Here is a 288,358-nt window from a genome sequence, read left to right on the forward strand (position 1 = left end):
CTTTTGTTTACACGGCATCGTGCATTAGACACGTTTTCACCGTCGTTTTTATATTTGTTTTCTGCCTTAGGCTTATTGTCGTAGGAGTGCAGCCACGTGAACTAGTCAAATGTGCCGAAGGACAAAGGGCCGAGAAGTGCCAAGTCAAAGGGGCCGACGGAAAAATTCAAAAGGGCATTATTCCTAATCATAAGGGCGGAACAGAAAAGACAAACGTCTAGAAAGGTTTTGCATTATTTGTTGCCTCATATATCACTGAAGCATAATATCATAACAAAATTAATAAAATGGTAATGTCATGTTAATAGTTCATAATTTACTCACAATTTCTCATGATTAACAAAAATAATAATGGTAATTAAGTTAACTTAAATCATTCCTAATCTACACAAGTTCATTCGTTCATAATTTACACACGTTCATTCGACCATGCTTAACTTGTTTAGGATTTGCACACTAGATCAGGTTTTACACACTGTTCATTCTTATTCGTTTACACAAGTTCATTCAAAAACACTTGAGGCATAAACTCTGGAACACATTGTCTAAAGCGCGGATTGGCTGAGCTGTCTCTCTTTGTACAGTGGCCAAGCAGCAAAGATTTCAGCCTCCTTTAATTGCACAGGATCAACGTCTCTTCGGGTGTACAGTTTCAAAAAGAAATATCTGGACTCATCGTTTATATAGTTATTACTTATGGACCTGCTGAAATCACTTGCTCACACACACGCACAGACATATCCTCCCACGTAGGCCCTCTGTTCTAAGACAGCCCTTTGTTGGTGCGTGTGTTCAGGGTTCATGATTGGTTGCAATCAGATTTGGTTGCGCAATCTGTGACACTTGTTTCATTCGAAAAATCCCGGTAATTTCAGTATGCTTCGAGAAAACTAAAATCCTGCGATGTGCAAACGTTTCTTCTAGACAGAACTCAGTCATGTAATGGCAGATCAATGGCGTCTCCATCGCCTTTGTTGACAACGGAAAAACAAGCTATATTAAATGCCTTGTGTGTCCCATCAACATATGTCATAGGCAGAGGAGGGATATTTGTGGCCCCACTTTATATTACCAGTTCCTGCTACTATCAACTAACACAATGGAATGTTTGAGACTGTCCCCGGGACTATCGACCATGTTCGGCTGTTACAGTGAACGTACAGACACCAACTGTATTAAAGCAACAATCTTATGATAAGTTTGTGAAACATCTTTTTCATTACTTTAGATCAATGCGCAGGAAAACAAATAAGATAGATGAGAAAGGTTTGGGCAAATGTTACTTGTAACTCCTTGTTATTAGCCATTCACCCAGGCGATATTGGAGCACAGGCAAACTGCTGAGCAAATGGGGTTGCGCAGCATAGAGAATATGACAAGTCTGCTTATAGCACTAATGGGATAATACCCTCCTGTTCCTTCACTCCGTTGAACCGGAAGCTGGAAGGGGGAATGGAGCCGAAGAAGGTTTGATATACCACGACTAGCGCTTCAAATGTTGAATAAAAAATATTTCACGTGAGTAATTGTTCAACATGGTGATGGAGATGTGAGAGCACAACCCAGTGAAGATATGGGTGTATACCTTTGATTGTGGCTATATGAATTTAGAAAAGCAGCTGAATGACGACTTTTGACTTACCTCTTTTTGTGACAATATACAGTAATCCTTTCTGGTGACAGTATATACTGACTTGCATGCATTTCATTATCAAAATCGAACTGAAGAATGAACCATACATAAGCAACCCGTCTTATTGACGAATTAATGTACTGTCTGAAGGGGCGTAAAATATCCAGTTATGTTCCGTTATAAAACGATTAGAGTGGAGACTGGACTTGTTCACAGTTAAATATCCGACATTTCGCTAACGAAATAATTTCTTGTGTGCAATTAGTCAGAAAAGTAATGAAGATTTCGAACATGTATTTCTTTATGAAACGTGGGGGAATGGCAGCCATACCATAGGCATACAACAAACAAATTCAAGCCTTTGGTAACGTTGATGAAAAATAGTTGTTCCGCCAAAGATAGAATCCAATTTTTTAATTCTAGCCATTTAAAAGTGAAAGCTGAAAAGTAGAGGCCGTCAAGCTGACTCTGTCATGATATTTCCACCACCTGTGGTGACCTTGACATTGATATATCTCCAAATTGAGAGATTTAGTACAATCCGCCAAAAATGAAAGCAAATATCATCTTAAGTTACTGAATAAACAACTAGTGAAATGTTGAATGTAGGACCATTCTTCGTGAAGTAGGCATCCTGGACCCCTAACAAAAGTAGTATAATCTCTACTTTATTGTGAAAGTGTACATATTGTACTCATCAAAGGTTTAGACTCACTTAAAGCATTCACACTGCAAACCTTTTGCAGATAAACTGCACGAGGATCATGCATAAAATTGCTGGAAAACATGTGCAAACATCGTACACGTGAATGGTTGCAGGGTTTTTTGTGTGTAAAGTTGTGTTGAAAATTGGCCAGAGTTTCATCATTTATTGAAGACCCTGACGGTCCGGTGTAGAATAGGTCTTCAGCAACCCATGCTTGCCACAAGAGGCGACACTGCTTGTCGTAAGAGGCGACTAACGGGATCGGGTGGTCAGACTCACTGACTTGAGTAACACATCATCGGTTCCCAACTGTGCAGATCAATGTACATGCTGTTGATCACTGGATTGTCTGGACCAGAGTCGATTATTTAGAGACCGCCGCCATATAGCTGGACTATTATCGACTTCCTCTATCAGAATGAGTCATGTCCGTCTGTTCCAGAAAAAAAAACAGTGGTATATGAAAGTTCATTCGATTCTTATCGCATAAAAATAGGGTTGGCACCAGAATTCAAGGGTAGGCCTCAAGTGTAAACGGTACCTTTAAAAAGTTTGGAATCTAGTTGAAAACAGGAGTAAATGGCTACATTTACACTAGTGACTCTAAACGTTCGATGGGTAGTATCTATACTCCAAATATCATGAGTTACGTTTTACGCTGCCTTTAGCAAGATCCGCGTGAAACCGCGTCTTGTTTCACAATTAGATCTATGCATACACATTCAGTGTAAAAGAAATCCAGAATAACCAGAGTATCCAGACTGAACGGCTATGTAGTTTGAAAGGCCACGAGCCAATTATACAGGTAATGTTTGGTTGCATGAATCCACTGCCTGTATTAAGGGCCCGTGACCTTTTTACTGAATAAAATATCTGTAAACTCTCCACAAGACGGTAGAGTACAAAAAGTGGTAACGTCTTAATTCAATTTCCCATTTAGGTCAAAAAACATTCCAGCACCGTCAGCTTTGGTCCCTGCTGTTTCAAACTTCTGGAGGAATGATGGAACATTCTCATTTTTCGAGGATGTTGAGCGTCATTCGAGTGAGTGAATGAGTCAGTTTAGTTTTACGCCGCACTCAGCAGTATTCCATCTATATGGCGGCGGTCTGTAAATAATCGAGTCTGGACCAGACAATCTAGTGATGAAAAAAATGAGCAACCAAGTCAGCGAGCCTACCACCCGATCCCGTTAATCGCCTCTTACGACAAGCATAGTCGCCTTTTATGGCAAACATGGGTTGCTGAAGGACCGTCACGGGTCGAGCGTCATTCGACTGACGCACTCCCCTATTATGGTTCGCTATAACTATAAGTTCTCGTGTTTGTTAATTGTACGTTTTATAACTACAGTTGACTAGCCGTTGCATGTATTTGTGACCGGTTCCACTCATGATGCAGGAAACCCTCACCATTTCAATAGCGTTAAATACTTTAATACTCGTGACACAGCCATACTCGTACCACCATCGCTAATCTCCAGGATATCACTACATTGTATACCACTATATCAAGGATGCATCTATGGCCATGATGAAATGTTTATTACCTCCCTTTGCTGGCTCCGCATTCTCACAGTAGCCAGCCAGATTAAGCCAACGTTACAACCGAACTTGCCAGTGTCAACAAAGATAGCGGTCATAGCCGCGAGGGTTTGTTCGCAGTGCCGCTCAGATTTGGGGGAAACGATGCAGACACTTGAAATATGCAAGCCTGAAATCCTTCCATCCCTTTCAGAATACCTCTGCAACCATGGTGTTGCCAAATTTAATCGGTTAGATAATTTAAGAAGAGAGGGTGAGTAGTGATTGGTGCGCTCAACCTCCTAGCGTAGACACCTGATTGGATAAAAATCCAACCAAGGGAGGTAATACAAATATCGGACCACAGATGCATCCTGGGTATAGTGGAGTGTTATCAGAACGTATACACTGGATATTGTCGAGGATGTACTCGTGCAATCGTACCTTGTTAGCAGAAATTTCATATTTCTAATGAACTTGGCAAGGCTCTGTCGCTTTTTACTCTGAAGTGTCCAAACGCAATGACAGTGTTCGAGAAAATGCGGGGTTGACCAGCCGTGCTCACTGCTAACAGAACATGTTTTCAGTTACTTTGCGAGTAATCTAGCTTCTTGTGAGAAGGAAGCACAAGTTTATACCACTTACAACACGTTTGTTAAACGTAGGAGCGCGAGCATGCTGCTGCCCAATGACCACACACTGGGCGGTTCTTTGAGGCTAGAAGGACAATCATACATCAGTGGGGGGTCACATGATGCTTGTACTTCTAGCTAGAGGAAATTCTGGGGCATAATATATTCCCATTACGTCAGTCATGAAGATTTTAAGGCGGAGTTGATGATGCGATTCCTTATTACTGACAATTTCTGATCGTAGGCGGAAACTGAAACGATCATTTTAACTACAGTGTTCATTAATATAAATATGTCTATAAATTTCAATGGAACTAGGATAATATCGTGTTCATGGTGATACTTCTGAATGTCACTGACAGCAGCAAGAGATGGCTAAAATGAGTTCCCTTTCATTATTGTCAATCTCAGTTCCTCACATGCCCTTCATCCGAGTAATTTGATTGGTCTGCTATTCCCAGAGCCCCGATTCGATTCATGTTCAAGGCTAGGTGCAAAGAGGCTGTTTCACAGTTCCGTATGCGCGTCGTCATCTTTCGGATTGAGAGACTGGGTCTACTTAGGGAGGAAAACGGTAGAAAAAGAGGTCCCAGGTATTTGTCCCCAAACAATGCAGATATTGTATGCACGTGGCCCTCGTGGGACACCAGAAACGGACTTCACACATTGTGCCTATGGGGAATCGAACCCGGGTCTTAAGCGTGACGAGCGAACGCTTTAACCTATAGGCTATCCCATCGCCTCATAAATGATATTGAATATCACGTTGTGCACACTGTAGACGTGTCAAGATACAGAAATTTCACGAGGCGATTCGAATCACGATATTTGGGAACGATACGATGCTATTCGATCCACATCACGATGCTAATATTTTCTTTAGAAACGTATATTTTGATATCAAGTAACAGTCTAAACATTGACATAACCGTCAATTTCTGGTGACAATTAACAATTTTGAGGTCAACGATACCTATCACGGTACTAAAAAAAGTATCGATATATTTATCGTTCAATAAAGTATCACGATTATCGATACTAGGACATATCGTCACAGCTCTAGTGGACACTGACAACTGACTGCAACACGACACCGCTGTGGGAAAGTGAGTTTCAAATTGAGTTGAAATTCAGTTATGCAACTTCTTTAACCAGTAAAGACTATACTACAGCCGAAGGTAATCACATAAACTATATTCCCATAATTGCGAACGTTCCTTTTGAAACGTTTGAAAATATTTCGGTGGCGTTTGGCAAACATACGTTTAGTTTTGCACCGCTTTCAGCAATATTCCAGCAACCTCATGGCAGGGGACATCAAAAATAGTTTCACACATTGTGCAGGAACATGAATTTCAGAGGACTTCACGCAAAGCAAAGGATAGCCCGTGGCAATGAGTTATTGAAAACATACAGAATGCTGATTAGCGTAAGGCCAAAGACTGATGGAATCTGATCAGATGATCTGCATTCTGGTTACACTATCTTTACTTATTATATATTTGCCCTGTTATGCATCTAAATATATAAACAGACGATATGTGCACGTTCCGGTTGACAACACACGTGATGACTGTCATCCGTGTCCCCCGGAGTATTGTATCTTCATACTGTCACTGATACATAAGAGAATGAAGATACGGCACATCGGAATATCCAGTATCTACAACAGCGGTAGGATTTCCTCTGTACTATCAGATGGAATATTTTATACAAATAGCTGGAATATTGCTGAGTGCGGCGTTCAACAACAAACAAGTGCATGGATTGCTGAGGATTAATTTCACGGATCTTCAGTTCAGTGAAACAACTGTGTACGGTTCTGTCTTAATTAAAACAATACAGGTACAATATTATACATGGCATTTAATTGCATCACTGAATTGTCCTTCAACTTCCTGGTCAAGAACGCTTCGAATCCACACATTATAAAGTATCCCTTCAGTCACGTGACTTGAGATCGTGTGTGATGTGACGTTTCCGACAATGACGGACACTGTCGACTCGGTGTCACTGTTCTGCAGCCATATTTCATACTCCAGTGTTTTATACTCCAAATACATCACATTCCACGAACGTTCCCATGACAACGTAACCCCTTGTCCGTCGGAACTGACGTCACACACCACCTGTCTTACTGGAGAAGGTATGAGTTGGTTCTTTGCTTCGAGTCTCGCTGTACTTACAGAAACAGACTGCTTCAGCATTTCGGTTATTGAAGGAATATTGACTTTAGTATCTTGATAAATGTGAAACAACCAGGATGGATCCTCACAGCAAAGATGTAACGGGACTTCTGATTGGTTAATAATGTCCTCCTGCTCCTCTTTGGGCAGGTCATGAATCCCACCAAGTTCTGTGGGCCAGTCAGGATGCATAATTGTGTCTTCACGGTTCTGATTGGCCCATGCTTTATAAACAAGCTGCATGCCATGTATTTCCGCTAGTGTTTTAAAAGGTGTGTAGTTTTCCGGGTTGATAGCATAGGGAAATAATTCAATTACGAAACTCCCTGGATTCAGAAATGTTGCGAGAATCATTAACGAACCATGCATACCAATAATACCTCGAGAACCATGGACTATTTTCATCATTTCGCTAACAGAGTGGCTTTCGAACCCTATAACCACCACTTTCAACCCAGTTTCTCGAGCAATCCCTATCGTTAAATCTACTTCGTTTAATATCAACCTGTTTAATCGCCTGGACAATAGTACAACGTACTCTCCAGAACCGCAAATTTGGCAAGGTTCTGAAGATTCAGTCAACAGATACTGGACAGCGGCATGGACTTGCTGACTGGGCACGTCCGCGTCTTTTTCCACTGGCCCTTGTGGTCTATCAAAGCCGTACTGGTACCAAGTGGTCCTTTTTGAGATTCCGATGTGACCGTTCCTGAAGCAGACTATTCTTCCGAGAATATTCATTTTGTCTTTTGTTAGAATGTCGTATGGCGTGAAAAGTGAATAAATAGTTTCAAACTCCCCTGTTTCCCACCCGTCAAGAAGCACAAGTTGTACATGGTCGCTGGAACTATTTTTTCCAAGCGACACCAGCTGCAGCGTGTAATGAAGAGGCAGGATGTCGTCATGGATGACGTGCATTATATTGTCCGGTTTAAACCGACTAAACACCAGCGTCTCTTCTTCAACCCAATGAACGCTGGTATCCCTTAAGATCCGAGAAGGGGCATCTACAGCGCTGAACACGTGAGTGGTATGACCTTGAACCGTAGACAGGTCCATCAAACCATGGCGGACACTCGTCATGTCCGCACCTTCAATAAAACTCCCAGGGCCATGCAGGAATACAAAATCCTCCTTCTGGGGATAATAACACAAATTTTCAAATTTACAAATTCTTGACGATTTGTTATGACCTAAACACCAGAGTCTTGTACTGTTGTCATGTATATTTGCCACGGGAGGATGGACAGAGTTGTGTTTCCCTTCCTTACTCAGGTAACCATGGTTGATAGGACCAGGTTCTTCGTCATGGACTTCCATATCGTCGTCATGGTGAGGCTTGCAATATATTTCCAGATCTTCATAAGCAAACTTCACTTGTAGGTACTTTCTTAGCAGTGTGGCAATGACGGCGAGGGTCACTGCGTGCGTTATGTAATGAAGGGATGGCATCTTCAGTTGACCTCATGGCAGAAAATCTGGAAAAAATAAATTCTGTGGGATAAATAATAGCTTTACTCGGGTGCTGTAGCTAGCTCTTCATTCGAAGGACGTGACATCAAGAGCATGAAGCTACGCAAATGGAGTACGGTGACACTCAATTAACTAAACAAACACTCACATTTTTACAGATTGGCGTCCCTGCCCAGAAGCTAAAGCGTTCGCGAGTCACCCTCAGGACACGATTTCAATTCTCCATCTGAAATCCGTTTCTGGTTTACGTCATTATATAACTGGCGTAATACTATAACGCTAAACTCACTCACAACGTCGTATGTTTGTATAATGACCTCTTATGACAAAATACGTTTCGGGGGACCCATTTGTGCCAGCAGTCCCAGAGGTTGATTACTGCGTGTAGAAGGAGAAGATTTTAGCGTCACATTCGGCGTCTTTATTCACGCTGGATCACCGCGACCGATAACTATTCATACCTGTGCTAACACCTGCCATCATGGCCGGCTAACGCATAAACAATCAGGTCACACATACTGCAGAGCACAAGATCCCCATTTAAATCGATCCAATTGTAGACTGGCTAATTATCAACGATCGTTGTCATGGGTGACCAGAAATCGAAGACATTGAACTCAAGGATACGTATATTCCAAAATATTTCCTTCCTGCATTAAAGCGCCCTGGAGACTAACGGTAAGCAATACAGATAATAATCGATATAGTGACGGAGAAAGCGAATCAGAGAAATATTGAGAGAAATATTGAATAAGTAAGACCGCTTTGAACAGTATTACAGATATAGTATGGCGTGTCGTTTGATGTTAGACCGGAGTGAGTGAGTTTAGTTTTACGCCACACTGAGCAACATTCCAGCTATATGGCGGCGGTCCGTAAATAATTGTCGACCAGACAATCCAGTGATCAACAACATAGCATCGATCTGCGCAATTGGAAACTGATGACATGTGTCAGCCAAGTCGGCGAGCCTGACCACCCGATCCCGTTAGTCGCCTCTTACGACAAGCATAGTCACCTTTTATGGCAAGCATGGGTTGCTGAAGGCCTATTCTACCCCGGGACCTTCACGGGTCTGTTAGGCCGGAACCGAGAAGTGATTCATATCTTAAGTTACTTCCAACTTTGTTGAAATCAGTGAGTGAGTGAGTCTGGTTTTACGTCGCCTTTAGTAATATTCCAGCAATAACAAGGCGAAGGACACCAGAAATTAGCTTCACACATTGTACCCTGGGTCTTCAGCGTGACAAGCGGACGCTTTAACCACTAAGCTACCCCATCGCCCTTGACATCTATAAGCAAAGATGTGGTGTTGACAAACCGAGAAACAATCGGAACGATACAGGATTCGTGCATCCAGTCCCACGTGCCACCATACCAAAGGGAGGCAACCCTAGAAGCTAACTGCAGCAACTTAGACGGCTGAATGACAAGACTTTTTCACGGGTTTGGTTTCTGGGGGCCGAAATTAGTAATATCTTTTAGAGATATCTTGATGATATCTTGAAATGATAAAGATGTCTCAAAAGTAGATAATTAGACATATATGCCATAAAATTCATATCACGAAATGAATTAAGGGTAAGATGAAGAACCTAAACGATATCTTAAAAAGAACTGCTGATATCTAAAATTGAATCGGCGGGTTAAGAATAGGATTTAAAGATGTATACATATTCATGTTTGTAATGATATCAGTAGTTCAATCACCGATATGTCCGGTATAACTTGTTTGTAGTTCGTCTTTAAAATAGACGGAAAAGAGTTCAAGGACAAATGTAAAAATTAACACAAAATAAATTATCAATGACATTTTTAATTTAATTTGACCTTAGTCAATGATTTATCTAACCGATGTCTTAAATGTATTAATGATGGCTTTAATATGCTTGTTGATATATGTCTGTAATATTTAGAGTTATTTTGTACTGAATTTACGATTTCATTAAAGATTAATTTCTAACATCATTATGTGCACTATGATTTTATTTGTTTAATGAAATATTAATACATTAATACATTCTTTAATACACATTAATAGATATTCCGAAATATTTTGATATTTCAGAAACATTTTCAGATATTCGTACTTCCACTTTGGATATGAGAAACTAATTACATTGTGTATACCTTTGAAGATATTTTCGATTTTTTTACCGATATCCAAATAACTCCTTGACATTTTAAATGCAGCACAGATATAATATCATATTAATAATTTATTGATAAATGTGACAGTGGCATAGAATATGGATGTGTAACACGTACATTAATCGAAGCCTTTGGGACTGGTTATATTTATGATGGAGTCTGCCATGTATGGTGTCCTCTCATGTGTTCAAGGAATTACTACATGTAATGGGTCAAACAATCAAAAGGAGACCATCCTCGATAATGCCTACATCCACTTGGTATTCATTTGATTTTACATCACATTACCGAAAGCCACCGGTGCCTTTGTGAGGACTCAAAACGTAATGTATACTTCGGCGACCACTCATACAGAGCCTCATACATTTCCGGAGCATCGCATGAAACTACTACAAAATACATCCATATTCCGTTACAGAACAGGAAACACATTACCTGTAACGTGTACTCTACTTCATGAGGTACGATCCTCCACAACGTTGTCTCGATACTTCATAATACACAAAGGAAATTGGTAATCGGTGGGGAAATTTGGCTTGCCTCGACGTATCTAAAGGTGAAGGCCGTTGTTCCCGGAAGTGACCTTTGCTTTTGTGCGCGGCGGGGAATGTTGGAAGTACGAAGGCAAGAATGGGATTTGTGTTCGATCGATATCCTATCGATGTCTCCTATGTCCTGGCATCTGCAGGCTTGGAGGGCAATTTGTTTCCCTGCATTCATCAGCAGTTAGCGGATATGAACGACTGTGACACTGGATATGGATTCGGTGTAATTAGAGATCCAGGGTTCACCATTCTGTCCGAATGGTTCCTGGAAGATCTAACCACAACGCGCAGTCAGTGAAGATGAATTGTACTTCACGTCTGTTTGTTCCTGTTAAATATTGGGTGTGATTTGTTAGTTTTACATGATTTAAACGTTTCGTAACTCTCTGTCGTTTGAATTATATCCAGACTAGTTTTATGACGGTAGGTTGTCTGAATTCATTCCGTTGTTTTTAAAAGCCCAAATCAGTTACATTTATATTTATCATACATGGGACAAATAGGTGCTGTTTTATTGGATTTTCAGTATATATTTATGATGCACAGACATGTATTTTAAATGAGGAATTGTCATTTTGAGGCACCTTCGTATTGATCTGCATTTAATGACCGATGAAATTATCGATAACCCAGTAATAGATCTGAAGAATTCGATCTACAGATGTCATAAACGCATATGTGTGACATCAATCATTACCAGATATTTACAGATGCCTTTTACCCCTAATGTATTTTAAATAGTCACTAACATCGATAAATACAATGTATAAACATCTAATTCCAATTTAAACATCACCCTGGGTTTTTTTTGTGTTTATTTGTTTTCTCCGCAGTTAAAAGCCTTCAATATACATTTAGGCGGCGTGTAATTATTAAGTCTGGGCCAGATAGGATAGGAATATGAGTGAAGTTTTACGCCGCCCTTGGCAATAATCCAGCAATATCACGGCCACATAGGCATATTGTGCCCAAGTGGGGAATCGAACCCTGGCATTCACCGTGAAGAACGAACGCTTTAACCAGTCGGCAACACCACTTTAACAACTCAAGACCCACTGTAGACCCAGACTTTCCTTTCTTGCGAACCTCCTTGCAGACGTAATGAAACGGTCGCTGTATTTCACCATCGTCCCTGTAGAACATTCTCAGCTCAATTTATTGACGAGACCACAACGTCTTGAAGATCCATTATAGAACAATGTGCATTTGACCATATGCAAGAAGAAGAGGTAAAAACAGACACAAGGATATTGCTTAGACCTTCCTTTGATGCTAATTCATTAAATGAAGCATGTCTTGATTTCCTGAGGTTGAGATGAGCCCCAATCTCACTGGGGCGCCTTTTCAACTGAAATGGGTTTATTTGTTACTGTCAGGATTATATATACGCAGAAACTAAGCGACAGTCTAATAAACACGCCCGCGCACACATTTACATGTATGTATGTATGTATGTATGTATGTATGTATGTATGTATGTATGTATGTATGTATGTATGTATGTATGTATGTATGTATGTATGTATACACATTTAAATGAAGGTAGACATACATGTATGATGTAGGTAAGATTCATTTTTTGATCAGTTGCTCATTCAGATTTGCTTTACAGTTTTCCTGTGTGAAGCCCATTTTCTGGTGTCCCTCGCCGTGATGTTGCTGGAATATTGCTGAAAGCGGCGTAAAACTAAACGCACTCACTCACTTTACAGTTTTCCCATGGAGTTGAATCAGACTCTGCTTTCTCGCTGCTGCCTGTCGTTCATCAGACTTGTTTATCCTGCAACAAATGTTAAACCTCTTGCCACTCTTGTCAACCTCAGGAACTGGAAAAGATTATGTATCTCTTACTGCGGGGTGGGGTGGGGTGGTTAAGTTTGACGCATGCATGGATGTATTTGTGTATGTGTCCAAGAATTGACATGTATATGTGCAATATGTATTTTTAGGTATCATAAATGTTCTACTGTGGTCTCGTAGGTCAAATGGCCGGATGCTGTGTAAACGTTCCAATCGTGTCATTATGTACCACTTATTAGCGTGTGACACAATAGTCAAATGTTTTTCTTCTTCTTCTGTTAAAGAACGCGGCATGCACTCATCACTATGCATGTTACGTGACTGCCGTCTGTTAAACTTCCGTCTGATCAAGACAAGCCAGATAATATGTCTTCAGTGCTCGTTAATAGTTCCGCATTATTACGTCGGTTATAGATTATCGAGTCTGGAGCACACAATCCAGAAGCTGAACTCAGATCATCAATTCACATAATTTTGGATCCGATGGCATGTAATCAGCAAGGTACCAAAGCCTCGCCACCTCTGTGATGGGAAAACCCTAAAATATACCAAGTCTAGGCCGTCCTCGCGAGCTCCGATCTCACCATTAACATTGTGTTATTTGTTTCTATTAAGATTACATATTTTCAGAGACTATCAGCTTTAGTCTAAGCCACAATTTACAGTGTAACTTCGATTCACATCTCAGAGGTAGCTAGCATAATAATAATTTTAAAAAGATTCTGGGCTTACCTATGATTTTCTGGCAAGTCACCACTATTACACTTTGCAACCTATAGGGCTTACACGAAAAAAATGGCTTGCTACACTCCTGTATCTATAGTCCCTGAATGGAAATAGTTTACATTACAGTAACTTTAGTTTTACACCGCACCGAGCAATATTCCAGCTATATGGTGATGGTCTAAATAATCAAGTCTGGACCAGACAATCCAGCGATCAACAACATGAGCATCGATCTGCGCAGTTGGGAACCGATGGCATGTGTCAACCAAGTCAGCGAGTCTGACCACCCGATCCCGTTAGTCGCCTCTTACGACAAGCATAGTCGCCTTTTATAGCAAGCATGGGTTGCTGAAGGCCTATTCTATCTACCCCGGGACCATCACGGGTGTTTACATTACAAATACAAGGGAAAAAAACAGTTCTTATGTCAACGTGATGAGTTATAAACGGGATCAAGAGACTTTCTTGGCTTGGTTTTCTGATACTTTCTAAAATTTCATTAATCTAAACTTGCCACACATTCTAGACTTGCATTAGCTCTGTTGGATATACTTGTTTCCGGGTATGCTGGACGGTGTTGGCGAACTCTAATAAGCCCCCAAGCCTCACTGCAGCCGGTCCATTAATTCGCTTCCAACAACTATTGGTAACGATATCCCCAGGGGCAACCAGTAGTAATTAAGGTACTTATCCATGTGTGACGGAAAATATTGTAGGCAGCCACGTAAGTAAGCCTTCGTGTGCACAGGGGATTACCGATTTTACATCGATTTTTATCTGAAGAGAAACCATCAGTTGCAAGAAGTAATTCCAAGGTTCTACGTATTGTCCAATAATAATTTTAAGAAAACAGCTAAAAATACCCCAAACGTTTTGACACGTCAGCTCTAAAGAAATAGCGTTATCTATTTGCAGTTTGTTTTGTATTGTGTTTAACGCAATACTCAGCAGTATTTCAGCTATGTGAAGAGTATCGTGATGTAAAAAATCAACTGACATAAAACTCCACAATAAAACTCTGAGCGAGAATGAGTGAGTGAGTTGAGGTTTACGCAGCACCCTGCTATATTACCGCCATATGGCGGCGGGCCTGATCACCCGATCCCGTTAGTCGCCTCTTACGACAAGAATAGTAGCCTTTCATGGCAAGCACGGGTTGCTGAAGGCCTATTCTACCCCGGACCTTCACGGGTAAAAGCTTCAGAACACATTTTATTTACACATTCAAGATAGGTATTAATATGTTGTTCAACTTACACAAATTAGCACTTAGAATACGCCGTCGAGATGAAGACGAAGACTTGCGCTCAGCATATGACGAACAGATCCGACAAATGCACCCATGCATACATGTGTGCCTTACCGAAACGTTACGATAACACAAAAGAACCCACTTATTGCCTACTTGATTCAGGTTATAATAACTAACCAGGTACCAGTTTGAAATGAAATTATATTTTTATCATCCTACCGATATGTGTGCAGACATCCTGTCTTTCCTTTATGCTCCCTCATCAATTGCGCTTTACTGCACATCGAGCTTGCGTCAAAGTGACCCGACACCGACAGTCTTCTAAACACATTCATAGGCATGTAATAAACACACGACTCGAGTTACGCACTTTAAATAATTTCTTATTATGATGTATAGAAAGATGATTTATTAAATATGGTAGTAATTCTTTAATTGTTTATAAAGCAAAACGAATAAGCCATGTTAACAAAACATTACTTCACTTACGCAAGAGTTAGTCCACATTATGTAAGCCGCGGTGATTTCTTTATTCATATAAATGTATTCATTGTACTTCGGCTTATATAACCACAAGTATTCATGAGCAAAGAATAATCAAGAGGGAATCTAAACGACAAAACAACAACATAAACGCCGTCTTTATTCATGGTGAAGTCTTTTTTCAGCGAAACCCCTTAGGCAAGCATATGCGAATCTATCGAGCAAACTGTCGAGCAAGCCGCGAGTCATGTGATAACTGATTTATTCCCTGTCCTGCTAATATGACCCGACATCCATGTCAATATATTTGTGCCGGTGGAGATCCTTCAGCGCTTTGAGTATATTTGATAAGACGGTGTAACAGCACTGGCATTATTATGAGAACAGTCAAGTTTTAAAACCAATCGATGAAAACTTGCGCTCGCACTCAGTCGCTAACTGCTACCGTCCTCCAAAGACCCACAAACCGTAGCAGACGACAGGCAGAGGGATTCGACGCAACGATCGGTGAGACTTCTTCTTGTCCACCTACAACCTTCCTACGCCAAACACCGTTACCTTGGAAATAAAATCATCATAATTAATACCACAGTGACCTTGCAATACCGCATTCGCAGAGACCGAACGAAACAGGATAGATCGTTTCAGAATGGCGGAGACACAAGCACCAAACGTTGAGCCTGCTGCTGAGGCCAAGCCAGATGGAGACGCTGCTGCCACTCCCGCGAAAGTGATGAAAAGCGTCGTTCTAACGGGATTTGGTGGTCTGAAAATGCTGAAAGTGCAACAAAAACCCGAAGTGACCGCCGCGGATGGAGAACTGCTGATCAGAGTGAGGGCATGGTAAGCATTGCTTTGCATTGATTATCATCCAGATGGGAGAGTTTTGAACATATTGTATCTAATGTTGTTGAAATGCTATACATTTGAGGAGGTTCTTCAAGATAACTTGTTGAAGACATGGGTAATGAATCTGCATGTGCAAAGAATTAATCATGGCAAACTGCCATTTGCCAGAATTACATTGAAACATCCACATAATTTGCTTATTCAGCCTCTTGGATGTCAACAAGTAGCTGGCTGTAGAGGTTCTTTTCACAGCTGTCACTTGAAATCGAGAACAGAATGTATTAAATTTGTGTTCATGTAAGTTAAAACATCTGATACTAATCACACCGAAAATATGTTATAATCTACATGGTGAATGTAGCATATCCATTCACTGTTTCAGAGATTTACAAGTTTTGTCATGAATTTAACTGATACAAAGATATATTGATTGTTTGAAACAGTTGTTTTATAAAGTCAGCTTTCAGATTGACTGCTTTGGTATCAATGAATTGAATACTGACCTTCACCTTAGTGGCTGTGATGCAATATCTGTCATGCACAGAAAATATGATATAAATAATATCTAAAGCACAGAAGTAGAAGGTAGAGCAGAATGTTCACAATAGCTAATTACTAGATTTGAATTGGTCTCTAGCAACCTGTGCTTGTCACAGCAGAGATGCCAACCTCCATGATATATTGTATACACTACACATTTAGCCTAAAACTACACCAGTATGATTGCACTAGAAACTCGACGAAATTGTAAGGAAATTAATTGAAATTGAATATAGACAAAAACGTACATTTTCGTCAAATAAATCCATTTTTGCTGAAAGAAGACAACAAGAAAATATTAAATGCTGATAATCTGGAAATCTGCAGTTAGAGGTATGTGAAAATTGAGGTTCACTCTTGTCATATTATCTTTCTCAGAAACCATAATGATTTTAAATATTTAGTTGGCAACTATTGTTATGGTCAGACTACTAACTTTGATCCTTGAAACTATTTGGCATCACTTTGGGGTTGGCATCTTTGCATGAGACAACTAAATGGATCATACGGTGGACTGTGACTTTGTTCACAGAGGTTGTCATTGTCCCTTGATGGTGTGAATCCTTGCTCACAACATCCAACAAAGGTTTGTCTTTTATCTATAACCTACCAGCCTTTGTGTAGCTGGAATACTGTACAGAGCAATGCTAAACAAAAATGAACAAAACAACAACTAATCAATGAAATGTTGAAAATTTACATTTAAATTTTATAGGGAGAGTTGAGTCAACTTGTTTCCAGTTTGAACATGTAGATGCCTGCTATTGATTCTTTCCTCTGATAATCCAACAGTATGCCTGATCATACTTAATTTGAAATGTGATGATTGATGATTTTATGAAAATTACATCTGAAATTATATATAACTGTTATACATTTGTATCAGAGAATATACAGGTTCTAACATAATGTTTACAACCATAACAGGCATTCAACAGTTAACTGTATAGGGTCAGAAATTGTTTCATCCCAAGTCAGTGCCTGTATCCAAGTGATATTTATGATGTGATTCCTTACACAGGAAATGTTCTAACACACTGCAGTTCAATGTGCAGAGTTGTGTCCCTTGGTCCTGCAAGGATCTGCTGAACCTGGGTTAAAATCCTGGTTTCTCTCCAATGAAGTTTTAGTGTTGTGACAGCACGATACCTGCACTGTTGAAAATGTCTACAACATACATCATGGTGTACTTGATAAAAACCCTTCTTATACTAAAGGCATTTCATTATTTTTTATATCTATGTATACTTATGTGGAGGAAGGTAAACACTAAAATGTACTTCTTGTGTTGGAGATAAATCCTAAGTAATACTTCTTGGGGTGGAGGCAGGATTTTGCAAATGGTGGAATGAATGTAATACTTGTCACAAATGGATCAAGGGTTCAGCATACATGGAAGGTGTCCAGTCAGGACTATGGGTCTCTACACGCACCCACACACCCATACAATATTGTACATAGAGAAAGAGAAAGTGGAGAATTAGCTCAAGGAAATAACAATGCATTTTCACATGGTTGTTCATGTTCTTGATCTGAAATATTTTGTCACTATGAGAGAATGAGAGAGAGAGACTGAAAGATTTCCTTATAAGACGTAGATGATATATGAAAATAACGTTATTTTTGGAATAAGAGAAGGTTCTGTTGACACAGTGTATAGCATTGACAAAGCTGGCCTGTTTGGGTTGAGTAGCTACAGCATACAGAGCTGTCACGAGTGAAAATTGTGAAATTGTTTTTATCCATGAGTCAGATTCCCATGCCTGTCACATGACGATCCTCACAAAATCAGTGAAGCAAGAGCAATTATGGATTCAGCATTAGCTGATCTACTTCCTCACAGGCTGTGCACTGTAGCGTTATCAACAACTTAGCATAGGAATAAACCTTACTTCACATGAAAATATATGAACAAGCAGGTGTTATTTGATTTGCACCTTACTTCACATGAAAATATATGAACAAGCAGGTGTTATTTGATTTGCACCTTACTTCACATGAAAATATATGAACAAGCAGGTGTTATTTGATTTGCACCTTACTTCACATGAAAATATATGAACAAGCAGGTGTTATTTGATTTGCACCTTACTTCACATGAAAATATATGAACAAGCAGGTGTTATTTGATTTGCACCTTACTGTCACAGGAAGTGTCATTGTAAAACATACTAACTTTAGGGTGTTTAATTAATCAATGATCACAAAACCCAGTCCACAAAGTGTTTGTAAAGTTACAATCAGTTATAGCTCAATAATTTACCACACATGTGGTAGTGCTACGAATGTTTTGTGGATCAGGGGCTCTTTTCACAAAGCAACCTTTACTAAGGTTAACCTTAACTCCCATTCTTTAACATTGCACTGAGGTTACCTTTGTGACACATGATCTCATTAGTGCTTCATGAATGAGGACTGTTACCTGGGGATTAGGTTTTCATCAATTGAGTATGTACTCACATTTAACGCAACCATCTGGCAGGTGAATTTGAGAATCTGGCAGTGCCTGTTGAAAATAACCTGTCCTGGGCAGTCAGGCAGGCAGATAGTTCATCCATGGACCCCAAGACCCGTGTTATGGCGAGGGATGACTGTATTTCAAATGCATTTCTATACAGTAATGTTCTCTTTGATGTTGAAACAGCAAAAACAGACTGACATGACTGTATGAAACTATTTTATCTGTCCAAACCTGGTGAAATGGATGCTGCAAATACAAGACCACATGACAGTAATGACATCATTCTGTAAAATATAATGGAAAAGAAGGCAAGAACTTTGATCAGAACTTCTTTATTTCACAATGAGGTTTTCTGTAAAGCCATACATTGTAAATTTTAATATTTTAACCACAAAATTCTAAAAGTCTGTCATAACAGTTTGATGTCAGCATACTTTGGATTGCTTCCTGGATATTTTCTGTAGAACTTGGTTAAAGTAATTGTGGGGAATTGAACCCGGGTCTTCAGCATGACAAGCGAACACTTTACCACTAGGCAACCTCACTGTCCCTCAACAGAAGGTAGTAAAGGCTGAAAAATCTGTGGTCTAAGTAGCACTTATGATCCTTTAGTAGCAGACACAGACACTCAGAGGTGGTTGTGTTTTTCAGTATAAATGCAGGTTCAGTTGCGAGTGATAAGTCACTGATTATGGTGACTTATGATCTCGGGGCAGTGGGGTGAGCAAAGTGGTTAAAGTGTTTGCTCGTGACACAGAAGACCCGGGTTCCATTCCTCACAATGTGTGAAGCCCTTTTCTGGTGTCCTCCAGACAAGATAATGCTGGGTTATTGCTAAAAGCGACAGAAAATTAAACCCGCTCACTGATGATCTCATAATGGTCTTCAAGCACTTTCATCTCATTGAAGTCATATGTCCTGTTGATGATAAACTATGTTATTATGATTCTACACGTGTATTCTTCACAGGTGTGATGACTAATTGATTGTTCTACTTACATACACATGAGAATATTGATCCTCTCTACAACGTTGATTCCTTTACAAACCTAAATTTGAGATTAATGTTTTTCTAGCTTCTTTGATCTTCATAAACTGATTTTCATTTTTAAGTATAGTTCATCTGTGTTCATCTAGAAAACAAATCAGAAGAAGCTGGAACAGTCCTTGATTTCAGATAAGAACAGACGCTATCTAGACTTAAAAAATATTCTAGACTTTAGCAGGACTCATATCTATATTGTTTTCTTGGTAGACAGTAAGTGAAGTTTATCGTCACTTTTAGCAATATTCTAACTATACCCCAGAAATAGGCTTCACACATTGTATCCATGTGGGGAATCAAAACCAGACTTTGGTATGACAAGTGAACGGTTTAACCACTAGACTTCCCCACTGCCCCTGGATGACAGACTATGTTTGTCCTTATAATGGACTTTTCATAAAAGCTACTCATGAATATTCTATGACTCAGACCTATAATATTACAAAGCTCCCAATCAATGCCACTTTAGCAGTTTATGTTAAACTCTTGGTGTTATTAATTCTATGTTATTAACTTTCACCAGATGTGACACGTCAAAACTGTATCCTGATAAAATTCCATTTTCAGAATTTTTAACAGTATCACTGTTACTTTCAATGAAGGATATTACGATTCATATTATGATAACATATTCTCTGTATTTTTCCCTAAGTGGGCATAGACTCAAACTTTCAATTGATAGACTCATAATTGCATGCAATATGTGTGAATAACTGTTACATAATGCATTTATACCACGTGGTATTATTCCTAACTATATGCCTGGGCAGTGTGTGGACAAAAAACTTAAATCAAGTAGTGTTTGGTCATATGTTGATCTAAACTCAGGATCATTTAAACTTGTTTAATGTAGAACTGAGTTTGGTAGCATGTCATTGATCAGGAAACAACTGGCTTCCAAGCATCCAATGTTCAGTAGAATGGCAAATGAAGAGAGGGTCCCTGCTGATGAGTCAAAACATATCAGAAATCTGAAATTCTTCAAAGGCATTTGGAAGTAATGCATTATCTGCTTGAAGGAGGGACAAGGACTAGCCGAGAAACGTGAAAAATACATCCAGAAGTTGTTGTCCATAACATTTGTCTTGTGTCTGTCGGAAAACAAACTCACTTAAAAGAGGAACATGCAAGTTCATACACAACACCATCACCTTGGTTGAGAGAGACACCCTTACCTTGAAATACACCAATTGTCTTATATAGAATAAGTAATTGTTTTGAGCTCATTTCTACACATGAATATAAAGTTTGGTCATTTTTTTCTGAATATCTGTTTCATGTGATGAAACAGGTCAGCATTATTTATTCAGCCCCAGTGAAGCTAAAATTATTAAGTAGCTTGGATACTCATACTTACAATGCATGTTATGAATATTAATGCTAATTGATGAAACATATCTGATATTATTACATCTTAAATCTTTAATGCTTCAATCATTATGAGACATGTATTCCTTGTCTTCTCAAGGCAGGGGTGTTAAATGACTACAGTCTGAATTCCAGTTTCCAATCTTGGCAAACTAGGCTGGAATTGGTTTAGTTATTTTTGTGCTGGACAAGTCTGTATAGTCGAAACTACCTGTTGAAACTGACATCCAGTTTGCAAACTGCCATGCAGATTTTGGTCAGTGGCAGGATTTTCATAGCATGTGTATATCAACAGATATTTTCCAAATCTCTTCATTTTTCTAATCAAGGTGCTAAGGTATCTTGACAGATAAAACCTGTTTTTATTACAATACAGATCTTTTATGTCAGTCAGATCAACTTGACTGGATTGTACCAGTGTTTCTGAAGTAAATCAATGATAGGTGAAACTTGACTGGTCAGTTGTAGGGGCATAGGGGGAGATAACTCAAAATTTTCAACAGTGATGCTAGAATGCAGCCATGAACTTCATGCTTCAGCAAGGTGGAAAGTTGTCTTTCATGGTCACTTCACTCCTTTGCTTCAGGAAGATGTATATTTTCTGAAAGCGTTTGCTTTTTAGGCCTAGCAGATGATATTTTTCAAAACATTTTATCTATTACAAACATTTTACACTTTAACAAAATAGAATTCGCTTATACTGTGGTGACATTGTTATTGAATGGTTTTCTTGTTTTACAGTGGTATGAACTTTCCTGATCTGATGGTGCGGCAAGGTGTTATCGACACTCCCCCAAAGACACCAGTCATCATGGGGTTTGAGTGCTCCGGTATTGTTGAGGCAGTTGGTGAAAACACTACTGGATTCAAGGTGAGAACTAAGTATTATTACTCATCCATGGAAGATACTGCATTGTAATATTTTTGTGTCAGTATTTCACTAGTGTAATACCGCTAGATGTATGATGTCATGATGGTTCACAGTCATGATGTCACAGTGGTGATGCCGCTATTGCAATGGTACCCTCTTGCAAACGACTTTTACAAGACGTCTCCTCATGATGCTCATGAGACGTCATACAATAATACATGGGTTGAGGGTTCCGACTGAGATCAGTATCTGACACCAACACCCTCTCTATGATGACACTTACAGGAAGTCTCCTCCTGGTGCTGATCAGACGTCTGACTCAGAAAACACCAAACTTGAGCATGCTTTATGTAAAACACCTGCCCACTGATCACAGCAATATCTTGTTGGCATGGCCACAGAGGAAACTGAAAAAAAGAATGATTAGTGACCGCCATACTTATTGCTAGTGCAGGATGATGCTTGCGAATGTTTGAATCAATCGGTCTCACTTTTGTCAGCAATTATTAGTGGGCCTCTGAGTCTAATCAATATTCAAAAAAAGTGAAACACCAAATTAAACAATAGAAAGTGTGTTTTTTATTGTTATGTTTGTTATTTCAAGACTCACATCCGTGTGTCAACAGGAAGTATCCTGTAGTATTAATCTGTCTCATAGTGTTTCGTTGCACAATGTTACGATTGTGTTCCATTATTTCCCATGTCAGTTTTGTGTTGGGTTTCATGATTAGCATCGATTATTGATCAGTTGCTGCATTGCGATCATTGATCTACATCTTGTGAGTGATTGCCAACAGTACTAATTGCCTGTAAGTTTAAGAACATTCAGCATGCCATCAAAGTTGAGTCCTATATTGCACTTAAAACGTTTTCGAGAGACATTTTAGAAGTTGTATAGGTGAAGGAAAACCAAGTTCTAAGATAGTGAACTTCTTTATTGCAACGAGTAACATTTCCATGTAGCTACTGACACTCTTATCAAATGATGAATAGTATTGCAAAATGTGGCGTGTCTTATGTTTGTTTATGTAATGTCTCAAACATGATTTCTCAAACCAATTTGTTTCCCTTTGCATGCGTTCAGATATTAATTATGACACATAAAGATATATGCTGCATATACCTTGCTATGTTTTAGTCAAGTATCCCTGCATCATGTTGAGTACTTTCTATGCAGTGAGTGTGGTATTATATGTTTGTGGTCTGTGAGTAATCAAGTCAGGGACAACCTTACTATCCAGTGATTGACATCATGAGCATCAATCTCTGCTACTGGGACACAGTGACATGAATATGCATATGTATAATGTAGTGCTGCACAAGCATTGATAGAGCTTTATTTGCAAATCAGGAACAAAGTTTGAAAATGCAAATTTTACACCTAACATATTTTTTTTATAACTTATTTGCAATCTAACCCTACACAAATGTGAGAGTATATATTTTTATGTACAGACTAGTATTGCTACTTTAAAGTGATGACTAATATATCATGAACATAAACATCCTGGAGTCTCCAAGAAATATTCAGTCTTTACTTTTCAGTAATTGAAGTGAGTTTCTAAGAATTTAGCACGTTTTCAGGCCCTGACAACTTAAGAAAACTGAAGCACTAAAACACTAGTTCCAAAATTATTTGTGTTCTGTTTGAGAAAATGTGATCAACTGCTTGGTCGTTTGGTCACTGCAACCGATCTTCAATTATTTCAGTTAAATAGAAGATCCCTAGAACACAGCATGATGTATAGATATGTCTTTCACTGAGGCTGAAGTAGCTATAGACTTGATGAGTGCTACAAAACATTTTACTGATTACAATCACCTGATTTGCATAGAAAACTGTTGTATTATTTCCTCCAGTTCGTAACCCTTTCCTTCCTGACAAACAGCGTCTGTGTTTGACCTTTCCCTACTTCTTCTGCAGCAGCAGCTGATTATGCCTTAGGTGGACATAAACACTAGGATATGTTATTTCATATCCCAACATAGTCTCAGTATGAGGCTCAGATGCTAGATAAGCCATTAGGGTGGTTTAATGGTCGCTGTTTGTGGTAACTGTGATAAAACTTTCAAAATCAATAATGCTCAGTGCTTTCATCTCCCAATATCCCCATTTAGCACCTATTCTGTATTATACGGCTGTTATCACATCATTGTGTACTGTTAGGCAAGATGTGTATGCAGTGTTTGCCCTTAACCCTGAAAAGCTGCAGGCCATTGTGGGTCCTCATCAGAATGTGTAGACCCTGTATTTTAAAAATAGGAGGAAAACTTGTCAGCAGTAAGGACCTGCAGAAAACAAAAGCTTTGTGGATGTTGTTTTCAGTGGGCATTGGGCCTAAGGACTGCGGTTAATTTCAAATGCTGTATGTTTGGCTTTGGTCAGGCACCATATGGCAATGTCCTTGAAGGTGACAGAGCCAATTATACGAGGATTATCAATGGAGTGATACCACTGTTTCGTTTCTCCTAAGGCATGCATTGTAGGTAGAATTGATCCCATACAGATGTTCTTTCTCATGCTCTTGATAATGCATTAATGCATTAATTTTAACTGGGCTAAAACAAAATGGTTATTGTTGCAAGGATGGAACCTAAAAGGTTGAAGGGTAGTTAGATGGGAAAGGGGCCTAGGAAATCCCTATGGCATACCTGCCATGACATGACTTCTCATTTCTTTATTTCTTTATTCCAGGCACTGATTGTATTAGTAGGGAAGTTGGGATTGTGTTTAGGCCTTGTGATGCATGTCAGTATCCAAGATGCTCACCCAGGACAATTGCCACCCAGTTATTTTTACTCTAATAGTCTGTATGTGCACTTTCTGCACAGTGTGGCCCACAAGTCAAACTCGGCCACGATGATACAGCTTGAGTAAGTGAGTTTAGTTTCAGGTTACTTTTAGCAATACTCCATCAACATCATGGTGAAGGGTAGAAAAAATGAACCTCACGTTTATATTCATGTGGGGAATCAAACTCGAGCGAATGCTTTGGCCACTAGGCTACCCTACCGCCTGCTACAGCTAGAATACAACCCATGTCAAGATATGACTGGAACAGCAACCAAGGGTTATGCACACACCATACACAAACACACTCACACCTTGCTCATTTATCGTTACGTTCCAAGGCCTGTATTTGTAAAACGCCAACCTAACACATGACAGACTGACAGTGACTCACCACCTGCTCCAGACACCTGTGGCGGCCAGGTTGACATAATAGGACTAGATTGTTATATATCTGTTCAACAACTGTTGGATGTGGCTGCCTAACTGTTTGTAGACACAGCATTAATGCGCTGATAATATACCAGGGCTCAATTAGTGCTTTGTTGCTTGAAATGGTGCAGTATTACAAAGTGCAATAAATCTAGTTATTAGTCAAACATGCACCATGTGCAAGTCAAGAATTCAATCAACACTCACAGTACAACTTTATAAGCATATGTATGTGAGTTCATATTTTCTTTTGAACTGTGAATAGCCATGACACTATTCTAAACAGGGATGAGTTCGTCTTTGGGTTGCTATGGTTTCATGGGTACTACATCATGGAAATATGTTTATGTGCACCAAAACCTGTGATGTTTTAACATACTACATTGGAACTGGATTTTTATCTTGTGCAGTTTTGATCTTAGGTTGCACCTGGTGCAAGTAGGCTAACATCTCTTAAATCAAGCCCAGTATTCATACAGACTGGTCAACATTGGGATAGCCTGCTGGTTAAAGCATTCTCTTATCACGCTGAAGACACAGGTTCGATTTCCCACATGGATACTATGTGTGAAGCTCATTTCTGGTGTGCCTGCCGTGATATGGCTGGAATTATGCTAAAAGTAGTGTAAAATTTAACTCACTCACTCACTCTCGTCATTAAATATTTCCACTTTTGCTCCTCAGCTCATAACAAGCCATGCTTGGCATGAAAGGAGATCTTGCATTCACAAAGGGTTCCCTGAAAACTGCTTTTAGTTAGGCAACATACATCGAATGGATGGTCAGACTCAGTGAGTCTTTGTATGTATATTGACATATATTGTTTTGTTCACAGGTTGGGGACCGTGTGATTGGCTTCACCAACTATAATGCATGGGCAGAGCTTGTGAGTGTCAACGCGAACCATGTGTTCAAAATGCCTGATAACATGAGCTTCCAGGATGGTGCAGCGCTTCCAATGAACTATGTGACAGCCTATATCCTTCTGTTTGACATGGCCAACCTGAGGAAGGGCCAGTCTCTGCTGGTGCATTCTGTAGGGGGCGGTGTGGTAAGTTGTGTCAGTGGCTGCTTTGACCCCAATTTTGGCTCTGACTGAAATTCAATTCCGGCCTATTTGGCTCTTCTGACTGAAATTCAAGTCCGCCCTGTTTGGCTCTTCTGACAAAAATTCAAGTCAGGCCTATTTGCTCTTCTGACAAAAATTCAAGTCAGGCCTATTTGGCTCTTCTGACAAAAATCCAAGTCATGCCTATTTGGTTATTCTGACTATAATTCAAGTCAGGCCTCCTTGGCTTGTCTGGCTGAGGCCAAATATAAAACTTTTTTGGGTACGATTACATCTCTTTCACGTTTAGGGTACCGATAGGTAGGATATTTCTTAAACATTTTATTTAGAAGTAAAGTACAAGTTAATAACACATTTATCAATGTGCAGATGTTTATTCATTTTCGCTTTGAGTAACCAAATATATTGTTCCCACCTCTCTCAAACTCAACTGAGTACTTTGCCACTTTCTGTTAATTGTAAAAATGTAATATGAACTGAATAGAAGCTTTCATATTACCTCAGTTATTTGATGTATCTTCAATAACGTCACAGCTAAGATTTGACATTTTTGTGTGTACACATGCCAAATCAAATTTGTTGAGTATTTACAAAGATTCAAGCATACTTGTATGCAACTGACTTAATAGGAATTGAGTTTTTACATAAATATTTGCATAATTTATGCAGATAGGCAGTTTATCTGTCCCATTGTGAGATATTTTCATGTATTTAAAATGCCAACATATATCTTTATTATCTTGTTTTCTACTTTTTTATACATTGACAACTAACCAAGGGATGATTTCTTCAATCTGTATTGAGGGATTGTTATTTAAAGCAGTTGCCTTGCTGTGAATTGAGAATAAATTTACAATCTTAAAAAGTCCAAATTTATGAAAGTGAATCCTGCTTATCCATTGTGGTAGAAGATATCAGAGGAATGAAGTTGCCTTTATGTAACTACTATGTGTGGTATATGTGCAGGGAGTAAAATAAGGCCCTACATACAATCCTATGGTCGAGGTTTTGAACTAGCCAGCCCGGTGGTCTGGTTAAAGATTAGATGTTCCACACATCTGAGTACATTCATCACATCTTGGTGTCTGGTGTGTTTAAATTTATTTGGGACTGGTAACATTTTGAAGTTACAAGCTCTGACATCTGACTGGGTTTGGGGGCTTATTTCATACACTGATATGTTTGTTACAGGGTACTGCAATCACGCAGCTGTGCAAGACTGTGGAGGATGTGACAGTGTTTGGTACAGCGTCCTCCAACAAACATGAAGCTGTCAAAGCTAATGTCTCCCATATCTTTGACCACAATGTTGACTATGCTCAAGAAATTAGAAAGTAAGTCATAAGACTTTTCCAGTGTTATTACAATCTTTACACATTGTACCCGGCTCCTTGGCATGACAAGCAAACGTTTTAACCTCTGGGTCACCCCACAATTTCACAATGGGAGAGGGCTTCTGATGCCCCTACCTTTTCTTGAATGATAAGGTGTTTCAATCAATCAGTCACAATTATATGACCTGTAAGGGTTGTCCTCTGGTCTTTGCTTAGCATTAGTGTGGAGTCTGAGTGTGATCAAACACTGTTTTGTTTGACAATGCATTTTAATACAAGGGACAAGCGACAGATGCTCTGTCCTGCAGCTGGGGCAAGTACAATCAGAATTGGCATTCAGAGCGTTCGCTGCCAATCTTTGCAAACATTATCACAACAAAGTGTCCGTAAAATGACCATGATTTAAATACAGTTATAACATTTAACAGGTTTTGATGAGATTAAGTCCACTTCAAAATTGTTAGTTATCAATGAGGGACAGGTAGACGTTGCTTTAGACAGCTGTAAGTTACATCACAACATGTCTGCTTAATGTGAGAGGAAAACCAAGTCATATGTATAATCCATATGAAACCCATAGGTACCAAAGATTATTAGTGGAGGGAAACTTTCATGCTAACCCATGTTCAGCAGGTCCTGGCATAATGAAAAGACACAACTCTTCCCACTATTTTTTAGCATGTTCTATCATTTGTTATCATGCTAAGACTTAGAGCTTATTGAGTTGGCAACATAAAATTTTGCTTATGGTGTATTCTTTGTTGAATGTTATTGTAATAAAGGTGTACATTGGGTGTGTTTGCTTGCAGGGTGTCTGCCGAGGGGGTTGACATTGTCCTGGACTGTATGTGTGGAGATGACACAAACAAAGGAATCATGCTTCTTAAACCAATGGGAAAGTACCTGTTGTATGGTGAGTTCAATATGTACGATACGTGTATACTGTTCCACAGTGGTGTGATGATGCATCTGTCTATGAGCCGCTGGTACAGTGAATCAATACAAACTTTTACAGTGTCGTATATCCTGGTATGATACTTCAAATGAGCCACAAGACATTGATGTTTAACTTAGCATGTTGCCGAATTGCAATATCTGTCAAGAAAGGCTTCCTTTTTTTGATGACTAAAATTTATCCTTACTTATTTTCCCTTCCTAAGTAAACAGTAAACATTTTCTCAGAAATTCCTGCATCAAGAACTATGTCAAACATAGTGCTTGCATGTTACTAACATTCACAAAGTCTATTATTATCTCATTTCTAAATGAACTTTGAACAATGCTGGTGGAATTTGATGAAATGCTTTAAAATGTGTTTTGTTTTCATCTTATAGCTGGAGTTAGAATAAGATTTTAGTATCATGGTAATATATGAAGTGTATATGGGGCAAACACCAATCTAAAAACCAATTTTTGTAAGATTACATTTTTGGCCAATACAAACACGCACTTTTTATTTTTTTTTTAAAAGGGAAAATTAAATTCATATTTTTCTTATTCTTGAAGAAATGCAACTGGCAGACCCGTAAAACAAGAAATAAAATTGGGTTCCATCTCAAGTTTTCCTCGTGTATAATGTTGCTGTTTATGATCTGAATGTATGAGGTTGCTGTTGTATTTAGTCTAAAATATGTTTTTGTTTTAGGTTCATCTAACATAGTAACTGGTGAAACAAAAAGCTTCTTCAGCTTTGCAAAGTCTGTGAGTAATATTTCTGGCATTTAAATTCAACATATATTATTTGGGGGATTTCACATATTCAGTACTTTTGGAGGTTGAGTCCCAGTTTGGTTCATGATACAATCTTTCTGGTGTGAAAGTTTCTGGGCACCCAGTTAATGTTTGGTATGGGCTTGCTTTTGTATTTCCAAGTGACGCTAACACCATTCTCGATGAGAGCAGAAATGGAAGATAATCATTCAATGTCAGGAATCATGTTTTTTCTTTATGGTGGAAATAAACGATAATCTTTGCTTCAAATGGAAATTGAGGATAATCCTTAATTGGTCAAGAATCATCTAGATTTCATGAAGGTGGAAATATGTTATAGTGCTTTATTGGTCCTTTATTTGGATTAAAGAGGAATTAATGTACATGGGTGAGTAATAGGCCATGTTTTGAATGTTAAGTTTGATGTCATCCATTTTTGGTGTGTCTCAGTGGTGGCAAGTGGACAAAGTGAGCCCCATCAAGCTGTTTGACGAGAACAAGGTGATAGGAGGCTTCCAGTTGAGGCGCCTCCTGTTCAACCAAGGCCAACATGGCTATGTGCGTGGGGTGATGGAGACGCTGTTCAAGATGTACAGTGCTGGCAAGATCAACCCCACCATCGACTCGGTGTGGGCCTTCGAGGATGTGAGTAGGTGGAGATTAGTGAGTGAATGGGAGATGAGACTGTGAGTGTCAGGTTAGGAGGCGGGTGAATTCTCTGGAATTACATCATGGAATGCTTGTAGGTTTTCATGGATGTTTAAGCAGACTGTCTTATCACCTATCTTGAAAGAATCTTCAAAACATTGTGCTTTAGAATATGAGCCAGAGCCTTGGATATGCAACTGTATTTCCTATTTAGTCCGTAGACATTATTATCATTTGTACTCAGTGGTTCATAATGAAAAATGTTTAATAGCAATGAGATGCACATCTTCATGGCCATTTCTATTGATACAAGAGGATAAAGACAAAATATTTGTTTGTTTGGGACTTTCACATTAAACATTTTCTATAATTCAGGGGTATTTTAATGTACTGGTACCCCTCACACAAGTGTGAAACTGATTCAAGAATAAAGCTTTTCTTATTTACTTGTTTTGTTGTCAGTTCACCTCTGTTAAAGCCAAAGCATGTGCTACAGCTGTTATAATATTTTCTCTCTGATTTGGGAATTTTTACAAACAAGTTCTGCAGGAATTGATATTACCCTAACAGGTCTCTACCAAAAGTGGTGTGCTCATTTCATGAACAATGCCTTTATGGAGGTTCATCATTATCTAACATTGATCACGTAAGGAGGTTGCCAAACTGTCCTGAGCATCAGTGTAATAATGCTTGTTATTACCTTTAAGATGTATAATTGTATGTATTGCACTGTGACTGCAGGTGTGCGAAGCCATGCAAAAGATGCAGGACAGGAAGAACGTGGGCAAAGTTCTCCTGGACCCCACAGCAGAGCCAAAACCTAAAGTAAGAATCCTTTTTATGGATAACAGCTTCTGTATGTATTATCCCTAAAACACTTAAATAAAATAGGTTATGAATTTATGTTCAAGGACTTTCAAGAATCTTGGTTGTGTGATAGTGTTACCTCCCTTCATTGTCATCGACGTGTGTGTCAAGTTTGTGTTTTCAAAGTTTTGAGAAGACACATTTATCATTTTCAAGTGATTGTCCTTTCACTGTACTGAAGGGGTAGGTGTGAAGTTGAGAACACTGACCAACCTTGAACTGTCCACTAACTCCAAAGGGATTCGGAATCAGAGTGAGTGAGTGAACTTAGTTTAATGCCACTTTTAGCAATATTCCAGCACTATCACAGCAAGGGACACCAGAAATGGGTTCACACATTGTATTCATGTGGCAAACTTTCATGCCCTGTGATTGGCTGAGTGTGTGTCGCAGTATCCATTGGGATGGCTTGTTGCTTATGGTTTCAGTCACAAGTCTAATTTTTTACTCAAATGATGTGACTGGAATATTGACAACTGGAGCACCAAACAGCATTCACTTTCTCAATGTCTGATCATCAAGAACTGTTTACACATGTTATTATTCTTGACGATGTTGGTGGACCTCTGCCTTGCTAACACTCACCGTGTTTCCGTGTCCAGACTGTAGAAGCTGAGAAACCTGCTGTGTCTGCTGATGCTGAATCTGGAGATAAACAGGAGAAGAAAGAGGAGAAAACAGTTCAAGATGGAAAGTGGTAAGTTGTGTCATTGACATAAGCAATCTGCTGCTATGAAAAATGCTCAATATGCTACGGAGAAGAAAGAGGCGAAACCAGTTCAAGAGCAGGGGCTCCTGTCACGAAGCAGCCTTTACTAAGGTTTACCTTAACTCCCATCCTTTAACACTGCACTAAGTGTACCTTAGTGACTTACAATCACCTTAGTGCTTTGTGAAAGGAGGCCCTGGTCATGTCATTACAAAGAACAGAAACAATTTGTGGATAATATGCTCACAGAAATCCTTAAATACAGCCAGTCTACATTGTGAGAAATTTGGTAATGTAAATTAGAAAGAAAATTTTCAGCTTAACATCATATACTCTAGGTAGTAACCTGTCTCACATAGGTTTGTGGTGAGTTGATAATGATAAGAATTCAACTTGGTAAATGCACCGTACACTGTCCCTGTAGACAGACCTCATATAACAATATTCCAGAAGAATCACACTGAGGAACACCAGAAATATACTTTATACATAGTACCCATGTGGGGAATCGAATGACCATTAATCACTTTAAGCACTAGGCTTACCTCATCCACCCAAGAGACAGACTAAGCCCACCTCAAAATTATTACAACTGTGATACAACTTGTTGCTGTATTTTTGGATCCTCTCGGTATTGTTCTTGACAAAACCAGTCTTGTATTTATGTAAGGTTGACTGATTGCTCTGATTATTTTACAGATCAGTATCCTTCCCCTACGTAGATGTCAGCCACACCACCCAGAGCCTCCCTTGTTCAAGCAGGACGCATTTATAGCTACGTAGGAACGCTGTGTACAGCTAAGCAGCTCCACACTGTCATCAATTCAAACAAGTGTCTGGCATCAAGTTCCTCTCACAGTACAGACAGATGGATTGACTTGTGATATACAATTCAATATTACTACTTTCTGTCTCCTTTGGCGTGACCTTGCAATTATCTTAGAAGAGCATCTTGTTTCATACTGTAAAACATTCAAATAGTGCAAGTTTCAGTTGGATCCTGTTTCATTAAGGATATATAGATTTTATGCTAAAATTTAAAACACTTTCATCTCAAAATTCTAATGAAATAATAAAGTAAATTTTTTGAAAGAATATTGATTTTAAATTTAACTGCCTGGATTTTTAAATAATGCATCGCAGGATAGAAAATAATTCCAGCATGTCGTATTAATTATAACATGCCTGCATTATAAATTAGCTACAGCCTTTGGTATAAATAATTGCTAACTTGCAAGTCAATTTTAATCTTTGAGGAGTGCTATTTAATATCCACAGGCTAATGTTTATCCCTGTATTAAAGTTGCTCAACAGCTGATGGTAAATCACATAGTTTAAATGACTCTGTATTTGCTGATTTCAAATGTTGATGTATTTGAAATCTAGAAATTCTAGACATAACTTGAGGATGTTATATTCATCCTCTGATAGTCTTCTCCCTTTAAATCTTTCTGTTAAACGTATTGTCCGTAGCCACACAGTTAACCATATAATCCGTGAAATTGATAATTTTGAATATAAGTACACGTGTATACTGGTGTGTGCATGTTTCTTTTCACTTTATAGTAACTAACCCATTGATGATTCATAAAACAGATGTTTCTTCTGGCGCTACCTAACATGTTCACAGCACTGTAACTATTATGTTCAAATCTCTATTCTTGAAGCCAACCACCCATCTGGGTCATTTAAAGGATTATGGCTAAGAGATATTTTTAAAGAATCCTATACTGGCTGAGTATTTATTTCAAGAATCAGTGGAAGACCAGTATTACATGTTTTCTGATCAAGATGACCCGTCCTTGGTCCATTTTTAGAATGTACAACATTACTGACCTCACATACAAACCACCTATATTGACCCTGCTTCTAGATACAACATTGCCAACAGGTGCTACTGCTGTGTTTAAAGTCTTGGCCTGTATTCACAGAATAATACATGATTCCATGTTAGACTTATATTGGTAACATTTTATCATGTACAATGGAACTTCAGCGGTTTTGGACGTTTTGTGATTTCTTTGTGATCTGGTTTATGTGGTCACACTTTGAGTAATCTTAGTGTATCAATGTTGTCTTAAAAATTTCAGAAAAATATTTTGGAAGGATAGTTCTTGAATATGAGGACAAAACTGTGATTTATTTGTAAACTGATACCATGGTTACACTTTTGAGGAATATTGAGTTATCAGTGTGTTAAAAATTCCGCAAAGTGTTAAGAGAACCTGAGAACAAAACTATGTACCATTAATGAAAAGCATATGCTCATATTGTTCATTGCTGTTTCATTGCTTTTGTGAATACAGGACCATCACAGTAGACAGACTTCAATATTTCATCTTTCCAAGTTTTTTAATCATGTTGAACTTGTGTGTCAGAGAAGCAATGCTGTTTGTTGAAAGATATCAAGGACTTGCACTAGAGTAGGTTTTCCTTTTTGAAGCGTGAAAAATCTTGTTATGCAATTTGCAGAGTGAGTGCAATTGTATGTGGAGTAATACATTCCTCAATTCTGTCTGCGATGCCAGTATATTTGTGTAAGTGACCCTACATGACCATTGGTCAGTCTATTCTGGATCTATAGACAAGTATAAGTGCTCAGAGGTGTATAACACTGATATTACCTCATGGCCGATTAATGGTGGAATTATTAAGAACATATTTGGTTTGATTCTGACACATGCGTAAAGCTACTGAATAGCATTCATGATTATTGAAAGTATAACAGCAGGAAGAAATTAATCTTTTATTTAGTTTGAAATAATTTGGAATTGTTTGAAAAAAATATTTTATATATTTCCCAGCTTGAGAGGCACTGTGACATCTATAGAACATATGTCAGTATGTGGAAGTACAGCACACTATTGAACCAAGGTATTTATGGTTTTTAGACCCTTAAATATCAGAGATAATGCTCTTTGATATTTGACGAAACCTCAAATATGTTAGCTGTCACACTGTTTTCTGAAAATATTTACCATTCATGAAGAGAAAAAACACACTTTCTACTAACTGAACAATCACAAATTTTTTTCTTAGCTGTCGATGACTAACCATACATGTGAATGCTTTACACTCATCCACAAGCTGTTTTAAATTCAGATTTATATTTTTGTCACATTATGTTATTTTTATGCTGCTGTCCTACAAGCTAATATCAAAAAGATCATTCTTTCTGATTTCTTGATTATACGTCTCGGAGATGTGTCATTATTTATATTATTTCCATGTTTATATTATTTTATATGCTTTATAGCTAACCCAAAGATGAGCTTTGGCTGCTTTTCAACTTCTGTAAATGAGTGTGTTATTGTGATTGTTCTGTGCTATTTATATATATATATATATATATATATCTTGTTCTGTGTATGACAACGGTGTCCTTGTTCCATATCAGTGGGTCATGTGACCATTGTTGAAACATGTTGGTTTGCTCACAAATAGGTTGTGTTTTATGGTAACTAATGAAGTCAAACATTGTCAAAACTTGAACAGGATTTTAGAGGGCATTGCTGTTGAAATCAGAAGCTGTGATCCAAATGTTGCCTATTTTCTGTGTAAAATCACATTGAGGAGATTAGGATCTATGAAGATGTAGCACTTCTGTGTTTGTTGGTAATCAAAATCCCATATTTACAAATGTTAATTTGTTGTGAAATTGTTGTATTTGCAAGTGTTCATAGTTTATGCACTGACAGAAATGGTATGAAGTGTAATACCACATTTGAACCGATAAATAAACAAGGTAATATTTTAAAGTAAAAAAGACGAAATTCCAATACGAATATGTCCATTCTCACATTTTATCCATTTTCAGATATTTCCGACTGTTCGATGTGGCTATGGATGTGTGTACAGTAGAAGTCATATCATATTTGTAATAGGTTGTAAATGGTTGCCAGGTTTAATACATTTATTTAGCAAAACTCAGGTACAGAGCATAATTTTTTCCAAAATTATACTTGTTTCAATGTTCGTTTGGGACCAATGATAATTTATTTTTAGATCAGACAGAAATATTGTGTTCTATTTATTCTGTGAAGGTGCTAAAGATTTAATATATTTCAAATGCACTTGTTTCTATATGTTTACAATGACATAAAATGGCAACTGATGAATGTACTGCCAAAAGATTTGAAAATGTTATGTGATAATAATCGAATGAAGTTCTAGAACATTTATTTTGCTTTAATATTTTTCTATATATTTTTTATCCTTTAATTATCAAACATTCATTGGAAAAGGTGGATTAATTAATCATGTTTAAGTACCCATCTGCAAACGAGCAAATAATTGATATTATGACACGAAATCAAATGATTTGTATGAAAGCATTAGACTATGGATGTACACACGATGTGATAATTGTTTCACTTGAATATGATCTAGAGAGATGTGTATATCATTTTCTCAATAGCTCTGTAGTGCAGATAGAGTATTTTTGTCCACTCGTTGTTGAAATGTGATAAATAACTTTATGTAGGATGTTCACTTGAGTTTGTTGACATGATGACTTGTGTTTTGTGTTTGTGTAAAAAGGGATGGTTCTTTGGTGTTTCTTTGAATACTGACTATTTCTTGTAGTTTGAGATCCCTTCGGGTGTTTGTTCAACCCCTTGTTATGTCTTACAGTTTCTCCTGCATTTCTTATTCTGCATGAATATAGGTTCATATAGGTTTAGGTAGATCTTTCAGTCTTTACAGTTAATATGTGACTAGACTGTATTCAATCTTAACAATAAAACTAGTTTATTCCATGCTATGTCAGAATGTCATTCTGGATTAAAAGAGCCTGAAATTGAGTCGGTATCAGAGTCTGCAGTATGGGTGGAAGCCAATCATAAAACATTGATTTAGAAAATAAAATCATTATTTCTTTTCAATTTTGGTTTTCTTGTTTTAAATTTTTCAACATTGCATTTCAACATGATTAATGTAAATGTAACAGAGTGTAAATGCTGTTAGATTCTCTTTCTTGGTATGGGCGGTGGGGGAGCCTAGTGGTTAAATTGTTCACTCATCACATCGAAGACCCCAGTTCAATTCCCCACGTGGGTGCAATGTGAAGCTCATTTCATGTGTCATGCAGGAATATTGCTAAAAGTGGCATGGTCTTTGATGTCTTATCATGTGATATACATGTCACCTACAAAATCATGTTATACCTGTGAGTCTGCTGTAATATGAATGAGGAATTGTCTAGTCCGGTGTCAGAAGCTGTACGGTGACTATAGCAGACTTACATAACTCCCATACTGCAGATTCTTATTGCATACGAATAATGTAGAGGTTGCTCACTGAACAGATAGAATGTCAAACAGTTTCGTATTAAGATGTAGAAAGCAAAACCCAGATCATGAAGTGACTGAGCTTAGTTTACTTATCGTTGATGAAATATCAGTATTTCATGATGGACTTGAATTGTACACAATCACTTAAGACTTGCTCGCTCATATACTAACTTTCTAAACATGAAGAATACTGGAGAGATTTTTTTAAAGATCATAACCAAGAATATCTTGGGCGCCGATTTGACCTGTTTGTCAAGCTTGAATGAACTAGAGATGTTCTGATGTCCTTTGACACAAACTAACACTGCACTTTCATATTCTAAAGGTTGAGGGTGCTTGATGTTAATGAATTAATTCAGATTTTGATTCAGACAAAATTGTGTAACTGTCTTCTGTGAAGGTGGCATAATAATCCTGTTCAAACAATATCTTTCCTGTCCATGCTTGTAAAGTTTTGGCAGCTATTTGTCTATGCCTCTATTTTGAAGGTTTTTTCCCTGTCTGGAACAGGGAAGACCCTTTAAAGAAATAGTGAATCAATTCTGACAACCCAAGTCTCCCAAGGTGGAAATTAGGGGGAAAACATACTTAGATTGATTATCTATCAAAATAGAATAAATTCTGTAACATCCTTTACAAAGAATTTTCATAAGTAATTTAAAAGAAACAGAATAAAGAGCCAGGATTAGTGATGCTGTATAATTTTGAGATAATATTGATGATGAAGGGTAATGAATTCACACATTCGATGACAGACAATAGTGGTACCAAACTATTGGTACTGAACCCAAATTTGTCGCATAATTGTCAGATTTTAAACATGTTTAGATGTTAATCTGTCTTTCATAATAAATTCAAAATATTTTAGAACATTAAGATTGAGTCAATCAATTTTATCTGACCTGTAAGATTTACATCTTTCTCATGTAACAAACAATAAATCTTTCTTCATATTCTTCCTTTACAGGAGCATGAACATTCCTCTGTGATAGTCATAGAATAAGATATTTTTATGTTCTTTATTGCATAAATTGTGATATATATAGTTAATCTATTGTTTAGTCTGCAATTGAAAATGCCCTCTTACACCTGTTGAATAATGGATATTCCTGTTTAATGTCAAATGGTGCATGTCCCATGTGCAATATTGTTGATGTTAAAAATGCAAAACTGAATATATATTTAGTAGTAGCTATACATTAAAAGGATTTATGCCACATCTGAGTTTGTCTTTTATCACATTTCCCTCATGGATACATCATCATCATCATCATCATCATCATCATGGTAGTGGGATAGCCTTGTGAATAAAGAGTTTGCTTGTCTTGCTGAATACCAGGGTTCGAGTCCCAACATGGGTACAAAGTGTGAAGCCCACATCTGGGGTGCCCATCTGTGATATTGCTGGAGTATTGCTAAATGTGTAAAACAATACTCACCATTTTCTACATCCTTATTATGCTTCAGGACTTGCCAGCATTGTATCCATGTTCAACGATCAAAGTGATGAATGTTCAGGACCTGCTTCTTGTTCAGCTTGCCATCCATACATATATTAAGTTGACAATCCTTGACATTACTTGTATACAGTTATAGTCCATTTGGCTCAAAGGTGGGCCAACTCGAAAAGAAATAAACATAAAATGCTTAGTGAAACATCAAACCAACTGTGATGTTTTTGCAGAATTTGTCCTAAAAATAAAGTTGTTTAACAAACTACCTTTAAAATATTGACCGTTCACTGCTGGTCACAAGAGAGAAGTGCAGAGAAAGGGACAGACAGGTGTTATTGATTCAATAATCTGTGCAGTGCCATCTCCATCCTTTCTCGCACACCTGGCTATATCTTTCTGTGCACTCCTCCCTCGTAACAATTAGTGAACCATGTCAAAGTTGTAATGATAGTATTGTCAGCTTGTTGAATGCATGGTTTTTTGAGTTAAACACCACATTCAGCAATATGGTGACAGTCTGTGAATAATGAAGTGTGGACCAGAAGATCCAGTGATGATCATGAGCATCGATCTATGCAACTGAGGTACGATGACATGTCATGCAAGCCTGATCACCAGGAAAACCAAGCAAAACAGCTGGTGTCTCACTACTGGTACTACCCCAACTCTGCCATGGCTCAGATTACGATATTGTGGTATTAGAGCAGATGGTTGGTGCTTTTTAGAGAACCAAAGATCACTCAGGAATTTTTCTGTCAGTAAATAAGTATACAGTGGAAGCTGTCTAAACCGGCACTCGTCGGGACTGAAGAAATAATCCAGTTTAGACAATGTGCTGGATTGTAGAGCTGATGATAAATGTACGAGCCACAATGGGGACAGACTTTATGCAGGTGTTGACAACTTGCCGGGTTGAACAGATGCCGATTTTGTGTTATGTATATATCTCCTTTAAACCCAACCTGCAAGTAAAGGTTGATTGTACGTATGCTTTTATGGTTATACTGTGGAACATTTTGGCATGAGTGAGTGAGTGAGTGAGTTTAGTTTTACGTCGCACTCAGCAATATTCCAGCTATATGGCGGCGGTCTGTAAATAATCGAGTCTGGACCAGACAATCCAGTGATCAACAACAACATGAGCATCGATCTGCGCAATTGGGAACCGATGACACGCGTCAACCAAGTCAGCGAGTCTGACCACCCGATCCCGTTAGTCGCCTCTTACGACAAGCTGAGCCGCCTTTTATGGCAAGCATGGGTTGCTGAAGGCCTATTCTACCCCGGGACCTTCACGAATGACAAAGTGATGCTATCACTAGGATGTTCGTATTATTGACCTGGACATACATTTTCAAAGCTCTGTTATAAGTTAATGTTAATGCATGGCACTTATGACTGTCTTAGCACTAAGAGAGCTTCGAAAATCTAGGCCTTGGAAGCAGTAAGTTTGGTTGTGGAATGAGAAACTTGCAACTGCTGAAGCGAGAGTTAATATGGTTTTACACCACTTTCGGCAATATTCTGGCCACATCATGGCAGAGTTTATCAGAAATGGGTATCAAATGTACCCAAGTGGAAAACAGAGTACAGATCTTCGACGTGATGAGTGAACGCTTTAACCACTTGGCTACACCACAGTGCCAAAGACAAAAATCAACACCTCCAACATCGTCAGCAACAACCTTTTGGCATGGTCTCCCTGTTCCATCAAGATGTCGCTTATTTCAAAGTTGTTCAGAAAATATATCTTTTCAGACTATGTCCATATTTCCACATGTCTACTTCATTACTGATTTTCGGTTAATTTATGTATTGTTGATTGTTTACTGATTTTTTCGGCTGTGACCGAGTCTGGATAAGGAAATCCAGTGTTTACAAGATCATCAATCTAGACAATACAGATACAATGACAATGATCAACTCAGTCAGCACGCTGGTCAAAATGATCATGTTCACCTCTCATCAGGCACAATCAATATTTTCATGTAAGCCCAATAGGTTGCAAAGCTTTATATTTAGATGGCATGGACAGCTTGCCCAGCCTTTTTAACAGCAATCATAACCAATGAAGGCCTGGGGTATTATTATTATTATTGTTTAACGTCACGCTCTGCAATGGACCCGTGAAGGTCCACCCGGGGTAGAATAGGCCTTCAGCAACCCATGCTTGCCATAAAAGTCGACTATGCCTGTCGTAAGAGGTGATTAACGGCATCGGGTGGTCAGGCTCGCTGACTTGGTTGACACATGGCATCAATTCCCAAAAGAACAGATCGATGCTCATGCTGTTGATCACTGGATTGTCTTGTCCAGACTCAATTATGTAGATTGCTGCAATATACGTATGCAGCCACTAAACTCATTCTTCTTTCACAATACAAACAACAAACTTTTTATTCCACACATCTTAAATACCTGAACTTTATTCTTCGTAATCACATGGCTCGTGTTAAAGTGAATACAGTCTAAATAAAGATACACTGTTTAAAGAAAGGGCAGTAATACAAGTGAAGTACTTGACATGGCAATGAGGTCACAGTGGTTGCATTGCATGGCAGACCCTATAATACCACTCAGCATAGCACACAGATAGGAACAGTACATAATGCCGGCAAGTCACGGCACCTCACGAGAACTAAGTACATCTTGTGACCAACAACGTACACTTGGTTCAGTCTAGTAAAAGTCTGGTGGTCACGCAATTTGGAACTAGATCTGGTTCTTGAATATATGCTTGTCACTGGAAATCTGGTAGTGGAAGTAATCTGGGCACCATCTTGCATATCGCAAGTTGACACACATAAACAGAAACAGCTAAGTACTGAGAGAAGTGCCTCATGAGACTTATATTACAACTCAAACAAATGCAAAAGGCATGGGGGATGAAGTAATTTAATTGATTTCTTACAATAAACAATGAGACTTTTTACGTTTTAAGGATATATAGGAGATAATTTTCAATCATAGGATGAAATTTCAGTTCAGAGAGTCCAGCTTTATTGACATGCTAGAGGAAACCCTGTTATGTAGACAGTTACAATTAAAGTGAAACTATCAAGCATGGGCAAGGTTGCAGTTCACTGAATGGATCACCAATGGAACAAAAATGAGATTCTTAAATTTTTTTTCAATTGATTGAAAGAAATCTATAACTGAAACAAAGGTCAAATTTTCTGAAAACATTTTACTGTTTTTATTTCATACTATGTCAAAGTACATAAAGACTAAACGAACATAAATGTTCTTGAAATGGGGTTTCTGTTGAATTATTACTGATTATAAGACCAGACCAATTTTAATTTTTGTTTTACAGATTTTGTGTCCTAAAGGCAGGCAAGAAAAAATATAAAAATATCGTAAGTCAAAGTAATTCCTTCTAAATTTTAAAAGTATTATACTTTTGGCAATTAATAAAGTGTACAGCCACTCAAAAAAACCAATCAATACCAATCAAATAAACACTTTCTTGTAAGTTTACATTTTTGGCTAATACAAACATTAGGATTTGATTTTTAGAGCAGGGAAAACTTACAACAATTTTCTCTTATTCTTGAAAAATTATGATCGGCGGATATGTAAAACAAGAAATAAAAATTGGTCTGGCCTAACCAACATTCATAAACTAAAACTGCATAAGACCCTTAAATAATTCAACCATATTCAAAACTTCATTCTTCAATGAAATCATAAATGAAACTAATTTGATATTTTATATATGTCAAATGTAATGTCCATGTAACACACAAAATGCTTTTCACAAAGAACATACAGGTACATGTATATCTGAACATGTTTCAACAGTGGAAAGAAGTCACTGTCAACATATGTTCAACCTCAACAAAGTGGTTTTCATAAGTCAGATGTATGGATGTCATGTTAAATCTTCATTATCAAATACAAAAAATGTCTACTTCAGAATGAAAGATTGTAGCATGTGGTTTTTTTCCAAAACATTCAAATTGTGCCAAAAAGGCTAAAGGGTATACAAAGCTGTTAACAAATTGGGTTGGAAAGTGAAATTTGGAAAGTTATTTTCAGCAAAATGACTGAAAAACAAAAGAAACTCGAATGTGGTAGTGCACCACAAAGGCATGCAATAATGCTCTGATGTTACAGTGAATAGGAATTCTATTTCACCATGTCATACCTGGACATAAGGTTTCCATTACTTACCTTGAGTCAAAGCCACCATGAATTTTTATTGCATCTCGACATGCTTGTGTTAAATTTTTGGAGTATGCAATCTATCTGTCCAAATTCTTTTGAGTCAAAAGCAGAATTGCATACTTGCGAACATGATTATATATAACCAACGCGGGAAAATTTGGAAGCCTTAACTTTTGAAAATTATGCCATATGTTACCTGTTCTTGGCATTTATTAAAAACAAGTAAGACTTTCAGATGCAGACACCAACTCCCAAAACAAACAACAATTTAACAATACAAGTTAGGATTCTCGGAGGGAACGGGGTAGTTTTCAATATTGTCTGCCACAGCACCAGTAAGGTGTTCAATAAGTATAGAACACCCCAAGAAGTTGTGTCACCTTCTATATCAACAAGGCTTGCTTTTCAGTAAACCTGCATTAACTGATACACCCATTCCTGTGGTTTTTCCAGTCACCAATTACTCGCCCTTGATTTCCATCAGCAAAACTGGCTAGGGCTTTGATTTCTGAGTACAAGATACCTCCCTTTCCCTTATGTTGACATTTGACTGGTTGGTAATTTGCGATCACAAGAACCACAGGAGTTACTGTAGATTTGGTGTAAATTCTTGCCCTGGTGATATAGAAGATGGATGTTGTGCATATACCACAGATCCAGGCTTCTTTAGTCCTAAATTCTGGGAGCACTCAAGGTTGTGTATCTGCTATTTCTTCGATCTTCTGGAGCCCCACAGCATGGATCACTCCTTTGTGTTGAGTATCTGTCATTTCTGCAGTCTTCTACAGCCCTATGGTGTAGGAGCGCCCCTTGGGATTGTGTATAGAGAGAGCGATTGGTTCCTGAACAGCCCACTCGTACCACACGTTTTTGTCTGTGCACAACCGCCAAATGTCAAGGACAACCTGACTTTCCTTCCTTAGCAGGAGCGGCCGCTGAAGAATATATTGGAGGAGAATAAAAATAATTTCTTTCTTATGTCTTCAAGTAAGGTTTCACAACTCTGATACCAACACTCAAGTAATTTCACAGTGGGCAATAAGTCAAATTACCTCTCATTTAAACCGATTAATTTTTCATGCAGCCTAAGAAATTGATCTTTTTCAGACTAGTTCAGAGGGTCTTTTGGTGGCAGAAAAATCAATTCACTTTTTACACTTTCTCTTAATTTAATTAAGCTCTTGTAACACAACTCAATTCACTGAAGATTGGTTCAGTATTTTGTTACTTCTCAATCAGAATGACCCCAAACTGGATTTTCACTTGTCCTAAGCACAATTTACTACTCTAGACAACGAGCATGACAACAAAGGCTGACATGAACCCTTAATATCCAATAACGCGAATAAGTTCAATCATGATTTCTGAATTCAGGTTAACTTGCTAGCATGTACATAGTGGACATTTGGGAGGAGTCTTACCTTGATGGGGAAGAGTATAGGGAACCAACTGAACATCCCAGGGGAGTGTGTAGCCGGAACTATACCTACAGCACAAGAACACAGGGGAACCACATAACCATCATACACTGGATAGCAATCAGGCAGTCCACTGTTTGATATTGTGAGCAACAAACCGTCAACCAAGTGCCCCAGTCAGACAGCTCTATCAATTAAGTTACACGAAGGTACTGACGCGAATTTGGTTGGTTGGTATGGCACTTTGATTGGCTGGTAATATTACAGCCGAGTCTTGACAGGACAATCCAGTGATCGACAGCTTGAGCATGGATCTACGCAACAAGGATCCAATGACAATGTCAACATGCCTGACCACCTGATCCATTTAGTCACCTCTTACGACAAGCATGGTTTACTGAGGACCAGTTCTATCCCTGATCTTCATGGGACCCACTGAACAGAAAGAAACAGCTGTTCTAGGTTTTATTGGGTCAGTTTGTCCCAATACACCTGTCACTATACAGTATGCACGTTTTGTGAATCTCAGGATTTCCCTGCTCTGTATCTGAAGATCTGTACTGAAGAGGGGAAAAGTCATTCATAGCAAGCTAACTGAACATAATTATACTGACATCTGAGACCCTACCAATGACAAACCATAAATATGTCTACTTACTTAATGTAACATGCCCAAACAGGACACAGTCGAAGTAGCCAGCAAACCCGTGTAGGACACAGTCATTGGCAATAGAGAAGTCTAAACTTTTGTACCTAGAGTTGTCTATTACTTCATCTGAAAGAAATAACTGGCTAGAATTACTATCAAGCATCAATATATGACTGTATCACATTAAGATTTAATCATTATTAAAGAACTAGAATCCACACTTTGATATATATCTGATAGTGTGAGTGTGAAGCTTGTTCCAGTTCCTGACTGCCATGGAAGACGGTCGAGTGTACAGTCAAACCCCGTTTACCCGGATCCCACATATCCGGAAACCCTGCCTTCCGGACAATTTTTATGTGAAAAGTAACTTACGTTCATTAACTGTCCTCGCTTAACCGGACTGTGCGCTCCCGGACCCTGACAGCGAATTTTCAAACCATTCCCACAGATTTCCATTGTAAATTATCTAGTTATCCAAATGGAGAGATCTGTGGAATGTGTATGTGTCACGTCAATACCGTTTGCCGCACGACTATATGATTTCATTCTTAATCTATCGGAAGGCATTTGGTGTGAATTGATCAATTAGCCATCAAAACACTAGTGACACATGTCAATCGGGTTGTTCATTAGGATTTGGCGCGTGTGAGAACATCTGAATAGTTAAAAAAACACGTTAAGTAGGATTAAGGGAAACTACACAGTAATTGTACTGTATATAACACTTATAAATCGACCCCTGCTGTCTGTCACAACGCAAGTTAAAAATAGCCTGCCACATAATCTAAGTCACGTGATCCCGTCCAGAAGTTTACTTTCTGCAGACAGCATAAGTTCGACCCGATGTCGTATGTTTTTAGGGCATTTAACATTTACAAAAGAAAATGCAACTGGCAAAATAAAAACTTTTCGTCAACATTCGTCATATGTTTTTCAAAACTTGCCATCAGAAGATTCACTATTATTACTACTTACTGTTGATTTATTGATATACGTACATGCCTTATTTTTAGCTTTCACTTAATTTTCATGGTTTGGTTGTTTGATCCAGTTAACCGGACGTCTCGCTATCTGGACGATTTTCGAGTGAAACCAGAACGTCCGGATAAACGGGGTTCGACTTTAGTCATTAATGTCATTTTTTTGCATTATGACAATAAACATCATGTTTCTGATGTTGTATTCTTATTTGAAGCCATACTCAGTACATATGCCAGCTACATGGCAGTCTTCTGTAAACAGTCAAGTCCAGACCAGACAATCTTGTGATCAACATCATGAGTATCAATCTACGCAGTTGGGATATGATGTATCAACCAAGTCAACTAACCTGACCACCCAATCCTGTTAGTCACCTCTTACAACAAGCAAGGGTTGCTGGAAAAGAATTCTTATCAGGATCGCTAAGGGGTGAGAAAACAGATTGATCACAGACTAACCATTCCAAAGGGCATTTTGGCACATAAAACACCTACCTTTGTTGGGATGGACAAAAGTGAACACTTTTTGTGGTTCAGCCAGCAGCTGGCAGTTGTGAAGGCGGACAACATACGGCATCTCAAACGGGGCCTGCAAGTGGACATAATACAATGACCATTACACAAACACACTACACTGTACACATTCTGTCATATATCACATCGACTACGATCTACTGAAGCACTATGGTTACTCTTACTTTAGAATAGTAAATATATGACATCAACAGCCATATGTCACTTTCTGATGTAACACCCTGCATACTGTACGTATTCTGTAAAATATATAACATCATAATATTGTTTTATGCCAACAATATTCCTGTGGGTTAGATGGCACAGTCAACCAAGTAACAAAGTACTGTGACTATGTGTCCCAGTCCACCTAGCTATGAATGGGCACCTCGTAAGGATGGGAAAGCCACATTAATTCGGTGTGCCTGGTAAGGCTGCAAGAGTTGTATGATCCCCAGGGAGTTGAGATTGAAAATACGATGTGCCGTTGTTATGGACATCCAATGATCGAGGGGGAAAAAAGCGCCCTTGAGCAGTTGAACTAACTGGATATCGGCGCTATACAAATATCTAGTTGTATTGTAAGTAATTATTCATCTCCAATGACAAACAATACAGTACAAAAGACAATCGTGGAAACAGTTTCCAAATTTTGTTAGCCAGTTGGGCTAGCTATGCATGGAAATTGCAGGCCAACAAAGTAATTCACTAGCCTGAAGTTTGAATGTGTAAACTAAGCAAAAGATTATTAAAATAGATGAGAATAACATATTACCAGCATGGCACAGGTTTCCTCATTAAACTGCTAAAATGATGAACATTTTTATCAGACCATTATCTTTCTTGAGTAAAAAGCGTCTTACAAGTCAGAGAGAGTAATATATTTACAAAATAACCCCTCAAAAATTTACTAGTCAGTCAGGCCACTGACAATGGATATTTTCTAGCTCAACTAGAATTTTAACAGCCATAGACTTAGAGGCCAGTGGTTATTTTGCACACTGCTGGGGAACTATTCTAACCTGGGCCTAGATTTTCGAAGCTCTCTTAGTCCTAAGATAGTCATAAGTGCCATACAGTAACATTAACATTAACATATGACTATCTTAGCGATAAGAGAGCTTCGAAAATCTGGGTCCTCAATCACAAACAGGTGAACAGCATCTCTGAGCTTGATGAATAAATACAGTGATACCGGTTATCTGAATCTGGAACAATGTACAGCCAAACACTGTTGTGTGTCGAACTTGAAGTAAAAATTTAACCCCTGCATATTCAGTCATCACTCTGCGTGTGTGGGAGAGTTGAGGTTTACACCACTTTTACAATATTCCAGTAACATCATGGCAGGGGACACAAGACATGGCCTTCACACTCTGCCAGTGTGCGAAATCGAACCCAGGTATTCAGTATAACAGCAAAAGCTTTAAAGTTAATCACCATGCTAGCCCCCTGTGCCTATGTCAAATGTTATCTAACTCAAACTATTTAGATAGGTCCAATCAAATTCAACAGAGTTTGACTGTATTCCGAAATCATATATGTCCAAGACTGAGTGACAAACCTCTGGCCCCTTGTCCTTTTCCTTACACTGTCGCACCTCGTTGTAGAGTTTAGCCGACTGGATGGGAGCCAGGTAGGAGGTATACTTGCAGGGGATGCTGATCCCATCGTCTGAACAACAATGTAACAATTCAGTATTTTTGCCCATAGACACCATCTGTACAGGACAATATCAACGTAAACCGTAAACCAAGAAGAAAAGACACAATACATCTGGAACATGTCACCTATCCTAAATTGACAAACAGACAATAAAAAAGGAGTGTAATTTTTAAATATTTATTTGAAAAACCTAAGATGACTTGGCATGAAGGCATGGTGTTTTCAGTTTAGAGAGTGAAAAGCATTAACGTTAATTAAACACGACATCATTGTACATATTCAGTTCAGATTGAAAGTAGGTATCATTAGTATTATTCTGCAGCAGGAAGTGACAGATTGATGCTTTGAAAACATTAATGCATGACTGCTTGACACGTATTAGATGACCCTGTGTAGTAAACATGTTTGTGACAAGTAGGTGGGGCAGGGAATGTAGATCAATACACTTGGTTGCCACAGGTACATGAGGTAGATCTGTGATTAAGCATGTGCAATACAAGCTGACCATGTCATGACCTCAAAACCACTTTTATTTAAGACGTGTCCAGTGGTATGATATATCTATCAAAACACAATTCGCACAAGGAAAGTGAACAACTTGTTTTCCTCTCGTCTCAAATGGAATGTTCTGTAGGGTGTTCCCATATATGTAAATTGGGGTCATTTGTCAGGTCGTTGCTCATCAAATACTTGTCAAGCAGTAATGGTATTTAAGTGTATGTGTATCATGAGTAAGTGAGTATGGTCTTAGCAATATATCAGCAATGTCATGATGGGACACAAGGAACAGGCTTCACACATTGTACCCATTTTGGGAATCGCACCCAGTTCTTTGGTATGACGAGACACCACTTTAACCACTTGGCTACCCCACCACCTGTACTTTCATGAGAATATCCAAACCACATATACGACTTGTTCATAACACAAGTGTCTACACTTCACGAAGGGAGTGATGATCTCTGTCTGTGACCGCATCAAGTCACACTCATCAAGTAACATTATAATCAATCCCTATGGCGACCCACCTTTGAGGAATCTCTGTGCCCCATCCAGACATTCTGGGGACAACTCATTATCACCAAAAGACCCTAGGAGTTCACTGACGAGGATGTCGGTCTGCTCTGGGGCCTCCCAGAATCTCATGTCACACGAGATGACATCCACCTGTTCCCCCCACATCTCATCCTTCAGGTTCTCCAATCTAACAAAAAACAACAAATTATTTCCCAAGCAAGACTGGAACTGCAAATCTCGATTTGTAGGCAGACGCTCTACCGCCTGGAAGTAGGGCTGAATTATCTAATTACTGTCATTAAATTGATTTTATGCACGTTTCAGTTATTGTTATGTAGCTTCATTAAATGATCATCTACACTGTAATTACTCATCAAACACTTCTCCAAGGTTTTGGTAGACAATATAAAACCATCATGGTCGGGAAATCCCTCCCCACTTAAATTGTCTACCAAAACCTCGGAGACTTGATCAGAAATTGGTTTCACACATTGTACACACAAATTTGGTTAGGAAACCAGGCACACTAAAACAGTATAAACATTAAAACAGTATAAACAAATTTGGTATATACGAGGGGAAGTCAATAAGTTCATAGAAGTGGGTGCTGATATATCCTTGGTGATGTTGTCATTGGTGTCATTATTGAGTTGATTCATCTGTGACTCTGTATACTGATACCCAACCTTCCTCGAGCATTTACTTGAGAGTTAGAGCCTTTAAAAGACGATTACCCTGCACAAATCATGGAAACCTCCAAAACTGAGTTTCGTGCAGTTATCAAGTTTCTCACTAAAGAAGGTGTGAATGCAACCGAAATCCACAAACGCATGATCAATGTGTATGGCGAGGAAGCCCCTCAATATTCCACTGTGGCAAAATGGTCAGCTGAGTTTAAGCGAGGTCGCAGCTCCTTGGAAGATGACCCACGGTCAGGAAGACCTTCTGAAGCCATTACAGAAGATACAATTGCCTGGATCCAACGCTTAATTATGTCCGATCGGAGAATAAAGGTGGACGAGATAGCTTCAGAGTGTGGCATTTCACATGGAAGTGTTTGCACAGTGATCCATGAACACCTGCACATGTCCAAGGTATCCGCAAGATGGGTCCCTCGTAACCTAAATGCACATGATCGTCACCAGAGAGTTGAATCCAGTCGTGAGCTGTTGGACATCTACAACGCTGATCCTGATAACTTTCATGCTCGTCTGGTTACTGGGGATGAAACCTGGATTCATCACTGGGATCCCGAAACCAAACAAGAATCCATGCAGTGGAAGCACAAGCATTCTCCTGCACCCAAGAAGTTCAAAACACAACCTTCTGCTGGCAAGATCATGGCAACCGTTTTCTGGGATTCAAAGGGTGTGATTCTCATAGACTATAAACCACCTAAAACTACAATCACAGGGGCTTACTATGCTGACTTGTTGAAAAGATTGAGAGCGGCCATCAAAGAGAAGAGGCGTGGGAAGTTGACAGCTGGAGTCATGCTTCTCCACGACAATGCACCAGTCCACAAGAGCCGTGTTGCACAAGCTTCTCTTCAACAATGTGGCTTCGAACAACTAAACCATCCCCCATACAGTCCAGATCTGGCCCCCAGCGACTACTATCTGTTTCGCAATTTGAAATCTCACTTGCGTGGAACAAGATTTGCCAATGATGATGACCTCAAGGCAACAACAGAGGCGTGGCTGAGGGACCAATCTGAAGACTTCTATTTCAAGGGCATAGACAGTCTCAAAGACAAATGGGCAAAATGCATCGAGGTTCAGGGAGACTATATTGAAAAATAAAACCAATATCACAACCATTGTGTTCTGTTTTATATCGAGTTCTATGAACATATTGACTTCCCCTCGTATTTTGTGGTGGTGTGTGGTCCCCTGCACACAGCCTAGGTCACAAATCAGCTGAAGTCATGCAAAGTTGGTCACAAACAGTCCTTGAATGGGTGATCGTATTTGGTAGCTTGATTCAGACAGCTCCAGGGCTGCTGTCCTGTCGCACCACAAGGTAGACATGACCTTAAACGTGATTGAGTTTAGTTTTACACCACACTCAGCAATATTCCAGCTATATGGCAGCAGTCTGTAAATAAGCGACTCTAGATCAGACAATCCAGTGATCAACAGCAAAAGCACTGATCTGCTTGACTGGGATACAATGACCTGTGTCAACTAATTCAGTGAGCATAACCACCCCTAGTCACCCCATCCTGTTAGTCACCAAATCTTAGTGGGTGGAAAGTCAACAAATGCCTACTAACGTAACAACAGCATTGGGATTTTTCTCCACAGCATACAGCTTCTTGATCTTCCTGTCTGCCTGTGATGCTGCTGCAATGGCTGCCCGGACCAGCGGACCTCGTCCTGCACCTACCACCATCACAATCCTGAAACAGCAGCATATTTATAGCCTCTTCTAGTTAATGACATCCTGTGCCTTTCCCAGTGTCCCATATTATCACAGAAATTTTCATGAATCCTAACACTAAGGCAGGTTTTGTGGAACTGAACCATTACATTACAATAACATTCCAGCAATGTGAAATATAATCAAGTCTGACCTTGACAATCCAATGGCTAATATCATGAGCATCAATCTATCTAACTGCATACAATGACATGCATCCAAGACACACATTCTAATCTTTTTTGAGGTGGGTCTTAGGTTTGTCACGATTAAACCTCATTATATGTCACACAGTGACATAAACTCTCTTCAGGATTCATTTTGCTCATTTACACAAAACATTGACTTTATGAAGACTATCATCAGAACATCCTATCACAAACTTTTGGCATTGTAAATATGGGGACCTTGTGGGACTAAAATTTTAGTGTTATGCCGCTTTTAGCAATAGGGAAAGAATATCATGACTAAGGACACCACCAGAAATGGGCCATACACTGTACCCATGTACTGAGCCCGGGACTTCAGTGTGATGAGCGAACACTTTAACCACTAGGCTACCGCCCAATGGTGATCTTAAATGCTTTTTATTCCTTATTACTTCATATCATGAAATGTTGGATACTTACACACTTTTTGTGTCCTTTTCATCAGGTTTAATTTTGTCCAGTAATGCATAATATATTGCCTGAAATGGAAAATGTAATTAGTGTCACATTGTTTACATAAATCATATCAATATCCTACAAGACAAAAACAGGACAATACAGGAATGAGCAAGGAATGCATTCAACCTGATAAGGATCAAGCGTAAATCATATCAATGTGCTACAAGGCAAACACAGGACAATACACGAATGAGCAAGGAATGCATTCAAACTGATAAGGATCAAGCGTAAATCATATCAATATGCTACAAGACAAACACAGGATAATACACGAATGAGCAAGGAATGCATTCTAACTAATAAGGATCAAGTGTAAATCAAGAACATTCTCCCTGTATGTATTGGTGAATTTAGTTCTCAGAAGTCTTATACCACATTCCTCTTCTTCATATTCGTAAAATGAGTCCAGTGCTCCGTTGTGCAAAACAACCTTATCTCTTAAGGTCAACCTTATCTCTAAGATTACAACCTTAGACCTATACTAAGGTTAGCCTCCCGTTGCACGAAACAAACTTAAGGTTAACATTAAGTTAAGGCTGAGAACTAAAGTTGGTCCAACTCAACCTTAGCGTCTCTAGGGTTGAGAAGGGAATATGGCGGCTGCTTTTTTTTATATACAACAAGACTGAGAGAAGTTTGAAGAAGCAGAAGGTGTACAGAGACAGAAAAAGTCAAGTGGACACGCTGAATTCCCGTGGTAACTGGGGATGCCTCCATCACTCCTGTGCTGAAGAGTTCAGTCTTAGTTAAGGTTACGGTTAAGGTTGGAGTCCCAGTTAAGGTTGCCCTAAGGTTGTTTTGTGCAACAGGCGTGTCTTTTCCTTAAGTTAGTTAACTCTAACCTTAGTGCCTAAGGTTGATCTTAGCTAACGTTGTTTTGAACATTGGAACACAGGTCTCCATTTACAAAATCTAGCAGCCAGTATGAGTGGGCAACCATGTTAATGGAGCCTTAATTAATCCCACAGTAAGCCATAAAACCAGCTGAATCATGGTGACAATCGAGTACTGAATACCGCAATGGATAATGTTCAGCTGATAATTGCACACCAGAAATTTTGCACTTATTCACAGAAAATTGACTTACAGAACAAAAGCAGGGGGTGTATAGTAAATGTCTCACCTTTTGATATTGTGAGTATTTTATCGGGTCTTTCTCAAAGATTTCGTATGTTTGAGATTCCAGGTTGTCCATCAGTGGCTGGAAAAAAGTGAAAACATGGGTGAATATATTCCTCACAGAAATCAGTGAATTTCCAGGTATATAAAGTCAGTCTATAGATACAAAACACATCTGGACAAGGAAAACCAATGGCTGACAGCAAGAGCAACTTCTTGAGTCAAGATGACAAACTGCCAGCTAAATGGCACTTTTACATCTTTATCCTCAATAGCGAGCTCTTACGATTCACTTGGGAGTTCTTTAGATTATTTTAACTTACAAATCGCACATTAACACTTCCAATAGACACTGAGAGATACACTATCACAATGAGAACTCTGATATGTCATGGCTTCCTCCAGGGCCCAGACATGGAATACTGGGAGATTTTCAATGCAGGGAGACATATTATTTGTCATTCCATTTTCGTTATCAGAAATAGATGGTTGGTTGGTTTGTTGTTTAACGCAGCACAATATGCCAGCTGTATGATAGTGGTCTGTAAACAATTGAGTCTAGACAAGACAATACAGTGATCAACAGCATGAGCATTCATCTAAGCAACTGGGTCATGATGAAGTGTGTCAACCAAGACAGCAATCCTGACACCCAATCCCATTAGTCGCCTCTTGCTTCAAGCATGGACTACTGAAGATTAATTCTGACCCGGATCTTCAAGGGATTCCAGAAACAGAAGGATAGTTCCTTGTTTAAAGAGCGTTTTTCATCTTCCTACCTACCTGCAGTGGAGACTGGAGATAGTCCTCATATCCCTTGGCAAACTGGCTGATAGCATCTGGAGGAGTCTGGTTCTGAGCACAAAGAAAGGCATCAGGTTCAGTAACAACAGAATCATGCTGATTTTCATTATCATAATAATTTGGGGGTGGGGGAGGAGACTGGAACCACAACATGATCCAGGCTCGACCAGGGACATAAACTTGCACTGCTTCTACTGGGAAAAATTCGAAATGAACTTATAACTCTCTAATCACTATCAAGAACACATATTTTGTAATCCAGTTTAAATTAAACATTTCTTACTAAACAGTGCATCAAACAACAAGGACAGCTGACTTTTAGTACTGAACAACTTCTGTACCAACTTTTTTGTACCATGTTGATGTTTTACAATGTTTTGTACCACACTGAACTACAATGTACCAATGCACCAAAACACCTCACCTTCTAAGCACCTCACAGAGATGACACCTCATCAAGATACAAACAAAAATGGTACAATAGTTCACCATGGGAAAAAACATGGTATCTCAGCTATATGATACAAAACAAGGTACACGTGTCCTGACCTGCCAGAGATGGTCCAGATACTGCTGGTATGCCCGGATGCCCTTGTCTGGGTGTCGGTCCACACCAGTCAGAATCAGCTGTACATCCAACTGCAAACACACAAACCGATTTCATGCACAAACATTCAAACATCTTTCAAACATCCACTAAATTATAATGTCATGGCTTTCATTGTTTACATTTGGAACTGGCTGCCAAACTTACAAGGAACTCAGAGACCTTGAAACAGACTGACTGATAAGCATGTTCCTCTAGGAAAGTCATGATATCTTTACACACATTTATCCAAGTAACATTCTCATTTTAATGTAACCGCATTTCCTATCATTTTTGTAGGCTAACCCATTCACTATTCCTTCTCAAAAATCATACCAACGCACCACCCTGCCTAAGGTCAATCAGCTGGCTACTTAAAAGACATGACTTTTATGGTGTACACCTTTTCACAGTATTCAATAGGTGCACTATTGTATTTGTGTCCAAGATCGGCCAATAAGCAAGGTTCCATCCACAGCAAATGTGAAAACTCCTTTGAATGTGTCAAGAAAAGAGGCTATGGTGTTGTAAAGTTATTTGTGTCATTGTACCTTGAATAGCCTCCTAAGAAAGGACTGGTGAGCCTTTGAAAGAACTGGATAGCCTTTCTTGTTGGTCAGGAAGAGGCTGGTGGATATGCTGACTGTTTTGATGGGTTCGGAGAGCCACCTCTCAAGGACACTCTCACTGGGTAGGTCAGCGGTCATCTCCAGACAAATGCCCAGTCTCTTGTTGGAGTCACACAGGGTACGAAACAGATGCCACCTGTTAAATACAGATGTATACAGCTGATGGATTTATCTCTGATTTCAAAGTCAAAGCCGTCAATAGGCTAACTGGAAGTGAAGTGGGGGTAACAAAGTGTCTTCCAGACTACTCGCAGGCTACAGATTAGTCTTTAAGCCTACTCTATGGTCACAGGGTTAACAAGGTGTCCTTAAGCCTACTTTAAGGTCACAGGGGTAACAAGGTTTCTTTAAGCCTACTCTTTGATCACAGAGGCACCAGGATGTCTGTCAGCCCACACTATGGTCACAGGAGTAACAAGGTTTCTTTGAGCCTACTTTAAGGTCACAGGGGTAACAAGGTTTCTTTAAGCCTACTCTTTGATCACAGAGGCACAAGGATGTCTGTCAGCCCACACTATGATCACAAGGGTTATAGGGTTTCTTTGAGCCTACTTTAAGGTCACAGCAGTAACAAGGTGTCCTTAAGCCTACTGTATGGTCACAGAGGTAAGAAGGTTTCTTTAAGCCTACTTCATGGTCCCAGGAGTAAAAAGGTGTCTTTAAGCCTACTGTATGGTCACAGAGGTAAGAAGGTTTCTTTAAGCCTACTTCACGGTCCCAGGAGTAAAAAGGTGTCTTTAAGCCTACTGTATGGTCACAGAGGTAAGAAGGTTTCTTTAAGCCTACTTCATGGTCCCAGGAGTAAAAAGGTGTCTTTAAGCCTACTGTATGGTCACAGAGGTAAGAAGGTTTCTTTAAGCCTACTTCACGGTCCCAGGAGTAAAAAGGTGTCTTTAAGCCTACTGTATGGTCACAGAGGTAAGAAGGTTTCTTTAAGCCTACTTCATGGTCCCAGGAGTAACAAGGTGTCATACCACTCCCATGTATCTTCAGTAGGGGAATCTCCACCATCTAGTCCTTCAACCACATCATCTCTCTGGTCCCATGGAGCCACTAGGGGTACCTGCATCCAGAACTGCTACAACATGGAAAGAAATGCCATTACAGTACCATGGCAACAACCTGATCAAGTCAATGTAATTCAGAATGATTCATCACAAATTTCTGTAAAACAGATGCTTTAACAAATGCCACAATGATCCTGTTATATCAGACATCCATACAAAACATATAATGGTCTGTCAGCCTTTATTTCATGTCTGCTGCTTAAACAGTATGAAGATGCTGTAAGCTGAAAACTGTTGTGCTAATTCTCTTGAAACTTACATAAGTAACAGGATAAAACCCCATCAGTCATTCACCCCTTCTCTTACCTCTTCTACTCTCACCACTGTTTCTTTTTAAAATAATTCATACAAACCTGTAGAGGTTAGAAAAAAAAATCTTTGAAGAAAGTACTCTTTGGGGTACATATAAGCATCTGTATGTCCATTTTAAATCCTATGACAATTGTAACTATATTTTTCAATAAAATATTTACAAAACAAAAAACCTTTTTTGTCTTGTGACACCACCCCTACCAGACCCCCTACAGCCAAGAGCAGGTACCTCTTGTTGTCAACTGTGCACCTCACTTTTCATTCTGAACATATCAGCAAGAATTGAAGGGAGGCAGGTAGCAATACCCCAAGGAGGACTTTCTTCAAAGAATTCATAACCTCTACAGGTTTGTACAATTCTTTTTCAGAAGAAGTCCTCCTCGGTGTACATATAAGCATAAGACAGACTCCCAAACATTTTTAGCCAGTAGTGGCATTCTGTCTGGCAACAACTAAACCTGTGGTGGAGTGAAATCTTCAACCGATACAGAAATAGAAAATTACTCTTACCTAGTCACTTCAATAAAACCCAGAGAAATTATTAGCATCACTAAAAACTTTCTGAGGAAATTGAGTGAGTATAAACGTCAGTATACGAGTGAAAAGCATAATAAAACAACCCCATCAAACACTCTCGGCACAAGGAGGGTAAGTGTAAACCACCATAAGCTGAAGTGATGATTAATCAAAAAAATATCCAAGTCTCAGGAAGAGGGGAAAAAATCTTCTGAGTGGCAAAAAGTGTAATAGCGAAAAATGTATCGACTGGTCACGTGAAATGTGGCTCCTCCAAGAGGCATTCCGAACAGAGACCCATGTGTGTGTATGTGTGTGTGCATATGTGTGTGTGTGTGTGTGTGCATGTGTGCGTGTGCGTGTGCGTGTGCGTGTGTACTTTGTCTTAAGACCGGTTAATAGTACATAAGTGGGTTTTGTTCAAAATCAACCCCACCCACTCTAGCCATGAAGACAATGTAAGGGACGCAAGTACATTCAAATCCGAACCAAAACAAATGGGTGGAAGGCTTACACAATGCAGTCACATGAACCATATCGACACTGAACACAGAACCAATATCAATGGCCAGTTATTTACTTGGACAGGGTGGCAGCGTTCTGCCGGCTCAAAGAGCAACAAAACTGACCTCATCACTGAGCAGTGCCATTGTGCACTGCCAACAAGGCGGCATCTGACCTACCAAGTCTGCCATCAACCCCTCGTGGGAAGGTGAACCTTAGCACTGAAAGAGAATAATTACAGAAACAAGCCAATGAGATAAAGCAGACTCCCCAGTATTCCCGCCACCTAACAGAACAAACGGGTGCCCGTACAGATTCCTTTCTATCCTTTGATATGGTCACTCCAATAGGTTAGCAATCAAAAGAATCCTAAGTAAGAGATGAAGGTTTGATAGGAGCAATCATGTGGAAACAATGTCGATCTGAGAAGATAGGTATCTCGGAAGCAAACATGAATATGATGAGTATAAACTACTGTCAGTGTTGGGTCAATGCCCAGACCCTTCTACCAGAGCTCACCACCACAAATGAAGCCATCTGCCACAACAACAAGTGAAGTGAGAGAGACGACATGCTTGAAAAGTCAAGACCAGACTGCCAAATAAGAATAATTGGCAATTTCAAGGTACGCTGGATCGCCGCTGAAGCAGTCATGTGTAATGTGGAAATAGTGAACTAAACAATAGGGATACTGAAATCCCTGTATCTGCACACCCATGCGCCCCACCTATCAACATGGTGAACATGAGATGAATCCAGCCTCAAAGCCAGAATTATGTCTGCAGCTGCTAGAGGGATTTCGCGGGTCTACGGGATTGACCTGACAGGAACCAAGCCACCTGGTGAATTTGGGATTCGGGTATGGCACCCCTTCCAGAGTGTGAATGTCTGGCCGAGATGGGATCGAACACCAACCTGACTGCTGTCAAATGTAGCATATTAATGTACAGGTTATGACTTCATTGTCAAGAGATCACGAACATTTCCCTGATCAGGGATGGATGTATCTGGCTGGACTGAAAGCGACAGCGTCTCCAGGGGAAGCCCCTCATGTCTGTCCACCAGTGGTAATGAGGAATCAACCACTTTGGCATCATGAGAAATTTCCCATAGCTCTCTGAGTGGGACCCCAGCTAAAGCTTGCTGTGTGGGTCTCATCCTCAGACTCGCATCACCCAAAGAAGACTTAGGAATTTCCTAAGAAACTTTTCTTGAAATATTACCCCTGAAGCAGATTAGTGAAAAACATAAAATCTGCATGCCTGAAAGAATGTGCAGGAGGCGCAAATAAACAGGTAAAAAACAGAACCTTGGTCACCAACACCAGAGGTACACGTTATGACCTTCCTGTGGCAGTAGAGTGGCACTGCACAACACACACAGCTTAAACTGCAACAAACAGAATCACACCAGTGTTACTACTACTAGCAGGAACTGTGAAGCAGCAACCATATGCAAACAAGTAAATAGCAAGAAATAAAACGCATGGGCGATATTTAAATGCTACAAGCTACAGCCGTTCAAATACTACACATGAAATGCAAAGCAGAAAATAGGTAGCCGCACATGCGTGTACATACCAGTGAGTAAAGCTGAGGGATACAAAATGAACACACTATCAAAATTACTCAACGACTTACCACAAATTCGCTGCAATAAAGAGAAAATTTAGGCAAGTCTACCACTAATAAAGCAAACATAATAGATGAACATCCTACTACAAGCCACCCAGAGCAAACACCACGAGCACATGGTCCGCCATATTGCCTGACACAAGGCTGTAAACAGAGAACCCACGGCAAAGTTACAACAAAAGATGAATCAGAATATAAATATATGACGTCGATCTAACACCCATGCATAAAGAAAGAAACCATACATACAGACTGAGACTCTCATACACTCACTATATCGTCTGTAGGAGAGCAAACTCAAAACAAAAACCACACACGTCTATTCAACAGACATTCTCTTCCCACAGAGGTTACTTGTCATATCTTCCTACGAACCTCTGAACCTAGCGGCAAAAAATGGCAGCAGATTTATCGCCTTTTTTTCTGTCCCATCAGAACATGTGTTACATCGACCTAGATTCAACTTGACAAATGCAAGCAGTGTGGAGAAACAAAAAATGGCATGACTGAGTTCTGTCTAGAAGAAACATTTGAGTATCGCGCTCAGGAAGAGGTTCTAGTTTTCACGATGCATCCGGAAATTACTGAGATCTTTCGAACTATCGCTTTTGAAACAAGGTCCCTGATTGCACAACTAAATCCGATTGCCTCCAATCACGAGTCTTGAACACTCGCACCATGAAAGGGTCATATTAGAACAGAGGTTACGTAGGCAGATGTGACAAGTAACCACTGTGGGAAGAGACTGTTCAACAGAATGACAGCAGGAATAATGAGGTGTGTGGTTGATGGTTAGAGTTACTTGCTCTTGGCTATATGGGACCCAGCGAGGCCCTGTATGGGTGGTCTCACAAGACAAAAACAAGTTTTTTGTTTTCTAAACATTGTATTTAATAATTTAACTGTCGCAGGATTTCAAGTGGACATTTAAATGCTTATATGTACCCCATAGAGGACTTCTTCTCAAAAAGAATTGAACATTTTTTTGATAATTTTTCCTTCATGCATTACAGCTGATAACAATTTTGACAACTCCCAAAACTGTCACCAAAAATTGGTACTTCATTTTTAAAAATTCTGTAAACAAAACTCCATCACAAAAGATCTCATCTTTAATGAAACCCTCTACCAAAGCTGATCATAACTGCAACCCTTAAATCGTCTCTGTGCATTTACCTGACGTTGCATTCTAAGGTCATAACCTACAACTCCTGTGAGTGAGTGCTTGGACTTTACACCTAGGAATATTCCAGCAAAACCACAACAGGGGACACCAGAAATGGGCTTCACACTGTACCTACATGGGGAATTGTACCCGGATCTTCGCAGGGTGAAGATCAAACGCTTCAACCACTAGGCTACCCCACTGCCCCTGCCTATACTAAATTGTTGCGGTACCTGCTGGAAGTAGCTGCCAAGCATGTGTTCGTTGAGGCAGCGCGCCAGGTTGAGAATGTTTCGACTCTTCAGCGGCACCATGATAGCCGGCATCCCGAGATGAGCAGCGTATTTAAGCTCTTGCTTAAGAGCCTGGAAACAGAATGCGTCAGTGAGTTGGGTATAATGATGTTTTCATGGCAGTTCAGTAAAGTCACTGTGTGGCAGCAAAATATGGGACAAAGACATGACGTTATGTTGGCCTTGGTTATCAACCACAGGTGAAACGAACAAGTCATGGCATGGTGTTGAGTATGTGAGTTTAGTTTTACGCTGCTTTTAGCAATATATCGGCAATATCACCAATGGACACCAGAAATGGGCTTCACACATTGTAACCATGGGTGTCATCAGCATGACGAACAAACGATTTAACCAATACAAAGAAACATAAACCCTTAAAACAGTGCAAATGAGGCTTTCATAAATGAAGTTCCTGCCGTGGTCAAGAGATGCAACTATGCACAACAAATTGTGATGGCCAAGACGAATAGTTCACCCTGAAAACAGAAGACAATGAGATTATGACTGTTTACACAGCTTGTCTGCTCTTGCCAAGGATGCACCGAGAGATGACTAGAAAGATTGTTCTGTTAGGGTTTTCATGTTGCACTCAGCACTAATCCAGTTATGTGGTGTCATCTATACAAGTTACAAGCATGGGTTGTATTAAGATCAATTCTCAACTGGATCTGTTCAAAGACCTCACAAGTTTTGAAGTATCAAAATCACCAGAAATATGCCCAGTTTTGGAAAGAACAATCATTTGTCTGTTTTAGACAAATGCTTCATAAATAACTTACTGCATCAGAATTCTTTCTCACGGTATCTATGTTGGAATCATTCTGTAACCATGGCGATACTTTCCCAACGATCAGGCTGCTCCAGTCTGGAAGGAGATAACATTCATCAATACTTCATTCTTGGTACCAACCTCACACAAGATATTAAGAATGAAATACAAATTTACTATTTATATCCTTTCTTTAATATGGTATAACTAAACTTGCTGATCAGTATTCAGAAATCATTTAATAATTTCTTGTTTTTTTAAAGGTTGTTGTTTTAAGTAACTTTTAAAAATATGTAGATCAGAATCTACACATCAAAAACATGCACGCAAAATATCTTTTGCATGTTTTTATTATTTTGGGGCATGAAAAATGCAGGTTTCTGCGTTGACGCAAATACTGGTGGTATTAATACAAAATGAAACTAAGGATATCTTCAAAAAAAACAATTTATACAAAATATCTTAATTATTTAGAGTGAGTTAGTTTAAGGCTGTACTCAGCAATATTCCAGCTATACAGCGTCAGTCTGTAAATAACAGAGTCTAGACCAGACAATCCAGTGATCAACTGCATGAGCATCTATTACTAATAACATGTGTCAACCATGTCAGCAAGCCTGACTACCGTATTTCATTAGCCACCTCCTAAGACAAGGATAGTCACTTTTTTGGTGGCAAGCTGAAGACCTGACCTATTCTACCCTGGATCTTCACGGAATTGTTTAGGGTAAGAGTTCCACCCATACCCCCACCCCAGTCAAAAGCCAAAATTACAAACTGACATGCATACCTGACCCCAAATATACTTTCAATAAACAAGTATAAAAGCAATCGATGAACTTATTTCAGTGTTGGAATATTACACTGGGGAAGGGGGAATTCCAAGTAAAAAGACGTGGGTACGGGTGGAACTCTTTCCATTATTTAGAAAGGAAACAAGATTTAGTGATTACCTATGACAAATAAACTCACTGTTTGAGGGAGTGAGTGAGAGTGTTTTACGTTGCATTGGCATATTTCAGCCATACAGCAACAAGACCAAATTCATACATATATACAGGTCTATCAGTATCATTAACACAAAGTCATATTCTTAAGCATGTTGGAGGATGAGAAGTATGAATATTCCCACTGAAGACTACTCCAAGCTTACAGTAGCTACAAAGGTTATCAGTTTCAGTTGCTAACTCAATGTCACCGACATCTAACCAATTGTCATGTGGTATTGGGCACCTAAAGGGAATGGATCCAGTCTGCATACACACACGAACATGTTAAGCACAAAGCTTAAAGGTCACATGCAACCAAAAAATCAAACATAATTAAAACACATTTATCACTTATTCATGACATATAATATACATTGCTGCTTTTAAAAAAACAAATAAACAAAATTATAAGCGTACAATCGCGGTTCAAAAGTGCAATATTTTGTACTTGGGCTTACTTCTCCCGAAACGAAGCCCTCGGGAGACCGAACCCAGTCATAGCGGGTGGATATGCATTCAAGTGTAACGACGGCTTCCGATTGGCTGGTTCATTTGCTGATATGCTGAGGGTTCATTGTGTGTACAGAAAGATGATCTGTTTGATGGGCATTTTAGAAGTATAGCCAGTCACAAGAATGTAAGATTCTTTATGGATAACAACTTCTTTTTGTGTACTTGATGCGTCGTTTCAGTATGGATTCAAATACTGTTGTGAAACAAAATCATATACACGAAAAGAAGTCGTTATCTATGGAGAATGTATACAGAGATGTTGGGTTTGGAAAATACATGTTCTCTGAATTTGCGCTCGATCCAATTAAAAATCATGTCAGTAGAGATGGTAAACTACTGCGTTGCTGGAATCTGTCATTCGTCCAAGTACAAAGCAGGACTTGAAACTGACAAAGTTTGCACCAGTTTCCGTCAGATCCAGTCATCCGAAAAAAATGAATGTAGTTTGTTTGCAACCCACAGACATAAAAACATGTCATGTGTATCACACGTGCCTAATTACATAATGTGGCCGACCCGGGACCCGGGTGCACGAGTCATAAATCAACTTATTTTCTTTATGTCGTATAGTCTGATAGGTGTTAAGTTTAAATTGCACGTGGTCAATGATTGATCCTGTGTATTGCATGTTGTCTTTAGCAGACAGGCAGACAGACATATAGGTGTGAATAAACCAGACACTGAGCTTTCTCTGTGACAGAGACTGCTTACCACAATCAACAAGTTGTTTTACGTAACGAGTAGATTAATTACTTGTTTGTGTACACTACCAAGATTTGACTACTGCTCACGACCTCAGACGCTGGGCATGCATACTGTGTCATGCTCCGCGAACCTATTCACTGCGCATGCGTTATGGACGCAGCGCAGCACAGCAGCTGAAACCAGTTTTCCCCCCAGCGCTGGGGGGAATTTAGTGAAACGTTTGAACTCAGATTTCGCGGGCTCTTTTTTCATCGCGTTTTTTTTCATTTGTCATTTTTTATGATTTGTTTCGGTAAGTGCATACCGAAAGGTACCAGAATCTGCAAAGTTGTTTTTTACGTTGCATGTGACCTTTAAATGATTTGAGTTTTTGCAGGTATAGTAAAATGTAAGCCCTAGTGATGGCAAATGTTGTAAACGTAGTCCTAACTTGGTCATCTGCTTGCTGTCATGACACAAATGTTACTATAACCTTCACTCACTACATCCGTCAAAAGGATTCTTACCTTGGCTGGAGACGACCATGTCAGATCTGGTAAGGGCTCCAGGTCTATTCTTGGCAGGGCCATTTATAAACTCTCTCCGATACCGGGGATTTACGAGTGGAAGACAAACAAAGTCAAACCTGTGAAAAAATGTACAATTATCGACAAAGTGAAATATTATGATCAGAAAAAAATGAATTCAATTCTAATTAGATACTGCTTTATTTTATATGCTAATTATTTTGACAGAATAAGCTGACTTGACACTGAAGAAATGGTGAATGTATACCTGATCATCATAGAGCGCAATGTACTGACAGAAAGGCGTTAGTACAGTTAACAATTTAACATAAACAACGATTCTTGTATGATATTACTAGCAGCAATTAAATGTCACCGCACTCGCGAAAATAGGTGTCACGAAAGCACAGTTTTCGGCATCTGAAAGGTCTAGCACGAAAATTAGGACTGATCATAATTTTTCTCTATCCACATCTAATTACCCTGATTTGCATGCAGTGTCGAGGGCTGTATTTATGTCTGGAACGCAATGGAAATCTCTACCACACGAAAGACGTGCACACATTTTTGGCATTTTCCTTCCCCCACTCAGCACTATCTTCAGTGCGGAACTAGTAAATAGTTAGCATCAGAATGCGTGGCAATAAAATAAAGCCAATATTCTGTATGAGGTTATTTCTTACTCTAGACCAATTACAGTCGTTATATTAATATGAAATGTGCGATCAAGCTTTCAAGGAATGAAACATTCACTGCTGAATTCAAAAATGTCAGCGCCCACGGAACACATGTTTTGGTGAACAGAGTAACCTAACGCGGGAACGTTTGAAATGATTCAGGGAGGAGCGTAGAGATATTGCGATCATATATGAGTTTTATATTTCAGAGAAATGTCTAAAATTAAAAGTCGGAAAAACATTCCAGTCCTCATTGTTGAGAATCATCATGAGGTTAGTAGTTGTATCTAATTTATTATTTACTATATTCTTATATAGCGTACTTATGAGATACGGGGCGGTGGGGTATCCTAGTGGTTAAAGCGTTTGCTCGTCACGCCGAAGACCCGGGTTCGATTCCCCTCATGGGTACAATGTGTGAGGCCCATTTTCTGGTGTCCCCCGCCGTGACATCACTCACTCACTTATGAGATACAATATAATGTATGTGTTCTAGATGTATGGAGCTTGAAGTAAATTCCGTATAACCCCAATAAAACGGCAGAAATCCAATGCATGGCTGCCTCAGTTATATAATGCCATGTCTTACACCTAGACAAAATTATAATAAAGAAGATATAATAAATGCTTGGCCAGATGCTATGTCTCCTCAATATAGCTGTGAATCTGGTACATTTCTGCCTGTATTTATCGCCTTGTCTTATGGTCTGTGCAAGCTGACTCAGCGTGAAGAAGATGCAATCCTCTGTATGAAATGTGAATCCAAAAAGCTCCAATTCATAACAAATCTTAAGGTGTGCCCAGATATCTGAAATACTGGATGGTAGGGCATGGGTTAGACTGCAGGGCTCCAGTAAAGGCTGGGTCCATCATTTGATAGAATTTGTTATTCAAATCACTATATTACCTCACACCATGTAGTGATTACTCCCTTCACTCTACAATAAGTGTTTCCTTCAAATGTATTTTTTCTTTGATGGTGGAAATGGGAATTAAGTTCAGTAGTGAGTTGCCAATTTGAAATTACTTCATGCATAATATATGAACACCAATGCTGCAGAAAAACTGCCCTTTAAAAATGATTGGATCTTTGTCAACATGTTTTTCAAAATAAATTCTTATACATAAATACATTTATCACCAGCTCTACAATCCGGCACATTGTCTAAACTGGATTGTTTCTTCAGTCGAGATAAGTGCCAGTTTTTAGACAGCTTCCACTGTACTCCATTGTCAGTTTAAAACTTGTGGAAAGGTAACCATCCGTTTCATTTCCAAGGGATTATTTTGTACCATGTATTTCAGGTTGTTCCTCTCATCCATCGAGATATTGGATCGAAACATCTCCCATTCAGCAATCTAACCTTGATCCATTTTGACTCTCATCCTGACATGCTCATCCCTGTGGACATGCAAGCTGACACAGTCTTTGAGAAGGAAGCACTATATGAGTAAGTACCTTGTGTTGCTTACAGTGAAGTTTCCTCTGTTGCTTCACAGGTAGTCCAATCATCTGAGGCAGTGCAATTTGCGATGCCTCAGTAATCACGATCCCGCAACTTTACACAAAACAAGACATTTGTTTTATTATGGATTCATATTTGTAGGACCGCATTGACAACAAGGCCTGCCAACATTTTGTTTTTGCCAAAGATACTAAACTGTACATTCTGCAAATTGCAAGGTAATGTGAATTATTTACTGTTAAGTGGGGACATAACACAGAATCATGACTTCATGATTTGAGTATCAAGATAGTCAGTATTGTATCATGAGGCACCTCTATCATAACATCCCTACTATACACTATAATGCAGACATGCCTGTTGTAGATGTGGCAGATACCCATGTGGGTTTGATTCTTTGATTCTTCTTGTTTCAGCTCCATTTCTTCATTTATTTCTTTTCAATAGTGGTAATATCATAGACCTGTCACTTTCAACTTTCCTCCCACATCAATACATGAAAAGTTGCTTTAAACCAAACTTTCTCTGCTAAGATAAACTATGTAATCAATCTTTGAAATGAATCTTAAATTAAATAATGATGTTGGTTTCAAACTCAAATTACTGTCAGACCTGACAATAGTTACAAAAACTTGGCGTATACTAGAAATTGTCACCTATGATAAAAGGCAAGATCATGGCAATTCATTGAGACATAATGCAGATATTTGTCTGCCATGCTAAGGAAAATTTCATGTTTGTCCCTTCTGAATACGCTCTTTAATGAGATAAAACATGACATCTCCCAAGAACTAATTCTCATTGCAGATATAACAATCCCTTGTACACTTATATTGCATGTATTTAAAATTGTCTGTGAAAGTTGTTTTTACTAATCCCCATGTTAAGTTGTTGATCATGGTTACAGTACTTTGAGCATTGAGAACTGGATCCTTCCACTGGTGCATGCTGGTCACATCAAGGACATCTACTGGTTGAAGCCACCCTGGTGCACTCAGATCAAAGACAAACATATCACATTTTATGTTGGAAAATGCTGTAACACTGGAACCATCAGGTACGTAGCCAGTGAAAAGGAAGTAACAGTGTTCATGGGGTGAAAGGCCCTTTCCAGATGATTGACTAACTGATGTTCATAGCTCTTAAACCCATTTTTAACACATTAGGAACGATCAAAGTTAATTTATAAGCTGTGAACTTTTCGAGAATGAGGGCCCAGATCAGTACAATGAATGTGTCCTCTAGTCATGATTTTCACCCCAGCAGCACAGAGTTATGTCCCTTTGGGATACCAGAATCTGATGATCATCAGTATGCTCTGAGGTTTTGGCACTTTAAAGCTTTCCTCCCACATCAAACATATATGCAAAAAGCTCCAGGTTAGAATTGATCTTCTGCAACCCATTTTTTTTAAAGAGGCAACTAATGGGATTGGGTGGATAGGCTTGTTGACTTTGTTGAAACGTGCTGTTGATCACTGCATTGTATGAGCCAGACTTGATTATTTGCAAATTGACGTCACATAGCTGAAATATTGCTGAGTGTGGCATTAAGCAACAAACAAAAGTTTGTAGTCAAGGTTGTGGGGCAAGATGTCCAGTGTCTTAATCTTGTTCTCATCATTACTCTGAAGACCCAGGTTTGATTCCCCACATGGGTACAATGTGTGAAAAAAATTTCTATTGTCACCAGCCATGATTTTGCCAGGATATTGCTAAAAGGTATAAAACCATGTTTACTCACATGTTCTGAATGTTCCAGAGTTAAATTTGTGTTTAAATTAAGAGTGATATTCTGTCACTTGTCTTGTTGCAGTTAGCTGCAAATTTGCTGATGCAGCATTAAGCAACATTCACTCACTAGCTCTGGCACTGCCAGAGTGTGCAGGATTTAATCGGCTGAATTGGCTTCTACGCCTATTTTATGTTTGCAGGCTGTCTGAAACAGAGTGGTGTTGTAAATTACAATATATTCACACTTTTGAAATTTGGCTCCAATCTTTGAACCAGTGAATTAAAAAAGATCACAAAATTGTGTCACCTTACCATGCTTACCATCTTGCAGAACCACATGCACAGAAAGTTACTTCGTGAGCGAGACTCTATATGTTCCTGAATCAGAACTTGTGGAAAAGAAACTAGTATCATTAACTGTCATCAGTGTTGTGCCAGAAAAGTGGTTCCGTGTTGCCATGGGAACAGAGACTTCTAAAGTTAGCAGTAACAGTGAAATAGAGTCAGGTATCCTGGACAAGAGCCAGTCTGAAGATGTAACGACAGAGACCGAGGATGAATCCACAGATTCACCAACTTCAGCCAAACAGAGGAAGACTGATGAGCCGTTAAATGTTTACACTGACAAAACATTATGCTCAGAACTCAATAAATCTTTATATTCGTGCCTTAAAGAACTCTCAGAAAGTCTAGTCAGTAAGGCATTTATTCTGGATATTGATTTAGATTTCTACTCCACCAAGAATCCCTTTCAGGGAATGTACACAGCTCAACAGATGATGTTGCTGAAGAGGTTATACAAGTATACAGGTCCCGAGGATGAGTCCAGTCAGGTTTGTAGCATCATCAATACATTGTGTGTTTGTGTACACTGGGGCATAGAGGGGCAGTAGGGTAGCGTAGTGGCTAAAGTGTTCGGTCATCATGCAAAAGACCCGGGTTTGATTTGCCACATCGGTACAGTGTGTGAAGCCCATTTCAAGTGTCCGCTGCTATGATATTTCTGGAATATTGCCAAAAATGGCATAAGACTAAACTCACTTACTCTGAGGATTAGAAAATGTATGAAAATATTGCCCTGACCTTGAAAAAAACCCAGTGCCATGTGTTTTGTGTGTTTCCCAGGTGTGATATTGTATACATGCATAAATTGTGAAAGCTGCTGTTTTCAGGTTGAGAAAATACTAGTGGTATGTATAGGCTTTGAGAGTGATGTTCCTTTGTCTATTGATGATTTGTTCCATCTCACACAGTGTAGCATGTGTGATCATGTACTGTTTTGATGTTAAGATATTACTAGTGGTATCTATTCAGAGATACAAGAGTTATGTTCCCTTGTATATAGACAGTTACACATCACACACTGTGGCATGTGTAATAATGTATTTTTAGTAACAGGTATGTCTTGATTGTGAAGTCATGGATAGATGTTGAATGTTGTCATGGTAATACCAGGTGGGATGGTCAGTGCAAGGAGTAAAGATACAGAAACTATGCTTATAAGTGACCATACTTACAACAACCAGATGGATATAATGATCTTTTGCTTTCTTTGTCACTTTCTGTATAGATGTTTGATAGGCATATAGAAATAGTAATACAAGACACTAGAAATGGATGCGCAACTTCTTTTTTATTTACACAAATTTCTGGGGTAATACTTGCCCCTTTATCAGGTGACAGATAACTGGGCAAGTACTAGTCCAGAAATGATGTGTGTATATAATAAAGAAGTTGCACATCCATATCAAGTGTCTTGTACTACTTGCTGTATAGTTGAAAAGAATGCGTGCTACCAACTACAGTTTAATGAACTAAATTCAGTGGTCCTTTGGTGTTTGTTATCACCATAATTTACAGTAGAGTGCTTGGAACCAGCATCATTGTTCTCATTATTGACTGATGACATACCAATGAAGGTCTAGGTTTAAATTGGTTATCCCATGCTTGTCACATGAGGTGATTAACGGAATCGGGTGGTTAGGCTTGCTGACATGGTTGACACATGTCATTGTGTCCCAATTACATTCCTGCTGTTGATCACTGGATTGTCTGGTTCAGACTTGATTGTTTATGGACCACTGCCATAAAGCTGGAATACTAGAATTGCTAATTTCGGCAGTAAACAACCAACAAAGAGACATGGCAACTCTAGCAACACAAAGCACACAAAGTAACATCCTCGATATCTCCAGGGTATACGTTCCGATAAGACTCCACTATACCCTGGACACATCTACAGTTCTGCAGATAAATTTATTACCTCCCTTGACTGTCTTTTCATCCAGTCAGGTGTCTACGCTGGGAAGTTGAGCAAACCAATCACAACTCACTTTCGTTTTTTGAATTATCTAACCGATTATACTTGGCAACAGAAACCATGCAGAGGTTCTCTGGAAGAGGTAGAAGGCATTCTTGCATATGTTGTTTTAAAGTTTCGGACCTGTGAATTTGTTTGTATGATTTCCCTAAAATCTGGGACCCACTGCGAGCAAACCTTTGCAGTTGCGACCGCTACCTTTGTTGACACTGGCAAGCTCGGTTATAACGGCGGCCTAGCTGATTGGCTACTGTGAGAAGGCGGAGCCAGCAAAGGGAGGTAATAAATTTATCTGGCAGAGCCGTAAATGCGTCCAGGGTATAGTGGAGACTTATCGGAGCGTATACCTTGGAGATATCGAGGATGACAAAGTAAAGGTGGTTGTGTTTTTGTTTTCAGGAGTAACTTTTTTATGACTTTGTTGAATAAATATCTATGCTCTGGCTCTGCATATATTATTATGCCCCAGTATCTCTGCTTCATTTTGGTTAGAACAGTTGTACAACATTTTGCAAGGGCCATTTCTTTTTCCAGTCAATACAGAGATGTGTATCTCAGCGACAGAAACAGCTCTCGGAACTTAAATTGGCCATAATGACTCTGTCTAATGATATTACTGCACATGTGGAAATGGAAGGGACAAGGTATGGTGGTTTCTTGCAGTGAAAATGACAGGGACTTCTTTGAGGAGCATTGAAAAGATGAAGGAAAACCAAGTTCTATCAATAGTAATGTGTCCTCTATTCATGTTTTACACCATTGTAGCAAAGAGTTATTTCCCTTTAGAATACCAAAATCTGATGATCATCAGTATTTTGTCACCTCAAGGCTTTGCTCCCATATCAAACTTATATACAAGAAGCTGCAGGTAAGAATTTATCTGCAACAAGCCATGTTTGTCCTAAGAGGCAACTAATAGGATTGGGTGGTCAGGCATGCTGACTTAGTTAAAAAGCGTCATCAAATTTATCATCATATCATTTGACAAATGCTTTTCCGAGTTATCTCCCTTTGATGGTAAAGGGAAATGAGCATCTGTATTACTGGTTTAGCATTATTGTTTTTGTACATTAACAGACTGGAGATGGTGCGAGAGCTAGTGACGAGTTTCCAAAATTGTGAGGCTGACTTTGACATATTACATGATGCTGGGTGTACGATGGACGACACAGAGTTGCCACATCATGTGAGCTCGGAGAGGGAGATATGTGCCCTGGTACAGGAAACTAAACAGATACTGGAGGCTTTGCCAAGACCGACTCTCATCACGGTGTCCAGGTGAGAACTCCCTGCTGCTGGACATTCAAACTGGCATCACTGGAGAGTAGGGAAATGTGCGTTTTTGATGACACAACTAGATTTGACAGTGTATAAAACCAGTAAAGTGTTCTGAATCATCATACACAAGCATAGCATCTAACCTTAAAAGGGACAAAAAGACTGAAATGATGTGATCCAAAGCAGAATCTAGCGGGAGAGTGAAAAGTGTAAACACATTATAATTGCAGATTCCCTTCTCAGAAAAGACACTGAAAATGATGTAGCCTGCGACCTCGTATCACAAAGTGACAAATACGTAATCGAAAATGAAATTCTGAACTTATTAGGCCTACTTTATTGTAGAATCTGATTAACATGAGATTTAATCAACACATCTGTGAAAAACTTATTATTTTAACTTTGATAGTGTTTCAGTGAAGGCCATTAGACGAACAGAGCCGATTAACTTTTACCAAAGGAGAGAACTCCATTGTATGGGTTTAAACTCTAAAATTCATTCCCCAGGAGATAAATGTTAGCATGTCGATTGACATAAATAATTACCTCTAAAATGCACTGGAAATACCGATTTGCCATGATACGAGGTCCAAATATAATCAGACCTATATATGTGGTATTAATTGGTTAAAAGTACATGAACCCAGTTTGGCTTTAGATTTATCAGTTTAGTCATGAGAGCTTGACGTCAGGTCAAAAAGTCTAAAGCCAAATACACAAGAGTTGGCAGGGATGTATGCTTTCTAATAAGGATCTGTTCCATGTTTGCATGGAGGTTCCATGGTAGGTTGAGTTTTCTTTAAAATGAGGTTCTTGTTCCAGACTATATTTTTAGTTCATCACCTGATGAAGGAGTAAGACTATACTCCAAAATGTTTTGTTCCTCATATTACCGTAGTTGACAACCATAAATTTCCCCCTTTTTCTGCATCACTCGTAAATAACAAAGAATTTACCTCATGCTTGTTGTGACAAATACTTATGCAAGTTTTGGCTGATTACCTGCTTTGTGTCCAACATAACAAATGATTTAGTGTAAACTGCTCTAGACTTATAATTGTCTGAACGTTTGTTAATGAACGATTCCCTGTTTGTTGTGTCAGGTCAAGTGATGATGACTACTGCCCACCTGACCAGGTAGACTACATCGAGGAGGCTGTGTCACTAGCTCTGGAGGAGGTGTATGTGTACACTCAGATACACAAACACTACTTGGTCAGTGAGGAGGAACCAGTTGGTGGAACGTCATGTTAACCTCTATAGCAGATGTATATGTCCACAACAGTGAGGTTGATTCAGTTGCAGGAACATTGTGTAAAGCTGTACCGCAGACGTTTATACACATCCACTAACACTAGACAGTGAGGATGATTCAGTTGCAAGAATGTTGTGTTAAGCTGTACAGCAGACGTTTATACACATCCACTAACACTAGACAGTGAGGATGATTCAGTTGCAAGAATGTTGTGTTAAGCTGTACAGCAGACGTTTATACACATCCACTAACACTAGACAGTGAGGATGATTCAGTTGCAAGAATGTTGTGTTAAGCTGTACAGCAGACGTTTATACACATCCACTAACACTAGACAGTGAGGATGATTCAGTTGCAAGAATGTTATGTAAAGATGTACAGCAGACGTATGTACACATCCCCTAACACTAGACAGTGAGGATGATTCAGTTGCAGGAATGCATTTAGCTGTACAGCAGACGTATGAACCAACAGAGGATAAATCAGCTTTAGGTATGTTGTGTTGGCCTCCAGTCCAGACTTGTATACCAGCAGACATCCATAAACACTGTGAGGATGAACCTTGTCATGGATAACCATCACACTATAAAGTCAAGTAGGGGTGCTGGGTTAGCCTACAGATGAAAGCATTCACTCAACAATCCGGGTTCAATTCCCAACTTATAAAATGTGTGAAGTCTGCTTCTGGTGTCCCCAGCTGTCGCTGGGATATTGTTTTAAATACAGCTTAAAACAATTGTCACTCACCAGACAAAACACTGGATTGCTAGGAGTTCACTAATGACATACTTCCTCAGCATGAAACCTGGTAAAATACAGTTTCAAGATGTGATTTTATTGCGACGAGCTGATTTTTCATCCCATATAAGTTGTACTTGTCATTGTATGTTCTGTAAGTTGTAAAAACTCAGGGTACTTGTGGTTGTATGTTCTATACCACAAGCCAGTCACACTTCATCAACAACGTTATCTCACAAACTTGTTCCAATCGTCTGTTGTAAACAATCTAAAACAAACTTAAACTTGATATGCAGCTTGGGTTTGACTTGTTTAAGCAGGGTAACACAGAAAGGTGACGAGTGTCCAGGTTGGGAGTGAACAGGTTGGCCATGTCGGTTAGCGTTACCTGTCTTCACGATAATGCCATGTCAGCATAGAGTGAATTTCAATTTAATGGATGTATGTGATCATATTCCAAGGAAGGATTTGGAGCAGGAACAGTTTAAATTTATACAAAATCTCTAGAGGTTATGAATTCTTTGAAGAATGTCCTCCTTGGGGTACATATATAGCATTAAAATATCCATTCTAAAATGCCTACGACAGTATTGACAATATTGAATAAATATTTTACAAAACAAAAACTCGTTTTTGTCTTGTGAGACCACCCCTACAGGGCCCCTACCTGGGCCCCTACCTGGGCCCCCCAACAGCCAAGAGCAGGTAACTCTCGGCATGTACCTCGTACCTCACTTTTCATGCTGAACTAGTCAGACAGAATGTGGGGAGGTGGGTGGCCGTACCCCAAGGAGGACATTCTTCAAAGAATTCATAACTTCTACAGGTTTGTATAATTCTTTTTCAGAAGAAGTCCTCCTTGGTGTACATACATAGCATAAGACAGACTCCCAACGAATAGAGTCGGGAGCGGCATTCTGTCTGCTAATGTGTACCCTACACACACTCTCATACACTCCCGAAGCTGCGAGAGATAGAGAAATACACTTACCCAATCACCAAACCACTGATGTCAATCAGGCGGGGGCGTGGCAAATTACGGTTGAAGAGCCAATCGACAATCAACTCAACAGTGATGGACATATGGCCACACCTCGATCTCTACACTGACAATATTCCCCAAACCAGCGAAGCAGTGCCGGGAATAACAGTGCAAAATTGAACAATAGCATATGTCGACGCTTAAGTGAAAGAACAGGGTTTTTTTTGTTTTTTTATAGAGGTATTGTACCACCACCAGTGAGTACCCATCACCAATAAGAAATGGTTTCGGGAAACCCACCACCATGAATAAATCATTTTATACAAGGTCGAGATCTCAAAAGCTCATTCAGCTAGGGGAATCACGACCCTGCCCACTGGTGAGAACTGTATGGCCAAACCGAGCACGCTCCCATGAATGTTTGTCCAACTGGTAGTGACGTATGAACGTGCTCATCCGGCTCCAAGTAGCCGCTGAGCAGATCTCCTCAATGGGCAGAGCTGCTGCATAAGTCAGTGACGTAGCCACTGCCCCAACTGAATGAGCCTTGAACCCCTTAGGGATCGTTAATCCTTTATGAGTATAAGCCATACAAATGGCAGAGATAAGCCACCTAGATATGGTTTGCTTGTTCGCCAGCAGACCAGCTCTCCCCCCGCCATAACAGTAAAGCAACTGTTTATCCTTCCGGATATCAGCAGTTCGTTTGATAAAAGCTCTGAGACTCTTACAGACAACTAAAACGTGAGCACGTCGAAGAGAGGTACCGGACGAGGGAGGATGCATGAGTAGCTCAATAGGTGCTTTAACATGAAAAATGCCTGCGATCTTAGGACGGTAAGAATCCGGCAGTCTAATACTGACCATGTCTTTGTGAAAGACGTACAGAGCAGGATCTGCTGATATTGCGTGAATGTCGCTTACCCGCCTGCCAGACGTCACCGCCACAAGAAAGGCAGCCTTAAACGTTTACAGCTAGAGAGAAAGAGACGACAGCTCCTGAAAAAGAGGACCGGACAACCAGTCAAAGATGACTGACAAGTCCCACAGGGAACTAATCCGCCGGACAGTTGGACGGATCCTATCCATGCCTGCTAGAAAGCGCTGCACAAGAGGGTGCTGCCCCAAGAGAGCACCGTCAACAGGAATATGAAACGCTGAAATGGCTGTGGAATAGCCCGGGATAGTGGACTCTAACTGGGACTGCAAAATTTCCAACACTTCAACTAAAGCGTGCATAACAGGCGCATCTATCCTCATATTAAACGTTTGTCGAATCCCTCCGCGAAGCCAGAATTGTGTTTGCAACTGGTGCAGGAATTCCGCTCGTTTGGAGGCGATCCCGGACAGCAGCCAAGCCATCCACAGAATCCTGGGATTCGGGTGCAGCACTCCATTCTGGGATAGTAAGTCCCGTCAAAAGGGTAATAGAACAGGAGGCAGAGCCAGAAACCTTATCATTACCGGAAACCAGCTTTGAGATGACCAAAGTGGTGCAAGGAGCACAAGCAGTCGAGCTGGTTGGGTGGCAAGCTGCGAGAGGACCCTGGGAATCAGCGGTAGAGGCGGGAACGCCCACAGTACCCTGCCCGTCCAATCGAGTTTGAAAGCGTCCTGAGCGATGGCCCTCGGATCCGGTATCTGAGAGCAAAACACCGGAATCTGGTTCGTCCCCCACAAGCCAAACAGATCCACCTGGAACGGCCTGAACAACTGGGAGATAATCCCAAATATCTCCCGATGGAACATCCTCTCTGTACGTCCTGTTTCAGGATATAGGTCATTGCTGTCTGGTTGTCCATTTCCAGACGCACCACACAGCCGCGAACCATCTCCTGAAAATGTTGGAACACTAGCCGGACAGCTCTCAATTCGAGCACGTTTCGTGCTGTAACCATTGACCCGAAACTGACTGAACGCCCAGTACGCCCCCACCACCCTGTAAGGGAAGCGTCTGTCTGAGTTGAGAGATTTGGTGAGGGAGTGTCCAGGTGCAAGCCCTTGGATAGATTCCCTACCACCGTCCATCACCATAAATGAGGAAGTAACCACTCCGGAGTGTGGAGAATATAATGAGGCCACATCCGAGCCAAGGCGTACTGAATGCGTCGCATCCTTAACCGCGCTCTCCTAACAATGTCTACCGTCGCCGCCATGTACCTAACAACTGGAGCCAAACCCGAGCCGAAGGATCTTTGGAGATCTGATCCAGAGACAGGGAGACTAAGCCTCTCGCTGTGTCGACCCGTGCGCCTAAGAAGACCAGATCCTGTGTAGGAACTACTGACTTCTTGAGATTGATAATCCAGCCCAACCTGGTGAGAATACACATCACTGCGAATGTTGCATCTCGACTCAAGTGAGCGGCAAGTGCCCGTAGGAGCCAATCATCCAGGTATGGGTGGCAGCACCTGCCCTGTGACCTGGCCACTTGCACTCGGATTAACATAAGTTGGGTGATCACCCTCGGAGCTGTAGTGATGCCGAAGGGAAGCACCCGAAACTGATAGCATACCCCGTCGAAGGAAAACCGAAGGTACTTCTGGAACTCAGGATGCATCGGAACGTGCAGGTATGCGTCCTTGAGGTCGATGGACGTGAGCCAGTCGCCTCTTTCTACAGCCTCCGCTGCCTCTCGGACAACTGTTGCTGCTCCAGGAAAGAGGGTGGACCCCATCCGGAAGGGCAGTGACAAAAGAGCTTGCTGAGTGGCTGGAGAATAACGTGCCACAGACAGCCGCAACCTACAGAGGCCCATAACCGCAGACATCTGGTATACGACTTTTATACTCTTGCTGGCGGATCGTGATGGATGTGCATGGTATTTTATCAAGAGTCATGTGAACCAATCAAAACTCGACATTCTTACATGAGGCTAGATAATAAAATATACATCAGGCTAATGAGGTCGAAAGGAGAACAAAAACTAAGTATGAATCTGACATACATGATTTACTTAACTATACATATATTTACAAACAATCTTTGAGATTTCAAACATTCATTTGATTATCCCCTTTCTTTTTTTTTCCTCTTGGATACAACATTCTCAGCATGTCCTGTTTTCTCTCCAGATTTCTGTTTTTGTTTCTTTTTTTTCTTCTTAGGTTCTTTCTCTGTTTCTTCAAGGCCATGTTTCTTTACCAGCCTGTCGAGAAGATTCAGTGCATCCTCATCATCAGACTCCTGGAACAAAAAACAGGGTGGCACAGTAAACGTGATGTCACATTAGCAGGACAGAAGAGACTGTCCTTGAACCATGAGTGAGGGAAAGTGTTTAGTTTTATGCTCCTTTTAGCAATGTTCCACCAGTCTCACAATGGGGCACACCAGAAATGGGATTAAGGCATTGTAACCATGGCGTGACGAGCGGATGCTTTAACCACTAGGCTCAAGCATGAATCTATCAGTTACCAATAGCAGTCCCACTGTCAACTTGAACTTGTCCTGTGAATATCAAAGATAAAGATGTGAAATAAATATTGTTTCAGGCAGTAGTGTTAGAGAATTACCCAAGAAGCCAAACATCCATATTTCCATTTCATTGATTAGGTAATGAAGAAATGTTTACATATATAGTCGATGCCCCGTCCGTCCGTCCGTAATCATTTTGTTTCTGGAGCATAACTCAGAAACTGTCCAATATTTTTAGACCAAACTTGATAGATATAGTAATCTCAGCCTATGGTTGTGCCTTTTGCTATTTACAGATTTTTGGCATTTTTATTTTTTTAGTCTTTCCATGGAATATTTTGATGTTAGTCTAATGGAAAGGTGGGCTTCGTTTCCGGAGCAGAACTAAACAGCCGTTCAATATTTTTCTGCAACTTGGTAGATATATCAGTCTGAACCTATAGTGGTGCCTTCTGGTATTTACAAGCTTTTGTGATTTATTATTTTCTCGGTTTCCATGGAAATGTTTCAGACATAGTCTCAAAAGAGAGAGGTGTGTTTTGTTTCCGGAGCAGAACTAAAAACCCATTCAATATTTTTCTGCAAAACTTGGTAGATATATCAGTCGGAACCTGAAGTGGTGCCTTTTGCTATGTACAGGTTTTTGTGATTTATTATTTTCTCGGTTTCCCTGGAAACGTTTTGGACCTATTCTGAAAAGTGAGAAGTGCGTTTCATTTCCAGAGCAGAACTCAAAAACTTCTTAATATCTGTTAGTAAATTGTTCTAGATAAGTGTGGCAGACCCTAAAGTGGTGCCTTCTGGTTTTTAAAGGTTTTTGTGATTTATTATTTTCTTGGTTTCCATGGAAACATTTCGGACTCAAAATGGAGGGGTGGGCTTCATTCCCAGAGCACAACTCGAAAACCATTTCATATCTTTCAACAGATTTTGGCAGATATATGAAATTGTGACTTTGCTGGTTACAGATATGTGGCATTTATAATTTTCATGAATTCCATGGAAACAATACAAACTTAGTCTAAAAAAACAATGAGTAACTCTCAGATTATTTGTCCTTTCAAACATGTGGGGGCCAGGGGATATGTCATCTTCTGATGACTCTTGTTGCTGATGCAAGAAGTCCGAGAATTGGTACAATCAGATGATCTGAGATTTTGGTGCGTGTATGTACCAGGTGAGCTAAGTCTGGCTGCCTGTAGCCCGCCTCGTATGTTACCTCTTGTTCCGTGACCGTCAGCCCAACTTCATCATCATATGACAACACTTTCGGTTCAGGTTTGTCGGCTTTCTTTTTGTTCTGTTTATCTGCCGGCTTGTTTGTCCAGTCCTTCTGGTCAGTGTGGAATAATCTGGGTTGGCCCCTTGCCTGACTTGCTGTCTTGTCCCTTTTTTCTGACTTGTCATGTCTGGGCTTCTTGGGGAGTTCTGGACCTTCGGAACAAAAAAACACTGCTGCTGTACAGATGTTGTTCAATCTGTTAAAGATCTTTTATACCCTGATAGGATATGTCCCCGCTAAGATACACCTTCATACAGGGTCAAATCAGTGAAGTCTGTCACCAGACAAACCTTGAGTTTCTAAATTCTATGTATGAAATGAACAAAAAATTTGTAGAAGTATGTCAGTTATCTGATTTCTAGATCCTGAAAATAAGTAATAATGCTACGCTCTGAATTAAGAAAAATTATGGCAGTGCTATCATATTGTACTGGATACTTTACTTGCTGTCATTCCTGAGCATCAATGAATGTCTGACTAGATCATCATTGCAAACAAAACTGTTCAAGAGAGAACCTGTCAAACTTTCATATTTCAAGGCATAGAAAAACTTCACCTGCACATGTTGTTCAGAATGTACGTAAACAAGGTGCCCTCATATTGTGGGTGGTATTTCATACCAGTGTGCTATACTGTCTGCAACTGAAAGGCAGCACCCTCAGATCATACTGATATGAAGCCAGATTGCTTGAGAAAGGTGATCTTTGATTCACTTCAGTACATACAGAACATTCATGTTAGATGAAGTAACTGATATGAAGTCATTAATTGACATTCAACAACCCAGACTATTTACAGGATTGGTGGGTCAGAACCATAACATTGGCTCCTTCATGCTGAGAATGAAACCTGTCAGAATCGATGACGTTTCAGATGAAACCGAGTGAGTCTTGTTCAGCTTAAAAGATCAACTGATAAGCTTCTCTTCAAATATTCCGCAATTACCAACAGGACATTAATCCATCATTTAATGATATTTTCCAAGCTGTAGTACATGTAGCTGATTTCATGAAAAAGGTTTCTAGTTACATCAGCAGTGTTTCAGCCACAGAGTGACACCTACACCTAAAATCTGTATGCCAAGATTGTCTTCTTGAGCAATAACTGAACAGAATGGACACAGTTAATTCCATCTTGTGCCAACATTTCAGCGCTCTCTGAATTTTTGCCATGTCAAAATCTACCCGAAGATGCCAACTGAAAATACGAAGAAATGTACCTGAATCGTTGAAGAAGTCTTTGAAGAGTTTCCTCTTCTGTGCTGTGACTCCCTGTTGGGACATCCACAGCTTGCGATGAGTCTGGAACTGAGATATGGCTAAGTTCCGGTAGACAAAATGTCCAAACTTGTTACTGTGGAGTCTATCTGCATGTTTTGAGAGCTCTTCAGCAATCACAACCTTCTGCTGTGCAGAGCAGTTCTTCCATATTGATTCCAAAGTTCTGCTTCCATTTCGGTCACAACTGATGTCTAGGAACAGGCCCTGTCAAAAAGAGTATCCATGGTAACATTCAACAGACATTCAGAATCTCTACTACTGTTACAAACACAGTCCATGAGGACCAGTTGGGGTTTGCTATATATCTGAAACTCAAGACATGATCTATTTACACTCTCTTGTTCAGAGATAATCCACAAAGTATTCATTCTTCTCTTGTGCTATGCTGTGCTATGCTGTGCTGCGCTGTGCTGTGCTGTGCTGTGCTGTGCTGTTTGGTCCCGTATTTTCTTCAAATCTAAGTATGTCTTGTAACAATTTTGGGATGCAGCATATCCTTCCTTTTTTTCATTCTATCCACTAAGGGCCCGTGAAGGTCCTCGGGTAGAGTAGGCCTTCAGCAACCCATGCTTGCCATAATAGGCGACTATGCTTGTCGTAAGAGGCGACTAACGGGATCGGGTGCTCAGACTCTCTGACTTGGTTGACACATGTCATTGGTTCCCAACTGCGAAGATCGATGCTCATGTTGTTGATCACTGGATTGTCTGGTCCAGACTTGATTATTTACAGACCGCCGACATATAACTGGAATATTGCTGAGTGCGGCATTAAACTAAACTCACTCACTCACTCACTCACACACTCACTCACTCACTCAACCCAAGACAAAGTATAGAGTTATGATAGGTCTCAATACTACAAACCCTGATTCCGTCATTAGTTACAAACCTTCATTTTCTGCAACAGTGAGCTCTTCATCTTTTCTTCCACAGTTTCACTTTCAAAAAATATGTCAAGGACATGACTGCCACACCGATCACTTGCCACTAATTTCAACTCAGCTGGTTTCAGTTCCAACAAACTGGTCACAACCAGTTTGGGCTTGCGAAACTTGAGCAGATTCTGCATTAGTACAGAGCCATGGTAGTTGACGGTGGTGAGCTGCTGGGGATTGGCTGATGATGATGAGGTTTTCTGAAGCAACAGCAAATGTTATGAAGTTGATTAGTGAAATCAAACATCTGGAAATTGTTCACAACAACTGTTGCAAAAACATCTCCTTTTTCTTCCAAACAAACATTGTTACATAAGGAATCTCTGCTTGAAAGAATGAAGAAAGATCCAAACGGTGAAATCACAGTGACAAACCATTTAACCTAATATTCTCACTCTAATCAGAAAAATCCAAGCATAGGATATCAAGAAGCTTTCCTCAGCAGAGTGGGCTGTGATAAGATTTTAGGGCTAACTTGCATACCTACAGATTTGATAAAAGTTGTTCCATAGGATAAAAGTATGAAAAGGATCCTCTCTGGCCTACAGGTTCTAGATAATTTAAAAAAAATACATGAAGCCAGGGTGTGAAGTACACTTTGTTCAATTTCATTTCAGCACTTATATTTTGTACCTATAACAACACATTTTTATGTGAAGACTGGTGAGGAAACAATGGTGACTGTGGACATTTCCAGCATTATATTGTAATACTGGTGTTTAAACATTTTACATTTTCTCTTGAAAATCAACCTCATTAAGCCAGTTTTCTCAAACTTGGATAGGCCCAAAATGCAAAACAGTAGTCCACCATATGAATATGGCTTTGATTTTTGTACCAAAAGTTTTCCATAACATGAATATCTGATATTTCTAATGGATCAAAAATGGTCTGATCTCCTCCTTTGGCTATTATTATTAAACGTGAATGATTTACATTAACTACATAGACACAAAACCTGTTCACTATTTCACATATGATCACAACTACAATGTCTAGAGCTGGATAGATATCAGGCACCATGTTGTTCTTTGCCTGTCACCCTACCACTTCGTTCTCTTGTTCCGAGTCCTCTTCTTTATAAAACACCTCGTATGTTGATAGTGACAGTAGCAGGGGAGCCAGGGCTGTCTGTCGGCTGTCTGGGGTTGCACAGTGAAAGGCCTCCATCAACGCCTGAATCAACATAAGACAAGAATCAGCTCCAGGGCTGAATGCACTGAACATACTTAATACACATACAGTTGAATGAACCCTGTTGCCTTGACATCAGATGTGTTGAAGTCAATGTTAGGTAAAGGGCAAATCACACCCTAAAAGGCCAGGTTTCAAAAGAAACACACAACTCAACGGAACAAGTAAAATCCGAAACTAAACACATAAGAGTAAATGTAAAAGTGACATGCATTTTTATATATTTATTTTTGATGAAAATGTTATTCAATAAGCACTTGTATTTTCAATCAAACAAATTTTCAGAATTTTCAGTCAAATACCAACTTCTGATTAATGAAACTGAAATATGTTGTGAAGGGAAATTCTACAATGACATTCAAGAAAGTCTTTGAAGGGCATTTAGAAGTGAAATAGATAAGAATGAAGATTTTTATGGATATCAACTTCTTTATTATGAGCACACAACGTTTCGGGGTTGATGCTTACTCCATCAGGTGAATGAAGGACTGAATCATTGAAGGAATGAATCCTTCATTCACCTGATGACGGAGTAAGCATTAACATCCTTAAAAATCCTCATTCTTATTCTTCATCACCTGATGAAGAAAAATCTTCATTCACTTGATGAAGGTGTAAGCATTAACTCCGAAACGTTGTGTTCTCATAATAAAGAAGTTGATATCCATAGAAATTGACATTCAAGAAGGATTGATTATGATTGGTTTACATGAGTTATATAATTTCAAATTACCAGAATACATCTAATTGAGGCCTATCACCCAAGAAACGAATAAATTGATAGTCTACATACTGATCCCTCAAATAGAGCTGCTGATAATCCATCAGAACTACGTAAGTGTGATATCAAAACACTATTGGATGGTTTTAAAAAGAATGTGTAATCCTACACTTCAACCTAGACTAGTTTGAAGTTGAGATGATAACAGTCTTAGAGTCACTTGTTAACTTACTCTGACAAATCCATCTTGCCGTGTGCAATTTCTCTCACAGCCTGAGGCTAGCTTGGACAGCAGCCCAACATGGTGCATTGCAAGGATGTCTTCCACATACTTCATCAGCTCGTCAAAGATCTCCTCGAACTAGAGCAAAAAGAGACAAAACTGACAATATATTTCTTTGTATGGCATAGAAATGGTCGGGTTGATGTCATTCAGATTTAGTGTGACATTAGGCTGAAATGACATCACTCTAAAAATGACATCAAGCAGATGATTATTGACATCAAATGACAACTGTGATTTTCTACGTCAGCATTTGTGATCAGTACATTTTTCTAAAGAAATATTGGGTAATGAAGAAATTATTACACTTGTATGTGTCTCACATTAGCTTTATAAAACATGTAAGAATTAATGTATTACCCTTGTTTTTACACTAGAAATACAATTCCATCAACAGTTTTGTGAAATAAAAATGTTGCACATCCTCCGAAAATAATCACTGGCTGTGGGTAACCTAGTGGTTCAGCGTTCACTCATCACACCTAAGACCTAGGTTTAATTCCACACATAAGTACAAAGTGTGAAGCCCATTTGGAATATTGAAAAAAGTGACCCAAAAGCATAATTACTCACCAAAAAATCACAAAAATAGCATCCACCTCTTTGGATAATGTCTGTTGTTCAACACAACGCTCAGCAATATTTCAGCTAAATGATGGAGGTTTGCAAATAACCAAGACATCTAAATCCTATATAGCACTGTAACCACATTTTCATGGTACAGTGTTAATCTTGTTGAATATGCTGTTTAGTTTCATATACAGTGGTAGATATCAAACGTACTGATATTTCCAAACTATTGGAGTTAAACTGACCAACACACGTAGTTTGACAAAATATACTTTTAAAAAAAGTAGGGGAACTTTACTTTCAATGTACAATCGTCAAAATTGGGAGATATATGGGATTGAATCAATGTTGATACAATAATAATGGATGTTTTGAGAATGCATCACCCCATGGATTTCATTCAAAGCAAACCTGTTCGTTCAGAAAAAAATGGTCTACAGTGATTTACTGACCTGCCTGAAAAACGTCAAGATTCATAATTACACCCCAGGGACTTGTAGGAAGCTCCCGCATTGTGCATGTGCTTCCCCTGCATTGTGTTTGCATGTGGTGATAACGTGAAATGATGCTGCATACACAGGATGTGTAACTTTCCTCAATGGGTTTTCTTTCTACCAGATCACAAAGTTCATGTTCCCCTACTATTTTTGAAGAGTATATGTTTAAAGTTCCATTACCAGTTCCTTGTCAGTGACTCTGTCAATCAACGTCTGCAGAATGTAGTTGGCTGATCTGTCAACAGCATAGCTGAGTAGTCTCCCCTTGAATATGGCCTTGTACACCTTGCCTTCACCTTCATCTCCCAGACTCACAGCCACAATCTGCTGCACCAAGTAGGCCCCCACTTCATTCCGCACTAATGCAGGTAACCTGAGAAGGTTAAAGCTTATCTAAAACTTGTCTGCATGAAAAACAAGCATTGTCACTAAGGTGATATAATTCGCCGCCACAAATGATCAAATCAAACCTCTAAAGTAATGGAAGTGAAGGTCGTAGTTTAAGATGAAGTTATATGTCAATAAAAACATGATCAGTCAAACTCTCTTGATGTCTTGCTCTGCAGTTGTTCAAACACACAATTATTTTCAAGACTCACTTTGACCTTGACATGAATGTCATAGTGTATGAAATATGCAAAAATAGTAATAAAGAAATTGCTTATTGAAAAACACAAAAGAAGTCTTGAAAGTTTATGAAGAAAATCCAGTGAACCATTCTTGTGATATCTTGCTGACAAAATTAGCAGTTTAACATGCTGAAATTTTCAAAGTGTTGCTGTGACCATTAAAATTATGTGAAGATCACCAGTATTGACTGGGCCTTGCCTAGATGAAGTTTGGCATTAAATATTAAGAAAGTCCAGTGAATGGTTTTAGAGATATCAGGCTGACAATTTTAACATGCAGGTTAACATGCTGAAATCTTGAATGTGTCACCTTGACCGTGAAAATTAAGCGAACATCATAAAAAAATCAACTGGGCCTTGCACCTTCTTCCCTAGATGAAGCTTGGCATCAAATATGAAGAAAATTCAGTGAATAGTTTTTGAGGTACCTCACTGACAAGATTAACAAGCAGCTTAACATGCTGAAATCTTCAAAGTGTTGCCATGACCTTGAAAATCATGTGAAGGTCACCAAAATTGACAGGGCCCTGAGCCTTCCCTAGATAAATCTTCAGGTGAATATGAAGAAAATCCTGTGAACAGTTCTTGAGATACCTTGCTGACAAAATTAAAACACTAAGTCCCCTTGTGACCTTGAAATGAAGGTAAAGGTCACCAAACCTGGCTGGGGACTTTCTTATACTGTGATGAACCTAGGTTCCAAATATGATAACGGTTCTTAGGATATTCCAATTTGTTCGCAAATACATATGTACAGAGCCTAATGCTACATTATCTGCTTCACGCTAAATGGGCGGCAGGGGTAAAAAACAAACTGACTGAAAATACTTCTTGTATACATATTTGGCAGTTTTTTAAAGAGATACATTTCCTTTTCAGGGAAAACAGGATTAGTCATTAATGCTATCATATACACTACTGCTTATCTTAACATATTGTTAATGAAAAATCAATGACACCATTGTTGTGAACTTGTTTTATAATTACCCAGAAACAGATAATAGTTGTGTTATTATCTTCTGTCGTTCCAGATGTGAAAAAGCAGTTTTAATAAAATGAGATAATCTCCAGCATCAAGTATTTATGTTTGGTTTAAGTTCCACATTTACATGACTATGATAAACAATAATTGTAAAGCTGACTGCATCTTGTGGAGTGTTTCTCATCTCCAAAGCTGAAAGCAAGTTAAAATTGTTATACACTTCACTTTTTATAATTCTTTTTCTCTGTTTTACATTTTTGGCTCACACTGAAAACATTTCTTACATGACTTCTGCTTCTTCTTCCTTCCCACTGTCTTCCTCGTCTTTCAGCTGGGTCAGTCCGCTCTTCTTCAAAATCTTCTTGACATATTTGCGACAGGACTCTGGGTCTCTCTGTTTTAAGATAAGCAGGATTGTCTGGAACACTGGACTAGAACTGGCATCCTTCAGGTGATCTGAAATACGTTATTCTGAGGTGCTTAAAAATTTCATTGAGGTCTTTCACTCCAGTGCAAATTTGCACAGAGCCATTACAACCCCTCAACAGTTTCAACACAGAAACTTCAAAATTTGCAGAGTTAAAGCTTTTAAAGTGGCAGGAAATGTTCTTAAACAGGCAGTATGGGATGACTTCCCTTTACCCAACAATCAGTTTAATCTGATGCTTTTGTCAGAAGCAAATTGAGTCAAAGCAACTTAGTCTTGCTAATCTGCCAGTCCCGTGTTCGAACTCCAACAGGCTCAATTAACAACAGACTGTCCAAATCACCAAGTAATCAATCCTGTTATTCCAGTATTAAGATTAGCAACACATGATCAGTTACATGTGAATACACTGCCATGTGTAACTCAAGGTGTTATGACACGTGAGGAACAATGAGGAATATGAACACAAGTCACTAATTGTTACAAACTGTAATTGAAGGCAGGCAAAGTCTTTAGGATGTCCATGATGACTACAATTCTTGTGACATTTTTAACGGCGATGTAACTGGCTTACAAAACTGAGTCATATTTTACTTTGAGTACTGGTCCAGTCTCCAATAAGAAATAGCACCAAAATCGCCTGACTGTAATACTGACAGTAAATGAAACTGGCACCAAACAGCTCACACCGCTTTCATTCATGATTCCATCGGCCAAGACGTTTTGGTAGAACATTTGATTCCTCATCTTCTTGTCATTGGTATGTCAAGAAACAAGCATGGATGACAACTGACATCATTGATTTTCTGAGATTGGCTTGTAAACTTTGAATGAGATTCCAGAGACGTCAGTGAATCCTGCTGTTGCTTCCTTTCATGCTACTTGTCAGTTGACTAGTATTTCTTGTCACTTTCTGATGGCAAATACAACTTTACATATTCAGCCAGACAATTCTGGTAATGTGGTATCATCAAAACCTTCAACTTCCAAGAACAACTCAAGGAACAAATGAATGAATGAATTTAGTTTTACTCCATGTTCATCAATCTTCTAGCTATATGGTGGACAATCCAGGGATCAACAGCATGAACATTAATCTACGTAACTGGGACACCATGACATGAGTCAACCCTGTCAGCAAACCTTACCACCCAATCCCCTTAGTGACCTCTTATGGCAAGGATGGGTTATTGAAGATCGATTCTAACCCAGAACTTCAATGGAACAAAACAAATGAATGTGTATCTGGACAATACACCAACTGTGACAACACAAGCTCTCAATGTCAAGGCATGAGGTCTAGTAACAAAAGTTACAAAACATCATTAAACGCTGGCGCCACATATAAATTGTGCTATAGGATGAACCAGCTGACTGCTGATCTTGTCTTTAATGTTGAGGAAACAATTGCTGAAATTTCGACATCTACATGGGACAAGCATTTTAACAAATGACTTCCACAATGCTGATTTGTACTCAGCATTCAACAACCCAAAATTCACATTAATCAAACAATTTGATGTGCAACAGGCGATGTTGGATTAATTGATATCTGCTTATAGCAGGGCTCAGTGTATGTAGAGATAAAAAATATGCACAATACAGTTGGAAAAATCAGAAAATGTAGCAGATATGCAACAAAGCAATGGTGCACAGTCTTAGAATCATTTATGGACATATTTATCTGAAAAAGTATGGCTTTATTGTTTACTGACCTGTTACATAAGAGTAGCAATGTTGTGATGCATATATGAAATGAAACACAACATTACTTACAAAGTTACATACCATTAAATTACATACAGTACTCTAAATGTACTCTTAACATTTTCCAGTACTCTTTTATAAGGCAAACATACTCCACACGCTGAAAAATTATCTGGAGCCCTGTTATAGGTATACTATTTAAAGCACCCCTTCGTTTCTTATCAGTAAGGAGAGTTGTCACACAGAGAGGAATCAAAGACAAGTAACCTAGAGCTGGGATGGGTAACCTGGATACCCGGGACACGTGGGTTATGATCATGTTACTAACAGATTAAACAATGCCATCTGTTTTTCTTTAATGATTAAAAGATTGTATTGTTTTTGAAGATTTAGAAATAATTTACAGTCATTTTTCTAAATATAATTTAGGGCTACGATGTTGAAAAACTCGAAAATTTTAGCCTCAGAGCTGAAGAATATATTGTGATTTCATACAAATGTGATAACAGGACTTAACACAACGGGTATCCGGAGAGGTAAGGCTAATAGGGAGGGGGTACCCAAGTAGAAAATTTGGACCCACCCCAGCTCTAGAGTAACCTGTCTGAAGAATAGGGTTTAATACATGACAAACATGTAAGTCCCATTTCTATCTTGAAGACATCCTTTCCACCAATTTCTTTCAACAGAACTAACTCCCTGAAAGAACCAAATCAGCGACCGACCGACCGACCGACCGACCGACCGACCGACCGACCGACCGTAAGTAAATCTTACCTGAATAATCACAAAGTGAGAATATTTTCTTGAAAATCTTCTTAAACCATGGACCATATTCTTCAGGAGGATTGTTTTTCTTTGGCCAAAGTTTCTCATCTGTGGCAGCAATAAGACATGTGATAAAATAGCATACAAGGAGATCAGAATAAGGGGTTAACTCTTCTACAGAAACTGTCAGTTATGTTACAGAGTGTACGCTTTACTGGATAAAATATTAACTAATTGAGTGAGTAAGTTTAATTTTGCCCGGTTTGAGTAATATCCTAGCAATGTCAAGCAAGGAACACCAGAATTGAGCTTCACACATTGTGCCCATGAGGGGATCCACACCCAGGTCTTTGGTGTGATGAGTGAACACTTTCACAACTTGGTACTCCACTGCCCCAGTGAATAACAGAAGACTCTGCTAACAGTTTAGATAGTTGTGGACCGCATTCATTTAACCTTAAAAAAATCGATAGATTGACTGGGTTTGGTTTTAAGCCACTTTTAGCAATATTCCAGCAATATCACAGTGGGGTACAACACAAATGTGCCTTAAAATATACAATGCTGTTGAGGTATCAGAGAGAAGAAAAAGATTTAATTTAAGTGTAATTTGAGTGTTACTGGGGGAGCATACAAGTATTCTGAAAACAATTTTTATATCACAATTTTATGCTTTCAGCATATGCAAAATTGACAAGGAGAAGAACAGAACAGCAGTACTGTAAAGGTCATTTGTTTCATCAGTCAAAGAACTTGAACATTCAGATATTTCATAAACTGCACACGCACCTTTAGCCTGAGCTTGAGACATCCGACTTCTGATAATGTCAGTTGAGACATCCACACCTCCCAAGACTTCCAGCAACACCCTTAAAATATGGCTAGCGTAGGTATCCATCAACATTGTCTCCAGGTTCTCACATGCATATTCACAAAACTCCAACAGCATGTCTTTCACAGATTTCTCCTCTTCTGAGTTGTCTCCCCTTTGCTGGACACATTTTGGAGACAGAGCAATGATATTCTGAAAAACATGGCTGGCAAATCTGTCTGTTGACACTGTACTCCAGTCTTCACTTAGTGCTGACAGTAGCTGTCTGATATGGTGTGGTTTAGCATGCTCTAGAAATCTCTCAATAAATCGACTGACTGTTTGGTTCTGGGAAACTTTAATCGCCTCTGATTCCATTTGGGAGAACACATTGTTGAGGAACAGATCTGAAATATATGACAGATTTATTTAAAGCAGGTTACCTTGCATAAATTTCAGTTGCCAAGTCTTATGCCACATCTTCTTTGTGAGGCATCTACAAGCTGCAATAATGAAGAGGAACACTGTCCCTAAACATGAGAATCAAGGAACATCTTTCAAGGAAAGAGACTCCAAATCAGCCATCTCTGACCACACCTAAGCCCATCCAAACAACTTTTAGAACAACATAGCATCCTGATGGAACAAAATCAACAGAGATTAAGGTTATTACATACCTACAGCTTACCATCATCTAATCACGGTCAAATGAGAATAACTCATCCCTACCCTTCATAGATGAAACATGTTATCCGTAATGTTATCACACACTACATCAATCTCGGAAATTGGAAAAACTCAAATATTGTGCAAAAACTCAAATACAATGCCACAGTTTTTACATCCATCTCCTAAATTGCAAAAACTCAAATACTGTGCTGCTAGTGTGCAAAAACTCAAATACAATGCCACAGTTTTGTATATTAACACACACAGCTCCACGACACATCCATTGCTTTGCTTTCAGACAGCTCAGGGGTCATTATATTACCTGCCACACTTCCTGGTTTCACTTACTAACACGTCGATGCTGCATACTGCAGCTTCGAGCCAAGCTAGGTATGTGAGTTAGTCTAATCAGCTATAGGGCTGAACCAATTCAGTTTGATTCATCAAAAATCAAATCTGACACATTAATTTCGATTTTCGATATTCATTATCACTATTTCGATGCAATATTTAAATCAAATCCACACAGCCAGAACTGATTTTGACTCAAACTCATGCAGTTTCGAGTGCTGGAATAGGGCGAAATGTGATTGGTTAATCGCCTGACTAATTATCCGATGAGAATTGTTCTTACTAGAGATCAGCATGTTGACGATGGATTTCATACAAAAAAAGCCTTCGCTGCAGTGCTCTAAGGCAGACTCACTATACTGTAGTAATTGTCTCCCTTTGCTGCCTGTCTACAATCCTTATGGTTAGGGTTAAGCACCCTCTTCCATCTTTAAGGAATTGACACATCTTTAGAATCAAACAACCCCTCATGATCCGAGTGTTCGTGTTTAGAGTTAGGGTATGACACCCTTTCCTATCCTTAGGGTTGGGGTTTGAGAACCTTTCTGATCCTTAGGGTCAGGGAATCTTAGGGTTACGGACCATTTTTGATACTAAGTAAACACACACCTCAAATTGGAATACATTTTGTGACTCGTCAGCACAGTCTGTGAAGAGTGTGGCACAGTGAGGCGGAAGCATGAGATATGAAATGTTTTCATTTTTCACACTTCCACTTAGCTTCTGAGCTAATGGCCAGTTAAACGAGCACTCATTATCTGTGATGGCTCTTCTGGTCCCAAGGTAGAGCATCAGCTAATTACATCATGAACCAACGAAGCCATTAATCTGGTGAAGCGTGTTCAAACCCCAGCACAGGAGTGAGTGTGTGAGTTTAGTTTTACGCCGCACTCAGCAATATTCCAGCTATATGATGGTGGTCTGTAAATAATCAAGTTTGGACCAGACAATCCAGTGATCAACAACATGAGCATCGATCTGCGCAATTGGGAACTGATGACATGTGTCAACCAAGTCACAGGTACCCAGCACAGGAGATTGTATTGCTGAAAATAATATGTCCTGGGTCTAACAAGCATACACTGATGTATATGGATATCAGTGTACACTTGTTAGACCCAGGTAGTATTATTTTGATCAATACAAACACCCCCCTGAACCCCAGCACCATAGGTTCTGTGGACATTGTGTATCTGTGACTCAGAATCACAAAATTACTTTAGTTGTGTAAAGTGGAATTATACCAATACGTATTGGACCAAGTCCACCGTGACACATATCTGTTGTCCCCAAATTACGACTTGTTAGAAAACCAGTATTAGTACCCATTTGTTCAAATAATTAACAAATAAAATCATGGAGTTGAAGTTGACGACATGCTCCAGTGTTTTGTTCTGCACAGAAACTGGATCGTTGTTGAGTGATGTCGTGAAGCATGCCGTGTGTCAGCATGGAAGAATACATACCTTTCTCCTCTCCATCGATATCTGTCAGTGTTTCAAATACTCTTCTGTAGTAATCTAAGGTGTGGTCATTGAGAAAACCAAGCTTGTTCTTCCTTGATTTATTTTCGTTTAGCTTCCTGCGATTCATTGTGCATAGGTACTGAGAAATGACAGTTTTTTCACATCCAAATTCACAGCTTGCCCAGATACTAGGCCTACTACACGTGCAGAGAAACTAACCGGAAGTTTACAGTCCGAATAATTTTTTCACATTCGTAGTGATGTTTTGGCATAATTGAATGTATTTTCCAAACCACATAAGTGACACATGGTATCAAAATTATTTAATACATATACATTAGACATATACACACTGACATGCGATTGCACCTTCTGTACAGGGAACATTTTTGCAACGTAACTGTCGAATACGAAACTACCGGAAGCTAGGCTTAGTAAGAGCACCTTGCTGTTTTCGTAATGCCAATAGCTCGGCATATTTACCTTAAGTCTGACGCTGTATGATTACACTCAGTCGCCTTGGAAAATGGCATACAGATATGTTTCAGTTGCCAGGAAGTCCCAACGAATTCTTCAAAGACTTGTGACCTCTAACTGTTCATTGCAAGAAGTAAGTGGTGGTGACCTTGCAGGCATTAGATCAGTTCTACGAAGTTTTCCTCTCAGTATTACCAACTGAGTACAAATCAATATTACAAACAAACGTGCATCAGCTGCAGGAACAGGCCATGGCAGTTCCGAAATATTTAGTGGAGCTTTCAGATATATTGCCAGATTTGTTATTGTAATTTGTATTCTGTTGTATTCTCGATGGCTAGACCTCATGACAATGATCGGTAGAACACCTTTCTCTTATTATCATGATTATGTAAGATGTGCAATTTGCGAAAACATTATTGACATTTAACCTTATCTATTATATGGGCATGGTGACAGTATTTCGAAGTTATTTTACATCAACGTGAAAGTGAAGTTAGATATAATCACAGACTGACACTGCTTTAAATGCTCTGTCATCTTGGATGATGAAATACTTTACAAACTTGCTCAGTGATTATACTGATAATATTAAAGGTCACATGCAACGTAAAACACAACTTTGCAGATTCTGGTACCTTTCAGTATGCACTTACCAAAACAAATCATAAGAAATGCCAATTCAACCTATAAAGTTGAAAAAATGCGATGAAAACAAGGCCCGTGGAATCGGAGTTCAAACGTTTCTCGAAATTTCCCCCAGCGCTGGGGGAAAAACTGGTTTCAACAGTTGTGCTGAGCTGCGTCCATAACGCAGGCGCAGTAAATAGGTTCGCGGAGCTTGAAACAGTATGCATGTTATGATGTACAGAGTCTGAGTTTGTGAGCAGTAGTCAAATCTTGGTTGTGTACACAAACAAGTAAATAATGTACTCGTTACATAAAAACACTTGTTGATTGTGGTAAGCAGTCTCTGTCTCAGAGAAAGCTCAGTGTCTGGTTTATTCACACCTATATGTCTGCCTGACTGTCTGCTAAAGACCGCATTCAGTACACAGGTTCAATCATTGACCACGTGCAATTTGAACTTAACACCTATCAGACTATACGACATAAAGAAAATAAATTGATTTATGACTCGTGCACCCGAGTCCCGTTTCTGCCACATTATGTAATTAGGCAGGTGTGATACACATGACATGTTTTTATGTCTGTGGGTTGCAAACAAACTACATCCATTTTTTTTTTATGAGTGGATCTGATGGAAACTGGTGCAAACTCTTGTCAGTTTCAAGTCCTGCTTTGTACTTGGACGAATAACAGATTCCAGCCACGCAGTAGTTTACCATTTCTACTGAGATGATTTTTTATTGGACCAAGCGCAAATTCAGAGAACATGTATTTTCAAACCTCTCTATAAACATTCTTCATGGATAACAACTTCTTTTAATGTATATGATTTTTTGTTTGACAACAGTATATGAATCTATACTGAAACGACGCAAGAAGTACACAAAAAGAAGTTGTTATCCATAAAGAATCTTACTTTCTTGTGACTCGCCATACTTCTAAAATGCCCATCAAACAGATCATCTTTCTGTACACACAATGAACCCTCAGCATATCAGCAAATGAAACAGCCAATCGGAAGCCATTGTTACACTTGAGTGCAGATCCACCCACTATGACTGGGTTCAGTCTCCCGAGGGCTTCGTTTCGGGGGAAGTAAGCCCAAGTACGAAATATTGCACTTTTGAATCGCGATTGTATGCTTATAATTTTGTTTATTTGTTTTTTAAAAAGCAGCAGTGTATATTATATGTCATGAATAAGTGATAAATGTGTTTTAATTATGTTTGATTTTTTGGTTGCATGTGACCTTTAACATTAATTGATATATATGATTTGTAGTGATGTCATTTTTTTATGTTGCATTACCATAAATACATTGTCATATTAACCAAAACATGCAATAGTCAAATATTTAATGTAAATGCCATGTAAACCTTGACTTGACTAATTTGTGGTGTCTAAGGATTAATGTAAGCCAACCTAATCCCTATCACCCAAGTGTAAAATATTGACATTAAAGGTGGCAGTGATGCCACTAATCAGCTCATCTCACTGTTTGACCAACATTCTGGAAGTCAGTAACAGGCGCTATATGGAATTCAGGATTAGGAAAGCTCCCTATTCTCCCTTACTCTGAAGATTGATAATGTGTTGGGATTTTTTATTATTATTATTTTGTTTACAGCCTCAGTAATTTCCCAGCCATATGACAGTGGTCTGTAAATATTCACAGACGGGGTGATTATGATTTTTATGGAGAAGCTCATACAATGCGAATCATTGAATGCCTTCCAATGCTCCCTCCTAAATATATTTACAAAATAAGTGATTCTTTCCCTCCCCCCATTCCCCTCTCCCCAGAGTCTGCTTATCACAAACATGATTTTTTATGTAACAAGTAGATCATTTACTTGTTTATGTTCATAGTGAAGATTAGACTTCTGCTCACGGCCTCATACACCGGGCAGGCATACTGTTTCAAGCTCCGCGAAATTACTCACTGCGTATGCGTTATGAGCCTAGCACAGCATAGCTGTTGAAACCACTTGTTCCCCTAGCACTGGGGGAAAATTAAAGAATCGTTTGAACTCCAATTTTGCTGGCTTTCTACATCACATTTTTTTCCTCAACTTTATAAATTGAATTGGCGTTTTCTATGATTTGCTTTGGTAAGTGCATACCAAAAGGTTTCAGAATCTGCAAAGTTATGTTTTACATTGCATGTGACCTTTAGATGCATCATTAGGACTAAATGCTATCTAAAATTAACATGGATCAGTTTAGATTACATTCTTTGTAAGCCATGCTTCTTTTTTTTACAGATGAAAAGGAATCTTCATTTATTCACACGGTTAGCTAGTCATCAACATATAGGTCCCTTACTGCGTGAATGGTCTGTATTTCGTCAGAATGTGCCAAAAGGTTTTGAGAAATACTTTCCTGGAGGCAAGAAAGCAGCAGGGAAAGAACAGCCAACCAAACCTAAAGGTGTGTTTATACTTTGTTAGGTGTTCAAAGTGATGTGCAGTTACATATATTTCTATTTTTATTCATGTTCCGGATTACCATTATTTTACCATGGGTTTGTGTTCTTGTTCATTGAGGCCTTGTTATAAAATCCCTTTTTCAGCTTCTTTCGTCAGTTTGGTTAAAAGTGTGTTTATCATGATGGTTGTTGTTATCCATTACAGAACCAGTCAAACCTTCAGAACCCCCTCCTTCCAAATCTGGATTTTCACAGAGACCGTCTCAAGGATCAGAAAAACGAGTAGAGTTTTCTTTTCAAATTGGAAAGTAAGTAATATATCTGTAAATAGAAAGTTAGTTAATGCTTCATTAGTCTTCATATTTATCGATGACACCTATATTTTAAAGCAAGGGGGGCAATGGTGTAGCCTAATGGTTAAATATCTGTTCATCACATAGAGGACGTTGGAGTATATTTTCTGTGTCTAAGTTTTTAAACTGTTAGTAGTGTTACATGGCATCTCAGTAGGCTAGCACTATAAAACAAGTATTTGTCTGGACTATTAAGAGGTCTCATATATAAAGTTAACTGCATCTGATAGGTAAAATTATATCTTGGAAGTTCTTCTTGGAAGTTCCCCTTGAAGCGTAATAAACATCCTGTGGCCTGCATCCTGTTGAGTTTCCTAAGCATTAAATGGTCAGTTCGCACATTTTGATGATGCTGACAACTCAGACACCTTTCAATATCAAACCCAACTCACTCACTCATTCTGTACTTCAAAAGAGGGAGGAGCCCGTTTGGTGACCCCAATGACCCCAACACGAGACTGCTGATTGGCCTCATCACTGGCGTCAGTATTGTGGGACTGATTGGATTGTATCAGACACAGTATAAGGAGATCACATGGAAGGAGTTTGTCTCCAACTACCTCTCAAGGGGAAGTGTAAGTAGTGCCTCCAATTGCAGATTGCAACCATGGTAACTGGATCGTAATGGATACTGTTCAATCCTGAATATCATCACGATCAGTTGTGATCAGTAAGTGTAACCCATGCTTGTAAGAAGCAAGTAACAGGATCGTGTGGTCAGGCTAGCTTGGTTGACACATGTCATCATGTTCTAGTTGTGTACATTGATGCGTATTCTGTTAGTCACTGGGTTGTCTGGTCCAGATTCAATTATTTACAGACCGCTGCCATGTAGCTGTAGTATTGCTGACTGTCTGATCTGTCATGATTGTGAAAGCAAATGCTGTACCCAGGCTGTAATCATGGTAACTGGATCATAATGGATTTTGTTCAAACTTGATTATCATGATTTGTTTTTGTTTGTCAAACTTGTCTTGTGTCCTGCAATGTGTATTAATTACCACCTCCAGTAGACATTCTCCGTCCAGCATTTCCTTGAAGTAGATATTTCCATATTTTCCTCTGTATATATGAGATTTCTTAACACAGCACAGCAGTAATGAAAGGGTATCTAATTCCTCAGTCACTGTTTACCCGTGAAGGTCCCGGGGTAGAAAAGGCCTTCAGCAAGTCATGCTTGCCATAAAAGGTGACTATGCTTGTCGTAAGAGGCAACTAACGGGATCGGGTGATCAGGCTTGCTCACTTGGTTGGCATATGTCATCGGTTCCCAGTTGCGCAAATCATGTTGTTGATCACTGGATTGTCTGGTCCAGACTCGATTATTTACAGACCGCCGCCATATAGCTGTAATATTGCTGAGTGCAGCAGAAAACTAAACTCACTCACTCACCCATCAGTCACTGTTAATGATACAGTTATAGTTTCAACAGAGTTTGGTCTCTTTGTCCTGATCTCTGAAAGGGTCAGTGGGGTAGCCAAGTGGTTAAAGTGTTTGCATGTCATGCTGACGACCTGGGTTTGATTCCCCACATGGATAAATGTGTGAAGCCCATTTCTAGTGTCCCTTAGTGTGTGAATGCTATTTCAGTTGTCTGCTGCCATGATATTGCTAAAAGCGATGTAAAGCTAACTTCTCTCCCTCACTTGATTTCAGAAAACAAAATTAACCTGATTTGCATGGTTTTACGATGAATATTTAATTAATATCAAGAATACCAGCTAAACATTGCCATGTGGTTTCCCCAGGTCAACAATTGCATTAATGTTATATATAATTTCTGTTTTAAGGTTGAAAAGTTAGAAGTAGTCAATAAGAAGTGGGTGAGGATCAAACTGATTCCAGGTACACAAGTAGATGGATCGGTGAGTTGAACTGCAGCTACTCAGTGACAGTGTAAAATTCCAGAGCCTTATCAGTATATACTGATTTGATGTGAACAGTGAAACAGTAGTTCTGAATTACTATTCCCAATGGCCTATTCCTGACAGACAAATTATTAGGAAGTAGAAATGTTCCGTAACTACCAAGAAGAAATACTAAAGACTGTCCAGAATCTTCCAGTGTAACAGTTTCCTGATTTAAAAGGTTTTGGTGTATTTTGAAAGACCTGCCATTATGTATTATTGCCTCTACCTATTTATTACTAAATACATGTCATTGCGCTGGAAGAGTGTACATCGTTCTGAGTCCTTCTGTGAACCTCATTATGTGACAGCTTTCCCATCTGCAGAAACTTGTTCTAACGGGCAATTTGGTGGATTGGGTGTTAAGATTGCTTGCTTCTCATCCTGATGGTATGGGACATTGTGCATTACATCAACCATTGGTTTGTTTATCCTAAACTCAGAAATATGGCCAAAATATTATACATACTACAAAACAACCATCAGATTATTACACATGGCACATCTTTACTTGGGGTGCAGTGGTTAAAGTGTCCGCTCATCATGCTGAAGACCTTGGTTCAATTCCTCACATTGGTGCATTATGTAAAGCCCATTTCTGTTGTCTCCTGCCATTATGTAGCTGGACTATGGCAGCTCAGAGCACTATGGTTTTCATCTAGCTTACCTTTCTGTCTTGACCAGTGAAGATCCAGGGAAGAATAGACCTTCAGCAACCCACGCTTGCCATAAAAGGCGACTATGCTTGTCGTAAAACGTGACTGGCAGGATTGGGTAGTCAGGTTCGCTGACTTGGTTGACACGTCATCAGTTCCCACTTGCGCAGATCAACACGTATGCTGTTGATCACTGGATTGTCTGGTCCAGACCCAATTATTTACAGACTGCCACCATGAGCTGGAATATTTGATAGTGCGGCATAAAACTAAACTCAATCAGTCACTCAGTCGTTGCTGACCTAAATGTAAACCCCATCCTGATGTAATGAGTACGCCATGTTGCCTTTCTTTTGTTGCAGAGTATGATATGGTTCAACATAGGCAGTGTTGAAGCCTTTGAAAGGAACCTGGAGAATGCACAGCTAGAAATGAATATTGAGCCATCCAACTTTGTCAATGTTGTCTATAAAACAGAAACAGAAATGTGAGTAGTCTTTTTTCAATTTGACATACCAGCATGGACAACATTCATTATGACTGAAAGTCCAACATGTTAATATTGTGCTTACTATTGTTTGCATTTTGTTTTTTTCTGTTTTTCAGAGCATCTGTTGCATATTCTGCACTGAACATCATTCTCCCCATCGCCATTTTAATATGGCTCATACGACGTTCCTCAAACATGTTTCAGGTAACTTATTGTGAAATCATGATTCACAGATGGTGAAAGGTTTTCATTATTATTCCTTTTACATGATTACAGGTTTCTTATACAAAAGAAGGTATGGGATTATGCAGAGTTATTTCCCCTCCTTGTGTCAGGATTAATAGTTAAAGACTTTAACCCAGTTTAGTCAAATGATCAGATGAATTAAGTCATGTGTAACTCCCCGAAATAAGATGAGCAGGACATTGATTTTCTATGATTTATACTAATTCATGGCATAAAGTGTAGGGTGGATAGTCTCAAGGCTGTGGCCTTGTTCATTTTCCTCTCAGCAAGCAGGTTTTCATTTGGGTAAAACTGATCGCTCACTGATTATGCAAGCATGAGTGATGGAGGAATGTAGCTTATACATCACAATCGAGTCTGACTATATTTCCTTGTTCATTGTTTCATGTCTTTTCTAACTTTGAATATTCTTTTTGCAGGGAGGTCAGGGAGGGACTCGAAGAGGAGGTGGAGGGATATTTGGCTTTGGTCAGACAACAGCTAAAATCATGAAAGAAGACATTGGTGTCAAATTCAAGTGAGTACAAAGTACATGTTTACATATTCTTGTATGTTCATGAACAAAACCACAAAGGAACCATTCATGATTTAAAGTTTGAGGGCTTGATGATGATTTTCAGGAGTGGGCGGTGGGTCATCCATTAGTTCAGACGAGTCATCAATTAGTACACATGTACATGGTGGGACTGTTGTGTGATTGACTTTCTACACAACATGCTGTGTGTACGTGCATTCGTACGTGTGTGCGTGCATGCATGCATGTGATTCACATTGTACATGCTTCACCGTAAAAATGATTATCATTCCCCCAGCCATAAATTATGACTGGTCTGTAATTCTCATAGTTTGTTTGGATCTCAAAACATACAATTGAGATGTATCACAAAGTTATTGTAAGATACCTGTCAGTGTCAAATAATGTTTGATCTACTCACCTAAATTTTGCTCTCACCATCATTTTCAGTCGATATAAGTATTATTTGCTCATCTTACATGACCACACAGAAGCCCCAGACTAGCAGCTAGAACCCATGACTGGATGTGGATAGTCTAGAGAACAAAAAGTCCTTTGAGATTTTAGCTACTCAAATTGTTTATATATTTTTTATTTATTTAGTTATTTATTTACAGGGATGTAGCTGGTTGTGAAGAGGCCAAGGTGGAGATTATGGAGTTCGTTAATTTCCTCAAGAATCCTCAGCAGTATATTGACCTAGGAGCCAAGATTCCTAAGGGAGCCATACTGACAGGTCCCCCAGGTACAGGCAAGACCCTCCTAGCCAAGGCCACAGCAGGGGAGGCCAATGTGCCTTTCATCACAGTGTCTGGGTCTGAGTTCCTCGAAATGTTCGTTGGCGTTGGTCCTTCCAGGGTAAGACAAAATGGAAAGTCCAGATGCCTGCTTTCTAGCACATTTTGGCTTCCTATGTTTACCTACTCAAATATAACTTTTCAATCTTAGCAAAACAAAAGTTGCCCTGTACAATCAGTTGTTTGCCCTTTTGGTTGAAGTTGCCATTGCTGTCAGGAAAGACATGATGTGATAATATTCACAGTTATGTCCATTTACAATGGTCATTACTGATTATATTTGTTTTCAAGAGGTCAAGAATGCTGGTTTGAATGACCAAACTCCGTCATACTGAGAATGTTGGAGCCTACCTAGACACAGCGTCTGGATTGAGGAAATCCACCTAAAACAATCTCCTATGTGAGCTGAAGCTTGGATAAGGGGATGAATCATTCATAACTTTTGAAGTACAGTATCTTTACTCTCTTGGTGAATTGCAGTCTGTTTTGTTTGCAGGTGCGAGACATGTTTTCCATGGCCAGGAAGAATGCTCCGTGTATTCTTTTTATTGACGAGATTGATGCTGTGGGACGGAAGCGTGGTGGTCGTAGTATTGGTGGGCACAGTGAGCAGGAAAATACGCTTAACCAACTTCTGGTGGAAATGGATGGTAGGTGACTGCCTGTGTTGTTTATTTACAACAATTTACATATTTATAGAATTTGAGAGACAAGGTCAGCATTGTTCAAAACAACCTGCTATCAATATTTTGATGCATTTTTTATTCAGACCTTATTGAGAATGTGGTTTTCAAGATATGTAAACGAATTCTCAAGATCGAGATATTGAGATGGACTAGTCTATATCTTTTGTCGATACATTTGATGGAAAATGTGTCATACTCATTTGAATGTTGTTTTGCTGATTTCCTGATATCGCCCAAGGTTGGATGAAAGTTTGTTTGACTAAAGTTGTCCATACTTCTCAGGTTTCAACACACAAAGTGGTGTTGTAGTGTTAGCGGCAACAAACAGAGTAGACATTCTAGATGGTGCACTCCTCCGGCCTGGCCGATTTGATAGGCAGATCTTTGTACCGGCTCCGGACATCAAGGGGAGGTAAGTCTCACAGTTTTGACACTGTTGTCTTCTCCTATTCATTATCTAACAGAGTTGTTACCGATTTTTCAGTATTGAATTTAAGCAGGATACCAACAAATATTAGCAAATATGAAACGTAAAGGGTTCACATAATCTGTCTAATCTTCAAGCACCTTCCACTTCCACACGTATGTAAAAAATATGTCTATTGAGTAGGTTCAGTTTTGAGTAGGTTCAGTTTTGCAATTTCAACTTTGACTGAATTCTGTTTCCAGAGCATCTATTTTTAAAGTGCATTTAAAGCCCCTGAAAACACAAGTAGACAAGGAAGAACTTTCCCGAAAAATGGCAGCATTGACACCAGGGTTTTCAGGTATGTTTTCAATAGTTTGTGCCAGTGACGTTATGTGTTTGTCACATCAGCAATATTTCAGCTGTACTGGGACTTAAGAAGTTAAACAGTTATACTGTACTGAGAACTATCATCAGTGGAATGTAGTGAAGATCAAGGTTAGAATTGGTCTACAGCTACCAGTACTTATGCTTGTTGTATAGGGCAACTGGTTGGTCACTGGTCGGACTTGTTTACATGTTGAGGCCAACGATCATAGGTTCATACCTCACTCCAGTTATGTTGTTTGACACCATAGCCATGTTTATTTATCAAAATTGTCAGATTTGCTGACATCTTTATCATTTCGGGTGTATCTCCCTCATCAAGCTGACGTGTTTGTATAACAGAAAACCTGTTGCAGCATGTTACACGAAACTCACTCAGTTGACCTGTGATGATCCCTATTAGAATTGGTATTCATCAGCCTATGCTTGCCGTAAGTGGCAAGTAACGTGATGGGGTGATCAGACTCGCTGAATTGGTTTACACATGTCATCGTATCCCATATGAGTATATCAGTGTTCATGCTGTCGATCACTGTCTGGCCCAGACTCAATTACTTAGCAAGCACATTCCCATTGATGGAATACTGCTGATTTCAGCATTAAACAACAACAGAGATGCAGAATGAAAATTTCCATTTGTATGTTTTGTCTGTTTCATGTTGTGATGCTGTTAGAAAGAATGAGCTTTTTGATTGTTGCATGTATATTGCCCTGTATACATTTTACATTATTGTCAGTATCATGTTTCTCCTGTTGTTTGTAGGTGCTGACATAGCAAATGTGTGTAACGAGGCAGCCTTGATAGCAGCAAGAGATCTGAACACTGAAATCAACATGATGCATTTCGAGCAGGCCATTGAGAGAGTTGTGGCAGGTATATATAGAGACATATTATAGTACCTCATTATCTTAATCTCACTATTGCAATGTTTCAGTCATATTAGTCAGGTTAGTTCAGATGAAAACAATGTGAAACCCATTTCTATCATCCCCTGCTGTGATATTGCTGGAATATTTCTAAAAGTGGTGTTAAACCTTGCTTACTTTTAGAGGTTGCCTGATTTAAAAACCAATTCAGACTTTCTCAACCTTTTTAGGGATGCTCTGATTTTAGTAAGATGAAAGGTCAGTCGGATGTGAAGTGATTGAATCTTTGTGAAGCAGTCCTGAGCAACAGTGTCTTGTTTATTACATCTTCACATAACACGAATGTTCAACAGCTTTGACATGACTCAGTGCATTAATAAGCCTCTCTTTGTTGCATTGATATAACCCCAAATGATATCGAAAGTAAACAGGAATTAGACCTTAAACAAATTTGTAAAAATTAAAGCAAGGAAACAATTCAGCCCTCACATTTACACATCAGGCTTGAACAGCAACATGCTTTATTGTGATTTATTGCCGCCTAGGTTTGGAGAAGAAGACACAGGTTCTTCAACCAGAAGAGAAGAAGACTGTGGCATACCACGAGGCAGGTCACGCAGTGGCTGGGTGGTACCTGGAGCATGCTGACCCCCTCTTGAAAGTGTCCATCATCCCTCGCGGCAAGGGACTCGGCTATGCTCAGTATCTTCCCAAGGAACAATACTTGTACACTAAAGAACAGGTACATGTTCCACAGAAAACATTTTTTGCAGATGTGCCATGTTGATGTTCTGGTAATTGGGGTTGTCAGTTGATAACTGGTTCCAGCTGGATTTTATCCAGCAGTTTCAGTAGATAGTTGTGTAAATATTTCAAAGAGGTATAAACTGCCCTGAGTAAACCGAAACGTTATCAGCCTTGAGTTTGTAATGGTGGCAAGTTGTAGACTGCTATGGAGACAGTTTAAATGTGTGTTACTTGGAGGTGGTATGATATAGGTGTTACACTTTGTCACATTCAGTCCCATCTAGGCTGCTGACCACCAAAGATGGTGTTAATACACCACTCAATAGAAATAGCAGAACTCATGATTCTTCCTTATTATGCTAGTTAATGTGTCATGTCAATGCTCGCAGTAATATGATTGGCTGCCTCCATATTGCTGAGTTTTGCATGAAAAAGTAGTATGATAGACTCCGATTATCCTAAACTTCATTTCTGTAGTGTTGATCAGATATTACCAGCTGACTTAACAGATACATTATACAACTCTTTATTCAGACTTGTTGCTAGAGTTGAAGGCTAGTTTTACCAGAGTTTCAGTTAGGATGAAATGTTACATGAAACATTTTCTATTGTTCTCCAGCTGCTGGACAGAATGTGCATGACCCTTGGTGGCCGAGTGTCGGAACATATCTTCTTCAATAGGATCACAACAGGTGCCCAGGATGACTTAAGAAAAGTCACACAGAATGCATATGCACAGGTATACCAGAGCCTTCCTCAGCATGTAACAAATCTGAGTGCACCTGTTCAGAAAATTTGGAAAAATTATCTGAATTAATTTTATTGAGGGTCCCTGGGACTTGAACTCTAAATTTTCAAGGATCCTGAACTACTACAGACATTGTTACATTGTTGTAATTCACTCATTCAGTCACTATTCCGGTATTGTGTAACATGATCATCACATTGTTACAGCAATTAGACTGCAACTGATACCATAACCTGACTAGAAGCAAACTCAGTAATAACTTATTGTTACTTGATCGAAACTTGATCAACGACATTCTGTCATCAGGTCTTGTGTTTAAATTATACCAAAGATGCCTTTCTCTTGCAGGTGGTCCAGTTCGGCATGAACGAGAAGGTCGGCCAGCTGTCCTTCCAGATGCCCAACCAGGGAGAGATGGTGTTTGACAAGCCTTACAGTGAACAGACAGCTCAAATCATTGACGAAGAAGTCAGGAACATCGTACAAGATGCTTACAAACGAACTCTAGACTTACTGACAAAGCACAAAGCAGAAGTAGAGAAGGTTGGTTCAGTAGGGGAGGATTGGTTTCATGCATCTATAAACTGGTCAGGTTATTTCTAGTGTTGGGAAATGTTTGGTTCAGAAACAGTCTAAGTAAACTTCGTCTCAGTGCATTTCGTTACACTACACCACTGAGTCTAACACAACATAGTAGAAGGTCCAATCAAATGCTAGACGGTTAAACAGATTTAACCAATCAGACAACGGTTACTATTTAGGGATCGGAGGGACTTTCAAAATATTCAGGTCACTGACACAGATCTCTCCACAAACAAAAATCAACATGTAGCACAGTTAGACCTGCAGTATATACGCCTTGGGGATTTTGTTGACATGGTTACCATTAGCTGGTATTTCCGCAAGATAACATCCTTGAATATTGTCTAAAACACTATTTTCAGCGACTGTTTACTCACCATTATCATGGCAGTACGTACGCCGTGTGCATTACCCGGAAGTGATCGTACGCTAAATAGCATTCGGGTATGAGCCATTTCGAAATAAAAAGTTCATTAGGGATGTGCGAATGTGCACTTTCACAATTTGGTAAGCTGTTTTCTGATTGGTCAATCTCAAAGGTTACCTGACGCGACCTCCCATAAGGTTTTGTTAGACTCAGTGGTGGAGTGTAGCGAAAAGTACTGAGGATAAGTTTACTTAGACTGGTTCAGAAAACAATTCTTTTGCATGCTTGCAAGACAATACGTAACCAGATGAATTCAGATCTGAAGTCTTTATAATGTTTTCACGCTTTCTTGCTCCATAGTGGTAAGTGTCGAAGGCCTGAATTACACATGGTTTTCCACCTTCAGTAAGATGACATTTCAGTATGCAACAGGAGTGCTGTCCAAAGTAGTTTTAAGGTGTGGTGTGGTAGCCTGGAGGTCAAAGCACTTTCCTCCTCTCCCCCACATGGGTGCAATGTGTGAAGCCCATTTCTGGTGTTCCCCACATACTGCTGGAATATTGCTAAAAGCGGCATTAAACTTAACTCACTCATTCACTGGTTAATTTGTCATTGCTGGATTAGTTGTGAAAGTGGGGTAAAGTACAACTTAATCAGTCATTCAAAGTAAACTTACCTCACTGCCTCCTTGTATTTGATAAGTGTTGATTTAATGAACACCTGAAAATTTAAAATATGGTGGAGTTCAAATTGATGCCTGCGTTAGTCATTTTTGGTTTCTATATGAGTAACTTAGGTTTCAGCTTTGTCAGGTTTTGTTCTATGTGATACTGTTATTCACAGGTTGCTCTTCGGCTTCTTGCCAAAGAAAAACTGGACAAGGATGATATGGTAGAACTGCTTGGAGCTCGTCCATTTGCTGAGAAGTCAACATATGAAGAGTTTGTTGAGGGAACAGGTGAGCTTGTTGGAAACATCCTCGTCACACCCAAATGAAGATCTTTTGAAGATCCGAATTCAGTAACCTATGCTTGTCGTAAGATTCGACTAACAGGATCAGGTGATCAGGTTTGATGACTTGGTTGACACTTGTCATTGAACCCCAGTTACAAAGACTGATGCTCATGTTGTTGATCACTGGATTGTCAGGTTCAGACTCAAGTATTTACAGACTGCCGCCATAGAGCTGGAATATTGCTGAGGGCAACAACCAACCAACTTCAGTATGATGACCAAAAAGCTTTAACCACTAGACTATCCCACCTCCCTCTAAGATAATATAAGTCTTGTTCTCTCTGTGCTTAGGGTCCTTTGAAGAGGACACAGCGTTGCCCAAAGGTCTAGAGAGCTGGAACAAAGAACGTGACAATAAAGACTCTGAGACCCCCGATAAACCAGAGAAGGCCACCAGCTAGCTAGGAGGAGCTCCTGGAGTTATCTACCTTGGTTAAAGACACCCTGTCACAGCTGAACTCACTGATAGGTCCCACTAGAAGTTGAGGACTTCTGAAATCATTCAAGTTTGTGCCGCATAAGATGGCTTTGATTATCGAAGCCTGTGTCATAGTTATCATGTATATTTGTTACCATGGTTACAGACAAGTGATCACTTTTCAGGAATTATAGAATTTTTGTTTTCTTTCCATACTGGCTTTGCAGTCAATTCAGATCCATTGGGATATAAAAAGAAATAAGAAAATCAGACAGTTGTTTACCTAAAAATATATTTTGACAATTACATGTAAATATTGGATTTGACAAAAATAATCTTTTGATGTCACTGTTGAGACTATAGTAACGATAAATTGGAATGTATCTACTGTGAACAACAATAAAGCGCAAAACATTGATTTGCTCCTGCAGTTGCAGGAGAGACATAATTTTGCCTTAGGTTTTACTCTTAAATAGCTGGATATATCTCATGCCAAAGCCGCCATATAGCTGGAATATTGCTGAGTGTGGCATAAAACTAAGCTCATTCACTCGCTCTTTTGCCTGGAGGCAGTGTGTTACGGGAAGCGTAGTTCAGCAGCTTTTTTCAGAAAGGTGTTTTTTCTTATGTCTCAAAACAATGACCAAATGAATATTCTGTCTCCGTCAAAAATAAATTCCCGCTACATTACTGAGTGAATGGCTGTTGTTACTACAGCTGGGCCCTGTTCCTCAATGTGATCATAGCGCTGCAACTGTCCATGTTAAAGTATGGGCGGTACGATCAACTTAGCACTAAGATCGAGTAACAGGTCAATTGAGTAACAGGGCTCTGTGCCTTACGTGATGACTAAACCAATAGATCTAATGTTAGGTTAAGATATGAAGTAAGTTAAGTTATATGATTTAATTAGAATTGGAGACCAATACATGACAGTGATACTGTGTGACTACAGGGCAATATATACCACTAGATTATGCAGCTGAAGTGCTGATGGATGAGTTGAATGCCTCTGCCTGAAGGAGAAATATGTGTAAATGTGTGACGTATGGCTGTTGTTAGAACTACCCTGTGCTACTGGGTGGGTGCTCCACCCTCTTATCATGTTGAAGTGAGTAATGTAATGTATTTGATAAAAACAAAAGATATCCATTGTTCATGAGAATTTTGTTGTCTTTTGGCATTGTCTGGCTTTTATATCCATGGATTTTGGGTTTTCGAACACACAACAAAAGAAACGTTCGTTGTTTGCTTATTATATGAACAACTGTGGTATGTCTCGCTTTAAAAGGTATACAAGAGAGCTTTACATTTCCCGTTGTGATACAGAAACAATTTCCCTCTAAATATATGAGAATGGTCACGCTGACCTGGAGAATACAAAAAATAGGTTGCAAATATGTTGAAACCTGCGCATCTGCGTAGATACACATCCAGCCTTCACATATGTCTAGTTTTTCACTTGTTAGAATTTGCAATGAAACACAAAGGCTTTGGTGTTTTGTGACCCGACCTAAAGTTCGGGGTAGTGGGGTAGCCAAGTGATTAACGTGTTCATACCTCATGTCAAGACCCGAGTTCGATTTCGCACTGGCCCACAATGTGTGAAGGCCATTTCTGGTGTTCCCCGCCGTGATATTGCTGGAATTTTGCTAAAAGTTGTGTAAAACACAACTCACTCACAGATAAGAGTTCTGAAGACAAACCGACGGAGTTATTCTGTTAAAATACGCGCTACAAATACGAATCGTCTATGATGCTGCATGTCCTGCCCTGGGCTATGCTGGTGGAATGAGGCAGGTCTTCCAGCTAAATACGAAATGACACATCATTCAGAACTGCAGTATAGTAAATCAGGTTATCTCAGTTGCCTTTAAGTGGGCCGCGAATCTGGGCGCCGATCTACTAACCCAAAAGCTTCCAATCTTAGCGTGACGTTACGAACGGTATATCATTACTAACCATGTGTTGGCTATTAAATCAGCTGATTGGTACACAGACCCTGAAATTAAGGGAATTTTGTAGACCCGCATGGGCCATGTCACGAACCGATCTTACCCAAGTCAGTCTTAAAGATCCAAAGTCTAAGTTTCTAATGACTTAATTTACATAGAAATGAACACCGGGTGATTCCATATTTATTCTGGCCAGCGTTTAATTTAAAGCACAGTTACACGGTTCATTACTACAGTTACGAATTTTTTGTTTTTCATCTGTGCCACTTCCTGTACATTGCAGTCCGGATGCTTAAAACGAACTAAAGGTAGTGGTCCCTTTGAACTCGTCGTATAGTGAGTGAGTTGCGGTTTACCCCGCACTCAGCAATATTCCAGCTGTATGGCAGTCTGTGCAATTGGGAGCCGATGACGTGTCCGCCAAGTCAGCGAGACAGACCACTGACCCGTTAGTTGCCTCTCACGACAATCATAGTCGCCTTTCATAGCAAGCATGCGTTGTTGCTGAAGACGTATTCTACCCCGGACCTTCACGGATCCAAAACCGTAGAGCGCGCACTACTGCCAGTATAAAATATGTGGAAGGCGGTGTTCAGATAACAATGTACCGTAATACATATTTTTTTCTGTTTTGTTTCTTAATCTAAATGTCTGACCGTGCGAGTGGTTGATATGAAATCACGATGATATTTCTTATTGTAGCTGAAAGTGGGAAACCAGACACCCGTGTCACCAAATGTGGACAAGTTGATACGCCATGTCTGAAATCTGGTTTAAAATAGTTTCATAGATTCGCTTCCATGGGAGATTAAGGTCTTTGTAAATACATACCACTTGAATGGACAACATCGCTGAGCTCAACTGCTTGCATACATGGATGCTCACACTGTCAACCCTTGGTTTATCTGTTGCAATAGTTCATGCTTTCAGCAATGTCCCAGCTAAATGACACCGGTGCATAGATAAGATGGACCAGACCATCCAGTGACATCGTGAGTAGCTTATCTTCAGCCCATGTTCAAAATTCATATTCTAGCAGTAAATGTGGAGACAACTAACTTTGCAGATTTTAGAACAAACAAAGGAAACAATGTTATAGTAGATTCGTATAGATATGTAGGTATTCTCCTTGCGTTCTCGTGTAAATTTAATATATGCATTCAAAATTTGTCATCCAGGTGTAAAAAGTCTTTTGTTCGAGTTATTCATCACCTGTGTATAAACTATACATCGTCGACTATTCTATTTTCTTCATAATACTTGATACGGAAATTCAACCTATTCTTTTATATGGCAAGGAAGGTTGGAGTAATAATAATTTCTATAAAAATGAGCGTGTCCCTCTCACTGCGTGCAAATCGCCCCGTGAAGGTCCCGGGGTAGAATAGGCCTTCGGCAACCCATGCTTGCTATAAAAGGCGACTATGATTGTCGTAAGAGGCGACTAACGGGATCGAGTGGTCAGGCTCCGCGACTTGGTTGACACATGTCATCGGTTCCCAATTGCGCACATCGATGGTCACTTGTTGATCACTGGATTGTCTGGTCCAGACTCGATTATTTACAGACCGCCGTCATTGCTGGACTATTGCTGAGTGCGGCGTAAAACTAAACTCATTCATAAAGTGATAAAAGTATAAAGTGTTTAAACGTTGGTCCATCAAATGCCATTGTATACGGTGCTTGTCGTAAGAGGCGACTAATGGGTGGCCAGGCTCGCTGGTCGGTCACATTCACCGTATACAAGTGAGTGAGTGAGTTACGTTTTACGCCGCACTCAGCAATATTCCAGCTATATAGCGGTGGTCTGTAAATAATTGAGTCTGGACCAGATAATCCAGTGATCAACAACATGAGTATCGATCTGCGCAATTGGGAACCGATGACGTGTGTCAACCAAGTCAGCGAGCCTGACCACCCGATCCCGTTAGTCGCCTCTTACGACAAGCATAGTCGCCTTTTATGGCAAGCATGGGTTGCTGAAGACGTATTCTACCCCGGACCTTCACGGATCCAAAACCGTAGAGCGCGCACTGCTGCCAATATAAAATATGTGGAAGATAACAATGAGCGGTAATACATATTCAAAGTTTCTTAACCCAAATGTCTGGCCGTGCGAGTGGTTGATATCAAACCACGATAGTATTTCTGATTGTAGCTGAAAGTGGGAAAACAGACACCTGTGTCACCAAATGTGGACAGTGGTATAAAAACCTGATCATTTGGGGACACGTCAGAGGATAGGCGATTTTGTGTTCGTCTGGAGCACAATATCAGGGGAAACTGTTCACGATGATTGCTCTTGTAGCCGTCACTTTGGTTGTCATTGGTGCGACGTTGTCAGGTTTGTGAATCCTCAATCCTCCTTAATGAAACGAGTATGTTTTATCTAGTCAGTTTTAATCGTGAGAAGTAACAGAATCTTTGGTTTATCTTGTCATATGCATTCATAAAAATACTATGGACCAAATAGTGCGAATGTGTATTCATAAATATACAGCAACAGATTGTTCGTCTATGATTCCGTGTATCCCACCTCCCGAGTTTTCATTCCGAGGAAAAATAATGAAACGTTTTCTTATCTTAAACCTTGCACACTCAGGAATACCAGGTGAGCTTGACCTACATTTATCTGTATCTAGTAAATAGTGAATTAAGAAACAAAGTTCTCTAAATCCAAAATATGGCGCAAATGTTAAAATTAAACAACAAATGTCAGCGATACAAGAATAATAATTAATTTGTCCAACAATGATATTTTTTCCCCATAAATTATATATGTAGGTATAAGATGGAAAAATATGTCTTTGCTAATACAGACATGACTGCTTTAAGATAGACCGATTTTCTTACTCAGCTGTATACACAAAGGAGACTGATCGAAAAAATCTGGTGCTATATCAATGAATAATGGGTAGAAACGCATTTTCCCTTTCAATCATATGTACGTCTCTAAAATAAATATTTCACCTCAACCCCGGTAAAAAACATAACATTACAAAAATCAAATTAGTTCAATACTCGAAATAAAAAAAATGATCACAAAAGCCAAACATGAATCTTTAAGAGAAGTAAGGATTTTTTAGCTGATACAAACGATTAGGGACACCATGATCGCGTATTTCTGTCTACATTAAGCATGTTGTCATTTATAGATGGCGCTCTAACAAACCACACTGTAGCGTACTGTGAGAAGACGATGAACAGTACCTGCCAAAGACATGTCAACGATAACGAGATCTATTGTGGCAGTGACGGCAAGAAGTATCATGGCGTGTAAGTACTGGCCACATGAAAAAGGTTGTTTCCAAAACGTAATTGTCTTGGATTGCTTTCCCAAACCGCGCCAGCATCTGTGGTTCAGTGTGGATATATACAGTGTGATGATTATAGCTTCGCACAGGTAACAGAACCTGTGGCTCAATTCTAAGATGCATCCTGATAATGATTCTAGCTCTGTACATGTGTCAGAATCCGTGGTTCAATTCTCACATGGGTCTCGATAATGGTTCCAACTCTGTACATGTGTCAGAATCCGTGGTTCAATTCTCACATGGGTCTCGATAATGGTTCGAGCTCTGAACATGTGTCAGAATCCGTGATTCAGTTCTCACTTGAATCCCGGCAATGGTTCCAACTTTGCACAGGTATCAGAATATGCGGTTCAGTTCTCAAATATATCCCAGTGATGATTCTAGTTTTGCCAAGGTACCAGAATCTGTGGTTCAGTTCTCATATATATCCCGATCATGATTCTAGCTCTGCACACGTGTCAGAATCTGTGATTTGGTTCCAAGATTCCAGACGATTCCTGTTATGTACACTTACTTTGCATTGCGGATATGTCCATTGTAATCATGTTGTCCAACTTGTTATACGTAAACACGTATTTTATTACACTTGAATAATAAATATCTCTGGCTTCAGATGTGAGTATATACTCGCCTACTGTGAATACCACATTCATGCTGTCGGCCACGGTGAGAACTGCACCAAGAGAACGCTTCCAACCCATCGTCCACCCTCTCATTTCGAGCTTGGTCTTTTTGGTGCCATAACCGATGGTATTGACGACAGGCTAAGGGCAGTCAAGGCCAAAAACATCTCTGTAGCTGTTGCCAAGAAGGTGTACACTGTACAGGATCATGCCAACAAAGTGTACGTCCGCAACCCGGATTGCTGGGCCTCTGACCTTGATCTGACCTGCATCTCTCCCTGGAACAGCAACTTGGCCAACAGGAAAGCTGGAACTCTGGTTTCTCCAAGACACGCCCTGTGGGCTAGGCATTACAGCATCCGGGTCAATTCCACTATCAGGTTTGTTGATCAAAACAACAATGTGGTTGATCGACGTGTCGTGAAGACGCAGACAGTATCTGGACCTCACCTTCATTCATTCTATGGCCAGGACATCGTGGTGGGTGAACTGGACAGTGACGTCCCGAACACCATCTCCTTCGCTAAAGTGATGCCCAGAAACCTGACCAGCTTCCGTGTGCCTTACAGTACGCACATACCTGCCATGAGCACAGACCAGGAGGAGAAGGCTCTCGTGGACGACTTCTACTACTACGGGTCCACTAATGCAGGACTACATGTTCCTCTAACCACCTCCATCAGACATGACTACTATGAACCCAAGATCGGCGGTGACAGTGGCAACCCAACCTTCTTCGTCATCGACGACCAGTTGGTTCTTTTGTTCGTGTTCACAACAGGCGGTGCTGGAGGTGGGACGTCCATCAACCACTACTTTGACAACATCAACGCCATCATGGCCAAGGAAGGAGGTGGCTATCAACTGACGGAGATTGATCTTAGCAAATATCTTGCAAAGGGCGAGTCACTTCCTGTGATTATTGGGAAATAAATCATGACATGAGCAGAACGTCTTTGTTTACTAAACCTATGTAATACTAGAAGGATTGTCTTCAGAGGGAACACTTACGGTGGTGGAAAATCCACCATGAATATTTAGAAAACGTTTTATCAGCATCAACCCGTGCTCGTCATAGTAAAAGTCATCTGAATGTTATGAAAGAAGTTGTCCAGGTTTGGAATCCGTGAATCTAAATGTATAACTTGAATCTAGAAACATGAGGTCACAGAAATGTCAATATACGAATTGCTTGTTCTGAAGTTCGAAAAGTCAATCGTAAAAACATCAGTCACGATGTCCAGTGTAGTGAAGGTGACAAAAATAAGGGCATGTTGAGGTTAAAGATACACTGACATCCAACTGAAACTAAAGATATGCGAGTATACAGAAAGAGTTATCGTTACATCGGAAATATTCCAACCATAACGCAAGCCATATGTTATAATGAATAAAATTTGATTGTAAAATCTGTCGGCAAAAGCGTAAAAAACAACTAGAATATCACAGCTATAGTCTTTTAACCAGCATTTAACTTAAAATAGTAGCATGGGAAATGGACTGCCACCCACTGATAGTAGCCCACAATACTAGGGACCATGGGGACATACAGCACATTCGATTCGTGCACGGACCCTAGCTGGACTTACATCATGGCTTTAGCAGCTAGCGATAGTTCATAATTGTATATTATGACCACTAATCTCTGTAAAAGCACTGGGCGATAAAATACCTTGAATGAATAGAGGTACAATACCCACCAAAGGGACAATAATTCTACAATACGACATGCCCTTTAAGGGCACAGCCACACGAAACCAAGTTATCAATTTTTGCACCAGTAACAGAAACTTGGTATCATATACAGAATACTGATCAAGGTTTTTGTAATAAAAAAGGTTTTGTATAAAGCAATTTAAAGCCGAACTTACATTTAAGAGATTCTTCATGGATGAAGCTTATATTAATGGAAAAAAGCTAAGAGATCACATGAAAGGGCAAGTGCTCTTTTATTTTGTTCAGGTTTCTTCACAAGCTTTGTATTGCATAGCTTGTGAAAAACCTGGAAAAGGGGAAGATTTGTGCTTGCAGGAGCTGCGCCCAGATTGGGTGCTCTTATCACCCTTATTATCGTATTTTGTGACTCTGCAACTTCGTCTGAACCAGATGAATGTGGACGCGTGCTTTTCTAACCTTTTTGAAATAGAAATATGAAATCGGACACGCTCTCTTCATTACAAGATGACTGGACAGGACAGGGCAAGTTCTCTACCAGATATACTTTGTAACCCGTACCACATTCTTGTGGTGACAGTATCGAGCCTGCTCCACCGTTGTCACATGTCCAGATACAATCTGTCTGATTCGTTTAAAGTTACATCATTCCATGATCTCATGTTGTACCTCGTTGTCGAAGAATTACTGTCAAGTACTCATCGATGCTTCGTTAATTTTTACTTTAAGAACCTGTTGTGCTCTCCCAGTCATTGTGTTCTATATCCCTTGATTTACCAGCAGTTATTGCATCACGTCTATGACAATATAACTGTAGTTTTCAATAATGGTTCTGTGATACTTCTCTTGTCTAACATGCATTTTTAACTTCATAACAGATGTCATTACCTGACTGCTCGCTATCTCCGGTTAAGTTCACGAGAAAATGCATATGGTTTCTTAATCTCTATGTAAAAAAACAATGTCCAGCAGACCAGGAAATACAATTTTAATGGTCCAGTTATATCGCAAATTTCAGATTTTTATTGACCGAGTTTGTTATCAGCTGTGCGTTCAACTCAGGAAACAATCGTATTTATTTCACTAGTGATGCCTTAAAAATACGCTTTTGATCTCTTATTGCTACGACTATATTCCAGCAATACTCCAGCTATATGGCGGTGCTATATAAATATTCGAGTCTGGATCAAACGTGCCAGTGATCAACAGCATGAGCATCCATCTACACAATTGGGATACGATGACACGAGCATTGATCTACTCCACTGGGAACCGATGACATGTGTCAACCAAGGGAGCAAGCCTGACCATACGATCCCGTTAGACATCCAGCCGTTTTAATTTTGAAAGAGTACTGGTTCAAAATTTGGTTGATTAAGGTAATTTAGGATATATATATATATATCCGTACACGATTTCTACCACAACGTTCTGTCCTAATGAGAACAGCATGAAAACACGCATTCCGTCAACACAAGCTCCGTTGCGCCTACCAGTTAAGTCCAACCATAACGCAATCATCCGAAAGCATTGCCCAACCATGACCGGTTCATAGCTCACGCTGTTGGCACCTGCTGTCCGGAGTGTGAAGTTCTGTGATGCTCATCTTAACTTTGAGAGTCACTTTTGCTATTGTAACAACCGTTTCAAAATCTAAATACTATCACACAACTTGGTTCCCAAATATCATCCCCAAATATGTCCCCACGTTATTAATGATACAATTCCCCAACAGATCTGATAACAAAATGTCAGATTATATGGAAGTGTTTTATTCTTATGTAAAATGTGAGTAATCATGTCATGGTATACAAAATATACTTCACTTTACCAAATACAAATGTATTAGATGTACAGTAAAAAGAACTTAAATAGTACACATCTCACTATGTACACTCAGCTGAAGTTAAAACAGATAATCATGGATAGTTGCTCATGATAACTGGTTCCTGACACATGCAAGGCACAAACTCTGCACATTCAACTGCAGCGCCTCATATATCCTGTACCCATAAGGACTTGGGAATGATGTTTCAAATAGGAATGCTTGGGAAAAATGAGGGCAATTTTCCAGCTGAAGCATTGGAAGTAAAGTTCATTTCAAAGTGTGTTAGGTGTCAAAGTCATTACAATGCAAGACATAACATTGGATTGTCTGTATTTTTAAGCTATCAAAGATGTCACTTTCTAAGCAAAGTACAGATTCTAGTACCTTTGTTGGGTTGAGTTCCATCAGATTCACGGAGTTTCACGGAGTCAACGAGTATTCAGAGCCATAAAAATAAATCAAATTACCTATACAATTATAGCAAAAAGAGCATTTTGTGTGACACTAAGCACTACACTAAAGCAGCGGAACTTCCTAGTGGAGCACTATGGACAGGAAAGACAAGTAGGTTGGAGATGTGTGTTTATACACAGTATTACCTAGGATGGCCTTTTCTTTCCTCAAAGACATTGGGTAATTGTTAATTTTTATTTTTTTAACTGGTTCATATGCTACTTTTTACCTTCACTAAACATAAACAGGCAATTATTGAAATACTATAAACCATTTAAAAAATATAAGGATTTGAACTGAAGGTTCTGTAAATACGGTATTATATAAGTTAATATATAAGACAACTAAGTACATTTTGGTAGAATAAAAAAGAAAACATTCCAACACCAACTCTCTTTTTGACACTATTCACTATCCACTATCTTTTTCTCTCCATAATCACTATATACCAACCAGATCACCTTAAGACAACTTAAAACAATGAACGATACATGTTTTAATGAATCATCGCTACAAATACCTTCACCCTGAGCATGGATCAGACATGAAGACATGGGTAAATATGATGAAATGTATAGTACTTTGTGGATTGACCAGATACCAGAGTAATGGCTATCTCAGCCAGAACACAGTTAAGGGCGGACCAATTTAACTTCTTGGTTTACAAGTTCACCATCATGTTTTCAAGAATAAGAAAAAAAAAAAAAAAAAAAAATAATAATTTCCCCGCTTAAAACGAAAATGCTAATGTACATATTGGCCAAGAATATAAACTTACAAGAAAATTTGTTTTAGATCTGAGGACAAAAATCTGTAAAACAATAATATATTTATTACATACACAAACCGTCTGCAACTGACCGCATGGATTGTATATTATGATCATCAGTTAAAGCTAAGCACTAAAAAGATCAGCAGGTTGGACACATTTAATAAAGGCATGCAGGCACATGTGATCTCTTCCATATATGGTGAGTGAGTGAGTGAGTGAGATAATCACGCAGTTTTCAGTTGAGAGTCTGTATATTAAAGGTAGTCCTAACCATGATATTCTGAATTGGAAAGATGAAAGATGTTGCAAACTTTCTTTTTGTCTAGTGATTTTGTATCAATTTTCAAAAAACATCAGTTAGTTTCCAACACATTTAAATAAGAACACATTTTGAGACTTTTCACCAACGTCATTATACCGTCTCTACCACTTCTTTGAATTCACCTGTCACTGAATACAGCACAACATCAGAGAATCAGGAAAAAGAATGACAAGCTTATGACTCTTGTATCACATGGGTGCATCACAAGTTGCATTAATCATGATTGTCAAAACACACCTAACACAATTAGTGGTTTGTACAATGTAAAGAAGAAATTCACAGGACAGTATTTTTTTCTGAAAAATAGTATTTGTTCAGTATCTGAAACAGCAACTGCAGCCAAAATAGAGAATTTCTGGCAATGACATACAAGAGGTAGAGCAGTTTTTTTCTCAACCAGATAGCCTAAAATCAATGGACCCATGTACACAGAGCGGGTTTAGATGGAGGAGGGGTGATACATTTGTTCAGCTTCTCGCATCCAGGTGGCGACCAGTTCTGAAATCAGAAGAGAACCAACCCATTGTAAGAGAACCCATGACAGGAGAACCAACTATAAGAGAACCCATCATAAGACTATCCAAAATAACCAATCATAGGAATAAACCATCACAAGATAACCCATGATAACTCACCACAAGATATCCTATCAATTTAAATAAAATTGATCACAAGATAACCCACCATAAAATAACCATCATAAGATACATATCACTATATATTTAGGTGACATGTCTGAAAACCCACCATAAGTCATCATAATTGAGTGAGTTTAGTTTTACGCCACACTCAGCAACATTCCAGCTATATGGTGACAGTCCGTGAATATTTGGTCTTGAGCAAACAATCCAGTGATCAACAACATGAGCATCCATCTATGTGTGGGATATAATGTCATGGGCTAGATCAAGTGTCAAAGTGAAGGATTAAGTGACATCTCACCATGACAGCCTTGTCACACCAGTTCAGCTGTGGTTTTCCCGGCACCAGAGCTGCTTGGTGCTCACTGATGACTTGTATGATGCCTGGCATCACAGACCTGTACTCAGCAGAGTCGGGTCTGGAGGAACAAATATACATGGCAGTGCTTAGGTCTGAAGAAACAAATTAAGGCGACAGTTCTTAGGTCTGAAGAAACAAATTATGGTGACAGTGCTTAGGTCTGAAGGAACAAATAAACATGATAGTGGGTAGGTCTGAAGAAGCAAATAAACATGGCAGTTCTTGGGTCTGAAGAAACAAATTAAGGTGACAGTGCTTATGTCTTAAAGGAACAAATAAACATGAAAGTGCTTAGGTTGGAAGGAACATATAAACATGACAGGTTTTTGAATTGAAGGAACATTTTCAACATGACAGTGCTCTGGTGTAAAGCAACAATTCAAATGACAAGCTTTTCATTTGGAGGAAAATTTCAACATGACAGGTTGGATTGAGATTTGGGGAGGTAGACTGAGTGAGCAAGTTTAGTTTTATGCCACACTAAGAAATATTCCAGCAATATGGTGGTAGTCTGTAAATAACTGAGTCTGGACCACACAATCATAAGCATAAGCATCAATCTATGCAGCTGGGATATCCGATCCTGTTTGTCGCCTCTTAGGACAAGCATGGGTTACTGAAGATCTTCACAGGTAAGATGGTAGTAAAAGCAAGGCAGAGGAAGGGAGGACACAGAGGAACATTACTGTGCTAGAAATGAAATGGAAGAAGAGGAAAGCTTTAACAGAGCTACCCACAGGCTTTCTAGACTTACTTGATCAAGTATTTCTCGCCAGGATCTTTCCCCAGATGAAACAGAAGCGGCTGACTGGAATGGTTTGTCTGATCATGAGTGGTCACGTTGGCTATCATCTCGCCAGGACAGAAGTCTGTACCCTGAGGATGTCCGGAACACAGTAAGTGACAGTAAATTGTCAGTGAATCAAAACTGTTAACTAATCTTTCAAGAGATAAACCATAGTCAGAATCACCTGACTAAGGGACATTACTCTACACAGTGACACATCTAACGGACATTACTCTACACAGTGACACATCTAGGGGACATTACTCTACACAGTGACACACATCTAAGGGACATTACTCTACACAGTGACACTTCTAAGGGACATCTCTACACAGTGACACATCTAAGGGACATTACTCTACACAGTGACTACACAGTGACTAGCAGTTAAGTCAGACCCTGACTCACCATCTTTAATTAAGGATTGCTTAGGATCAAACTGAGAAAAGAGGCCAATTTGAATCATCCTTCCTACATCTTTCATGTCTAGAATCCCTCCTGAACATTAAACTGAATGTGACTGAAACCTTACAGAATTGAACTCCTCTATGCTGTTGGTCCATGTCCATCTGTGTGCCTTGTACTGTCCCACTCTGACAGCCATCAACTCGTCACCACGGTAATAAAAGATGGTTCTGTGAACATTCCAGGTGTGACAAAAACCATCACATACAGAACTCATAAATCAAGAAACTTGATCAGTTAATTTGGGATTCAACCAAATATTCCTCAGATTCTGACACAACTAAGGGGCATTACTCTACACAGTGACTAGCAGTAAAGTCAGACCCTGACGTGTTACCACATCTCTATGTTGAATGACTAGATACCACATTTATTTTTGACCATTTTGTTGCCATAGATACCTCTATGATCATCGCTTTTTGGCACAACTAAGGGGCATAACTCTACAACATAAATAGGAGTTAAGTAGTTAAGTCAATCCTGAGCAATTAAGATAACTACATGTTGCATGACTAGACAAAATTTTACTTGTTGACAATCTTGTGCACTATAGACACTCCTGTCTCTTAGCTGTGCCAGAATCATACAAGAATAAGCTGTGTAAAGTTAGGCTCTGGCCTGCTAACATACATACTGAGCTGCAGGAACTGTTACCTAATATGGGTTATCCTATGGCCTTCTCATCTTTTGACAGACTTGACGAAAATATTCAGTTCTACCCATTGACTTATTATAATATCCATGTGTTGACAAAATTATTAATCCAGCAACCAAATGATTACCAGATACATTATTTTCACACCTACCAGTTTACCATACTGTTATCATATCTACTTATTAAATGAGCGAATGAGTGAGTGAGTTTTATGCCGCACTCAGCAATATTCCAGCAAGATCATAGAGGGGACACCAAAAATGGGCTTCACACATTTTGTCCATGTGGGAAATCGACCCCAGGTCTCTGGAGAGAGAATTGAATGCTTCAACCACAAGCCTACCGCACTTATCAAATGAAATGTTGACAACATATTCCTGTAAATTCATATATCTATCTGTATCATCTTCTCTACTAGTTGATATGCATGATGTCACAGTCATCTGCTGATGTTTTCACAGCAAAAAATAAAATTAACATTCCCCAGTTACTGTGCCACATATAACTCACAGACTTTATCTGTCTGATGCCAAGCTCATGACCATACCTATTGACTGGCTTGTTAGTAAACAGCGTCTGAGTGAGACTAATGCCGTCGATGACACGGTCGGAGGGTGGGGTCAGGCCAGCCAGCTCCACCAGGGTGGTAAACAGGTCCATGAGGGACCCCAGCTGATGGGACACCTGGTGTTGGGAGAGAGGACATCAGTGTTACTTAACCATACAAACACAGTGTAAGGCATTTCAAAAAGAATTGCATTAGAACCAATAATACAATAATACACCCAAAACTTATGAACGATAATTTCTGACAAAATATTTAATTGAAAAAAAAAAGGAATAAAGTAATAAAGTTTAGTTTAGTTTAGTTTCACGCCACATTTAGCAGTATTCCAGCAATATCATGGCGGGATACACTAGAAGTGGGCTTTGTACTGCTTTGTACCCATATGGGGAAGTGAACCTGGAACCTTGGCATCACAGCAAACACTTTAACCACTAGGCTAATAGGGTTCAGAGGCATAATGAAAGTATATGACACTTTGTGCGTGTAGACATATTTATCATGAAAGAAAGTTAGTAGCAGTAGTGGGTGAGTCTGGTATTAGTTTTACCCTGCTTTTAGCAATATTCCAGCAATATCAGCAAGGGATAACAGAAATAGGTTTCAAACATTGTATCCATGTAGGGTATCAAACTGTTAGTAACCAGAAACATGAAAGATAAATCATACGCATATTCAGGGTTAAAATATCTGGAAAGAGAAGAGAAAGAGGCTGTTACTATTGAACTACAACATGCAAAAGAATGGGTAAAAAGGGTTGAGCATCAGTACCGATCCCGCGGCAATCTTTCCTGGCCACATGGCGATAGTTGGCTCCCTCATGCCCCCTTCAAATGTTGTCTCCTTCCCACACAGGAACGGACCATTGTTACCCCCTGTGTACATACAAGGCCAAGTATGAAGAACATGTGACAGAGAAAGTGACCAATCAGAGAGAGTGGGTAGATTACAGGTAGGTGGGTGAAGGTGAAGGTCCACATTCATAATGAGTGTGGGCAGATGAGTTAGATTATGAATAGTTGTGCGATATTAGTTGTTTTATATGAAATGAAAATACTTCCAAAAGATTCCCCTTGCGTTGTAAAAGAAAGGATAAATATTTGCCTCAGTGAATGTTGGATGTTCAAAGATAAACTAAGCTAGGTACAGACATGGCTGAGCCAGGGTAAGCTGGAGGTCAGTGAGGGTGAAGTCTACACATCAGCCAGTGTGAGTGAAATGAAAAAAGAGGCATATTTGAAATATCCACGATCTCCAGAGTTTAAGGTGCACCTTTCCAGGTTTGATTTTCCCTAGCCACCAGGCGATGGTGGGTTCTCTCATACCACCCTCAAATGTCGTCTGCTTACCACACAGGAAAGGGCCATTGCTGCCACCTGGTGGCCAATTGCAGAAATTACATGGGTGATGTATACAAAACAGAATGTTATTTGAATGCAGTTCATAACAGCGACCTTCAGTGACAGTGTGGCTTCTACAAAACCAGATCAGAAAGATCATGACATTTGTGTCAGTGATTCAGTTGGCTTTAACCCAGGTTTGGAAGCATTCCAGTTATATTATGGCAGCTTAATATGTTATGAAAAACCCAAAATGATCTAAGCTTCAGATGTTTACTGCTTTTTAATACAAACAGGCTGACAAACCAATAAACATAATCAGGGACAACCAAGAGTTCAGCCAATGATACCCAGGAGTGATAACTGCGAAGCAGATACAGCACTTAACAGGCTCTTACATGACACATGAACCCTCAGATTTGCATAATGATCAGTTAAAAAAAAAACCCAGCAGGCTTGGTAGGATTCAAGAGGGCAGTGGAGGTTTCTAGTTGTTGTGGACACTTGGCTACACCACTGCCATCGTTCATAACTACAAGAGAGTATGCTATTCTGCTCCACAATTCCTTAGCAGGAACATAAAGCTTTAGCATGACATGAGTAACTGAAGTGTAAATGCAACAAAACGTCCAGATCTCAATTAAAGTGAAAGTCAACATTTATGATAAACATGAAAATCAGCTTGATGAGAACTCCACTTGTCACCCACAATGCAACAGCACTGCTCACTGATCCGACTTACCGCCTGTCTTTGCATATGTGGCACCACCATTGTCTGAGGAGAAGACAGCCAGTGTGTTGGTGTCGATGTTAAGTTCCTTCAGTTTGTTCAGAATGACCCCAACACCATAGTCCAGCTCCCTCACAGCATCCCCATAACTGGTGAAGAGCACATCAGTTTTCAGGCCATGTAGAGTTGGTAATGTGTTCCAGCAATATGAATACCCTGTCAAATTCTTCAAATTTGTTATTTAGCGTTTAATCCTGGAAATTCTAACTCAAAATTTGCCTTGTCAGAAACCAACCTATTCTTGAAATCCATAAAACAGTACTTCTCTCCAAGTACCATATTTGCCATAAGACATGCTCGGGGCTCTTACAAAAATTTAGCAGTGAGCTCAAACTTATTTCACACCTCTGTTAGAAAGAATTACTGGAAAAATCAGACCTTCCATGGAGATATGTATATAAAAAGAATGTAACAGTCACAAGTAGATTTTCATATGAACTTTCGATCAAAGTAAGGGCCCTTGCATAGACTGTTAACATACTTGTCAAAAAGATTGAGCATGGGACTAAGCATGGTAAAAACGGTATTTGGTGAGTGTGAGAGTAATGTCTCTACTTACAGGCCCCTCTCACTGGTACCCAGAAACTTGCGGGAAGCATACAGTGGATCATGGGTAGCGTCCACTGCCCAGTAGAGCAGGAAAGGCTGGTCCGCTGCTGCCTGCTTCTCTATGAACTCTATTGCCTCCTGTATAGAGAGTGAGTGAAGTGGGTTTTATGTCATTTGGGCAATTTTTAACTACTGGTATATTTACAGCATCAGCTTAAAGCAGGATGACAGTCTAAAGTGATGTAGGTTCTATACAAAATATCATTTTTATGAAACCTGCACAGGTAAATTGAGCATAGGTAACAGTCATTTCATTAAGATCTTTACATTTGTTGCTAAGCACACTGAAGGAAAACAGTATGTCATGTAACAAATATAACCAACTCAAAGACCAGGGGCTCCTTTCACCAAGCAACCAGTACTAAGGTTAACCTTAACTCCCAGCCTTTAACACTGCACTAAGGTTACCTTAGTGAGTTCAGTCACCTCAATGCTAGGTGAAAGAAGGCCCAGGGCTGCATCGCAAAACCTTTTTCTGCTTGTTATTTCACTTAACACTCCTGCCATATGGCAGCAGTCTGTAAATAACCAAGTCTAGATCAGACAATCTTGTGACTATGGCAGCAGTCTGTAAATAATCAAGTCTAGATCAGACAATCTTGTGACTGACATCATAGAATTAATCTATGAATTTGGGATGCAATGTCAAGTCCCAACCAAGAAAGCTAGTCTCACCACACAATCCTGTTAGATACCTCTTACATCAAGCATGGGTTACTGAAGATCACTCGTAACCCCGCATCATCCCTGGTGCATCACAGAGAGTGATGTTAAAGCTATGTGAATCATTCATCACATGCTTACATAGAGGAACATACAGTATGGATCATAGTGGGACAAGGTGATACAAATTAATTACATCCTACATTGATATATAACTGTGTGAGGTTCGACTCTCCAGACGGCTCAATCTTGAATTCTTCGTAGTATCTGCAACAAAAACATTGACATGAGCACACAGGGAGAGGAACATTACACTAGGCAAGACAGAGGCTGGCTCCACCATCTTCCATGTTGAAGATATTCCAGTGGCTTGGGGAATTATGGTAAGTGGGAGTATCCTCTCTCTCTCCTGGGTCCTGATCCACTAACATTCAGAATGTTTTGAGCGATCACAACTATATAGTTTATTAGAGACTTACAAATGACATGGCGCATTGAATGCTTTGTGGATCTGAGCCTAGGTTTTCAAAGCGCTACGGTATTTGTATGTGCAATATAATAAACATTAACTTACATCTATCATAGTGCTAAGAGAGCCTTGAAAATCTCAGTTAGATCCCTTTGAGTAGTATTTTGGCAAACCTACAAAGGCAAAGGTTTGGCAAAGACCCCGATACCAGTCCTGTGTTTTTCAAAATCTCAAATTTAACATGCTTGAAACTTGAAGTGAAAAACTGACTGCCATACAAAACAAAGCAATGAATAAAATCCTTTTGATGAACAGCCTGTCTTCATGGCCATTAAAAAATTGACACTGACTTTGCTTTCTATGTAATATGAGTTACCTCCCCTACCATACCATCATGTTGATGAGAGAGTAAGAACACTGGTAAACAAGGACAAGCTGGAACGTCACAGAGAACATGGTCATGAGAAAAGGGTGGTGCATGGCAACGAGCAAACCCATTTGGGTTATGAAAGAGAGAGAACCTGTTGGCTAGCTGCAGACGCCTTGCTTATAAGACTCTTGCGGTCTGTATAACAATTCTGTAATATTATACACTTGATCGCAGACAACCGGTGGCCCCTTCCCTCACAATGGCAAGCACTCATACATATTAATATGGGTCAGTTTTCAGGTCGGTGCTCAACTTAAGTATGTTGATGTTTGATTGGTGGGTAAAATGTCAGTGATAATAGAAATGCAAGCCCCGGAATACAGACCATGGGATAGAGGGACATGCTAACCATTTTAGTTTTATTTCACTGTCTTGAAGTTTCAGAGTTATGTCCCTTTGAACCCTCTCATTGTGCTTGTGTCCACAAAGCTGCTGCGTTATTTTGAATTTCCCCTATGTGTCTGTTGAAGCACCTCTCACCTCCCAACCATATAAGCATCCTTGTAGACAGGAATGTTTGGGGTCTTCTTGTCATCAAAAGGACCAAAATGGCAGTTAGGGGCACCAAACCACTCATTGAATCCGTGCTTCAAGGGGTGGTACTGTGGCTGCTGACCTAGATGCCTGGAAAATGGAAGGTATCAAATTCAGCATCTCGCCAAACTTTTGAAATACTTTATGATTAAAGATGTAAAGCTGATATAAAACTAGTCAAAATGATTGGAATTCAGTTGAAGACAGTTACTAACACTTGGTGATATCGTTTTAGACATTAATGACAGTTACTAACACTTGGTGATATCATTTTAGACAAATGACAGTTACTAACACTTGGTGATATCGTTTTAGACAAATGACTTTTTATTCAAAATAAATTAACTACTGATGGTATGATAATCTAAAATTTAGAGTCTTCAGCAAGTCATACTTGCCAAAAGGGAATCAAATAGGATTGAGAGGTCAGGTCAATTGACTTAGTTGATACGTGTCAATGTATCCCAGCTATGAAGACTGATGCACATAGTGCCTGTCACTGGATTTTCTGATCCACCATTTTGCTAGAATATCAGCCATCCCACCTCCTTACCATTTCCCGATGATCTTGTTCCGGTAACCAGCCTTCTGTAGGAGTTCTGGAAAGAGGATCTCTTCATCTGGTATCCCACCCACAATGTCCTGAGGGGTGTATGCTGATAATCATTTAGAAATACAGAAACAAAAATATGCTTTAGTTCCATATAATTACAATTATATATTCATTGCCTTCTCATAAAAGTAGTCATAAACAGTTTTCTGGTTAAATGGTAACATGGAATTTTTCTTCAGTCATTTAGGAATTCAACCCAATAATTTTTAACAAAAGGAAGAAAATTCCATTAATAGAAAGTAGTGAATACTGGATTTACAAGATTGATGAAATGCAAATGATGAAGTCAAGGAGGAAACAGATGATGAAAGGAGATTAAGGGACATTTTATTCCTACCTTTGGGAATGTTTCATCTGTGTGAATATTAATTTTTCTCATATGCATTGGCATTGGCATTGGCAAGTGCTGTGCTCACAAAGTGGGATATCCTGTACTTTTTTCAAATGGAATATATTGATCAAAAAAGGAAGGTAAAAAACTCGATGCTCACCATTTCTAGCATGGGCATTGTTTGAGTAGAAGCCATTCCTAATCGGAAGCCTGCCAGACAGTAACGCTGCTCGAGCTACGGAGAGACAGGCACATGATACTTCAGTGAACAATTAGGTGGTGCATATTTTAATGGGCCTTTCATATCAAGACTTGACAGAGCAACTGAATTAATCACACAATAACATTAGTTGCTAACTATGAAATTCTATGATCTTAAACATTTAATGGTAGTCTAAACATTAATTTATTAGGCCAGACCAATTCTATTTCTTGTTTTATGGATTTTGGTCCTCTGAAAACCTAAAGACAGATGGGAAAAAGAATAAAAATATAATTTCCAATCAAAGTAATATTCCTTGTAAATACTTAAAGTATTTTTCTTTTGGCAATTGATGAAGTGAATATGGGTGAAAAAAACCAACCTAAAAAGTATTTTCTTGTGAGTTTACATTTTCAGCCAATAAAATCATTAATTTTTTTTTTTTTTTCTTATACTTGAAAAAATATGGCAGGTGGATCCGTAAAACAAGAAATAAAATTGGTCTGGCCTTATGTACATCAAGTCATTTAGACTAAAAAAAAATTTGTTATTAAATGTAAATGAAGAAAACTCAAACTTATCATTGTGTATCTTATTTCACGAAACTGTACCATTTGGATCAGTTGGTAATAGTGTTTAGATTCATTTATAATAAATACTTAGTTATTTTGACTAAAAAATTATCTCTTATTTCATAAAGAAAAAAGTGAGCGAATGAGTGTTTTCATAAACAGTAATAAAGTGATATGTTCAAGGCACAATTCAACAAAGTATTTATAAAGCTATGACAATCGTTACTCATACTTTATCTTAGGTAAATCATAGTTTTATGGTCACTTTGTGGAACAGAGCCTCAAAAAACATCAGCTCTCCACTGTTCAGGAAGATATCACCACAGTGCTGATTAGTATAGAGTGGACATCTTCCTGAACAGTAATGAGTGGATATCTTTTGAAAATTACTGAGTGGATATCTTCCATAACAGTGTACTTAGTGAATATCTTCCATAACAGTACTGAGTGGATATCTTCATGAACTCATCCATGAAGTACTGTCCAACAAAACTGGTTGAGCACTGCTCAACAACACCTAAAAATAGAAGCTGCCCTCTGTTAAGTCAGTATTCTTTACTTTCCATAGTGATATCAGATCAGTATGTCAATAAGACACGTCAGCTCCTTACTGTCAAGTAACATGACCTCATGTTATAAGGTAACCATGGCAATGTCAATAAGACACGTCAGCTCCGTACTGTCAAGTATCATGACTTCATGTTATAAGGTAACCATGGCAATGTCAATAAGACACGTCAGCTCCGTACTGTCAAGTATCATGACCTCATGTTATAAGGTAACCATGGCAATGTCAATAAGACACGTCAGCTCCGTACTGTCAAGTATCATGACCTCATGTTATAAGGTAACCATGGCAATGTCAATAAGACACGTCAGCTCCGTACTGTCAAGTAACATGACCTCATGTTATAAGGTAACCATGGCAATGTCAATAAGACACGTCAGCTCCGTACTGTCAAGTATCATGACCTCATGTTATAAGGTAACCATGGCAATGTCAATAAGACACGTCAGCTCCGTACTGTCAAGTATCATGACTTCATGTTATAAGGTAACCATGGCAATGTCAATAAGACACGTCAGCTCCGTACTGTCAAGTATCATGACCTCATGTTATAAGGTAACCATGGCAATGTCAATAAGACACGTCAGCACTATACTGTCAAGTATCATGACTTCATGTTATAAGGTAACCATGGCAATGTCAATAAGACACGTCAGCACTATACTGTCAAGTATCATGACTTCATGTTATAAGGTAACCATGGCAATGTCAATAAGATACGTCAGCTCCATACTGTCAAGTATCATGACCTCATGTTGTAAGGTAACCATGGCACTACAACTGTGGTAGCCCTAGCTACAATGAATCATTGAATCATACAACTAGAATTTGACCCTGGTATGTCATCAGCATGAATGCTGCACAGTATATATCAGAAATCAGTTGGAAAGTAATCTTAGCACAGACAGATGATAGTTATATCGCTGTTATCAGTCTGAAGAATGCAGCATGGCAAAAACTGATCAATGTTAATCTTATATTGCTATTGGGGTTGTTGTCACCAAGGGTACTACAGATGTGTACCCCAGGTATGTTTCTGGGCCAAAATCAGAATACAGAAACATACCCTACCATGAGTCTATTCTGCATTGTCCCGTTTTCTTGACAAGAACTGTCATACTGTTGTATTAAATCATAGACAGTAACAAATATTTTGGAATGTACAATACCACTCACAATCAGCTGAAAGGGAACAACATATGGCTTTGGTTTGGGATTGTGTAACATGGACTTGTCCCCTGTTTATGGTACTGGGTGTGCTACTGTATCTTGATTTTGTTTAGGGTATGTTTCTGCATACAGAAACATAGGTGGGGTACCTGTCCTGACAGCGACCCCTTTATCCACAGAAATGGTGAGATACCAGCTGGCAATGACAACATGATGGAAACATAAGAGGAAATACTTCTCTAAACCTAGTGTTTGTTTGTTGTACTCAGCAATATTTGTACATAATCAAATCTGAACCAGACAATCCAGTGATCAATGACATGACCATCAGTCTACCCGACTGGGATACGATGACATGTTTTAACCAAGTCAGCAAGCCTGACCACCTGATCCCATTAGTCACCTCTTGCAACAAGCATGGGTTGCTGAAGACCAGTTCTAATCTGTACCTTCATTGGTATCTAACACTGGGACATTTATAATGATGTACATACACGGTGAGCACAGTGGGTTGGCCGAGTAGAAGTCTGGCAGCAGCATGCCATTGGCGGCCATCTTGTCTAAGTTGGGGGTCTCCTTCGCTGGGTGACCATACACCCCTAGGTCTCCCCAACCCATCTACAATAAATGGATCATGTCAGCAGGGAGCTTAGCATTCATCAGGTAAAGAAAAAATACAATAAAATCTATTTTCTGTCAGTCTAAATGTTACCACTATTTCAGACTAGGAGGAGATAAACAAAAGAGCATCTGGGTTGTTTGTTCAAGCATCATGGCTGACACATCTCCTGACCTCAAGCAATGATGATTTAATGGATAAGAGGAAACATCATGTAATAATTTTTTGCTTGGTTGTTTAATGCCGCACTTAGCTATAGTTCCAGGTATATGGTGGCAGTCTGTAACTAATCCTGTCTGGAAGAGACAATAGAGTGATCAACATTATGAGCATTGCAGCTGGGATATGATGACAGGTGTCCGCCATGTCCTGTTAGTCACATCCTATCACAAGCATGGGTTAATGAAGATCAAATCTACCCTAGATCATCACAAGTTCACAATGTGTTAAGACTCAAGAAATATAAATCTGAATTATGTAAGAATCACATATTTTTATGGCCAGCCAGCCCATCATGTTTCTTCAAAACTCTGCCCAAAGATCCTTCAAGATTTGCTGCTACACATATAACTGCTGAATTCATAAAATGACTTACACTGTGCAAGATGGCTGCTTAGAAGTCAATGTGTACAAAATTGACGTTGATACATAAGCTCAACTTGATTCAGATTATATGATTTTACAGTACCACAAATTTTATCAAAACATATACTGACATACAACAATTGTAAGTAATACCTGTGTTCCTTATTGGCAAGGTCTCAAAATTCGAGTTTGACAGTATCATCTTCATAGTTATGTATCTTAGGGAACAGTAATTATTTATCTTTTGATATAAGTCTTCTTATTGTCTTATTCTTCAGATAAGTAGATCATGACCAGATCATGTATATAATGACTGATAGATAACAATCAACCTTGAAACACTGACAGAGATACAGATATGTCTGTATATCTATATAAGTCACATATCTTCAGTACAGTAGGTACAATGACACAAATAATTCTGACAAACTGTAGAATATTAAGAAATGACAATGGCTCATAAGAAGAATTGTATTTGTAATATTCTTATTGTTCATGAATAATAGGTAAACTGTCCTAAAAACCATTAATAGTAAACACTCTTTTTAAATGTATCTGATTCTGCATCAATACAATATTCTAGAATGTTTTCATAATTTCTGATCTTATGTCACCATCTGAAAGAAGGGTTCTTATTCTGCTGCCACTTGTTTACACTGTAAAATACCATACCACTAAGAGAAGTCACTGGATGTGTCAAGCCATTTTTTTGCAAACATAACACTGTATCCCTTCCATGTGCTATTGAAACATTACTGTTCAACAAACAAGAATAAACTGTTCCTTATCAACAGCTGTTATCTAGTCATAACTAGAAAGCCTCTTGCACAAAGTTAATGTGAAAAGATGAGACAATTCACACACGCACGCACGCGCACACATGCACGCACGCACGCGTAATTAATAAGGTGTCTTAATTGTATACATTTCATATTATGTAGAAATTCTTCCTTTCAGTAAATGTAACAATATCTATTATATTTCGAACTATATTGTATTAAACTTTAAAGTAAAATGCAAAATGCCAGTGCATAATTTGAACGAGAAGGAAAATCAATCATTTTCATGCTTAGAAAGTGTAACGTTGTCTCAGTATATAGCTGAGATAATCCATATATAGATCAGCTCGCGCACAATCATGTGACTGACAACAATAAAATGATGTATACATATAGTGATGCGTCTATCATCTGTCACTGATATTGCATATGAATGTACGTACTGTACAACTCAAAAGACAAGTGCAAGTTGGTACTTACATCGTCCATCAACATGATCACGAAATTTGGTTTGCTGGCCGCATGGCAGTTGACAAATAAAAGCGCAGCGAAAACTGCACAGACGAGAGACATCATCCTGTCGACGCTGATCATCAGCTGGTCGTACAATCAATGGTTCAAAAGATCCGCTTGTCTGTCATGTGCTTCGAAACTTAACACGCCCACTTTTCGAAGGGAGATAACCCTCAGCTTCGCATCACTGCGCCGACCATTACAAAATCACTACATGTGCGAATCAAGAGGGGTGTTGTTTTGTGGTCCGTGCTTGCGTGCACCCCCACTTTTGTCCAGAAAGTTTGTTAAATCACCTCGGTGAAATTTGACTGTGCACCCCCCTCCCCCACCCTTTTTTTCGCAATAGTGTGCAACCCCCCTTTCTCATAAAGCTGTATCCGCCCCTGTATGACCGGATATTATTGAGAATTTAAAGACTGTAGATTTTTATTTTTATTTTTTTCATTCTTTATCAGCGTATAAAATGTGAGTATTTGCAGAACATAATTCAAAGACAGATGAACAGTTAGTATTTTGACACCAAGGGCAGCAATGCAGGCTTTAATGCGGTGGGGCATACTACTGATCAAAGAGGTTGGAAAGCCGTGGTGCATGAACCTCCTCTTCTTTCATGTCAGCAATGTTTGTCATTTTCTTCTTATTTTACCTTTCCTTCATAAGTCCCCAAACATTTTCTATTGGATTTAGGTCAGCTCTATAGCTTGGCCAGTATAATAATGTCACATTTTGGGTCCAAAATCAGGCCTATGCTTTGAACGATGTTTTGGCTCGTTGTCCTGCTGGAAAATTCAAATATTTGCCCCTAACACAAATAAGCACTCCACGTGTCTCCTGTCACTTGGTCATTTTTTCTTGGAATACCTGCACTTCCCTGGTGCTCAATGCCATAATCCATTTGCAATATTTTTCAAAACACTATAAACAGTGGACAAAGGGTTATCAGTTCTACTTGAAATCACTTAAGCTGATCTGATGTCCATGTTATAATACTCTAAAATCAACTTCCGATTCTCTAAATCATCCATATTGAGGATCACCGAAAACGTCGTCTGCGTGCAAGTCAACAAAGGGGGCTAACTCTTCACAAACCAATGACAAGGGATTAACAGAGTTGTCTCTCTTGAATGAAACCAAGCATCTGATACGTTGTTCATACTGGAAATCCAATTAAACATATTCTTAAAATTCGCAGTGATGTGTAGTCACACTATGACTCTATGCTCTGGTCGTTTCAATTTCTGCATGAACAGTGGAAGCTCTCTTTAAGCCTCTATTATAAACATACTTCATTAGAGTTGATTATTCAGGTGTGAGAGGTTTTCGATTTTTGTCTTTAATGATTTATTTTGACTAACACGTCGAAGTGATAAAGGATACATTCACCTACAGTCTAAGTAAACTAAGGGTCAGCATTATTCATTACACTGCTATAATGAGATTCAGTATAAGCAGTGTAAATAATAATATCAGACTATATGATTATCCCTGATAGGCTGTGCTTATGTTCACTTAGACTGTATTCATTTACAGTTATGGCATTGATGACATGGAATCGGCGAAACTGTTGCCGCTATCCACACTCGGGCATTTTCGGCACTGAGAGGCCATGTTGTGATCACGTGTCTTCTTTCTTTTCTTAAACATATCGCCTGTCACCAGCAGGCGACTGATCTTACTGAATTTTCGCTTGCTATTTTTCATGTTATATAGGCAATTGATTTTGCATCTAAAGTGGCATTAACGATCTCGGGTAAATAATATTGATGTTTGTTCGATGTATGCATAACTTAACTTCTGGATTCCATTGTCAATGATTTAATTGTTATTCGTGAAGTATTTAAATCAGTACGGCAAACCTGGTCTGAAAAACACCCCAAAACATAAAGATGCCTGTGACACCTCCACGTGATTATCTATCATCCACTGAAACGACACTGTTAATATATTTAGCTCATCTAGCATTTAAGATGTGATATGTCTAGGCACCATGAAAGCAAAATACTCTTACAAATCCACCCGCAAAAGGCTATGCAAGAAATACACAACTGGAAACATTGAACTGAATTTTTTTTGGTCTTTAGTTCGTCTGGTATTAATATACATTTATTTATGCGCACTCACAAATACATGTACGCAGACACAAACGTTTGCATCTACCAACGCTCAACAAAAGTCATGTGCAATAGTTTGTTGTATCATATATGGAGGCACTTTTCATAAGGCAAAGAGTGAGTGAGTGGGTAAGTAAGATGGTTTTACGACATTTTCAGCCCAGCAACATCAGCGGGGGACACCAGAAATGGACTTCAAAGATTGTGCCCATGAGGGGAATCAAACCCAGTCTTCAGCATTAACAATTAGGTTACCCCCACCTTCCCATATAAGGTAAAGAAGCATTTCATCCAGTAAATTCAGAAGGTAAGTGTTTTAAAGGCATGTACCGTAAACACAATGTAGTAAAGTGGGCTGGTACATAATCTGTCCACTAAACCGAGAGCCTCACTTGTTGTAACAGGGCAGTTCTGTTGATCAGCTGCAGCCAACGGGGAAGCTCCAGTGCAGCATACACTAAGAAACAGGCTGCCCTGCACTGTTTTAAGCTGATTTTAGCAATATTCCAGCAAAACACGACGGGAAACAAGAGCTTCACACACTCTATCCACGTAGGGACTCGAACCCGGATCTTGGGCGTGACGAGTGAACACTTTAACCACTAAGCTACCCTACTCGTATCTAAGACCACTTAGCACCAACACGTGAAGCCTGAGTGACCAAGCGATTGGGGGAAACCATGTTTAAAAAAATAACTTGTTTCTGATTTATCTGTCCCTGGTCATATGGTCTATGACCTTGGGATTTTTGTGATAGCTGATTAACAACACTCGTTACGAGGTTATGGCTGGTGCAGTTTTCACACGTGGGCATGCATGCATGCACGTACGAACGCACATTGAAACAACGAACACAAACATAAAGTATTCCACGAATCAATTCATTTAGGCAGTCTTGAAGCCAGTGTATGAAACAAACTAAAACACAGTCAGGCATTAGGGCTGTTAACATATAAATGTTACCAGCAAATGGATTAACCAGATCAAACAATCCGCAGAAAATTAAGCAGATGTATGGACCATGTTTTCTAATTTTGTTATCAGACCATCTGGCTAGGTTGGTGTAAATATCGTCTGTCAGATATCTTGCCCCTCTCGGGTGGCCAGAAGGGCCTTATTTCATGCCACCCCCTTCCTCACAAAATAATCATGAACAGTCCTTAAATCGATATATGCCGTGACTGACATCAAGCTATTCAGTGAGGCTTCAAATTAGACCAACTGTAGGACGCCTGGATGGATAAATTAAATTCAACACGGTACCACATGCATCTTTACATATAGTTTATTACATCTTGAGTACACATTATGCATGCAGATGACATAATCAAGACATTTTTTTCAGTATGCGGTTATTTTCAGGATGCGAAATAAATCCTCCCCTTTTCACAGGAAGAAGATTCGTAGTTTTAAAATCAACCACAGTAAACATGTAGGTTACAACGCATGAGTGAGTGACTGAGTGAGCATGCTTTTAATATTCCAGCAATATCACGGCGGGGGACACCAGAAATGGGCTTTACATATAGTACCCGGGTGGGAAATCGAACCCGGCGTCTTCGGTGTGAGGAGCCAACACTTTAACCACTAGGCTACTCTTCCACAACTACAACGTAGGATGATGCCACTGCAAATCACAAGAGAAAACGTTCGAACACAAATACTCAGGGTTCCCTTTCACATATCTATCTTAGTGCTAAGATGATCGTAACTCCCATGCCTGAGCATAGGCTTACGATCAGTCTGTGCCCAGGCAAACTGTAGCGCAAATGGGTGCTCCCATATAAGAAGACTTGTCATATTCTCTATGCTGCACAACCCCATTTGCGCTACAGTGTGCCTGTGATCTGTGCAGCGAGGCCCTTGCTATGACTGTCCTAAGTCAACATAATGTTTGGGAGTTACGACTACCTCAGAAGAAGATTGCTGGTCGACAGCAACGTGTTGTTAAAGGGACAGTGTCACAGCAGACAACTCTAAAACTACATAATACATCTCTCTCAATAACTCTAACTACCATCCCTCATGGGAGCTAAGTCCTATATAATTTATTCCCAAACTAATTACGCATTTAGATCACAATATTAAATTAATAAGTTGGAGTAAGTTAATGCAACGTTGCATTAAATCGACTCTCGCGCCCTCTACCAGACGAACATCACCTGAAGTGAACCCTGTAGGTATATGTCCCTTGGAGTGCTCAATACCAACATCCTGGCACAAATTGTGATAGAAACAAGTTCAGTAAACACGGACTACAACGCGTGCGATAGTTTTCTATGTAAGGAGCAATCGTTTACATTCCATATATCGCAAGTGTTATCTTGTTTGGAAGCCGCTAGCTTCGATGTTTCAATTATCGATTTCAGGCAGGTCTTAAAGGATAATTTGTCCTTCGTTGCATCAATAGGAAGCCAACGTGAGTGCAAATGCCCCTTCTTCTCATGGGGCCCGTTCTGCCAAGCAATGGTAGTGCAGAGACCGCTGAAAGCATGAAGGTTATGATCACCTGAGTGCTTCCATAGAATTGTCCACACACACGCACACGCACACGCACACGCACACGCGTTACAATATGCATGTACTACATGTTGGTATATATACCCCAACTACAAGTAGTAGAGCGCGCACTTTTTACCAGGTGTTATGGAGCACCACACTCTTCAGCAGTCAAGAATTCAATACCTCTACACGCATTCAGTATTCTGATGAATTTAGGAGCGGTGGCGTAGCCGAGTGGTTAAAGCGAAGACCCGGGTTCATTTCCCACACGGTTACAATGTGTGAAGTCCGTTTTTGGCGTTTCTTGTGATATTGCCGGATTACTGCTAAACGAGGTGTAAAACCAAACTCGTTCACCCACTAGTGAATTTATCCATGCTGTACACACCTCACGAGTTCGAATCTGACGGAAACAGTTCCATACCCCTACTCATGGGTATCATCGAACTGCTAACCCTGTGATACCTCGGGCTTTCCACACGTGTGTTGTGCCCTTAAATGCACAATGCTCTGCTTTCTGTGCACTTAAGACCATTGTGCACCACACACGTGTTTTCAAGTGGCACGACAGCCACTCACTCACTCGCTGTCTGGTGGAGTTAGCGGGAGGGTCAGGTCGTTTCGGGCCAGGAATCTCTTCAGCCATGACTTTGAAGCCTTGAAGTTCCCTCCCACGACCTGTCTAGCGTATTCCTTGAGTTGGCGACGAGAGAGGGAGAGTTCCATATCCCTGTGCTCCCACACGTACACGACTATCTTGTCTTCCTTGTCCTGTCTGAAACAGGTGAGATTGTCAGTAACAAGAACGTGTGCGTATGGTTTAAATATTCCAGCAATGTCACGAAGCGGAATGGATGGTGGGTTAGCCTTGTGGTTAAAGCTTCCGCTAGTCACGCCGAAGACCCGGGTTCGATTCCCCACAAGGGTACAATATGTGAAATCCGTCTCTATAGTATTCCCTGCGGTGATATTGCCAGAATATTGCTAAAAACGGCGTAATACAATACTCATTCGCGAAGCGAAAAACTATAATTCGGCTTCATGCACTGAACCCGTCTTGGGAATCGAACACGGCGTGACAAGCCAATTGACGAGTCACTTTTGTATTTACCGCCCCTGTGAAGTACGTGTAATAAATTTTGTGGGTTGTTAGAATTGCAAGACTAAGTCGTTTTGTTTATTCCACTGTGTCCACACTCGGTTAGCTGGTGTATTATACCTACCTGTTATTATTAATCAACAGTCAAAATGATCCGCCATGTTGGTAGGCGATTTACTGCTTATCAATATCGTTCAAACGACTCTGGGGTGGTGGGATGGCCTTGTGGTAAAAGCATTCCCTCGTCACGCCGAAGACCCGGGTTCTACTCCCCACGTGGTACAATGAGAGGTTTGTTTTACGGAATCTCCCACCATGATATTACTGGAATATTACTAAAGAGCGTAAAAGCAAACTCACCCACTCAAACGACCCTATATATTGAAACCCGTCCATGTTTTCACTTCACCTAACTCTCTATGAATGTTTTAAAAAGGGAAAGAAGCAAGGCCTTTTAAAAAGTGAGCATTTTTTTTCGGCAAATTTGAATTAACATAATTAACATAATTACCCATAAACCCTTCCGGAGCCAGTGATTTGCTCTGGCTTTTGTGTGGAGGAGGGCGTATCGTGTGGGGTTGTGACAGCAGGAGTCTTGTGTTCCTCCCTCAACGGCAGTGCCTCCATCTTCCCAGCGTGGCTGTGTCGACGATACTTCTTCCTTTCATGTGTAGACACTGTCGGTGACGGGGTAATGTTATCCCGGAGAGTCGTCGACCGATCTGAGGTTGGTGGTGCTTTGGCGCCTGGATCGTTCTGTCCAAGTTGGAAAATAGTGAATCATTTATGTGCACTCTACCTCAAATCGCAGACAATCTTCCTCAAGGAGAATTTGCTAAAATTGAATTGAGTGAGTGTGTGAATTCACTTTGCACTCGGCAATATTCCAGCTATATAGCGGCGGTCTGTAAATAATTGAGTCTGGACCAGACAATCCAGTGATCAACAACATGAGTATCGATCTGCGCAGTGGGGTACCGATGACATGTGTCAACCAAGTCAACGAGCCTGACCACCCGATCCTGTTAGTCGCCTCTTACGACAAGCATAGTCGCCTTTTTATGGCAAACATGGGTTGCTGAAAGCCTATTCTACCCTGGACCTTCACAGGTCTAAAATTTAATTGCTGTCTACTGTTTGTTACATTACTTGTATAACGCCGCGCTCAGCAATATTTCACCCATATGCCGGCGGTACACGTACATTGTATATTCAAGTATGCACGTCAATCTACGGGTTGATATCGTGAGCGACCATCCACACATTGTGTCAATAAGGTCAGCGAGTTTTATCCCCTAAGTACCGTTAGTTAGTCCACCAAGCATGGGTCTTTGGAGACCAAATAATCGGGATCGTTGAGGGTTTGCTGTCTAATGGATAGCGCATGTATGTGTATTGTAGTAAAAGTAATTCAATCTAGGTCAAAATAAAAACAGGTCTAACCAGTTGTATCCCGATCAATAAAAATTTAGAAGAAAGAAATTTAGTTCGTAGTAAATGGTTTCCTGGACTAACTGTTCTACAGTCTGTCGAATAGAACCGAGAGAGACACAGGACATGTAGAGAGAGTCGAAGCAGGGGTATTAGCTAGGCTTCAGTTATACTTTGCTTATCCGGACACTTTTCTTCAATATTGTCTGAATAAAAGTCGTTACACTGTATTTTCTGCGATATTAATAGGAACATGAGGATGGCAATCTTCCATCTTCTACACTTCTTAAAACCAGATTGAGTGAGCTTAGCTTTATTCAGCAATACACCAGTTATATGGCGGCGGTCTGTAAATAATTGTCCTGACCAGACAATTCAGTGATCAATAGCATGAGCATCGGTATGTACAATTGGATAACATGTGTCAACCAAGTCAGTGATCCTGGCCGCATGATCCCATTAGCCGCCTCTTACGTTACGACAACCATGGGTTACTGACGATAAATTCTAACACTGATCTTCAGGGTTTTCAAGAATAGAATGGAAACCCTCGAAACTTATACTTTTCAAACAATTATTAAATATGTCAAAGATATGCCTCATACCGTGTCGTTGTGATCTTGATCACTTACACTGTACAATGATTTACATTTTAATCGACATGATCAGCGGAAACGAAAAAAAATAACTGGCACCAATATTTTCTGAACTTGCGTGCCTAAAAGAAAAAAAATAAAATGAAAGAAAATGTTGCAGATGTAAATGGTGTTATTTTACTTGCATTCTTTGCTGTCAACGACACCAAAATATTGCGTCTCATTAAACATTACCTTAATCTCGAGAGCAGTTTCTGAAAAGGATCTTTTCCTCCCAGACCGTCGACTGGTTTTAGAAGTTGGGGGCGCTCGCAGCTTTGCTTCTGGAATCACATCTCCACGCCGGGACGTACCCAGTTGCGTCTTTATCATGTTGTCTACTGGCAGCTTGAGGCGCGAGTGATTTATATGGGGAATGTTGAATAAAAATCCAAGACCACTTCGATCCGAGCTCTAGGGTAATAATTATTACACAAATAGTACGCGAGTATTGTATCCTGTTAAAGCCAAGCCCCACATGCATTCAAAAGCCCAACCACAATCTTGTTTTGATAAGCAAAAAAGTGACAGTCAAAACAACTCTAGTACGAACAATTGTGTGAACCGGTGCGAGCTGATCGTGTATGTTGCACGTAGGACGTATTTCTTGTGCATTTTGCACGCGTACCACGTGCTCCGTCGACTGAGTTTATGCAATTCATGCCCAGTGGCAAGTGTACATTGACACCTAAATATCACCAGTCCATGTTGGTGGGCATGTTATGAACGAACAGATATCTCTGATCGAGAAAAGTCAGATGAATAACAACCATCAAACGTACTTCCAGTGTACAGAGGAACAAATCACAGTCGTTCTAGTTATTTTCCTCGTGGCTCAACTGGCAAAAGACAACATACGTTTATATTGTTGAGTACTTTGCTGTTTCGAATCCATTTTTAACGCAATTGATTTATCAATGTCAGTTACTTGAAAAACACATTGCTAAGTGTAGTCATTGGCTGAAGTACACGATGTTACTTTCAAGTAACCTAGCAACGATATTGTTACAACAGTTTTGCTAACAAACAAAAGACAAATTTATCGCAGATGTCTTGAAGGTGACATTACGCAACATCCTGATTGCAGTGTATGCAGGTGAGACTTCACACCTGATACACCTGTTGAGGTGACGGCTGCGTCACAACAACTTCGAAGTGTCAACAATGGTCACTCCCGATGACTGGTGGCTATCGACGTGGCGAGCTGTTTAGGCTACATAAATAATATTTCTGTTTCTCCTCACTTGTTGACAAAGAAATAATGGTCGGGTGGATATTATTTTTAAATTTTATGTCCCAAATCACACCGCCGGCATATAGCTGGAATATTGCCGAGTGTGGCATAAAACTAAACTTGTGCCGATATTACCGATCCAAAAGCGTGGAAAAATCCCATCTTACCCATAACTTAATTAAACTTCACTGATGGTCATAACATCAACTGTTATAATTCACTACTGATTAAAACGTCTTTCCATTTCATTGGTCATGTTCATACAAGGAACTAATATTTCTTACAATTTAGGAAATACTAATTTATTTCCGATGTATCCTCATCTGTTTCTGAAAGATAAATAACAGCACAAAACTGAGACAGATATTTTCAATGGAGAGACAACAGAGGTGTATGTTTGTGTGCACAAATGTATGTCAACTCTGAATTGGCTTTCCATAGTATTTGGGAAGAAATTCCATACCATACTCATGTGTTCGATGTTCAAGTTTTCTTTCTTTCAGTTTACAAATTTTGAATGGACATTATTACTGCTTGTCAGGAATGTCAGCTGCTTGACTGAAACAAAGCACCAGAACACTGGGCAACTGCTGTTTGACTGTCCAATGCTGACTTCTTGATAGTTATTTCACTGGTTTGCAAAAATACACAAAAGTAGTTCTTACATGACTTGTCCATGACCTGTAATCCGATGTCATAAGGCAGCAAGGACTGAAATATGATTTTAACGAGACTGATGTTCATCTGCTTCTATCATCGAGACACCTGCGTTCCCTGACAAACAGGGTTTCAGTTGAATGATTCCTCCTGAATAGGCAAATAATGTGTGTTTTTGTGCATGTAATCTGCTAAATATGTACAATGTAGTTCCATGTTTTGGACGAATGTAGTAATGACACCAAACGACATTATGATTATTAATATATATTTTATACACAAATCACAGTCTTTGAGGGTCAGTGATGTTGCTTCCTCTTCTTGAAGCCTGGAACAAACCAAAGAATATTTTCAAGAGATACCTCGTCAATGACCCCTGACCACCACGTTCAAATAAATACTTATTCATAGTCATTCTTCCCCTCAAAGAAATATTGGGGGGTGGGACACTGGTGGTGGGAGGTGCAGCAGAAGCGGTGGGGTAGCCTAGTGGATTTAGCGTTCCCTGTGGGCACAATGTGAGACACATTGTGGTGTCTGTTGCTGTGATATTGTTGGAATGTTGTTGAAAGCGATGTAAAACCATACTCGCTTGCTATAATTAATTATAATTAATATGCAGAGTTGCTGCTCCACATCTTGCTGGACATTGGTTTGAAGCCCATATTAGTTCTGACAAAGATCCTTGGTCTTTGAGTCGATACCCATACCGAAGTGTTTCACAGAGGTTAGATTGTGGTGGGTTATATCGGTCCACTCATCATACTGAAGGCCAGGATTCAATTCCCACATAACTAAAATATGAAACGCCCATGGTGTCCCCTGTCATGATAATGCTACATAATGCTAAACACACACAGTGCCATAAAAGTGACTATGCTTGTTGTAAGAGGCGAGTAACGGGATCAGGTGGTCAGGCTCACTGACTTGGTTGACACATGTCATTGGTTCCCAATTGCGCAGATCGATGCTCATGCTGTTGACCACTGGATTGTCTGGTCAGGACTTGATTATTTACAGACCACTGCCATATAGCTGGAATATTGCTGAGTGCGGTGTAAAACTAAACTCACTAACTTGCACACAGAGACCAAATTTATACGACAATGTCAACATCTCTCCTCCATCATCAGGTCTACTAGCCATCCTATGCCAGAATTTGAAGTACTTTTCAAAGAGGCATACAGCTGTTAGTTGCTTTCTCACAACTCTAAACTATCTCACTGTGTGTTGATTCAACCAACAACGCCCTACAATAACATCATTACAGGTAGACTAAACTGAAAGCTTTGCTGCATTTACCTTTCTTCTTTCCTTTTTTACCCTGAAACAAAACAAAAATAACATTGATAAAGTATTGCTTTTCTGTTCATGAGTTTTCACTTTCACTTAAAAACTGATCCAAGTTTATAGTTTTCACGTATCCAAAGCACAAGACTGATCCAAGTTTTTAGTTTTCACATGTCCAAAATGCAATTTTAGTCTTCATGGTGTATGCACTCATCTCATCATATTTGTATTAGTACTTACCATAGTGCCTTTCCTTTTCTTCCCACCCTGGAAGAGAAAAATGAATACATGTCATGGTGACGACGATGATGATGATGATGATGATGATGATGATGATGATGATGATGATGATGATGATATAGGCATACTGGCTGAATATCTATCCTCCTCAGATAACCATTATTGAAAATTTCCTCTTTGAGTTTTTAAGTAGAATAATTTAACATTTTTGCACATGATCTACAGACCATATTTTCACTGTGTTCTTACAACTTCAAGCATAACACAAGAAAAACACTTGTCTTGCATCCTGTTTGTAACAACCACTGTAAGCTAGAATTATACTATAAGGCTGTATTTGTAAGTGCTGTAATTACCAGCAGGCATGTGACCATTATGTCCATATTATGTTAGCATATGTATACACTCTTTGTAGGCATTCTAATGTTCTAATTTGCTTATTCCTTAACACCAAAGTTAATGATAATTAATACTGTATGTTACCATGAAGAATTACAGGCCGTTAATACAATCATGTAATGGTATCCTGAATATGGTAATTGTCGCTATCTACTGCTGTGAGACTGATACACCTAAGAGTGTGAAACAGCCAGTGGCTTGTTAAAATTCAGGCAGGCCATTAAATCTTCATAGTCGCTGACACAACTGGCTAGTAAATTTTCCAGGGGTCATTTCGTAATATATATCGCTATTTCAAACTTTTTAAGTCATGATACACCTTTAAATAATGCAAGTTTATGAAGGAACATATGTTGTATGTTCTTTACTTTCTTAGTGAAGAAGAGATTCTGGTACTGTTTGGCACATAACTGCCAGCGCACACCAAACACCTAACCTGCTCAGCCACAATGGCTTCAACATGTGACTACTTTCTAAAAGGCATTGTGTAATCAAAGATTATGAATTATTTTGTGGGCTAGTAACTCTCAGGAACCTACTTTGCACATAGTTATTCCTTACCTGGTCTGGCTTCCGTTTCTCACCCCCCTCCAGGGCGCTAATATCATCGAAGTCTGTGACCCGATTCAGTGTCGACAAGGTCTGTACACTCTTCATGGCAGCCTGGAGAAAAAACAACAAGTTACATGGATTGTTTGTTATTATCACCACACCGGGGGTCTGTAAATAATCAAGTCTCGATGAGACAATCCAGTTATCAATGGCATGAGCATCAATCTATGCAACTGGGACATGATGACATGTGTCAACCAAGTCAGCGAGCCTGACCACCCAATCCCGGTAGTTGCCTCTTCCGACAAGCATGGATTGCTGGAGACCAATTCTAAGCCGGGTCATCACAGCCAGTTACATAGATATCATCTAAGTAAACCATATGTCAATTTGGTCTTACCTTTTTCAAAAAGCTGAAATATGTGGATTTCCACGTAATCTAACATTTAAATTTATGTCATGGCAAACCCTTAAAATTTCATCTGTAGTAAGAGGTTCCAACAGAATTTCACTTGTGAATTTGATTGGCTGAGTGAAGAGCTTGTTATTCAACACTGTAAAATGGGGCATACTGGTACTTGACACTGTATTATTGGTGCAGAATCTGAGACAACATGTGTACTGAGATATGCATGATACAGAAACATACCTTCTCCTTCTTTGTCATCGGTAACCTCAAGAAATTGGTTTCCTCGTATCTGAAAACATACACACATAATCATAACAAGATATCAAAATAATGCTTGAACACTGACTCGATCATATATATATATGGTTGGTATTTTGAGTGAATGTGTCGATGCTGACAATGAGAGGGCGACCTTTGACCTCATCCCCTTTATGCAGCCTTATTGTCCTTGCTATTGTCTGCCACTTGTGTCAAGATCGCTTTGTTGAGGGTCAAAATTGGCTTTCTGTCGACTTGTAGAAATAACAATAAAGAACTGGAAGGTGTCATGAGTGATGATCGATAGGCTAATCAAATATGATTATGTTTAGAGAGGTTTCAATCGGTTGCATGCGATGGAAGTGTAGCAATTGGCAAAGCAGGCGGGCGGGGTACACCGAAGTGTCGGGCTTGCCTAGATGTATTGAACTGTGAAGAATTTCAAGTTAAGAATCATCTCAAAATTTTTAGATATTTAAAAAAAACAAAACAACTTTAATCCTCGCAATGACAGAAGGGCCTGTGGTCGTTGCCTCAACATTCCAAGCTGACTCCCTGTTTCACATTTTCAGCAAAAGTAAATCCAGAACACACAACTTACTCAAGGCGTTCCTTTGCCTTCCTGTTTTCCGACATTCTGTGTAGGTCTGTAGACTCCTGGAATATATCACAAACAAGAGCATCATGTATCATGTTTGACCTCCAGAAACAGTTATGATCATTGCCGCCTAAGCCCTTCATCTCCTCATACTCACAAAGAGACACCAGAACTTCAAGCACGTTTGATTCCTTGTGTTAAGTAACTGTTTAATGAAACAGAACAAATCTACTAACATGTTTAACCACCAGTATCAGCACATTTCTACTAACAATCTGAAACTTGTTACAGATATTCAACTGATAAAGCGACAAGAAGCTGCCATGAAATGTTCTTACAAAAAAAGTGATGCTGTTTTACATTTAAAACTAATAAAATCTTCTTCCACACTTTAAAGCTTATCAAAGGCATTGTTCATTTTGTTTGATCATACACGTTAGTTTCCAGTGATAACACCTAAGAGTTAGGACTGTGATGAATTTGTTAACAAGAAATTGTATTTGATACAACAGAACTTGATGTTTCTATTAATTTCATAGATGAATACCCTACCTTCACTTCCTCAGGGCCATCATAGTACTGGTCCTGGAGGTCCCGTAGCATGTTGCTACTGAGTGCTCTCTTCATAGCACGCTCTGCCTGGCGCTGTTGTCGATCCAGGGCTGTCTCATCTCCAGCTGTAACAAAGGAAAAATATTACATGTGCTTCAGATTGATTTCAGTAACTAGAATTAGAGTCATATTAGAGCCACTGTCACATTATATCAATGATGCTTTGTGAGACAGCATTCTGATGACTCCAGATTGATTGATCAATTGGTTGATTCCAAGACCTGAGAAGATCAGGTTCAGAACTGATCTTCAGTAACCCATGCTTGTTGTAAGAGGTGACTAAGGGGATTGAATAGTCAGGCTCAGCGAATTGGTTGACACATGTCATTGTATGCCAAATGCATAGGTCAATGCTCATGCTGTTGATCACTTGACTGTCTGGTCCAGACTCAAATATTTTCAGACCGCTGCAATATAGCTGGAATATTGCTGAATGTGGTGTAAAACTCAACTCACTCCTCACTATTTCAATGTCATAACAGATATAGTCTGGTGATTGCTAAGGTGAGCAACAATCCACTTCCTTGAAGCACAGAGTGAAACATCACTCAAATCACAAAACCTGAAAATCTTATCATTGGGTTTCCTTTTACAACATGCATCGGTTGCTTGGGACCATTTCTAACCTGGAACTGTGATGGGACCCTTATCCAGTTGCCTTTTTTTCAGTAACGCGCTTACCTTATCCATGGGGTTGGAAATAATCAAATTTATAAACACTGTAAATGCACAGTGCAAATATGACTTCATAGACAACAGTGTATTGTTTCTTTCACCCTTAAGACATTGTTGACAAAATTTGAATGATATTTTGATGCAAGTTTGAATGACACCACACTAGAAGCTACATCATAGCTGAAGATCCATGACATTTGATGATGGTGGTTTCTTAAAATGGCAGTTGTTTCTCTACAGGGTGCTCAGACTGATTATGAAATAATGAGTAATAAAGAAATTAACAGACTCCAGAATTCAGACACTTCTTTCCCCAAATCAGTTTGATTTACAATTTGGGGCAATATTCAGCTGATAATTTATTCTTAAAAAGAACTTACTGTAGTGAACAGGCGCCAGTTTGGGTGCAACATAAGCCTTTGATTTGCTCGGCTTTTCCTCATCAGCCGAGTCACTTTCTGACTCTTCTTCGTCCAGCTGTGAACAAGGAATAAAGGACATGTATACCACAGCATGCAACATTCAAACTGCCTAACTGTACCACATGAATATCAAGAATGGGCTAACCTTTAGTACAGGGATAGGGCCTGTTCTTCCCAATTATCCCCAACGATTCAGCTGTGACATCTGTTGTTCAGTTTAGTGATGGGTAGAGGCTCTTGCTTAGGAATGTTGTCATATGTTTGAACACAGACTACTACTGGTATTGAAGTACCAAGATATTCTAAAGTGCTGCACATATACAAATGACAAGTAAATAAAGTATTTATTAACCTGTAATGCCAAAGACCTAGGTTGGATTCCCCACATGCATGGATGGGTACAGTGTATTAAGCCCCTTTCTGGTATTCCCTACCGCGACAATGCAGGAATAACCATACTCCCTCCTCGTAGGTTCCAGGTTATGGGAAATTGTTGGAACACATATACAATTAGCTGTGATGCATGCTCACCTTGCTAACGAGGTTCTGTGGGTTGGCTTTAAATCTTAAGGGATCGCTGGCATCTGAGAAACAAAACAGAACAAATAATAAGATCCATATATCATGACTAATCTCTGAATGTGTTTTACCATGCTGATTTGGTCTCAACATAAATTTGCAAATATTTAAACATTTCCCCCCTCCACAATATCTGATGTGATATCTGTCTCACCTGAAGCTCCTGTTGTTGCTGTTTTGATAAGCTTATCAACCTGATACTTCAACTTCTGATCTATGGGTCTCATCTTCTCCAGTACCTATCAAGAGATAGGTATGTGACACACAGTTAATGTTGTGAAACCTTCAGTAAACACCAGACTGAACATCAAAGAGATTCTCTATAATACAGCAACAATCGTGTGTGTGTGTGTGTGTGCGTGCGTGCTCATACATGCATGTGTGTGGGTGGGAGTGTATGTCTGCTTGTTTGTACAAGACATGATAAATGCCAGTTTAAGTGGGGTACCTCTTCCAGACACAATACATGAACTAGTCCTTGTTCTATGCATTTAGGAACACATGACCACTTTAATAACAAAAAACATAACATGACATATACAGTATACAGCAGATTGAACATCAATCAGATTCTCTATAATACAGCAACATTTATTTCTGTGTGTTGTGTGTGCGTGTGCGTGTGCGTGTTTGTTGGTGGGGGGGTCGTTGTGCTTGTGTGCGGGTGAGAGTGTATATCTGCCTGTTTGTACAAGACATGATGAATGCCGGTTTTGGAACTATGCCCTTCATTCATCCAGGCCAGCACATTATCCAATAAACCATGGAGACGTTAGGGTCTTCTTCACAGGACATCAAGGAGACTCACCGTTCTGATTTCCACAAGCCTTTCAATGCTGGCATCCCTTTCTATCGACTGTCCTGAAGTCTTCTTCAACAGTACAAATGTGAGGTTTGTGAGGTAACTCAGGAGCATCTGGTATTTCACTTCCAGGAAACTCACCCCCTGAAAACCAGATTGATTTCACATGTATTACAATTTTAAAACCACAAAAATTTAACTCATATATAGAGGTTTGAGAAACCTGTTATATCAAGAGTCACATGCTTCTTGCCATACTTTAAAAGCTCTTGACTGGTCATGATTTGAAATCAAGAAAGATTTCTACCAACCTGAAACCAGATTGCTTATACAACTATTACAATTTTAAAAATATGAAAATTGAACTCATACACATAGCTTCCTGATTATATATAAAGATTTGAGAAAACAGTTATATCAAGAGTGACATGCCTCTCAACATACTTCAAAGCTTTCAAATGGTCATAATTTCAAATCAAGAATTAGAAATAAGGTCTTCACAAAGACTTTTATCAGCTTGTCAAGCAAATTCAAGTACAATGTATTGTTCAAATGCAGAAGTAGAGTGAATGAGAGATGGTTAGATTTAACACTGCTTTTGGCAATGTCAGAGAAAGTCAATGTCATTTAACTTGTTGCATATCCAGTATTTAAGCACTCACTTTTGAAGTGTCAAACTCCCCATCTTTAACCCTCTGGAGTAATGCAGTGACATGTTGCACAGCATCCCCAGCCTTCTCCTTTATGTCCTTCAACAGTCCAATGGCAGCTGGAAGGTCTCGCTCCACTATCTGTTCAGGTAAGATATACAATATTAAGAGTTGTCTCACAATCGTTAAACAAGCTATACCAAAATTGGAGAGTAACTGAACATAAGCCACTAGTTTGCCACTTACAACTGTAATAGGATCACACCACCATGAATTACTATATCCAGATATTAAATATGCCACTAAAGTTACTGCCATTCATAGCTTAATTCCTTTAATTTGTCTGAAGAAGAAAAACATTCACTTCCCAAACAGTGCTGGATTTTCACTCTTGGAACTTTGGCAAAATGAAAATCATACATAATTCATGGTTTCAGTGATTGATGTTGTTTTCATTGTCATTTTGCCATTTTAGGGGAACAGCTACCTGCTTATTCTAGCAATACATATTTTCAAGTTACCAGTGTAGACTGTGACATGGTATCAATAATTATATAGAACAATGTATGTGATCACAGATGGTTCTTGGCAATAGTTGTATTAGCTGGTTTAAACTATCCCCGGTAGACCTCTTAGGCTCACTACTGTACGGAAATGTGTGTGTTTAGTTTTACGCCTCAGGCAGCAATATTCCTGCAACACTGTCTGTAAATAATAGAGTCTGGACAAGACAATCCAGTGAACAACAGCATGAGATACGATGACATGTGTCAACCAATTTAGGGAGAGTGACAACCCGTTAGTCGCCTCTCATAACAAGCATTGGTTACTGAAGACAAATTTTAACTCGGATTCTCAAGAGTTGTATGTTGATGAAAATGTAGGAGAGACCCTACCTTAAACAGGTTGGGGAAACCTACCGATCTGTCTATTATATGCCGAAAAGGATATTATAGGCTGTTCTACCTATTTTGCTATAGGCCAATCTATCATTGGATTGGTTTCTAATTATTTCACAAACTATCAACTTCCTCACAAGATGGTTTCATCATTTGATCAGAGATGAAAAGCCTTCCTCCGCTTGAAAAAACAATGTTTTGGGACAAAATTGAAATTTATGTAATGTTCAGGAAAAGATGTTTCATCAAGATCAATTTTTAAAATAGATTTTCCTTCTGACAACTAAAACTGAATATCTATCAGTGTTTACAGTAGGTGTTGTATGAGTGCGTGCAGAAATGAAATTATAAATGTATGGCACAAATCGTGTGTACGTTAAATGTTCATTACAATCAAGAATCATTTCAAAATTCCTGCATGGCACGGTGGATCAATTCAGCGTTATTGTGTCATGTACAACATTTCCGTAACAAGAACTAATGCAACATAAGGGGTATGTATTCAGTATTTGTGTTCTGAAACATGTAAACAACACGCACGTGTTCGTCCATCTTGATTACAGCTCCCCCTGACGGTATAATGATGGGAGTACTTATTGCTGAATTAAATGTACGGTTAATTTAAATGTATTATTGTGCGACTTTCACGAGAGGTTTCATATTTTTCATGTTGTAAACTTAAGTATAATATTACTGTGTCAGTTCTTATCCCGATAAAGACTGTGACTTAATATATCACATTCAAAGATATTTCACATAATCAATTCTCAATTTCAGTCAGTACAAAATGGCTACTCGGAAAAGACACAAGTGGGCAATCGACTTTTTAGGGGGCGGAAAGTAAGTTGTTCTATCGATCGAAGGCACACATATGTTTGATTTGAAGTGAACTCTGAGTCAGATGACCGAAGTGGTAGTTCCTCATCTTCATTTCCTTTTCGGCATTAGGTGTTCAAATATCTTGACCAAATTGGCAAATTCACAATTCTTGATTCATTTATCACGTTTTATTCCACTTCTGGTATGCCTAATCATCCTTTTAGGCAACCGAAATCGTGGAGAAAATGGCTGGAACGCTGTACTCCATACACAAGATGCTCTTATTTTCTCCTGTATTTTGTGGACGAATAAATATACACCTATCTGAGACTGAGGGTCTTGGACTGGATCAACTGAACAGAATATTCTGGAATAAAATCACAGTTAATACAATCATGATGGTGCCCATATTTCTTGTTAAGAGACAGAGGTGTCTTCCATTACCACAGTGGAAAGAGTTCCACTTGTACCCCACCCTTTACATATTAAATTTGCTCCTGCCCTTGTGTAATACTTCAACACTGAAAAAAATCGTTAATTGTTCTGTTCTAGTTTATTGAATGTATATTTAGAGTGAGGTATGCATGTCAGTTTGTAATTTTTATATTTTTGATGTGGGTGGGGAGAATGGGCGGAACTCTCACCAGGTCCTTGAGACTCATAGTCATACTGTTTTTGGCGGTCCTGGGTCCCGTTTCACTAAACTCTCGCAAGTCTAAGATCTCATAACTTTTCTCGTAGCATTTGTACTCCCTATGTTGCAGTACAGGAAGTGCGAATGCTACGAGAAAAGTTACGAGATCTTAGGCTTATGAGAGTTTTGTGAAACGGGGCCCTGGACAACAAAATAGACTCAAGACACTTGAATATTATAATTTACACTGTTCTTGTATTGTGCATCATGATCATCACATTGTTACATTTATCAAATTGCAAAGGGTAATACAATCCAGGTAGTAGAAGTCTAAGTAAACTTAGTCTCAGTGTATTTCATTACACTTCACCACTGAGTCTAACAAAACCTAGTCGAAGGTCGCGTTAGGTAACCTTTGAGCAACCAATGACCAACCAATCAAACGCGAGACAGTCAAATAGATTCAACCAATCAGACAACAACTACTATTTAGGGATCGGAGGGACTTTCAAAATATTCAGGTCAATGACACAGAACTCTCCACAAACAAAAATCTGCATATAACACAATTATTTGACCTGCAGTATATACGCTTTGAGGTTTCTGTTGACATTGCTACCATTAGCCAATATTTCCGCAAGATGACATCCTTGAATTTTGTCAAAAACATCATTTTCAGCGACTGTTTACTCACAGTTGTCATGGTTGTACGTACGCCGTGAATCTATTCCAACCGGCACTTATGATGCTATTGGATGGGAACAGATTCTATGACAAGTTGTGTACTATTATACTCTCAGAAGTTTATTGGTCTCAAACAGGGTGCTAAATGGCTGTAGATTTGTATCATGTTGTATAGTAGATGCTATGAGAACAAACGACAGTTGTGTAGTTATCGTGGTAAAACCAGAGAAGAGCACTGTGCCAACTTCCTGTCCTATGAATGACATCATTTTCTGAACATGCCGACTAATTTGATAAACATACATGTTTGGCCATACCTCATATGGAGGAGAAATTACACCATCGCTAGGTCCAAACAATGTTTTCTTTTTCATCTACATATGTTTCAGAGCTGTCCAAAAATATCCAGAATGAGTCATCAGCTATGATCAGTGTGATGTAAAATCATGGAAGTTACTTGTTTCTGAAGGTTCACCCTCCTCATCAGTTGTACATTTCTTGTGTCACGTTTATATGTATTAAGTGTTAAAAAAAGCAATATTTATGGACGTCAACTTCTATATTGTGAATAACAATATGTGGTCATGACAATGTGTTATTCACAATAAAAAAGTTGACATCCATAAATCTTGCTTTTCTTACGCATTCCACTTCTAAATGCCCTTCATGGATTTATATCAAGTGTTGTGTAATATATGTCCGTTATATTTCAGGTCACGAAGTGATCGAGCACTTGTTCAGTTCACCGAACTACAACCTCCTGTTGGTTACGTGGACACTGTCAGTGTCAGCGAAAAGGCAAAGGATGCCGACCCAAAGCTCATTGTAAAGGTACTGTGACCCTTGAAGCATTCTTCAGTAGAAATGTCATATTCACATTTTCTTAACTGTTTGTAACTGTTAGTGTATTGACATAGATGTTAATAATAATCAAGACGATGATATATTTTGACCATTGTTCTTTAGTGGAACCTTTTATTCCAAATCTAACTTTCTTTTCAGAGGTCTTGGGACATTGCCCTTGGTCCAATAAAACAGGTCCCAATGAACATGTTCATCATGTGGATGGCTGGTAATTCCATCTCCATCTTCCCAATCATGATGGTGGGAATGATGTTCTTCCGGCCGATACAGACTCTCTTTGGAATACAGAACAGTAAGTGCATTGTGGATGTTGAACTTGGTGTGGAAACATACACCTGTGATCAGTTGCATGGACTCTCTTCTCAGAGTGTGGAACTTGAATTGTACTAGTTTTGTCACCTTGCTGAAACATGAAAGAGAATGGGATGTTTTGTTTTCCTACAATGCCATGTTGAACCTCTCTTACTTAGCCGTGAACTGAAATACAAATACAGTGGAAACTGTTAAAACTAGCATCTGTCCAATCCGGCAAGTTGTCAGCACTGTACTAGTTTAGTCACCTTACTGAAACATGAAAGAGAATGGGATATTTTGTCTTCCTGCAATGCATTGTTGAACCTCTCTTACTTAGCCGTGAACAGAAATACAAATGCAGTGGAAGCTGTTAAAACTGGCATCTGTCCAGTCCGGCAAGTTGTCAACATTGGCATGAAATCTCAGTCCCATCTGTGGCTTGTACATTTATCATCAGCTCTACAATCTGGCACATTGTCTAAATCAAATTATTTCTTCAGTCCCACTGACTGCTGGTTTAGACAACTTCCAATGTAGTTCACCTCGATCTCTGGCTCATGCCATGTATCAGTCAGTCATTGATGTAAGGATCTGCTTTCTTCCTTACACTACAGTACCAAGATTAAATGAACCAATCATATGAACACAAACTGTTTGATAGTAAGATTGTTAGTTAGGTGACGCTGGGAAGTTCAAGTATACACACCATGTAATGATACCTGGATATTGTGACGTCTCTATTTTCAAGACATATCCTGTCATAGCCATAACATCAAGATGTTATAAATAGACATAGCATGTCATCACCACACCATCACCATACCATCAAGATGTATTGAGACCACAAGACATGCTAATAGCATGGCATTGCCACTGAGATGGGTAGAATACAGGTCCAGGGTAGAAGAGGCTTTCAGTAATCCATGCTTGCCGTAAAAGGAGACTAGCTTGTCATAAGAGGAGACTAACGGGTGGTTAGGCTCACTGACCTGGTTGACACATGTCATCGGCTCCCAAACAGATGCTCATGCTGTTGATCAATGGATTTTCTGGTCCAGACTCGATTATTTACAGACCACTGCCATATAGCTGGAATATTGCTGAGTGTGGCTTAAAATTAAACTCACTCACTCCATTGAGATGTTCTATGTCATGGCACACTTAAAAAGACACAGAATGTCATGACCATGCCATTAAGACATATCATGTCATGACACTATGAATAAGACATATCAATGCTTGTCATACCGTCAAGACATATGATGCTATGACACCATGATTGAAACATAATAAACCATGAATATACCATCACAAACTATCTTATCAGCTTGAAGTCTCCTGGTTCTGATGTATTGTTTTCCTTACAGCCTTTAAAATGATTGAGGGGGACCAGGCAGCATTTCAGAAGTTTGTGTACCTGCTTGGCAACCTCCTGTGTCTAGCCATGGCAATATACAAGTGTCAAGTGATGGGGCTGCTGCCTTCACATGCATCAGACTGGCTTGCGTTCGTCCAGCCTCAGGAGGTACATAGCAGATGTATTATGTGTTGTTTAATGAGACCCGTCAAGGTCTGGGGTAGAATAGGCCTTCAGCAACCCATGCTTGCCATTAGAGGCAACTATGCTTGTCGTGAGAGGCGGCTAATGGGATTAGGTGGTCAGATGTGCTGATTTGGTTGTCACATCAATGGTTCCCAATTGCATAGATCAATGCTCATGCTGTTGATCACTGGGTTGTCTGGTCAAGACTCCATTATTTACAGACCACCGCCATATAGCTGGAATATTGTCGAGTGCAGGGTAAAACTAAACTCACTCACTCTTGTAAACCAAAGGCATCTTTTTTTAATATCATTGGTGAGTGAATATGGCTTTACACAGCTTTTGGCAATATTCCAGCAATATCACAGTAGGGATACTATTGGACCGTTTGTGATTCTTGTTATAATGTGAAGTTCAAAGCAAAATGTCCAAAATATTTTTGTTTGCTTTTTTCCAGAGAATGGAATGGTCTGGTGGTGGAGTGATGATGTGAAAATCCTGAAGAATCTATGTATTATCTATGTACCCGTCTTGTCAATAAATGTAACATGTGTTGTCAAAAAGGTGTTTTACTTCTACTCTACTCATGTGGCGAAGGGACACAACTACAGAGATGTTAACTCTTATGCTTTGGGTGTAATCATTAGGATTTTCTACTCTTTTTCAAATCAATAAAGTGGATACAATTTCACAGGTAAGTGTTTCGTGACACACTGGGTGCAGAGGTTCAGAAATGGACTTGCACTGATAGGAATAGCATATTCTTAGCATTGCGCTCATTCCAATTGACTTGTAAGGAAGTACAGTGTTTTGTGTCACATGACCATCAATTTTCCATGAGCTTCATAATAAATGGTCATGTATTTCTGTCTAGAATAGTCTAGTGAAAACAAGGACCATGTCAAAGTGATGACAGACAAGTATTAAACTTTTTTGGTCTAATTTACACGTTTTGACCTCCGGTATTATTACACTTGGGCCCCAAAAAGGATTGGCATCTCAGCAACTATCCATGGTCAGAGTCCAGAAATGACAATATAAAACAGTGAATACCTAAAGACGTTTATTATATAAAGGCACATAGACTTTATTTGTACAAAACTAAGGGCACTATTTGTTACAATCCAGCTTCAATAGTTGGGAGTTATTATCTACACTTTTTTTATACAAACTTAACAACAATCACTACTGAACATAAGAATGAAGAAATTAAGACATGTTAAAATGCAGTTGTGATAAAATGATTCTAAAAATGTATCTATTAGAACTAAACATTACAAAGGACGGTATCAATTTTCATACAGCTGTAACTATGTATCACAGACAATAATAAATAGATTCTTTACACAACATATAGGTACATATCACAGACAACAAGATAAGACACTTACGTACAATATATTCTGAGAAAGGCACACGCTATGTTACTGTCACTAAAACAACAGTTGCCTGGCCTGATATGGCAAATGTACATGCATTAATTATGCAGGAAACGCTTCTTGACAAACATGTTTCATTTGAAAATAATGCAGTATCTGACAGCACTCGTATTACACCAGTGATATTTAAACAGATTATGGTATGTCCAGGCAATGTTAATTTAACACTGAACTATATTCTGTTAATATTTCAGTGACACTCTGATGCATTCAGTCTCTTTTTTCGGTGACACACATTCTGTCCACGTGTCAAGGACATGAAATCATGTACAGTACATTTCTGAAGACATTATACACAGTCAGGACAAGGCATTCATTCATGATTCAGAGCAAAGTTTCAATATCATTCATTCATGAGCTCAGCTGGTTGAGTTCAGTATGTGCCCTCCACCTGCATCTCCCGCTCCACAGCCTCCAGAGCTGCCAGACACTCCACAGTCAAGTTCATCTGGCCGATCACCTTTGTCTCGTCATTCACGTCCAGAACTGAAATGTCCAGTATGAAAATAAATACAGGGGCCAAGAGGCTAAAGAATACAGGTGACCCAGATCTTAGAAATTCACCACTTTTGTGAAATTCAGTGAGCTAGGGTTGGTGCTGATGAATCTAGTATCCATGGAAACCCTGTCGATCTGCTTAGCAAACTGCAGTACCATAGATGACTCGGACACCCAGTAACAATATAGGAACACTGTCCCATTTACATAGCTGTGCTACACTTTACAAAATTTGGTACCTTGATGGACATCAATTACCAATAACTATTAAATTTCTGTTATTGTTTCTTGCAGCAGCTTTGCACAATACATCAGGTTCATCATGTCAGTTTAGGGTCTTTTTGTTTTCCTTTGTTCTTCGACACCACACTGAGCAATTTTCCAACTCTCTGGTTTGTAAATAATCTAGTCAGTACAAGATGATCGAGTGATTAACATCATCAGGGCTTGAGTTAGTGCTTTGATACTTGCACTGGTGCAAACCAATACTGCAAAGTGCAGCCTAGTTATTAGTCAAACTTGCACCATGTGAAAGTCAATTTATGAGTGGGAAAACCTCTGAATAAAACATATAAATAATTCAATAGCATATTTCTTCCATTACATATCTCAATAAAATAATTGCAACTGGAATTTGGTCGGTGCAACTAGGTTTTCATCTCTGGTTGCACCTGGTGCAAGTAGGTGAATATCTTGTAATCTTGCCCTGATCATGAACATCAAATGCAATTGGGAAACAATGACATGCATCAACCAAGTAAGCAATTATGACCACCTGACCTCATTAGTCATGTTTTGCTGAAGATCAGTTCTAATCCAGATCTTCATGGGTATGACTTTGAAGGAAGGAAGACCCAAAGTTAAGCATATCTCAGTTATTTGCAATTCTGGGTAACCCTATTAAAATCAACATGGTGCTGACAAACCAATGATAATAATCAGGTTCAAATTTTAGATGTTAAGCCCCTTTAATGAGACACAGCAGAGACAAAATGCTCCCCCTGTGTTCCCTCTATAACTGTAATGCCCATGAGATCCTTAAAGACCACGTTGATATTTGAAGTTACATGACTGATTCTTGACAAACGCCACACTCGGCAATATTTCAGCTATATTCAACCAAGTCAGAGAGCCTGACCACCCAAAACTGTTAGACGGCCAATTCAAACTGGGAGCTTCATGGGTGCTGAAGCCAAACGACTCCTGATGAGATACTCACTATCCATATCTGTATCCTTGACATCCTTCTTATTGAGTAGAATGTCCTTGACACTGACATAGACCACACCCACATCCTCACAGTCAGCATCCTGGTCATCCTCTGGTGGTTCACTGACCAAGGTGAACCTGATCCTGAAAAAACATTTCAAATTAAACTGAGTGAAAGTGTTTCACGACGCAATTTTTTTCGCATTATCATGGCACCTAAGCCTGATGTTGGAGGAAAGTCCACAGATATGCTTGTCTCAGACATTTACCATTTTGATGACATTAACCAGTAAGGATGTGGTGCTGACCAGCTGAAACAATAGTCATCAGAAGATGATAAAACATCCCAGCTCCCACGTATTGGAAAGAACAAACCATCTGACAGTTACTGTAAGTACAGCTTGATCATTTTTTATACTGCGTTCATATTGTCTCCATGACATCATGAAAAATATAAATGCAAAATATGCCCAAATAGCAAAAGGTATCACTTTCTGGTATGTCTTGTATATATACCAAGTTATTGTTTCTTGAAAGATATTGCATGGTTTCAAGTTATGCTCCAGAAACAAAACACATTCCTCCCTTTGAGATGAACTGTTTCCATGCAAACTGGGAAAAAACCAACACATGCCTTTCAAAGAAAAAGTACAGAGAGAGACACTGACCTTCCTCCGTCTGGATCATCCGGCAATAACATACTGGCCAGGTACTGCCTCCTCTCGTAGTTCTTCTCCATGTCCACCTGTATAGCTGTGAACAGAGTGTATTATTTCAGTTATATTACCATAGAAACACCGCTACCTGAAATCCTTTCCAAGTTCCTTTTCCATTTCTTTGTTGATTAATGCAACATTCTTTCCATGTAAAGGTAGCCTGGAAATGATGAAGTTCAGACCAAAGTTTACCAATGCCACCAACCATCAGGGTTTTGTGACATAAAATTCACCAAATCATCAATTGTTTTTCAACTGATACTCTTCTGAGTAAATATGGCTTAGCAGTGCTGGTAATTACAGGGCTTGATGGGTGACCAGTCTCTGGGAGAGTGTCTTAATAAAAATTGAATATTTGTTATAAAATATGAAGTGCTTTTGCATTTATCTTTGGGAGGAGGGTCTTGAAAACTTTGTCCATGGACACTGAGAAGGTCATGCTTAAAGAGGACAGGATTTAGGGGATGGCTACTGGTTCTTGACCTGTGACCCACCAGCGTACACCATCCCCATCCCTAACCCCCCACAAAATCAATGACCAGTCCACATGGAATGCATCCCACAAAAACCTGGAAGAACCAGCACTGACAGATGGGAGACCTCATCTTGTCAAACAAATGTGACTGTCCATGACTGTTCACTTTCAATTTCTATCTAATTAAAATTGTCAAAAGGCGTATGACAACATGAAAGTACTGACTTTTGGTGAAGTTGTAAGTGATCTGTTGGTAGGGCTTGGGTTTGGGCAGTGAGAAGGGTGTCTCGGTCTCCTGGGGGTCAAGGCCGAGGAACTTGTACTCCACGAACAGCTGCTTGATGTTGTCGCGGGACATGATAGCGCAGTCCTCCTCCAAGGTCAGGTTGGAGATGATGACAGTTACAGTGTTCCCCTGCAACACATCATGTTTGCAGATGTAGTAGTGCACATGACTTGTCTTCTAATAATCTATTTTGGTATTGGTAGTAGGATACTGACAGTTCAAGCAGTCAAATATGGTGCCAATGGTAGGGCACTCACTGTTCCAGCTGTTTATCATGGTATTGGTAGTATGGTACCTACTACAGTTCCAGCTGTTTATCACGGTATTGGTAGTATGGTACCTACTACTGTTCCAGCTGTTTATCATGGTATTGGCAGTATGGTACCTACTACAGTTCCAGCTGTTTATCATGGTATTGGTAGTATGGTACCTACTACTGTTCCTGCTGTTTATCATGGTATTGGTAGTATGGTACCTATTACTGTTCAAGCAGTGTATAATGGTTTCAATGATATGGTACTCACTGGCTTGGAGGCTCTGATTTTCCTCTTGGATGGCAGAGATTTCATCATCACAAGCCCTTCACTGTCTGACTCTATCTTTAATGGCTCTGATTCTGACTCTGACACCTTCTCTGATGGTGGTGAGGAGTGTACCTCGGGCTGTGTTTCTGTCAGTGTGTTGCCCTGACTCTCCAATTCTTCTGTGATCTCTTCTTCGATTGAATCTGTCAACACATATTTCTAATGAAGGAGTGTTTACAATGGTCATGAAATTTCTTTTGGCCAAGGATGTCAGTAATTAGAATCAGATAATGACACAGAGAGGATATACAGAAGACAACCAGCTGCAGACAAAGACAAAACTTACTCTGCATTAATAAGACAGATGGTTTAATGCCACGTTAAATCAACACTGTTCCCATTATATAATGGCATGTCAGGATAGACTAAAGTGATGGGGGCTGAAAACGTTTACTACTTTGGTAAAATACTCAAGCACAATCATGGTGATGCCAAACTCAAACCAGAATCAGATGAACTAGAAATCAAATCCACAATCACAACTGTCTAGTGTACACAAGGGACACAACACAGACCAACTGGCAACTAATTCTTCCCATATTAATGAAAGCGACCAGGAGGACCGGAATCTTACACAAAAATTTCCTACCAACATAAGATAAAAGAGATGTCAAATTGATGTAGGACCTAGAGGAACATGTGACCTATGTGACATGTGACAACTTCTCATAAGATACATGATATCTGACTGCCATCTGTATTGTAGTCTCTGCTTGCACTTGGCTTTCATGATAGTTTTATGTGTCCTAGACCCGTGAAGGTCCCGGGGTAGAATAGGCCTTCAGCAACCCATGCTTGCCATAAAAGGTGACTCAGCTTGTCGTAAGAGGCGACTAACGGGATCGGGTGGTCAGGCTCGCTGACTTGGTTGACACATGTCATCGGTTCCCAATTGCGCAGATCGATGCTCATGTTGTTGATCACTGGATTGTCTGGTCCAGACTCGATTATTTACAGACCGACGCCATATAGCTGTAATATTGCTGAGTGCGGCATAAAACTAAACTCACTCACTCACTTATGTGTCCTAAATTAGCTTACGGTGCCTGATTTGCCTGATAGGAAATACCAAATACAAACTTACAAATTACCCCGCAATCTATTACTATCATTAAGGAAATAATAAACCTTACTGACCTTCATCTTCAAACATAGTGTCATCCATTGGCTTTGGTGATGGCTGAAAACACAAACTGGCGGTTAGAAATCTAAACATACCTAACAGTAGATAAGCAAGACAGCAATAACGTGACGATTCATCCTTCATTATCTTGGGTAATATAGCTCCTTTCTTTTATGGCTAATACTCTGGACACATCAACACTAAGACTTTAGTTCAGAGAAGGCTTACCACCTCATCCATCACAAACTTAGATGATGACATTTCTCCAAACTACAACCTGAATGTCTTTTGAGGAAGAGTTTGTTACATATTTACTTTCAAGACACTGGCCTCATACAAGAGGGAACCTAATATATAAACCTTAAGTGTGCTTCTCACTATATATTAGGTCATCTCTTGTTTTCCCTGAACAACCGCATTCAGAATACTGGCATTATGCATTAATGACTTCACCACTGGGCTAACCTCATTAAGAACTCCACTCTAACCTGAGCAAGTTTATTGAAAAAGAGACAGCACAAGGAAATACAGTTGCATACCTTAGGAGTTACCTCTGCTGCTTTGGAATCTGAAAGAAACCAAATAGTTTGTAGCCATCCTCAAGACATTAAACACAACATCACCACTGTAGTGTTCTGCACACTCTAAGGCATCGATTTAAGACATCATGAATATGCACATTGTTACTAATATTTTTTGTATGTTTGATTACTTTCAAATATCATAACCTAAAAATATCTTTCATTTACAACTGATACTGATTAACATTTACTTTTGTATGTTACCATGTAATAGTTCAATTAATTTGTTTAAAAAATGGTGATTGTTTACCAATGATATATGAAGTTTTTACATTTGAAAACTAACATTCCTATGATATCGAACTCAATTTTATTACATTGATCTCCATCTGCAAAGAAAGGAACACAAAACTGAAGACATCAGCGCAGTGTTATTGTTCTAGTGTCGACATCTGGTGTTATAATGTTCACTTTAGTAAAGTTAGTGTATAGCTACTCAAAGCAGACAGTCAATATATATACAACAGGTAACTGACTATAGGAATGTTGTCATATGTACGGTTAGTAATGTTACCAGAGGCGATATTAACATAATACTATACATGAAGCTATACACTGTTGTACACAGTCAGTGCAGCAGTGCTAGTGACAAGCTGATGCCCTGTTGTGTAGGGCGTTCTCTTATCACCAGCATCATGGCATCCCTTGACCAGACAGGAGGAGACATGAATAGGATGATGATGGATCAAGTGAGCTGGATGATGAGGCCTACATGTTTACTTTCACTAACAAAACAATCATGAATGAGTGTGTGAATATGGTTTTACTCTGCCTTTAGCAATATTCCAGCAACATTGCTGCGTGGGACACCAGAAATGGGATTCTCATGTTGTACCTGTGGCAAATCAAACCTGGGTCTTCAGAGTGATCAGAGAACACTTTATCCACCAAGCTACCCCTATGCCCTCATTAATGAAGAAAGAGAGATATTCAACCATGGGACTGCAACGTTTCCTGTGATGTTACAAAACTCTTTGACAAGCCAAATGTTCAAAACCAGAGTGTAGTCAAGTTCTGTTTGAAGAAAAAAGCTTACCAAATAACAGTTATAGTAGGACCAGAAATTAGTGAGGAATTAAAGAATATTATAGTATAGACAACCTTTACCAGCTATCAAGTGCTTGGCTTCATTCAACAGAGACAACTCTGTTAATCATTAATTTGTGAGGAGTTATTCCCCTTGGTTTACTTGCTACCAGACGACATTTTCAGTGATCCTTAGTATGGATGATTTAGAGATGAGGAAGTTGATTTTAGACTATTATAACAAGGACATCAGATCAGCTAATGTGATTTCAAGTAGAGCAGGCATCCCTTTGTTCACTGTTTATAGTGTTTTGAAAAACACTGCAACTGGTATTCTTGTTTGTAAAACACATGAAGGAGTTTAGAAAACTTGGGCTGGCTATAACTGATAGAGGAATTGTCCCTCTCCGTAAGAAGACAAATAAAACTGAGCTGCACACAATGGGTTGTCAGAAAAGTCAAGGAATTCCATCAACGATCATCAAACCTGAACAAAAGGAGTGAAGGTTGAACTGGTGCTTTCAGCAAAGACATTTAACTGAGACAATATGATTTTCTAAGATGAAAGTTCTGTGTGGCTGTTTCCTAATACACTGAAATTCTGGACCAAACAAACTATAAAACCTTTGTATCAACGCCCAAAGTAAGTTAAGTACAGGTGGTACATCAGCGTTGGGGCAATGCCCCTCTGTGTATTTAAAGGGAATATAAACAGTGAATGGTACACAGATATTCTTGAGGTATATTTACTTCCATCTGCTCACATGTTGCATTTTCCAACAGGACAACAACCCAAAACATTATTCAAAGCATTCACAGGCCTGGTTTCTGACCCAAAATATGACATTATTATATTGGCAAAGATATAGACCTTACCTAAATCCAAAAGAAAATGTTTGTCGACTTACAAGGGATAGTGTCAATAAGAAAAATCTGACAAATATTGCTGAAATGAAAGAAGAGGTGGTCCAATACTGGGACAGCATGGACCATGACAGCATGGACCACAACTTCTTTGATCAGTAGTATGCCCCGCCGCATCAAAGCCTGCATTGCTGCCCCTGGTGACTTGACTAAATACTAACTGTTCACGTGTCTTTAAATCTGGAGTTATGTTCTGCTAATATTCACATTTAATACATGAGTAATGAGTTTGAGAAAAAAAATACAAAATATTACAATCTTTAAATTCTCAATATTTTCTGGTGATACTATAAGATACTAAGACTTCAATGTAGTGCTTATAATGGTGACAGCCATGTTTGGGACAACACTTTCAAATGTATTTGGTACATACTGCTTGTTTGACAAATTCTAACCAGAGAAAGAGAGTGAGTGCTGCAGAATGGAATAAATCCAAGCAATGCAGTTGCACAGCATTTTGCCAAAGCCCTTTTGCTTTTCACTTTGCAGGTATTATTCTTCAAAAGTTTCACCTTGAACAATTGCATGACATTTTGTTATTTCAATTCCTTGATACTGAACATATCAAATTCTTGAATAAACTTGCTGTTTTTGCCTCATAGCGTATTCTCCAACTGGGGACCTAATCTAACCAAGATATAACATTCCTTGAGAATACCTTTAATGTTTAAGGTAAGTACCAAGTTCGGCCTGCACCAAACCCTTGTATGTGAGCCAGCACTTACTGACATCATTGTTCCATATTAACATTATCATATTTTTAAAAACTCGCTGAGCTTCCTAAATTGCACAGAATGTACTAGATACAGACTTCCTACCAGTGGTTTAGTTAACAGATTGCATTAAAAACCATGAACCGAACACAGAAACTATAAAATCAACATTTGATTACTGCAATGAAGTACATGTATTTCAACAAATCTCCTTCACCAAAACATCTGCAATGTTAACATAAGCCGTATCCTTGAAGCTATGACTGTTCTGCGTTATTGTCAAGCTAAGACCTATTTTACATACCAACTTCCCAATTGCCAAACACATATATTGTGTATAACAGGTACAAGGTTGTTTTACAAGCACTGAACATGCAAGATTAACTCACATATAACAGTTAACACACTTGCTTTAAATGTGTTGACGTCATTTCATGCCATTCTTTGTTTATCAAAAAAAAATAAAATTTGCAATCATTGTTTCCACTCAACATAATGTTAAAGTTGAAACTTCTTCAAATCAAACTTGCTTCAACCCATGCTGAACTGTTTTGTTCAATGGAACACTTGCAATTACTTTTAAAAATTATGGCCACATCATTGTAGCTCACCTGGGTAGATCCACCTCATGCATGTCAGCAAATGCAGCCATTTTAAATAGTTTTGTCAGCACAAATATATTAATAACAAATTAAGGCCAGACCAATCGTATGTCTTGCTTTATGGACCTGCCAGTCATATTTCTTCAAGAAAAAGAAAAATTATAAATGCATATGTCCAGTTTAAAAAATATAATCCTCATGTTTTTATTGATGAAAAATTTAACCTTACAAGAAAACATTTCTTTATTGGTTTTGTCCCACATACACTTCATAAATTGCTAAAAGTAAAATACTTTCAGTATTCTAAACGAATGTCACTTTGACTGGTGATGTTTTAAAAATAATTCTCCCTCCTGCCTTTAGGTCCTGACCCGTGAAGGTCCCGGGGTAGAATAGGCCTTCAGCAACCCATGCTTGCCATAAAAGGCGACCCAGCTTGTCGTAAGAGGCGACTAACGGGATCGGGTGGTCAGGCTCGCTGACTTGGTTGACGCATGTCATCGGTTCCCAATTGCGCAGATCGATGATCATGTTGTTGATCACTGGATTGTCTGGTCCAGACTCGATTATTTACAGACCGACGCCATATAGCTGTAAAATTGCTGAGTGCGGCGTAAAACTAAACTCACTCACTCACTTTAGGTCCTCCGAGGACAAAAATCCATTAAACAAGAAATAAAATTGGCCTGGTCTAATAAAGACATTTTATAAAGAGAATATGTCTGCTGTTGAAGGAGAAACAAACACAGACCATCTCTTTGCATTGTTAAATATCTGACTATTTAGGGCTTTTGGTTGAATCTGAAGAGTACAGGTTTGACATAAAAATATACAAGTCTAACTATGTAAAAAGACAGATACATTTAGCTTCCTATCTGTATAACTGTAAAAAAGATCTGATAAACAATTTGAAAGAATTTGTGCAGTAAAAGACGGTAGATGAAATAATGACGTGGCAATTACTTTAATTACTCTTTACATGACCAGTCCGAAATACAGAAATTGCCAACAGTGCGAGAATCAGTATCAAAACATCACACTCTCATTATAAAGAAGATGTTATCCTTAAACATAGTCTATTTTGTACTTCCCAGCTCCTATAATGCCACTCAAAGAAGTGACCAGTCCGAATTTCAGATTTTAAGTATTCATTGCATGATCATCTACCCAGGTGAGATGAAAAGGGAGCTTCCTCAGCTTTAGAAGAGACTTTACCATACTGAAATCCAAACCAATCAATAAACAATGATGGCAATGAAATCTGTACACAGCTGATGCTCTGAGGCTTGATTGACAGCTGATTGACACATGTCATTTACATTATGTAGGACATCCAGGTGTTGGTGCAGCACATGAAGTGTTATTCATGCCCACATTAATCTTATAACATATTGACTACACATTATCCTGCATGCACATGCTCCCTACCACTTCGGGATAATTGTGTCCGTGCCTTGGGTCGGGGGACTGGCTTTCGCTTGCCTAAAACAGGAGTTTACACTGACGTCATGAGAGATAAATAGGTCATTGATGTGGGAGGGATATTTCTCCTTTCTGCCTCTTTCTGTCATCAATACAAATCAATGCTTGATGCTGATTTCAGAGGAATCAGTTCATGAGATTCACAGGTGTACAGTAATGGTCTTTAATAGGCCTAAACAACAGAAACAGTCATGGCAATTTGCCATGGTAAAACTCACAAATACAGATACCACAGAGAACTGAATCTGTATGATATCAAATACTGTGGGACTTTTGGAAGACTTGTCATATCCATAACAATCTAGTCCTTGCACGTTAAAAACACAATCCCAAGTTACTGAACTTACAACTCCTCAACCATCCAAGGCCAGTGTGTTTAACTTGCTTTTTCAAGTTCTGCATGTCAGAGAAATACAACTCTTTTCTTTTCTAATTTACTCCTGCAATTTGTCATATACAGCCCTGTTAAACTCATATACTTTCTCACACATATTTTAATAATTCAGGGTTACTGGTATGAAAGCCCACAGCTGTTCAGTTTCTTAATTGTATTTTCATGTGGGAATTGGCAGACTTATAATCAAATCTTTAAAAACATCTGTCATGAGGTGAAATAAATACTGCAGTGCAAGTGCTAAATGAAATATGACATATTTATAAGAAGACAGAGAAGAAATAATCTGAAAAAAAAAATGGAAAAGTAAAACAATGACTACAACCACCCCCATTCTTCTTCAAAAGCAATGGAGGAAGAACAAAATTAAAATGAAATGTACTTAAGGAAAAAAATAACGGATCACATGAAAGCACAAATGTTCCGTTACTTTCTTCTAATTTTCTTCACGAGCTATGTGAAAATCTTGTGAAGAAACCAAGAAGAAAGTAATGGAACATTTGTGCTCTCATGTGATCCGTTATTTTTTTCCCACAGTATATATAAGGTACAAATCAGGTACACAAATAAATTGTGAATGAGTTGGGTGTTGAACGACTTGATGAAGTGTTCAACCACTATGCCACAAAAGGAGACTCTTCACATATTGTACCCACATATATCGTATGCTCCTCAAAGTGACCAATCATTTTGAAACAGTAAAGACTGGTTGTCAGATCTTCAAACAGAGTGGCATTTTATCAAAGAAAATCATATAATTAATATCACAAGTGTGACAAGTGATTACTTAAACCAATATACAAATCCCCTTATGAAAATGTTTTTATAAATTGCAAATAAAATGGACATAGGATTAACACTGAATCCTAACTGAATAATATAGGATCCAATAACAATGTTGGTGAACCGGTTACGCTGGAATATCTGACAGGACCTATCAAAAATTCAGGGTTAGAAAAAAACAGCTGAGTTTGTCTGGTGCCAGAGCAGAAATTAGCTGTTTTCCATTTTCAGGAATCAACACAAGATACAAGATGGAAAAATTCCATGTATTTCCATGTATTTCAAAACCTGAACCAAAAGTCAGCCAGTCAGTCTCAGCTATATTCAGAAGTTATGCAAAATGGGAAGACAGATGAACTAAACTAAAGTATGAATATTCTTCAAATGATTAAATTCATCAATACAATTCCCATTTTCATACCATCCTCTCTATACAGAATACCTATATCCAACTAAAACAGATATTACTATAATGAACACTGAAATATGAAAGAACCTGAAATAAAAATCTGTAACAGTGAATGTAAAGACAAAGACCTTCAAGGGAACTATAGGTCAAGTGCAGAGTGTGAATCCTCAGAAGTCCATTATATTACCATCATTCTATCCAGATACATACCTGGCCTCATTTACTTCCAAAAGAGTTTAATTTGAAAGGCAAATAAAAGCAACCATCTAGCTGGTGGTGTGTGGTCCTGTACATAATGCTCAGATCACAAATCAGTTGAAGTTAAACAATGTTGGCTACAGAGAGGTCATCAATGGGTGACCATGATTGGCGACTTGACTCCTGAGAGTTTCTAGGATTTCGGTCCTGACCCACAGTAAAGAACATGTGACATGTGTGGTCTTATCTCAGTCAAGTGAGTTTATTCAAAATTGCCTCTGTTCACCCAGCAGAAAATGGGTACCTGGTTGGATAAGGTCATGTGACTATAACCTTCTAGCACCTCACAGGCAGCTTGACTTATCAGGGGTAATAATAAACTGTCTGTGCTACAAGCAATATAACTGGACTAATTATTATCATTTATCCTGTGAAAAACTCTTATTGGCTGACGCATTCCATGCTAAGACGAATCTAGCGTAGACGCTTTCATAATGCTGCCTAAGCTGCAAATGGGTCCAGGATAATAACTGATGTAGAATGATGATAATACCTTGGATGATCAAGGGTGAAATACGGACTGAGCGTGCAGATAACTAACAGACGTCTGCTAACTCAAGCTGGGGACATAAGCAGCTACACTTGGTTACCTTCCTCCGACCCCGATTCTATCATCATGTGACGATTACGGGGGGAGGGGGAGGGTTTCAGCTGAAGCTCCTCCCCCTCGGTGTCATCCTCTGTGGTCACATGACCTCCCTGGCGATCCTGTGTGCCTAGGGGGACTATAAGATGTGAAGGGACTTAACTTCAGAGCTAATGAGTTATACATAACATTATCATAGATAACAGCTGGCATCCCATATCAAATGAATGTTAAACATTAAAAGCATCATAGCACAGCAATGTCTTAGCAATGACCGATTCAAAATAATCCTGAAACAAAAACATTATGAAACATTGTCATTCAGGTTTCATTCAAAAACATTAGGAAATATTTTGAAACAGGTGTCACACACAGGGTATCAATTTATCATGCTGATAACACATCCTCAAAAACCAGGTCTTTATTAAACAAAACAATGTAACAGGATCCACGGAAATTAATCAAGATGATGAAGTAGATGTGTCTTTAATATGCATCATTCAAAGAAACATCATTCCAAGAAATCATGATTCTGTATACCTTGTATCTTTCAAGTGTTAATTAACACAGATTAAAGTTTCCTGAGCCTTTTCCATGATCATTTACATCATAGATTACTGTAAATATTGGAGTAAATATTCTGCTTGCCTGTTTTAAAACTTAGTATACTTGATAAACAAAACCAAAATTGATAACATTAACAGAACTATTGCATGCTGTATTCAACAAGATGCAAATTCAGCGCTGGTGTTTTTCTGTGCTGAATATAGAGATTGTAATGTGTCTCAGGATAAACAAGTACTATCTTACTTAATCCTCCCTATAATGTCACCTTTACGAGTAAGGTGCATAGAGATACATAACAACAACTTCCAAGGACTTTTCAAGATTTCTAATGGTTTTCACAAGTCATTCTGAAGGCCATTTTAATTTGGTTATTAGCCTCTGTGTGTTAAGACATACATTAGTTCTACGACCTAAAAAGAAAAATATTTTCACTGTAAAAAAAAATTTTCTTGAAAGTCTTTGGTAGACCAATCTATCAACCTAATAAATTATACTCAAACTTTTATATACATAAGGTATCTTGTACAAATACAAGGTATTCATGCATCTGGCTGCATAGGGAGCAATACACTTCCAGAGAGACCTTTAAGGCCTTTCAAGTCTGTAAGAAGTTTACCTGGTTTCTGAGGATGAAAGGGTATTAACAGATCATGCAACATGCATTTTTTAGCATTTTAGAGATTATACATTTCCAGTAGAGAATGCAAGTTCAAATTACACAGAATGCAAGGTCAAATCACACAGCACCTCAAAATGGATGTGAGTTGAGAGACTTGGTGGAGAGAGTTACATGACACACAACACCTAACTTACTCTCAACATCCTCCTCACTGGGTTCTGGTACCTCAGTGGGTGGCACTTCCTCCTCCTCACGACCTCTAGACTCTACCTCTGTTACCATGGTTACACAGTCTTGTTAGCAATATTGTTCAGTATCAACACAGAATTTCATGCTTCCAAAATATTCAAATGTGTATGGACCGGATGCATTTTATTCAGCATTCAATTACAGGACTCAAAGCAGGATGTAATTTATGTAGAGATGTCCTTATAACTTATCTGAAGATCCTGGAAATGAAGTCTTTATGTGCCTAACTGATACAATAATCCGAGGTCATCCCATTACTGGATCCACTTCCATGAAACTATCTTAGCGCTACAATAACTATAAGAAAAGTATGAGAGTTATGATCATACCACTAAGATTGCTTTGTGCAAACAAGCCCTGGTCACATCAGAACAACCTTTAACCAACTGTGACAGACAAATGAATTTACTGGCCAGAAAACAGTTCTCTTTGAGCTTTACATTTTAAGTCCTAATTTCAAACTGGCTACCTCAGACTATGATTTGGATAATATTTTGACAAAATTCTAGCATCAAAGAACATTCTGGATGATCCAATAGATTACCCAGACTGTATGGCAATGCTCCCTAAGGAACACAGAAAATTTCCTGATTTCATCTGCTTATCTCTGTGTAGCAAGAGAGAGAGAATTTTATGATGAAATAAACCATGTTACAAATTCAAATCTATTTCAACACAATCTGACTTACTTTTTTGTCTGGTAAGCAATGCTTTGTTTGGTTTGACAAAAGGTTCTAATGACATGACCTTATTGGATGTCCTCAGATTTTCATTCAAACAGTAGTAAGAACTAGGATCTGATTTAGATTAGATTTTGATTCGACTACCAGGGAAGATGTTGATACTTTTTGTAATTTACCATCCTGTGATACTGAAATAACAGGATCATCAACAAGTGTTTTCAGGCCAAACAATGCTGGAGGAAAGACAATATAGTGTTTTTGCTAGTCTGAAAGCTCAAGACCAGACTGTATGCTAGTCACACACCACAACCAGCACAAACTCTCCTAGCACAATATCTACATGCTCCAATTATCACAGGGAACACAAGCTACCATACAGAAGTCGTCAACTATTCCAACACTAGCTTCCACAGCATGCCAGTAAGTTAGGCTACATCTAAAAAATCAATCACAACAGGTTGTAGAACTACTTCAGGACCTGGATTGTACAGACATACATTTGATTTCTCTTGATAAAAATATATTTATACTTCTGGGTCTAGATTTTTCAAGCTCTCTTAATGTTACAATGGTCACTTATTTGTCATAGATCAACATTAACTTACGACTTTCTTAGCTTTTTCATGAGAACTTGGAAAATCTAAGCCTGGGTCTTATCAGACTCTAATCTGTGGCAGATTGTCTAATCCATTGCAGAAATGTAGGAAGTCTCTGTCACATGATGTCATGTCTGGAATGGCATATAATAACGCCATCCGCACAGGTAACCAATGGCTACATCCACCTGTATCTACCAGTTTTAAATTGATTCTTGTCTCTCCCTTTTAGTATGTTCCCAACCAAAGGGTCACTTTCAAAAATGGGATCAGTAATTGTGCATGGAATAAGGTGGTGTAATTTAAATCAAAACATTTTATCCCTTGCTAACATCCCATAGACACACTAGCCCACAATCTGCCCTGGATCTCAGCCACACTATGGATCTAAGTTTTACACATGTGAGTAGTATGCACACATGACCAGGTTCTTCCCAAGGGCCTAGGTGAAATAACTGGGCCCTTGAGAAGTCCCTTATCCCGTTCAATCATTGTGTACACTTCTTAATATAAAGCATCAATTCATGAATTGTCAGCAAAACCAGACCTACATGATATTTAGCCAGTTGTACAGTAGAGCAGTATGGTTCTTTCATCATCAACCACAAAGGTAAAAGGTAACGTAATAATTGTCTCACCTCCAGTTTGCTCATGTACAGAGGAGATGGACTCAGACACTCCCGGCAGGAAGCCGGAGACAGCCTGGGACACCGCATCTTGGATCATCGTCTCCTGGTCCTGGTCCTCCATCGATACGGAGACTGCGGGTACGTTCATCTGGACCTTTCGGCGTGCTGCTGGCTTCGGCTGTCAGAAGAACAAGGGAGAAAGATCTCCAGATTTTGACTGATTCCCAAATAACTGATATTTGGGCAAGTGTGACATTTGAGAATCCTGCAGATTAAACAACTGGCAGATGAGAGTAAAAAGGTTTGAGGAGGTCCAGGTTTGTAATGTCAGCCCAGCCAGATTTCATGACATAATGTGAACATACAGTGGACTGAACAGTCCTTGTCTTGTCCTCTGAATTATCAGTGACTAAGGCAGAAAGTAACACAAAGTTACATTTAAATTGAGCATGATAAAGATCTTTGATTACACAATTGCCAACATATGTTGCATAAAGATCTTTGCCTTTATTTTATTCATGGTAAAAGAATTCCAAGACCTTCCTAAATGTATAACACTACATCATGTTGCTACATCCAAATAAAAATCAGTACTAATGTCACCATATGGAGAACAGAACTTCGTAAGCAATAAATACATGTAAATGAATTGGGCTCATAAGCAAAGAAAAGGGGGCCCTATCCCTTGTCAAAACTTTGTGCAAACCCTACCAGTACTTGGCACTGAAGCAATGTGCTGAACACATACCACAAGGCTGTGATCATGTATAACCAGTGAAAAATAATGTGTTTACTGAGATATTAAGTGAGCACTGACCAATCTGTGTAATCATCAGTCTCCTTCTCAATAGCTCTGGCCTTTCATGTGATTCACTCATTTTAATTAAATATGACATCAGTAAACTACTATCTGTATTCAGGAATGATGGCAGAATGTAGTGTATAATACCCATTTAGTCCTGACCATAATCAACAGGATGTCCTTCATTATCACACGTCAAGCTCCTGCATGAGGTAAAAAAACAACTGACAAATGTGCATCATTAACAAGAAGACACTGTCATCAATATCCCCCGCATTACCAATTAGGTGTCAAATTTGGTGAAGAAATACTGAATGGTTTTAGAGTTCATCTCCGGAAAAGATAAATGTGCCTGGACGAATGGGGTGCATTCTAATACCCTCCGCAAAACGTGTTGCGGGTCTGTTTTCACCTGTGATGCAGCAACAGTAGAGACTTCAGATTCCACAATTTGAGATTCCACCGCCATTAATCGATCTTTTGGCATGGGAGTTGATGTAGCTGAAGGGCCTTGTTTGGAGAACTTTGCAGCCATGCGGTTCTTGGGGACAGGGGAAGACACAAGTTTCTCTGGAGGTTCATCAGGAGCGTAATCCGTCTACAAACATCCAAGCATAGTGTCTCATGTCAAAGGGAGGTAACTGATACATATCAATAACCATACATGAGGATGCCAATCCAGAAGTATACAGATAATTAGATGTTTTACCATGCAGTTGGCCATATTGCTGATGCCACAAGAATTATGTGGTAGGTATCATGGAGGATGCAGAGGAAAGTAGGGTTGCAACGATTCATCAAGATCTTGATTCAATTAGACATTTGATATTGGATCCTTGATTTGATTCCTCATACAAGTATAAACACCAGATTTAATTTAACTCTCAGAGCCAGCCTTTTAAGCATGAAATTCATCGTCAAGTTTGTGATGTTTACTAACAAGAACCTTTATTGGATATGTCAGGGCTCGAATCTCAAGCTGGGCATCAAAGCTATGTTCTGTCTGTGTGGAAATAATTTAAATAGGTATTCAAATATCAAAATAGTGATAATGGTTATCAAAACTCAAAACTAGCTGCCAATGCATCTATAAGCACTCTCACTCCCACACTTACTCAGTGAGTCACTCAAAGAGAAAAAGCCTATTCTTTGTGAAATAGTTTAAAAGTATATCCAAGCACATTGCTCTTGTTCATTCAATTCCCTTGATCACTTGGATAAAGAAAATAAAGACATTTGTCAAAAAGAAAAGAAAACTATTCCAGCATACCGCTTGTGGTGATTTCACAGGCATCTTCGGGGGAATGTAAGTGTACTGCCAGCGTAGTTCCATGTTGATGCAGCCGTTAGTCTTGCCATCTGGCCGCTTCAGTTCAAACACTCCTGAGACACCCTTGTCATGAGCCAGAGGAATGAGGGGAATCTGAGCGATGCCCATGTAGGCTGTGTCCTCAGGGTCAGTATCGTCAAACACGTACACGGACAGATGCTGTAGGGAGCAGAACATTTAGTAACCTGTATTTCTGTCTGGAATACAACAGTAGCAACAATAATGGGAATCTGTAATGTCACTTTAACTAAATTCACTTTAGTTACATCATCTGTGATCAGGCATGACACACAAGACTGAGTGAGTTGAGTTTTATGCTGCACTCAGCAATATTCCAGCTATATGGTGGCGGTCTGTAAATAATCGGGCCTGGACCAGGTAATGCAGTGATCAACAGCATGAGCATCAATCTGCACAATTGGGAACAGAGCACGTGTCAACGAAGTCAGTGAGTCTGACTACCCAATCCTGTTAGTCGCCTCTTACAACAAGCATAGTCTTTATGGCAAGTATGGGTTGCTGAAGACCTATTCTACCCTGGACTTTCACGGGTCATTACAAGACCAAAGGTGGAGATCCCTGTCGCTTCAAAGTCTCATGACTGGCCACATGATTGTACACATCAATGCAACTTCACAATCGTACATTATTATCACTACAATAAATGGATCCCTGTTTACATGATTTTTATCCTCAGCTCTTTGGGGATCATACAACCCAAGATGGATTACAGTTACCTTACGACACCATCCAACCAGCATTATGCAATAATGCCACAACTGTTAGTAAATATGTGCATATGACAGCTTCACAGATTTCTGACTCTATTTGAAAGCTTTTACAAAATGCTGTAAGATTTGTCCAAATATATAACCCCCAAAGGAGATGACACAACATAAGCTATCATTAATACCTACCATATTATAGAACAGTGTAAACAATGATCGTTTGTTTCTAAATCCACATTTGACAATATTCTGGGTGTATAGAAACCAGTGATTGACATAATGAGCATTGGTTTATGCAACTGGGATACAATGGCATTTAAGTCACCAAGTTTGATCACCTAATTCATTTAGCAGCATCTAGTGACAAGTGTAAATTGTTTGGAATCTTTAGCTTTACCCAAAACTCTAAGATTGGCAAGACATCATGCACAGAAGATGTTCACATAACAGGAACATTACAAAGCAGATGAAACAGTGACATAATGAAAACTATAAATATTCTTGATACAGTTATTAACGTACCACAGTTCTGAGATACTGGTCCAGATCACTAGTCATGGGTACAGGGTATGTCTTGTGGTCATTAAACTCAGGGTTGTTTGTGCTGGGTAGAATCACTGAGTCATGATCATCGAAATCGAAAAACTTGTACACACAGTAAGGAGATGGCTGCACATCTGAAAAATCAATGACTATTTGTTCTTAGCTGGACCTCAAGTCATATCATTAAGGTTCAAATGACAAAAAAGCTAAGTTTTTATATATGTATGGGATATTTTGGTCTGGATCTCATAGTCACCATACATTATTTAGCGTGAGTTTGCTTTTACGTCACTTTAGAAATATTACAGCAAAATTGCAGTGGGTGACACCAGTATGGCCTTCACATTTTGTACCCATGTGGGGAAACGAACCCAGGTCTTTGATATGACAAGCTGTAATGATTTAAATATTAGGCCATCCCACTCTCAAAGAGTTCTTTTCCAAAAGAACTGATGGACTGCAAGGAATTACAGATTATCTGTCCCCAGTGAATAATTCCTGAATCTGGGTGAAAGATTTTCATTAGTATATTGTACGGGCCATACATCCATAATTCAGAATTGTGAACAGGATCCTCCATACACTAGCAATATCCTGCATGCCGACCATAAAAGGAGGCATCATCTTGGAGAGAATATCATTGGAACAATGTCACCAAATGATGACAATGTCCTGATCAGCTGATGACATCGTCTTCAACTAATTGCAATAAAGCATTTTCATGACATCACACTGCTCTATGTGGAAACAAATGAAGTGCAACAAATGCAAAGTGAAAAGTACTATAACCAACTTTAGCTTTATGATGAGGGAGTTTATCAGCTTAGAGATCATATACTCTTAAAAAAGGTAGGGAAACCTGAACTTTGAGGTCTGGAAGAAAGAAAACCCACTGAGGAACATTGCAATGACATTAAATCTTCAACTAATTGCAATAAAGCATTTTCATGACATCACACTGCTCTATGTGGAAACAAATGAAGTGCAACAAATGCAAAGTGAAAAGTACTATAACCAACTGCATCTATAGCTTTATGATGAGGGAGTTTATCAGCTTAGAGATCATATACTCTTAAAAAAGGTAGGGAAACCTGAACTTTGAGGTCTGGAAGAAAGAAAACCCACTGAGGAACATTGCAATGACATTAAATCTTCAACTAATTGCAATAAAGCATTTTCATGACATCACACTGCTCTATGTGGAAACAAATGAAGTGCAACAAATGCAAAGTGAAAAGTACTATAACCAACTGCATCTATAGCTTTATGATGAGGGAGTTTATCAGCTTAGAGATCATATACTCTTAAAAAAGGTAGGGAAACCTGAACTTTGAGGTCTGGAAGTAAGAAAACCCACTGAGGAACATTGCAATGACATTAAATCTTCAACTAATTGCAATAAAGCATTGTCATAATCACACTGCTCTATGTGGAAACAAATGAAGTGCAACAAATGCAAAGTGAAAAGTACTATAACCAACTGCATCTATAGCTTTATGATGAGGGAGTTTATCAGCTTAGAGATCATATACTCTTAAAAAAGGTAGGGAAACCTGAACTTTGAGGTCTGGAAGAAAGAAAACCCACTGAGGAACATTGCAATGACATTAAATCTTCAACTAATTGCAATAAAGCATTTTCATGACATCACACTGCTCTATGTGGAAACAAATGAAGTGCAACAAATGCAAAGTGAAAAGTACTATAACCAACTGCATCTATAGCTTTATGATGAGGGAGTTTATCAGCTTAGAGATCATATACTCTTAAAAAAGGTAGGGAAACCTGAACTTTGAGGTCTGGAAGAAAGAAAACCCACTGAGGAACATTGCAATGACATTAAATCTTCAACTAATTGCAATAAAGCATTGTCATAATCACACTGCTCTATGTGGAAACAAATGAAGTGCAACAAATGCAAAGTGAAAAGTACTATAACCAACTGCATCTATAGCTTTATGATGAGGGAGTTTATCAGCTTAGAGATCATATACTCTTAAAAAAGGTAGGGAAACCTGAACTTTGAGGTCTGGAAGAAAGAAAACCCACTGAGGAACATTGCAATGACATTAAATCTTCAACTAATTGCAATAAAGCATTGTCATAATCACACTGCTCTATGTGGTAACAAATGAACTGCAACAAATGCAAAGTGAAAAGTACTATAACCAACTTTAGCTTTATGATGAGGGAGTTTATCAGCTTAGAGATCATATACTCTTAAAAAAGGTAGGGAAACCTGAACTTTGAGGTCTGGAAGAAAGAAAACCCACTGAGGAACATTGCAATGACATTAAATCTTCAACTAATTGCAATAAAGCATTTTCATGACATCACACTGCTCTATGTGGAAACAAATGAAGTGCAACAAATGCAAAGTGAAAAGTACTATAACCAACTGCATCTATAGCTTTATGATGAGGGAGTTTATCAGCTTAGAGATCATATACTCTTAAAAAAGGTAGGGAAACCTGAACTTTGAGGTCTGGAAGTAAGAAAACCCACTGAGGAACATTGCAATGACATTAAATCTTCAACTAATTGCAATAAAGCATTGTCATAATCACACTGCTCTATGTGGAAACAAATGAAGTGCAACAAATGCAAAGTGAAAAGTACTATAACCAACTGCATCTATAGCTTTATGATGAGGGAGTTTATCAGCTTAGAGATCATATACTCTTAAAAAAGGTAGGGAAACCTGAACTTTGAGGTCTGGAAGAAAGAAAACCCACTGAGGAACATTGCAATGACATTAAATCTTCAACTAATTGCAATAAAGCATTTTCATGACATCACACTGCTCTATGTGGAAACAAATGAAGTGCAACAAATGCAAAGTGAAAAGTACTATAACCAACTGCATCTATAGCTTTATGATGAGGGAGTTTATCAGCTTAGAGATCATATACTCTTAAAAAAGGTAGGGAAACCTGAACTTTGAGGTCTGGAAGAAAGAAAACCCACTGAGGAACATTGCAATGACATTAAATCTTCAACTAATTGCAATAAAGCATTGTCATAATCACACTGCTCTATGTGGAAACAAATGAAGTGCAACAAATGCAAAGTGAAAAGTACTATAACCAACTGCATCTATAGCTTTATGATGAGGGAGTTTATCAGCTTAGAGATCATATACTCTTAAAAAAGGTAGGGAAACCTGAACTTTGAGGTCTGGAAGAAAGAAAACCCACTGAGGAACATTGCAATGACATTAAATCTTCAACTAATTGCAATAAAGCATTGTCATAATCACACTGCTCTATGTGGTAACAAATGAAGTGCAACAAATGCATAGTCAGAAGTACTGTCAACAACTATATCTCTATCCTTGAGGACATCATACTGATGAACAATACAATGATGCTTACTCAACACACTAATTCCTCAACTATACAATCATAAAATTAGTACCAACAACAACAGCTCTGTTCACAACCAAACCTTGACAGACAGCAGCCAGCCATGACTTTACAAAGTTTACAAAACTTACTCTTCCTGCGAGACTTGATGCCCGTGCACTTGGAGATCTTGATATGCAGCTCGTTTACATTATCCATTGGGCGTTGAGCTGCTTGTTCATCCAGGGCCTGTAGAGCGTGCTGTGTGGCGTGCTGGTTGGTGGTGATATAACCAAGGGCCTTGGTCCTCTCCTGGAACATGTGAGCAGGTGAGATGGGATTAAAGCTGCTTGGACAGTACTTTCATTGTGTTACAGTCTAAAGTGAGGGGGAAGCACAAATAACTGTAGATTCTAAATGTTAACCTCTAAGGTCAAAATCCTCAGGCAAGAATTTATTACTGATAAACTATCAATCATAATCAACGTAAATTTGGGATTAAACCCCAAGATCATAGGATTGTGGTAGATCAGGTGGGGAAAAACTTTGCATAGTGAATGCTGGAGCCTTAGATGACAGGGTCAGAATTGCTATATACTTAGCAAAATGAAGTAGGGCAGGTTTTAATCACATAGATCATAATTCTTAAATTAGGTTCCTTTAATTGTTTGATAAGTTTCAGACCCTTCACCACAAAATCCTTTAAACTATTGCCTGTTGATGAAGTTACAAGTGACATTCTAAATGGCATTACTGCACAGAGATGTTGAGAATAACATCCAGACATGTTGAGAACCTACCTTGTAGAGACGCAGGGCCTGGTCCATGGGGACCCTTAGTCTCACCCAGTAGTCTACAGTTCCAAACCCAATTCCATTGATGCCTTCACCCACACCTGGTGGAAAGATGACAGAACATACATGTGTCAATGCTCTCAGTTCTAGAAGATAACAGAAAGGTTGTTAATAAAACCACAATACTAATGCCAAGATTGAGAATCTGGTTGTTCCTGTGAGCAGCTGCCATCATGACATCATCTTAGAAATGGCTGTTCTAAAATGGCCACTGGGTAAATGTTTTGGCTTCAAGTTTCATTGATTTATCATCTGTTGCTGAAGATGGGTTGCACTTGGGACAAGCTACCCATCAAATTACACATGGTAGAAAATATCAATAGACAGAAAAGAAGCATAAAAACAATGTTTTAATGGGGCTTCCAGTGAAAACTGACTTCGACTATATAGTCTAATCCTGCAAAGATCCAGGTTAAATTTGGTCTTCGGCAACCTTTTTAGTTGTAAGAAGTGACTTATAGGATCAGCTGGTCAGGCTCACTGACTTGGTTGACACATGTCATTATATCCCAAACTGCACAGACTGTCCATGATGCCAATCACTGGACAGTCTAACCTGGACTTGATTATTTACCAAACGCAGCCATGTAGCTGTACTATTGCTGAATGTGGTGTTAAACAAAACAATGGCGTAACCTGCACAGGTTTAGTCCACCTTGACAATGATCACCAGATTACACTGCATATTCGTAAATCCCATATTGTCAAAAAATTTTAAAAATAATCAGGCAGACTTGTTTTCATGATTACAGGAAGTATATAAAATATTCCCAATACGTATCAGTGGGCTTTATCTGAACACGCACACTGACACAACACTCAACCCTCGTAATCCATTATGATAATACGTGACCTTACAGTCGTTTCACTTACCTGTGAAAGTGGCTGTGCCATGTATGCGGCCATGGGGCTTGTCAAATATGTCTCTGAAGACAAGCTGGCAAACTGCCAGTGTCTGGAAGTCCTGGCCAAATGACTGGTGCAGCTCCAGAGTACAGGAGTCCTGCAATACAAAACCTGTAGGGTTAGTTGGTGGACAGGACAACACTCTCTTCCACACACACCATCAACTTTGGAGATTTATCACTAGGATGTAGACTGACCTGTGCGAGAGGTAGAGAAGGTATAGGAGGGTGTTGAGGTGGCGTGTATAGGAGGATGTTGAGGTGGCGTGTATAGGAGGATGTTGAGGTGGCGTGTATAGGAGGATGTTGTATAGGAGGGTGTTGAGGTGGCGGGTATAGGAGGATGTTGTATAGGAGGGTGTTGAGGTGGCGGGTATAGGAGGATGTTGAGGTGGCGTGTATAGAAGGATGTTGAGGTGGCGTGTATAGAAGGATGTTGAGGTGGCGTGTATAGGAGGATGTTGTATAGGAGGGTGTTGAGGTGGCGGGTATAGGAGGGTGTTGAGGTGGCGTGTATAGAAGGATGTTGAGGTGGCGTGTATAGAAGGATGTTGAGGTGGCGTGTATAGGAGGATGTTGTATAGGAGGGTGTTGAGGTGGCGGGTATAGGAGGGTGTTGAGGTGGCAAGTTCTTTTTCTTTTCGTTGATGACACAATTAACACACAAACATTCATTTATACTTCGGTGAAAGTGGTTGTTGTTGTTTTGTTCCCTCAATGGCCTTACATTATATTTCTCTGCATATCTTACCACACTAACTCTTCCATAGAAACTGGAGGTATTGATGTGAAGATTGGTTAATGGCACAGGTGTCTAAAAACCGATTGCCAGTTCTGTCAGACAGTTATTGATGCACTGAAGTCAAGGGTACGTAATTACTATCAAAAATTACCTTTTGTAAATAATGTAAGAAGAAGTCATCCACTTTGACAACATACTGGGAAGTGAAGTTGTACTCAGATCTGTAACAGAAAGCCATTGTATCATCATGAGCTGTTCACCAAACAAACAATCAGGGCGAACTGGAAAGAAATTCCTAATTCAGAATTGCACCATAAATAACAAATGACCAACACCCATGAAGATTTGGGATCAAATTGATCTTGACAGAAGAGGTGACTCATAAGATAGGGTGGTCAGACTCGCTGACTTGGTTGAAATACATCATTGTTTCCCAGTTGTCTAGATTGATGCTTGTGCTGTCAGTCACTGGATTGTCTGGTCGAGACTTGGTTATTTACAGATGGTTGCCATGTAGCCAGAACATTAAACAACAAACAAACAAACAAATCTTACCTTGGACCCCTGACAACTGGCGTGGACTGAATCTCAAACTCGAAGAACTCCCATGTGCAGAATATCGAAGGTTCTTCATCTCCAAGGGCACGTATCGCATCATTAGACAAGTTCACCTGTTACAGCAAGGAAGCAGATTCTCAAACAAATCTCTCCAGAAAACAACTTTCAAGTTTGTCATGTAGAAGTATGATTATCATCCTCTCTCTCTATAATTAAATCACTTTCCAGATCTGAATAAATTTTGGCTTCATTTTCACATTCTGTCACTTAACCATAAAAGTGGTAATGATTCAGTGAGCCCATAAAGTTACCTCAACTTGGATGAAATTAAACCAACTTGAGTGCAAAAGGTTTCAGTGTAGCATATTGTTGGTAACATGACAAAACAAATTTGTCTTCCTGATCTTGTTACATTATTTAAATGTGTGACTCACCTTGCTGATATGTATTTCAAATAGATTCTGTCCCCTCTCCAGATGAATCGTCTCATCAAAGTCTATTGTTGACTCCTCCTGAATAAGGACAAAAGCCATGAGTTGATGCATACAATTTTCAAACGCTACATTTGATCACTACAACTTCTGTTTCCCCTCATCAAGAAAAACTGCTCAATTACTTCTCGACCTTACAGTTTTACAATGGAGCTGGGTGCTGTTGTACAAAAGTTCCTCAGCACAACGAGTCATAAGTCTATGTTGTAAGAGCACTACAGTCACCTCACTGCTGATACTACTTCTCTGCACCCAGTGAGTTGGCTGGCTTTTGTTCAACAACCTACTCAGCAATATTACAGCTATATGGCAGCAGTCTGTAAATAATCCTGGCTGAACGAGACAATCCAGTGATCAACAACATGAACACTGATCTACACAACAGTGGGATATGATGACATCAACCAAGTTGGCAAGCGTGACCACCTGATCCCATTGGTCGCCTCTCATGACAAGTACGGTTTGCTGAAGACCATTACCAACGTGGATCTACACGTGTCCCCCTACCAAGAGACACTGTTCACTATCTTCTTGATTTTACAGTGGATGCTGCTGGGTGCTGTTGTATAAGGTAAGGAGTTACAGACACCTTACTGCTCAGAATGCTTTATACAACCTCACCCTCGCATATGTCATAACTTCAGCAAAAATCCAGTGTCTGTTGTAGCTCTGACTGGGAATTTCTAAAAGATAGTAGGTTAGTAAAGACTCACATCTTCAGTTGGTGGCATGATCTTGTATTGTCGGGTTCCATAAGCAACATCACGCAGCTGGGCTTCCAGTTTCTGAAATATATCCACAAACCATGAAGATGCTTGACACAAAACCTCAAAATTGACAAAAGTCACCTAACAAAATCAAAAGAGCATTTGAATCATATCACATAAAACATACAATAGAGTTGTAAAAATGCATCAAGGTCACGATACAACAGGCAGAGATTGGAAAATCAGATTGCCCAATGCCCGTGACAAGTCAGTTTTCATTTTGGGCAAATCAAAATAATGACATCTTGCTTATCTGTGGGCTACTAGATAATTTCCACTTATGCTTTCAAACTGCAAATAGAGTTGGAGTTCACATCATATCTTCCAAAAATGTAGTTCTTAAATTTTGAAGTGATAATATAGCAGAGTTTTTTTTCTTTGCTATTTATCACTTCTTGACAAAAAGTCCTGAAACCGTAGAAGGTAACAGAACCTTTGGTCATCATCAGCAGGAATCATTGTAGACCACCTCACACTGAAATGGTTGGACAGAATGACATTTTATTACATACGAGAGCGAACATAGCAGGGTCCATATTTTTTCATGAGATGCCCTAAGGCAAAATAACACTTTGTGATGGTGACATGATGTCATGAACAATGCTATGATTTCATGTTTCTTTTGTCATGTTCCATTTTAAATACAGTGATCGCGGGCAGCAAGCCCGAGGTTGAAAGTAGATTTGGGTTTCCTCAATTTGATGACTTTGGTGATAAACAGAACATTATATTTGTGCCCATATCATACTAAGTTTATGACACTCGCTCTCGTTTGGGAATTACCAACATTTTGGCACTCATGTCATAAACATAGTATGACATGGGCACTCATATAATATACTCTATATGTGCATCTTTGCACAGTGATTGATCATTCTATCACAGTCATTAAGATAGGCCTGGCTTATTCCACATCACTAAACGTCTCATTAGTACCACAGGCCATGGAGCCAGACATACCCAAAAAAATTTGCCACTTGTCCCAGTCATTACCTTTATTCTAGCCTGACGTATGTCGAGAAGTCTAGCATACTCATCCAGCTTCATCTCATACTCCTTCTTCACGTCAGCCATCTTACCAGCTGACATCTCCACCTGACAAAGACAATGATTTTCATACAAGACCCATACTGAAACATTTGACTAATGAGTGAAAATACAAAAATATGTGCAGTCCATTGTCAGTGCTTTCAGAGTCACAGTACATTCACAGTTAAAACATACAAACAATATCCAGTGTAGCTGTATTGTGTCTATACTGATGTACATATTGCCAAGCTGAGAATATGCAGTCAGACAAGTCATAAGTTGTCAAGCAAGGTACAGGTTGCCAAGAAAGGTACATGTTGCCCTGTGAGGAACATGTTGTCAGGGAAGGTACATGTCAAGCAAAGTTCATGTTGTCATAGTAGGAACATGTTTTCAAGCAAGGAACATGTTGTAAAGTAAGGTACCAATGGTCACATGAGGAACATGTTGTCAGGCAAGGAACACGTTTTCAAGCAAGGAATATACTGTCAAGTATGGAACATATTTTCAAGCATGGAACATGTTGTCAAGTGAGAAGCATGTTGTCAAGCAAGATACATGTTGTCACATGAGGGACATGTTGTAAAGTAAGGATAATGTTGTCAAGTGATGAACATGTCAAGTAAGGTACATGCTGTCAAGTGAGAAACATGTTGTCAAGTAAGGTACAGGTTGTAAAGCAATGTACATGTCAAACAGAGTGCACATTTTTCAAACAACATGCAAGTTGTCACACAAGGTACAAGTTGTCAGACAATGTAGAGACTGGCATTCAAGGAACATTACTGTGTAAGTACAGCATTCGCAGCTCTCAGCACTCAATGGAAAGTAAAATGAAGGACCAATAAAATCCTTGAAAAAATATCATGTATTGCTTACTTCAGTCTGGTAGTCCTTGTTGATCTTGTGCTGGACCATCAGCATGTTGCGGGTCTTCTCCAGCTCATGGACAGTCTCTGCGTACTCAGCCTGGAGGTCCAGAAGCTGCTTATGGTAGTCTGGAGAATACGTCACACTAGACAATGACATGCTGTAGGCACAATTACTGTTTTCATAGGATGACACTGATACACATTTATATACATTTCTTGAAATTATCTTGCCTCCCATCTCTTAGCATTAACCACCTGAGTTGCATTTCCTTTGCTGTTTAGTATATATGCTTTGTCCAATTTGTTTTGTTTTGTGGTCATAAACAAATTATGTAACCATAACAACATAATGAACGACAATTCCTAAAAAAACATCAATGCATCTCATTAGCAATAGGTATAAAGAGTAGCTTCCTGACCTTTGGTCATCTCATTGTCCACCTGCTGGAGGAAGTCCGGCTGTGGCATTGCCTTCTGTTTCTTCTGCTTGACTATCACCAGGGCCTCCTCCATCTCTGTGAAATCTACAGCACTTTCCTGCACAGGAACTCACTTAGTTGGTACTATGTACAGCATATTGTGCTTACTGATGTCTAAGTTCTACATAATCCTTAAAAATCAGATACTATTTCAGACTAAAAGTGAATAAGTTAACCCATGTCACTGTTGTCTTCAAGAGGCAAGAATACTAGGCTGTCATATAGGCTTGTCCTGACAAAGTGTTCCTGCATGTCAGATTTATGTGGAAGGTTTGGTTGCAGAAGTACAGATGAAAGAGTGAGTGATTGAGTATGTTGAGCATGGTTTTCAGGGATGTAGCTACCATTAGGAAAAAAAGTCTGGGCTTACACATGATTGTTGCTGAAAAGTTGGCCAAGCACTCTATACCATTGAATATAAAGCTTTGCAATCTATCAGGCTTACATGCCCCCCCCCCCCAAAAAAAAAAAAATGTGGCTTGCGCCTGGTTTTATGCTACTTCTAACAATATTTTAGCAATAAAACAGTGGGGGGACACCACAAATGGGCTTGACACATTTTGGACCCAAGTGGGAATCAAACCTGGGACCTCACTTAAACAACTAGACTACCCCAACACTCACAGATGAAAGGAATCTTGAGACAGTATGTATTTAGGAAATAGCCACTAGCAAGGGCCTGATCCTGACAAGACAAAGGAAAATTTGGGATAGATCCTGAGATGGGTAAGGGATGCAACTTTGCACACTAAATTACTACACTTTGAGTCAACAGAACATTTCTTCCAGCATAATTCAGCCACATGACTGGGCTTTACACACTGTACTCATATATGGAGGATAGAATCATTCAGTATAACAAGCAAAGCTTAAAAACCAAGCCACTGTTCCTTAATCAATGAAGATGGCTGCATACCTTGGTGAAGAATTTCATTTTTTCCTCCAGGTCGTCATACTGTTCCTTGATCTGGAAGTACTTTACCTGCAGCTCCTGGAACTCACGCGCTAGCTTCTCGTTCTCATCTGGAACATATATGCAGGGTGTGGAATAAACTCAGCAGCTTCCAGAGTCAAAATACACTTGCAATACAGATCAGACGGATGGTTAAAATATATCCCTCGTACCTCTACATGCTGAAGGGACCACATGTAAATCGCATATTGTAGGATATGAAATGGAATGGCAATGGAACTTTTGCAAAGATTTATAGTTGAGACAACATTTTGATACATGTTCTTGACAACCCAAAAAATTGCTAGGCATCAGTCCCTCCCTTTCTATGTTATGCACTATATAACTTTTGGAAACATTTTCATATGTCACTCGTATCATTTCAATAAATGCAAAAATACCACAAAGATGTGGTTGAAAACTGTCAAAAGACCACAGAACATTAATCCAGAAATACTTGATTTAAAAAAGCAAAACAAAAACCTTACCCCTCTCCATTGCATATTTATCAATGATGCCCCCTTTCTCTCCAAGGTCAGCCTTGAGTGTGGCCTCAAGCTGTGCAATCTGCACTTTAAGGGCATTCTCCCGCTGTCTCCATTCACGCTCTCTCTCAAGATCAAAAGCACTGTAATAATGTACAAAGTCAGCTTAACATACTCTAAAGACACTTTTAGAAAGCATAATTCACAGCAGAAGACGGGTTTGGGATATTTTGATAGAAAACCTCAAATGAGCCTCAGATTTGATCCATCAAACAGAAACTTGTGGTAAAGTTTGAGTATCATGAATTACATACCTATGTATATGACTACTTGCTAATGTTAAAGTATTGGAGTTGTGATCATCTTAGAGCCTTCATATGACTGAAGATTATCCTAACACATGCATTGCAACATCTTCTGACAAACAGATATCATTACATGTGTCTTTGAATGAAAAGTCAGAATTCTTGATAGTTTGTAAATGACCCTACCTGCTAACAAGCTTTTCGTTTGCTTCTTTCAAGATTTGGCTTTCCTTCTGCAGGTCAGACACCTGCTCTTCAAGCTGTTAAAAGAAACAGTGAACACTCCTCATTCAAGTTATCCATGAACGAATACAGGCCATCTAACGCCACAGTGAGCAATATTCCAGTTATATCATGTGACTGTTTTGCAGGGAAAGTACACAAGGGAGGCAACTCATGGGTGAGTGTACTGTTACGTCCTCTTCAAAGGAACTACAAAGGATTTCAAGAGTTGACTATCATTCGCATAAAAGAAGGAGAAAAGCATAATACGCATGAGTCAGGATAGGAAAACTACTCAGTTATATCAAGATAGCTTTGAAATAATAAAGTCTGGAGCGGGGCAAACCAGTGGGTAATAGTATAAGCAACAATTCATGCCATCAGGCCACCATAACAGATCACTGGTTGAATCACAGAAACTTTATGTGGGAGGAAAGTCAATGTGATGTAGGCCTTGTATATTTATTACTTTTATGAAACGCAGAGGCACTGGCGCAGACAAACCTTGAAACATAATCATCGGGATTCAAACCAACAATCATAGGTTGCTGTCATGCCCAAGGGACAGAACTACTTGCCTCCCACCGCCTTATGCTATTAAAAGACACACTGTACCCAGTATACTCATGTTTGCTGATGTTAGTACTGATCAGACACTGAGAGGTCACCTACCTCCACCACTTTTCTCTGATTGGCTGAATTGTACTTGAGTTCGTTCTGCAGAGTAAGGCTCTTGTTTTCTTCATCCTTTAGCTTCATGTTCAGCTCCTCCATCTTCATCAGCACCTGGTCATGGTTCATCTTTATCACACGAGTGTTCTGGGGAAAAGACAGACGTAAGAGTTATTATTGCTTTGATAAGGATCATTCAATCTCGAGATAGCCACGAGATATAGAAATGAAATATATCATTTGTAGGTAACAGAAACTGTGCCATCAGTACAACAACAATTTGAATTTACAACCCTAGTTTCTGTGATTCAGATGCAGATACTGCCGTATCTCATTAATGAGTTCATGGGTTTTTGTAATCCAATAAGATGATTTTAAACATCATTAAACCTGAAATAGATATCAAACATGCATGTTATTGTCAGAGGAGATTGAAATAATACAGGTAACTAAGACTATTTTTGGATATAATAGGGTAACACCTCCTCCAATGGTCCTCTGACTATGCTTGTCGTAAGAGGCAACTGCCGGATTGGTAGGTCAGGCTGGCTGAATTGGTTAACATATGTCATTGGTTCCCAATTGTGCAGATCGATGCTCATGTTGTTGATCACTGGACTGTCTGGTCCAGACTCAATTAATTACAGGCCGCCACCATATAGCTGGAATATTGCTGAGTGCGGCATAAAACTAAACTCACTCACTCACCTCCTCCAATGATGAGTACTTGTCTTGGATGGCTGTCAGACGAGTTGATTTCTCCTTCACTTCCCGTTGGAGACGGATCATATCAATGTTCTCTTGTAGGTTGACTCTGTAAGACATTTAATTTTCATAGTAGTATTTGAAACTAAGAAAAATAAAATGGTATTTAGGCATACAAGCTCCGTATTTTCATATCAGACGTGAAAACATATCTTACTTTTGTTCAGCAGTAATTTGCTGCTTGATCTTCAGAATATCTTCTTCAAATTCTGATTCCCTCATACGATTCTGAAGAAAACAAACAGTACTAGATGAGAAATCAATAAACAAATAATTCCATATATGAAATGATATAATAATGTTAAACTTAATTCTACTTGATCTGAATGGTGCAGTTAAACACACAACTCGTCAAGTCATAACCATGTTCCTGGGTCTAACACCACTAACCTGTTCTTTCAGACTTTCGATTTCAAGTTCATAAACATTGATTCGTTCTTGTAGCTCATTCACATAGAGTTGTCTGAAATAGAATGAAGTGATAAAGATTGTGACTGGTGTCATGGGTGGAGAAAATACTGTCATAAGTATTGTAAGATGTGTTTATGGACATCATATGTTAGTAGACGACAGTTTTCTCGCACTGTTACAACAAATGTTCTGAAGCATCTGTAAACCCTTAACCATGAAATGAGGCTATATGTTAATGACTGACATGGGAAGTAGGATTTGGAGTTGTGACAATATAGAAAATTCATGATTCATGATTGCGATATCTTGAAACAATACGATACGATTCGATTCACATCATGATATGCTTTCTTTAGTTATTTTCTTTAAAAACATATATTTTGATATAAAGTGACAGTGTAAATTTTGACATAACGGTCGATTTCTAATGAAAATTAATAATTTCAAGGTCAGCGATATGTATCAAAATACGCAAAAAGTATCGATACATTTATCGTCCAAAAAAGTATCGCGATTATCGATACTACGATATATCGTCACAGCTCTAGGATTCATTGTATTACTGCTATCAAAGAAGATCTAACACTAAGAATCAACAACCACTTTTCATCACACACAGGTAATATTTACTTTTCATCACACACAGGTAATATTTACTTTTCATCACACACAGGTAACATTTACTTTTCATCACACACAGGTAACATTTACTTTTCATCACACACAGGTAACATTTACTTTTCATCACACACAGGTACCTCATTGTCATATTCAGGTAACACCTCATCACACAGAGGTAACACCTCATCACACACAGGTAACACCTCATCACACAGAGGTAACATCTCAGAGGTAACATTTCCTTCTTAAGACCTAGTTAACACCCAGTTTAAACACAGAGGTAACAGCTACACCCCACCTCATCAAATCAACATCAATACCAACATCAAAATATAATCAACAAAATGATTTCATCCAGATTACAATAATTCACCTCTCCAGGCTTAATATTTAATATTGAATTCACATTTCAATAATTTATGGCAAAGTGTGTGACTGTCTGCAAGATACAGAAAGTACAAAGAACTTACAGATTCCTCTTCTCATGTCTAGTTTCTTCTAACACACTGTGACCATATCTGGGGCCTGTTGGGCTGTGTGGACCTCTACAGAAGCAAACAAAAGAAAAACATGAAAGTTGGCAAAGAGATTTCTCGTCTCAAAGCGGTTTTAGTTTGTCGTTTAGCACAGTTCTTGGCAATATGATGACTTGTGTGGAAATAATTCAGCATGGATCAAATAATCCGGACAATATTGTCTACAGCTCCAACTCTTACCGTTTGCCAGTCTCCATTGGAGGTCCCATTACTCGGAGATTCTTTGTTATCCGTGGGTCAATCTGGATAGTCTGTTGTTTGGCAATACCCTAAACAGATCAAGGAAATATTTATCATTCTGCCATCCACTCCCGTCGGCTTTCAAAACAATATCTGACAAATATAACTTCATTACAACAAGATATATAGCATGTGTGTTCACTTTCAATACTAAAAACTAGTTTTTAAAAACTAGACTCACTCCAACTGATGATATTAACTTAAGTTTAATTTTCTCAACATCTGTAATGCTGCTCTATGTCAAATGAAAATCAGTTGTACGGTCTGACCTGTTTTGGTGTTTATTGTACAAGTCTGTTGCCATACCGTATTGATTCTTGACTGAACGTGATCATAAGCTGTTGGCCTTTTACTGGCAGTATTGGCTTGTTGTTTGGCCAGCATCAACTGAAACACATGACAGAATCCATGAAAAAACTGACATAAAGACACATAACTCACTGTCTACATATTCCACAGATTCACAGTTGTGAATTCTTTGATTCCTAAGAATTCCTCTGTGTTACACAGATGAACAGGTCGATGCAACTCTGAAACAACCAATGGCAGTCCTCACTGATTTGAGCAGTTTGTTAGGATAGTACTTGCCTCTCAGGTCTACCTTTAACCTTTGATACTGATGTTAGTAAAGGATTCCTTGACTTCCAAGTTCAGTTAACATTCACTTAATCACATCATGTATCTTGATCACTCTTAGGGGTGGGAGGTAACAGCATTACCTTTTCTTTAAGCTGAGCATTTTGCTTCTCGTATTCTCTCATCCTTTCATGCATCTCCTCCATCCTTTCTTCAGCTTCAATGTCACGGACCTTCTTCCCACCTTTCAATACAAAATTGGTTCAGATAAGGACAAACTTTATGGACGAACAAGTTCTTAATTTTGGATCATGTGATGTTCCGATACTGAATCTTGTATCATTGTCAAGCACGTAACAAGAATCTGTATTGAAACATCGCATCATCCAAATAAAGAGGTTGCTCACCCATAACGTTTGTCCTTATCTGATTCACCAACTGGTGATAAACTAACAGCTGGTTTAGTGATGCTGTTGACAAATAGATGTGCATACATGTGAATAGGGGTTAAGGTTGCATTCATGATTTTTGTACATCTTAAATATCTGAAATTACATTACCTATTCATGTTAACTAATTAATCAATACATTCACAGCTGATACTGCTTTAATGAAAATAGTTGAATACCCCATAAAAGCCTTACCTCCCCCTCCATCTGAATCAAGTTTTTTCTTGTCATTGACCAGTCGTAACAACTTGGTCGCCATTCTGAAGTACAATACATATATAAGCAATGTTAAAAATGAAAGAGGCTTGTGAATCCTGAGCACCACCATCATTAATAAAGACATGCATATTTAATGGGTTCAAAACAGAAAAAGAGGGGTGATTCATCCAATTAGTCACCATTCTTAATAAAGTTATACACATTAATAGTGTTCAAAATGAAAAGGGGTTCGGGAACCCCAAAATTCTTTTCATAAATATAGACATACACTTTTACAGTATTCAAATTGAAAAAGGATGGCTTATTAATCCAAGACGTCACAATTCCAAACAAGTGTTTGCCACTAATATAGCAATGACCCCTACAGCAAACATGATCAAGGCCACTTTGAAATGACTGGTGTCTATGTAATCACCCAATGTAGACAGTTGACATAATTGAAGACACTGGGTGCAATGGTTTATGAGATATCATGTTTGCATAAGTTTGAAAAGTGGTCAAAGTGTCATGGTGACCTTGAAAATAATGTTAAGGTCACCCAAATCGACTGGTGTCTGCATAATCCCCAAGTGTAAGCTGTCACCAAATATGAAGACATTGGGTACCACAGTTCTTGAGTTATCGCGTTAAGAAGAGACAAGATTACACACTATTTACATTCAAAATTAAAGGAGGTTATGCATCCCAGCAGTCTTCTCCTGTGGCAACAGAATCTGGGTCCTGACATTTTAGATTTTAACATAGTATTTAAAGCAAAGACCTATTTCTTTGCATGTGTTCTTTTGAATACTGACTGGCATGAAGACGCATAGGAATGTACTCATTATACGTTGTTCACTGGTCACGAGGGGGGCAGCGGGATGTATTGCAATGTACCACGCTCTTATGCAGGGTACATTGAAATTATCAGAAAATTCACTCAGCCAGTCAGAAAACGACATTTACGTGTGAGGTAAGATAAATTATCATGTCCACAGTCTCAAAAAAAATCCTAGAATTCCAGTAGCATGCAAAGGAACATTCAGTGTGTGAAAGTAGTCACATAAAACACAATTTACCTGAAGAAATATATGACCAACCAGTTTATCATGTGAACAGCGACACCATACGACTATGATGACACCCAAACCAACTCTTTTCATTATGTCTGTTCCATTACAAAGAAACTTATCAGTGACTAGATCAGAAAAATAAAAAAGAAGTACCATCCACTGACATATATTATTCATTAACATGAATTTTTAAATTTCATCTTTGATCTTGTGAAAAACATGCAACACATGTTTAATGAATTACAATCAAAACAATAAATATTGATGTGAAGCTTAAAGCTTGCATGATCAGTTTTCTTGAGAGAAATTTTTTGAAATTGTTAACATTATTGTACCGTTTGATCTTATCTTCTTGTTTTCTGGCATGTTTCTTCAGGATGATGTTTTCTTCATAGATCCGTAAGTACTTATCCTCCAAGACATCTCTCTCCAGCTTCGACACAGCTCGGCGTTGCAAAGCAGCCTTTTGTTCTAGAAGAGCTGGAGAGAACACAACAGCATGTTAGTTTGTGTTCTGTTGCTTAATGTCACACTGAGTAATACTCTAGCTATGTGATGGTTAATCTTTTAGACCAAGTAATACACATACTATGAAAAACAACACAAGGGTTTTATGACATGCCATCAAACAAGTACCCCAGTCTCACTGCTTGATTAAACTGCAGGAGATCAATTCTAAACATAAATCTTAAAGATGTGACATTAACACTCTTGACTAACTCCAAAACAAGCTGTTATGTGACACCTGAAATTTCAACTATTTCATAACTATTACAGCCATCTTTTGAGCACTGGACCCATGAAGATTTAGGGTACAACTGGTCTTCAGCAACCCTGGTCACCCAAGAAGATTCAGGGTACAATTGGTCTTCAGCAACCCTGGTCACCCAAGAAGATTTAGGGTACAATTGGTCTTCAGCAACCCTGGTCACCCAAGAAGATTTAGGGTACAACTGGTCTAAAGCAACCCTGGTCACCTATGAAGATTTAGGGTACAATTGGTCTTCAGCAACCCATGCCTGTTGTGAAAGGACACTAATGGGATCTTGTGGTCAGGCTTGCTAACTTGGTTGATACTTGTCATTGTATCCCAGTTAAGTAGATCGATGCTCATGGTGTTGATCACTGGATTGTCTGGTCCAGACTTGATTGTTTACGACCACCACCATATTGCTATAACACTGCTGGGTGTGGCATAAAACTAAAAACATCAAACAATCAATCAACTATTCATCCCTGGCACAAAATATAATTTATACATTGTTTGAAATTCTGGCAACACATGGCACTGATTTGTAAATGTAAAGTTTCTAATCAGTTTGGTAAAAGCTTTCTTACCTGCTTCATGAGCTGCTCTGTTGCTCATATCCCTCACAGGGATATGATCGTGGTCGGCCATTTTTTACTTTCAGTTCAGATCTTTAATTTCACTCCCATTTCAGCATGGCTACGAACAAATGTGATGAATTAGTTTGATTATAATAGTGGCTTCACTGATCTTCAAATCATGTCAGTATCTGTTCAAAAACTCCATCTCATTATAATGATTAGACTTTTACCTTGACTTACAAAAGTAAGGGTCCAGGGGACCCCAATCAACATTATTATTATTTTTCATTATTACTATTATTATAGGATATTTACATAACACACATATTCATGCAACTATTGCTTGCTCAAAACGCTGGTATTTGTTTCTCTCAATTACTGGATGTCCGTCTCAACATCACATCGTATTATCAATCTCAACTCGCTGAGGAGTATACAACTCTTGCTGTCACTATGCGCAACACGTTTACTGTGTGGCTCTCATTCTAACATTATAGTAACAAGGTAACCAATTCACAGCTGGGTGGACTCAGACACATAGTCACAGTACTTTGTCCAAGTTACCTGCATGTTGCTGTACCCACAACCAGGTGTATGCACGTATTCATGTGGCCACCATCTGGTCATATACCAACAGATTCGTGGGTTCTTTTAAGTGCACAGGGTTGTGTACAGCACACTAGGGGTTGTGACAACAGCTCGCCTACAGCACCCCCTCATAAATACAATCATATATTTCATGGGTCCCTGCTGGTAATATTAGGGTCCTGTAAACACGGTAAATTGCTGATGGGTAATGTGTGCTCACATAATGACTTCACAACCTGGAATGAATCACAGTGTATTCACAGTGATCCTGTTGAGAGTGGTCATGACTGGTGGGTGACAAAACAGGCACAAGTAACTACTCTTGATGCGATGTTTATATTCTTTCATTATTTTTTGGTATGCATTGTATGAGGGTTCCTGCATTCTTTCTGTGCATTTTTGTGTAATCGATGCACATTCTGATCATGATATACTGTCAGTATGATTATCAATCAAGGTATAATATATTTCAAAAAAAGAGAGCTCGTCTACAACAGGTTTCTAAATTAAATTTATTGAATCATTATGAAACGGTTGGTCTGTTTATGTTCTGTCTATTCCTCATAGTTAGATTGTGTAGCAGTGATGTAAAGGGGACAGCATAATGGAATACAGTTTGAAACATCACCACCTCTAAACTCACAGATATGTTGTAACAAGGTATATGATGCAGTCATTGGCCAACTTTCCTCTTACAAATTACAGAAATGTGTTTGCAATATGGGTCACTGCACAGTTCACAGTATAATGAACTCTTGTTTGGGGTCTTATCTTAGAATGTTTGTCTATTTAATCAGGGCATTTTTGCAAGGACCTTAGCATAGGTATATGTCACAACCTATGACAAAAGAGTTCGAATAATGAACTTGATTCTAACTCAACCTAAAAAGGTACTAGAATCGATACCTTAATGAGAAAAAGTAATTCTAAAAATAACATCAGTGTTCATGATAACGATAAGTAAATCTACATTTCACAATATTTTCTACTTGAATGTTCTGCATGAAAAGAATTTTGTGTTCTGGGTAGTTACACTTCTAAATTACTTCTTTAATTCTCATGACACTGGTAACATCATTTGTTTTGATATAGCATTGTTACTAAAATTTGGAATTTGCCAGGTTTATAAAAAGTGACCTCACAGTTGTCACATGCAAAACACAGGATGATGTGCATATCCATCTTTGTTTAGTCTAATCATTTATCTATAAATAGCCACCTCGCCAGTTAGCTTGCAAAATACATCTATGACCCTTTGCGAATTCATACCTACATATCACAGTTATACATGGCTCTGGGATTTTCGAGCCTTATGCTGTGTGCCACACATTTCCCAAATTCACTGATTTCACTTGCGCAAGACCATTAAAAATTATGACTAATCACTATTCTATGAAACGTCAAATTTGACGTTAGTGTTTTCAATGTACTGTTTCACTTTAAGGCAGAACTACTATGGCACTATCGTTCAGTGACTCTTACTTAGGTTAGCTTGTACAGACCTTTAAAGAATTAAATTACATGTCATGATGACTAAATATATTAACTCATTAGCCTAGCTTTGGTTCAAGTTGCTATCATAAGTTCAATCCTGCATGCATCACTAACTGAAACTGCACAATTGTGTCTGGTAATGTACCAAGAACAAATGAGTCAAATGCTCAAATATTCATGCATCCGCCATAACAAACATATCTAAATATGCTAAAACTGCATCTGTTAGTACTAACTTTTGTCGTAATTAATATTATCTGATTATACAAAACTATTTGACAAACCATGAAGTAAAAAATAAATGCAGGGATTGGGAAAGGCAGGGGCCATGGGCCATTTTGCACACTGAAATAAAATATGGCCCATTAAAGTTTGGAAGTTTACTGTTGATACAAGGGCAGTGGCCCATTCTAAATTCAGAAAATGGCTAATAATCCTGAAAATGGCCTATTGTCAAAGTTCTCTTTCCCCATCCCTGTAAATGTTGTTAAAATTGTTCAACTCTACAGACAGATATTGAAATAACCAAGAGTATCACTGCTGATAGCTGATAGATAACGATAACCAGTACTCCGTATCTTCCAAAAAAAATTCTACTTGCTCTTGGGATACCTTTAAGAATAACAAAACTGGTCCGGGCTTGAGCCAATTTCCATCCCTGACACAGAATTTGACAATGTCAGAGGTTAACAATGTTCAGGTCTACTTACAGTGAGTGACCCGAGTTGTGTGCCCTTACAAGTTCAAACCTGTTGGGTTTCTAAATAACAACAGTAAGCGAGTTTCGGATGTACACCTCTGTCGACCCAGAAGTGTCTAGATTATGTTTGTGCATATTTAGTGCGTCGTATTAATTCAGCCTGCACTGATAGTACAGAAATGCAGAAATGATTGCAAACATAAAGATGCCTACAAGTCGCGGGGAGTGGAATTTCACATGGAAACTAAGGTAAACTATCTCGTTTCTAATGCCTTTCCCGTGAGGCTTTCCTCCTCATTTGTTACATTTGTGCAGTTATTGCACGTACTCACATTTAGAATCTTGTCATTTGTTGTAAAATCCAGAAAATATTATAACGTTTTCTCAGAAGTTTGCACTGAAAACACAAACAGAAATATTTTGTTTGGAAATTTTTGTCTTGCGCAGATGCGCCACAGCTTGATTCCGGTAAGGGACGCTACTCTTCTTGGATTATAGTCAATGTCAGCCGCTAAAACACGGTAGGATCCCTTTCAGCTGATTATGAAACTTAAAACACAACCTAATTATTCAACGTGACACTAGATCTATCCTCTCCAAGTTATGTACCAGTTGTTAGTCAATTACTGTTAAGACTGTTAACCTTGTTTGTCAAAGCATACTATATGTATATGTTATAAATAAAAATGCTTCAATCATTTCATGAAATTTCACATAACTGAATCTACAAAAGTGGATCACGATTTCAAGTTACTGTTTTGAACAGTTATAAAACTATTGTGACAGTGACTATTGTACTTCGGCTTGACTTTTGAAGCATTTACACCTGTTTGTTTGATACTTGCTGTGTCCAGAGCAGCCACGCCTCACAAACACCTGTCTACCACATATAGATGAAAAGAAACTTCTTTAAACGACTGAAGTATGTTTATTGCTGTTACACAAAATGACGCGAAGTATCTGAACCCCATAGTCGCTTCACGAAATGGTTGAAATTATAGTCAAGCTGGTAGCCCGTGGCTAGTAAAATCCACTCGGGCCAGTACTAAATCTCCACAGCTAGTCATTGGACAGGCCTCCCAGTGAATATACTCACACTCTCTGAAATTATAGCGCATTTTTAAATCATGCTAGACTGTGACCTGATAAAAATGTTCAGCGTGTAAGCAGCTTAATGATGAAACCCACGTACATTCAAATTTCGGGCTAGTATCTTGCAATACAGGCTAGTAACTATCGGGCATATCTAGCCTGACTGGCTTGCATACTTAGGAATCTATTTCACACACTGCTCATCATTTCGTTGTTGGGGCGCTGGGATAGCCTAACGGTTAAAGCGCTGGCTCGTCACACTGAAGATCCGGGTTCGAATCTACGCATGGGTACAATGTGTGAACCCCATTTCTGGTGACATTGCTGGAATATTGCTGAAAGCGGCATAAACCAAACTGAACTCAGTAACCTAGTCATTTCGCTGTGTTCTCTTTTAGCTTGATAAGGGTGTAATTATCTTGAACACAACGCTCATTTCGCTTCACCTCTGGTATTTGACCTGCCAATCTGGGTTGAGTGCAAGCTGTTTATATAATCTAATTTATATTCCGCGTGATATGTTGCTGCGGGTCTGTTTATGAATACCATGGGTGGATTAAGCTTAGCAATCGAGCACTGATTCCAAACACTGCTTAATACCCAAAGCCAGATTTCATTCCAGCATCTTTTGGCACTCGTGATTTTTCTACTACAGTCCTAACTCTAGTTGTAGCGCAGACATGTAATCCAATTTTCAGGGAGGGACTGTTTAAAATAATGACCTTTCCTGAAGTAATGCAGTTGACGAAGCTTGTATCAAAGTGCGACCAAGAATATGATTTTACGCCGCTTTTAGCAGAAATGGGCTCCACACATTGTAGCCACGCCGGGGAATCGAACCCGGGCATTCGGCGTGACTAGCGAATGATTTAACCACTGTGCTATTCCGCCGCCCTTGACGACTAAGAGATATTAGAAATCTGTAATTAATAAATGTTGCACTATAAATAAATGTATTCCCCTTTATGTCGTGTACGTTAAATACGTTGTTAGATACACGTATTTCAAAAGAAATCGTAATATAATTCTGTCCCACACTACTCTTCACTCCGAAGAGTGAGTGAGTATTTTTGTTTTACACCGCTTTCATAACAAAATTTTCCAGCAATAACAGGACGGGGGACACCATGAATGGGCTTCATACACAGTACCCATGTTGTAAATCGAACCCGGGTCTTCTGCGTGACGAACTGTGGTAACCATTAGGCTATCCCACCGCCCCCAAAGTGAAAGAGGGTTATGGGTTCCACAGACATGGGTTAAACAGCCATACACATCTAGGGGGTTCAGACTGAGTGTGAGTGAGTTGTGTTTTATGTCGCTCTCAGTAATATTCTAGCTAAAGGGCAAATAATCGAATAATCTCCACCGCCCCCAATCGAAGAAAGCACGGTGAAGATCAAGTGATTTAACTTTCCAATCCTTAGCTTGACTCAACCTATACACCCGGGTCCCCTTCACAAAGCACTAAGGTGATCGTAAGTCACTAAGGTAACCTTAGTACAATGTTACAGAATGGGAGGTAACAGGCCATTAGACAGTAAGTCAGCTGTAACCGGATTGCAGATTTTGAATGGGAATGCAATGTGTTAGAAGTGCAAACTAGGTTACTTATATCACTGGTTGGTACAGTCGGTTTTGATAGGTATTTGATACTGTCAAGGTCACAGTGGGTGAGGAACACCTGAAATGTCGTCTGCTCACACGTTATTGACCTTTTTACACTTTAGTGACAGCGGGTGAGTATTGTTTTACGTTGCTTTCACAATATTCCAGCAATATTACAGTCGGGAAACCAGACACAGGCTTCACACATTGTACCTATGTGGGGAACGAGTCTGCGGCATGTCGAGCGAATGATTTAAACACCAGGCTACCCACGGCCCCTTCCTGTTACGAAACAAGATTGTAGTGTATGAGATATGGGTATTTCCTGCACTCCTGCAGGGACGGTGTGTATTTGTGTGCGTGCGTGCGTGCATGTGTGTGTATGTATGTATTCGTGTGCGTGCGTGCGTGCGTGCGTGCGTGCGTGAGTGTGTGTATGTTTGTATTCCCTGTGTACTGGATCCTTGATGGGTGGGATGTTGGTCGAATTAGGGGAGAGAGAGTGCAAGCGAAAACCTACCTTCCGCTTCTATCACAAAACCTTATGTCCACAATTATTTATTTTATATTAACTTATTAATCTTACTTTACCTACCGATGTTCATGATGCTGATCTGACTCGAGCCTGGAGCAGCCAATTCAGTGAGCGATATTATGAGCACCTTAATCGCCTCTTTCGACAAGCATGGGATTCTGACTGATCATCACGTTTTCTTTCTGAATGAGATACCCTATTCTGTTACTGCAATGATGTATTTCAGCATCTCAAAAGTACGATGCAGGAATAGAACGTTTGCCTGAAAATCACTAAGTTTCTATCCTCGCATGCCCAGATCAAAAGGCGTTAGCAGACGGCACTTTTTACCTTGCTCGGATGAAGGCCCAGATCAAAAGGCGTTAGCAGACGTCACTTTTTACCTTGCTCGGATGAAGGCAGAAGAATTGGGGACACTGTACAGTGTCCGAGGCGTGCCAAATACCGACATTATTCGATACGAGTACACGCAGTAACCGGTCTCTAGCGCAGTAACCCCGAACATGACGTCAAACCTTATTTTAACCCAATATCCCCCTACCACATGGATTTATGTGCTGAGGATCGTCTCTAAAGCTGATCTCCTCTCTATAAGCCGGACAACAATAGATTGGAAAGTGTTCAGCCTATCTTGAGTGGTATTTTGTGAAGGCAAACAGGACGTGTTTTTACAGTGTTATCTATATTTACGTCATATCAGATTATCAAACTGACTTGGAACACCACACGAAAAGGTAGTCAGTGTGGCAACGTTGGGGATGAAACGACATGATTTGGGAAAACACATCAGTTGGGAAAAAAACCCGAATACAATAAGGATTTCAGTTCTTGTTTGTCGTCATGGTGAATTTGGGGGAAAACATCAGAGTTGATAAATAGCTATCAACCCACTCTTCGGATGTACAACGAAGGTTTTTCACGGTAACTATTTTGACATGGGGAGTTTCATGGTAAGTATGTTTATGATTTGACAAAGGCGTTGTGAAATGAATCTGGAAATTTATTAAACTTAATATGGAGTAAACCCCAAATGTCTCACCAGTGAGTTGCAATGTGCCTCTAAAACCGCCCCTTTCTAATGCAAAGGGTATCACTGCTCAAAAGTAGGACATGTAGACACTGGGGTCAGGGCCGTGGCGGATGATGTGCGCAGTATCTGCTGCATGTTGATCCTGTGTGAAGGTCATGTAATCGTAATACATTGTCTAACAGGAAGCTCCGAATCGCCATGCAGAGGTGTAGGATTTGAGTTTGTCGAGGCCGATGATCGTTGGTTCGAATCCCACACTGATTATGTTGTTTGTCAGCACCAAAACTATGTTTTGTGAAAAGTGTGAAAACTGCTGCCACCTTTGTCATTCTGGGTTTATCTCCCACTTCTGCATTTGACGCCTTTATTCATATAAGAAAAACCTTTGAAGCTCACTCAACTGATCTGTGAAGATCCAGGTTAAAATTAATCTCCATCCATCCACCCGTGAAGATCCAGGTTAGAATTTATTTCCATCCACCCACCCGTGAAGATCCAGGTTAAAATTAATCTCCATCCACCCACCCGTGAAGATCCAGATTTGAATGAATTTTCTTTCACCAACCCGTGAAGATCCAGGTTACAATTAATTTCCACCCACCCGTGAAGATCCAGGTTACAATTAATTTCCATCCACCCCTGCTTGTCGCAAGAGGCGACAACAGGGGATCTGGTGGGCAGGCTCAATGACCTGCTTGATACCTGTCATTGTATTCGTATTGCGTAGATCATGCAATCACACATTATACCTATGTGGGGATCGAAGCCAGCCGAGCGAACGCATGTACCACAAGGCTACACCACCGTCTTAAATGTACCTTTAGTATAGCTAAAGATATCAATAATATTTGTAAGACATCGATATTTGTGTGTTAGTACTAGTGTTCAGCGTGTGTGCGTGCGCGCGCGCCTGCATGTGTATGTTCGCTAATGAGGTGATAAGTATGTTTAGAAAAGATAAAATAAATAATGTATGTGTCTAGAGTTCAAAATGTATAACGTATTTCGTAAGCAAAAGAAAGGACAAAAATCTTTTTCACCCCAAACACTATAACCAGAATGTCTTTTCCAGATAACAGATGTCAGACAGAGACCTCAGGTGTGATTTGTGCACAAAGGTGTTCACATATCCTGTCACACTTGCTTGTAATCACACATTCTGCAAGCTGTGTCTGCTGAGATACATCAAGGGAGTGACTAGTGCTGTAGAAGCCAAAAACATGCCATGTGCTACCTGTGGACAACGAACAAAAGTGACCACCGCTGACAGTCAGGTGGAAACGTGGGTAACTGCGCTGAAGCCAAGCCTTTATATCCAGGAGCGAATGAACGAGTTCACATCAGGTGACGTGAGTCTGTATCTTACAGTCTGTGTGAGTGTTGGTTTACGCCGACGTCAGCAACATCCAGCTATATTGAGGCGATCTGGATCAACAACCCACTTACTGATATCTTGCCCACCCTTCACTCTTTCGATGAAAGTCAGTCGGTTGAACCTCACAATCTTATCAAATAACATGTTTCGTTCGAAACTGATGTTGTTTGCGGGGATCTATTCAAGCCTTAAAAGGACTTGAGAGGCAGCTTAGTGGTTAAGCTTAGTGGTTAAGCATTTGGTCGTCACGCCTATGACCCAGGTTCGATTCCCCACACTAGTATAATGTATGAAACCCAGTACTGGTCTTCCCTGTATATTTATTGCTGCAATATTGCTAAAAGCCACGTGAAACCGACTCGCGCACTCACTTCATCATCATTCTCACGCAGACCTTGAATACAAAGAGTGAGTGAGTGAGTGAGTTAATATTTAACTTCACACCGCCAATATTGCAGCCACATCGTGACGAGAACCATTGATATTATACATAATAGAGAATGGTAACAAATCGGTAATCTAAGGACAGTAAAACAGCTATATTATCACGGATAGATATTTAAAACTAGTAAATAAATCTACAAGAGTTTAACCACAGAGAACAGTGGCATCAATATGAAACACGGGCTATCGCCAACAACTGAATGTAGATCACCATACTAAGGACCTGAATACAAACAGTTGATGAAAGGGCAAGTGTTAGCCCAGAAACGTAAATAATAAAGAAGTGGCACACCCTTATCAGCTATCCTGTATTACCAACAACTGTGTTGTGAGGAATGCATCAGCTCCTCTCAGACTTTTTGAAGTATTCTTCTACTGATGTCTCATTCCATCCCATCTCTACTGATGTCTCATTCCATCCCATCTCTACTGATGTCTCATTCCATCCCATCTCTACTAAAGTCTCATTCCATCCCATCTCAACTAATGTCTCATTCCATCCCATCTCTACTAATGTCTCATTCCATCCCACCTCTACTAATGTCTCATTCCATCCCATCTCAACTAATGTCTCATTCCATCCCATCTTTACTAATGTCTCATTCCATCCCACCTCTACTAAAGTCTCATTCCATCCCATCTCTACTGATGTCTCATTCCATCCCATCTCTACTAATGTCTCATTCCATCCCATCTCTACTGATGTCTCATTCCATCCCATCTCTACTAATGTCTCATTCCATCCCATCTCTACTAATGTCTATTGCGTTTATGAATCCTCACCAACAGGTGGCACCCGTCATAAACACATGCCAATTCTAGTCATATATTCACCTGAAACACTTCGTGATCGTATGGTTTAATTCAAATTTTGGGAATTGCATCAGCCGCTATTTTTGTCACTGATGCATCAAATTTCGAGATTTTCTCCACAAGTCGAACATAAAGCTTCCCCAAAGCTTTACTGAGGCCAAGGACGTAATACTCCTGTTCAAACCATGTGAAAAACCATCATTTCCTTAGATACCGAGTCATTAGATTTGTCCCTCTTTATTATGGGATGTAATCCATGTGTATATTTCTTTGTACACTTTGTTCTTATTCAACTTTCAGGTTCTTTTGGAAATATGTCAGAAGAGAACGAGTTGCAATCTCCAGCCCTCCCACCAGAAAGCTGTGATAGAAGTAATGGACAAAACAACACATCCTCGATTTCACAAGATCAGGGCGCTGTTGTACAAAACGTTATTCCCGGCAACAAAGACGCGTCTGTTTCAATAGATCCGGTGCATGCTCTAATGTGTAGAAAGCACAGAAAAGAACAGGTCAAACGTTACTGCAAAGTTTGCAATGTTGCACTGTGTGATGAGTGTTGCAACACAAAGCATGATGGATGTGATGTTGAATCCATACAAAACATGATTCCCCTCTTTGAAGATAAACTATCATGTGCATCTCAGCATATATTAAATAAGATGGAGACTACTCAGGAAAATATTGCAACTGCGAAGGAACATATCCGCAACATAACCAATAACGCTAGGGAGGTCGGAGAGCAAATCCAAAGCACCATGTTCTTTTCTGTCAAAAGGATGATCCAAGACGTGCATACATTTTCTCAGCGGCAAATACAAGATCTAAACGCTTACATTCGGTCTGAGGAGATGAGACTGAACCAGTATGGTCAGCAGTACAGGTACATCAAATATGCTGTAACGGCATACTCCCTTGTGGAAATACGCGCTATCTACGAATCCCTAAGTACAATGTCGGAAGAGGACACAGAATCAAATAGGGACATGGGTGACAAACGAATTCCGCAGAAGATTATTTTCACGCAGAGAGCGAACGAAAGTGGCGACTGTGCTTACGCGATTGAAGTTGTCCATGATGTGAGCGACCGGAAGTCGTCGGCTGTCCTCCATCACACCATTAACTGTCACGCAGATAATGACAAGTATTGCCCTGATTTGATTGACGTCGCAGTCGTCAGTTTGAGCGGTGAACCAAATAGGGTTTTGATCACAGCCGATTTCACAAACAGAAACCTCAAATCCTTTCATACATCAAAAGGGAAATTTCATAAAAGATGTCTTAAGCTTTCAGAGAGGCCTTGGCAAATAGCAAAGGTAGAGGGAAATCTTGTAGCAGTCAGTGTTCCAGATAGTAAGGAAATAGTAACTGTGCAGCTCACACCGGACCCCGTCTTTCTTTCAACCATCACGACAGCGAGGGAATACTTTGCGCTAGCTTCTCCAGCTCCCTCTAAGCTTCTGGCTGGAACATTTAAATCCTCCAACTCTGTTGACCTCCTGGACATGGAGGGGAATGTCCTGAAATCGATCAATACAGGCGCAATAATCAGCCCAGATTACATCCAAATTACCGATCAGGGGAACATTCTCGTTGGGCAGGGAGATGTGACTTCATTTGTCTCGGTGACCAGTGATGGGGAAGTCCTGTATTGTTACTCCCCAAAAGAAGGAGAAGGTTTAAGATGTCCCAGAGGTTTCACAACAACGAGCACAGGAGATGTTCTACTTGTCGACCGGGATCACCAGAAGGTGATTCAACTGACAAAGTCAGGGCGGTTTGTCAGAGATGTGCTCACAGAAGGTCTGGAACAACCTCGAGCGCTCTGTCTGGACGATGACGGCCTGATGTATGTTACAGTCGGGCCATATGTTAATGTTTACACATTCGAAGATTCGAGTGTTGAAAGCGAGCAAGGAGAGATAAAACACAATGTAGTATACAGCCAACGTTGTACAGAAGTTTAGTCATGATGTGACGTTGCTCATACAGTGGAGGCCAACTGCATGAGGTCGCCTTTTGCAACGGGTGCACAGTCTACCTAATGCCAACAGATAATGCCAAATCATAAAGACAGAAATTCCAAATGTTCCTAAAATGCTAAAGAAGATGAAATCAGTAAGCCATTCCGTACTAACATAATCCTGAGGGTAAATTTGCATCAACGAGTCAACGATTCTCAGCCGTCTACTACACGCGATCACTATCGTGTAGTGGAGCAGCAACAACTTTTTATGTGGCCCTGCCCTTTGAGATACCAAACCAACACAAATGCGATTACGACCAAGAACTCTCTCAGGTGGATTGTAAGGACAAACTAATGACTAATTCACATGGGTCAGAATATATACGGATACGAATTCAAGGCCAGACAGAACTGAATATTTGTGAGAAAACAGACAGTATTTAAAATTTAGTAACGCTCTATGGGACGTTTCAACGTACATGTCAACGGACAAACACAAACACGAGATTATCAACAAAAGGCTAAGAGTTCTTAAATTTGAAGATCAACAGGTAATTGTTTAGCAAAACAAAAGAACCCAAACAAACTAGGAATTGATTCAAGGGGTATTTTCATAAAAATACAAGAACCAATCACGGTTATAGCCATAACTGAGGCGATTCACCTTTCTTTGTTTGCATATAACAGGCATTGAATAATTTGTGCATGATGAAACCACACCATGAGAATCTTGATACTTTGCAAATTTTTGAAGTCATTTTGTGCATGTGTGGAAAGAGTCGTAATCATTGAGATCTGCAAATTTTAGTTAATTTACCCTGTAAAGTAAAATAAATTCGCAAAACAAGAGTATGTGACAGGTTTCACAATCCAGTCTATAGTTCGAGGGTAATACACCTCTTTCAGGGTGTCATGATGACATTTTAAGCCTTTCTACTTAAAACCCTGTGTTTTCTAATATATGATCAGCATGGCTATGTAATTGCTATGTTTCTTATACAAGAAAGAATATTTGTTGCTGATTTTCACGTTTTTTCTCTATCCTGCATTTCCTGATTAGTATTATAATACTGTCATTATACTGGATGGAAGTCAAGGGAATGTCATGTTATGATTGCAAGCTTGGTTATTGCTTGCTTGAATGAGCCTAAGACAATCATATGTATTATACACGCTATCAGATATATTATGTGCTATTCATAGGGTGTTGATTTCATGTATTTAAGATGCATTCTCTGTATCTGTTATAAGATACATATTTTGTTCAAGAAGAAACTGAGTACTGCGTCTGAATGAGGATATATTTACAACTGAAATCGGGAGTAATATGCTGTGACTATAATTAATTGTCGACTTCACAATCGAATAAATCCTTATTTATAGAATTTTAAATGAGTTCTCTGATATTTTGGTGTGTGTTGCTTCAGAACCCGAAAATGTAGCATTTGGTTGATCCACAGTGATAGTCAACGTGACAGTCAAGTTGAGGTCTCTCTGGACCTACTCTCGACTTTCAGTCAATGTTTCTTCTCAGATCAAGACACACCGGTCCACCTTAGCATTAGGAGAGATGGATTTACCTCTTTGGTTTAATTGCATATCCACGACAAGCAAATATCAGATCATGTCGAGTATGGTGTCATGTTTGCACATCCAAAACCACACTGACGAGTAGTAACTTTCAAGAAACCGAAAACTATTGACGTAAACTGGTTTGCCCACGACATATAATCTACATATATGTCTACCTGTGTCGAACATGGAAAATATTTACCTGAACACAGGTTTATTCACAGATACATCATCCTCTACATACACACTTCCACTTTGATCTCTCTCAGCTTGAAAGAACGGAAAGAGGCCATTCTGAAATCGAGCACAAAATCTTCACCGGATGCAGTCCCAAACTGACCGCTAAAAGCAATAATAGGTAATCTTTTGATCCACTCTTTGATATTGTGAACAAATCGTTTCAAAATGACTGTCAGCCACGCCATTGATAAACCTAAAAACTACAGGCTTGTGTCAAACCTGTCGTTTACTTGTCCTTTCCCTGCCTAAACTGGTTGATATTAAGTGCTTTATAAATACACTATGTTTTACAGATTTAAAATAGTACCTAATAATCCAACAACCGTGGCACGCTTGCAATAACTGTGGAATTCCTCGCTTTCAATGTGAGTCTGACATGCATCACCAGAGGATCATCTGATAAACAATTATGAGCAAAAGTTCAAAATACGTAAAGTTAAAATCACGAAGAACTTCCACATTAATCAAACCCCGACCTCCCGTATTGATTGGCATATATAAACGGTTAGGAGAGGATCGAGGATGGTGCAGTTAAGACTTTGAATGTCTCATTTCGTCCAATCGAATACTCCAAAGGAATAGGAAAGGACTGGCACAGCAACAGTGTGGGTGGCTTTGAGCTCCAGTTTTTCTTTAAGTGAGCTTAATACTCAAACCGAAGTTTTTCTTGGATCTAGGTATTCTGGAGCTTGACCAAGATCTTCGATGGATAAATCTTCTTGTAATTCTTGGACACACAACGTTTCGCGGTCATTTCAGACCCCTATCATAGCATCACCTGTCTGTTCACCTGATGAAGGGGTCTGAAATGACCCCGAAACGTTGTGTGTCAAAGAATTACAAGAAGATTTATCCATGACAGATCTTGGTCATATACAACAACTTCTAAATGCCGCTAGAAGACATTCTGGAGCTTCCTATTTGCATTGCAAGATAGGTGTAGACCTAATCTTCCACAAGATGCTCAATAACTCCTCTCCCTTGTAGCTTCACTTTTATCATTAGTCATCTACCACGCATCAAATCAATAGTCCTTCATTTGTTGACTCCAAATGTCATGCCAATATCATTAGAAAAAGACTCGGCTAAGAGAACCTGCTCACTGAAATTGGTATTTCCTTTGGCAAGGAGCTCGATGTCATCCACCTGAAGACGACAAGTGTTGGGGTACTGTACTGGGGAGATCCGGGATGGTATCCCCACCCTTTCTTGAGCAGGAAGCACAAAGGCGAGAAAAGCAAAAAAAACAAACAAAAAAAAACAAAGGACTGAAAGAGTTCCCCTGGAATATTCCACTTCTGCTTGGAATAGATTCCAAAGTGTGCACCTGCCCTTACGAATACAACTCAAGCTGAGTCCACTACATTCTGCTCCCTTATAATACATCATTAGAACAGCAGTAAGATCACACGATGTTTGCCAAACACCCTATGAAGATTTTATATTGTGTATTCAAATAGGGTGATAGGGTGGAAGTTTTGGGGATCAGTCAAGTCTCCTTTTCTGGGAAGGAGTACTTTGCGACCTACACATACTACACATGCAGAACCATAACCCGTCTGCACAATAGAATTGTAACAGTGAAGTAAACGTGTTTGGACAAAGGGAAACAGTTTTCAATACCGGTTTCGAATGTCATCAGCCCCGGAGCTGTGTTAGGCTGGGACTTTTTCGGGCAGTCTTGTGAGATGTAACAAACGTCCAAGTTACTTTCGCATGCATTGAGTGTTCGTAATCACTGGTCCATTGTGCCTTTAGATACAGACCATAAATGTTTCCACAACCCTTCGTTGGCATCGAATGGAGGCCGCTTATCATGCTCACAGTCACCCTTGATTTGAGTTGCCCGTAAAAGTGATTCTATCATTTTATACAGTTTATTCTGTTTCCTATTTTTTTCTATTCTTTTCTCAGCGCCTCAGTCATAATGTCAACCGAAATGACTCAAATAATTGTTTCCAGTGCATACAACGCATCGATTCAGCACTTGTCAGAATACATCATGATATCCTGAAATCCACAGATCGGAAACAAATAACACTGCTTTTGTTCCATTGGACAATGATGTGACTGGAGCACATGGTGACCGGAGCTGGAATCACCGGTACTGTTCTCTCATGGATAAGTCCTATCTGTCCGAATGACCTCTATTCGTTACATAGGGGCTCGGAGAATTCATTTTAAAAAGAGACTGTATCATGTGCCTTTACCACAAATTTAGCAGTTATATGGAAATTGTAACATAGTAACTGACCCTACCAGAGATTAAAAAAAATATACGAAAACATTAACAACTCACATGATATAGATTGGGTGTCAGAAGTGATTTGTTAATTAAATGTGAGAGATATTTAACCTGTTCAAAATCCTGACATCGCATTTAACCAAGCAGGATTAGAATAATTGTTTTCGTATCTAAATTATTGTATTGTCGCATTACTAACTTATTTGTTATACTAGGCTACAGGTCTTTATGGTCACTTAAGAGATGATTCTAACCCGCCAGGATGAGAAACGGAACACACTGGGTATTTGATGTAATTAATTTTTCAGAGAAATAATACGCATTAGTGATGCAATGCAGAGCCAGTCTATAGCAATGATTTAGACTCTGTATCTCCAATCGTAGTCTACTTTATAATCGGTGATCAACTCTTCTTTGAAACTTTAGTTATAGGTATCAGACGGAAGAGCTACTTCTTATAAGTACAGAGCATAAGACTTAAATTTATTCATTGAATGACATATATTGTTAAAAAAACAACATAACAGACAACAATCCAGTGATCAATAGCATGAACATCACCGCAAGGGGGATACGATGACATGTGTCAGTCAAGTCAGGGAGCCTGACCACCCGTTGCCATTAGTTGCCTCTTTCGACAAGCATAGGATCACGGGACTCGATTATTCGCCAAAACACGGCCTGTTTTAAAAGTAAATTGCTGGTGAAAATTATATACTGCATGTTTGATATTGCGGATTGATATTGTAATGGGTGTACATTTCAGTGGATTTGCTATCTTTATGGATTCGTGCTAGGACTGTCTACTGCTTGGTGTGATTAAGTGAGTCCTGTGTATTGTGGGTCAATTATTGTTGATGACATGTAGGAAAGAAATGAAATACAAACTGTGCTGTATAGTACATTTTGGTATCTACTCCTAAACTGTAGCACTTTCTGTTGCTCTGCTTCTTTCTAGTCGCGAGAATGCCATATATCAGTACATCAATACATGTATATATCCACATATAAACTGGCGTCTACGCCATGTAACGCCTCCAGATGGAGTTTTGTGGTCAATAACAAAACAACAGCAAATGTTTTATTGTACAAAGCAATTACTGAGCAACAATATTTATTGTGTTTGGGACATGTTTTGAGCTATTTTAGAACAGGATGACAATTATATTCTAAACTGTGTTTTCAGAGTGTTCATTTCCACTGCCATGTTAAATTCAGGTTCGAATCCCGGATCTTTGGGATCATAGTCTAGGTGTGTCCGCACTATACCCGTCCTTGGGGATTTCTCCGCCATATAGCAGGAATATTGCTGAGTGCGGCGTAAAACTAAACTCACTCACTCCTTGGGGATTTCACTGAAGTTATTGAGAACTTCACCCTGTGGATCGTCCCTCCAACACCAAACTATAACTGTGTCGAGAGACCATACAATAGACGTATTATTTTATATGGCCTATGCTGTGAAATGGTTAATTATCCTTTGTCGACAGATTTTGCAAACTTTATTAATTATCAATTGCTTTGGTTAAGGTATGGCTGGAATATTTCAATGTGACTTTAAGTCTCACTCACTCAGTATATCCTGTGACTGAACACCGAGTGTGAGTAACTAGCAGTTCCTCCTTCAGGTGTCAGGGGATTTGGCACGATCATGTGATGAACTGAACCAAGTGAAACAAGGAGGAAACCATCTTCCCTTTCTGTTCATGTATTTTTCAGACTCTTGTGATATTTCATAGGTTATCCCATTTGTCATTACTCTATGAATGTCAAGGGAGAATGATCCGTAACAAACAGCGACAGAGTTACTCCAAGCTTTCTCCACAGCAAATGAATGTTCTTTCTGTTAAAGTATTTTTCAGATTCTTGTGATAGACCTGTTGTCGTTGTGCAAAAATTTAAAATGCACGAGAATGATTGGTTCCTTAACATCCAGTGCTAGGGGTACTCCAGACATTTCCCAGAAATACCAGAAGGCGGGGCAATAAAATAGTTGCCAAATACGTTTATAACGAACAGGATTAGAATGAACTTACGGATGAAAAGAGCCGTCCTTTTTACCCTTTACCCTTACGTTTTCTGTGTTGTCTTAGTCGAAATGACATTAATGAACTAGGTCATGGGGTATTAACTGAAAGGTCACCGTGATCTCGTTACAACCGTAGTATCATGTATTTAAAGACGGTGCTAGTGTAGGAAATTATCAGTGTTCATCGACTTCTTTATAACAGTCGTCATTATGGTGACATGCCATAGCGAACATAGAGATAGGCTATAACCGATTCGTGTGAATAAGAGATTGATTGATTGATTGATTGAGTTTAGTTTTACGCCGCACTCAGCAATATTCCAGCTATATGGCGGCGGTCTGTAAATATTCGAGTCTGGACCAGACAACCCAGTGACTAACAACATGAGCATCGATCTGCGCAATTGGGAACCGATGCCATGTGTCAACCAAGTCAGCGAGCCTGACCACCCGATCCCGTTAATCGCCTCTTACGACAAGCATAGTCGTGTAAAACATCAGAAGATGTATAAAACATCAGAAGATTCCTTTTGTTGCAGTGAGTTAGTGAGTGAGTGAGTGAGTGAGTTTAGTTGTACGCCGGCAATAATATTCCAGCTATATGGAGGCCGTCTGTATAAATTAAGTCTGGACCAGATAATTCAGTGATCAACAGCATGAGCATCGATCTGCGCAAGTGGTAACAGATGTCAACCAAGTCAGCGAGCCTGACCACCCGATCACGTTAATCGCCTCTTACGACAAGCACAGTCGCCTTTCATGGCAAGCATGGGTTGCTGAAGGCCTATTCTACCCCGGACCTTCACGGGTCTTGAATAACAGATATTGCAATCCAAATGTATCCTCTTTCATCTTCTCTTGTGTGTTAAGAATGGTCAAAACATTTTTGGACAATGTCAGTCTTGTATTCTGTGTGTTGTTCAGTGCAATATGAGGCACTAATGAGTGAGTGAGTGGATGAATGACGGGGAGTGAGTGAGTGAACTGGGTTTGACGTAAACCGTGTGTTCATGTGTTTGGCGTCACCGTTGGACATGGATATCCTCACCTATCGCCGATCATTTCTTGCAAGTTTGTTTTGCGCAATTCGAATTCCATGTCTGTAACATGGCCACGGCGCATAGACTTGATATACTGTCATCCATGGCACCGGAGAAGCGTTATTAACAGTTAAACAAAAGTGGGGACTATGAAATATTTCATTTCAGAATCAGTATATCTTCAGTGAACGTCCCATAGGCGGAATAACGCTTTGTCAAACATTCCAAACTCAGTCAAAGACTTGTTTCTGAATTTTCGATTGCCTTGTCTGTCTTGACAAAGACAGGAATTAATGTGCTGATGATTTTTAGTCAGGGTGGGAATTGGGTCACTTATGAATTTTTAGCCGTGGTACTTAAGAAATGTCTGTTTGCTATATCTGTGTGAGCCTATGGAAATGATATATGGGTAATTCAACGATCAGACGACCTTTTACAGACGTGTCAAAAACATCAATGACCCCAGGCCTCTGTCCTTGAATGAACGGTTGCACATAGGTCCTTGTGATCACACCCCTGCACCCAGATTGCTATTGACATTGAAAAATTATGCTTGACCATGAGATGTGGTGGCACCCTATATCATAACGCTTTCTCCGCAAAAACTGATGACGTTGGACAACACACGCGTTAGCAAAACGTTCACCTTGTCGTCTGTACACATTTAAGCTGTCCAACTGTAATCTCGACTCGTCCGTGAACACAACGCCATCCCAATCTTGTCTCCTGTACGGTAGATGCTATCTGCACCAGGTAAGACGTGCCTGTCGGTAACGTTTGACTAAGATTGGACGTAACGCAGACCGTCGGGGCTGGATGTTTGCTCCCTCACTCGGTTCCGTGCAGTCCTGAAATTGATCGAACGTCAGGGATGGTCAGATCAGTCAAACTGGCACTCTGGAATCGATTCTCTGGATGGGTCAGCCGAATGTAGTTGTCTTGCTGACGTGACGCATGCGTGGGTGGACGGATGGTGGCAAATCTCTCGTGTTCCCATTACGGCGAAAACGTGATGAGATCGTATTTCGATGCTCACGAAAATGTCAAGCCACTTTTTTATTTTGTGCCCGTCCAGTCTCGAGCACACCCACGTCGTTATGGACGCTGATTTTTTTTGAGACGTGGCATGGCGTACGCCCAGTTTAGGGTGAAAATAACAGGTTTTCCACAACATTCAGAGGCTAGAGAATTATCATCTCAAGTTTCAACATCAGGTTTCGGAAAAGCATGCAAGAAGAGAGTATATTCATTGTACAGAAAGTGCATGCGACATCAAATTTCACGCATCACGTAATTTGGGTTATTTTTATTACTTTTCAAATAACATATATATTTTTGCAATTTCATGCTGTGCAAGATTACTTATTCCATTAGTATAGAAAAGAAAAGAAAACTGACCCATTAAATGTTTGTGCTCCAAATTGTTGATGGCGAGTGAGCGAGTGTGTGAAAAAAGCTCTATGCCGCATCAGCAATTATGCAGCTATTCGCGACAAGTTGTTGATAAAAGGAGTTGCTTGTCAGACTTATTGCTACAAGATGACATTTTACAAAAGACAATTAGATTTAGGCTCAGTGGTTTAATTGGGTAAATATATGGTTTTGCAGATGTAGCCTAAACAACAGATATATCCGTGGGTAATACCAAACATCTGCACCCATCCACCCTAGAATGTCAAATGGTTGATACCATATGAATATAGCATATCGTATAATTTAACAAAGGATTTCTCCCCAGGCAACACTCCACTCTTTCGGATCGCTACCGGTGGACGTTAAGGCATAAACATGTACATCATGATGTTTTCCGTAGAGGATATCCATATATCATTAGTACCTTCTGTCATGATACTGACATATGCATCCAGTGTCCTTACAAAGTGTCCTAACAGCAGATACATCGACGATGCTTACCTCGCTTACGATGTATATCACAGCTTCGTCAGCCCCTCTTTGATGGACTGCGTTGCAAGATGTTACGCTCACTCCCAGTGTCAGTCAGTTGGGTTCGAGCCCAATACCCTTAAATGTCATCGTCACAAGCAAAACAGTACCCTCGCCCCTAATGACCTGGTCATTCTCCCTGGCTGGATACACAGTGACGAGGACGGGTGGCCAGAGGTGAGAGAAATAAAAGAGTAATTGTTTTAATTTGTAGAGTGTAAACTATGGCAAAGATAGGAGCGTAAGTACCTTTTTGGCAATATCCTCTGCTTATTCCAAAAATAAATTAGGCGTTGCCTCCCTGTTTGCCAAGACGACGTATAATGTACCTGTCAGGTGAGTGACACTCTTCATCTTTCAGCTGGTGATTTCAAGGGTTTTAAATGTTAGACATAATGTTAGTAAATAGTAAATGCAAAAATTTACAGTGAATGTAAATCCTCTTTACGTAAATGCATACATTAGAGTCTGAATTACTGGTCAAACCTTATGGAGATACCAGCATACAGGATTCCTATAATAACCCACAACATATATATGTTCCAAGATGATTGTGGTTAAAATACTCTTACAACAAACATAGTCACCTTTTATGGCAAGCATGGATTGCTGAAGGCCTATTCTACCCCGGGACCTTCACGGATTGGTTGAGGGGTCGAAGAAGGGGGCAACATGACCTGCCGGCGCGAGGTATCTCAGAGCGTGATGACGTGTGTCGAAAGCATCATTTGAATGTTTTCACATAGTTTGGGCTTGCATAGTTGTCTCAAGGGGATGGCAACAAGGATTGTTAATGAAGTTACACATGTTGTTCGAAATATGTTCTGTTCTATAATAGAGTGGTCGTTTGCAATTATGTAGTCTCCTTATATTTCATACTATTTTTTCGTCTAGGTTCGACATTATTAATGTCAATAACACTTAAAACGTCATGAATTGTTGACAGAACGAGGAAGGAAATTGCAATTTCTATTCATCCCTGACTTGATGAATCTCTTTAATATTACAAAATACCTTTTCCGCCATCTAATATGATAAGTACGAAAGCATGACATGTTGTTGTATATGATTTAATAACCGAAATTGGTGTTTTAAATTGGCAACTGTCTATGTTACTTTGATCGAAATAGAACCAAATCCGATGTTAAACCGTTATGAATTCACGCCATTTAGAAAGTGATCATATGTAATATATGTTATATTGGGGGATTACACTTTCTCGGTAAAGTACATATTCTGATACTTTCGTTGGGTTGATTCAGATTCGAACCCACTTACTCTGTATTAATTTTATAAAAAAACGTGTTTGTTTGCAAGGACCGATTATAACGATTTGACGTCTTCCATTGTGGTTGTTTGCGTGTAATTCACATTCCACCTTGATGGCGGCGGTTTGGAGTTAGTGAGTAGAAACTTTCAGTGGTAGTATTTCGACCATATAGTGCCAAGACCAGACAATTAAGTGAGCACCATCACGAACTTAGATCTATGTAACTGTATATATTTTTAGGCAGACGGCTTTTTTTCACTGCATATAAAGCTCTTAACTTTCAGTATATGTAGAAAAACGTATTTTAAGTCAAGCTGTTTGTTGCATGGTTAGATTTTATCTTATTTCCATCCTTCTACATGAGATTAAGCAGGATAACTATTTCTTATTTAACACACTTGGATATAATTCAAGAGAGAAATGATAGAAACATGATACTACTTAGTAAGAAAAGACTTGCCTTTTAGAAAGACGGAACTAAACGAATAAAACAGTACCAAAACAATCTTAAAACAATACACCTTTATAAAATATTTAGATAATTTGAATGACATCATAAATACAATTGTAAATAAGAATCATACACAAGAACTATATAAGCTTGACACAGGACCTAGACACGTTTTTCCCTACCTGTCCCTGTTTGTTTCTTATTGTGGCATAAATTCTACGAAATATGAGAAGAAAAATACATATGTACAAAATATATTTGGCCTTGGAGTGGTTCATGCCACAATGTATACTGAACATCATTGCACCACCCCTAAAATTGTGGATTTCTAAGAGCAGAAGTGAGCAATCTATGTAAATTTTACATATTTGTGTAGACCAATGTTTGATAAAGAAAAGAAGCAAAAAACAATCAAGCAAAACAGTGAAGATTTAATGCAGCTGACAATGAAATAAAGATGGGGTCAAAATGGAAAGTCAGTAGCGTGTATGACCCCCGTTACCAGCAACACAAGCTGTGCAACGTCTCCTCATTGAACGGATAAGTCTCTGAATAAAGTCCTGAGGCACTGCATTCCACTCTTGCTGCAAGGCATTGTCGAGTTCCCCAAGGTTGTTGATCTGCGGACGACGTGCGAGGCGTTGGCCGATGTAATCCCACAAGTGTTCGATGGGTAACAAATCTGGTGACAATGCAGGCCAATGAAGTAGAGGAATGTTGTTGTTAGCCAGATACTGTATCGAAACACGTGCAGTGTGGGCTCGTGCATTGTCATGTTGAAATGTGTGCAGATCTTGATGCTGGTGAAAGAAGGGAACGACGTTGTTCTGAAGAATGTTGTCACGGTAGTAAACGGCATTCACTCTGCCACGACAAACAATCAGAGCGGTTCTGTGGTGATAACTTATCCGTCCCCACACCATAATGCTGCCTCCACCCCACCGATCGGTTTGCACAACACAATCCTGATGATAACGTTCACCCCGTCGACGCCATACCCGTAGACGCCCGTCAGCATTTCGCAAGTGAAAACGCGACTCGTCGGAGAACACCACACCATGCCAACGTCGTAACAACCACACACGATGCTGTTCAGCCCATTGTCGGCGTTCACGGCGATGCCTGTCAGTCAGGATGGGTCCAACGTAAGGGCGTCGACAACGTAACCCTGCCGCACGGAGAGGGCGTCGGACGGTGGAAGCGCTGATCAAACCACGTTGACCCTGGACAGCGTTGGCGGTTCTGGCAGCGGGCAAGGTTCGATCCCGAATATGGCGCCGTACAATGTCTCGATCTTGACGAGGGGTGGTAACACGTGCCTGACCTGGGCGTTGCCGGTCCCTGCTGGTTCCTGTTTGTTGGTATCTGTTAGCAAGCCTCAGAATGGTCGAATGATGACACCCAAATCGTCGTGCAATGTTTCTGCTTGAATCGCCGACCTGCAACATACCCAAGGCCTGTTCTCGTTCCTCTGGTGACAATCTTGGCATGGCGAAAAAACTTTACTTACGAAAGTACTGCGAAAATGAGAACGGTTTTGTGCCGAAGGTCATTTATACCCCTGAACAGCATGCTTTCTGCATGCAATTTGTGCCCTTCGTGTGTGATGTGCATGAATTTTGTTGTTTTCATGTGATGTGTTCGATGATGTGTTCGAACGATCCGTTTTTCACTGTAGAGCGTTATTTACGATCTAGTGTGTTATTATCAAAATTCCCACCATTAATTTTCCATTTCCAAAAGATTCTATTGCCTTATTTCAAAATTTACAGGTGGTGCGTTTTCAATGATGTTCAGTATATATTTATGGTACTTAAATTATGCAAAATCAGCGGTACTCCACATGCATTCCTTTTAGGGTGCAAATGGGTGCGCAGCATAGATAAAATGACCAGTCTTTTCACATGCGAGCGACGCAAGCAAAGGTTGGCAAAGTACTTTCCTCGCTTCCGATCCAAAAATATTTTTCATGTCAGAATAAAATATCGCCACCATCAAAAGTACACTCCCATTTCCTCACTTGGTTGTGCTGTCAGTTTTCCTACCTCATGCTCAGTAATTACTCACGTGAAATATGTTTTATTCAACATTCAAACGCTACATGAGTGATTGAAATCGATTGAAAATATGGCGTTCAATACTCAGCTCAAAGGACAAATGCTTTCCAAAGCGAGATTGGAAAGCGAGTCTCAGATTTGCAAGCAGACGCTCTACCACACGGCCACCGGGCCAACGAAGGTGGTGGGGTTAATTATCGACTATAATTACTGTCATTTAGGGTTATTTTACGCGCGCTTCAGTTGTTATGTACCTTCTTTAAATGATCATCTACATTGTAATTACCCAATGTATATTAGTTAGAGAAAACACTTCTTCTCGGTTTTGGTAGACAATGTAAAACCACCGGGATCGGGAGCCCCTCGGGATTTCCTTCTCCCTCCGGTTTTACATTGTCTACCAAATCGTGGAGTCGTGTTTTCTCTTGTACTTCAAATATATCCAGAATAGAAAGTCACTCGCCAGCTTATTTTAACACTAAGGTGTAATGCAGAGGAAATTTTTGGCTAAAATATTTGGGAAGACCAATCCATGTATAGAGCAGGTTCATCTGGTAATTGATTTAGGGATATCATTTACATTTCAGATTAAAGGAAATGTTGTTAAAGATACATTCTTCACAAAAAGAAACGCAAAATGAAATTCAAAAATGATACTTACAATTTTGTACAAATATGTAAACTAAAGCATGTTTTAGGGTTGCACATTGGAATGTTTTAGAAGACCATGCATGACCAAACGCAACCTAAAATGATTTTGAACGGTTTCATCAATCAGGATTGTCATGATGTTCATGGATGTCATGCAGCACGAATATCAGGCACAATAATTGTAACTCACGTGCAAAACATGTGTACAGCATGTGGCTATTAAAGATACAAATGAAAGACCCAAAAGAATATCACAATTTCATCCACGATCTTTGCAAGTAATGTACACGAAAATGGGACGTCTCAACGCTGCCGATCGAAATCAGGCAATTGGACGATTGCAAACTAGTGAATCAAAGAGTGAGGTGGCAAGGATCTTCAACGTTCATGCCAGCACAATAACTCGATTGTGGGATCGACTTCCTCAAACAAATGACCGTCCAAGATCAGGAAGACCTAGAGTCACCACACCTGCCAAAGATCGGTACATCCGGGAAACCCACCTATATGACCGCCATCCTACCGCCCGGTACACAGCACAAGAACAGTTTGGAGCCCGAAGAGTGTCCGATCAGACAATCAGGAACGTCTCCGAGAAGTAGGCATACGTGTCAAACGTCCAAAAGTTGCCGCTTCCTTGACACGACTACATCGACTCCGACGAGTGAGATGGTGTAACACGATGCTTCCATGGAACCTGGCGAACTGGAGGCTCGTATGATTTAGCAATGAATCCCGTTATCTAATCAGGCGACGAAATGGTAGAGACCGTGTCTACAGACGACGTCGTGCACGTTTTGCTCCTAACTGCATCTGAAAGGTGGACAGATTCGGCGTAGAGAATGTTATGGTGTGGGGAGCGATCTCATACACCCGCAAATCGGACCTTGTGCTTGTCCAAGGCAATCTGACGGCCAATCGATACAACGACCAGATTCTCCGTCCGCACGTCCTTCACCTTGTTGACCGTCAGCGGCAGCTCTTCCAACAGGACAACGCCAGGCCCTACACAGCACGTGCCACCGTGGACTACCCGGCCAATAACAACATCAATACCCTCCCCTGGCTCTCCAGACCCCAGGACCTAAACCCAATCAAACACCTTTGGGATCAGATCGATAGACGGGTACGTCGACGTCGTAATACACCACAGAATCTTTAACAATTGTACCACATGCTGCAGGAGGAATGGAGAAGGAGTCCGCAACAAAACATCCAACAACTGATTCGATCTGTCCCCAGGAGGTGTCTGTCACTGGTAGCAGCTGGAGGTGGTAATACGAGGTACTGACTTCAACACCGCCTGGTGGTCAGCAGTAATGACTGTGATGACTATTATTCTCATGAAATATGGACAAAATGGCAATGCATTGCTCCACAAAATGTCTTTCCTGTATCTTTGTTTTTCAATAATGATTTTGTTTATAATAATTAAAAGTACTAAACATAATTATGATAACTGTTAAGTTTCTGAAAGATTTCCTAACAGACAACATATAATGGTAAAAGATACCAGGTGGCTCCTAACTTTATAACTTAAGTATATTTTCATGCTTCTTTTGCATATTTGATTATGTGCCATATACTCACACCTGTATGTATATGTCCCCTCTTGACTTAAACGTGCAGCTGATTAACATTCTCTGCTATCACCATGTTCCACGTTGCAGGAGGGCCTAGGGTGGCATTATAATGTTCTTGTATGATGCACCTTGTGCCAATCGTAAACCGGACCTTGACCTGACTTTTTTGAGGCTGTGGATTTATTTTTGCGTCGCTTTTAGCAAGCAATACTCTAGCAATATATTCTGGACAACCAAAGAAATAGCTTCCCACACTGTACCTATATGCGGAATGGAACCTCAGTCACAAGTGAACGCTTTAACCACTAAGCTACCATATCACAGCTGCTCTGTGAATAAAGTCAATATCTTCAATGATCTCACCGCCACATTTTGTTTACAAGAAAATAATATCATAGAAGCTAAATCATATCAGACAAGGAGAATTCCTTAATTATCGGATTGACACTTAGAGGTGTTATCACTTTCGCGCCAAATATCTCTGATTGAAGACCCCAAGTATTCATCGATCAGTAGCTCATATTTATTCAGTCTAACTGGAGGTTTAGTCTGTAATCTTAGTCTCAGTATTATTCGTTTCACTCTTATGCTGAGTCTAACAAACCCTACTAGGAGGTCGCGTCAGGTAAAATTGGGATTGACCAATCAGAATACAGCTTACCAAATCGCGAAAGTTGAAATTCGCACATACCTTTTGAAGTTTTACCTCGAAAAGGTTTGTCATTCGTGACCAATTGCTGTTATTGCGGGACAAGCCGCGACTCGTGCCCCTCTCGAAGTATTTCATTTTGGCGTAGGAACATCGGAGCTACTTTAAACAGGAACGATAACTCTATTCCTGTTCCACTGCTACTTAATATCACCGAAGTACTTATATATTGTGTTGTTGTTTTTGCTTGTTTATTTCAAAGAATCAAACCTCCTTGATACAGAGAAAGTTGTTAAAGACATATTCTGACGTTATTATTGTCTTTCCATTTATATTTCTGAAAAGGGGGTTAAATAATTACAAATGAGATTTGTGTTATCGAAAATGCACATTAAATGTATTTTTAAAAAAAGCTGAAATTAAAAAATGTCTAAAACTGTGTTGTCATACGCCAAATGGAATTTTCACTGAATTCACTCAGAATGACCCCCAAACCAGTCAAATTAAAATATTCCAAGATATGTGAAATATATGCCCAGTGTTAAAGACTAACGTTGATTGGTTATACAGTTATAATATTATTGTTTTAAAACTCCTATCGATTTATTTATCACATTTCATAAACCTGTTTCAAGCGCACGTAAAATCACCTCAACAAGCCAGCAAGAGCTTCAGAAAAACATTCAGTTGGACCAGTAAGAGCCGTTATGTCGACAAACGCACGTGCTTGTGTTTGAATCTGTCACCGTCATCCGCGCGAATTTTATCAAAATCTTCACATTGGACAGCACAATTTTTTAGGTACATTCTTTGTACTTTTAACATGGCGATATATATTTTTTCATGATTTTTAAAACAATAACATATAATACCATAGAGGATTTAAGGAGTCGGCATTTTTTTTTATCAAATCACCTCATGCATTACGCGCGGTCTTATTGGTATTTTCGCACATACCAAGCATCGAGGAACGAGTCGTCTTGTAGGTTACGGAAAAGGGCGAGTGGTGACGAATGATTGGTTTGTACCCGAACAATTCCGAATGCTATCCGTACGATTGCTTCCAGGTGATGCGTATGGAGCACGACACAGTGAGTATTCAGTCGCTGAAAATAGCGTTTTGGCTATATTCAAGGATGACAGCTTGCGGAAATATTAGCTAACGGTAACCATGTCAACAGAAACCCTAAAGTGTATATACGGCAGGTCAAATATCTGTGTTTTTTGATGATTTTCCTTGATTTAGAGATCGGTGTCAGTGTAAGCGTGAACTATTTTGCGCCGTTATAGATTTTGGTATGGCATTCGATAATATTAGCAGATCTGTTCTCTAGAAAAAATCCTAAACTACAACCTCAACGGTAATATATTTAATGTAATAAAATCGATGTACCTAGGTATTAAATCCTGCGTAGAACACAATGGTCAACACTTTCAGTACTTTTCTTGCAAGAAGACAATTTATTCCCCATACTATTTGCACTGCACTTAAATGAATTACAAAATTCGCTTCTAAGAAATAATGTTGACGGTGTAACAGTAACACTTGATGATAATAATATGTGTATAGTTTCGACTTCCTGTTCTACTATATGCTGACATACTTATTAGATAATTGGAAGGAATCACAAATTTCTTTAGACTGTTTCTACAACTATTGCTTAGAAAACAAATTATCCATAAATACACAAAAGACCAACATTGTAATCCTCGGTAAGAAGAGTCCAGGAAATTATGATTTTATTATTGGACAAGACAGCATTGAGCTTGTAAACGAATATAAATACCTTGGCGTTGTTTTCAGTAACAATCGTTCCTGTGCAAATACCACAAAATCTGTCATTACCCAGGCCAATAAAGCGATGCATTTGTTGTACAAGCGATTAAGAAATATTGATATGTCTGTAGAATGTAAACTTTATTTATTTGATTGTACAATCTGTCCTATTTTCCTCTACGGGAGCGAAATATGGGGATTTGAAAATGTAAAAGCAATTGAACAGATTCAAACTGATTTTATTAGACGCAGTATCACAACACATATGTTGTAAAAGTGGGAGATCACCGCTTGCTTATAAAATCAAACTACACATGCTGTGTTTCTGGTCCAGAATAGTATCATCATAGCATCCTCCGCTAACACTGTTATCTATGAATGTATGAAATCCACTACGATCTTTCTTTACTGGAGCGTAACCTAGGAACAAAGCACTGTAATATTTTCTTCAAATTTAAACCTGCCAATCATAAATTACCCATAAAACCAGGTCGCTTGGAAAATATTTCCATCCTCCTTGGCTGTGTCTGCCATCGCATCAACTGTAGAAAGAAGTGCTATTGTTTCTGTCTGTCCATTGTTGAATCTTTGCCTGTCCACTGTTGAAAACTGTATGTATGTATGTATGTATGTATGTATGTATGTATGTATGTATGTATGTATGTATGTATGTATGTATGTATGTATGTATGTATGTATGTATGTATGTATGTATGTATGTATGTATGTATGTATGTATGGATCTTATGCATGCATGCTCACATCTACACTGTGTGTGAGGAGTCCGGTATTCCGAGTGTCTGTGTAAGGACGACCGTGACTGCAGGATTATGCCGCTTGCAGGAAAGGCCCTTGGGTCCCGCCAAACTTTAAACAGTCATCGGTCATCTCGCATTTGATTGGACAGTGATAGGATACCTGACGTCCATCCCGTATTTGATTGGACGGTGATAGAATACTTGACATCCATCCCGTATTTGATTGGACGGTGATAGGATACCTGACGGCCATCCCGCATTTGACTGAACGGTGATAGGATACCTGACGGCCATCTCGCATTTGACTGAGCGGTGATAGGATACCTGACGGCCATCCCGCACTTGATTGGACAGTCATATGATACCTGACGCCACCTCCTACTAAGGTTACAAGAGAGAACGTTACACAAAAGCATATTGGCCTAACATGCCAGACACGTGGTTCTGCGTTAAGATGCTGAATCAATTCGTGATGCTAATATCAAGGTCTGGAGAAGGATAACAGTGATTTCACAACACCTGTCTATCACGGGCATGGGGCCGTGAAGACCCGTGGTTTAGACAAGGTCTTTAGCAACTTATGCTTGACAAATAAGGCGAGTAACTGGATCGGGCTGCCAACCACTGACTTCATTAACGCAATTAATTCACCGATCATCATATTCTTAACATTCTTAACTCCGCCTTCCTCTCCTGCCTTCATGGGAGAAAGATTGCTTCCTTAACAGCGTGTGGCGGATTTTCTCCAGACGTTTGTAAGAAATATCAGGAGAAGCGACATTAATGAAGTTCAGACAAATACAGAACGTACTAACCAGCGAATACAGCATCTGCACCCAATCCACCCCAGAATGTCAAATGGTTGATTCCTTATGAATATATCGTATTGCATAAATTCACGTCCTGACTACACATGGCTCTTACCGATCGCTGCAGGTGAACGTTTACGCATAGCCATGTACACCATGATGCTTTTCCTGAAGTATGTATATACGTTATCTGTGCCATTTGTCATACTTTTGACAGATGCATCCAGTGTTCTTACACAGTGTTCTAACAACAGACACATCGACGACACTTACCTCGCTGACGATGTGTACGACAGCTTCGTCAGCTCATCTCTGATGGACTGCGTTGCAAGATGTTACGCTCACTCCCAGTGTCAGTCAGTTGGGTTCGAACCAGATACCCTGAAATGTCATCGTCACACGCAAAACAGTACCTTCGCCCCTAATGACCTGGTCATTCTCAGCGGCTGGATTCATACTGACAAGGACACGTGGCCAGAGGTGAGTAATAATGGAAGAGTAATTGTTTCAGTTTGTAGATTGTAGACTATCGCGCGAAGGTAGGCGTGTATGTACCTTGTTTTGCAATATCCTCTGCTTATTCAAGAAGTCAATAACGCATTGTCCTCTTGTTCGCCATGCAAGGCGACTTATAATGTACCTGTTGGGTGCATGACTGTTTCGTTCGAGGGTGATATATTTGATTATTTATACAGAGTCTAAACTGTCTAAAGCTGTCTAAACCGGCACTCACTGGGACTGAAGAAATGGTCCGGTTTAGACAATGTGCTGGATTGTAGAGCTGATGATTAATGTACAAGCCACAGATGGGACTGATATTTTATGCCTGTCTTGAAAACTTGCTGGATTGGGCAAATGATGGTTTTGACAGCCTCCATTGTACTTCATCATTACGTTGTCCTTAATTGTGAAATATGTTTAGACTTCTTTCGTCTTCGTTGTCTCTTTTGCACTAGTAGTTTCCCAGTGTACATAAACACTTTTGTTTGTATACACGTCTGTGTCAGTGAAACATCTTATTGACTTACAAAGAGCATACTTCCATACTTGTTACAAGATCCATGTTTGTTACAAGATCCATGCTTGTTACAAGATCCATGCTTGTTACAAGATCCATCCTTGGTACAAGATCCATGCTTGTTACAAGATCCATGCTTGTTACAAGATCCATGCTTGTTACAAGATCCATGCTTGTTACAAGGTCCATGCTTGTTACAAGGTCCATGCTTGTTACAAGATCCATGCTTGTTACAAGGTCCATGCTTGTTACAAGGTCCATGCTTGTTACAAGATCCATGCTTGTTACAAGGTCCATGCTTGTTACAAGATCCATGCTTGTTACAAGATCCATGCTTGTTACAAGATCCATGCTTGTTACAAGATCCATGCTTGTTACAAGATCCATACTTGTTACAAGATCCATGCTTGTTACAACTAATGAATGGGGTGGTCACGCTCGCTGATTGGTTGAACATGTCATCGTATTCCGGTTGTGTAGACCTTTTCTGAAGACCCATTCTAATATGCAGCTTCGGTAAAATGTTGAAAAGTCTTTATATGCATCTGTAAGGCAGGGTTGTTTCGTGAGTTCTTTGTCATTTTTATTCCTTATTAACCAGGCCTTAATAGAATTTTATTGTTCTTTAAGGATGATATGATTATGGTCTCTGATACCATGTCCAATTTGCATAAAATTAAACATTTTGGAGACATATGATTCTGGGTGGGGTGTTGACTATAAATACCAGCATTCTTATAAACCCGACATGAAGTAACGACGATATAAAGCGTTCATTCCGTCCGTCCTTCTGTCCCGAAACTTTGTCCGGAGCATATCTCTTAAAGTTTACATGCTATGTTCACCAACCCTCACACACAGGTTAATCATTACCCATAGATGTGCCTTTTGCTATTTTGAAGTTTTCAGAATTTTGGGGTTTTTTTTGTTTCTGTTTCCATGGAAACACTACCCAGTGCCAAATGTGTTGATGGTTTTGTCCGGAGCATATCTCTTAAAGTTTACATGCTATGCTCGACTTGATTATTTTCTGTATAAATCTGATTTAAATCTCTGCCCGTTCATAGTCCTGTCTCTGTTAACAACTATAAGTCGTTCTGTTGCTCGTGTACTTTGAGATATCAAACTTGCAGTCTGGGACACCCTTATGGACCTCTGAACTTTGCCTGAGATTTTCAAAATACCGCTTAAGTACAGGAAGATGAAGTCATTGGAGGTATAATGATTTGCTTTAGACACACATCCACCTTTCTACACTTAGAATATTAAACACTGTCTTGGAAATACATTGTACGTTAGCCTAACGTAAAACCAGAATAAACAAGCCGTGTATATGTGCTCTGAATGCTTCTGTTTCGTGTTTAGTCTATTCTTGGACCGTGTTCTGGTATCCTTTGTGATGCATCAGAAGAGTGCACAGTATCGCGAGTGGAGGCTCCAGTCTGCCATGACGTTACTACCTACGCCGGAACATCGACGACAGGTATAGAATATGAATATGTTTCATTTAACAAAATCGTGTATCTGTGACATATGCATCTGGCGTAATAACCGGCAATCATACCCTCATGAACATTAAAATCCGATATGCAGTTTAGTGGCATACACTTTCCGTGAGACTGTGGTTTGATTTGAAAGTGAATTTTAGAAAGACGTATAATCAGGTGACGCAGATTAGTTGTTGTTACCGTGATCGGAGTTGTGAAGCATTTACATAATCCGAGAAATCAACATGCAAAAAGGGTTTGTATATTTTAGTTTTCATTGCAGTTATGTATTTTAGTTCTCATTGCAGTTGTATATTTTAGTTCTCATTGCAGTTGTATATTTCAGTTCTCATTGCAGTTGTATATTTTAGTTCTCATTGCAATGGAAAACATAATAATCATTATAGTTCACATTACTACTACGAGAAAATCATTCTGAATCAATTATTCTGCAAATGTCAGTATTTGAATAATCCTAGTAATGAATTGAACATACTCAAAAAGGTTTAACAAGATATATATTATAAGGTGTTCACTGGTCCTTTGGGGACCATGTGTTGAGGTACCCTCGATGTTTGTTTATGTTCCCTGAGCCAACCCATGGTCCCATGGGACCAGGGAACAGCTTATATATCTTACCGACCACGTCAATGTTACTTTTTAACTGTTTGAAGCATGTGTATTGGATCGTACACTTCAGCCAACCTGTGTGAATCAAACGATTCGAATATTGCATCTTGCTGTTTTTTCCGAAGGTATAGTCCTAGAAAAATCGCCGCGATGTAATTCCCCTTCTTAATATTCACAGGGACTTGATTTGAAAGTTATTTATTGGAAAGAGAGTCAAATGTTTTCGTAACCACTCGTGACAAGAAAAACAGATTTAAAGTTATCTCACTTCCATCGATTTCCATTCGCAAAACATCGGTAATTTCCGTGCATCATGCGTCATTTAATGTTATACGAGGTAAAAAAAGTAACTACCACGAAGGATGAGTGGATGAGCTGATGAGTTGCTATTGGCAGCGGGATATATTGCAATGCACCTCGCTTGTACACGGGGTCTATTGAAAATAACAGAAGCGCGCTCAGCCAATCAGACAGCGACATTTATGTGTGAGATAGGATAATTTAGTTGGCATTCCAATGGAAAACAAGTATCCAAAGTCACATTATTAAAACAAGGAAATTCGATTAACGAAAGCCACTTTCATCTATATAATGTTGATTATCGGTTATCTTTCAAAAAACTGTGAATCCTCTCTATACAAAGTGGTATTTTCCAGAGATAACAGTCATAGCTGACAGCCTTGAAAAATACTTGATACCAGTCAACTTGTCTTGCGCAGCCCATTTCACTGGACTTACCCAATGTCCGAGTCCACCTCGTATACTTCACGCCAACATCAGTGACGGCATGCAGGTAGTTGGAAGTGTTCGGACATACACATGTCTCCAGGGTTACCGGGATCTTTCAACTCATAGTGTGACGACCAACACAACATGTCTTCAGAATCTGACTTGGAGCCAGGTCAGTCTTCAGTGCTCAGGTACGTTTAGTTCGTTAATATCTAGATGTGTCACTCGAACCCGTGTTTATATTTGTTTGTTTGTTGTTGAAGTCCGCGCACTCCGGTAATAAAACAATATTCCAGCTATATGTTGGCCTGAAAATATTCGAACCTGAACCAGACAATCCAGTGATTGACAACATGAACAACACGCATTTTGGGATAGGCTGACATGTATTATACAACCAAGAAACCTTCACGATATACATCTAAACAGAACAACTAGTTTGTCTAATAATGACATAATAATTTCAAATTTTCATTAATTTTACAGGACCCTGGATCCTGAAAAATACGCCTTCTACACGCTGGCGAAATTATGTCCGCCTGACAACGGAGGAACTAAAGAGCACCTACGTGAACAATAGCTTCATATTCCTGGTGAAAACCTGTCACGATGCCAATTTCAACTTTGACAGATACCAAGCAAAACCAAAGCATAATTTAGATAGAATAATTATTGGCGGTTATGGTAATTCTCGCACCGCCATTGAAGGAAAACACTGCTCATGGATCAATTCACATCGCATTTTGTCTTGCACGGAGTATAGGTCTTTCTGGATCAATGTTAATGACAACACTATTTCTGTTGGAAAAGGGTTTAGGATTGGCTATGGACAGCTGGTTAGCTGCACTGGTCCAGACCTTAGTGTGACCGACTGGAGCATATCGACTTACTTAAACAATGCCGGATCATGGCTGTTCAAAATACGTTCCGATGTTTAGATGTAAATTACATGGTGAAGGTTATTCTCTAACAATCTGTGGACGAGGAACCCACGTGTGGTAACAATATAGCATCGAATATATACTAAGCATCAAAAGAAACATCAGGTTGGTAGTTTCCTTACTGCGACCATAAAACTGAAAACTTAGCAAATGTTGTGATTGTATTTTTTGGTCAGAAAATCAAGCTTTACGTGACAAAAACCATTTGTCTCCAAACACAAATTCGAACCCAGGAAAGGTCCACCAAAACGCAGCATGAACATGAAGAGGGTACGGTGTTCTGCATGCAGTGCATGCATCAAATGCTGCACGTGCTTTTCTCTTGATCCAGCCCTATAAAATTCACCCCCAAACTTGGTTGAAACATTAACGTCAAAACGGCAGCAGGATGCCACGTCTTACGTCAGCTCAGAGGAACCAAGCCATAGGACGACTAGAAGCTGGTCACACTGCCCAAGCCGTTGCTACCCACTTCCATGTTAATGTTCGGACCATCTACAGGCTTCAGGAACGCTTCCGGACCACCAACATCACAGACGACCGTCCCCGCACCGGCAGACCAAGGGTCACCACGAGACGTCAAGATCGCCACATTGTGCGACGCCACGTACAGACTCCTTTCCAACAGGCCTCTGAGACAGCACGTCAGACAATTGGGACATATGGGCGACCGCTCAGCACTTCCACTGTACGCCGACGTCTTAGCAGCAGTAACCTTCAGTGCCGCAGACCTTACCGTGGACCAATCCTCACGCCACGTCATCGCCGTGAACGTCTACAGTTTGCCCAGTACCGTCAAAACTGGAGACGCAAACAGTGGAGAACTGTTCTCTTCACAGATGAGAGTCGGTACTGCATTTCTACGGCAGATGGCAGAACAAGAATTTGGCGACGTCGCGGCCAGCGTTACACTGACGAGTGTGTGATGGAAAGGGACGCATGGGGAGGTGCCAGCATCATGGTTTGTGGGGGAAGTGGCCTAAACCAGAGAGTTGGTCCTGTGGTATTCCAGAATCTTGGTCCTGGAAGAGGAGGCGGCATCACAGCAGCGCGTTACATTGACCAAGCCCTCAGACCCCACGTTATACCACATTTTGCTCGTCACCGTAACAACGTGTTTCAGCACGATAATACCAGAGCCCACACTGCAAGGGCTACACGGGAATGGTGTCAATGTAATGCAGTGGCCAGCCCTAAGTCCCGATTTAAATCCAATTGAACACCTTTGGGACGAAATTCAAAGGCGGTTGAATGACGTCATCCCAAGACCAAACACAGCTGATTTACTGCGTCAAGCCTTCCTAAGAGTGTGGAGCCAGGTGCCCATGGCATTCATCAATCGACTTGTGCACTCCATGCCTCGACGTTTTGCTGCGGTCATTGCCTCCCGTGGTGGTCACACGAGGTACTGAAGTCAGGACTCTGTTTGGACATTAAACGTTAACGTATTCCAATGAAATGCTGGTTAGTTATTCATCAATGTGTGTAGAAACTGTAAACAAAACCGTTTTTCCATACACTTATTGCATCACATTCTGTAATGAATTGAATAAAGTGCCTGTCAAATTTGGAATATCTACTGACGTTTCTTTTGATGCTTAGTATATGTGTGAGATTGAATTCCTGGTTCATGGTGGTGACTTGAGGTCAGATTTTGACAGACTATGTTCCTGATTTAATTCATCGGTTGGTGACTCCGTCAAATGTGTCGAAACGTAATGTTTTTAGTGTGTTAATAAGTGGTCTTGTTTCACAAAGTTTCAGTTATCACCATCGCTTTGATAATGCACAGATATCACAGAACTGTTTGTGTTGATAGCCATACTATCAAAGAGCAGCAACAAGTAGATCAGATGGAGGTTGTGGTATGTATTTATGACACGCTGAGAATAGCCAAAGCTCATGAATACAACGTCCAGAATGTTATCTCTCTGGAGCACGTATGTCCTTGTACGGCAAGAGACCAGTCCCAATTCATAATTGAACCCGCTCAATATTCGATAACGTTTGAATCCGGAAAAGTTCGCCTGTCTTGACAATAGCTCTAATCTCCAGGTTCAACTAAACGCATTTGTTGTCATGTTGTCATGGTGATGGGCAGTTTATTCTGTCACGATTGCATGTACATCCTTAGACACCTCCTGACAATCGTGCTTGACGTTACTAAATCCTTAATGACCGGGATATTTCAGTCCGGTATTTTGATTGGATGGTTTTATACATAATAAAAACCTACAGCTTAAAACACTTTGGGCTGAAAAGACAATTATTGAGAACGTTGCTTGTTTATCCAAGGTCAATTTCAAAAGTGTTGTATCATAAATATGCTGTGCACTGCAATATTCCTATATGTGCAAAGGGTATGGCAGGGTCATTCAGCTGATTGTACTTGGTCCATTTAACCGACTGTCTAGACACAGTTAGGATCAAATTGATGAGTTGGGGGACTCCAGAACCTTCAACCATCTAATCCTTCTCCTGTTACATTTCGCCTTTTTTCCGTACCAAGTCGATGTATACTCTTCAAACAAAGTAGGGGATGTTCAGTTGTTTTTATTTACAATTAAACATATTTAGGATATTTATCGGCGTCAATCAATGTTGATATGATAATATTGAATGTTTTGAGAGTGCATCACCATTTGCACTTCCTTACAAACATAGTTATTTGGAATATAGTCGCTTTTGAAAGATGATTGGTGTATGGCATGTAATTTTTCTGTATACGGTTTTCATTTAAAACAAACGACTAGAAACAAACATTAACAAATGTGTGATGCAAGAGGAGTGTCAAAATTAATGCTCTATGTGATATCTCGATTTTCTTGAAAAAACGACAAAATCAAGAATGGGACCCCATGCACGTGTATGGGGCTACTGCATATCATACGTCATGTTTAGGGGTGGTAATAGAGGGAAATGGTGGCGCGTTCATAAGATGCCAGTCCTTGAAACGTGTGTTACGTTTACACTTTTCCAAATTGACAGTTCGTTACTTTTTTGAAGAGTGTACAATGACAAGTCCACTAATTCGAAACATTTCCTTGAATTTTGATATTAATCAAACCAGAGTATGAGTATGAGAGCATGAAATAAATACAGAGTGCCTGAAATAAATTGAATCGATAACAACTTCAACTAAAAAAGCACATGAGATGAAGACCAAGAGTGTAGAAATAATGGTACGTTACAATTTATCTTCACCTTGTAATTATCTAATTGTAACTTGAAATATCTAGATGTCTATTTGCTGGTCTTGATTTAAAAATATTGTATTCTGCGATGATAATGATGCGATTGGACACGTCATTTCTTTTCTCAGGGTATCCAAATAATACCGTTTTCAAAGCTTAGTGAAGATTGCCTGTTTTACGTTACATCCACGCAATAGCATTGTTTCCAATCTCTTTGGCAATACTATTTATAGAATGTCGTTAGGTGATATACACCTGTGAATGATACTATACTGAAACAATTGATTTTTTACATAAACAAGGGCCATGAACAGTATTTTCTGGTTATACTCGTATTTCCAATCATTATCAGATATACATTCGTTTGCTTCTAAATCCCATTTATTCCTGTATTTGTTTTTGTTATATTGAATTCTAGTTACCTGTAGTAAATCATAAAATATTTTGAACCCTCTGCTTGGGTTGACTAAACCTTGTGAAATGTAAGGAGTAAAAGATATGCATGGTTTTCATATAATGCGGTATTTGTTCACATACAATATCGTTTTAATTGTTTTCGAAATTCTCTCATATTCTAATTTTTGTATTATTTCGTTGAAATGATACATATTTTTAAACAGTTAAAGTGTTAGTAGGTTTCCTTTGTCGTCTACCAAATCGTTAATAGTATTAGTATCAGAGTCCCCATGCCCAATGTCGTAGTGCCACTGTGATTGTGTGAGAATATCATCCTTCATCTTTGATGTTTTAGATTTTGCTTTTGATGTAATTTCCAAATGAGAATAAAACATATGTCAAAAAGGCATTGGTTCGCTTCGTCATAATATTTTCCCTGACATATTGTTCACGTATTGATACAAAGTTCATATCTTTTAAAAAAAAAAAAAATAATATATAAATCTTTTAAGTTTCGAATGGTTTTGAACAACCACTTAATGTATTTTTTAAGTTTGCAACTCAAAGTCCCCCATTTTAGATTGATTTGCTAAGTGTTTTTCTACTTACCCTATCTGGTTTATTTTGCCAAATGAATTTACATAATTCTGAATTTTATTCTCTTATAAATGTTTTATTTGGAATAGGGAGAAATGAAAATACATGATTCAGTTTAGGTAGTATAAGACTTTTCAATACAGTATTTTTACATATAGGTGCACAGGCTCTTTCTGACCCACAGGCTCTTGCTGACCATTTCTTCATCGACAGTCGGACTTCCTTCAATTTTTCTCTGTAGTTTCCTTCCACCATATCTGCATTATATGTGTGAAGAAGACGCTAAGGAGGGTGAATTCAGTTTCACTCTAATTCAATTTGCATTTTTACAAGAGGGTTCTTTAGAGTGTTCTATGGATCCTATTTTAAACTACTTGTTCGTGTCAACTGTTAAACCCACGAATGATGCATAGTGTCGTAGGACTTCAGTGTTCTTAAGGCACTGCACCATCTATTATTCTATCTATTATTCTATTATTCTGCACCATCTATTATTCTATCTATTATTCTATTATTCTGCACCATCTATTATTCTATCTATTATTCTATTATTCTGCACCATCTATTATTCTATCTATTATTCTATTATTCTGCACCATCTATTATTCTATCTATTATTCTATCTATTATTCTATCTATTATTCTATCTATTATTCTATTATTCTGCACCATCTATTATTCTATCTATTATTCTATCTATTATTCTATCTATTATTCTATTATTCTGCACCATCTATAACAATCGAACTTAGTGTCGCGTCGTAACAAACTGTATGAGGATCGGTTCATTCTCTTTCACCTGAAATGACATATTGATTAAAATCACAATTTTTCAGCTCTTTCTTGGGCGCAATTAGTAAAAATATCCATTCTTTTCTCGACCAAAGCTCTATTTGTATATGAACATACTATCATGCTTTTTCCTGTTACTTATCTCTGTTGAGGGTGATATCGAAACAATTCACTGAACATATCTGCATACGTCCCCATGTTCCATTCGGGCATATGGAGAATCCGACATATACTCGTGTATACTTGTGACGATGTTCCTGATTTAGATGAATTCCACCTTGACCACAAACTGCAGCTGAATGTCATTCTCTGCTGTCACTGTCATGAGCAGTGGAGGATGATCTGGGATTGCCAGATTAATAGCATAGTGTTAAACACCTCATGCATCTCGAACCAAATGTAAAACCTGCCCCGGTTTGAAATATACTCATGGAAACAAATAACGGAAGAAGTGTAGTACAAGTGTGCCTTTAATTAAATTTCAAGGTTTCACCCACAGGGCAATACATACCTTGTGAATAAACCTGGAAACCAATAGAGGAGACCTACCGCCCATGTAATACATTCACTATGCTTTGTTCTGTCATTGAACACATCAGAGAAGGAACTTTCTCAGATGTTTCTCAGTGAGTGACTTTCAAGTCTCTGAAGGGCATTTAGAAGTAAAATACATAAGAATGAAGATGTTTATGGATATCAACTTCTTTATTATGAGAACGCAACGTTTCGGAGTTATTGCTTACTCCTCCATCAGTGAGTGAGTTTGTTTACTTTCATGTCGATTTATTCCATGGGAATGCGGAAATGGATCTAAAGCATTGTATCGCGTGGGGAATCAAACCGGGGTCTTTTGCATGACGCAAATGACTTTTATACTGATTTGTTAGGTAACGTGATGTGATCTCATCAGCAGGAACCATTTGCAAACTAGCAATACGGACCCTATACGAGTGAGATTAGTTTTAGTTCGCACTCAGCAATATTCCAGCTATATGGCGGCGGTCTGTAAATAATCGAGTCTGGACAAGACAATCCAGTGATCAACAGCATGATGTTACGGTGAATAATTTGCCGTGACAAAAGGTGTAAGAAATCCCTTCAGAACCAGCAAAATATAACGGGGAGCAGTCTAAAATAACAGCAAGGTACAAAGGTACACGACAGAGGTTTCATGTACAATGCAACTGAGTCAGGTCTAAGGTAATGGGTCAGAAATATCATGTCAGCTCACCGAAGTTTTACTGAATAGCGGTCAGGCAGCGATTATGTAGGTCAAGCGCTGACAGAGGCAGGCAGTTATATATACTCCAGGTAATCTGTGTGTGTCGTCAACACGAAAACCAGCCTTTATATACATAATCACCTATTCGTGAATATTCAAGCACATACTACCATCACCATCAACGTAGAATTTCCTCGGCCTGCTTCTCGGAAGTCAAAAGTTAAACACATATTCAAAACACATATTCAAAGGGCGGTAACTCTATAGCGCTACCTTAAAGCCTGCTGCCAAAGTACGAACGGTACTGAATAGTTGTGATACGAAATGTGACCCATAATAAGAATCGCTCAAAACTTTAAACATCGTGACTCGAATAATTATTATGACTTAATCAATTATGCAATTTACGAAAATACACTCTCTTAACCATGCGCATCGATCTGCACAATTGGGAACCGATAACAAGTGCCAACCAAGTCAGCGAGCCTGACCACCCGATCCCGTTAGTCGCCTCTCACGACAATCAGAATCGCCTGTTATAACAAGCATGGGTTGCTGAAGGCCTATTCTACCCCGGGACCTTCAAGGGTCTACGGAGAATGTGATACATCTATGGTATAGTGAAGACTTAGTGGAACGTATACCCTGGAGACATCTTGGATGTTTTTTAAGAAGGTAAACAAGGAAAGCTTGGCCAAACATACCGCATGTAACTAATGACGTACTTATTACTGGAAATCACTGGCGTACATTATAAACGATGGAGAAATAACATCCTTTATCCCTCTCTTGTTCACTAATTCCAGTTTTGACAAACCTTAGTCTAATCGGTACTGATGAGGGTGAAGTCAGGTCATAGCTAAAGTTTTCAGCTGTATGACATCGGACAACACGCGTGGGGTGCTGATGACCAGTTCTCTTCCGCATATTCATGGATAAACCTGCTCTGTGAATATTTTCTTAAAGACATAGCTTCACAATACGGTTATGTTATAAATGAATAATAAATGAAAAAGGGTAATAATAATAGTAATCAAAGATTGTAACAGTAATCATCCATATGCATAATCTAATGCATAATAGTGAAAATGAGACACATTTTTCCCAAGCTTAACAAGGGAATTTATATTTTAAAAAATACAAAATAATTAGAGTTTGAGCTGGGTTATTAAGGTTAATATTTAATGAAGGACGATGGTGTAAAATTCACACAAATCTCAGAACTTGTCCTATCTGTTACGAAGGTCCAGAAGACGAACATCATTTTACTTTCATTTGGCCTAGATATGATGACTTACGTTGTAAATAGTTCTAGATATGATGACTTACGTTGTAAATAGTTCTAGATATGATGACTTACGTTGTAAATAGTCCTAGATATGATGACTTACGTTGTAAATAGTCCTAGATATGATGACTTACGTTGTAAATAGTCCTAGATATGATGACTTACGTTGTAAATAGTTCTAGATATGATGACTTACGTTGTAAATAGTTCTAGATATGATGACTTACGTTGTAAATAGTCCTAGATATGATGACTTACGTTGTAAATAGTCCTAGATATGATGACTTACGTTGTAAATAGTCCTAGATATGATGACTTACGTTGTAAATAGCTCTAGATATGATGACTTACGTTGTAAATAGTCCTAGATATGATGACTTACGTTGTAAATAGTCCTAGATATGATGACTTACGTTGTAAATAGTTCTAGATATGATGACTTTAGTTACCTTTATTTATCGTGTATCTGCAACATTTCTCGTCACTATATGACTGCAGTATTGCCGATGTGACGTTAAAGTTTAACTCACTCACTCACTAATTTGTAGATTTGACAGCAGAAGAGAGAAGAACGCTGTTTCTAGATGGTTTTGAAACGGGTGTGACTAATGCGAAAAGATCTAGTTGGTAGACATGACATTCCTCTGTCAACAGTATGCAGAACTGTGAAGAATAATCTCACAAGACTGAGCACAAGACAAGGCATGGAGGCCAGTTGCTCAGATAGATACATAGGCGTTCATTAACATGGACGCTATGAAGCACCTCCATAGACCGCAATGGAAGTAACTCATTTGTCGCACTTTCGTACACTAGCTAGTTACGAATATGTAGCACGAAAACCTTATGTGAAAGACTTCTTTGTACACGTGCGTACACGTGAGCCCTATTTAATACATTTGCAAGCCATCAGAGAGTCGATCGCTCACTTATGAGAGGCGCCATTTGGAATCACGCGACCTGTGACGCGAAAGGGATTCCCTTCCTAAAATAGTATTCCATACCTAGTTGTTTGTTTACAATTAATTTTCATACGTATTAGAAAATCAGACACGGATTTCTCTTGATTGAATACAAAACGAGGAAGCTTTCATATATCTTGCAATCCTTGAAAACGTTGGTGAATATACCCGTGACGGTTTTACCCTATAACACACTTAATAAAGGCATTGTGAGAGATAAGGAAAGAAGTCTTTCTGACCTGAGTGAAACGGAACAGAGAGATCACGTAGTCACTCACATTAGACGCGTCACAAGGAAGATTATTAATGAAGTTGTCAGCATCAACACATATCTCTTTACTTTGACCCTCAGACACACCCCAAAGTAATACCGATGTAGTGAACAAGGTCATGATGGAAACGAATGTACAAAACAACCCAAGTGTGAACAGTATCGGAGGATATGTGGCTTCCTCTAAACTGTGTCCTGCGTTTCACAGCGCAAAATGATTAAATTGAAACAAGAAAATATTTTCTCTTACCCTGAAGCCAAAACGTTTAATACATGTAGGTCAACAAAACGCCCTCACTCTGTCTTCCGGTTCAGTCACCAGAACTATGGAAAATCGTCTAAATCCGTGGACACCCACACCGCAAACGTATTCCCTCTTTCACATTTCTTCTGTTTCTGATGCTGATTCTCCTACTGCTCTTGACGTTCCCTCTGGAAAACTCCAACACGCAGACCCAACCCAAAGAAAAACATTAAAAGAAAACATCGTCATCTCCTCCCCAAATAAATTTACCATTTACCATCCACTTTTACAGTAGAACTGCAGAGGTCTAAGTACCAGTGTCATTGATTTACATTTATTAGTTCGGGACTTTCGACCTCCAACATTCTGTCTCCAGGAGACATATTTCAAGAAATGGATAAGTTTGACTTTCGTAAATACAATTCATATCATTCTTCTTCACCTCCGGCTGCTAGAGCTTTCAGAGGGTGTTCGATTTTGGCGAGACAGGATGTGATCCACAGTCCTGTTCCTCTTAATGTCAGTTTTCATGCTGTTGCAATTCGACAGACATTGCACATTACTTTTACTTTGTGCTCTTTATATGTTCAACGTTCTTCAGCTCTTTCGTGATCAGCACTACAGTCATTACATGGTCAGCTCCCGAAACCAAGTATAATCATGATTGACCTAAACGGATAAACCCTTCATAACCCTAATTCAAAAGAGAACAGTCACTGAAGACTTTATCAGTGATTACAGTCTGTGTATTTTTAATCATTGCTCAAAGACCATCTTACATCTTGCGAGTGGTAGTTATTCTGCCTTGGATCTCTTACGGTCAGAATCTAATAATTATGTTAAGCGAATTCTCCTGGTCAGTCCACGAGAATCTCTGTGGAAGTGGCCATTTCCCTTCCATTTTTACTCCAAACATCCCTGCTGATAATGGTGAAGATTATATTGAAATGTTTTCAAATCCATGAGCTCCACACTGCACTTGTACTTTTTAGCATAACGTGCGCTGCATTGAGATCAATGATCAGCTGGTGTCAACATGGCAGCAAGGAATCGTTTTGCTACAGTAACTCGATTCGATGCGTATTGTTTCCTCTTGATTTATCGGCTGGATAAATGCGTTTACTTATCACATCATGTCTCGGGCAATACGGGTTTAACCAGTCTCTTGTACGGAAACAACAAAACTCGAGACTGATAAGACCCCGAATTTCCCTAGACAAGATGTGATAACTTATATTATCACCTCCTGAAATCTGACTGAATCGTGCTTGGAAACACTGCTTTGTATATTTGATGCCATTTGGACTTCTGGGAATTTTCCATCTTCTTGGCACGATGTCATGGTGGTACCAATACTTAAACCTTGTCGGGATCATTCTGACCCTTTCTAATTATCGACTTATTTTTTTAACTAGCTGTGCCTGTAAAACCATGGAACGTATGGTAAATAATAGATTAGTATGGTAGTTGGAAATTAACAATTTAATCATTAACATTCAGTGTGGTTTCCGAAAACACAGAAGTACAATTGATCATTTAGCCCGTTTGGATTCATTAATAAGAAATGCCATTGTTAATACACAACATGCAGTGTCAGTCTTTTTTTATTTAGAAAAAGCATACGATAACACATGGAAGCGTGGTATTTTAAGAGATTTACATGATTTGGGCCTGAGAGGCCGTTTGCCACATTTTATATCTCAGTTTTTAAACGACAGAAAATTTCAGGTCCGCGTGTGGTCTACCCTGCCTGACCATTATAATCAAGAGCAGAGTATTGTCTGTTACGTTGTATAGTATTAAGATTAACGGTTTGTCAACAGTTGTAAATGATTCAATTGATGGGTCTTTATTCGTTGATGATTTTAACTTTTCATGTCGTGGCTAAAATATGCGTACAATTGAACGTCAGTTACAGCTGTGCCTTCGTAAAATTCGACATTAGTGTCGAGAATGGTTTTAAAGTTTCCAAATCCAAGACGAATTGTGTTCGTTTTGTCGAAGAGATAAAGCACACAAAGATCCTGAATTATTTCTTGATGGAAGTCCCATTAAGGCTGTAGAACAGGCATATTTTTGGGTCTTGTATTTGACCATCATTTGACATATTTGCCGCATTTCAGTCAGCTAGAGACTTAATGCTTGAAAGCATTAGACTAGCCGAAAGTGGTGTCGAATAGAAAATGGGAAGGAGACCAAAAACCCTCCTCCACTTTGTACAGAGCACTTATTCACTCAAACTTAGATCGTGGTTCAACTGTATATGGTGGGGCATGCAAAAGTAATTTAAAAATGTTAGATACATTTCACCATCAACGTTTTAGATTATATCTTGGCGCTTTCAGAACATCACCTGTCGATAGCTTTTATGTAGAAGCGACTGAATCATCTCTTCATCAACGCCGCATTAAATTATCTCTTCAATATTTCACAAAGGTATTTTCAAATCCATCGAATGCTCATTGTACAGTTTTTAACCTACAGAATGAAGAACTGTTTAAGTCTAAGTCGAAACAAATTCTGCATTTGGGAATTCGGAAGAAATCCCGAATTACAGCTTCAAATATTGGACTGGAGACTATATGTCCATACAGGCAAATTGTTCGACCGACAGTGAACCCAGATCTCACTAATCATAAGAAGTCTGCCACAAATCATTTAATATACCAACAGGAATACATCCAGTTAAGGAACCAACATACTTCCCATCCTTCCATATTTACTGATGGATGGAAAGATGGTGGCAATGAGTCCTTTCCCATCGGATCAAACAATACTTATTTCTAATTACCCGACAATAGCTTCATATTCACAACAGAATCTATGGCCATATTGACAGCCTGTGAATATATTAAACGTCAGTCCCATCATAAACAATTCGTTTTATTTTCTGATTGATTGCCATGCCTTCAGGCAATGAAAAACATGTCTCTGGATCAAGCCGTCGTTATAGACATATTAGAACTATACAATGGCCCTGCCGCAAGCCAATACGACGTCGTTTTCTGTTGGTTGCCCAGCCATGTTGGTATTGTGTGAAATACAACACAGCACTCATTAATTCTGTAACACCCCTTCTAATGCCGTATAGTGAACCTGTCAATAGACGTGATATGATGCGAAAGAAGTGGGATACCCAGGTAGATGGAAATAAATTACATGCAATAAAACGAAATATCAGTTACAACTACTTGGGTTGTCAATCCGGATTTTAAGAGGCAGAAGAAGTGCGACATACTATTAGGTATCAATAAATTACATGAAAAAAGACCCTTTACTGGTTATACCCACTTGGGTTGTCAGTCCAGATATGAAGAAGTCATCTTACGACGACGTAAAGGTAAAGATCCTTTGTGATGAAAGAATCACGGTCGAGGATATCTTGCTTGACTCTGTTGAATAACTAGTTACAATCACGAACTATAAAGGGCCTTTTTAATGATTTTAGTTCTCATTTAATCATTGCTGTCAAATAAGCATTAAAGTTTTTAACTGATTAAATTTTGTAAATAATTTAGATACATATTTTATTATTGGATGTTTAAATCAATAACTTAGATTGTCAGTGGCTGTAGCTGCAGTGGTTTAAGTATTGTAAAAGAATTGTCCTCATGAGAGGGTAGGTAACTCCCAATACTCTTAAAAAGTCAGTTTCAAACTAACCAGGATTGTACGCCGCACTAAGCAATATTCCAGCTATATGGGGCAGTGGTCTGTAAATAATCGAGTCTGGACCAGACAATTCAGTGACCAACAACATGAGCATCGATCTGCGCAACTGGGAACCGATGACATGTGTCAACCAAGTCAGCGAGCGTGACCACCCAATCCCGTTAGTCGCCTCTTACGACAAGCATTGTCACCGTTAAGACCTATTCTACCCTGGGGCCTGCACGGGTCTAACCACGATTTTAAGCGTATAATTTCTGTGATCTTAATTAGGCTAACTTTGACCGCGATCACCGGCTTCTGAAGGGATGATGTCAATCCAACTTGGGTTCCCAAGGTCCCTAATATGGTGATCTACCTTCAGCTGTTGGCGATCTATAGCCAGTTTTTATATTGTATCGTCCTCTATAGTTGAGTATTTTACATTTCATTACTAGTTTTATTTTTTTTACTATAATTAAAACTGTGCTAGTCTAGTTAGTATTACTGTCCTTTGTCGACAGATATTTTAAAATTGATTAACTTGTTTTCATAGCTTTATGGCTGTAATATTGCCGATGCAATGTAAAATTCTAACTCACATACTCACTAATAAGACTTATTGAATTTAGGAATAAAATAATTAATGTGTTAACGAAATTTCATTTATACCAAAACACCTTAAATATTCACAAATGTCCTACCTTGAATATATGTATAATATTTCTATGTTGTATTAAGTATTAGGCACTTGCTTCAAATCTTGCTAAAGCATCTTTCCATTTGCCATATTAGCAACCAACTAACAAGAACGTGTTAGTTTTCATCATGAATTATAAACAAATACTAGACTAAGGGGATAAATTTAGAAATCAATTCTTAAAGGTGGAGGATCATTCAAATTACACTACAATCCCAAATATGATATTTCCTGTCCATTCATCACTGGACAGAAGTTTTGGATAAATTGAAGAATATTATTTTCAAACATACAGTACCTCTTATCTTTCGACATTCAAAAAAGCTGACTTTCCAAATTATTAATGAAGTGATATTTCAAAGAGTCTGCTTTTCAAAAGCAATTAAATGTTTGAGAACATTAACAATGACAAGGACATAGGATTTTGCATGAAGTTTATGTGTGTTTCAAACAGATTGTGAAATCAATCATTTCGTCAAATGACAAAAAATATCAGTCATTCTATGAAACGACTAAGAGGTCTGCCATTTTGCGTCATTTTGTGGTACAACAATCAACATAGTTCAGTCATGTCATCTATATGTGGAAGACAGAGGTTTGTTCAAAGCCAAGATGAAGTGCAACACTCGCTGGCAGAATAGTTGTAACTGTTAAAGACAACAAATGACGTTGAGTGAGTGAGTGAGTGAATTTTACGCCGCACTATGGCGGCGGTCTGTGAATAATCGAGTCTGGACCAAACAATCCAATGATCAACAACATCTGCGCAATTGGGTACCGATGACCAGCCGATCCCGTTAGTCGCCTCTTACAAGCATAGTCGCCTTTTATGGCAAGCATGCGTTGCTGGCGGAAGGCCTATTCTACCCCGGACCTTCCCGGGCCACAAGTGATGTTGAACTTGTGTTCGACTTTTGCAGATTAACTTATTAAGTGAATGTTCATAAAATGGCTGATGTATATTCATTGTCACACAAAATGACGAGAAATGGCCGACCCTCTTAGTCATGTAACGATTTGTGCTCCGGAAAATGAGCGCACCTTTTCCTAATTGTTTTCGTGGAATGTCAGTAGAAGTGCAACATCTCATCTAATGCATAATTTATTTGACTAACTCTGTGCACGCACAGCCAGATAGTAGAGCGTAAAGAAAGAGCGTATAAATGTACATCAACAATAAGTAGAGCATTTGGATGAATAGTTTATTTGCAATCACTGTGCATGTAGGAATGATTATGAAGAGCGGTTCTTCTGAATCTGATATCAAATTGCATGAATTCAATATTATTATATTTATAACAACTGAAATACTGTTGTCATGTGAAAACAACTATGCCACATTTGCCTTTAAGTATAACAGCATCCACACCTATGAGGCTGATATCCAACCTACAACGTTCGGGGCACCCGTGAGGAGCCACCTCCTCGTGGTGAGTGCAGGGTAGCGCTAATAGCCCTTCCTTCGTGTGGACACGGGGTCAAATAGGTCCATAGCACCTCACTTCTGGTCGCAAGAAGCGATTGAATTGGGCGACCGGTTTGCCGTGTGTTGCACACTTTGTCGGAGGAGGACGGTTGTCTGGTGGTTGAGGGAACTGATTCAAACACACCACTTCGTCCATTACTTCAGCTGGACGGGTGGTTGAATGGGTCCCTCCCACTGGACCAGTCTGGTGGATTGATCATTTTTAATTATCCTGCTGGCCACGGTTGTTGGTCTGTGGGACTGTTGATAGTGGTTCACTGTTAACCGAATGCAACAGAAAAGAACAAGCGATGAACCTCTTATTAACGGGTGTGCTTATCAGACTCCCGGTCAAGTGTTGAACACCTGCAAAGGTATTGTCCGAGACCGCTACCATCTGCCTGCAGACATGACTTGCAGGCTGGAATACAAAGACAACTAAACATTCTGGATAATTACACTAAAGAATGGAAACTCTCAGCACACCATAATGAAACCAATGCACCGAGAATTCCCGTATTTAGGCCCACGCAAAATTTGGTCCATGGGGATTAAATTTGGATTTAATTCTCGGGTGTTTAGACTGGACACAAATGCACGTTTACTAACTCAAGTATTTCCGTAATTTTCAATTTTGAACTTATAGTCCAGTTTCCTGAATGAAGAGGTTTACAAAATGTTGATTCTTACAATTTTTTTATCAAAATAATGTGCATTTTCTAATTAAGGTCCGGGGCTTAAATACAATTAAAATATTTCATTACTAGAACGGTCATTTTCCGTATATAAGACAGAGGCTTAAATAAGATGTTTCAAATATTGACTTAAAATTCTAATCACCACGTTTCAAAACGGTCCTGTAGTATGTTAGCTTACGTAAATAGTATGGGCACAGTAACTTGGGCATCGAGCATAGATTCTTAGATTGTCGCAATCGGGCTATTCATATATTGTACCAGGAATGACAAGCAAGTTCGAATTTGAGCACACGTTATAATTGTTACAGGACATATACAACTCGCTACTACTTTACGGCATGACAAGTTAATTGTTGATGGCAGATCGTTCACTTTTGATGACGCCAGAGACTGTATCACAGCTCAGGATAAAGGCAAGCATTACTGAACACAATGACTTAATTGACTTAATATCTTGGAATGTTTGTGGACTGAGGAAACTTGTAAATGAATCTTTGAAATGATTTTTGTGTCATTTTGATATTATTAATTTGTGTGAAACTTTTTGTGATAGTATTGATGAATTCTCCGATCTTCTTTCTGTCTATGAACATTTTTCGCTAGTGAGAGATTACAAAGGCAAATGTAGAATTGCACACCTTTTGATACGAATTAATCATAGTTTCGATAATGGTATATATTTTCATATAGGAAACGCATCCACAGATTATCATAAGTCTCTAATTATGTGTTGTACTTACCTATCTCCTGAAAAATCTAAGTTTTACTTTGGGATGCTGGAGTCAAATTGTGTTGAAAAGTTATACCCTAACATAAGGCAGATAGTGTGCAGTCAAAATGAGATGTGATATTAGTTGGAGACCTGAGCAGTACTTCATATTTAATGGTGCAACAAATTGTTTTGAAGTGGAATATGATTGTGACTGGTTTGATCTTAAGCGCACATCTAAGGACAAAGTTGTGAATGCATAGGGCGTTCTCTCCTGGCAATGTGCAGAAGTCTTGGAATTCATATGCTCAATGGGCAATCACGGCTAGACAAAAGTAGTGCCTTTTCCTTTGTCTCCCACCTTGGTAAAAATGTGATAGATTACGGTATTATCAAATATGTTTCGGGGAGCTTCCAATTTCCAAATCCCACGAATCGATGACTCAGATCATTTTCCTGTATCCGGTTCTGTACATCTACGTAATTTATTGTCTCCACAAAACACCTATATCAGCACTCATATGTGGGAGAAGCTATTTTGAAATGATAGTGCATGTTGTGAATATAGGGAAGAACGAAAACGTAATGTTAACAACGTGGCCCTATCCCACGGAAGCGTCCTAGTGAGGCAGCCTGATTTTTTTATCTCCTAATTAGGACTTAGTATCTCCTAATTAGTACATGTACTTATCGTCTTCCTGTATATATAATATGTCTAGTACTCCTGTCTCTATCACCTGAAGAAGGGACAACAAGTAGCCCAGAAACGTCGTGTTATACAATAAAAAGAAGTTGTCATCCATATACTCGTTTTATTATATTCACAAACTTCTAAATGCCTCTCAAGAATTCCAAGTGATGACGCAGACAAATGAAACCCAATGCCAATTAAAAACGCTGCTACGATCAAGGTTGAGACGACGAAGGCAACCGTCATGCTCCGATGCAGTACAAACCTCTAAACTCTACTAAGTCCTAGGTAGGAGATACTATGTACTAATTAGGAGATATTAAGGCCTAATTCGGAGATAATAAGTACTAATTGGGAAATATTAAGCCCTAAATAGGAGATAGAAAAATCAGACTGTGGCTGTTAGCTGCTCAGATGTATATAGTGCTCAACGCTTGCTAACCTCAGTTTTCCTCTTCGGCTGTACAATGTGGAATGTCTTGTCGCTAGAATCTCTAGAACCTCTACTTTCAGTATTGAAGAAAGAGAAATATGACTTATTGGACAACTTAAGCTTTTTGGGGGGTAGAAAATGATTTTTTGAAATATCGTCTTGCTAGAAACAAGCTTTTTAAGTTTACGTCATCGTGTCACCAAAAGAAGAGGCTGTACGAGAACCATCAGAACTCTTCGGTGACAAAGTTTCAACTATCTAACACTCTTGATACAAAAGAATTATGGAAGGAACAAGAAACTCCAGTTTTCACAAAATGTAATTCTCAATCCAACTCCACTACCCCAGAGGAATGGCACAATTACTTTGAAACTCTACTTCATGAATCTCAATTCGATATATGTTGTGACTTCGACAACCAATTCCAAAACTTTTTGAAGGAGTATTCAGATAGTGAAGCAGAAATTTGTTTAGATGTAGAATGTGATATTTAATAACCATCTAGACAGTGAAATTACTTTTTAAGGAAATAGAATTCATCATGAGGACTCTCAGAAGTGGAAAATCCGCTGGTCCAAATGGTGTGTTAAATGAACATCAGAAATATGGTAGTACAGAACTTTTACCCTATATTCATAAAATGTTTAACAGTGTGTTGAATTCGCGATTTTCATCAGCAGAATGGAGTGACGCTATTGTGTTTATGCACAAGAAAGGCAGTAATCGGATCCCAATAATTATAAAGGTATTTCACTTCCCTTAGTTCTTGGGAAAACTGTTACAAAAATACTGAACAACGCTAGTTGCGTGGTGCGAAGTCAAAGAAATTCTTGGTGAAGAGCTGTGTGGCTACAGACAGGGTCGAAGCACAGTTGATCATATCTTCACTCTGTACTCTTTAGCGCAGAAGTATCGGTCCAAATCAAAAGGTCCCATTTACTGTATATTTATTGACTTCACTAACACGTTTGATAGTGTACAACGTCATCTTATGAAATACGTTCTTAAACGCCACGGGTTAAACTGGAGGATAATATACAATGTTATTTCATCTATGTATGAGCAAACTGAAATCCTGTGTACTTGAAAGAAAACCAACTTTAACTGACTATATCTCTTGTACAGTTGGCACGCGTCAGGGATATCTAATAGGCCCTTTGGTCTTCACTCTCTTCATTAACGTGATGACCGGTATGCTCAACGCCAAGGAGTGAGAAGGAATATTTGTAGACGAACCGTTTGACAACATAACCTCTCTGATGTCTGCAGATGACATTTCTAATGTGAGTGACTCTGTTGAGAGATTGCAGAAAGAAGTCGACTGTGTAGTAGAATTTTGCGAAAGATATGGAATGAAGATCAGTTAAAACAAAACTAAAATTATTGTATTCAGAAGTGGTAGTATTGTGAAAAAGCAGAGAAATATGATACATGAAGTCACAAGATTTCGAAGTGGTCAACTCTCATAAGTATCTTAGTGACCCGTGAAGGTCCCGGGGTAGAATAGGCCTTCAGCAACCCATGCTTGCCACAAAAAAAGCGACTGTGCTTGTCGTAAGAGGCGACTAACGGGATCGGGTGGTCAGGCTCGCTGACTTGGTTGACACATGTCATCGGTTCCCGATTGCGTATCTCGATGCTCATGTTGTTGACCACTGGATTGTCTGGTCCAGACTCGATTATTTACAGACCGCCGCTATATCGCTGGAATAGTGCTTAGTGCGGCGTAAAGCTAAACTCACTCACTCTTGGAATCTGTTTCACTTCCAAACTGTCAAGGGGTTAAGCTCGGAACACACTTGCACAGCAAGCTGAGAAAGCTTATAGATTTTGTAAACAAGGCTGAACTGAAAACTAAAGATTCACTTTTTCTGTTTGACAGGATGGCAGTCCCAGTACTCAACTACTCTCCAGAAATCTAAGGCTATGAAGAATCTTATTGGGCAAAGAATATTCATTTGAAATTTTGTAAATCGGTTTCGTCACTCAAAACAGGTACATTTAACGCAGTTATTTATGGAGAACTTGGCAAGTTTCCACTTTTTATTAGTCAGATGTGCAGATTGTTGAACTTTTGGTTTAAACTACAAGCTATGCCCAGTAGTAGGTATCCTAAAGCATGTTTTTCATGGCTTTGTGGTCTGGACAGTGTAGGGAGGAAGTCACTTAGATGTTTGCTCTTTTCTTATGGTTTTTGGTATCGTGTAGGAAAAACAAAGCGTTGGAGATAAATCATTACTTTCAACCATCTTCAGATGAAAGAAAACACCAAGATGTCTCTGTATTGCCAGTACAAAACTGCATTTGAAATGGGGTTGTTTTTTAGTTTAGTGCAAAAAGACAGATATAGAACATCTCAAACTAGATTCAGATCTACATATCATGATCCCGCTACTGAAACAGGGAGATGGTCAGAAATTACTTGAGAGAGAGTGTGCAAGTATTATTTGACCATATCCAAAAGCAATGTACTTGAGGATGAAATTAATTTTCTAAATACCTGCCCTCAATATCATGATCTTCGATCACAACTGTTGAATATTCATATTCCTCATTATCTCTCCATTGGTGTACGAGAACTAGTCATTATTAGCAGAATATGTATTCAAGGCATCAATTGTGAGACAGAAGAACCTCAATACCTGATGCAAGGGATATAACTCAATCATATTTCACATAACATCTTGTCTACCTACTACTGGTATAATCGAGTTTGTTGACTTGTACAAAACTTTGTGCTTATTTATATATATATATACATAATACTTGCCATGAGTCATCATGCCGTTCTGGAGCACATTGCACGAAACTCTTATATCAAGGTCTTATTCAGAATATTGCACCTACTCGAACACATTGTTGGGTTAACTGTCATCTTCTGCACTATCGTATTGTCAGCTTATGAATTACTACTGCTCGACAATGTACCTGCTTTGATGACTATCATTCACACTCTTCTACATCAGTCACCACGATAAAATGTTGTATATTGTTTGTTCACTAAGCCTAAGGCCATTATTAGCGAAAAAAACTGATTGACTGAAACAAACTTTACTACAACCAGGAATATATTTATCTGTACTTAGGTGCAACGATTTAAGGTATGAGTTATAACATTTTGATGGTCAACGAAGGAGGGGAAATATCCATGGAAAGGAATCAAAGCATCTGGTCATAATGCAAAGAAGCAGTAGGAAACTAAGTTCACTTCACGAAAACACATCAAACGTATTAAAATAGCAATACCACCCTCGTGATCACTTCGTCAAACTCCTCTCAGACTGACTTGACATCTGTGAACATGTCCCTGAACAATCTACTCACACAATCATCACGTACTGCCTAGCAGATCGAATTTACTTTCTTCTCCTTCTCAGTCTCGGGCTCAATCTGAAAGGAACGAAAAACAAACTGTAAAAACGAAATCCAAACCAAGAACAGAGGCTACTAAAACGGGAGCCTTAAAAGGTCAGATAATAAGATAATATTATATCATAAATTTTGATCGATGGAAGAAATGAAAGTGTTTAATAACATCCATCTCAGGGCACATAGCTTATCCCCACGAAGAAAGTGCGGAGTAGATCCAATATTGCTTACTAGTAGCATTTGTAAGGCCATGGAAAGAATGGTCAATAAACCACTAATATGGTGCTTAGATAAAAATAATCTTATTACGAATATCCAGTGTTGATTTAAGAAAAACAGAAGTACCATTGACCACTTAGCTATATTGCAAACGATTGTTAGGAAGATTATCGTCAATAAACCGCATGCTGTGTCTATATTGTGTTATCTCGAAAAACCCCATAGTATACAAACCAGGAAACATGGAATTTTGAGAGATCTTCATGAAATGAGCCTGAGAGGCCGTTTGCCTAATTTCATATCACAGTTTTTCACAGATCGACATTCTCAGGGTTCTACTTTTACTTGTTCTTCTGAATTTTATGAACAAGATCAAGGTGTCCCGTAAGGAAGCATATTATCTCAAACGTTGTTCAGTATCTAAATAAATAGTTCATCGAAAATCTTAAATGACTCTGTTGATGAGTCATTACTTGTTGATACTTTTAACGTGTCATGTCATGTTAAAAATATGCAGACGGTTGAAAGACAGTTGCAGCGCTGTCGCCAAAATAAAATCTTGGTCCTCACGAAATGGCTAAATAACTTCATCCATTTCTGCTTAAATATAGACCATATATGGACCCAGAATTACATGTATCGGGTACTCCCATCAAAGTAGGTAAGGGATCTATATGTTTGGGTATCATATTTGACTATCATTTTATGCTTCTACCTCATATTCAACGGCGAAATTCCTGAAGGCATTAGATCTCTTAAAAGTTGTCTCTAGTGCTATGTTAGGATGTGATCAGTCTGCCTTCCTTAACTTGTATAGAGCATGAATTTGTTCCGAACTCGATTATGGTTTGATCGTTTATTATGTAACCTGCAAAACCTTACACTCTTAGACTGTGTTCACCATCAAGGTCTTAGACTTTGTCTTGGATCTTTCAGAATATCACATATTGACAGTCCATGCGTGGAGTTTAATGAGTCCATGCGTGGAGTTTAATGAACATCTCTCAAACACCGCAGAATAAAATTGTCTTTATAGTAGATCACAAAACTATTATCAGATGAGTCCAACAAGCCCTCATCTGGGTTTTTCACCCCCTTCGTGAGGATCGGTTCAGTTAGATGTCTTCTTTGATTCCGCCTCAGGAACAAGAATTGAACATTTCATTTCTGATGCTATTATGAACCTTGAAAATGTCTCTCCCTTTCGCCAGCTTTCTTCCCCACCATAACAATTGGTAAGACAGACAGTAGATCTTACATAAACAAAACTTAAGAAATCAGAAACCAATCGATAGGAATATAGTCGGTTAAGAAAGATCTATCAAACACATAAATCTTTCACAGACGGATCTCGAACAGTTTCTTTAGTATTGTCAAACAACAGGTCCATTTTACAGTCAAAGCAAAACGCCATTTCATCGCTCTTAAGTATATCAATAAACAATCCAAATATAAACCATACACAATTTTTTTCAGATTCTTTTTCTTGCCTTCGGGCTGTTAACAATACAAGTTGTTCACTGGTAACGAGGGAAACATCCAATGATGACCCCTCGATGTTTGTTTATGTTCCCTCAACTCATACACTCCGAGAGACCAGTGAACAATGTATTTATCTCACTGAACACCCTAGTGTCAATTTTGTATTGTTTGGATTTAGAGTTATCTCCCTTCCCTCGATTTGTATTTGCTAAACGTATTTCCATACATCATACTTTATTCAGTGTTATTCGAGATAAACAATCACTACCATGAAGGGCCAAACTCAGTTCGGCATTCGCAGCGGGGTACATAGAAATGGTACTCGCTCGTAAGCAGGGTATATTGGAAACAATAGAAGAGCGCTCAACCAGTCAGAAAGCGACGTTTATGTGTGAGGTAAAATGATATGTAATATAAACATCCGCTTTTAATTGAAATACTTGAATTGTAAAAAGATCTTCTACTAGCCAGCACGACATCGTCTATTGTTGGTTGCCCAGTCATGCTGGAATCACTGGTAACAGAGTTGCCGATTCTGCTGCAAAAGTCGCTGTCAGCAAATCTATGACACCACTTATGATGTAGGGAGTTAAAAGGGGAAGATCCCCCGTTCTGTATCCCCCGTTCTGTATCCCTTCTGTTCTGTATCCCTTGTGATGAAAGGATCACGGCCCAGCATATTCTGCGTGACTGTGTTGAATTCTCAATCATAAGGAATATATATTTCAAGGTGAAAACAGATAGGGGCTTTTTTACCACTGTTGATTTTCATTCACTTTTTGTTTTTTTTAAAAAGAAATTGATATAATTGATGAATGTTAATTAATAAGTTTTGATGTAGATAGATGTATCTTAATGATTGGTAGTTTATACTGGGAGGTTAAATTTTTAGTGGCTGTACCCTCAATGGGGATAAAGTATTGTAAAATTATTGTCCTCATGACTGGGTACCTAAGTCCAGAAACTTACTGCATGAAATATTCCAGCTGTGTGAGGTGGTCTGTAAATAATCGAATCTGTAGCAGAGAACCTAGTGATCAACAACATGAGCATCGATCTGCGAGTTGGGATACGATGACGTGTCAGTCACGTCAAAGAGTCTGATCCCCCGATTCCGGCAATCGTCTGATGACAAACATGGGTTAGTGAAGATCAGTTTTAACCCGGATCTTCAATTACGATAGGCCTGTGTAAACTTGTTTGTGATTAATTAGAACATAATCGGAAGACTTGTTTATCATCATATCCTGGAGTAAAAAGTCAGCTGTGCAGGCAAGTTAATCTGTTTTCAGCTGGGGATAATCAAATGATCATAGGTTCGAATCCCAGTTCTCTGGGGTTATACTCTAGGTGTGTCAGCACCATACAGTTCCTTCCTTGGGGATTTCACACCAGACGGAGCTTAGATGTGAGTTTGCTTATTTTTCATTCAGCAGTAGGGCACACAATGTAATGGAGCCCTTGAGGAGCCTGGTTAGAATTGGTCCTTAGCATTCCCTCTTCGTGGATCGATGTTCACGATGTCAATAATATATTTCATAAGAGGCCAAATATACAAATACTCATATACACAGGTCGTCATGTTTAAGATTCTGACTCGTGTCTTCAGGCTATTTACGAGCAAATCTTTTAAAACATCTGGAAACACGGTAGCTGCAGCTCTAAAGCAGCTCAAAGCACACCTGTGACACCACTTACCTTCCCCTACATAGACACTAAAGAAAATATTAGATGTTATAGTAGAGATCTAATGCAAAACAAGTCGGACACCTAAGTAGATATTAATAACCTACATGAAACTATCGGCTATTATATGTTCGATCGTCAGAGGTTTGAAGAGGTCATATAACGATGTCGTATTGGCCATGCATACCACTGCTTATTAAAAAGAGATGCAATAATAATATAATATAATGTAATATCCCTCATGATGAAGTAAACATATCAGTGTGAAAACATTCAGTCTTTATGATAATGTTGAGTGTTATTCGGTTTTTGACTTTTTGAAAGAAATTAAATAATTGTTTGTGAAATGTTTTCAGAAATATGTTTAACAAAATAGCACAGTCACCAGCGGATGACTTAATGGTGTAAATGCAGCTACGGTCCTTTCAGGAAGCAAACATGCTGAAAGTCCCATGGTGTTTTGCATAGTGTTATACCTTCAGTTGTACCGGGACTTTTCGTATTTAAGCCAGCTCGAAATTACGCCCATTGGCTTAAAAAGGGATGCTTTCTCTTTAAATTTATGGACGTATGGGAATCAGTGGTTTTCACGTGTTAAGAAAGTTTTGGCGTAACAAAAGAGGCCATGTACTCTATAGTCAAATATGACGCAGTAGTAAGTGAGTGGGTTACGTTTACGTCGCACTCAGCAGTATTCCAGCTATATGGCGGGAATATAAATAATCGAGGCTGGACCAGACAATCCAGTGATCAACAGCATGAGCATCGAACCGATGACTTGTGTCAACCTAGTCAGCTTGCCTCTTACGACAAGCGTAGTTGCCTTTAACGGCAAGCATGGGTTGCTGAAACCTATCCTACCCCGGGACCTCCACGGGTCCAGTCGCAATGAAATACGATAATATCATCATAGGGAATGTTTCCAAAACAGAGTGAAGTATGTAAATATTTCAACAAATGAGGGATGTCATTCAAGTACAGGGTTATGACAGTCATCCACGTGGAAACTGTTGTATATTGGGTTGTTTAGATTTATAGATCCTGAAAATACCGCAACGTTCAGCGCAAAATGAGCAGCCCATTTAAACTGGGCACCGTATTCTCCTGTTTCCTTTCCGGGTCTGATGCAGTATGCATGCAGCTAATTATAAAAGCAAGTCTGTTTGGAAGGATAACGACAACTGAAATAAAGTAAAGTCAGATTGGTAGAAATTTTCACTTATGCGTTGCACACTGTTACGGTTAAGAATGTACCGTGACAAACGATGTAAGGAATCCCCCTGTGAACCAGCAAAACAGAACAAAGACAAGTCGCAAACGTTCAAATTCTGTATTATTATGCAACGAGAGCTAGGTATACAAAGTCACAAGTCATTAGTCACAATGCATATTTCAAATACAATAAAAGTGAGACAAAATGTAAGTCAAAGGGTCACTAAATACAATATAATAAAATCTCACCAAAGTCTTGGTGTGAGAGAGAATCAACTATGCAGACTGTAGAGACACGATGATGTAGATAAGGCGTTGACGGATGCAGATGATGTAACTCAAGTGATGTAAATGAGTGTCGCCCTCAAAACTTCGGGCACTTACGAACATCGTCAACACTGTAGAATGCCCTAGAATAAGTCTCCCGGAAGTAAACACATAGAAAACTAAGAGCAGATAATTTCCGGAAAATCATAAGCCTAAAAGTGCTGACCATCTGTTAAACGAAATGTGACCTATCATAATTATTATTCAAAACACTAAATGCTGTGACCAAATAATAATTATTACTGAATTAATAACAAAATTAACAGAAAATACACACTCGTAGCAACACTCAAATGAAAAAAGAGAACGATTACAAGAGATCAGTTGAGGTTATTATGTTTTAACTTTTTTATATTTAATCATTGTTTACAAATTATTATTTGATGACATCCAAAAACGTTCTTTTGTTTTCATTTGAAAAAGTATGGTAAACATAAGCACAATAAGCTATGTGTTTCTGTCATCTGTTCATGAACATTATGGGCTTTCGGGTAGTCTAGTGATTGATGGTTTCGTTCTTCATGCCAAAAAGAACCAGTGAAGGTCCGGGGTAGAATAGGCCTTTCATAGGTAATCCATGCTTGCCAGTAAAGGCGACGCTGCTTGTCGTAAGAGGAGACTAATGGTATCGGGTGGTCAGGCACATGTCATCGGTTCCCAATTGCGCAGATCGATGCTCATGCTGTTGGTCACTGAACTGTCTGGTCCAGACTCGATTATTTACAGACCGCCACCTTATACCTGGAATATTGCTGAGTGAGGCGTAAAACTAAACCCACCCACTCACTCTTCATGCCTAAACTCCCGGACACGATTCATTATGACTGGCGATGGAACCAGTCACCTTAGGTGAACAGTTTAAACAGAGAAAAATGTTCTTTAAAAGTTCAGTGTTTTAGTGGCAAGCACTGTTAATTAGATTTCCCTATCTAATGTTTATTTGCGAACAGTACAGAGAAGAGAATGAAATCACTCTTTATTCTTTAAAATGAAGTCAAGAATAATTTCTGTTGTAACATGTATTATATTTGGGTTTACACTTTCGCAGTTCCGTTGGTTAAGTGAGTTAGATGGCTGACTTCGTGTGATGAAGATGACTCTGAGTGTGCGTTCGATTCCATTTATTTATAAAAAAACCCAACCATTTAAAGGTTGACTTCTACTTTAAATTCAATGTCTTTATTCGTTCAATACGACATGTGTAGCCAAGAGCCTCAAGGTAGATTTGTCGAGCTGAAAAGATCCATGAGCTCTAGATGTTAACACAGAAAGAGCAGAGACACAAAGTGGCGTAAAACGCTACATTCACTTTTCCTAACAGAACATTTTCTGAAAATGTGACACGTTTAGTTTTGGAAGATATTAGCGTTTACCACTATCTATTGAAATGATTTACATAATCGAAATCCCAATGATATATAAGCCTGTAAATACAGGGTATCAGTCTTAAGACCAGGTTATTTGAAGTATGTGCAAATATTATCATTGGTCGCATATACGGAATCCTGTATACTGAATCTGTTATGTTTGTTGTTTGATATCGAACTGGACAGTGTCGATATATGGCGGCTGTCTGTAAATCATGTGCATGTATATATATGTGTGTGTGTGTGTGTGTGTGTGTGAGAAAGAGAGAGAGAGAGAAAGAGAGAGAGAGTTTCGTTTTACGCCGCACTCAGCAATATTCCAGCTATATGGTGGCGATCTGTAAATGGACCAGAAAATCCAGTGATCAACAGCATGAGCATCGATCTGAACAACTGGGAACTGATGACATATGTCAACCAAGTAACCGAGTCTGACCACCCGATCCCGTTAGTCGCCTCTTACGACAAGCACAGTCGCTTTTTTGTGGCAAGCATGGGTTGCTGAAGGCATATCCTACCCCGGGACCTTCATGGGTCAGACTAGATTATAAGCTAATAGCCATTATGGCGTGATCAACATCTAAAAATCGGAACGTATTTTGAACAGCCATGATCCGGCATTGTTTAAGTAAGTCGATATGCTCCAGTCGGTCACATTAAGATCTGGACCAGTGCAGCTAACCAGCTGTCTATAACCAACCCTAAACCCTTTTCCAACAGAAAGAGTACTGCCATTAACATTGATCCAGAAAGGCCTATACTCCGTGCAAGACAAAATGCCATATGAATAGATCGATGAGCAATGTTTCCCTGTAATGTGGGTGCGAGAATTATTATTACCGCCAATGACTATTCTATCTAAAATATGTTTTGATATTGCTTGGTATCTGTCAAAGTTGAAATTGGCATCGTGACAGGTTTTCACCAGGAATATGAAGCTATTGTTGACGTAGGTGCTCTTTAGTTCCTCCGTTGTCAGACGGACATATTGAAGCCAAGGTGAAGAAGGCGTATTCTTCAGGATCCAGGGTCCTGTAAAATTAATTAAAATCTGAAATTGACAATGTCAGTATTAGACAAAATAGATTTTCTGTTTAGATGCATACCGTGAAAGAACCATCTTCAGCGACCCTGCTTGTCTAAGTGCTCATGTTGTCCGACTTGGATGAACTTGTTATCCCAGGTGCGTAGATCGATTCTAATGATGTCAGTTAAACGACCTGTCTGGTGCAGACACGATGACGTTTGTCAACCAAGCCAGCGAGCCTGGTCACCCGATCCTACGGCTGCAGAGGATCAGGATTAAGAGGATACAGAAGATTAAGCCGAATCGTCACAGGTATACTACTTACGTCTTCCTTTACATGAATAAAGGAGTATCATAAAGGAATTGCTTCGGAAACAAGCAAGGAACGCAAGTCGAGAACGTTTTGAAGTCCTTTCGAACTATTGCTTTGGAAAGTCAAATAAAGTGGGAACGAGTCAAGTGTAAAAATATGGACATGTGGAAGATTATTTTGCACGCGTACTAGTGTTACAGTGATCTACGTATAACGCTTGTATTACGTTGAACATATTTTCAAAATGGAGATGATATTTATATCTTATTAGAGGAGCCTTAATTATATGGATATGCAAGGTATAACAATCTACTTGGGACAACGTTCCATTTTCCGTCGAATTATAAACCTTGTAACTATTTATATTTCCCACAGAGATGGACAGCAGTTCGCACCACAGTCTAGCGTTTAATATCTAGGTACATGATAGTTTCATATACAAAGAAATGACTTCCATGTAATAAGACGATCCTTACATCCATTTAGACGATGCTTACATCTAACAAGATGGATCTTATATCTACGTAACCGCCCTGGCAAAGGAATGTTATCACTTTTAAGTAAACGTACAAAACCCCAAAGTGTCGGTTTGGAAGAACTTGTAACAGTGTCTATCGAAATAGGTTCTCAGCTGTCACCATAATCAACAGCAGTATCAACTATCTCAATCTGCATGCTCAAAGAAGTGCATTTGTAAATTTTCTCCACCTCTGTGCCATCGCTCTGTAACTTCAATGGGAACTGTTAAAGGAGATTTCAGAATCACAATGATGGATGTGTGGCAAAATGGTATCAAATGATTGATCAAATATTTCATTAATGATGTATATCTATTACTGCTAAACTGAATTTTTTTATACTGAGTCACAAAAGAAACTTCACATTTAAAAAAATAATGAATATTATTTCTCTGATGATGCATCTATGTATCCGAAATGGGATCCCTATCTTTCGACTCTAGAAACACGTTGGCAAAACACACTCAAACCCATCCATTCGTCGTGCAAATGACGTTAGTGCCAAATCAGGTTTTGCACGTGTAGTCCATCACGTGATCTTCCCATCAAAGTTTTCTTCATTTGCATGTGTTTGCATTGACCTCAAGACTTTTAAACACTTTTAAACCACAGTTCTAACGGTACTTTAAATGTCACGATTGCCAAAGGTGCAACGTGAACGTGCCGTTGGCATGCTGAAAGCGGGAAGATCAGTTATTGACATCGCAAGAACAATGGGATGCAGCCGTCGTACTGTGTATGGCTTGCGAGGTCTTCTACAACAAACTGGCACCACTTCTGATCGTACAAGGTCGGGTCGTCCATGGGTGACGTCACGAGCATAAGACTGTCAAATCAGACAGATTTCTGCCGGCTACACGAACCAGGGCTGAGATGTTTAGAGGTCGACTGTTCCCACAGACCATTCGAAATCGGTTGCGGAATGCCAGTCTCCATTCCCGACGTCAATGGACCAATAATGACGCCGTTTCATTAACGTCAACGTCTGGAATCGATTCGTCTTTAGCGATGAATCCAGGTTTACCTTCAGATTCGTGGACGGCAGGCATAGAATCTGGAGACGACGTCGTGAACGGTATGCCCAGTGTTGTGTACAGGAAGTCGACCGATTCGGAGACCATGCGGACGTTGCATGGTTTGGGATGCTTTCTGTGGGAGCAACCGTTCCCGACTTCTGGTCATCCGTGGAAACCTCACAACTGCTGCTTACCGCGACCAGGTGCTCACCCCTGAACTCGTTCCTTTCATGGCGGCTCATAGCTCATAGTCTACAGTTCCAACATGATCATGCTCGGCCGCATACCGCGATGCTGACACGAAATTTCCTTCAAAACGCTGGTATCAACGTCATGGACTGGCCATCGAGATCCCCTGACCTTAATCCAATAGAGCACGCTTGGGATGCACTTGAGAGAATGCTTCGTGGACTTAGGAACCAACCTCAAATTTGCAGGAACTTTGCCTTGCAAGAGCAATGGCGCAGAATCCCCAACCACGTGATCGCAAGCATCAGGCAGTCGATGAGGAGACGGTGTTTGGCAGTGGTGAATGTGCGGGGCGGCTATACACGATACTGAACTGTGAAACTTCGATTTTTTGTTCTTGTGACTTGACATTCTGTATACCCATGTTTTGGAACGGCGGTGTAACCTAATGGAACTGATTGTGCCACTGTCAATGTATCGAGTACATCACACGGATCTCAGCTATGAAATAATAACAACTTAACCATCTTACCACCTCTTGTTCTTTTATCGTGCCCTGAAGATGAATGTGAAGTTTCTTTTTTCACTCAGTATATACCTGAGCACTGAAGGTCGACGTCGCTCCAAGTCAGATTCTGAAGACATGTTGTGTTGGTCGTCACACTATGAGATGAAAGATCCCGGTAACCCTGGAGACATGTGTATGTCCGAACACTTCCAACTATCTGCATGCCGTCACTGATGTTGGCATTAAGTAAAGGAGGTGGACTCGAACACTGTGTACGTTCAGTGAAGTCAGCTGTAAAAGACAAGTCAATTGATATTAAGCATTATCTCAAGGATGTCAATTGTCACTATTATCTCTAACAATTTACGCAGAAAATTCCAGCCGAGTATTTTGTTATCGGCATTATACAAAATATACAAAGGTGAAAATGTGACGTTGAATTTGATGACTTGATGTCATCACTTGATGACAGATTATATACATACTATTTCACAAAACACATAAAATACTTTTTTATCTACTTATCACATTCACATTACAATTTGCCTTTGACAAAATAAAAGTATGATAACTACAGACAAACACTTATGAAAATGTTACATATATGTCGTGCAATATTGAACCAAAATATACAACCTGTTAAAACCTTTTGGGGCATGTTCATTCCCCGGGCTGTTAGAATATTTGAGTATTGCAGAATGATTGAAACTGTAATAATGGTAACGACAACTATTATGTATCGTCGGTATATATCCCGAATACAACGTCACTGATATCCGGAACTTGTAGTGTGTTAAGGGATTGAGAATCTTTAGAATGAAGTTACGTCATTCATTACTGTATGATGTTGTACGCATGTCAAAGGTTTATGCTACAGATAAATGCTTTCGTTAAATGAAACATTTCATTCTTACCCGTCGTTGTTGTTCCGGAATTGGTAGTTACTGCACGGCAGATTGGAACCACCGCACGTGATATCATGCACTCTTCAGATTCAGCACAACGGATGCCAGAACACGGCCCAAGGATAGACTAAACACGAAACAGAAGCATTGAGAACACATATACACGGCTTGTTTATTCTGGTTTTACGTTAGGCGAACAGACACTGTATTTCCAAAACAGTGTTTCATATTCTATGACTGATAAAACCGGGGCATATCCTTGGGGTTGTGTGTGAAGCGCCAGCAGTCACTTCATGTTGCTGTGGTCGTAGTTTTAATAGTGTAAAAATCCCACGTTATCTCTCCCCAGGTTATTCCGTAATGAGGGGCGGTGGGGTAGCCTAGTGGTTAAAGCGTTCGCTGTTCGAGCCGAAGACACGGGTTGGAATCGCCACATGGGTACAATGGTTGGAGCCCATTTCCTGGTGGCACCCTCCGTTATATTGCAGGGATATTGCTAAAAGCAGCGTAAAACTAAACTCACTCACTCATTTAGTAAGGATGTCCACTCATCGCCTCTCAAACATTAAATTAAGCTGAACAAGATTCGTCTCCCCATCGACGAACGTTATGTGCGAAAGCGCAAGAAAGCCAATCAGAATACTATGATCAGGTTCTATTCTTGGAATATGTAAATGTTTTAAAGTATTCAGAAAATCAGACAAGTTAAATACCACAAGCACACTAGCAACATAATGATTTATAGTTCTTAAATGTTAACTCTAAATGTTTAATGAAGGTATATCTGTCTGTGTATTATTTTAGAACGTTTTATAGCACTGACGGGTTTATTCAAATTATTTAGTCTCGTCTTTCTGGGCCATAAAAGTAATCACTTTGTTCTTATGCTAAATTTTATTTCACCGAAGTATATTCCTTTAATTTTTTCCTCTGTATTTCTTCCGAATTCTAATTTTTTTATTTGATAGTTTGGATAGCAATATTTCGATAACATTATGAATTCTTATTCGGTAGTACCATATTTCTTCATATCGTTCTCTTGTATTTTCGTTGATTTTTGCCCCTTACTTTCAAGCAAGAGGTCTGCATGAATATCGCATTCTTGAGTGCAATATCTGTACTTCAACAGGCTACAGGCACCAAGTACTACAACACATGTAGTGTTTGTGTGCTGATCATATGAAAAGGTGGACTGCGCTTCCGTATGCTAATATACATGTAATGATAAGTGGGACACTCATACCTTTTCACAACAATATTGTTATGTGGATGAAAAAGGGAGTTCTGTTTTTCCACTTACAATTCAATTTTTTAATCATCTGTTGTAACCTTCATTTCATTATGTTTGAATCATTCGTTCGATAAAAATTAAACATTTCAAAAACAGTCGATCGACGTTTAATTATCATTTTCTATCATTTATTTTTTAGATTAGATAGATATAGACGATATATAGATTTTAGAGATAGAAATTCATCAAGGATAGAAATTGCAATTTACTATCAATTCTATTAACAATGCATGAGCCTCAATTGTCTTAGACATTAATATACTAACACTACAATCTCTGAACAGAACTGTTTGATAAAGTTGTATGCTGTGACTGAAAGAATAAAAGGCGCCACCAGAATGTTTTGCCAATATAGGCTGTCTCATAGGAAGTCATAATTTGGTTTAGTACTTTTAGTTTAAAAACAAAATTATGGAAATTATATTTTACTTTAAACAGGATGTATGCGCTTTTGGAAAACGTGCAGTTTGTTTAATTTCCTCAGAAAGGTTACCTTCTTTAGAAATGTTAAAATAAAATATGACTGTGATATGATCACATGATTGTCATTTTTGCCAAGCGAAACCTAAGTTTAATAGTGTCGTATAAGAAGAATAGGGATGGTTATTTTGCTTTACAAAGCAGGGCCATCATATCTTTAAAAATATTTCATTTAATTGCAAATACAAATGATTATGACATGCCTAAATCAGTTACCAGTTTAACCTTCTCTAAATATGGATTGGTCTTACCAATTATTACCTCACATTTCCACAGCATCACATCTTAGTTTTTAAAATAGGCTTTTTTATTCACTATATAAAAATAAGTTGAGTACAATTTTTTGTCTTGCCCAGTTTAATTACTAGTTTCAAATATGTAACTGTGTCTAGTTGTTTTACTGTCCTTCGTTGACAGATCTTTCATCATTCTCTGTCATGTATAATATTAATGGTTCTCGTCACGATATGGCTGCAATATTGCCGATGTGACGTTAAATATTAACTCACTCACTCACTCACTCTTCTTGCCAAACTCCTTTATATTTTTTTCTATATCAACGGTTCTGCAATGAAAACAGCGTTAATTGTACACCTGTAGAACCGTTGAACAGCGAATGGTATCATTTTGCAATTATAGATTGTCAATACGTACCCAAACCTTCTAGTGGTGCCCACTCTAGTGAGTTTTTCTGATCCGTACGATTATTTGACGAATAAAAAAGACAAACTAACTGGAAACATTATTGTTTTACTGTGATAGTTGCTCATTTTACAAACACACTGATGTTCGTGCAAAACCATGTCTGTAAAAGTATGGCCATGATATGTCTGAAGTTCACATCTCTAGACTGCTGCAACGTTACAGGCAGACTGGCCAGAAACAGGACAGAGCAAGAAGTGGAAACCCAAAATAACGACACCAAGTGACGACGTTACACCTGAGAAACTATTTCCTGACGGTGACGTCATCAGCGGTGAACTCCCTGATAAGCCGATATATGGTGACTAGGCGTCTTCGGGCAGCAGGTATCAGAGCCTACAGACCCTACAGACCCCAAAAAAGACGGGAGATGAGTCCCTGAACATAGACGTCCCAGATTGCGTTGGGGGCGAGTTGTTGGTCGCATCGAGAAGTGGAACAACGTGGGCGTTCTACACTGACCGGCACGTTCTACAGTGACCAGCACGTTCTACAGTGATCAGCACGTTCTACAGCAATGTCCTCGATCAAGCACGTGACCTTGTCTGACGTCTTCGGCTAGAAGGAGGCTGCGTGCCAGTACTGATGCGCCTGACACGGAATTTACAAGTTACTTACAGGACATGCGCTTCAAGAAATACGGCATTTACAAGGGTCTTACAGGGCATGCGCTTCAGGAAATACGGAATTTACAAGTTACTTACAGGACATGCGCTTCAAGAAATACGGCATTTACAAGGGTCTTACAGGGCATGCACCTCAGGAAATACGGAATTTACAAGGGACTTACAGGACATGTGCTTCAAGAAATACGGCATTTACAAGGGTCTTACAGGGCATGCACCTCAAGAAATACGGAATTTACAAGTGACTTACAGGACATGCGCTTCAAGAAATACGGCATTTACAAGGGACTTACAGGGCATGCGCTTCAAGAAATACGGCATTTACAAGGGTCTTACAGGGCATGCACCTCAGGAAATACGGAATTTACAAGTGACTTACAGGACATGCGCTTCAAGAAATACGGCATTTACAAGGGACTTACAGGGCATGCGCTTCAAGAAATACGGCATTTACAAGGGTCTTACAGGGCATGCACCTCAGGAAATACGGAATTTACAAGGGTCTTTCAGTCCCGTACACCCTTTCAAAACACCGTGTATCTAATATTTTCAAAAGCAACTAACAGGTATTGTTTAACTGTTAAATCATCAATTCATATATTAAAGGTCATCCACATTAATATTATCACACCAACCTACTCGAGCACTACAGCAGCTGGGGACATGCAAAAGTCAAAAAGCGTTATTTCACGTTTGTGGAACTTGTTCCGTCAAACTGGTGACGTGAAAATGAGACCTGGTCGTGGCCCAAGTCCAAAAACAACTGCTCGTGAAGATCGACACATACGGCTCCTTGCATTGCGGGATCGCTTTAAATCCTCTTCCAAAATCAACATTGACTTCAGGGCTATCACTCATGTAAGAATAAGCGACCGAACTGTAAGGAATCGGCTGAAATCAGCAGGGTTACAAGCACGACGTCGCGTATTCGGAGTCAACATGACTCGCCAACTCAAGCGTCTACGACTGGCATGGGCTAGACGTCATGGCGTCCGTCAGTTACGTCATTGGAGGTATACAATGTTCAGTGACGAATCACGCTTTAACTTAGACTTTGCAGATGGTCGAACCAGACGAAACAAAGACGCAGAAAGACAGCACACTTTGTGTAACCACTGTAACACAGGACATGTCCAGGATGAATTTCATATGTTACTGCAATGTCCAGAATTTAATGATCTGAGAATAAAGTATTTAAGATTTCTCGATGGCAAATATGTATGTATATCTCAAATGGTAAATTTACTTAATTCACAAAATAGACATACCGTCAAAGCAATAGCAGAATTTTTGAAATGTGTACTTTCAAAAAATGCTCAAAACAGTGCCTAAATGTACCCTTTCTACTTTCTTACCACGTGACAACAAACGTGTTGTAACAACAATTGTAACATGGGCCAGTTGGCCAATATTACTGAATAAAATCTGTCTGTCTGTCTGTCTGTCTGAATTCGTGTCTGGAGACGTCGAAATGAGCGATTTCTTCCATGTACTGTCAGACAACATGATCGTTACGGTGGGGGGTCTGTTATGGTGTGGGGAGGGATCACCTACGACGGTAGGACTGAACTTCTTCGTGTAGATGGACGCCTCACAGGTGTTCGTTACCGTGATGAGGTATTGAGGCCGATAGTTGTTCCCTTTCAACGTCGAGTTGGTCGAAACTTCGAGTTCCAACAACACAATGCTCGCCCACATACAGCCCGAGTTTCGATGGAGTTCCTTCAACACCACAACGACACAGTGCTTCCCTGGCCGGCCAAGAGTCCGGACCTTAGTCCAATTGAGCATCTTTGGGATGTCATAGGCCGTCGAGTCACGGGTAGGGACGTCCAGCCACAAACACTGGACGCTTTGTTCATTGCTCTCCAAGAAGAGTGGCGTGCTGTTCCAAGAGCGGTAATCCGGAACTTAATCCAGAGTGTACCCCGCCGATGCCAGTCTGTTATCCGCAGACATGGGGGACACACCAGATACTGACTTTTGCTATCCACAATGTCTTGTATTTGTAAAATCGCGCTTTAATTACACTGACAGTAAATACATATATCCCTATACATTTCAGCATTCCCTTATTCGTTTCTATCACGATCAGTATATTTAGTTTGATGTAGATGCGGAGTATCGAAATATTCTTATAAAAGTAGAAGACGACCACCAGTTTATTTTGGTAATTTGCTCTTCTAATAGTGACGTTAGATTATGTTATCATCTGAGTGTCTACTTTAACACACACAAAAAAATAGAAAGAAAAAGAAAAAAACGTTCATGGTTACCAAAAATTAACATATTACCGGACTTCTGTGTAAATACATGCATTAGGCATTTAAGAAGCGAATATTTTCTTAAACCGTGTCAGTCAATCCACAGAAACGGAGTTTTATTGTACTCCCGTAAATCGTTCAAAAGCCTTCCTTGTCTTCAGTAAGGCATCATGGAAAACGGCAGTACATTTGGATTGTAATATTTCTTATTTACCGGAATTGATCGGTACTATTTAGCCACATAGTCACTGAAACAAGTGTTACATTCATGACGTTCTTTCTGTATTGTTTGTAACATGTCTTATTAAAGAGGTAGCACAATGGTCAAAGCGTTCGCTCGTCACGCTTTTGTACCATTATCTAGCGTCATTACAAGTACAGTCGTTTTGACTTCATCTAGGAAGTCAGCGAAGGTAAGTACTAGTCAAACAGAAACTAAGTATACTAAATATACAAAAAATACTGCGAACACTTCACTTGACAATTAAGGACAAGGTGCACTGTGAGGCTGTTTATACTGACCGTTTGAAAGGACGATGTCATTGGTCTACTCCGCGTGTACTCACCTCTGGCCACGTGTCCTTGTCACTATGTATCCAGCCGCTGAGAATGACGAGGTCATTACGGGCGAAGGTACTGTTTTGCGTATGACGATGACATTTCAGAGTATCTGGTTCGAACCCAACTGACTGACACTGGGAGTGAGCGTAACATCTTGCAACGCAGTCCATCAGAGAGGGGCTGACGAAGCTGTCATATACATCGTCAGCGAGGTAAGTGTCGTCGATGTATCTGCTGTTAAGACACTTTGTAAGGACACTGGATGCATATGTCAAAAGTATGACAGATGGTACTAATAACGTATATACATACTTCAGGAAAAGCATCATGGTGTACATGGCTATGCGTGCACCTGCAGAGATCGGTAAGAGCTATGTGTAAGCAGGACGTGAATTGATGCAATACGCTATATTCATAAGGAATCAACCATTTGACATTCTGGGGTGGATTGGGTTTGGATGTTTGATCGGTTGGTAAGTTGATTCTTTACACCACACTCGGCAATATTTCAGCTATATGGCAGCGGTTTTGGTATTGCTGATATATTTAAATTAGATCCACAGAACCAGAATATTTAAAAATAAAACTATGAGCCTAAATCTAAATATCTTCTTTAAAATGATGTTTGGCGACAACAGTTCTTTGACTGGCAACTTATGTACGTAAATCCTAAAACTTTCAAATTCAGTTTAGTTCTACGCACCTCTTTAATCGTAGAATATTTGTTGTGTCATTATGGCTAACTATCAGGATGGATGAAAGGATGATATAAATCTAGGTCGAGTCCATACAGGTAGCCAGAGTACTGTAAGTCCCCATGGTCCCTAGTATGGTGATCTGACGTCTGTTATTGGTTATCTATAGTCTGTTTGTATATTGTATTGTCCAAATAGTTCTATTGGTTTTAACTTTACACGCTAGTTACAATTCTAATTCTGATATTCTAGTTGTTTTACTGTCCCACGTCGATTGGTTATTATGATATACCAAAGACGTGAATACACGTCTTTGGATAAACATACATTCCATTCTAATGTCACACATGCTCATGATATGGCTGAAATATTGACAATGTGTCGTTAAATATAAACTCACTCACTGGCAGTTGCTTTTTAAAAAATTGTGAAGCACAGTTTTTCTTTCCAGGCGTTTCTCTTTCTTGTTTATTCTACCAAACAGAATATTGATTGATGTTTTGGACTTATGTATAAAGTCGCCAGATCGGACATTTACACAGGAATTAATTTCATGGCATAGATTTGAGAAACTAATGTTCATTAGTTGAATAAAAAGGCTACATGAACTGAGCTTCTTCTGAGATGGAGATTTGGACCTTTGACCAAGTGTTATTGTCTTCCGAGTGGGAGCATATTTAGAACAAAGCCTGTTTGTTCGTGTTTGACGAAACAGCACTCAAACAAATCGTTTATATAAACATATAGTCCGTTTGGCTCAAACGCGGACCGATGAATTGCAATGTAACTCGAAAGCTGATAAAGATTACATACTCAGTGAAACGCTGAACATAATGAGAACATAATAGCAACTCTGTGAGGTTTTTGCGGAACATTATTCCTTAAAATAAAACAAAGTTGTTTAAGAAACTAAAATTAAAATATTGACACAGTTCACTCTTTGTTCCGAGGGAGGAGTGCAAAGAAAGGGATATCCAGGTGTGCTTATCGTTATGCTTATTAGTTTTCTAGTTTCAGTGCAATTCATCGGTCCGCTATTGAGCCAAACGGACTTTAGTGCAAACAGCACATGATAATTGATCGGCCATCAGTTGCTACAGGATCACTCTTCTGTATAACTGTAAATAGCGCGTACTCAGCGCCAAGGCTTACAGTAAATGACGCCTGTGCCAATCATCTATGTTGCAAACATGAAATTGGTGCAAACGACCTTGCAAGAAATAACAGTGTGTGAGTGAGTTTAGTTTTACACCACAATCAGCAACATTCCAGCTATAAGGAGGCGGCCTGTAAATAACCGAGTCTGAATCAGACAATCAACCCGACAATCCAGTGATCAACAACATGAACGTCGATCTGCAATTGGGAGTCGATGACATGTGTCAACAAGGTCAGCAAGTCTGACCACCCGATCTCGTTAGTAGCCTCTTCCGACAAGCAGAGCATGGGTTGCAGAAGGCCTGTTCTACCCCGGACCTTCATGGGTCGTAAAAAATACCAAATGTTCGGCAAACGGTGACACCAAACACATGTAAAGGCAAGTCAATTCTTCTTCCCATGAAGAGAAATCGTAATCACAGGGTGCAAGTCAAACCTCAACCGGACTCTTAAATTGTCATTTGCAAGCAACATGTAAACACGGCCTCATATTGCACAGAACAGAATACAAGACAACGTTTGAAAACATTACATTCTCCAAATATATCTTGACCATTCGTTACACACCGGGGAAGACGAAAAAGTAAACTTTTGAAGTGCAATTGCATGTTTCTAACAAACAGGTACCCATTGATCAATTCCCCACACTGGTGCCCTTTTTAAATACGTCAGACTTAAGTTGTAACAAACTCCATTTGTTTAAGCACGTTGTAATCGCAGTTCGTTGTACGCATTCGACATGTAGAAAGTGACCGAGATAAACAGCACGGTTCGGTTTATTTGTTAGTTAGTTACAAACAGGTTCGTTATAATCGTATTTGGCTGTAATAAATAAATAATCAACAGCAATAAAACAAGTCGTACATCTATGACACATCAACCGAGTATATACAGCCTGTTAACGACCTACATAAAACAACTGATTTAAAGCAAGCCCGTAAATCGTAAACTATAGGCAATATGGAATATTGCAATAATGCAATGATGGAATAATGGAAATTAAATCAGTTATACACATACCACAGGGGATGCAAATGGAAGAACCTCACCTTTTTAAGTTGCTGTGTGCATTGTCAAAAGCCAATACGACATCGTCGCACAATGACCTGGACTGGCAAGCGAAGTTGACGTAACTAATCGTTTATGTAGCTTATTGATACCTACCTGGTTGTCCGACTTCTTTTGTATGAGACCCCCGTGGTCCCGAGTGTGGTGATTTATCTTATTCAGTTGTTGGCAATAGACCATTTTGGTATTGTATTGTCCTGTATAGTTAAACTGTTTTAGATTTAATAACTAGTTTTACATTCTTCTCTGTGGTATTCTAGTTAGTTTTACTGTCCTTCGTTGAAAGGTTTTTACAATGCACCATTAATTGATATGCATTTTTATAATGAATTGTTCTCGTTACGATATGGCTGAAATATTGCCGATGTGACGATAAATTTTAATTCACTCACTCAGTCACTTGTATGAGACCTCTACTGTAATATCTACCTTTTATACTGGAGTCCCGTATTCTCGCGGTACTTACGGACATCGGCTGAAAAAAAATAATACAAACAGTTCTTTTCGTATGAATGCTTGGGTTTTCTTTACATGAAGATATTCCCCCTCTAATTTGCATCTATCAACTGCTTGATCCATCAGGTGTACTATCGCTCTTGAGCTCGATTAAAAACATGGCCGTCCGCCGCTTACTCTTCGAGGTGTCTCCCATTCTCGCGGCATAACGAGGAAGTAATGTTATGAAGTGTAAGGAAGAGGAATCCTGTCGGAAAGGGCGGGGAAAAGTTACAATTTTTCCAAGTTGGTTAAAACTCACGAATATTCGTTACATTGCAAAATTTTGATCATTCACAGACTTGGGCCACTTCCTAGTTACCGGTCATGATGTAAACAACCGCTAACTCGACAGAAAATGTGTTTACCGCGAGATTAGGAGACGGCCCGCTTATATATTAAAGTGTGTCGGGACAGGTGAAATGGTGTTACGGGTTTGTTGAATGCTGCTTTAGGTGCAACAGAAATTCTCGCATGGTTGGTTAACTCCCAAAACCGATGTTTGTGGCATATACGAAGGGCATCAAATATATAAAACTCAATCATTTAAATTTCATGCTTATAAAAGCCGGAAGATACGAGAATATGATGACCTGTGTATATATTAGATTGGTGATTTGTTATGGCTAAGAGCTGTCAATATGGCATTGGCCAAATGGAATATTCAGAATGTTTTGGAAAATAATTATTGAGAGGCAAGGGGCATTTACTGTTTGTGAAGAAAAGATGTTATTGTGAGACGATGTCGTATTGGCCCTTCACAACACACACACACACACACACACGCACACACGCACACACACACACTAAAACCTGATGCTCCTCCATTTGTATCACCTGTACAATGATCGATAGTACAAATAAAACGTCCGCAAAAACCGATCCCGGTGACATTTTCCTCATAGTATACATGGGAGTGGGCGACTCACGGTTTAGAAAGGTTACATTTAACGTTACATCGCCATTGCTTCTGCCATAAGGATTACGTCAAGCAATGAATACAAAGCAATGTCTAAGCTGTTTTAAATACCAGGGATAAGCAGCCAACAACCACAGTAGCACCACCTCGCGGGGGATTACAGCGGCCTCACCTTGTTGAATGATACTCAGTTGGATGGCTGCTGGTGGTTGTACACAAGCGAATATTCAAAATATATGGGTTACCATGAAACACTGGATGGTTTCCTCATGGGACAGTTGTGTTTGTATTTCTTTTTCGACTTTTTGACTAAATTATAAGTAATTCCAAGAATTCGTTTTTTACCCCTTTCTTCATAATGGGTTTTGTTTGTGCTGCTGTAAGCAAGCGCATATATTTTCAATCTCAGGAATGAGTTTGCATAGAACGCTGGTTGGGTACTCGCTGATTAGTTCGATAGGAACAACATGGACAATGATTTTACATACCTGGACTGTGTATTTGAAAATCGCCATTGTTAAAATCATTTCACCATATTTGAAACCAAACAAGTAATAGATTTACATATACATGTTGATATTTCACGGTGCAAAAAGTATTTGAAATTAACTAAAGGGCAAAAGAAACTTATCAATTTTAAATTAAAGTTTTCGCAATTGCAGATACTGCCATAAAGTCCGTGATTAAGTGAATTTCGTACTTGCATGAAAAATTCCCCAAATAGCATAAATGGGCTTAGCTGAATATACCCGAGCACAAATGTTGCATAAATACAGATGTGGAACAGTGCAACCATACAACATCAAGAAGAACATCACAGTAATGAGGACACTTTCACAGCCGAACGAGACTTTCAGAGCCATTGGTATGGCAGAAATGGGGACCTCACAACATCACGTTGCAGGAGTCCCGAGTTGCAGCAAAGCAAGCTTCAACGGATCAACAACTCATAGCTTCTTTTGGGGTTGATCATGTTGCTTTGCAGTGGGAGTCATCTCACAAACGTCGTTTGATTGTTATTTATATGTATTCCTATCGGAGGATTGCAGTCATATTCTTTTTTCCCATTTACTTCCGTAATTCCGATGGTTTGTTTCCTATCCTTTTCCACAAACATACCATTCTGAATGGCTTTTTTAAACATTGCACTTAGCAATTTCGCAGGTATGTGATGTCTATCTTTGAATTATAGAGTCTGCATCACGCAGTCAAATGACTGGCATGGACGTCTATCTATGCGTTCAGGATGCGATAACATGTATCAACAAAATCAGCTAATCTGACAGCACTACCCCTCTTATGAAAAGCATGGGTTGCACAAATCAATTTCAAATTTCCAATTCTTTACCGGTATCCAGGACTACTGAAACCATTTGTTCTAAGACTCCTTTTCCAGATCATCATGTCAGCAACACGAACTGACGCAGCTTGCCAACTCAGATTTGCGTGCGTCTTCTTTAAGGATCCTGTCATGTGAGTTGGACCACATTATCCATTATGTGATAAAATATGGGCAACTGCAAAGACACTTTGGCTAGATGCAACAAAGATGTTTAATTTTCCAGGGAAGCAGCCATCCTGGCAATTCAGATCAGATTGATAGTAGTAACACTATCCATGATTAACTTTGAGTTTGGGCAACAAACCAAATGTGATGGCCTGTAAAAATAACAACTGATACCACAGTCTGAAAGTACTACAGACTGATGAGCCCAAGACATCATATTAACTGAAAATAGTGTCAAACAAAATCAGTACTGGGGAGGCGACGATTTCAAATTTTTCAACTGCCTCCTCCTGGACTATTTGATAATGCCGGATTGGATTCATTGTTTCCATGAATTTATTAATGTTGCAGAAAATTCTAATTGCAGCATATGGTATATTCATTTAAGAGTGGAAGGTGTGTTTTAAAAACACTCTCAACGATGGAGCCAGCATGCGTCTCTAGGGAAGTAGAACGCCAACAACTGAAGGTAGATCACCATACTAGACACCATGGGGACTTTCAGTACCTTTGCTACCTGGCTTCGTGTCTAAATATATATGCCAGCAAAGAAAACTCCAGTAGTTAGGCATTGTTATTATGACAAAAAACAAAACAAAACAAAAAACCAAAACACAATGGATTTTAATTAGGTTACAACGGAACAGGAGTAATAATAATATTTAAATACATTTCAAATGGCAAAACTAGCAATGAGAGAAGAGACTTTGTCAATTGTATATTAAATTGTCCTGTTGTCATAAATAATCAGAAACAATACGACCAAATCCCCTTTCAAAAGAATATGCAACCAAAAAACATTTCCATCTACTGGCGATATGAGATAATACATACACTTGTGTATGTGCAAATTCATAAGTTACAAAGAATATGAGTTAGTCTCTTGAAAAAGGAATGCAATGATTTCAGGATCTCACACTCATCGGTCTGTTTCTTGCCACCATCGATCAGTAACATATGATAGAAATTCTTCCAGGTTACACAAGTTTGAATGTTGGATAGTAGTGCGACAGGTAGTGTTAACCAAACATTTTTTTAGTTTTATATCATCTGTTCGTTGTCTAAATCGTGTATGTTCATCCTACGTGACACTCTATGATATATCGTTGTCAATTCTATTTTGATGGATTTTTTCCGCGAAACGGGTAGAGGGAACATAGTGAGCTAATTGTCAACCACTGAAGCGATCAATGAACTGTTCAAACTTCACTACTATTCCTTGACAACAAAATAGTTTTGTCCTTCATCAAGTTTAGACAAATACACAACACAATGGACGGTGTTATGAGTGTGGTTACAACATACTTTATTATCCGTAAACAACATGTATACATGGATTGGATTGGTGAAAAAATTCATGTACATACTTACTAATAAAAGACGTAAGGTGATTAATGTTTGACTAGCATAGATGCCAAAATTGTTTGATTAACATTTGCAGTTTCTACATATAATACAATTCGGTATCAAATCTGATTTGAGCTTTTATTTCAGTTTGTATAAGTGGCATTCAAATTGATCTCAAAATTAATAGGCATTGGCATATATTTATATTGCTCAGTACTCATCACAAAATGAGCTAGACTTAAACAATCTGAATGGGAAAACATGTCTATAGGATATACGTCACAAGGTCAAATATTATAAGTAAAAAGGTACGTTTGTAATGGGCAGTCCGGAACTCAAGAAAAGTTAATCCATCCCGTGTCTGTTCATATACGATGCCCGAATTACCCTTTTGGCAGGGCCCCAGGAACTGTTCGGTTTCAAGGACTTCTTTAATCTCTGTAAAGTGCAAGCATAAGCCAAACCTTTGAAAAGATTAGGATAAATTTTACAAATTGTCCAAATAAACTAACGCGTTTGTCTTGCAGTCTTGTCTCACTTTGCGATTGTGCGGTAATAACCCCCTGTTATTAACCGACCTGTCCACGTTTTACTTAAGGGCACTATATCGCACCCTTTCATGCAGCAGTTCTAAATCAACCACATCTAATGAAACCTTTTCTTTACATATCTGGCTGTTTGCACTACAAATATTACTTAATTAAGAATGTGTAAGAACCTGCACTATACTGCCTTCCTCTCTGTAGATGGCCACAAACATCATCACAACCAATGGTATACATGGAATAGCTGCTAGACACCACCCAACAGACGCAGAGAAGTCGGGATAAACGTATCTACCGTATGTTGGAGGCTGGTACTGGACCAGAGTGAAGATGAATATTGTCTGAAACGACAAAGGAAATGTGAAATGTCAACGACAGTGACTTTGAAAAGTCAACGCCAATGAAACGACAAAGTTAAACACCAACGTCAGTGAAACGGCAAAGTTAATGTGAAACCCCAATGCCAGTGAAACGATTCTGAAACATGATACAGTAAACTTTCTCAAAACGCCCATAAAAATCCTCCAGGTAATAATATAAGGTATCCTTACCAAAAGTATTGCGGGTGTAATGTAAGACCAGGTGATTCTGAAGAACAGTGGAGCTGGTCTCCCTAACATCAGTTCAATGTCGGCACTGACTCGATCTACTCCTGAAACGACAAACAACACCAAACACTTTCCATGAGTTGCGTAAGGAACGTTATGTAAAGTTACATTTGAAAGAGTGGAAAATTAAATCCTTCCCATTATAGGTTTGCATTTCTGACGATGGCGCCTTAGTCATGTACACAAACGGTATTTGCATTGAATATCTGCCAACATATGTTTTGATGAACATTTGTAATCATTTGGTTAAAGAAAACCGAATGAAGACCATTCATCGTGTTATGGCAAAACGCCATACAGTTTGCAAGAAGTGCTAAATACCAAGTTTGATGTAGAGGTGAAAACACTTTTGTGTTTTTTCTTGATCGTTCTCGTTCACACATGACGTGAATAACCAGATTTCATTCTTAGAGAATGTACGTTATTGGGACACATTCCAAACGTTGCAGTTAGCTATACTCACGGAAAAGTATTGCAAATAACTACGATTTTAACCTCCATTTAACCATCCTCATGGATATATATGTTACAGTCAGTCTGTAAAATCAAACGGTTGGCAAATGTCGAAGTCACTGAAATTTAAGGGTCACAAGGAAGGGTGACCTGGTCGGACGAAAGTCCATTTCTGTTGTCAGTGACTGATTGCCGAGCTCATGGTTGTCCTCACAGAAACAGTGCATACGGAATGTAATGAAGCAAGTACTGTTTGAGAGCAACAAGAAGCGATAGTCTTACAGAGCATGTCTGGGACGTTACGTGTAGAAAAATCCCCCGATACAGAATCTTTAGCAATTGGAAAAAGCCCTCCATCAAACTCTCACTGCACGCCAGAAACTCGAGAGATGACCATTAATTAAAGTGAAGTTTCGATAAGTACCATTGCTAAGGTTAATGGTGACATACTGATACAGTGAAAGAGAGGCGTTTTTATCTTCATGTGTATATTGACATACATTGGAAACATCACATTTTGTACACTTTCCCCAAACTGTAAGCGGATGACTGCCATAACCCTGTACTTGAATGACATCCCCCATTTGTTGAAATGTTTACATACTTCACTCTGTGTTCTGGAAACATTCCCAATGATGATATTACCATGTTTCATTGCGACTGGACCCGTGAAGGTCCGGGGTAGAATAGGCCTTCAGCAACCCATGCTTGCCATGAAAGGCGACAATGCTTGTCGTAAGAGGCGACTAACGGGATCAGGTGAACAGGCTCGCTGACTTGGTTGACACATGTCATCGGTTCCCAATTGCGCAGATCGATGCTCATGTCGTTGATCACTGGATTGTCTGGTCCAGACTCTATTATTTACAGACCGCCGCCTTATAGCTGGAATATTGCTGAGTGCGGCGTAAAACGAAACTCACCCACTCACCAAACTATAAGTTTTATGAGTTTTTTTCGGACAAGATGAAAGTCCATATCTATCAGCCTTACCATATATCCATGCAAGGATTATGCACTCTAAAAGACCGCCTAAGATCAGGATGATAATTCCAAAGTACCAGTCAACCAATTGGAAAACATACATTCCACCCTGTAAAAGAATTAAGTTAGACGTTGCTCAAGAACATATTTGTAGCACTGGAAGAGTCCATAATGTAACAGCACGCTTTAGCTAAGTAACGGTTTAAGGTTCTGCACCGAAAGTTGTCCTGTGCAATAAAGAATGACTGAGATTGTGAGTATGCTTTTACGCAACATTTAGTAATATTCCAGAACATCAGGGGACACCTGATATAGGCTGCACACATTATACCCACGAGGCAAATCGAACGTGTCACGAGCGAACGCTTTAACCACTAACCTACCCAACATTCCTGCCACAAAGAAGTGAGCGAATATTGCATAAGGCCACATCAGCAATGTTGCAGTTATTAAGGCGAGCTATGAAGAAGTTGTTATCCATTAGTCGTATCCTTCATTGTATTTCTCACCAACTTGACGCCGATCAAACGATTATTGTTATTAGGGGGAAATATACTTTATATCTTAATAAAATGCAAATGCCCTTGTAATATAACAAAAAAAAGAGACTGTACTAACAATCATGTTACCTCAGTGACGAATATGAGACCAATGAGGAATGATACAGCACAAAACACGGCATTTACTGACATTCGCCACTTCATCAGAAAAGGATACTCATCCAAGATGGCTGATATGACAGTCTCCACCATCGCAAACTGTGGAATGTAAACGTGGTTGTCTTTCCTTTACGGTCGTTCATTATCACATATTCATTCACTGATAATGTTCAGGAATGATTTACGGCTGAACAACTTATTCAGTATTCCTACAACGGCCATGTTACAAGGTACTCTCAAGTTCATATAGTAAGTCTTGTCACATTTATCATGTGGAGATCCGAGTTAGAATCAGTCGTGAACAAAGCATGCTTGAAGTAAGAAGCGACAAACGGGATCGGGAAATGCTGACGTGGTTCACATATCGCATTCTAATTGCGTAAATCGATGCTCACAATGTCAGTCTCTCGATTGTTTGGTCCAGACTCAATTATTTATAGAACCCCTCCGTTATGTAGTTCTGGAAATATGTATATAAATATCGACTGTGGACCAGACAATCCAGTGACTGACATCATGAGCATAGATCTGCATAGTTGAGATTCAAGAGCATGTATTAAACGAGTCATAGAGTTTGACCAACAGATACCAATCCGTGGCAGTAGCATATTCTTGCTTGAACATTGCTAACATATATTTTTTCTTACCAGTGAATCCAGTGTCAAGATAAACAGCAAAATGAAGAACATGAAACTCCACACCTGGGGAAACGGAAGTTGGGCCAAGGCTTCTGGGTAAACAACGAAACCAAGCCCCGGGCCTATGGAGTAAATAAACGTTACTGGTTCTAATTGTAAACAACATTGTAGATTTAATAACTTTCCATCAAATTTCAAGGTACAAGTTTTTAGCATTACAGTAAAATTTTAACATAGTCAGAATCTTAATCTGAATAATGGTATGCCATGTTATATGTGAACTTCATTTTAAAATCAACAGAATTATCATGTACCCGAGGACAAGACATCTGTGATGGGGACATCAGCTTCATGAGCAATAAATCCAAGCACGGAGAATGTCACCACACCAGCAAATATGCTTGTTCCTCCACAAACCATAGTACAGATGATCGAATTCCTTTAACAAATTTATGAGTAAACTTAATACAAACATTGAAATACATGGGCATTCATTTGCTGCAAACACACGAATGCACCGTCACCTTAGGCGACCTTCAAACTTTAATATACGAAGGCGCCGAAGATGAATGACAACAATCTTTAAATGATTGAGTGCAATCGAATATATATGCCCCAACCCCCTCCCAGTAAATCCACACAAAAACAATCCCGAATCCTTCATAACAAAAGCACTCAAAAGCATTGAGAACATGGTACGATTTGAACATGCATTACTGAAGAAATATCGATAAAATATAAACTATAAATGGCAATAGACGGAATATGATTGCCAAACACCTTTTTCATTTACATTTCGCTTTTGGAGAATGTACGGCACTGCCTAGACACGAGTTTGAATCCTTCTGGCCAAAAGATCTTTGAAAAAAGTCTCAGAAAAAATATATGTGACAAGATCATGGTTTAACCTCTGCCTGCATCTGTACGTTTATGCCGACGTAATATCACTACAATCTTCTGATTGTATCGATATATGTGAAAGTGATATGTTACCTGAGACAGTTAGCATGAAACGGGTTAAAGCTAGCCATTGATATAATGCCTCCCCACGCTGGTCCGAGCGAAAAGAACACCTGTACACATGCTTCAAGCCACACCTGCAACAGTTGGTGGGAATTCAGACGTTTGTATCCTCTCGAATTTATACCATCAGAAACGTATTTCCGCTTCCGCGTGAAGACATTTGTACGGCTCACGTCAAAATGACATATCATCGCACCAATCACATCGTCGTTCACAAGACTGGGAGAATTGAAGTCGGAATGTGTTTTGCAAACAAGAACATGGCAACACGGGACAGTTCGATTGCGTGTTTCGGGAAGAGCCCGTCAAAAACATGGTCTAATTCTTTTTTTCTGTTTATAAGCATTTCAAACGGAAGAGACTTTCATTAGCTGGATCTCTGTCTCCAGAACATTTCAATTTTCAGTTGCAGCCGGGAAACAAACTCCCAAGTTTGAAACCAGTATCACGATTAAGTTGCTTTCTGATTGGTCAAAGCTTTCGAAAGACCGTTCTCGCCGATCCTGGAATAGAGTGCAGCGGAAGCGATTTTAATCAGTTGTTTCGAATTTATTATCATGAGTTGATATCAAGTACAAACGTTTTCCGATATTCCGAAAACTTATCATTTAATCATGACATGAATATAATGAATACACAATGACATTTTAAAAGCGCTCAAATGTAATACGTTATATTTAGAATTTCTTAGCTATATTCAGTGTGTGAGTGAGTGAGTTGGGTTATTCGCCGCTTTTAGGAATATTCCATCAATGCCACCGCGGGAGACAACAGAAATGGGTTTCACACATTGTATCCATGACGGGAATCGAACCCGGACCTTAGACGTGACATGCGAACGTTCAAACCTCTGGGCTTGATCACGCCCCGAGATTTACTGGGAAATGTAATCCTTAATAACATGCGTTATAAAGGGTAAACGTGCCTTGACCATCAAATTAATGTTTACCTGTATTTGCAGTAATTTGCTGAAATCCGGGGTGATGAAAACCTGAGCGCCATACAGTCCTCCAGGTAAGGTTAAAATACGGATGAGGAGGACGCTGAGGAAAACGTACGGTAGTGTTGCCGTGACGTACACAACCTTTGGGGAAAGCGTTGAAATAGTTTCATTTAATTTACTCAGCAATACTCCTAAATCATGACAACACATCTAACGTTTTATACTTCATACGAAGTCACTTTCAGACCGACATCGATGAGCTGATGATGGGTCATGCTAGTATGTTCAAAGTAAAATGTCAGTTAGCTGGCTTTACAAAAATGGATTTTGTGGGGGTTAGTACACGCACAGGAGAAAACAAAAATAAATAAACTCAAAAACACATCTATGTTAACTTTCAAACATGCAGAAATAAAGCAAAACAAGCTTCAAACACAAACGCTCATGCAAACATTCACAAACATAAATGAGTGAGTGAGTGAGTTTAGTTTTACACCGCACTCAGCAATATTCAGGCTATGTGGCGGCGGTCTGTAAATAATCGAGACTGGACCAGACAATCCAGTGATCAACAACATGAGCATCGATCTGCGCAATTGGGAACCGATGACATGTGTCAACCAAGTCAGCGAGCCTGACCACCCAATCCCGTTAGTCGCCTCTCACGACAAGCATTGTCGCCTTTTATGGCAAGCATGGGTTGCTGAAGGCCTATTCTACCCCGGACCTTCACGGGTCTTCAAACTTAGAAGGAATTAAAACGCTTGGTGTCCACGGCGTGATAAGAGATAAAACATAAACACTTCTAGAATACCAAAAACCGTCGCGTTACTTCCTCGAATTCCAGTACATATTTACTCTTGTATATAGAAGAATAATTACAGCTCCAAGACCCGAGCTCTAGTCCCAGACTTGGTTGTCGTCAGTGATACATCTTGCTAAACACTCACATTTCATTCACATTTATCGACAGTTCCTGCTTACCTTGCCGATAGTTACAACGCCCTTGACAATGCAGCCGAATATCACTAGATATGAAGCAAAGAGACACAGGGCCAATTCCCACTTGATACTACCAAGTTGATCCAATCCCGAACTGATTCCAAGAACCTTGTACCTGAATATGTATCACAATGGGATACTCTTTGTAACTACCCATGAAAGTAGTAGTGCGTATGTAAGTGAAAGTGAGTGAGTGAGTGAGTATGGCTTGAGGTCCTTTCTGAAAATAATCCAGCAAAATAAGGGCTGGAAACACCAGAGCTGGGATCTATGCATTGCATGTATGAAATGTGATGATGAAAGAGAAACAAAGCTTCATGATGTGCAGGTCATGCCTTTGATCCTGTTCCAGGTCATCACTTGACGAGGATGTGTCTGCTTGACATGCATCGGGCCAAGGGTTTGTAGAGACAAATGCATCAATAATTTCCTTAGGTACAAATAGACCATGTAGATCATATATAAGAGTCATGGTCAAACTCATGCAGTGAGTGAGTGAATTTAGTTTTACGCAATGTTACTCAGCAATATTCCACCTATATGACGGAGATTTGTAAATAATGGAATATGGACCAGACACTCCAGTGATCATCAGCGTGAGCATTGATCTGCGCAATCGGTAACCCGTGACCTGTGTCAACCAAGTCAGCAAGCTTGACCACCTGATCCCGTTAGTCGCCTCTTACGACAAGCATAGTCACCTTTTATGGGGCAAGCATGGGTTGCTGAAGGCCTATACTACCCCCGGGACCTTCACGGGTCCTCCATCAACGGAGCTGGCAGGCAATAATGTTTCTACATGTTCTTGTGCGTTGCTGAAGACCATTGCTACAGGATCTTCATAGGTCTCAGAAATGTGAACACGTAGACGATTACAATGGACAGAGGGGTCGACCATGCACACATGCGCCTGATAAGTCACAGGTCATACAACGAAACCATAAAAAATCAATACACGTATTCAAAATAACCTTCACACTCATAAAATATCAGAATATGTTCAACAACGAAATATGTGTAAATGTAAAATTATAATACATACTGCCAGAATTCTTCAGCTGAAGTGTGAGATAATGTGTCGTTTCGCAACCACACACCTTCGCCAAATTCTCTGGTACCATTGTGTAACAGGAGAGATGAGACGTTGTCTGAATGCGAAAGGCAGATAAACCAACATGCATATGGAAAGAGTTCTGTTTGGTCATCTGGATAAGGCATCTGACCTTGGATCACAATTTCCGTGGTTTGAATCCCATTCTCTGGACTCCTAAATGTTATCACTGCTTTTAATACGGATGGTGCATTTCTATATGCTTCTGTAAATTCATGTTTTATCTAAAGAAGTACAGCACATGTTTCTGATATGAAATGTTTGGGTTTGTTAAGTTAACTTGAACAAAGGCCTACCTAATGATAGATGAGGGAGTGGGTTCACTTGAATGTCGGATATTGTGATACTTGATGATTTGTCCAGTTAATGTCTGAGAATACCTAAAATGATGCAGCTATATGTCTTTGTGGTGAAATCAATCGTGCAGACAACCGTAATCACGACGAACAGGAATTTCGACAAAACGTTATAGACCTCTTAGCTGTGAGATAATTTGGCACAACCCTCGCACACGTACCCTCCGTATTATGTATGAATGAAAACACATATACACACCATGTCATGACTAAAAGTGTCTTAACTTGATAATAATTCAAATATGTACTCGGTAACCGTTTGTTATATCATACGTTCGGTGAATCTTGGCGACAACACTTTCACACGTCTAACACAGGACTCGGTGTTCCAGGACTTTCCACATTCTGACCAGGGAAGGACGGTGTTGCAGGAGACGAGACTGTAGTAGGTCATCCATGCACAGTTGACAGTGAGGTACACAGTAGAACCGCCGGACATGATCAGCATGCCGATTCCAAGACCTGGCATAGCCATCAAAATACATTGACAGTATCACAAATTATTTTGAGATCCTACCGTGGATTCTAATATCAATATTATCATTGTGTGTATTGCATCTAAACCAACGTCTTCAGAAACAGGTCTGACTTCAACGAATAGTGAGTGAATGAGTTTATTTTTACTCCGCACCCAGCAACATTGCAGCTTTATGACGGCGGCCTGGAAATAATCGGGTCTGGACCAGACAATCCACTGATCAACAGCATGAGCATCTGAGCAATTGGGAACCGATGACAGGTGTCAACCAAGTCAGCAAGCCGATCCCGTTATTTCTCCTTTTGTTGTTGAAGACCTTTTATACCCCGGATACTCAAATGTCTCGACGGACAGTGCATGTGATGGTATAGTAGAACATAGGAATTATACGATTCAATATCTATACCGACAATTTTTTTTAACTTGTGTTATCAATCACAAACAGAGAAAGGTTTGTGTCAGTGTTGTTAAGAACCTGAGGCGTTACAGAACAGCCCAGTGTTACATAATCAACTATCTTGACCTACATAATTAACGACCTTGAAGTATAAATGTAATTCTTTATGTTGTTTATGTAAATTGAAGCACTGTCACTCCATGACTCCAAGTATGTTATGCCTATTATATCAAAGAATACTGTTAGTAAAGATAATCAAAATGGCTGACAAAATTGACCAGTTCATCAAGTTTCCACAGTTGATATTTCGGGAGCAGGAACATACCTTTCATTAAAGGACACACGTTCCACACATGGGCTGCGCTTTTCCCGTGAAACTGACCAAAGGCAGCTTCCAGGAAAAACACTGGCAGCCCGCAAAGCATCATGCACGCGATGTAGGGAATGACGAATGCGCCTGCATACAAAACAAATGAGAGTGAATTAAGTGCCTTTTAACAGCATTCAAGCAATATCATGGCTGGAGACACCAGAAATGGACATACATTGCACCCATGTGGGAATCGAAGACACGTGAACTCATTAACGTGTTAAATACATATATTACGCCAAAGCATAATTTTTCTCTTCTTGGAGCTAAGATAGCCGTACGTTAATGTTAATATATGCCATTTAAGACCATCTTAGCACTTTTGAGTTTCGAAAACCTGTGTCCTGAAACTTAAATTCATCTTATGGATCAAATAAACTTGTTTCGATTGAGCATAAATTCTTATTCACATACACACAGAACCAGAACGGATATACAATTTGGTGTCAGTTTGGTGCCTATTTCTTGTCTAAACCCTATACACTCAGAATGTAATTTTATAGGTATTATCTCTACAAGTCACTCACAAGTACACCATTATCAATTGTATTATTTTACAATGCTGGCTATAAGCCACAAAGTTTCGTATATTATAACAATCTGGCGTGAAGTTATCGTAATGCTTTTATATTACCTCCACCGTTAACATTGCAGAGGTATTGAAATCGCAACACGTTCGAAGGGCCGACTGAGTAGCCAATAAGAGACAGCAGATAATCGATCTGTGATCCCCACGTCCCTCGCTTGTCTTTCTCTGCATCGTTGTTAGAACGGCTATTTTCGCCTGAATCAGAAACGGGGGCCATTTCAATACCCCGTGGTCCGTCTTTCCCATGAACATCCATCTGACAAAACACACAAGGAATACATGTACACATGGGAAAGTTCGAAAAGAATTATGTTTGATTATTTCTTCTTTAACACCGCGCTTAGCAATATTCCAGCTATGCTTCGGTGGTCTGTGAATAATTGAATCTGGACCAGATAATCCAGTGATGGAAATGCGACCCATAATAACAATCACTCAAAAGTATTAACATTGTGACTCGAATAATAATTATGACTTAATCATGAATACAATTTACAACTTCACAACTTGGATTCGATGACACGCGTCAACCAAGTCAGCGAGTCTGACGACTCGATCCCGTTAGTCGCCTCTTACAACAGGTTTGTGTTGCTATGTGTGTTTGTGTTGCTATGTGTGATTGTGTTGCTATGTGTGTTTGTGTTGTTATGTACCTGGCGTACCATGGATCAAAGAATAAAGTTTACCATCAGTTCTTGGAGCTGGATACTGGTGTAAAAGTTGAAGAAATAAACATTTGACAGAATTATACTTGTCTGAGAACACAAGCAAATCATATGTATTGATACGATTCCAAGCATATATACTCTAAGCATAGTCGGGCATGTTTCACCCAATCACCACAGGATTCTGGCACATATGATGGCCCTGGTGGTCCAGTTGTTCATACAATGAGGAAGGAACCTTTCAGAAATGTAAACTCCTGGAGAGAGCTGTATTCGTATCAATCAAAAGAATCACAAATGGAGATGAAAAAATGCATAACGGTACCAGGTAGATGCTGTCATTTACACAAATGTCACAAGTTAGATGCCATTACCTACCATTCATTCGTTATGAACACTGCAGTAATTTGAAGTGTGTATGTGTGTGTGTGTGTGTGCGTGCGCGCCATGGGTACAGTTAATATGTTAAAAAAGCAGATTAGTGAGAGTTGTTGAGGCCATGTATATACTTCTTTGATCATATAAACTAGGAAGGAATCATTGTCACTAAGGTCACCTAATCAAATTATCAAATCAAACTTAAAAATGATGAAGTGAAATGTCAACAAAAACATAACCAGTAAACCACTCTTCTTATCTTGCTCTGTAGTCATTCAAACACACAAAATCACAAAACATTCAAACACACAAAATCACAAAATTACTTTTAAGACTGACGTTGACCTTAACATGAATGTCATAGTCTTTGAAATGTGGAAAAATAGCAAAATAGCAATATTGAGAAACATTCCGGGAAAGTCTTAAAAATGTATTAAGAAAATCGAGTGAACCGTTCTTGAGATATCTTGCTGACAATTCCTGCAAGTCAAAACACTGATTACAGAACAGTCTCGTTTCCTGTTGACTGGATTCCGTCCTGTTGAGCAATCCTTGCAGACATGTCGTACGACGTGCTCTGTCGCACAGCAAGCACTGGCTGAAACTTGTAACTCGAAGAAATCTCAAATAAAAGCTCTGCCGCGGTCTGGTACGGAACTGATATTATATCAGTCTCATTATACGTTACTGAACTACACCGAATAAGCGTAAAAAAACACATAAGAGGTGTAACCAGTGAGCCAGATGCATTGTGAATCATTTTGCGATCTCATCAAACAGGGACAGTGTGTGATTTTTTAGTTAAGGTAAGCTGCCTAAACCTCGACATAAAATATAGAAATATGACGTTATTAAAGGTTAAAATTAAAATTCATTTGCAAATACCAATTTGTTATGATACAAAGAATTGCAATTCAGTGTAACCACAGTTGTTTCTGGTGTCTATGTTCACATTTGACACGAGAAAGGTAGTTCATTGTCTGAACAGGTTTATGAGACACATGTTTTGGTATGTAACATGCTGAAATCTTAAAATGTCGTAGTGGCCTTGAAGACTATGTGAAGGTCACCAAAACTGCCTGGACCCTGCACCTGGTGGTTTGCTAAACATGCCAAAGGCTTGGGTTCGACTCCCGACATGGTTACATTGTGCAGAGATTTCTCTTTTCGGTCATGTTCATGTTCAGAAATAGAAGCTCTCAATGTATCTCAGTTATTTGATCTATTCTCGAAGCTAAGATTTGATATTTTTGTAAAATCAAATTTATTGAGCATTTACCAAAATTGAATAGGAACTGAGGTTCCACAGAAAAATGTGCGTAATTTACTCAGCTACGCATCTTGTATGTATCTTTGATAAATCATTAATCATGCCTTTAATTATAGTCTGGTTCATAATTATTGAGAATTTTTCTTCTTACTTTGAGCTATCCTAACACCTCAACTGATTCACTGATACTTAAAACTAAGTAATGGTTTAAGGGAGGTAACTCATCTTGGCCTACTGAGTATAGTACAATTAGAGTTACCTCCCCTGAATTTGTAGCAGACGTCATTTTCCTCAGCACTGTCAACAATGTCTGCTGAGGATAAAAGAAGGTTGATTTTTGAGTTGTGTAATCAAGGAATTGATGATGTAAATACATTGGCAGAGAGAACAGGAACTCGTCTTTCTACTGTGTATAGGATTAGGAAGAATTTTAAAGAGGGAAAGGATTTTGGGCACCAGAAAGGAGCAGGGAGACCCAGAAAATTGGACTTCTCAGATCGCCTCCGGCTGGGAATTTTAGCGTCTAAAACGCAAAGGGCAAGCATCTCCAACATCAGGTATGAAATGATAGAAAGGGGATCAACAGTTGTATCAAAATCTACAGTTAGAAGACATTTGATTGATCTTGGATGGGAGAAAAAGACTGGAATTCCTTCTCCTCTCATGAAACAA

The 288,358-nt window shown here is 39.3% G+C and overlaps 15 protein-coding genes across 30 annotated transcripts; 6 read left to right on the plus strand and 9 right to left on the minus strand.

The window, feature by feature from the left end:
* Positions 1-6,338: 6,338 nt before the first annotated feature.
* Positions 6,339-14,939, minus strand: LOC137258502 (protein O-linked-mannose beta-1,4-N-acetylglucosaminyltransferase 2-like). 6 transcript variants are annotated; one of them, XM_067796198.1, is made up of 3 exons: positions 14,847-14,939; positions 12,555-12,629; positions 6,339-8,158 (listed from the first exon to the last, which is right to left on the minus strand). In XM_067796198.1, the coding sequence occupies exon 3, from the start codon at positions 8,130-8,132 to the stop codon at positions 6,348-6,350; it is 1,785 nt and encodes a 594-aa protein (XP_067652299.1). In that variant the 5' UTR covers positions 8,133-8,158; positions 12,555-12,629; positions 14,847-14,939; the 3' UTR covers positions 6,339-6,347. The 6 variants fall into 6 exon arrangements, with proteins under 6 accessions (XP_067652299.1, XP_067652298.1, XP_067652300.1 ...); XM_067796197.1 differs by lacking the exon at positions 14,847-14,939 and adding an exon at positions 14,633-14,822; XM_067796199.1 differs by lacking the exon at positions 14,847-14,939 and adding an exon at positions 14,633-14,698 and having other exon boundaries at positions 12,551-12,629.
* Positions 14,940-15,338: 399 nt separating this feature from the next.
* On the plus strand, positions 15,339-36,687 carry LOC137257981 (synaptic vesicle membrane protein VAT-1 homolog-like). The gene is made up of 10 exons (XM_067795506.1): positions 15,339-15,953; positions 22,115-22,244; positions 26,303-26,518; positions 27,728-27,870; positions 28,680-28,783; positions 29,516-29,571; positions 30,031-30,225; positions 30,970-31,053; positions 31,698-31,792; positions 32,504-36,687. Coding segments are annotated over exons 1-10 (1,218 nt in total). The 5' UTR covers positions 15,339-15,759; the 3' UTR covers positions 32,505-36,687.
* Positions 36,688-40,942: 4,255 nt separating this feature from the next.
* Positions 40,943-64,781, minus strand: LOC137259078 (protein arginine N-methyltransferase 5-like). 2 transcript variants are annotated; one of them, XM_067796794.1, is made up of 17 exons: positions 64,650-64,781; positions 64,168-64,286; positions 61,465-61,550; positions 60,623-60,754; positions 56,166-56,269; positions 55,114-55,327; positions 54,526-54,615; positions 53,956-54,027; positions 53,177-53,254; positions 52,015-52,073; positions 51,240-51,365; positions 48,976-49,151; positions 47,847-47,956; positions 46,265-46,358; positions 44,796-44,912; positions 44,141-44,205; positions 40,943-43,654 (listed from the first exon to the last, which is right to left on the minus strand). In XM_067796794.1, the coding sequence occupies exons 1-17, from the start codon at positions 64,739-64,741 to the stop codon at positions 43,502-43,504; spliced, it is 1,887 nt and encodes a 628-aa protein (XP_067652895.1). In that variant the 5' UTR covers positions 64,742-64,781; the 3' UTR covers positions 40,943-43,501. The 2 variants fall into 2 exon arrangements, with proteins under 2 accessions (XP_067652895.1, XP_067652894.1); XM_067796793.1 differs by having other exon boundaries at positions 56,166-56,266; positions 64,650-64,766.
* A 158-nt stretch (positions 64,782-64,939) lies between these two features.
* LOC137258319 (UPF0489 protein C5orf22 homolog) lies at positions 64,940-73,874 on the plus strand. The gene is made up of 7 exons (XM_067795953.1): positions 64,940-65,117; positions 66,150-66,295; positions 67,218-67,367; positions 68,375-68,876; positions 70,898-71,007; positions 71,441-71,641; positions 72,745-73,874. Exons 1-7 carry the CDS (start codon positions 65,058-65,060, stop codon positions 72,893-72,895), a joined length of 1,320 nt encoding a protein of 439 aa, XP_067652054.1. The 5' UTR covers positions 64,940-65,057; the 3' UTR covers positions 72,896-73,874.
* Positions 73,875-76,756: 2,882 nt separating this feature from the next.
* LOC137257473 (uncharacterized) lies at positions 76,757-77,293 on the minus strand. The gene has a single exon (XM_067794804.1). The coding sequence runs from the start codon at positions 77,291-77,293 to the stop codon at positions 76,757-76,759; it is 537 nt and encodes a 178-aa protein (XP_067650905.1).
* Positions 77,294-77,607: 314 nt separating this feature from the next.
* On the minus strand, positions 77,608-93,031 carry LOC137257347 (nucleolar protein 9-like). Its single transcript, XM_067794661.1, has 11 exons — positions 92,605-93,031; positions 90,097-90,525; positions 89,317-89,415; positions 86,690-86,861; positions 84,975-85,167; positions 83,677-83,805; positions 82,577-82,705; positions 81,484-81,729; positions 80,532-80,796; positions 79,250-79,464; positions 77,608-77,802 (listed from the first exon to the last, which is right to left on the minus strand). Exons 1-11 carry the CDS (start codon positions 92,729-92,731, stop codon positions 77,626-77,628), a joined length of 2,181 nt encoding a protein of 726 aa, XP_067650762.1. The 5' UTR covers positions 92,732-93,031; the 3' UTR covers positions 77,608-77,625.
* LOC137257346 (mitochondrial inner membrane m-AAA protease component AFG3L2-like) lies at positions 93,016-108,482 on the plus strand. Its single transcript, XM_067794659.1, has 18 exons — positions 93,016-93,214; positions 95,976-96,141; positions 96,345-96,447; positions 96,908-97,067; positions 98,284-98,358; positions 99,419-99,543; positions 99,663-99,750; positions 100,212-100,309; positions 100,924-101,164; positions 101,600-101,753; positions 102,072-102,201; positions 102,459-102,556; positions 103,346-103,456; positions 103,995-104,191; positions 104,816-104,935; positions 105,293-105,487; positions 106,737-106,851; positions 107,199-108,482. Exons 1-18 carry the CDS (start codon positions 93,131-93,133, stop codon positions 107,306-107,308), a joined length of 2,370 nt encoding a protein of 789 aa, XP_067650760.1. The 5' UTR covers positions 93,016-93,130; the 3' UTR covers positions 107,309-108,482.
* Positions 108,483-111,360: 2,878 nt separating this feature from the next.
* On the plus strand, positions 111,361-114,165 carry LOC137258463 (uncharacterized). Its single transcript, XM_067796149.1, has 3 exons — positions 111,361-111,624; positions 112,436-112,556; positions 113,208-114,165. Exons 1-3 carry the CDS (start codon positions 111,573-111,575, stop codon positions 114,148-114,150), a joined length of 1,116 nt encoding a protein of 371 aa, XP_067652250.1. The 5' UTR covers positions 111,361-111,572; the 3' UTR covers positions 114,151-114,165.
* Positions 114,166-116,644: 2,479 nt separating this feature from the next.
* On the minus strand, positions 116,645-132,690 carry LOC137258398 (N-acetylgalactosamine-6-sulfatase-like). Of its 2 annotated transcripts, none has more exons than XM_067796068.1 (14): positions 132,495-132,690; positions 130,526-130,649; positions 127,680-127,754; positions 127,129-127,231; positions 126,522-126,665; positions 125,346-125,409; positions 124,430-124,557; positions 123,823-123,959; positions 122,512-122,615; positions 121,723-121,859; positions 120,588-120,690; positions 120,023-120,144; positions 119,209-119,326; positions 116,645-118,764 (listed from the first exon to the last, which is right to left on the minus strand). In XM_067796068.1, the coding sequence occupies exons 1-14, from the start codon at positions 132,606-132,608 to the stop codon at positions 118,678-118,680; spliced, it is 1,560 nt and encodes a 519-aa protein (XP_067652169.1). In that variant the 5' UTR covers positions 132,609-132,690; the 3' UTR covers positions 116,645-118,677. The 2 variants fall into 2 exon arrangements, with proteins under 2 accessions (XP_067652169.1, XP_067652168.1); XM_067796067.1 differs by lacking the exon at positions 122,512-122,615 and adding an exon at positions 123,013-123,116 and having other exon boundaries at positions 116,646-118,764; positions 132,495-132,646.
* A 3,220-nt stretch (positions 132,691-135,910) lies between these two features.
* On the minus strand, positions 135,911-140,928 carry LOC137259013 (uncharacterized). The gene is made up of 3 exons (XM_067796715.1): positions 140,504-140,928; positions 138,754-138,998; positions 135,911-137,918 (listed from the first exon to the last, which is right to left on the minus strand). The coding sequence occupies exons 1-3, from the start codon at positions 140,639-140,641 to the stop codon at positions 137,723-137,725; spliced, it is 579 nt and encodes a 192-aa protein (XP_067652816.1). The 5' UTR covers positions 140,642-140,928; the 3' UTR covers positions 135,911-137,722.
* A 1,521-nt stretch (positions 140,929-142,449) lies between these two features.
* On the minus strand, positions 142,450-151,149 carry LOC137258265 (neuroguidin-like). The gene is made up of 13 exons (XM_067795875.1): positions 151,125-151,149; positions 149,698-149,826; positions 149,042-149,179; positions 148,388-148,472; positions 148,186-148,238; positions 147,613-147,709; positions 146,498-146,622; positions 145,949-146,004; positions 145,330-145,378; positions 144,690-144,791; positions 143,730-143,756; positions 143,502-143,523; positions 142,450-142,527 (listed from the first exon to the last, which is right to left on the minus strand). Exons 1-13 carry the CDS (start codon positions 151,134-151,136, stop codon positions 142,499-142,501), a joined length of 924 nt encoding a protein of 307 aa, XP_067651976.1. The 5' UTR covers positions 151,137-151,149; the 3' UTR covers positions 142,450-142,498.
* A 169-nt stretch (positions 151,150-151,318) lies between these two features.
* LOC137258266 (ER membrane protein complex subunit 4-like) lies at positions 151,319-155,985 on the plus strand. Its single transcript, XM_067795876.1, has 5 exons — positions 151,319-151,424; positions 153,435-153,552; positions 153,724-153,877; positions 155,247-155,404; positions 155,880-155,985. Exons 1-5 carry the CDS (start codon positions 151,372-151,374, stop codon positions 155,913-155,915), a joined length of 519 nt encoding a protein of 172 aa, XP_067651977.1. The 5' UTR covers positions 151,319-151,371; the 3' UTR covers positions 155,916-155,985.
* Positions 155,986-156,474: 489 nt separating this feature from the next.
* LOC137257822 (protein fantom-like) lies at positions 156,475-198,399 on the minus strand. 8 transcript variants are annotated; one of them, XM_067795278.1, is made up of 39 exons: positions 198,246-198,383; positions 195,141-195,249; positions 194,138-194,282; positions 192,727-192,791; positions 192,226-192,326; positions 191,813-191,893; positions 191,447-191,535; positions 191,201-191,275; positions 190,089-190,161; positions 189,856-189,926; positions 189,642-189,747; positions 188,934-189,080; positions 188,226-188,299; positions 187,738-187,877; positions 187,214-187,320; positions 186,238-186,355; positions 185,826-185,944; positions 184,911-185,012; positions 183,864-183,935; positions 183,094-183,171; positions 182,657-182,772; positions 182,253-182,322; positions 181,328-181,457; positions 180,401-180,495; positions 179,753-179,912; positions 176,236-176,390; positions 174,926-175,144; positions 174,068-174,253; positions 172,863-173,031; positions 170,891-170,968; positions 169,515-169,649; positions 167,027-167,080; positions 162,292-162,320; positions 161,767-161,809; positions 160,570-160,772; positions 159,985-160,174; positions 159,237-159,321; positions 158,579-158,712; positions 156,475-157,347 (listed from the first exon to the last, which is right to left on the minus strand). In XM_067795278.1, exons 2-39 carry the CDS (start codon positions 195,199-195,201, stop codon positions 157,235-157,237), a joined length of 4,188 nt encoding a protein of 1,395 aa, XP_067651379.1. In that variant the 5' UTR covers positions 195,202-195,249; positions 198,246-198,383; the 3' UTR covers positions 156,475-157,234. The 8 variants fall into 8 exon arrangements, with proteins under 8 accessions (XP_067651379.1, XP_067651381.1, XP_067651383.1 ...); XM_067795280.1 differs by lacking the exon at positions 170,891-170,968; XM_067795282.1 differs by lacking the exon at positions 169,515-169,649.
* A 3,442-nt stretch (positions 198,400-201,841) lies between these two features.
* Positions 201,842-208,161, plus strand: LOC137257823 (uncharacterized). 2 transcript variants are annotated; one of them, XM_067795287.1, is made up of 3 exons: positions 201,842-202,098; positions 203,251-203,522; positions 205,111-208,161. In XM_067795287.1, exons 2-3 carry the CDS (start codon positions 203,258-203,260, stop codon positions 206,775-206,777), a joined length of 1,932 nt encoding a protein of 643 aa, XP_067651388.1. In that variant the 5' UTR covers positions 201,842-202,098; positions 203,251-203,257; the 3' UTR covers positions 206,778-208,161. The 2 variants fall into 2 exon arrangements, with proteins under 2 accessions (XP_067651388.1, XP_067651389.1); XM_067795288.1 differs by having other exon boundaries at positions 201,855-202,098; positions 203,251-203,460.
* Positions 208,162-275,562: 67,401 nt separating this feature from the next.
* LOC137257474 (sodium- and chloride-dependent glycine transporter 1-like) lies at positions 275,563-285,596 on the minus strand. The gene is made up of 14 exons (XM_067794805.1): positions 285,419-285,596; positions 284,740-284,871; positions 283,813-284,001; positions 283,115-283,220; positions 282,055-282,187; positions 281,077-281,211; positions 280,098-280,201; positions 279,419-279,543; positions 279,114-279,226; positions 278,437-278,565; positions 277,817-277,916; positions 276,314-276,414; positions 275,936-276,103; positions 275,563-275,655 (listed from the first exon to the last, which is right to left on the minus strand). The coding sequence occupies exons 1-14, from the start codon at positions 285,588-285,590 to the stop codon at positions 275,563-275,565; spliced, it is 1,800 nt and encodes a 599-aa protein (XP_067650906.1). The 5' UTR covers positions 285,591-285,596.
* Between the last annotated feature and the right edge of the window lie 2,762 nt (positions 285,597-288,358).

Source organism: Haliotis asinina, chromosome 12 (assembly GCF_037392515.1).
Source record: "Haliotis asinina isolate JCU_RB_2024 chromosome 12, JCU_Hal_asi_v2, whole genome shotgun sequence".
NCBI classification, from domain to species: Eukaryota; Metazoa; Mollusca; class Gastropoda; order Lepetellida; family Haliotidae; genus Haliotis; species Haliotis asinina.

Coding starts and splice junctions, on each gene's coding strand:
- LOC137258502 (XM_067796198.1), bottom strand. CDS start 8,132: ATGCCATCCCTTCATTACATAACGCACGCAGTGACCCTCGCCGTCATT.
- LOC137257981 (XM_067795506.1), top strand. CDS start 15,760: ATGGCGGAGACACAAGCACCAAACGTTGAGCCTGCTGCTGAGGCCAAG. Junction 29,572..30,030: donor TCTTCAGCTTTGCAAAGTCT/GTGAGTAATATT, acceptor GGTGTGTCTCAG/TGGTGGCAAGTGGACAAAGT. Junction 30,226..30,969: donor CGGTGTGGGCCTTCGAGGAT/GTGAGTAGGTGG, acceptor CTGTGACTGCAG/GTGTGCGAAGCCATGCAAAA.
- LOC137259078 (XM_067796794.1), bottom strand. CDS start 64,741: ATGCCAAAAATGTGTGCACGTCTTTCGTGTGGTAGAGATTTCCATTGC. Junction 52,074..53,176: donor AATACTCACAATATCAAAAG/GTGAGACATTTA, acceptor TTTCCATTTCAG/GCAATATATTATGCATTACT. Junction 44,206..44,795: donor GTTTGGGCATGTTACATTAA/GTAAGTAGACAT, acceptor CTTGTGCTGTAG/GTATAGTTCCGGCTACACAC.
- LOC137258319 (XM_067795953.1), top strand. CDS start 65,058: ATGTCTAAAATTAAAAGTCGGAAAAACATTCCAGTCCTCATTGTTGAG. Junction 65,118..66,149: donor TTGTTGAGAATCATCATGAG/GTTAGTAGTTGT, acceptor CATGTATTTCAG/GTTGTTCCTCTCATCCATCG. Junction 71,008..71,440: donor GTGGAAATGGAAGGGACAAG/GTATGGTGGTTT, acceptor GTACATTAACAG/ACTGGAGATGGTGCGAGAGC.
- LOC137257473 (XM_067794804.1), bottom strand. CDS start 77,293: ATGGGGTCCACCCTCTTTCCTGGAGCAGCAACAGTTGTCCGAGAGGCA.
- LOC137257347 (XM_067794661.1), bottom strand. CDS start 92,731: ATGAATCGCAGGAAGCTAAACGAAAATAAATCAAGGAAGAACAAGCTT. Junction 82,706..83,676: donor GGCAAGATGGATTTGTCAGA/GTAAGTTAACAA, acceptor ATGTTGATTCAG/GCGTTGATGGAGGCCTTTCA. Junction 79,465..80,531: donor AGACTTCTTCAACGATTCAG/GTACATTTCTTC, acceptor TTTGTTCCGAAG/GTCCAGAACTCCCCAAGAAG.
- LOC137257346 (XM_067794659.1), top strand. CDS start 93,131: ATGGCATACAGATATGTTTCAGTTGCCAGGAAGTCCCAACGAATTCTT. Junction 96,142..96,344: donor ACAGCCAACCAAACCTAAAG/GTGTGTTTATAC, acceptor TATCCATTACAG/AACCAGTCAAACCTTCAGAA. Junction 100,310..100,923: donor GACATTGGTGTCAAATTCAA/GTGAGTACAAAG, acceptor ATTTATTTACAG/GGATGTAGCTGGTTGTGAAG.
- LOC137258463 (XM_067796149.1), top strand. CDS start 111,573: ATGATTGCTCTTGTAGCCGTCACTTTGGTTGTCATTGGTGCGACGTTG. Junction 111,625..112,435: donor CATTGGTGCGACGTTGTCAG/GTTTGTGAATCC, acceptor TGTCATTTATAG/ATGGCGCTCTAACAAACCAC. Junction 112,557..113,207: donor GGCAAGAAGTATCATGGCGT/GTAAGTACTGGC, acceptor CTCTGGCTTCAG/ATGTGAGTATATACTCGCCT.
- LOC137258398 (XM_067796068.1), bottom strand. CDS start 132,608: ATGATCAGCGTCGACAGGATGATGTCTCTCGTCTGTGCAGTTTTCGCT. Junction 124,558..125,345: donor TCACACAGTTATATATCAAT/GTAGGATGTAAT, acceptor CTCTCTATACAG/GAGGCAATAGAGTTCATAGA. Junction 123,960..124,429: donor GGTACCAGTGAGAGGGGCCT/GTAAGTAGAGAC, acceptor GCTCTTCACCAG/TTATGGGGATGCTGTGAGGG.
- LOC137259013 (XM_067796715.1), bottom strand. CDS start 140,641: ATGATAAAGACGCAACTGGGTACGTCCCGGCGTGGAGATGTGATTCCA. Junction 138,999..140,503: donor AAACTGCTCTCGAGATTAAG/GTAATGTTTAAT, acceptor CAACTTGGACAG/AACGATCCAGGCGCCAAAGC. Junction 137,919..138,753: donor GGCTCCGGAAGGGTTTATGG/GTAATTATGTTA, acceptor CACCTGTTTCAG/ACAGGACAAGGAAGACAAGA.
- LOC137258265 (XM_067795875.1), bottom strand. Junction 148,473..149,041: donor GGCTTGTGGAAATCAGAACG/GTGAGTCTCCTT, acceptor ATCTCTTGATAG/GTACTGGAGAAGATGAGACC. Junction 145,379..145,948: donor AAGGCAAAGGAACGCCTTGA/GTAAGTTGTGTG, acceptor GTATGTTTTCAG/ATACGAGGAAACCAATTTCT.
- LOC137258266 (XM_067795876.1), top strand. CDS start 151,372: ATGGCTACTCGGAAAAGACACAAGTGGGCAATCGACTTTTTAGGGGGC. Junction 153,878..155,246: donor TCTCTTTGGAATACAGAACA/GTAAGTGCATTG, acceptor TTTTCCTTACAG/CCTTTAAAATGATTGAGGGG. Junction 155,405..155,879: donor CGTTCGTCCAGCCTCAGGAG/GTACATAGCAGA, acceptor GCTTTTTTCCAG/AGAATGGAATGGTCTGGTGG.
- LOC137257822 (XM_067795278.1), bottom strand. CDS start 195,201: ATGGCCGACCACGATCATATCCCTGTGAGGGATATGAGCAACAGAGCA. Junction 188,300..188,933: donor ATCAGAGAAAAGTGGTGGAG/GTAGGTGACCTC, acceptor TTCTTTTAACAG/CTTGAAGAGCAGGTGTCTGA. Junction 182,773..183,093: donor TTGAAATACATATCAGCAAG/GTGAGTCACACA, acceptor TTGCTGTAACAG/GTGAACTTGTCTAATGATGC.
- LOC137257823 (XM_067795287.1), top strand. CDS start 203,258: ATGTCAGACAGAGACCTCAGGTGTGATTTGTGCACAAAGGTGTTCACA. Junction 203,523..205,110: donor AATGAACGAGTTCACATCAG/GTGACGTGAGTC, acceptor TTCAACTTTCAG/GTTCTTTTGGAAATATGTCA.
- LOC137257474 (XM_067794805.1), bottom strand. CDS start 285,590: ATGGCCCCCGTTTCTGATTCAGGCGAAAATAGCCGTTCTAACAACGAT. Junction 281,212..282,054: donor GCGTTGTAACTATCGGCAAG/GTAAGCAGGAAC, acceptor CTTTCCCCAAAG/GTTGTGTACGTCACGGCAAC. Junction 280,202..281,076: donor GCAAATTACTGCAAATACAG/GTAAACATTAAT, acceptor CAACTGTTGCAG/GTGTGGCTTGAAGCATGTGT.